Here is a 288358-nt window from a genome sequence, read left to right on the forward strand (position 1 = left end):
ATCAGATTTTCCCCATTTTCACACAATGTAAGTGAATGCTTGAAGGTGGGTGCTATTTATAATTTCATGAGAACAGTTTGATTCTAGACAGCAGCCTACATTTCTATTACAAAGAGTCTGTTTCACCCTGAGCTTCTTTGGAGAAAATGGGGTTATTTGGAGAAAACGGCTTCAAATGTTTGACTGGGTACCTAGGGCAAAGGAGAAGAGGCCATGTGTGAAAGGAGAGTTCACAGAATGAACAAAGAGGGAGCCTCTAACATACCAGCCAGCAGTAAATAAACTAGGAGAAAAAAATGTAAGGAAAATGAAACGCTTAAACGTCATTAATGTAAAGAATTTTTTCATGTGACCGCACTAGCAGAGGAAGCTTTGAGAAGACCTATACCCAAATTTCTAAGACTCGATACTTGGCCAAAAGGACACACCTCTCCCTTAACGTTGAGGGTGGGAAGGCTCTATTTGGAGGAAAAACAGTTTGGTTCACACGTGAAGTAAGGAAAAAAAGATGACATCACAGGTACCCTCTGAGACCTTTTTGGAAAAACCAGTTGGCATTTGGTGGGTGGACCTATAGCCTTAAGCTCAACGTTTGAGGCTCTGGGAAGGGCAAAATCTTAACAGCTGTCCCTGAATCAAGCTGTTTCTATTTTGATTTATAATACAAGACTCTGACCTCATGTTATTTAAAATAAATAAATAAAAGGGCTTCCCTGGTGGCGCAGTGGTTGAGAGTCCGCCTGCCAATGCAGGGGGCACGGGTTCGTGCCCCGGTCCGGGAGGATCCCACATGCTGTGGAGCGGCTGGGCCCGTGAGCCATGGCCGCTGAGCCTGCGCGTCCGGAGCCTGTGCTCCGGAACGGGAGAGGCCACAACAGTGAGAGGCCCGTGTACCGCAAAACAATAATAATAAAAAAATAAATAAATAAGAGCAAAACAGCTTTACAAATCATTTTTAAAAACTGATTTCAAGTGATTGAACCTCACAGTACTTTTCCTCCAGAAATTCTGATTATTTTCTACTTTTCAAGGAAGGCACCATTCATTTTTTAAGATGGGAAGAAGAGATTTTGCATAATGTAAATGGCCTCCTTTCCACAAACCTGGTTCCCTCAAAACTTACATAATCACCTGATACAACACAAGGACCTGGGGAGCTATGGAGTGGTGGGCTGACCCATCCCTAATTGTCCTAATTTGCAGTCATCTTGGGTGCCTTTGCTTGTGCTGTTCTATACCATGCACATCTCCCCTTCACGCACTGCCACTCCCCACCTCTCTGAACACACACATGTGAGGACTGGGGGCACGCACAGTAGCACTTGCTCAGCAGAGAATATGCCAATAAGACAGGGCACTGTGCAGACACACTTGACAATTAGCCGCTTGGAGGCCAGGCTCACGGTGACCACGGCGCACTGGGTACCATGATAAACACAGTAAGCATTTCAATGACATTTTTTTCCCATGACATTTTAACTCTTACTCTTATTTCCCAGATGGAACTCAATGAGGCATTCCTTGACAACTATGTAGGACATTTTTACTAGCTCTACCTAAGCTGTCAGTATCCAAAACATTACTGTGTGCTGCAGAAAAAAAACACAACCCAGCTAACAGTGCGCCAGCAGAGTTGAAGAAGGGAGAAAGCGCTTGTTTTGAGGGGAAATTCTATCTTGCTTGACAACAAAATCATCCAGCAGAGAGACAGGACCTGACTTTGGAAGAAGAGCTATAGATTCATCAAGGTGAATGTCTTTCAGAGAGAGACAGTACACAGGTGAGCTTCTCGAAGGACCATGGGAACTTGAATAGAACCAAGAAAGAGGGGGCTTCACGTCTAGGATTGTAGGATTGGGCGTGGCCAGGGGAGTAAGGAATAGAAGCTGTACCCTTGACTCCAGGGCAGTGGGTCTCACCCTAAAGATGAGAGAGAGCATGAGATTTCCCAAAATATCCTAAGGACATTTGAACTGGATCCTGATCCCTTCAAGCTTCTGTACAGTTTCTGTGCTGTCACCCCACTGGGATACCTAGGGAATAATGAACTTGACAATAGGCGTGATGGTGAGGGTCTAAATCTTACCTTGCTCCTTCCTGCAGCAACAGAAAATAGCAGTTCTCCTATCAAGCATGAATGCGTGTATGTGCGTGTGTCGGAATCCCAAACATGCCCATTAAAACAGAACTCCAGGGCAGGCCCCCCATCCATATTTGTAAAGCTCCCAGACACATGGCCGAGGTCAAGATCCCACACTCCAAACAACCTTGGAGATGCAGGCGCGTACCTGGGAGGGTTTGAAGACATCCAGCGGTCTCCATGGGCAGGAGCACTGTCATACTGGGAAGAATTGGAACTCCACCTGAAGGATGGGGACCCTGTGGCCTAAACTGGGAAACCGAGGGCAGGTGGCAGGTGCTCCTGATGGCCTACGAGCACTGCCTGTGCGTCTCCACTGTGCGCACATCCAGAGGAGAAACCCTGCCCTTCATCAGCGTGTTGTCGATTTTGAGTCTCGTGTTGCATGAAGGACCGTTGCACGAAAACCAGATACAACCTCCCAAGCAGCCGTTCATCAGCTTACTTTTGTCACAATGTAGAAGGCTAGGGTTTTTCTTTTGAAGAGGGGGAGCTTAAAGGGCAAATTTTAAGTAAGAAGGAGTTTTACCTGGTAATTAGGAAAGAAAAACAGTTGAGAAGCCTGAAGCTAAATTCGATTTCTGCCAAGGTTTCAGGTCTCCTGGCTCCCAGCTTTCTGAGCTGCAGTGTCGGCTGTTGAGTATGTTCTGAGCATCCTCCTGTGGATGGAGCAGGTATTGCCTTAGGAAGTTTTCAAAACGCCTTGTTTGGCCTGCACAGCTTGTCCTAAGCCTGTGCATTTGGAATGGGAAATGAGCCTAGGGCTTGCTAACGGGTTAGTCAACGAACGCCCAGAGCAAAGGACCATCTGCTTAGTTGTTCTCAATTAGGCAATTTTGCAAGATTGAACAAATTATCAATTTGACACTGCATTTACCAAAAATAACTGAATTCTGTCTTCTTTTCTTCCCACAGCAAATCATTTTAATTTACGAGGAAAAGGGAAGGAGACATTAACAACTTTTATTTATCAAGACTCTGCTGATTTGTTTTTTCCTCGAGAAACTGTGAACCATTAAAAGTCAAGATGCAGCTCGGGTCAGAATGACAGCAGCTCAAGTAGCTCCCTTAATTCAAAAGTGTCTCGGATTGACTTTATTTGTTTTTTTAAAAAAATTTTTTTGTAAATATTATATATATTTTTTAACATTTTTATTGGAGTATAATTGCTTTACGATGGTGTGTTACTTTCTGCTTTATAACGAAGTGAATCAGTTATACATATATATATATATCCCCATATCTCTTTCCTCTTGCATCTCCCTCCCTCCCACCCTCCCTATCCCACCCTTCTAGCTGGCCACAAAGCACCGAGCTGATCTCCCTGTGCTATGCGACCTCTTCCCACTAGCTATCTATTTTACATTTCGTAGTGTATATATGTCCATATATACACTACCAATCTCTCACTTTGTCCCAGCTTACCCTTCCCCCTCCCCGTGTCCTCAAGTCCATTCTCTAGTAGGTCTGCGTCTTTATTCCTATCTTGCCCCTAGGTTCTTCATGACCTTTTTTTTTTTTTTAGATTCCTTATATATGTGTTAGCATACGGTATTTGTTTTCCTCTTTCTAACTTACTTCACTCTGTGTGACAGACTCTAGGTCCATCCACCTCACTACAAATAACTCAATTCCGTTCCTTTTTATGGCTGAGTAATATTCCATTATATATATGTGCCACATCTTCTTTATCCATTCAACTGTTGATGGACACTTAGGTTGCTTCCATGTCCTGGCTATTGTAAATAGAGCTGCAATGACCATTGTGGTACATGAATCTTTGAATTATGGTTTCCTCAGGGTATATCATCACCACGCTTGAGATGTAAATGCATCATGGTGCTCACTTCCTTTCCTCCTTAGCCCTGGATGCACTAGGGATTCAGACCCAGGGACCCAGGGTCTGAGGAAGGATGTTTCTATAAGTGGATCATTTCTATTACTGTTCTGTCTGTGCAAGTTGGAAACTCCACGGCTGGAATGACATGACCTTGGACACAAAGTCTCTCTGGTTCCTTTCAACTGTTTGATGCTGTAAGGCCCTGAAAAAGCAAACCATACTAATTTACTAATCCAGGGTGTGGGGTGCTCCGTGGATCCCGAACACATACGTTGAAGTTCTCCCGCTTAGAATCTCGATGCAATTGTTGAAGACACCAGACTAGGGCCCTAGGTATCGCATTACTGTGTATTTATATGACACCACCAGTAGGCTAAGCATTTAATATGCATTATCACATGTTACCTCCATGGAAACGTAAGGTGAATTCTACCGTTACCCCGCTTCATTGATGACACACAGAGGTGAGAAAGGGGGAACATCTTTCCCAAGCTGTAAGAGGTGCTGATGAACCTGGGTCTCTGTTATCTCACACCCTGAGGTCGTCTGTGGTCGTAATCTGCTTCCTCAGAGTGTTTTCCACGTAAGAGCTCTAGGACATGGGAGAACTACATCCTGAACCTGGATTTGTCTGATTCGAAAGGCTAGGCTTTTCAGCCAGATTCCTCTACCTGCCTACCCTCTGGGTTTGCTACACATTCTGCCTACCTGCGGAATCCTGTATTCCACCCAGGGTTCCTGTAAAAGTGAAACAGAAAAGAACAACACATACTGGTGAAACCACAAGCACGCGGAAGGATGTGCCCGTGGGGAAAGGCAGCAGGCTGGTCCTATTTCCCTGGACTAGAGGAAGCACCGCTGAACAGTCTCAGAAGCTGGCACACAGGTGTACTACGTGGCTGGCCCCTGACCTGGCTTTGCTTGAAGTCGAATCCCTCCCCACCACCCTCTTCATGAAACTGTAGCGTTACGTGGCATCCTGGCTCACGGCCTCAGTGAAAAACGGGGTTTTCAGAGGAAAGTCTTCAATTTTCCCTTGTGTTATTCTGTCCCTGCAGTAACTTGCATGGTCTGTGTTTAAAGGTTTTCATAACTGAACAGGTGCAGGAAACAAAAGTGGTCGGTGGCTATATTTGTACTGTGTCACAGCACAGCCATCATTTACAAACGGTGGGTGAGTTGTACTTATCCCACCTAATGCCACGTGGTCTGTGTGCACACGTGTGTGTGTGTGTGTGTGTGTGTGTGTGTGTGTGAAGCCCATGACATCCTAAGAGAAGGCATGGTGGGGGGCGGGGCGTGGAGAGAAAGCCCAGGCAGATGCTGGGCTACTTGCCCTTAAGGTACATGGGGCTCAAGATTAACTGAAAAACCAAGAATATGTGACCATACGCGTGCTTTGAGTGTGTGGAGTGATAAAACACCATTTCCAAGGCTAGAAGTACGACTGCCATATAAAAAAAAAACGCATGTCGGGCTTCCCTGGTGGTGCAGTGGTTGAGAGTCCGCCTGCCGATGCAGGGGACACGGGTTCGTTCCCCGGTCCGTGGGGGTCCCACGTGCCGCGGAGCGACTGGGCCCGTGGGCCATGGCCGCTGGGCCTGCGCGTCCAGAGCCTGTGCTCCGCAACGCGAGAGGCCACGACAGTGAGAGGCCCGCGTACCGCAAAAAAAAATAATAATAAAATAAAATAAAATGAAATAAATAAACACATGTCTAAGAATGTACTTAACTGATTAATAAATGAGGAACCAAGAAGATATTCAGACTAGTTCAACAGAAATTGTGAACAGCGGAGATGTTAGAATGCTGAATGCATTTGTCAATAGATACAAAAAGGCTGAATGTCCTATAGGCATATAAAAGTAATACCTGGGTTATACTTTCTATAAAAAGGAAAGCAATTGTATCTCTCTACCAGGTGAAATTCATTCCCATTGCTACGGACAAAAGCTATCTGCATTAATGTCACTTTTTCTGCACTAACTTCTATTCCTACAGATCTGTAAATAGGCTGGTCAATAGAAAGTGAATGAAAACAGCCTCCTTCCCCCACAGAATGGGATCTCCAAGGGCCCGCCAGGCCATACCCAGCTTTCCCCGTGAAGGACCCCAGGCAATTCCTTCGCCTGCACCCAGGTCTTGGAGGCTATCTCCGGCAGGAGCAGTTGTGCCGTGGTTACAGACACAGATGTGAAGGACTAAATCCCAGAGTCCAGCTGTCAAGTGAGTGTATCGCTTGGAATTCACAACTGCAATCACCACCCCCACCTCGACTTTGCAAACTGGAGTTATTGATAATTCCCGTGAGACAAATCCTTGCAGGAAAGCATCCAGACTATGGAAAAAAATAGAATTAAGGATTGACTTGGGCAGTGCAGTATCCAAACATCACATCTGGTCAGAGCTGAGGGCACAGAACGTGTTCAAAAGCCCTCGTACAAGCAAAGTTCTCTGCAGAAGCAGAACAGAAATTGTATTCAATCACCAGGGATGCATTTATCTCAGATTTGAATTGGCCACCCCAGCATTCACATCTAGAAAAACATTAAATTAAGGGAAGACAATTCCTCTCTAGACCATCTTAAATTCCTATGCCCCAAATTGGACTCAGCCGCAGATTTCTGGGAATACTGCTGTGAGAGACAGACCATCTGTAGGCAGTCATCAAACATTTCAACATGAAAAGATATTCAAAGACACCACCTAACAGCTGGCTGTGTGAAAAAGACTTTTTCAGACAACTATCTGGGCACCTCTTTTGTTCAGTCATTATTTGGTTCTAATTAGAAAAATAAAGCATACTCATTGCAAAAAGGAAGAGAGAAGGGGGCAGGGAGGGGGAGAGGGAGGGCGGAGGATTTTCTTCTGTCTCCCGTGATTCCACAAGTCCAGCCAGAGGAACCATTAATAGTTAGGTGTAGGTACCTCTTTAATTCGGTTTTGCTGAAAGACATGATGATACAAATTAGCAATGTTCATCACACCTGAATTAACACTAAGATTTCCATCAAATTAGAATCATTTTTGCAAGACTGGAATTGTTTCTGCAATGCCTGAGGCCCAGAAATGGAGGCATGACAGTGAATAAAAATCAGAACATCAAATGGACCGCTGCCAGAATATTGCCGCTCTTCCAGCTGGGGGCTCGGGGGAGGCGGGGAGGAAATGATCTCATGCAAACTTGACTCAAAGATTGTCTTCAGGAGGGGTGATTTGCACAGGGAGCCGAGGCCTTTGGAAGGCCCCTGCCTTCTCAGAGCAGTGGTCAGCACTTCAGGGTCTGGATGGGTATCGACCAGCACGAATCTCCAGCTGGCCTGGCGTTTGTGGACACCGATTCTTTCTCAGACCTTGAGAGCTCTGACTGAAAAGTATCCTCATGCGTTTGGCATCCTTGAAATACAAACTGTTTTCTATAGCATCCAATTTTAAGGGAATCCATGGAACAAAATGAGACGTGAAGGTGTTGGTGGATTTCACATGTATTTTGTATACAAATAAGTCTTTTATCTGTATCTGTGTGTGTGTGTGTGTGTGTATACACATATATATGCAAAATCTCTTCGTAGAAATGCACAATTTTTAAGTAGGTTAAACGGATGCTAGATAAAGGATAGATTTCTCACAGTTGATATGCTGTTGAAAAGAGTCTTGAATAGACAGGATAAAACGCCTTCCCATTGAGCTTAAGTGGAAGCATCTCAGATTAGGCAGGGAAACCATCCCGTCCTGCCTGACTCCTCACTGGGGGCTCTGGCCCCCCTGATTGTGAGCTGCCTGATGGTACTGATGGTACAGAAATGAGGGCTTTCAGCCCAGGAAAAAGGAGCTAACGGCTTACACCTTTGTGAAACAATGGAAAACTCTATTATCTTCCAAAAAAAACCTAGAAAGAGAAAGAGCTCAAATTAAAAACAAAACCAAAAATAAAAAAACAGAAAAAGTTAATTTTAAAAATAACAGTAACTATCTGAAATAGTGGGGATAAAAATATTGGATGATCAATTGGGGGAAGCTTATTTAGTTGTCTGACTATAATTACATTCTCACCCTTTCTCAAGTCATGTTTTTCCGCTTGCGTTCACTAACTTGAAATGAACTTGTACTGACATTGACACATAAAGGAGAAGAAAACTCCGGAATTGTGTATTGGTTCATCATTTGCAAAACAGTTTACTGCGGGTGTTATATACCAATGTTTGTTTCTGAATGCACATATGAATACACAGAATGCTTTTGTAAACTTTTTTTTTCAAAAAGAAAGAAGAAAGGAAAGAAGGAAGGAAGGAAAGGAGGGAAGGAAGGAGGAAGGGAATTTCCAGATACAGAAGAATAGTGTCTGTATTTGAAGAGTATATAATATATATCTTCATCAAACAGCTATACTATTTTATTTATTTTAATCGACCCATAGGGAGCCCGAAACTGCCTACCTAAAGCACCTAATAAGGAAGAGCAGTAGAATGCACACTTATTGCCTCTACCTGCATTTCCTTCAGCTCTCAGAGTCTTTGCAAACATCCCAGATCAATGACTGGCATCCTCTCAAGGATGTTCATACACTTGTCTGCCTTGTTCACATTAGTGTCTATATTCCCTGGTGTGTGCTCCTGTGTTTTCACGTTGATTCTGAAAACCAAGTCGGAGCATCGGTACCTCCACCACAGATGCTTGGTCAACACTACCTGAAAGGCAGCTGCCCACCTCCACACTGGCCCCCGTCTCCCCGAACCCCTCAACTGAAGGTGCCCTGAGGGCACTGTCTTCCCGCACCCCCACCCCTGCCCCCAGCTTTTTTCCATCCTGGGCTTCACTTGAAAACTCCATGAGTGGGGTCAGCAGCTCCAAGACAGCCCCCATGATCCTCCCGCCTCCTGGAACTTGCCCGAGAAGCCCCTGTACCCCTGTTGGTCTGTGAGAGACAGTGTCCTTCCCATTGTTAGGTGGGACAAGAAGGCGTTCCTTTTGGACATCCTCACTTGTTCTTTCTCTCTCTCTCTACCTCTGTGTCTGTCTCTCTCTGTTCATCTGTCTCTCTGCCTCTCTCATCTGTCTCTATGTCTCTCTCTGCCTCTGTCTGTCTCTCTGTCTCACTCTCCGTCTTTGTCTATTTCTCTCTCTCTTTCTCTTTCTATCTCTGTCTCCATCTCTCTCTCTTTCTGCCTTTCTCTCCCTGTGTCTTCATCTCTCTCTGATCACTGGCTATGGGGGAAATCACGTTTAGGACAGCACCATGGAGAGGCCCCCTCAATGAGGAACCAAGGTCTCCTGCCCACAGCCTGTGGGTGAGCTTGGAAGTGGATCCTTCATCTGCAGACAAAACTTCAGGTGCCATGGCCCCAGCAACCTCGCAAGATGCCCTGAGCCAGAACCACCAACTAACTCACTGGCATCTTCCCGACCCTCTGAAACAGTGTTTGCTGCGTTAGCAGAATGGGCAGCTCACACAGTGTGACCTTCCCGTGTTCAGGCCCTAAAATGTACTCCTGGAATGTCCTCCATGTTCTCCTTTTCCTCAAGGCTGCCACCACTCTTGTTCATTCACGGCACCAGCTTTCCAAAGACTGTCAGCCCTCGTATCCATGGGTCCCACATCAACAGATTCAAACAACGTGGATCAAAAACATTGAGGGGAAATTCCCAAAAGTTCCAAAAATCCACACTTGAATTTGCTGCAGGCCAGCAACTATTTATATAGCATTTCCATTGTATCAATATTAGGCATTATAAGTCACCTTGAGATGATCTAAAGTATATGGGAGGATATGCATAGGTTACATGCAAATCCCACACCATTTTATATAAGGGAATTGAGTGTCCTCAGATGTTGATACCCGTGAGGTGTCCAGGAACCAATCCCTGGAGATACCCGGGGAGGACTGTAGCCTGCTGGGGTGAATCTCGTTCTCTTTCAACTCAACCTGTGCGCTTGGCCCATATTAATAACCTTTACCCAGATGCAGATTTTTTATTCTTTCTCCAAAAACCTTACTTGTTCCTCACCAAATTAAATCTAAATCCATCTTCCCAGATTTTTTTATCCATGACATTTCAACTCTCCCTACAAAACAAAGGTATGACTTTTCATGAATAACAGTTAATAATAAAGACCTTTTAAGTCATAACAACGATTAACATTTGTCATTTACAAACTGATTTCACATATATTCATTCTTTTTGCCCTTTAATTCAACCAGCGTCAAAGATGCTATTTAAAAATGTGGAAGATCATCAAATGGGTCTGATGTATCAAACAGAACTATGTCACTTGTCAGTGACACAAATACAAGGCAAGCTGGCTTGCAAGCAAGGGCAGGGGTGTATTTGTGCATCTGTATTTCTGTTTCTCTCGCCATCTCTTTCCCCCTTTCTCTGTATGTTTTGATCTGACAGCCATGTTCCAGAAGATGGAATAGATGGTCGCAGGAAGCCCCCAACCTGCTCTTCAAGGCTTTGGCCAAAAGGAAGTGAGCATCACCCCCAATACCTCAGCATCGATATAGCAAACCTCCATGAGAATTTGGGTCACCATGGCTCAGGGGGAGTCACTGTGCACAAGACAGACCACAGGAACTTGGACAGTGCAGTTGGGACGTGAGTTCATCGCTGTGCTAGGGATGGAGGGGGACCAGGAGGGAAAGACCGACCAGGACCATGGGAAGTGGGGTCCCCAAGAAGAGAGAACGCCTCTCCAAGGAGCTGGGCAAGCAAGACCAACAGCCGCTACCTCCGCAGGGGCATCCCCAAGTACTGGACTCTTCTCTCCACCACACTCTGTCTTACACCGCGCCCAGCCCATTCTTGTTCGTATGGACCGTTCAATCTCTTCTGTTTCTTCCTCACGTGTGGATCTCCCTCGGGTAGTCTCTTAATGTGTTCAAATTCCATTCATCTGTTCAGTTTGTCCCCTTCCATCATTCATTCTTCTCTCACCACCTCAACACATTGACCTTGTTTTCTGATCATATTCTATAGTGTCAGTAAGGGTTTTTTTTACTAAGGCAGACATGGACCCTAGAAAGAAAAAATGGAGAAAAGGTGAAAAGCAGAGCTATAGTAAAAAAAATCTCAATGTATCTTTGCACAGGACAAAGAACCCAGACAAACCTCATCTGGGCGTTAGAATAGCATTTCTGCATCTGATGAGGAAGAGGCTGAGATCGGGGATTTGGGAAGAGCAGTTTGGTGGAGCCGGGTCAGAGGTGCTGTTTTCATGGCAGAGCTAAAGCTGTGCATCCTTGTTTACCAAAGAAAACTCTGGAGAAATCTTCCTGGAGGCATATGGATTTTATCCACTTGTTATCCTGAGCACGGCAGTGCGGTAGCGGCTACCCAAAGCTTTTCCTATTATGAACATCTCCTCTGCTTCTTTGGGACCAGGATGAATGTCACTCAAAAGTTTCATGAGCATCTACTGTGAGCAGGCACTGGTCCACGTGCTGGGAATGCTTCTAGCTGGATCATAAAAAAAAACTACAATGAACACTATAGGAATTTTACCCCCCAAAAGTTTTTAAATAATATCTCACACTTAGAAGAAAATACTACCCACCTCGATTTATTCTCCCAAGAGTTGTTTTTGAGGAAGCATCAAAGTAGAACATCAATGGACTGCCGAGGCCAAGCCCAAGTTCCCCAAACCGTTTCCTGCTTTGGTGTCACCCACCTGGAAGGACACCGTGGCAGATGGATTTTTAGGTGCTCCTGTCTTTTCTTGACCTTTCCAGTTGTAAATATTCCTGGGAGAAACAATAGATTAACGTGCACTTTCTGATGTACGTCTTGTCTGTGAAGTCCAGGCACGTGCCTGTGAGGAGCCCTGGTGACCTGAATGGGAGGGAGGGAGCCCTGAAGGGGAGCACAGCTTAAAGCAGAAGAACTCTTGTCCTTCAAGGCCACCTTGGGCCTCACACCTGCACAAACCGACCTAGTTAGGGGCACTGGACAGCGTGCAGAAGAGGTCAGTGTAGCTTCAAGAGGTGACCGTGCACAGCATTGACCCTCACACCCACCCCCCACAAAAACCAAGATCCTGCTGGCCTTCCCCACACCACCCTCATACTCTGTCACCAGGATTGTGGTCTATTTCCACACCTAAAGGCCCCTGGGGACACTGGTCAGCAAAGCTGTGTCCCTCCCCCCATCATGAACCTCACTACACTGTTTTCTAAGGGAGCAAAGATGCACCTGCTGCAAAGATGAGGCCACATCTATTAATCTCCAATACTGGCATTCCAGAATCACATTCCTTAGGATCAGAAGTTTGAACCCGGGCCAGCCACTGCTGTCCTAGTTGAGTAAATCTTAGGGATTTATTGTTAATGGAAAATAACTTTACAAAAATAGAAACAGTCTGAAAGATTTCGAGAGAGGTGGACTCAGCTGCCGTCTTTCCTCCCAGGGCCATTGGTCAACAACGTGTGCAGTCGTGGGGAAAGAAAGACTCCATAAAGAAAATGTCAAACAAATATTCAAGATATTTGTACATTTCTCCCAGAAATCCTAAATGCTTTGCATGATTCAGTTAATAATTCATTAGCATGAATTATGTTGAGCACTTCATAACCTATTTTACCACCCTCCTGTCTGCCTAAATCCATCCCTTTCTCACGAATATTTTATACTCGGGTCACTTTTTTCGGTTGTGTTTGGTGTCTTACACCCTCTGTAAAAATAAAATTGCATATTCACATGGATTGATGGGCACAGCTGACACGGAATCTGTTTACTTTCAGTAATGGAATTTAAGTCTTTTACTTCTTTTTCACTTCAACAAAATATTCAGCATTACTTTGAGCTGCTGCTATGGGGAAAACAAAAGTGGATAAAATGCGGTTTCTGGGCTTCCCTGGTGGCGCAGTGGTTGAGAGTCTGCCTGCCGATGCAGGGGACACGGGTTCGAGCCCTGGTCTGGGAAGATCCCACATGCCGCGGAGCAACTGTGCCCGTGAGCCACAACTGCTGAGCCTGCGTGTCTGGAGCCTGTGCTCCGCAACAGGAGAGGCCACGATAGTGAGAGGCCCGCGCACCACGATGAAGTGTGGCCCCCACTTGCCGCAACTGGAGAAAGCCCTCGCACAGAAACGAAGACCCAACACAGCCAAAAATAAATAAATAATAATTAAAAATGAAAAAAAATGCGGTTCCTGCCTTCAGACAGATGACAATCTGTAGATATTAGGACAACCTGTAAAGGGTCAGCCCAACATGCAGCTTCTAAGACAATTGGAATCCTTGCTCTGTCGCTTACTGCCTCGGAGACCTAGGGCAAATTAATTCCAGAAACATCAGGTTCTCCGTCGAGGAAATGGAAGTAAAAATATTAACCTTGGCAGATGGTGATGAGTAGACACAATAGGTGCAAATGACCTTTTAATTACCAGACCCCCAAGGAACACATTATAATTTATCCCACTGAGAGCTGGGGTCACCCCGTCCTGTGCAATTCAAATAATGTTAGCTGGAATCCCCCATCCCTCGTGAGGAATGAACACAATATATTGCCCCATTTATTTAATTCTTGTTTAATTTCTCTCAGCAATGTTTCATAGTTTTCAGTGTACAGCTCTTGCACATCTTTGGTCAGATTTATCCTCAAGTATTTCATTTTTTGATACTGTTGTAAATGCTTTTCATTTTTAAATTTTGATTTCCAGTTACCGGTTACAAATATATAGAAATATAATTAACTTTTGTCTATTGATCTTATATCCTGCAACCTTGCTAAACTCCCTTATTAGTGAGTTGTTATTATTATTATTAGTTGTAGTAGCTTTTAGTAGATTCCAGATAACTTTCTATATAGATCATGTCATCTGCAAACGTGCTTAGAAAATATTTGTTGAATGAATGAACAGTTCTGTAGTTCCAACCAAAGCTAGAAACCTGAATTTGAAAGTGAAAATAGGTAACATTTCGAAATGAAAAAAGAAGGGAAAGAGAATGGCGAGGGAGCCAAAAGCTGAATGTTATTACAGTAGAAACATGAGAGGGGGTTCCAGAAACACAGGACTTTCCAAAGTTTTCATTTACTTCCCAGGATTTATTTCTTTCCCTGAGTAAGCGAGACTCCCATGAGCCCTCTGTGCAGCTGCACTTCTATATACACAGAAAACCAGGCAGTGCACTTTCACATGCTATTAACCAGCAGTATTTGTATGGACTTGCAAGGAAGTGCAGAAGAAGCTAGAAATGAGTATCTCAGTAGAAAAAATTCCCCAAAATGAAAATGTACGTGGGGAAAAAAATGATGTTTGAAGACCATTTTCCAACATGTTTATGATTCTATGTGTACAAAAAGTACAGCTATGATCTAAAAATTTATCAAGACTCTCCATATGTCCTTGTTATATCACTGTGTGTGTGCGTGCACGTATGTGTGTGTGTGTGTGTGTGTGTGTGTGTGTGTCAGTTCATCAGGCGCCCACAAAATGATGGAACTCTTGTCAGAACCATGCTCTTCTCATGGCAGGTAGTTTTAAAGGCATCAGAAGCAGCAACAGTGTTTTGCAGGGAAACATTGAGCAGTAGAATCAAGGGCGTGATGCAGCCCTGTGGAGCCTCTGGGCCACAAGACAGAACGAACTGCCTGTGAGTCAACGCACACGGCCAAGCAGCCGACACTCTGGGAGGCTCCCTTCAGTAGATCTGCCTAGAAACTCAAGCTCTTTCCACCGATTCGTGTGTGTTTCTCTTGTGAAGGAAAATGACCCTTTAGCTGAAACGCAGACTTCGCAGTGCAGGCAAGACAACATCTGGAGCCTTAGCCGCAAGCGAAGCCGGCCAGGCGATCGGGCGTGCTCCAGTGGGAACCAACCGTGGTATCCGTGAGTTGCCCCGCGTGCCACACCGACAGCATATGCTTCCATGCTAATGAACGCTGGGCTTATTTAGAATAAATTTGCATCCATCAAAGTCAAACAGCGAGCAAATGTTCTGTGATGTGTAAATAGCCCTTGGACGCCAAGGGAGTTTGAATCACATTCCCATCCAACTTCCGGGACATCGTAGAGGGGAGATGTGGACCACAGGAAAAGCTGGGAGCCTCGGGTTCATGGGCCCTCGGAGTGACCTTGTAATTGACGCAGAGACGCACCCCTGGGAGTGGTTTTGAAGGGAGGGGGAGACAAGGGCCGGGGAGGAGCTTGAGAAATGAGGGTGGAACCCTCCTCCCAAGGAGGACCAAGGTGCCTTTGCAAACACCCGGGTCAGGTCTTGTTCTGCCACAGCTTCCATGGAGCGTGTAGCAGGTCACTTCCCACCTCCAGCTTGTCTCATCGTCCGTAAATGGAAGATTCGATTAGATGAGCTTTCAAGCCACCTGCGGGTACAAAGCCCTCTGGTTCGTGGACACAGTGTCATGAGGGTTAACCATCTCTTTTTAATAAGTTACAGGTAACCAGGCCGACGCACTGTGTCAGCCGGGGTCCCCCCAGAGTGTGTTGTCACATTCAAAGGGATCCTTTAGAGACGAGTGGGCAGGAAGCGCAGATGGCCATCGGGTATCCCATCCCCAGCGCAGGCAGGAGAAGGTGTGATTTTATCTTTTCCCAAGACTCAGCACATTCTCTGGGCTCTGTCCCGTGTTGTCCGCGTGGGCCTGCTCTCGGGGGTTGCTGTAGCGTATGGACCTCCCTGCCCGGCCCCAGGCCTTCAGACCATGCAGCCTTTGGAGACCTCTGTGTCCTCTCCCTGGCGGCTGGCGATTTTCTGCTGCCAAAGCATCATCACCTCCTCTTGCCTTCCCTCCTCTCACCTTAAAATAACAGAGCAGCATCTCAAGCAGGGAAAGGACAGACCATGAGGGCTGTGTGTGTACTCACAGACTGTCCGCAGGCTTTAAGGAAGGGCTGGGGTGACCCCAGAAGAAACGGCATGAGCTGACATGGCCTGGACTTTGTGATGCCGTCTGCTATGGGCTGAATCATGTCCCCAGATATCACATGTTGAGGCCCCAACGCCCAGTACCTCGGAATGTGACTGTATTTGGAGATGGGGCCTTTAAAGAGATGATTAAGGTGAAATAAGGTCATGTGAGTGAGACCCTAGTGCAACAGGACTGGTGTCCTTATGAGAAGAGGAGATGAGGACACAGACACACACACAGGGACAACCTTGTGAGGACACAGGGAGAAGACGCCATCTACATGCCCAGGGGAGAGGCCTCAGGAGGACCAGCCCTGCCCACACCGTGACAGGGCTTCCAAGTCTTGAACTTCCAGCCTCCAGGACTGAGAGACAACAAATGTCTGTTGTTTATAAGCTCCCCCATCTGCGGTGCTCTGTTACAGCAGCCTGAATGGACTGAGATAACAATCCGTACATTTTAACATTTGTGTTGTTTAATTTGTTTGTTTAGTACATGTCTCTGCACTGGAATCTGACCCCATGGAAGCAGAAGCAGAACACCCAGCACCTCAATCCGTGCCCACCATGCAGTAGACATGCAATAATTATTTATCACATGAACACATGGATAAATGAAAGCCACATTAAAAGACGAGTGGCCTGATATTCCAAATTTCTAAGTTGCACCCGTCTCTTGCTACTGCTTCTCCCCCGTAGAGAAAGAAGCCCTAAGGTTTACACATCTCCTGAGCCCACCTGCCTGCAGCAAGTCCGTCCTCCTGGCGCAGCACCCCCATCCTGAAGACGGGCTTGCTTCTGGCCTCGGTTTCTGAGCACGTCTGCTTTCTCCTTCTTGCACCCAATGGCTCAGAGCTCAGGCTTAATTTCACACCCACAATTAGTAAGATTCATATTCCAGAAGAAAGCTAAATTGTTCATTTGTGTTAACTCTGCACTTGGGACCCATAAGCTCACTGAGAGGAAGCAAAGCCACATTTTGTCTTTTCAAAACGGGCCCTCGGCTCTGCTACAGGAGGATCTTCCACCCTCAGAACCAAGCCCTCCCCATCTTGCTTAGAAACAGCGTTTTTGCAAAAGTCATCTTTCCCGACTAGACATACAGAAATATGATGCCATTTTAACACTGAAACCTTGGGAGAAAAAAGAGAGGAAAAGTGTACGTATATTTATATAACGGAATTTTCATTTGATTTAAAGACTCAAACCTATTTTAACTGAAAATATCTCACTGAATCGAACTTCAGGACACACAAGACAGGGCCTTTCTGTTTCCACGCAACTGCCTTCACGTATCCAATCATTTGGGTCCGCATAGACCCCTGTGTATTGTTTACTTTTGACAACATCCATCTTGAAGCCTTTGAAGTGCTACATACAACAAAGGTCAATAAAGAAAAATTCACATCACTATCTGTCTTCTCTTCCCAAATTGCATACAATTCCTTTTACTAAAAGTCTTCATTTTCCACCCATGGTGCTTTCTCTTGACGCATTTTCCACTTTTACTGTTCCTTTCCATCTGTAAAACTTAACACAACCCCTTCTGGGTTACCTTTTGTCTATCCAGTAGGTGGGGATATTTTCTCTGATGAAAATAATTTTCTTTTCCAGACTGTTAAGCAAAACTGCTCTTTCTGAAGCAGTCAAAACTGAACTCTTCTCGGAGATGAAGTCTCTCAAAGTATAATTCAAATGAATAAAAGAAAGAAAAGAAGAAAGGGACGGAGGAAGGAAGGAAAGAGAAAGAGAAAGAGAGATGGAAATAGAGTAAGAAAACATCCCCAAAGTTCTGAAGCGCAGCAGCTGGGTTTATAGCAAAAGCAGTGACACATTCCAGTAGCTGAAATGAGAGTCTAGCTCTGCTCTTGGGAATCTATGCATGACCATTTGTCCTGTGTACTTTTAACAGCAAGTTATAAAGCCATTTGTGCAGCTACCAGACCAGGACTTTCTGCCTCCTCAGCAGAGACTCAGCCCAGTGGGAGGGGACATGCAGGCCGAGGGTCTGAGGATGCAGAGGAAGACAGGGAGGGGGACAGAGCAGAGGAGTGAGTGCCTGTGATCCTTCTGGGATGAGCTGCTCCTTAAGACCACGGACCAATTTCACATGTCCCAGAGCCATGGATTAAAACTGGCTAAAACTCTCAAATCAAATCAAGGGAGCAGGCAGATGGGTAATTCTACACAGGCATCAGTGCAGGACGAAATTTAAACTCCCTCACAAACTCACATGTGCACACGCACACATCTTGTCAGATCGCCCATAATGACACCATGGAAGGGCCTTTGCCTAAAAGTGATTGCAACCAAACCACCGATGCAGCAGGACTCGGCAATCACGGCCACGAGACATGGCTTGTTATTTTCTATCAATCGGCATATGATGAGTCTTTTACATAATGTGAATCACTGTCTAATTGTGAGTCTGATTGCACCTATCACCAGCCATCGGAGAAGCAAGGGAGTGAAAAGGAAATAACAAAGGACCGACCTTTGGTACGTCACAAAAGGAAAAGAAAACCACCTGCAGGAAACCACACCGGCTCCGAGGATTGAAGGAGCGGAAAGTCCCCACAGCTCAGGACATGGAGTAAGTCGCAACACGACAGAGCAGAGGAGCATCTCATCCACCCAGGGACACAGACTTTAGAAACTGCCAACTGCTGTGTGGCAGGGCGTGATGGAAAGCCCAGATGTCCACACCCAGCAGACCTGGGTTCCAACCCCACTCTGTCACCTCCTATCTTGTACACCTGGGCGGGTTTCACTTATCTCAGCTTGATGTAAAGAGAGTCAGGATTAAATGAGGTCCTGCTAAGGATCTAAAACAAAGCATGGATGGTTGATTCTCGGCAAATGTTAATTACAATCGTTTTCCTTGGTGAAAATTTAGTCCACTTATGAACATACTAATCAGAAGATCAAAAATAAGTTCTCAACCCATCTGTAATTGAGCAAACTCCAGTCTCTCCACCTCCTCTGCTGTTTAGGACACTGAAATCAAGTCTTCCTTTTGGTCTGTTGCAGAGGCAGTAACTCTGGGGCACCACGGCGTTTGTGCCCATCAGTCATTACCTTCAAGAACCACCATCAGGCAAACAGGATGCCAGAAGGAGGAGCAATGTCATGAGCTACCCACCAGCACCTCTCATCACAAGCGTACGGCCAATGGGAGGTGAGTCCTGGGCTGGGAGGAAGGTCAGTGGCCATCCCTGTCAGTCCCGATTGTGTCCTGAACCCAAGGACCCACCCAGGTGGGGAGTTGTAGTGGGTGGAGGAGACACCGGGTGCTAGGCAACGGCACCATGTTTCCCACGTGGTTGCCATGGAGACTTGTCCCCCCAGATCACCTTCAGCGAGGGCTCCACACCCCGCTGGGAAGAGTGGGATGGGCAGGCAGCCTTAATGATAACCTTTCCCTTAGGTCACGGTATCCTGGAGGAGGACAGGTGGCGGAGCACCCCAGCCACACCCAGGAAGCCCCTGGGTCAGGCCTGGTAAGTGACATGCACTTGCTGGCCAGGCACTGTTCAAGCACCGGCCGCCCACAAAGAGGTGTGCATCACCTACTACTGATGATAACAATCACACAGGTGAGGTGTAAGGACACCTCTTAACCAAGTCCACATATTCAGCATGTGGTGAGAGCATCACTCAACTGGAACCCAAAGTAAGTCAAGACCATCGTACCTCACAATGTCTCCTTGAGTCATTGAAAGAGAAGCTAGATTACATACAAATATCTACCTGATTACCTGGATGACTCGGGTAGGATTTTGTAGATCTTGTGAGATCAAGTATATATCATCCTATGCTTATGTTTTTACAGAAACAGATTAAAAATCAGGATGGTGTAGAGTGGTGTGTATGGGATTAGGAGTTAGCATAGTAGCTGCATTAGTAGGTGTCTTAGTCAGCTGGGGCTGCTGTAACAAGATGCCATAGCCTGGGGGTTCAAACAAGAGAAATTTGTTTTCCCTCAGTCTGAGGGCTGTCAGTAGGGCTGGCTTCTGGTGAGACCTCTCTTCCTAGATGTGCCTGGGCTCCTTCTTGCTTAGTCTCCACAAGGTGGAGAGAGAAAACGAGCTCTCTGGTGTCTCCTCTTATAAGGACGCTGATCCTATTGGACCAGGGCCCCACACTGACAACTTCATTTAACTGTAATTACTTCTTAGAGGTCCCAACTCCAAATACAGCCACACTGGGGATTACGGCTGCAATGTATGAACTGGGGGGACACGAACCTTCAAGTCAATACAGTCTGTGACCTGTGGGATCTCCTGCAGGTGATTTAACACCTCTGGGCATTCCTCGAAGCTGCCACGAAGTCATTTGTCTGCCTCGCAAGGTTTCTGTGAGGATCAAATAAATATACATGAAGATGCATTGCAAACTATTAGAAACCACAAACAGCCACTAAATAAGAATGAAAGGAAACAGTCAGCTAGATACACAATGTAAGGCGAGTAAGTCATGCTGGACCAGATCATTTATTAGTCTGGATCTTTCTGCCCTTCTAAGAAAAAAAGCAAATGGCTATAGAGGAGAAATCATCTTTTTGAAAAATCCAGGGTAACAGCATGGATCCTCCCCCAGCAATTTCCCACATTTCCTTCCAGACAATAAGAAATGAGGCCAGACTCTTATTAAAATTCTAACAATGAAAACAAAGTTCACTAGGGTAAGAACAGCTGGAGTCATGTCAGAAGGAGCTTCACAACCTACGCTGAGAAAAGCAGAGCTTCTGTCTAATGAGGACACACAGCTAATCCCGTGGGTCCAACCTCAGATGCGCTGCTGAGATTTGGTTATATTTAACACATTTGTGATGGGCAAGGTGGCCCCCTAAGTGAAAGGCAGGATCAGCAGATGGTTCTTCTGAAACCGGCTCTGTGAGCATAACCTTTTGTGGACAGTGGCTGTTTCTCAAATGCATCCCTATCCGTCCCAAGGATTCCTCCCATTGTCTCCTTATTTATGCATTTAGATGAGGTCAGTCCTGCTTCTCACCCACGGGGCTTCATGTTCCCTTCTGCAGAAAATGACTGATAGATTCCAGGAGCAAAAGGAAACCACCGTCCTAATCCAGATTCCAGGAACTTCGGGTCAGAGTATCTTTCAATAAGCCCAGTAAAGCAGAAAGCAGGGCAGAAAGTCGGGCAGGAATGCCATGCTCTGTGTACATCTGTCCCTTAAATCTGAGCTTCCCCTGCCTGTGCCGTGTTTGTCCCCCTCAAGAAAAACTCCGAGAAACTGTGACCTTGGTGTTTTTTCACTAACACTGAACGCCAGTTTACTTTAAGAGAATGTTATTGAACTAAGATCCTGAAAGTAGCTGGGTTTCCCACTCAAATTTATATTTTTCAAACTTAGTACTTTTCTTGAGAAAGAATTTATAAGTTATTTTTACTTTTTCTTCCTATTCATGGTACTTTAATTGTATTAAGAAGAAACCAGCTGGGTCCCCTATGGAAGCTCAACACCCCACACAGTATAGACTGCATCTGGGTTTTTAAAGCAGAGAGTAAATTCAAATCATCCTGAATGCTCGGAAAGGGCATCGCCTTGGGATTCAATTTTATTCCAGGTTTCAGCTCAGGGCAAGCGAGGAAAAGCAGGGGAGCCCCCAACAGGAGCAGGTGTTTCCTACCTGGATGGGCCAAAACCACATCGTGATAGGATCTCCTCCCCCAGGTCTTGGGGGAGAAGATGGCATTTGAGGAACTAGGAAATGCCTTCTGTACTGGTTTCATTCCTACCTCTCAGCCACCTGCCCAGCTTGGCACAGTTTATGATAAATCTGTTAACCTTAAAAACCAAGAAAGGGGGGACCTTCAAGATGGCGGAGGAGTAAGATGGGGAGATCACCTTCCTCCCCACAAATACATCAAAAAATACATCTACATGTGGAAAAACTCCTACAGAACACCTACTGAACATTGGCAGAAGACCTCAGACTTCCCAAAAGGCAAGAAGCTCCCCACGTCCCTGGGCAAGGCAAAAGAAAAAACAGAGACAAAAGAATAGGGACAGGACCTGCACCTCTGGGAGGGAGCTGTGAAGGAGGAAAGGTTTCCATACACTAGGAAGCCCCTTCACTGGCAGAGACAAGGGGTGGGCGGTGGGGGGGAAGCTTCAGAGCCACGGAGGACAGCACAGCAACAGGGGTGCAGAGGGCAAAGTGGAGAGAGTCCCACACAGAAGATCAGTGCTAACCAGCACTCACCAGCCTGAGAGGCTTGTCTGCTCACTGGCCAGGGCAGGTGGGGGCTGGGAGCTGAAGCTCAGGCTTTGGAGGTCAGATCCCAGGGAGAGGACTGGGGTTGGCTGAGTGAACACAGACTGAAGGGGCCCAGTGCACCACAGCTATCCAGGAGGGAGTCCAGGAAAATGTCTGAACCTGCCCAAGAGGCAAGAGGCCATTGTATCGGGGTGCACGAGGAGAGGGGACTCCTTCCCTGTCTGCCCACAGAAGGCAGAGCACTGGCTAAACGAGCTCCGGAGACTGGCACAAGCCACAGCTAACAGTTCAGACACCAGAGATGGGCATGAAACTCTAATGCTGCTGCTGCAGCCACCAAGAATCCTGCGTGCAAGCACAGATCACTATCCACATGCTGCCCCCCTCGGGGGAACCTGTGCAGCCCGCCACTGATAGGGTCCTATGATTGAGGGACAATTTCTTGGGGAGAACACATGGCACACCTCAGGCTGTTGCAATGTCACCCTGGCCTCTGCCGCTGCAGGCTCGCCCTGCATTCCAGTTATAACTACTGTACCCCTCCCTCCCCCTGGCCTGAATGAGCCAGAGCCACTTAATCAGCCACTGCTTTAACCCCATCCTGTCTGGGTGGGAACAGATGTCTGAGGGTGACCTACACATGGAAGAGGGGCCAAAACCAAAGCTGAACCCCAGGAGCTGTGCAAACAAAGAAGAGAAATGGAAATTTCTCCGTTCAGCCTCAGGAGCAGCGGATTAAATCCCCACACTCAACTTGAGGCACCCTGAATCTGTGGAATACCTGAATAGACAACGAGTCAACCCAAAATTGAGGAGGTGAACTTTGGCAGCAAATGTATACTTGGGGTTTGCTGTCTATGACTTTTTCTGATTTTTATGTTTCTCTTAGTATAGTTTTTAGTGCTTGTTATCATTAGTGGATTTGTTTATTGGTTTGGTTGTTCTATTTTTTCCTTATTACTTTTTTCCTTTTTCTTTTAATGATTTTTTATTATAATTATTTTATTTTTATTTTATTTTATTAATTATTTTTTTCTTGCATTTTTTTCTCCCTTTTCTTCTGAGCTGTATGGCTGACAAGGTGTTGGTGATCCGGTCTGGTGTCAGGCCTGAGCCTCTGAGGTGGGAGAGACAAGTTCAGGACATTGCACCACCAGAGACCTCCCAGCCCCATGTAATATTAATCAGCAAGAGCTCTCCTAGAGATCTCCGCCTCAATGCTAAGACCCAGCTCCACCCAATGCCCAGCAACCTCCAGTGCTGGATGCCCCATGCCAAACAACTAGCAAGACAGGAACACAGCCCCACCCATTAGCAGAGAGGCTACCTAAAAACATACTAAGTTCACAAACACCCCAAAACACACCAACGGATGGAGCCCTGCCCACAAGAAAGACAAGATTCAGCCCCACCCACCACAACACAGGCACCAGTCCCCTCCTCCAGGAAGCCTACACAAGCCACTGAACCAACCTTACCCACTGGGGGCAGACACCAAAAACAATGGGAACTACGAACCTGCAGCCTGCAAAAAGGAGACCCCAAACACAGTAAGTTAAGCAAAATGAGAGGACAGAGAAATATGCAGCTTATGAAGTAACAAGGTAAAAACCCAGCAGACTAAACAAATGAAGGGGAAATAGGCAGTCTACATGAAAAAGAATTCAGAGTAATGATAGTATAGATGATCTGAAATCTTGGAAATAGAATGGAGAAAAAACAAGAAACGTTTAACAAGGAACTAGAAGAACTAATGAGCAAACAAACAACGATAAACAACACAATAAATGAAATTAAAAATTCTCTAGAAGGAATCACTAGCAGAATAACTGAGGCAGAAGAAAGGATAAATGACCTGGAAGATAAAATAGTGGAAATAACTACCACAGAGAAGAATAAAGAAAAAAGAGTGAAAAGAATTGAGGACAGTCTCAGAGACCTCTGGGACAACATTAAAAACACCAACATTCGAATTATAGGGATCCCAGAAAAAGAAAGGGACTGAGAAAATATTTGAAGGGATTACAGTTGAAAACTTCCCTAATATGAAAAAGGAAATAGTCAGTCAAGTCCAGGAAGCACAGAGAGTCCCATACAGGATAAATCCAAGGAGAAACATTCCAAGACACATATTAATCAAACTATCAAAATTTAAATACAAAGAAAAAATATTAAAAGCAGCAAGGGAAAAGCAACAAATAACATACAAGGGAATCCCCATCAGGTTAGCAGCTGATCTTTCAGCAGAAACTCTGCAAGCCAGAAGGGAGTGGGAGGACATATTTAAAGTGATGAAAGGGAAAAACCAACAACCACGATTACTCTACCCAGCAAGGATCTCATTCAGATTTGATGGAGAAATTAAAAGCTTTACAGATGAGGCAAAGTTAAGAGAATTCAACACCACCACACCAGCTTTACAACAAATGCTAAAGGAACTTCTCTAGGAGGGAAACACAACAGAAGGAAAAGACCTACAATAACAAACCCAAAACAATTAAGAAAATGGTAATAGGAACATACATATCAATAACTACCTTAAATGTAAATTGATTAAATGCTCCAACCAAAAAAATATAGACTGGCTGAATGGATACAAAAATAAGACGCACTTCAGACCTAGGGACACATACAGACTAAAAGTGAGGGGATGGAAAAAGATATTCCATGTAAATGGAAATCAAAAGAAAGCTGGATAGCAATTCTCCTATCAGAAAAAATAGACTTTAAAATAAAGACTATTACAAGTGACAAAGAAGGACACCACATAATGATCAAAGGATCAATGCAAGAAGAAGATGTAACAATTGTAAATATTTATGCACCCAACATAGGAGCACCTCAATACATAAGGTAAATGCTAAAAACCATAAAAGGGGAAATCGACCATAAAAGGGGAAATCATAGTAGGGGACTTTCACCAATGGACAGATCATCCAAAATGAAAATAAATAAGGAAATACAAGCTTTAAATGACATTTTAGACAACATGGACTTAATTGATATTTATAGGACATTCCATCCAAAAACAACAGAATACACTTTCTTCTCAAGTGCTCATGAAACTTTCCCTAAGATAAATCATGTCTTGGGTCACAAATCAAGCCTTGGTAAATTTAAGAAAATTGAAATCCTATCAAGTATCTTTTCCAACCACAATGCTATGAGACTAGATATCAAATACAGGGAAAAAAAACTGTAAAAAATACAAACACATAGAGGCTAAACAATACGCTATTAAATAACCAAGAGATCACTGAAGATATCAAAGAGGAAATGAAAAAATACCTAGAAACAAATGACAATGAAAACAGGACAACCCTAAATCTATGGGATGTAGCAAAAGCAGTTCTAAGAGGGAAGTTTACAGCAATACAATCCTACCTCAAGAAAAAAAAAAAAATCTCAAATAAACAACCTAACCTTACAACTAAAGCAATTAGAGAAAGAAGAAGAACAACAAAAAAAACCCCCAAAGTTAGCAGAAGGAAAGAAATCATAAAAATCAGATCAGAAATAAATGAAGAAGAAAAGAAGGAAACAATAGCAAAGGTCAATAAAACTAAAAGCTGGTTCTTTGAGAAGATAAACAAAATTGATAAACCACTAGCCAGACTCAACAAGAAAATAAGGGAGAAGACTCAGACAAACAGAATTAGAAATGAAGAAGGAGAAGTAACAACTGACACTGCAGAAATACAAAGAATCATGAGAGATTACTACAAGCAACTATATGCCAATAAAATGGACAACCTGGAAGAAATGGACAAACTCTTAGAAAAGCACAGCCTTCCGAGACTGAACCAGGAAGAAATAGAAAATATAAACAAATCCTTCTCAAACTCTTCCAAAATATAGCAGAGGGAGGAACACTCCAAAACTCATTCTATGAAGCCACCATCACCCTCGTACCAAAACCAAAAAAGATGTCACAAAAAAAGAAAACTACAGAACAATATCACTGATGAACATAGTTGCAAAAATCCTCAACAAAATACTAGCAAACAGAATCCAACAGCACATTAAAAGGATTATTCACCACGATCAAGTGGGGTTTATCCCAGTAATGCAAGGATTCTTCAATATACACAAATCAGTGTGATACACCATACTAACAAACTGAAGGATAAAAACCACATGATAATCTCAATAAATGCAGAAAAAGCTTTCCACAAAATTCAACACCCATTTATGATAAAACCCTCCAGAAAGTGGGCATAGAGAGAACTTACCTCAACATAATAAAGGTCATATATGACAGACCCACAGTCAACATTGTTCTCAATTGTGAAAAACTGAAAGCATTTCCTCGAAGATCAGGGACAAGACAGGGATGTCCACTCTCACCACTATTATTCAACATAGTTTTGGAAGTTTTAGCCAAGCAATCAGAGAAGAAAAAGAAATAAAAGGAATCCAAATTGGAAAAGAAGAAGTAAAACTATCACTGTTTGCAGGTGACATGATACTATACATAGAGAATCCTAAAGATGCTACCAAAAAACTACTAGAGCTAATGAATGAATTTGGTAAAGTAGCAGTATACAGAATTAATGCACAGAAATCTCTTGCATTCCTATACATTAATGATGAAAAATCTGAAAGAGAAATTAAGGAAACACTCACAATTACCATTGTAACTAAAAGAATAAAATACCTAGGAATAAACATACCTAAGGAGACAGAAGACCTGTATGCAAAAAACTATAAGACACTGATGAAAGAAATTAAAGATGATACAAACAGATGGAGAGCTATACCATGTTCTTGGTTTAGAATAATCAACGTTGTGAAAATGACTCTACTACCCAAAGCAATCTACAGATTCAATGCAATCTCTATCAAACTACCAATGGCATTTTTCACAGAACTAGAACAAAAAATTTCACAATTGGTATGGAAGCACAAAAGATTGCGAATAGCCAAAGCAATGTTGAGAAAGAAAAATGGAGCTGGAGGAATCAGGCTCCCTGACTTCAGACTATACTACAAGGCTACAGTAATAAAGACAGTATGGTACTGGCACAAAAACAGAAATATAGATCACTGGAACAGGATAGAAAGCACAGAAGTAAACCCATGCGCATATGGTCACCTTATCTTTGATAAAGGAGGCAAGAATATACAATGGAGAAAAGACAGCCTCTTCAATAAGTGGTGCTGGGAAAACTGGACAGCTACATGTAAAAGAATGAAATTAGAACAGTCTCTAACACCATACACAAAAATAAACTCAAAATGGATTAAAGACCTAAATGTAAGGCCAGACACCATAAAACTCTTAGAGGAAAACATAGGAAGAACACTCTTTGACATAAATCACAGCAAGATCGTTTTTGACCCACCTCCTAGAGAAATGGAAATAAAAACAGAAATAAACAAATGGGACCTAATAAAGCTTAAAAGCTTTTGCACAGCAAAGGAAACCATAAATAAGACAAAAAGACAACCCTCAGAATGGGAGAAAATATTTGCCAGAGAAGCAACTGACAAAAGATTCATCTCCAAAATATACAAGCAGCTCACGAAGCTCAATATCAAAAAGACAAACAACCCATCCAAAAATGGGCAGAAAACCTTAATAGACATTTCTCCAAGGAAGATATACAGATTGCCAACAAACACATGAAAGGATGCTCAACATCACTAATCGTTAGAGAAATGCAAATCAAAACTACCATGAGGTATCGCCTCACACTGGTCAGAATGGGCATCATCAAAAAAATCTACAAACAATAAATGCTGGAGAGGGTGTGGAGAAAAGGGAACCCTCTTGCACTCTTGGTGGGAATGTAAATTGATACAGCCACTATGGAGAATAGTATGGAGGTTCCTTAAAAATCTAAAAATAGAACTACCATATGACCCAGCAATCCCACTACTGGGCATATACCCTGAGAAAACCATAATTCAAAAAGAGTCGTGTACCACAGTGTTCACTGCAACACTACTTACAATAGCCAGGACATGGAAGCAACCTAAGTGTCCATCGACAGATGAATGGAAAAAGAAGATGTGGCACATATATACAATAGAATATTACTCAGCCATAAAAAGAAACGAAATTGAGTTATTTGTATTGAGGTGAATGGACCTAGAGTCTGTCATACAGAGTGAAGTCCGAAAGAGAAAAATAAATACTATATGCTAAAGCATATATATGGAATCTAATATATATATATATATATATATATATATATATATATATATGGTTTTGATGAACCTATGGGCAGGACAAGAATAAAGATGCAGACATAGAGAATGGACTTGAGGACACAGGGAGGGGGAAGGGTAAGCTGGAATGAAGTGAGAGAGTAACATCGACATAGATACACTACCAAATGTAAAATAGATAGCTAGTGGGAAGCAGCTGCATCACATGGGGGGATCACCTCGGTGCTTTGTTACCACATAGTGGGGTGGGATAGGGAGGGTGGGAGGGAGGTGCAAGAGGGAGGGGATACGGGAATATATGTATATGTATAGCTGATTCACTTTGTTATAAAGCAGAAACTAACACACCATTGTAAAGCAATTATACTCCAATAAAGATGTTAAAAAAAAAAAAAAGAAAAGCCCATGACCTCGTCCTGCTCTCTCCCAGGAAGGCTGCGTGTCCTTGGAACAAGGTGGGCCTGCACTCCCCTCGCCACTTGGCCTTCCCGCTGCTGGGGGCGTCAGCTGCCCACGAGCCTGTCTTCCTGTCACCACCTAACACACAGGCATTGAAGGTAGCACCCCTGAAAGTCTTGGGAGAGGAAGGATTCATGAAGGGGAGTCATTGGGCTCCCAACAATGTGACCCCAGACGTCCAGCCCATCATCACATGTGGCCAAAGGTATTAAAAAAGGGGGTTGGAAAGGGAGGAGAGAGAGGTTTAACCCATTCACATCGTTCCTGATGGACAGCATCCTAATTCCTCAAATCCTAATCTTCAAATGTTCAAAGTGTTCAAAATGGGTTTATCAGTTGATGAAGACAGAAATGTCCCCGTCTCAGGTGTGTTTCCGTCTCAGATAAACTAGACGTCTGACAATCTTGCCACACAAGGGCGCCTCCCAGCGAACATGCTGGAGACACAGCTGCTGCCCCCAGCGCTGGTTCTGCAGGGACCCTGATGGCAGAGGATGGCAAAGTGACCTCTCCACGGCCTCCCCTGCAGCCCCAGTCCAATGGGGTGAGGCTCTCACCTGGGGCCCTAAAACCTCTGTCATCAAGGTAAGTCACATTTTCATGCAATATTTTTAAAAATCAAAATTTATGCAAAAATGTCCATGATGAACAAAAAGTCAAAACTGTACTTCAAGACAGGATCTGACAGTGTTGTTTTGAGCCAAACCGAAGCCAGAGGCAAAAAGAAAGACGTGTGTGTGTACGTGTGTGCATGTGTGTGTGTGTCTGTGTGTGTGTGTGTGTGTGTGTTGTCAGGAGTTTTTTCAACGGCTAATTTTTTTCCAGAACCTTAAGGTAGTTGAAAACTGTTGAAAAATTGAAGAGTGGGTATGTTAAATCTCACAGCATTATGTTAAGTTTACATGTTTTATTTACATTGGAAAAATAATTTATTAGGATTTTACTTTCCTGGCATGAATGGAAGCAAACGCTTCAATCATATTTTCAAAATCTGCTTCTTTGCTTATCTCGTTTTCAATGGGGAGAATTGCCATGTTGCCAAGTTCTCTGGACCAAGTAACAGTCTTAACATTTCCTTAAATTTACCACTTCTTGAGTTACCACCGTGACTCATTTTGTTAAAAAAAATTCTCAACACTGCTTCCAAATTTAGATCAGATTTCACTGGGCAGAATTCACAAATGACTTTTAGAAGATCCAGACATGATGCTCGTTTTATATTACAAATTATTGACAAGGCAGGCTGCCAAAAACCAATGATTTCTGATGAAATTGGTCCAGGATTTAACTTGTCAGGATTTTCAGAGGCGAGACAGTGGCTGCTTTTTGAAAATCAGATGTATTCATGCAGAACAACTTATTTTTAGCTGAAAATTCAAAATCTGAAGATAGTGTGTTTAATTTTGCATTTCTCCATTTCAAATATTAAATGAGGACATTTATAATCTACCAAATTTCGATTTGATAACCAAGTTTCCTATAATAATTGATACCCTCATCTGATGAATCATACATTTCTAATTTTTTCCTTTTCATTTATTTTCAAATGCAGGAAGAATATTCATGTCTTTTAGTAAAGTTTTTCAATTCATCAAACATACTTTCAAAGTCACTCTCTTTCATTTGGTTTTATTCACAAGGCTTATTGAAAATGAGGTCCTCAAAGAAGTCAATTTTGGAAGTATTATTGATGACTTTGCTTCCATTAAAGCCAACAAGAGAAAGCTACTATAAATTCTGGTTTGTGTATAAATAAAATATTTAAATTAAAATAATGTAAGTTTTAATACTCTTAATTTTCAATGTTTTTTTTGCATACTTTATTATTTTGGGGAAAAAATCAATGATTAAAAAATGCATACCTCTCACATAATGTAAGGTTCTCTCATCGATGAATACAGCCTATTCTAGTCTAACTCTCCCTGCAATGTTTCAGACTTAATGTATTATCCTTCCTCGATATTCATTCCTAAGGAATGTCTCTCTAATGGTGTAATTTCATGCCCCATGCCCCCCTAGTGGAGGAGAGTGTTTCCTGGGAAGTTCCTCGAATCCCATTCTTTATTCTAAACAATGAAGGGAAAAGGTGCTCAGGGATCTGGAGAGGCCTTGCTGTGGTGAGCACTGGAGAGAGCATTAGTTTACACCACTGTATTAGTTTCCTAGGCGTGCTGTAACAAACTACTCCAGACTTGTAGTGTATAACACCAGACCCTGATCCTTTCACAGTTCTGGACACCAGAAGCCCTAAATCCAGATGTCCACAATGTTGGCTCTTTCTGGAGGCTCTTAGGAATGATCCTTCCTGCCACTTCCAGCTTCTGGTGGCTCCAGGCATCCCTAGGCTTGTAGACACATCACTCCATTTCTGCCTCTGTCTTCACATGGCTTTTCCTCGGTGTGTGTGTCTCCTTTTCTGTCTCTTTTAAGAGCACCTGTCACTAGATTTAGGGCCCACACTAACCCAGCATGATATCTCAAGATCCTTACATTAGTTACATCTGCAAAGGACCTTATTCCAAATAAGGCTGTACCGTCTGCTGCCAGACAGACACGTCTTTGGGGGAATGTCCTTCATCCCACTGCAGCTGACAACCACGTTTGGGAGCCTGTGGGAGGGGCACTGACCCTGCCCCGACCGTTGAGTCAACCTCACTCCCCCATCCCTGCCAGCGGGCTGTGGGGAGACTCCACAAACAGGAAACAAGAGGCTCAGCTGTGGATGGGATGCCCCTGCTGGCCAGCGGTCTAGGAGACCTGACCCAGCAGGGGAAACCCTCTGATACTAAACCACCAACCGATAGACCATGCCGGCTCCCTTCTCTCAAATTTCTCCTGGGAACTGCCAGTTTCCAGGTCTCTGGGCAGATGGGCCATCACTCCTGGGGTTGCCCTCAGTGGCATCATGGGGACAGGGTGTGTGGTCAGGCCTACCCCCATTCCAGACATAGCACAGGGTCAGTATGCGAGATTTTGTAAGGCGATGACCCAGAATTATGCTCAGTTCATTTTCAGGGCCGAAGTCGTTTATTTTCTTGCTGTTACTTTCCAAGTGGTCCCAGGGCAGCTGCTCTCCCCACCTGGTCCACCCTGCTGCCCACTTCTCAGGGGACCCTGGGGAGACCCAGAGAAGGCAGTTAGCGATGTCCCCATTCATGGGTGGGGGCGGGGGGGTTTCTCCTGCTAAGCACAGACAGTCTGCTGCAGCAAACCAGACAACTGAGCACATCCCAAAGGCTATGGCTTTCTCGTCCTAAATCAGCCAGCAGCAAGGCGCCCTGAGGTCCCAGTGTCCAGGGAGCAGCTAAGGACGGCCCCCCACCACACAACCCCGTGGCTCCTTCAGCTCCTTTGCATCTGCAAGATGCTTCAATGCAAACATGTTCTCTCTCAATAGAAACACCTGGTTCTGAATCTCATGATCACTTACCCCACTGAGGGACCGTGCCTGTGGTCCAAGGAGAAGAATTGCTAAACCGCTCATTAATCAGTCGCTAACCAGTCCCTCACAAGACAGCGAACCCTTAGGAAAGATGGGGCTGGAAAGAGTTTTAAGTTATAGTTAAATGCCTGACTATGCAATGTTAGCATCTATGGTCTCCTGTCTGAAATGGGAAGTAAGTAAAAATGTCCACTCTGGGCAAAATCAGTGTGTTACTTTGGAAAATGATGAGAAGGAGAGAGAGAAAATAAGAAGCATTAAAGGCCAATTCATGCACCGCCTATGAAATACTCTTGCTAAAATGTTGGGTGTGAATGTGCGCAAGCTACTACGAAGCACTGTCCAATTGAGCTTTCTACAATGATGGAAACTGTCCGCATCTGTTCCCTCCAGTGGAGCAGCCTCTAGAATCATGTGGCTACAAAGCTCTTGAAATGTGGCTGGTGTGACTGAAGAATGGAATTCTTAACCGTATCTACCTTTAGGTTGTTTAAATTCAAATAGCTACACGTGGCAAGTACCTACTGCATTGGACCGTGCAACGCTCGAGCTCCTACTGATGGGAAATGTGGGGGACAGAGGAGTCATTAAAGGGCATGGCCAGGAAGCAAAAAGACACATCCAGATTGTGGATTCATGAAGGATCTCCAGAAAAACAGAACCAAAAGGATGTGTGTTAATAGGAGAAAGGTGTGTGTTAAAGAGGTTGGCCCATGCAATTATGGACGCTGGGAATTCCAAAATCTGCAGGGTGAGCCGGCAGGCTGGAGACCCAGGGAAGAGCCCATGCTGCAGCTCGAATCTGAAGGCCGCCTGCTGGCAGAGTTCCCTTTCCCTGGGGAAGGCCTGTCTTTTTGTTCTCTTCAGGCCTTCAACTGATTAGATGAGGCCCACCCAGTTTAGGGATGGCAACTATTTTACTTAAGTCCATGGATTTAAATGTCAGTCTGATCCAAAAAACACCCTCACAGACACACCCAGAATAATGTTTGACCAACTATCTGGGTACTCCATGGCCAGCCAAGTGTACACATGGAATTAATCACCACTTGGGCCTTTTTCAAGCTGGTGGCAGGGAGGAAAAGGCAGAGATTCAGAGAACCCCCATAGATATGTGGACCAGGTCAGATCCTGATCAATGATGTCCACTGCAAAAGGATACTGCTGGGACAACTGAGGAAACGGATTGGGCATTAAATAACACCAAGAAGCATCCTTAATTGTGTTAAGTGTGTAATGGCATCGTCAGAGAATATTCATATGGTTTGGAGATGCAGAGTAAAGGAGGTAGTATTGTAATGATCTTTCACGAGAATTGCATTAAAATAATTCCATAAGGAAAAAAACAAATAAATGAAGCAAATGTAGCAAAACCTGGAAATGTGTTGAGATTCGGTAATGGTCTGTAAGGCTGCATGATACTCTTCTCTCTGCTTTGGATATACTTGCAAATTTACATAACACGGTTTCAGAAGGTGATTTGAAGTGTTATTTGGACCCTGTGGTTAGAGGATCCACACTGAGCATAAATATATTTGCTAAGCTAGCATTTTTTTTATCAATATCTTCATGGATCCTCTCACTGTTCTTTTTTTCCATCTGAAATTCATGACTGAAAATAGCAAGCCTGTTTTCTATCTCTCGCCACATAAAAGCAATCAGATTTGGAATTATGTTAATACCGTTTGCCCAAGTTGGAGGGAGAGCATCTGCAAATTCCCACTGTGAGAAGATCTCTAAATATTAGTAAAACATTAGGTGGCCACAGTATGCACATGGAGGATAAGAGTGTTAATAGTGGGCTTATGCACAACTGGCTAGTTTGGCTTAAAGATATTCCAGGGATATTTTTATCTTAATTTATGTTCTATTCAGAACTCCAAGAAAAACAGCGATACCATGTAAATCACGGAACAACTTCATCCTTTCCCTGAATGCACCATTGTTTTGGCAATCTTAAAGGGTAGCAGGAGTCCTAAAATGTCACGTGGAGCCGTGAGCATGAAATATATTTCAATGTTTCTAAATAGCATGTGCACAAATGAGGTTTGCAGTTGGGGACCCTCGTATTTTCCCCAAACCCCTCATTTTTGTATATGGGTTTTTAAATATTTTCTAATGCTCTAAAAGAAAAAAAAAAGAGACAGATTTTCTTTCTTTAAAACTAAAGGCTCTTCTCAGTAATACATTTTCACTTAGAACTCAGTAGGGTTTCTTGTGAAAAGAAATGAAACAGTTTTGTTTTTCTGTCTTACTGAAAGGAAGATTTCCCAAGCTGTCTGCAAGTCATAATTAAAGCAGTAAAAACTCCCATGGTGAAAAAAAATATATATATATATATATCCCTGCGCTCCACTGAAAGCCAAATTTCACAAGTTAGGTGGTTACCTAGATGTTATTTCTATGGCCTCGCTGCATTTGAAAGAAAAATGAAAACCCTAACTAGAGCCTGTCCAAGCAAAGGCAACAGCAATGTTGTTATACTGAGGAGGTAACACCAAGAGACCCTGGGAGACAGAGCCTTTGTCCCCCTCATTTGGCTGAGGGCTATTCTTTTATCTGTTTCCACATCTGGACCTGAACCTGCCATGCCTTTCTTTGTTTGCATGCGGAGTAGTAAATACAAATATAAACACATTGCTTGTAATATCGCTGCAACTGGTAAAGATCTGAGAGCTGAGTTTTCTCATTCCCATGCAAATCCAGGCAAACGTTTCATTCAAAATGGGCTTTCCCACCCCCCCAACCCCCCCACCCCCCCACCCCCCCACCCCACCCCCCGCCATCCGGCTACCCCGAGCTGCAGGACACGGCCTGTCCTGAGGATGGGACTCTCTCTATGCTTTGGGGGTTTTCTTTGTTAATGGGAATGAATGCCAACCCATTGAAAGGAGGGCCCTGCAGTATAACTTCTAGCAAATTCCTAACTGTTTAAAACAATCAGAAATCCCCTCTTTCAGCAGGTTATGCAGATGCCTCAACCAAGTAGATGCTAGTTCCACGGAGTCACTGAAGAAAGTTTAATCACTAGAGTTAGAAAATGAAATTGGGAAGAATCAGGTCTTTCTCTCTAGAACGTATTCCTCCTGCATGATGGATTTTCAAAAATTCGATCATTTTTCATCAGGTCAATTTCCACAACAGGCAAAATATATTCAATGCCCAATGCGAATGCTGTTGAATTATCATAGAATATTTGTACACAGTTTGTAACTTCACCTGCTTTCCTGATGCCTGACGACGGACAGAGTGAAGCAGGCAGGCCATGCCTTGATCGTCGTCCTTAAGACATACATGGTGGAAACCAGAACTCTCTTCCCCGAGTAAGAATCGGTTATCTGATGAGAGGAAGCCCGTCCACCCAGCAGACGCAGAGGTGCCAGCACCATTAAACTAACAGCGAGATGGAAAGTAACGTGGTTTTTGAAGCAAACCCGTGATGGTACTGAACCCTTTCCAAAAACAAGACTGTCAGGCCATGAGCTGTCCTTTTGAAAACACCGCCATGCCCGACACAGGTCACTCAAACCTGCCTGGGACATGAAATGAAGCATAAATCACCCGGCGTGCTCAGCAGACTGCCTCTCATCACCATACAACTAGCAGGGCGGCATTCCTGTAAGTGACCGGGTGGGTCACACAGAGCTAGTTATTAAAGGTAATGACAGGACACGTTAGAAAGAAGAGCATCAGAACACATGCAGGTTTGTGGTCATCAGAGACGTGAGGAAGAATCTCCCGCTCCCTCCGCTTCCCCTGCTGGCTCTGGTTCTTCCCAAGCGAGGGCTGGTCCACCTGGGATGCAAGTGGCCCAGAGCCCAGGGCAGGATGGGAGGCAGAAACGGGATGTGGGCTGCAAATCACAGGTGTGCCTCAGCTCCCAGCCATACATTTCCAGTAAATAAAAATAAAATGTAAAGTCCTCCTCCCACTTTTATGTACTCTTAAAGGCTTTCTTTTTATGGTTTTGCTTCCATCAGTGCGTGTGTGTGTGTGTGTATGTGTACGCGTGTGAGACTGGAGAGTGTGAAAGACAGAGATTAATGGCTCTCCCGAAGATCAAGGCCTCGCTATTAGCTCGCCAGCGCCCGCGTTCACCACATCACTCATCTAAAATACCTTATAATAGTCTGATTGAATGGGAAGGTGATTTTTATGATGTGAGTGAAATGGAAATGAGGGTGATTTTTGAAACTCTAACATATGGCCCTTACTGATTACTTTTCCCAACAAATTCTTCATGTAGTCATAATCTAAATTTAAATAAGAATCTACAGGGGGAAAAGCAGGGGTATGAACACCCTGTGCCCTCAGGCTTCCTAGGAGGACAATAAAAACCAAATTTCCTGAAGTCAAAGGAAAATGTGAGGCAAGTGGAAAATTAATGGTCAGGAAAAACACCTCCAGAAAAAAACTCCCTGCAAATACCTTTCCTAACAATAGTTTTCAGCCGGAAATGACAAGAGAGAGTGGAGATTTTCTGATACGCCTGCAGCCAGATCTCCTGCAGATTTCCTGAAAGGAGATTTGCAAGGCAATCAGCCCAAATACCAACATAAAATGGCTTCAGCCGAGGCCACGGTCCCTTCTATATCATCCCTCCCGATATAACGTATGCGGTGAAAACTTCCCTAAACGATCTGTGGTCTTTCTCAGTCTAAAAACACCTCTTTTTAAATAATAAAAGAAACACATGTCCACTCTGGAAATTTTTGAAAATGGACAAAAGTATAAAAGAAAAGATAATAATCATTCAACATCCCAAGATCCAGAGGTACAAGTTATTATCAGCTATTACCATTTCGGTACTCTCTAGTTCTTTTGCATTAGGAATGCAAAAAAATGCATTCCTAATCTAATATATTTGAGATTGTGCTGCTCATAAATGTAGGGTGCTCCTCTTTACTTAATTTCATAGGCTCTACATTTTCCACTGCCTTTAAGACTCTTCATAAAATCCTTTTTAAAACAGTAAAACGTGTGACTATCCACCGTGTATGCCATCTGCATAGGTACCACGCTTTAATGACCATTTTTAATTTCCCTTCTCCTCCACCAAATCCCTAGGCCTAATGTTACACATTTGATAAATTAACAAAATATGGGAACACATATCGATGAAAGAATTTGTATTCTTTTTTTTTTTGCGGTACGCGGGCCTCTCACTGCTGCGGCCTCTTCCGTTGTGGAGCACAGGCTCCGGACGCGCAGGCTCCGCGGCACGTGGGATCCTCGCGGACCAGGGAACGAACCCATATTCCCTGCAACGGCAGGCGGACTCCCATCCACTGCGCCACCAGGGAAGCCCAGAATTTGTATTCTTTTTCTTAAGATCAGAGACAGTTTAGGAGCTGTTGCTTAGATGCCAGAATACTGGAACGTATGGAAATTTTCAGTGGCTTTGGAGGTATTTGGGGCCGAACACCAAAAATTCTTAGTTTCAGGTGTACAGCAAAGTGATTCAGTTATACATATATACATATATTCTTCAGATTCTTTTCCATTATAGGTTATCACAAGATATTGAATATAGTTCCCTGTGCTATACAGTAGGTCCTTGTTGGTAAATCAGCTGTACTTCAATTTTAAAGAAAAAAAAAAGAAATTAGGTCTTTTCAAACTATTTGGGAAGGTTTGATCACTTTAACACAGGCCATTCCCGGGGATTTTAATGTCACTTATGACACGTGGCGTCGTATCTGCAAAAAGAAAGATGCCTTCTGTGACAAAGGCAGGAAAAATCTCCATGTGTGTTAGGATCATGGAGGTTGCTCTGGAATGGGGGAGGGGGGTGGGTAGGGGATGGGGGGAGGGTCCAGGCAAGGTGGCCCAGAGACAGAGGGTGCAGGGCTGGTCCCCCACATCCTCATCTGTGACTGGGGGTTTCAAAGGGCTGCTGGGAGCCATGCAAAAGCTCAGTTATCTTGCCCACCACATAAGGTGTTCAGGACGCTACTGCTGCTGTGGTTAGAGCTGCCAATAACAAGCCCTAGTACCTAACACGCCACTGTAGTTATTATAATAACATTGTTATTGATGATACGGATGCTGCTAAAAATATAGTTATTATAATAGTATAGTAATTAGTGATACAATGTTAATAATAATATTGTTAATATAATATAGTTACTAATAATATGTGGTATACTATATTATTAGCAATATTTCTTGCGGGTGGTGTTGTGCAGGAAACAAAATGGCATTAACCTTCTAAAGATTTGATTATACCTGTTCATTTTCAGATACGTGTAATATATATTTGTGTATGTATATGTGTTAGATACGCGTGTGCATATGAAATAGATTCCTTAAGAAAAAAACTAGTTTTTAAAGAACACTGGAGAATTCTTTAGCTCAAGAGAAGTAGATGATTTGGGAAAAGTAATAATGCGTTTTGTCTAAATGTTGATGCCAAAATTGGCTATAAGTCCATGCTGGGACAGCAAATGCAGGAAACATCTCAGAGTAGACGGAACGGTTTTGATCCTCAGTGGTCTGGGAATAAAAGATGGTAAAGATGGCTTGGGAGGAGGTATAAACTAGCCTGGAAGGGAATCCGAGGAAATGTATTTTGTTGGCAGGAAACAAAGAAGCGGTGTTACTCTGGAAGGAACAGGGTCTTGGCCACAGGCCACCCGGCCTGGAGTCCAGGCCTCTCCCTGAAGCTCTTCCCTCACCCCTTCAGCCTCTCTCCCTCCAGGAGGGAGAGAATTCTACCGTGTCCAAGTGTTCTCATGAATCCTTACTCAATGAGGCTCAAACCACTGCAACGCCAGACCCAGCACTGGGATTCAACATGTTAACTGTTATTTGAATTCAGCTTTATACCTGGAGGAAATTACAGGAGGAATAAATGAAGTCCAAGAGAGAAGTTTCAAAAAGTGATTTGACTAAGAAAAAGAAAGCTGACGTAGGAAGGCGGGTAAGTCACATTGACACATTACAGGGGTGGGAACGTCACACGTTGGACACAAAACCGGTCTGTGGGAAAGAGCCAGTCTCATCCCATTACCTGCAAGTGAGTGTTTAAGATGCCTGAAAAAGAAAAATAAAACACCGTTTTCACTAGGGTTTCTAATAAATCTAAATGCTTTACTAATTGCCTGTCACCACTACAAATAGCTTTTTCTTTAAGGCCCTAGAAATAAATCAGAACTTTTAACTCATTTGAAGACAGATGGAAAAAAAGAGGGGGGGCGCCTCTAGGATAACAGGGTGATCCGGAGCTTTACCTGAAAGGTGTTACTGTGTGATGTGAAAACGAGAATATAATCGAAAGTCACCTAGAAACCGTTTCCCAGACAGTGTCATACATTTGTCCAAACTCGGAGAACGTACGACACCAAGAATGAGACCTAATGCCAACTATAGACTCTGGGTGATAATGACATGTCTGGTGATAATGACATGTCCAGCTGTAACAGATGCACCATCTGGTGGGGATTTTGATAGTGGAGGAGGCTATGGGGAGGGTGGGCAGCGTATACAGGAAATCTCTCTTCCTTCTGCTTAATTTTGCTGTGAACCTAAAATGGCTCTTAAAAATGAAGTCTATTTAAAAATCTATAACAAGTTATTGACCAAGGCTATTAAACTTCATTCAGAATTAAACCGGGACATTCTTTTTTTCCAATGTGACTATGAGTTGCCTTAAATTGGAAGATCTTGTGTGTTTTTACCTGAGAAGGAAAAAGAATGTGCAAATCCCTGCCATCGGGAGAGAGTTTGAGGGGGGTGGGCTGAGGAAGCCTGAGCATATTCCCCAGGCATCTAACCCTTGCCAGAGCGATAGGCAAACTTCCCGCCTCCTGGCACCCCCAAGGCCACAGGGACCCCCGTCCCAGTCCTCCCCTGACCTCTCCCACCCTCTCCTCCGTCAGGTCACCCATGACCAAATCTTGACGGTTGGAGGACTTCTGGGGTCGTGGCACGCGGCCACGGGGCCATCTGGACACCCACCAGCGCAGGTATCAGATAGGGACTTCTTTGCTGGTCCTGGGGTTTTCAGATTGTATTTTTGAAATTTGTCAAAGCGATACCTTCCTGGGAGCAGGGGAGGGAAATATTCAGGTCTATTTACCGGTCCAGGCACTTGGGCCCATCCCCTCTCATTCATTCCTGGACTAACAATCATGTTCCTCAGCAAGGCAGATGCCTAACCAGGCTTTGGGACCTTATTTGTCGGTGAAAACAATTAAAGACGTGACGTTGCATCCTGCTGTTTCATTTACAACGTGGTTTTTCCAGGATCACTGCATAAACCCTCACAGCCATCCTGCCCCATAAGCGGTGTCATTACCCCCTTTATATACGAGGAGACGGAGGCTCAGAAAAGCTGAGTAACACCTCAGGTCACGGGACGGGGTGGCAGGGACCTTGGGTTCAACCCCTAGGTCTTCTTTTGGTACCCCTGGGCCACTCTTCAACTCTAGGAGCTCCAACTCTTTGAAAACAAGAATCATCTTGTTTTTAGATCCAACCACATCCCACAACTGAAGAACCCACGAGGTAGCACAATCATTCTGTTTTTTTGGTCCTCATTGGAGCAAATGTGGGTGCAGTTAATAATATAAGAGCCAGCACTTAACAGGCCCCCAGGGCTAACTGACCACCCTAGAGCGAGTGTAACACAGGTCCAGTCTGAAAATGTATTTGTAGGTTTTGCCTACACCAACGGCCAAAAAAAAAACATCAATTCTATCTTATTGTTTATTATGGAAACATGGCAGCCATGTAAAAAAACAATAGGAAGACAGGCAGAGGCAGTGAATTTGTTTAAATAGAATTGAAGATCCACTGCCTGCTTGGAAACAAAAGACTTCCGAGCAAAATGATCTATAAATAAAAGAGGAATAACTACCATGTGTTATAAATGATGCCTTTCCTGCCCTGTGTATCATAAAATGCTTCCTGGAATCTTACAAAATCCAGCCTGGCAGGAATGTAATGAAGAGGAGAATGGCCAGAATCAGAGGGACGTGTGGAGGCCTGTGTGGCCACTGGAAAGCAGCCAGGCTCCTGGCCTTGTGATGGTTCGTGATCCTTAATAAACAGCGTGGCAATAAACCCAGTTAGAATGTAATCCGTGTGGCAGGACCAAAATTAGTAGCATACCATCTATCACCGCTGCTTTCACCTCACTGAGAATGAGGGGGGAAAAGACTTTCTGACATGAGAATGAATTTTTATGAACCACGCACATTTCCTGACATTTTAAGGGGAGAAAAAGATGTACCATGCAATGCAACATATTTATTTAAGGAGTAAATGCCTGAATTTTTCAGCAAGATGGATCTGAATGAGCGAAGGCTGGCACACGTGGGCCATAAATATGACGAGCAGCTGGGTGTCCATAATCAGAACCCCCATCACCCAGTAATCAGAGCACGCACCACCGCCAGTGGTGAGATCAGAAAGAGGAACCTTGCACATAGAACCCGGGACTCGCCTTTGTCCACGTTTGATGGATTTCCTGATAATTCACATGAAGACTCAGCCTGTCCAAGAAAGCAGAGAAGAAAAGGAAAAAGGCTTTACTTGTCACATTTCAATAAAGACAAATGATTCAGAGGTCACAAAACTGGCAGAAATGGGAAATGAGAAAGGTGCTCCGTGAATTACTGGGGGGACCTCTTTTGAGTACCTCTTAACTGACTGTATTCTCAATATATTCCCCCATTCATTTGGTTTACTTTTTAAAATGATATAACAAATGCAGAATTACTCAGGAGAGTGCTGTCTACTTGAAATACAAGCAAGTACATTGGGAATTTTTAATTTTCTAAAGCACTTTGAAAAATAAAAGAAACCAATGAAAGTAATTTTAATAATACATTCTATGTGACCTGATGTATTTGAAGTCGTATTTCAATAAGTCATTGACACAAAAAAATATTGATGAGGTCATTATACTCTTTTCATCATACCAAGCCATCAAATCCGGTGTGTTTTCCACCACACGCTCACCTCAAGTCGGATGGGCCACATTCCGAGTGTTCCGTGGTCACACGTGGCCGGGGGCTGCCATCCTGTACAGCAGAGAATTCAAATCTCTGTCTAACCGGGTTCCAGAAATCAGATGTTCTGAATAGAATTTTATTATAAAATGTATTCTATGCTACAAAATTATTTTCTTGGCGATTAAGATGAAAGAGCAATTTTGTGGGATGGGGGCATTATTTTAAGTCAAACACAAGTATATTTGACATGTATATTTAAAAAGACATTTCTTAATGCTAAATGTTTTGATTGGATGATCTCCTATAGATCAAATAAGAGTCGTAGTTCTCAACATTTAGGAGTTTGGGAAGAGTTAGAGGATTATTAGTGGAATAATTCCAATCTGCTTTTAACAAAACATAGTTTTTTAAAAAGCTGAAATTCATAATATTAATAATAACAACAACAATCTAATGAATATAACAAAACAGAAGCATACTCACAGATACAGAGAACAGACTAGTGGGTACCAGCGGAGAGGGGTAAGATAGGGGTAGGGGATTAAGAGGTACAAACTACTATGTATAAAGTAAATAAGCTACAAAGATCTATTGTACAGTACAGGGAAATATTTCATAATAACTTGAAATGGAGTATACTCTTTAAAAATTGTGAATCACTCTGTTGTACACCTGACACATATAATACTGTACATCAGCTATACTTCAATAAAAAAAATAAAGTCTAAAAAATAGAAATAACCACAGCACCACCAAGCGGACCCTAGACGCCAGATCCCACGGTCATATAGTCCTCAGAACCCTATGAAATAAATACTATTATTAACTTCATTTTAAAATTAAAAAAAAAAATCCTTGGGGGCTTCCCTGGTGGCGCAGTGGTTGAGAGTCCGCCTGCCGATGCAGGGGACACTGGTTCGTGCCCCGGTCTGGGAAGATCCCACATGCCGCGGAGCGGCTGGGCCCGTGAGCCATGGCTGCTGAGCCTGCGCGTCTGGAGCCTGTGCTCTGCAACGGGAGAGGCCACAACAGTGAGAGGCCCGCGTACCGCAAAAAACAAAACAAAACAAAACAAAAAACCTTGGGGCTTAGAGAAATAAGTACCTTGCTTAAGGTCGCAGAGCAGGAAGAGTGCTGAGCTCGCCCACCGCCCCTCCCACTCCCACAGGGGCCCTGGACATGGGGGACCAGGTCCACCTCTCAGGAGGTGCCCGACCCCTCTGGTGGCCACGTGGAAGTCTCCTCCCTCCGACATCCTAGAGGCTGTGCACTTGGGAGGGTGTGATTCCAGGTCACCCGTGTGTCCCAAGAACCTCAGAGGGAAGCATTTTCCTGGCAGAACAAAGAATACAAGAAAAGTGGAAAGGAAACGAAACCCCTAAGAATCACTTTTGACCAACTTACTAAATGTTTAGAATGGTGTTCAGGAACCAAAACCAAATGCTGCGATTTGAACCTGTTATTTGGGACCATCGTGGTGAGAGTGGGTTTGTTCCCTGAATCTCTTTGTTCCCTGGATGCACAAAGCAGGAATCGGGAATGTTTAAGAAGGTTGCTAAGAAGAGGGAAGACGATGTAGGGGAGAGAGGACAGGGAGGAAGGGAGAGGGGAAAAAGGAGAGAAAAATGGAAGGAAACACAAAAAAAGGGCAGAATCACAGAGAAGCTTTGGGGTTTGTGTTTGCTTTTTTCCTTCTCGCTGGAGATTTAAGGAAGCTTAGCCTAGTCAGGTGCTTCCCTCTCGTGTCTGAAATGCAGAATGCAGATGTCATGCTCTGAAAAAAACAGTCATAAATTCAGAGACTTTAGCCTGATCTGCACAGAAGTGGGTTCTTTCTCCATCCTGTGCTCTGAGCTCAGCCCCTGGAGAGCCAGGCCAGGTTCTGCTCCTTCCCTGAACCAAGGAATCCCCACTGCTTCTAAAACTGATCAAAACAAATTAGCTTTAAAGATACTTGAAGGCAGAATCGCTCGACTTTTCAAAATTTCTCAGTTGTTTGTAGTCATTTCCACACCTGTGATTCAACCATGTGTGTTAGTTACTCGTTTTTAAAATATATTCAAGTAAACCTTCCTGGAAATATATACAAGTAAACCTTCCTGGAAACACATCTCACACATTCTTTCTGATCTCATGGTTCATGGGTTTACCTACTATATAGTGAGATGAGGACATTTTCTACTATTCAGTGAAATTAGGACTTATCTAATATTTAGTAAAATTGTGAAATTATGAATTACCTAATCTTTAGCTAAATTTTGAAATGATATCAATACAGAAGGCACCAACTTGGCAACAAGTAATAATATTCATTGGCCAAGGCACCACCCGTGGGTGCTGGGCGAGCCAAGGGCATCAGCCAGCGGAGGGTGGGCTCTGACTGGGGCAGCCCCTGGGACAGGCAGAGTCTGGGAAGAGAAGGTCCCCTGGGATGTGTCTGCACTGCTTACTCCCCTCCCCAGTCGTAAGGTCTAAAGGGAACCTGGCTATTACCAACGTGTTAACCTACCATTTCCCATGACCTTACTCGATGTGACTGTTCAGGAAATAGTCATTTGAATAATAATGTTAATAACCCTGAACCCTCTTACTGAGTAATGGGCTACACATCAGCTGGAGACTCTCTTTTCCAAGATAGAAATAGAGGCTGGAGACAAGATTGTTAATCACTGTGTCTCGTGTCCACTGAACTCGTCAGAGTGTCAAGAGGATCCACAAAATATTACAGTTGAACCTCCTCTTTAAAAAAAAAAAAAAAGTGATAGATTTTCTGAATTCCAGTGAGCGGGAGCTAACAAAATAACTGGCTTTTGCCAGTTCTCCGTACCAATCATTCACAGGCTCATGATTCTACGAGCTCTTAGTTGCCGTGAGGTCGTAGTTGAGGAACTGTTTTCACAAGGCCCTTAGCTTGTGTACACCCTATGTCTACATGTTTGTATGATGAAGATGGTTTTCAAATATTTGAGAATCCAGTTGAAGAAAGACTCCGAGAGACATTTAATGAACTTTAAGTTTTGCCCCGTCATACATAAATAATAACTCCTATTATTATTATTATTATTTTTGCAGTACGCAGGCCTCTCACTGCTGTGGCCTCTCCCGTTGCAGAGAACAGGCTCCGGACGCACAGGCTCAGTGGCCATGGCTCACGGGCCCAGCTGCTACGCGGCACGTGGGATCTTCCCGGACCGGGGCACGAACCAGTGTCCCCTGCATCGGCAGGCGGACTCTCAACCACTGCGCCACCAAGGAAGCGCTCCCATTATTTTTTAAAGCAACTTGGGAATAAGGATGGGAAATTTTAATCCTAGGACTTTACTATTTATTGCTGTGTCATTTCACCGCATCTCCTGATGTTGGCCAGCCCGAAGCGATGCTTGTATTGTGGGCCATAGGCGTGGAATGAAGGAATTTCTTTTCACTTTTTCATCAGGAGGGAGGACCTGGGCATCTGTACAGTCCTTGCCCCCAGGGAGCAGGTCACAGGCTCTCTTTCATTGGGGATGGCCTGGGAGGCCCCTGCAGGGCAAGGAGATTGGTCTCCTGGTGACCCCTCCTCGTGCTCTGGCTGCAGGCCTTGTAGCCACACCACCCACTGCCCTTCCTGGACCCCCAGCAGGCCAGATCCGATCTGGTCAGATCAGGGGGCCTTCTCAGCCTCCAAAACTCCTGTGGACTCCTCACAATAACTCTATATCCACCTCCTACTGGTCTGTTTCTCCTGCTCCCACCCTACCCCCTCCCTCGCCCTCCTCCCGGACCCCTGCCTGCCCTGCCCCAGCCCCTTCTTGGAGTAAGAGGCTCACAGGAAGCCCTAATGTTGGAAAACTGAGCCACTCTCTGAATGCCCACATTCCCTTTTCTCTCCTCCGACTGGTTTCACATCTAATATTTAATTTGCCCTGTGTTCACCCCCCTGTAAAAACGAGTCATGTCACAATAATAAAAAATAAAACCAGTAGTAACAGTTAAAAATGAAATGACCATAATAATGAAATCTCTACATTATCAGTCATTATTGCTAGGCCTTAATGGTACCTGAAGTCGGAAAACAGAAAACACATTATTACAGGTTTTTACATCTTTGCCAAGATGAAACTTTTTAAAAATATTGTCGAAGTACTGGTTTCCTGTGTTTAAATACTGCGAATGTTCCTTGAAAGGGAACTGAAATAGGAAAAGGGTAGCAGAAGAGGAGGAAGCTCATGTAACCTTGTAAGGTAATAAATCAGCCCCCAGACGCCCTCATATTTGTTTTCAGCCTTCAGTCTTGAAATGGATTTTTCCTCTCTGGCTCCCTTTTGGGGAATGTAAGCCACTCCTGGAAACCTCATGTTCCTGTGACTTCCTGGTCGCAATATTGCTTTTCCTCCTACTTTCTCCACAGGTTCTCACTCTCCTATGATTTTATTTTCTCCTTAGTTGTCCGGTGTCCTCGACCCCCTCTTGTGAAGTTCATCTGGACTTTCGAGGGTAAATCCCTTTGTATCAGAAAGACATACAGTTAGTTAAATGGAGTTCAGGTTTTCTACTTGCAGGGAGACCCTGAGCGCGACTAACCAGTTTCTTCCATGACTAACTGGGATGCAAAACAGGGAAAGGCTATCCCAGCCCCATCATTTTGTGATGTGCACATGCCAAGGACAATTGTTTCCCTTCTGGATCACAACCTTTGCTATCCCCTGTCTTTGCCACCAAGTGAAGGCCACCTACGTAAGGATGAAGCAGAACTGTGAGACTGAGGGGGCCCAGAGCTCTGACACGTGTCAGCCCCAGATCAGTCGAGCTGCATCAGGACCGCCCTGGACTTCCTGGTCATGAGAGCCAAAAAAAATAAACACACAGCCACTACTACACTTTTATCGACCCAGTTCATGTTGTGTTTCTGCGATGCTCAATAAAGAGCCTTTACTAATACAGTGGCAAAGCCTCCTCAACCTTTCTAGTTTCCTTCCCAGCGTGTTTTGGATGGGGACAGGATACCTGTGTTTTACACACCCAAGAAATCAATCAATTGCACACATAACTAAGTTAGTACACGGCAACACTCCTCATCGCGATGCTTTACAATAAACCACTTATGAAGATTTCAACCTACATTACAGAGGACAGCAAATGCTGTCTTAAGATATTTTAAATATCTTTACATATAGAATTAGCTTGCTTACTCTAAATGCTGCGTACACTACCTAAGGAATAGACTATGTGTAATGTTTTATTTAAAAAACTATAATAGGTTGAATAGACTGTGTAATGTTTTATTTAAAAAACTATAATAGGTTGAATAGACTATGTGTAATGTTTTATTTAAAAAACTATAATATGTTATTTCAAGTCATTAAGAAAATGCCTAAATTTATCATTAACATCTGGAGTTTTTTAGATAGAGTATCATTTCTTTTAGAATTCCATTGCCAAATTGGCTAACCTTAATATGCCTTGATATATATCTGGGGGGGAGGGAGAGATTGCAAGGGAGACAGAGAGAGAATGTCACAGAGAAATGCATCTTTATAAAGAGGATATGTGTTTTAATAGTATTTATAACAATGAACATAGGTAGGACATATTTACCATAAGGAAAACGTAATGTATACTGAACAGTAATACCAAACATAAAAATGAGGCTCTCAATATTCTTTTAATTAGCCCATCTGTACACAGGTCACCATAACAAATCTCTGTTTGGAAGAATATCCCTGCATCACTTTCCTATGGGCTAAAAGAACGTTGTCAGATACGCCTTTCCACTGGCCTTCTGATTTCCCAGAAGAAATCAGACACATTCTAGGGAGTGTAATCTCATTCTAGAAATTACATTTAAGAAAACACTAAGGTTTGCTTGAGACCACCAGTCTTCCAGCTGGCAGGGCGAGCCACTTCCATATAATGCATACTCACCGTGCCTTCTGAAACATATGGGCCTCTGAGTCAAAAGTGTTGCCTTGCAGGATCACAGAGGATTATTTCATACATCCTGCAGGTGCATTTCAGAGAGTAGAGGGGACCATTCATGAATTTCCCACTTGCGTGTGAGGCTCTCCAGGGCTCCACTGCTGCCTGGCTTGCAGATATAGAAGGCACGTTGCAGTTTTGTGATTCCAGCACAGAACAGAGCTGTTTCTGCCCTGAAACAGGTTTCCATTCCTGAAGTACATCAAAAATCACAAGAAGCTCTTTAGAGTCTGTTCTGATAGACTTGTCGTTTTATCCTTTGCCCAAGAGAAGCTCCTTTGTATGTTGTGAATTTTATTTGTTAAATCTCTTGAGTGGTTTTGCCCTATCTTCTCTGTTAAAATAAACATAGTGGTATGGGACATTCTTCTGAAAGCTTACACTTTTATATACTTATAAGTTAAATGTTGCCTTATTTCCTGGTTCAGCTCAGAGCTAAGTAAACAGTTAGAACAATGTATATACTGTACTTGTTGCTGACTTATCCAGTAAATTCAATGACAAAAAGAGCTGAATTATAAATATTATAGAAAAAATTAAAAGGTGAACATTTAAGGAAATGTCAGAAAGACACAGTATTGAACCAGAACATATTACTACACATACCTCAGTCCCACTGAGTTTTTCTTTATACACATTTATAACACACTGGTTTTCCCTGTACAAAAGCTCTTTTATTTCTCAATAGCTGATTTTCTGAAAGTCTCTCCAATGGTCAGTGTGTCCATCCACCTAAAGGGATTGCTCTGCTCTTCTGTCATTCACGAGGAATGTGCAATGGTGAGTCTAAATGATGGCCGAGACTAAATGTTTCATTTTTGTCAATTTATCTTATCAGGCCTTTTGTCCCCCCAAAAAAGACTAGTGTCACCTGTTTTGAATCTGATGAATCCATCAACATCTTCCCCCCTCCCCCTTCCCCCCACCCCCATTCTAAGGTGCCTTCTGAACCATGAGCAGCTAAGGAAGAGGTATGAATGGTGTTTCCGTCCACTTCAGTACTCTGATTAAAATAGTTCTACAGTGTTCCTAAATTTTTTAATCAGTTGCTAACATTTGAGAGCCTAGAGATTTCACATTTTTTAAATCCTAATTTCTCATGAGAACTAGAAGTGGTCAAACTGGTACCCTGGTCATCTAGACTTGGATCTGCCCCCATTTCTCTCCCCGTATTCACAGCAAGACCCTGATAGCTCCATTTTCCCAAGCTGTAGAATTAAGGAACCAGTGGTCTCTGCAGATCCTCCAGCTCTAACTATGATTCCGTAAACCCATGTTGCTATATCTGAAAGCAGCTTTTACCATGTGTGGTTGGAAAAATAAATATTTCATTGACTTAATTTAAAATAAACCTTTTTTTAAAATAAAGAAGTGAAAGCATGAAAGTGATAAAAATTTCTTGGCTTCTGTCCCCAAATCAAGAATGTGTGTGTCAGACCACACATGACCTTTTGGGTCTGGCTTCTTTCCCTCGCTTTCATGTTTTCAAGGTTCATCCACACTGTAGCCTCTGTCAGTGCTTCATTGCTTTTTATGGCTGAATCATTCTCTGCTGTATGGATGGACCCATTGTGTTTATCCATTTGTCTGCTGATGGACGTTTGGGTGATTTCCACTTTGGGGCTGTCGTGAATAAAGCTGCTATGAGTTCTCGTGTACAAGTTGCTGCGTTGGACCTGTATCTTCACTTCTCCTGGGTATATACCTAGGGATGGAATTGCTAGGTCATGCGGTGACTTTGTTTACCATTTAAAGAATCACCAGAAACCTTCCCAAAATGACTGCACCACGTTAAGTGTCCAACAGTAACATATGAGGTTCAAGTTCATTTACCACATCCTCCCAACTCTTGATGTTATCTGTTTTTTGACTCTAGCCATTCGGGAAAGTATAAAGTTGTGTGTCACTATGGTTTTCATTTGCCTTTCTCTGAGGACTAATAATGTTAAGAATTTTTTTCTTGTGCTTATTGGCCACTTGTGTATTTTTATGGCAAAATATCTGTTCAGATCCTGTTATTTGTCTTTTTATTATTGAGTTCTAAGTGTTCTTTATAATATACTCTAGATACAAGTCCCTTATCAGATATATATTTGAAAATATTTTCTCCCGTTCTGTGGGTTGTCTTTTCACTTTCTTGGTGTTCTCTGAAGCACAAGAGTTTTTCAATTTGATCAAGTGTGATTTATTTATTTATTTTTCTTTTGTTGCTTATGCTTTTGGTGTCATATCTAAGAATTCTTGACCAAATCTAAGATCATGAAGATTTACCTCATGAGAGTCATACAGTTTTGCGCTTAGATTTAGGTCCTTGATCAATTTTGAGTTAATTTTTGTGTATAGTGTGAGGCAAGGGTGCACCTTCATTCTTTAACATGTGACAATCCAGTTGCACCAGCATCATTTGATGAAAAGACTATTCTTTCCGCATTGAGTGATCTCACTGTGTAAGTGAAAATCTACTTATAGACCCTCAATTCTATTCCACTGATGAATCCTTGTGTCAATACTACAGTATTTTGATTACCATTGCTTTTAAGTATGTTTTAAAATTTGGAAATGTGAATACCTTAAATTTGTTTTTTTTCAGGATTGCTTTGGCTATTCTGGGTCCTTTGCAATTCCATATGAATTTTAGAATCATCTTGTCAGTTTCTACAGGTCAGACGGCTGGGAGTCTGATAGGGATTGCATTTCATCTGTAGATCATTTGGGGGAGTATTGCCATCTTAACAATTTTAAATATTTCAATCCATGAACATGGGATCTTTTTTCCATTTACAGGCAGACCTCAGGGATATTTCGGGTTTGGTTCCAGGACACTGTAATAAAGCGAATATTGCAATAAAGCAAGTCATGCAAAATCTGGTTTCCTAGTGCATATAAAAGTCTAGTTTACACTAGATTATAGTCTATTAACAGTGCAATAGCATTATATCCAAAAAATGTATATACCTTAATTAAATAATATTTTATTGCTAAAAAATGCTAACCATCATCTGAGCCTTCAGCGAGTCATGGTAGTAACAATAAAGACCACTGATCACAGGTACCATAACAAATATAATTATAATGAAAACGTTTGAAACATTGTGAGAATGAGCAAAATGTGACACAGAGACATGAAGTGAGCAAAAACTGCTAGACTTGCTGTACGCAGAGTTGACACAAACCTTCAATGTGTAAAAAACACAATAAAGCAAAGCTTAATAAAATGAAATATGCCTGTATTTAGACTTTCTTTCAACAATGTTTTGTGGTTTCAAAGCATACATTTTGCACTTCTTTTGTTAAATTTATTTCTAATATTTTATTCTTTTTGTTACTATTGTGAGTGGCATTGTTTCCTTAATTTCATTTTCAGATTGTTCATTGCAAGTGCACAGAAACACAATTTATTTTAAATATTGACCTTCTATCCTGCAACCTAGTTGAACTCATTTATTACTTCTAACAATTTTTTAGTGAATTCTTTGGGATTTTCAATATACAGATCATTGATTTTCATTATTTTCTGTATTGAACAAACCTTTCTATTGTGTATACTGCTTGCCAGGCACTGGTTTAAGCCCTCTGCAAATATGAATTCACTTAATCCTCGGAATCAGCCTCTGACTGTTTCCATCCCCGTGGCAGATGGGGACGCGATCTCCTATCAACCTGAGATCAGGGCACGGGACCGTGAAGGTAATTTCAGCGCACCCTGTCCTTTGTCCTGTGCTCACCGGGCAGCACACCACGCTTCGTCTGCTGCAGTCACTCTATCTGGGCTTGTCCCCCTTTGCTCCCCCTCCTGTCTTCTCAGGGTTGAAATGTCTGCTCTCTGGCACTGCAGTGTTCATCCTTCTCCAGGGAAACAGGCCCCTCACAGCCAGAGCCGTTTTCTGGGAGTTACCTCTACGCTACATCATTTCCCTCGGGGGTCAGAAATGGGCAGTTCCCCCCTGCCAGTGCTACCAAGCACCTGGGTTTGAGTCCCCAACGTGCCATGAAGTTCCTGTGTGACTTCAGAAAAGGGTCATAGGCTTTCCAAGGGCTGGAGGGTTGGGGGTTGGGAACCTCAGGGTCTAATTACAGCATGGTGACTATAGTTAACAATAGTGTATTGTATACTTGAAACTTGCTAAGAAAGTAGATCTTAAGTGTTCTCACCACAAAAAGAAAAAAAAAACGTAATTATGGAAGGTGACGAACATTAATGTGTGTTAATTAGCTTGATTGTGGTGATCATTTCACAGCACACGTGTGTATCAAACCATCACATCGTACACCTTAAATAGGCACAATTTTTATCTGTCAAAAATAAATAAGTAAATTTAAAAGACAAACAGTCAAACTCAGACACAGAGAGCAGGACAGTGGTTGCAGGTGAGGGGCCGTTGGATTGATGCTGTTCAACGTAAAGTTTCTATTATAAAGACAGGTCGGGTCCAGAGCCATGTGGCTCAGTATCCTGCCTGTGGAAAGGGGGTTTCTTTTCAACAAATAACTAAACTGAGTCTCAGGCTAAGTACAGTCAGTCCCCTACATATGAACTAGTTCCGTTTCAAGAGTGCGTTCGTAAGTTTGATTTGTTCACAAGTCCACCAAAGTTAGCCTACGTACCCAATTAACACAATCGGCTATATAGTACTGTACTGTAATAGGTTTATAATACTTTCACACAAATAATACATAAACAACAAACACAAAAAACAAAGAAAACACTTTTAATCTTACAGTACCGTACCTTGAAAAGTACAATAGTACAGTACAACAGCTGGCATACAGGGGCTGGCATCGAGTGAACAGGCAAGAAGAGTTACTGACTGGAGGTGGGGGATGGTAGAGCTGAAGGATAGTCAGCAACAGGAGACGGAGGGCGAGCTGCAATTTCACTCACTCCTGACGCTGATGACACAGGTTCTGGTTCCTTGCTGGATTCAATTCTACCTACCCTCTTGAAAAAACGATCCACTGATGTCTGGGTAGTAGCTCTTTCTTCCTCATCATAGATGACACGGTAGCACTGGATTGCATTCTGCAGGGCTGCTGCAGCCTTTGTGACCCGTGCTACGCTCGGGTCCTGTGCCTCAAACTAACAGTGCCTCCTCAAATAAAGAAAATCCCCTTGCCATTTCCTGCGTCGTGAATCTCTTCGGTTCTTCGATTACTTCTTCTTCCTCTTGTCTCTCTTCATCCTTTCTCAGGGCACGTTCTCATCTTTTTTTTTTTTTTTCGGTACGCGGGCCTCTCACTGCCGTGGCCTCTCCCGTTGCAGAGCACAGGCTCCGGACGCGCAGGCTCAGCGGCCATGGCTCACGGGCCCAGCCGCTCCGCGGCATGTGGGATCTTCCCGGACTGGGGCACGAACCCGTGCCTCCTGAATCAGCAGGCGGACTCTCAACCACTGCGCCACCTGGGAAGCCCAATGTTCTCATCTTTGAAAGTTCACAACTTGAAGGTTCGTATGTAGGGGACTTACTGTAAGAAACTGGCAAAGATGACCCAGCGGGACTTTGGTCCCCATGGTCACTCTCAGCCAAGCTCAGTGCCCTGCTCCTTGTGAGGCTCAGACAGTCCACTCAGTGTCCTGGTCTGTCTGGACCTTCCCATGCGGCTTTGTGAGGTCAGATGGGTGAATGTGTGCAGTGGGTGGGAGGAGATCACCTTGTCCGGCCAGCGCCCACCATGATTCACTCCACACAGCACATGTGTCATGTGTGAACCTGGCCAGTGAGAGGGGACCCTCAGAGCCCTGAAAGACCCAATCAGCTGAGACCCAGCCGGCCCCAGCTACCTGGGCTCAGGATGCAGGGATGCTGCCAGTCACAGAAGAGCCATCATCGCCTTGGACCAGGTTGAGGGGGTGGTGACAGGTCAGAGGATGGCCTGGTGACCCAGGGGAACTGTGCAATTTCCGGCAGTGGGCACCAATGTCTGCTGTTCTCCACCCCAGGCAGTGCCAACCACTGCTCACAGGTGGGAAAGGTTTGCATTTCCATGACAATTTGTGGTGTTGGTCACGTTTGCTTCCTTGGAAAAAAGAACAATCTGTTGCTGGCGCAGGATGCTGGTGCCCCTGGTTTGTGCCGACCCGAGGGATGCTGTCAGCCCAGGAATCTGCCTGCTTTTGTCCCTCGTTCATTTGCATTGTCCTAACTAGCCCTTCGCGCTGGGCACAGCTGCCGGGGTCAGAGGCTGAGACGTGGGTGTCCTCCAGTTGAGGACGGAGACTAATCAGACCAGGGACTGTGCACACGTGGCCCAGCACCATGCTGCCTCTGGTGGTCTCTGTGCAAGTCTGCACATCCAAGAGATGGTCAGGGCGACACAAGGAAAACCACCCCAACGTGTATTATTTATCCAACAACACCAAACACCAGAAGGAATCCACCACAGCATGTGATTCCTTTTGCTCCTGGAGTGACTTGGAATAAAAGGATTGAGGGGTTCGGAGTTTTCCTCCAAAGTTGCCTGCCCTCGAGGGTTAAAGGGCAAGGTTTGCATTAGTGCAAGACTTTCAAAAGTTGGCGTGGATTGTATGAACCGGTTGTAACCACCGATGCTACATGCTGAGTTTCATCCACATCGAGTCCGTGTGCTCACGGTGCACAGAGCCGGGGACCCAGAGGTAGCTCAGGCGTGTCCAGTGCTGCACGTGGTAGGCGCTGCTGGAAATCACTTCATTTAATGCGCGGGAGGCTCCCGATGACTTGGGCACTTGTGTTCTTCCCCCTTACCCACAGGTTGAGGGACGCCAGGGCTGTGGAGCCGGCAGGGGGCAGTGCCTGGTTGCCGTTCAGGCTGCTATAGCAGAACACACAGACTGGGAGGCTTATAAAACAACAGACACGAATTTCTCACAGCTCTGGAGGCTGGATATCCAAGATCAAAGTGCTGGCAGATTCAGTGTCTTGTGAGGACCCACTTCCTGGTTCCTAGACGGCATCTTCTCGCCGTGCCTTCACCTGGAGGAAGGGATGAGGGGCTCTCTGGGGTCTCTTTATAAGGGCACTGATCCCATCATGGGGGCTCTACCCTCATGACCTCATCACCTCCCAAAGACCTCACCTCCTGACACCATCACCTTGGGGGTTAGGTTTCAGTACATGGATTTTGGGGGAACTCATTTAGTCCATTGCACCTGGGTTCTCAACATCCTTGTGTGTGCTTGCATATAAACCTGCTTTTAATCTAGAAACATTGTCGATGTGCTCACGGTGCCTCTCCTCAGATGTGATGAACTAAAATGGATCAGCACCCCTCCACTCAGCTGTGGCCTCTGGGCTGCCCCATCCTACCCAGCTCCCTGTGTGTCCTTGTCACATTGTGGGCCCGTATATTCAGGTGGCTGGGACAGAGGAAGAAAACTTTACCTTGTCATTAACTGCTGTACACTGAACGCTTGTGTCTCCCCAAAATTCATATGTTGAAACCTAACCCTGAAGGTGATGGTGTCAGGAAGTGGGGGCTTTGGGAGGTGATGAGGTCATGAGGGTGGAGCCCCCATGAATGAGGTTAGTGTCCTTATAAAAGAGACCCCAGACAGCTCCCTCACCCCTTCCAGCTTGTCTACCTTGGCTGGGGGCCCAAGATTTGAGTGTAGGATTGTAGACAAAGTAACCATATATTTTAAAAACTAACCAACGTACAAGACAAAACAAAACAAAAATACTATACTAGGGCAGTGGTTCTCAAAGTGGACCCAAGGACCATGGAACAAGTTAGAGATGCAGGTTCTGGGCTGACCCAAACCCAGGGAACAGGAGTGTTGGGTGTGAGTCAGCAGTCATGTTGGAACAAGCCCCCAGCTGATGCCAGGGCTGTGAGAGCTGAGGACCCCCACCCTGGAGACAGGAGCGTGAGAAAGCTGTCAGTCCAGATCAAACCAGCTGTGATCCCAGGGGCAAGAGGGAAAGGCCCTGGCGAGAACTGAGCAGGAATTCCAGGAGCGAGTACAGAGAAAAGGTCCATGGGGACATTTTCGCAGTAGAGGTGGGGTCACCTGCTGAGCCCCTGCTGAAGCAACCACATGGCCAGCCAGTCTCCCTGAAGCTCCATGCACTGACGTGTCCACTCCCACCTTTCTCACCAGTCATGATGGCCTCCTCTCGCTTGGTACTGGAGTATCACGCTCAGTTTACCCTTAATATCATGATTCTCTCCGGTTCTCATCACCTCCGTGAGGAAAATAATGGCCTCTGCCTCCAGCCTCACTCACTGAAGGCTCATCCAACCTTCTTCCCCTGCTGACACTTCCACTTTCACTCAATAAATATTTTAAGATTTGTGGCAGTGATGCTAGTTATTCTTAAGTATCCGTTTTTCCTATCTTCTCTATAAAAAGAAGCCACAATTTGTAGCTGGGCACCTGGCTGTCCAGAGCTGTACCTTCTCAGCCTTCCTTGCAGGCTGTGTGGTTCAGACTAGGTTCAGGTCAGTGGGATCTAAGCAGAGGTGGCAGCTCCCCAGAACCTTCCTTAAGAGGTAGCTTGTGCAAACCCTTTACCCTATTTTCTTCAGCCATTTCTCCTTCTTGTTGAGTGGAATGCAGGTGCGATAGCTAGATCTGCAGCAATCATTTTGAGGTTGTGAGGTAACCATGGGAATGGAGGCTGAATATAGTGGAGTAGGGAGAGAGAGGGAAGCTGGCTCACTCCAGCCCTGAACTAACTACTTCAACTCTCTCTCTTTTTTTTTTTTTTGTAACGTCTTTATTGGAGTATAATTGTTTTACAATGGTGTGTTAGTTTCTGCTGTATAAAAAAGTGAATCAGCTATACATATACATATATCTCCATATCTCCTCCCTCTTGTGTCTCCCTCCCATCATCCTTATCCCACCCCTCTAGGTGGACACAAAGCACTGAGCTGATCTCCCTGTGCTATGTGGCTGCTTACCACTAGCTATCTATTTTACATTGGGTAGTGTATATATGTCCATGCCACTCTCTTACTTTGTCCCAGCTTACCCTTCCCCCTCTCCCATCCTCAAGTCCATTCTCTACAGCTGAGTCTTTATTCCTGTCCTGCCCCTAGGTTCTTCAGAACCATTTATTTTTTTAGATTCCATATATATGTGTTAGCATACAGTATTTATTTTTCTCTTTCTGACTGACTTCACTCTGTATGACAGATTCTAGGTCCATCCACCTCATTACAAATAACTCAATTTCGTTTCTTTTTATGGCTGAGTAAAATTCCATTGTGTATGTATATAATATATATATTACATCTTCTTTATCCATTCATCTGTCGATGGACACTTAGGTTGCCTCCATATTTTGCCAATTATAAATAATGCTGCTATGAACACTAGGGTGCATGTACCTTTTTGAATTAGTGTTTTTGGGTTTTTTTGGATATATACGCAAGATTGGAATTGCTGGGTCATATGTTAGTTCTATTTTTAGCTTTTTGAGGAACCTCCATACTCTTTCCACAATGGCTGCATCAGTTTACATTCCCACTAACAGTGCACGAGTAAACTGTTACTTTAATGTGTGATCTAGAAGAAAAGGAAGAAACATGATCCGAGAATGCGTGACAAGGAAATCTGGGGAGAGGAGGGTGGGTGGACTTCGCTGAAGGGGCAAAAATGTAAAGATGTTTGTGTCCCACATGAAAACCTACCAAAAGGTGACCGCAGCAGAGGAGGATTTTAATTCTCAAGTGGGTACGATTCCTTGGTCTGTGGGTACCAGCCAGCCTCTTTCCCAGCCACCTTCATCTTTGCCCAGTGGGCTGCTGAGCACAGTGGCCAATGTGGCAGGGATGGACTTCCCTCCTCAAGGCTGGCCTGGCTACGGCCACTGCTGAGCACCCAATCAGCCAGCAGTGGAGACCAACACTGAGTCCCTGATGTGGCACCACTGCCCAGGGGAGGCTGGTTACATTGGACCACTTCCCTCCTGGGAGAGACAGCCCTGTGTTCTTGCTGGAACAGACACTCAGCGGGGATGTGGACCTAGCAAACCTTCCCTGCATGCAAAGCTTCTGCCGAAACTACCATCTTCAGTCTCCCAGGATGTGTGGTCCATATCATGATGCTCCAGAGCACTGCGTCTGATCAAGGAACTCACAGAACATCCAGGGCAGTGTGGTGACAGGCCCTGCCTCATGGACCTCACAGGTCAGATGTGGGTCTCCCTGCCCTGGGCGTTCCAGGCAGCATCACACTATCCACCTCACTGATGACAGCACGGCCAGCAGGACCTGTAAGCAGCTGATGGCAGGGTCTGTGAACACCCTGATAAGTCACAGGCCTGGCAGAGGATGGATGATAAGCCTCACAGACATCCCTGGACTTGCAACGTGATGAGGTTTCTGGAGCTCTAGGACCCAGGGCTCACCCAATTACAGCCTCCAGGACAAGGGACTGTAAAGGTACATCATGCAATTCCCACCAGCGGGAGAGAGACAGGCCCTCGGAGGCCTCTTTCTGTTGTGAAGAGGCACACACAGCGTTTGCCAAGTCGGGGGCGGGGATGTCGTCCAGCCCTGGGTGGCTCCACAGCAAGTGCCTCGGGCCTTTCCCCAAGGACTCAGGGGCAGGCGCTGCCAGAGCAAGCACACGGACCCCTAGGTCCTCATAAAGGTCACGTGATGTCTCATGGGACTGCTTGGTTTTTGAGAGCAGCCCCTGGCGGTGAGGGGGCCCTGGAGCCTGGAGGGCAGAGCTGCCAGAGGACCTGTCGCCAGGTCCCAATGTGCAGAACTTAGCTTCACACGGATTCAGTATGAATCTGAAAGAATGACTTTAATGTGTCTTCCAGACTCATCCACCCAGAATTGACTTCCAAACGACATTCAACAATTTATTCACCAAGAACTGATTTTACATTACCGAGGGCCACATCTGGGGCACACAGGAGTGAATAACAGAGGCTCTGCCCTCAGGTCTAGGATCACATGAGCAACGTAGCACCTGAGGCTCATGGTTTGAATTCCTAAGGCCACATAGGGCTAAATGCTCAATGACTCCTCCTTGAAACTTTGACCAAGGCAATTATTTTTCAGTGACCATAAAAATGCAACTTCAATCTAGGATTTTTAGACTTCCTGGAAAGTGTACCCAATGACAGTTGTATTATTAGCAGAGATGATTATCTAACAAATTGGGAAATCATCTTGTGTAGTTAATTTATGAAGAAATTGCTTTCAGGAACTGAAAGTATGATGTTGGCATAGTCTAAAAAAAATAGAACATAGGACAAGAAGACTAACATTGAAAGAAATAATGTTATTCTCCATTTATTATTGTGGTAAAATATACATAACATAAAAGTTACCACTTTAATCATTTTTAAGTGTACATTCAGTGGCATTAAGTACATTCACATTGTTGTACAAACATCACCACCATCCATCTCCAGAACTTTCTCATCTTCCCAAATTGAAAATCTGTCTGCATTAATTATCAACTCCCCATTCCTCCCTCCCCTAGACCCTGGCCCCCACCATCCTACTTTCTGTCTCTATTACTTGACTCCTCTAAATACCTCATGTAAGTGGAATCACACAGTATTTGTCTTTTTGTGACTGGCTTATTTCTCTTAACATAATGTCTTTAAGGTTCATCTATGTTGTAACGTGTGTCAGAATTTCCTTCTTTTTTAAGACTGAATAATATTCCATTGTGTGTTTTTACTCAATTTTGCTGGTCTATTCATCTATCAATGGACACTTGGGTTGCTTCCATGTTTTAGCTATTGTGAGTAATGTGGCTATGAACATGAGTGTGCAAATATCTGTTTGCATCTCTGCACTCCATTGTTTTGGATAAATATCCAGAAGTGGGATTCCTGGATCATATGGTAATTCTATATTTAATTTTTTGAGAAGCTGTCCTTCTGTTTTTCACAGGGGCTGTACCATTTTACATTCCCACCAGCAGAGCATGATGGTTCCAATTTCCACATCCTGACAACACTTGTTATCTTCTGTTTTTGGTTTTTGGTTTTTGTAGTATCCATTCTAATGTGTGTAAATGGTATCTTATTGTGGTTTTGATTTGCACTCATATCAGATAAAATAGACTTTAAAATAAAGAATGTTACAAGAGACAAAGAAGGACACTACATAATGATCAAGGGGTCAATCCAAGAAGAAGATACAACAATTATAAATATATATGCACCCAACATAGGGGCACCTCAATACATAAGGCAACTGCTAACAGCTATAAAAGAGGAAACTGACAGTAACACAGTAATAGTGGGGGACTTTAACACCTCACTTACACCAATGGACAGATCATCCAAAATGGAAATAAATAAGGAAACAGAAGCTTTAAATAACACAATAGACCAGATAGACTTAACAGATATTTATAGGACATTCTATCCAAAAGCAGCACATAACACTTTCTTCTCAAGTGCACATGGAACATTCTCCAGGATAGATCACATCTTAGGTCACAAAACAAGCCTCAGTAAATTTAAGAAAATTGAAATCATATCAAGCATCTTTTCTGACCACAACGCTATGAGATTAGAAATCAATTACAGGGGAAAAAACGTACAGAACACAAACACATGGAGGCTAAACCATACATTACTAAATAACCAAGAGATCACTGAGGAAATCAAAGAGGAAATCAAAAAATACCTAGAGGCAAATTACAACGAAAACACAATGATCCAAAACTTATCGGATGCAGTAAATGCAGTTCTAAGAGGGAAGTTTATAGCAGTACAAACCTACCTCAAGAAACAAGAAAAATCTCAGATAAATCATCTAACCTTACACTTAAAGGAACTAGAGAAAGAAGAACAAACAAAACCCAAAGTTAGCAGAAGGAAAGAAATCTTAAAGATCAGAGCAGAAATAAATGAAATAGAAACAAACAATAGCAAAGATCAATAAAACTAAAAGCTGGTTCTTTGAGAAAATAAACAAAATTGATAAACCATTAGGCAGACTAATCAAGAAAAAGAGGGAGAGGACTCAAATCAATAAAATTAGAAATGAAAATAGAGAAGTCACAACAGACACCGCAGAAATACAAAGCATCCTAAGAGACTACTACAAGCAACTCTATGCCAATAAAATGGACAGCCTGGAAGAAATGGACAAATTCTTAGAAAGGTATAACCTTCCAAGACTGAACCAGGAAGAAACAGAAAATATGAACAGACCAATCATAAGTAATGAAATTAGAACTGTGCTTAAAAATCTTCCAACAAACAAAAGTCCAGGATCAGATGGCTTCACAGGTGAATTCTATCAAACATTTAGAGAGGAGCTAACACCTATCCTTCTCAAACTCTTCCAAAAAATTGCAGAGGAAGGAACACTCCCAAACTCATTCTATGAGGTCACCATCACCCTGATACCAAAACCAAACAAAGATACTACAAAAAAAGAAAATTACAGACCAATATCACTGATGAGTATAGATGCAAAAATCCTCAACAAAATACTAGCAAACAGAAACCAACAGCACATTAAAAGGATCATACACCATGATCAAGTGGGATTTATCCCAGGGATGCAAGGATTCTTCAATATATGCAAATCAATCAATGTGATACACCATATTAACAAATTGAAGCAGAAAAACCATATGATCATCTGAATAGATGCAGAAAAAGCTTTTGACAAAATTCAACACCGATTTATGATAAAAACTCTCCAGAAAGTGGGCATAGTGGGAACCTACCTCAACAAATGAAAGGCCATGTATGACAAATCCACAGTAAAAATCATTCTCAGTGGTGAAAACCTGAAAGCATTTCCTCTAAGATCAGGAACAAGACAAGGATGTCCACTCTCACCACTCTTATTCAACATAGTTTTGGAAGTCCTAGCCATGGCAATCAGAGAAGAAAAAGAAATAAAAGGAGTATAAATTGGAAAAGAAGAAATAAAACTGTCACTGTTTGCAGATGACATAATACTCTACATAGAGAATCCTAAAGATGCCACCAGAAAACAACTAGAACTAATCAATGAATTTGGTAAAGTAGCAGGATACAAAATTAATGCACAGAAATCTCTTGCATTCCTATACACTAATGATGAAAAATCTGAAAGAGAAATTAAGGAAATGCTCCCATTTACCATTGCAACAAAAAGAATAAAATACCTAGGAATAAACCTACCTAAAGAGATGAAAGACCTGTATGCAGAAAACTATAAGACACTGATGAAAGAGATTAAAGATGATACAAACAGATGGAGAGATATGCCATGCTCTTGGATTGGAAGAATCAATATTGTGAAAATTACTCTACTACCCAAAGCAATCTACAGATTCAATGCAATACCTATCAAATTATCAATGGCATTTTTTACAGAACTAGAACAAAAATCTTAAAATTTGTATGGCGACACAAAAGACTCCATACAGTCAAAGCAGTCTTGAGGGAAAAACACGGAGCTGGAGGAATCAGACTCCCTGACTTCAGATTACACTACAAAGCTACAGTAATCAAGACAATATGGTACTGGCACAAAAACAGAAATAAAGATCAATGAAACAGGATAGAAAGCCCAGAGATAAGCCCATGCACCTATGGTCAACTAATCTTTGACAAAGGAGGCAAGGATATACAATGGAATTAGAACAGTCCCTAACAGCACACACAAAAGTAAACTCAAAATGGATTAGAGACCTAAATGTAAGAGTGGAAAGTATAAAACTCTTAGAGGAAGACAGAGGAAGAACACTCTTTGACATAAATCACAGCAAGATCTTTTGATCCACCTCCTAGAGTAATGGAAATAAAAACAAAAATAAACAAATGGGACCTAATGAAACTTAAAAGCTTTTGTAAAACAAGGGCAACTACAAACAAAATGAAAAGACAACCCTCAGATTGGGAGAAAATATTTGCCAACAAATCAATGGACAAAGGATTAATCTCCAAAATATATAAACAGCTCTGCAGCTCAATGTTAAAAAAACACAACCCAATTAAAAAATGTGCAGAAGACCTAAATAGACAGTTCTCCAAAGAAGACATACAGATGGCTAAGAAGCACATGAAAAGCTGTTCAACATCACTAATTATTAGAGAAATGCACATCAAAACTACAATGAGGCATCACCTCACACCAGTTAGAATGGGCATCATCAGAAAATCTGCAAACAATAAATGCTGGAGAGGGTGTGGAGAAAAGGGAACCCTCTTGCACTGTTGGTGGGAATGTAAATTGATACAGCCACTATGGAGAACAGTATGAAGTTTCCTTAAAAAACTAAAAATAGAATTACCATATGACCCAGCAATCCCAATACTGGGTATATACCCAGAGAAAACCATAATTCAAAATGACATATGCACCCCAATGTTCATTGCAGCACTATTTACAATAGCCAGGTCATGGAAGCAACCTAAATGCCCATCGAGAGATGAATGGATAAAGAAGATGTGGTACATATATACTATGGAATATTACTCAGCCATTAAAAGGAACGAAATTGCGTCATTTGTAGAGATGCGGATGGACCTAGAGACTGTCCTACAGAGTGAAGTAAGTCAGAAAGAGAAAAACAAATATTGTATATTAATGCATATATGTGGAACCTAGAGAAATGGTACAGATGCACCAGTTTGCAGGGAAGAAATAGAGACACCGATGTAGAGAACAAAAGTATGGACACCAAGGTGGGAAAGTGGCGGGGGGTGGGTTGTGGTGCTGTGATGAATTGGGAGATTGGGATTGACATATATATACTAATATGCATAAAATGGATAACTAATAAGAACCAGCTGTATAAAAAAGTAAATAAAATTCTAAAATTCAAAAAAAAAAAACAAACAAACAAAGCCTGGCAGATTTTTTTCCTAATTATCCTCATAATGGTGTTTCTGTCCAGCCGTTTGTACTGTAGCACTTCAGAAGCCGGCTCATGCCGTTTCACAGTCTGTTACTCAAGCCTCCCAAGCTCACCCAGGTGGTGAACAGGGGAGTGGACACTAAGCCTGGTCAGGTGGGATGAAGTCCTCTGCCCCTCCGATGACATCGCAGAGCTCTGATCGTGACACTCATTCTGTGCTTGTCATTCCTGCCCCTCCCAGCCCATGAAGTACCACCCCCGTCCTGTCTTCATAAACATGTTAAATGTTTGTGAAAAGGCCAGCGTGCTCCAGAGAACGAGAAGCAACAGGATATACTGATATCTTTTTTTTTCTATATATATAGAAAGAGAGTTATTTTAAGAAATTGGCTCATGTTATTGTGGAGACTTGGTAAATCCCCCTCAGGATGGGGGAGGCCAGAGGGCTGGAGACAAGAGCAGAGTTGCAGCTGGAGCTCAAAGGCCATCTGCTGGACAATTCCCTCTTGGTCCAGGGAACTCAGTCATTGTTCTATCCAGGCCTTCAACTGATTGGACAAGGCCCACCACACAAGGGGGTGCACCTGCACTACTCACGGTCCACCGATTTAAATGTTAACCTCATCCATAAACAGATTCACAGAAACATCAAGAATGTTTGACCACATTTCTGGGCACCATGGCCCAGCAAATGTGACACATGGCAATAACCATCATAGCCAGCTAAGGAAAGAGTCCCTTCAGAGAAACCACCTACAGCAAGGGGGAAAATGGAATGTAAAAGCAATGCCCACACAACGTGGCTACACTGAGTTGTCTTTATATATTCATCTATTTCTGCGGCCTCGGATTTTCTTAGCTGGACTGAATGACCACAAGGAAACAAGCAGAAGGGCATTTGAAAGGAAAGGAAAGCTCAGAGTTAGGAACCACCCAAAACCCACATCCTTCAGAGTGCGATCCAAGATGTTTTTCCATCTCGGAAATGAGTCTTGCCTCCCCTCCCCTCCCCATTTCTAATTTAATTTTCCACAGATTCAGGAAGGGGGAACTAGAAAGGGAAGCAGACAGTGCTGGTCCCTCACCCAGCTGCGTGGGACGAGACAGGAAAAAAAAACTCAGTTCTGTTCCCGGCTGCAGTGAGAAGTTGTGTAAGAACAGGAGGAACTGGGCAGTCCAGGATTGGGATGGATGCCCCCGCAGCGCCAGGCAAGGATGCTCATCTGGTTTAGTGCTCGCTCTCTGTGTAACATCGCTGCCTGAGCAGCCGGGGTGAGGGGAGACGGGGTCGGGAAGGGCAGGGAGAAAGGGACGGGCACTGCTCACCATTACACGCACCTCAGCGAAGAAATCCGCACAGTAAAGCCACATCTTGCCTTCGTAACATCTGGAAATGAGGGAAAGTCATTTTCAGCCCCTAAAAGGGGTGGGGTTACCCAGAGCTGTGTCTTGGTTGCAAAGATACACAAGCTCAGCGTTGACATCTCACTTGAATATTTATTTTTTTAACCCACTAAACCTATTTCTTTCATTTTCTGTCAGCTGCTCTAGAAGGAGAAGAAAAATGAGAAGGACATCCACAACTGAAAGCAAAAAAAAAGACATGGAAATTGGGCATGGACCAACCTTCCAGAGTCTTGTAGATTTTGTGTGGACCTAAGCTGTCTACAAACCATACCATGATAGAGTGATGCTACCCCCCAAAGATGTCCATGCCCTAATCCCTGGAGCCTGTGAGCACAGGACCCAAAGGCAGAAAGGACTTTATAGGCGTAATTGTGTTAAGGGTCATGAGATGGTGAAATTATCCCAGGGGATCAATGTGATCACAGGGGCCATCATGGGAGAGAAACCTGAGAGAAGCAGCTACACTCCCGGCTTTGGAGAGAGATGGGCCCTCAGCCACGGGAAGCAGGCGCCTTGATGCTGGGAAAGGGAAGGAACAGGCTCTCCCGGGGCCTCCAGAAGGAACCACCTGCCGACTCCTTGGTTCTAGCCCCGTGAGACCCACTCTGGACATCTCACCCCCAGAACTGCAGGATGTGAAATGTATGCTGTTTTAAACCACTGAGTTTGTGGTCATGTGTTACAGCAGCAAATAGGAAACTGATACACTCACCTGATACCGAGGAGGAGCTAAACAGCTTCCCACGATGATCTGGGCACAAACTAGACCACTGCGAACACCTTGGAGTGAGCCTGGTGGTGACCTCCAGCCGCAGCAAGTGCTGGAAGTGACTTGGGCTGCGAGTAGACCGGACACAGTACCAGCTCCACCAGCTGCAATATAGCGGTACCCGAAATACCTGTCACGGTTCTGTGGCTGCTTACCTGCCTCCTGGAGACTCGCCCCTGCCTGAGAGGCAGTATTGTACTGTGGTTGACATCGCCAATCCGGGGCCAGATCTGAGTCCCAGACGCACCTGTTCCTAGCTGTGCAACCTTGGGGCTTATTACTTAACCTCTCTGTGCCACAATTTCATCTTCTGCAAAATGAGGAAATTAATGTGACCTGTTGTAGGGTCAAGTTTCATTTTCTATTGGGTAAAATTGCTCATTCCTCCAGGACTGGGAAAGTGGCTAAAGGCATCCTGGAAGTTTCCACCTCCCAGGCACTGGTTCCAGAAACAAAATGCAGAATAAACGTGACACTCCTCAGAGGAGTAGCTTCTCTTGAGCAAGCATCACTGACCCTATTTACAAGCTCCCTGGGTCAAAATGACACTTATCCCATCATCTCCCACAAGGGCCCTGGGAGGGAGCTGGGGTCAAAAATATTAATAATTGTAATAACGGAAACAGAGATTTTGTTCTTGCTACCAGATTTTAGTTGGCTCTACATTGCCATTGTATTACATTTAAAATGTAAAAATTGTAAATTGTTATAGTCCATCCTAAAATAGCTCCATCCACATGTTTCCCATTAAGCCAGAAGTGTAAGGTTTACTGGGCTTCACTCTCATTTAGAACATCAGATAATAGCAGTGAACAACAATGACCCAGAACACCAACATTTAAATAATTTAGAACCTAAGGGATTGCTTACAGAAAGATACTGGTATTGATTCTTCACAGACATGAAAGAAGTGCTTCTTGACTTGAAACATAACCTACTGCTTTGATTCCTTTACAGTCTTAACCACCAACATTAAGTTCTAGAAGAAACAAGAACACTCACCTTACTGGTTAATTGAACACTTACCTTACTGGTCAAATTGCTGAACGCGCATCCAAATGGAATGTGTTTCCTACCTGAAAACTAATGACACAACCGATAAACCATTAGTGCCTAAAACTCCGTGCTGGGTGATGGTAGAAAGTCAAGTTCGCGACGACCCCGACCTTGGAAAGTAACTTACAAACTAGTATTGGATAAGATATGTGCATATTACAAAGTAAAATATAATCACCAAAAAGCTGCATAAATGTTAATGTGCTCCGGAAGAGGAAAACGGATCTTGGAGGATAAGGGGGAGGTAGACTTAAATCATCTTATAGAACCTAAGATGCAGTGACCTTTCCTTGGAACCTGTCAAAGAGTGAAAATATGAATTGCTGCCATCAATAAATAGTGTGTTATTCCACAAATACTTTGGAAGATATTTTGAACGTGATCAGTGGTGTGTCTGGGGAGAAAGAAGAGACCATCTATATGGTACCATTCCTGTTCATCCACACCCAAGAGTGTCTGTTGCCCAGAGATGCTGCCCCTGTCATTTACGGAGCCTGGTGGATTAGAAGAATGGAAATCTCATGGCTCAATTATTTATGTGCAAGAAGGTAGTTTCCAAAATTCCTTGCCTTTAGCCATACTTTTTTCCTACTCTTTTTGCCTTATTAATACTTAATCTGTTGTTAATTAATAGCTATTTCCAAAGGGCTACAAAAGCCCAGGTGCCATGCTGGATGGTTAGTGCACTTTCTCTAGTTATGTCAGTAGCCTGACAGGTTGGCTTATTCTTGCTTCAAAGACAAGAAGACACAGGGGAAAAGGCAGTTAAATCCATTTCTGAAGTTCACCCTGCTAGTAAGTGGCTCAGCTAGATGCCAACCAGAGTCTGACTCCAAAGCCCAAGCTCATTATCTCTAAATTATTATTATATTTAAAAATATGTTGGGCTTCCCTGGTGGTGCAGTGGTTAAGAATTCGCCTGCCAATGCAGGGGACATGGGTTCGAGCCCTGGTCCAGGAAGATCCCACATGCCGTGGAGCAACTGAGCCCGTGCACCACAACTACTGAGCCTGTGCTCTAGAGCCCGTGCTCCGCAACAAGAGAAGCCACTGCAATGAGAAGCCCACGCATTGCAACGAAGAGTAACCCCTGCTCGCCACAACTAGAGAAAGTCCGCGGGCAGCAACGGAGACCCAACACAGCCAAAAATAAATAAAATTATTTAAAAAAATTAAAAATTAAAAAAATAAAAATATGTCATTGGTTGTATGGAGAGGTCCTTGAGAGCAGCAGCAGAGCGTGTAGCTGCTGCTCGGGCCAGGCTGCCCACACCTGACCCTCCCAGCGGTAATTGTGGGCAGAGTCACAGAGGTCAGTCACTCAATGCCCTTGTCTAGTTAACGGGGACTAACAGGACCTTCCTCACAAGGTTATGAGGATGATCATAGGAGTTAGATATGCTTAAAGGGCTTGGCATAGCGCCTGGCCTGGAGCATCACAGTCGTTGGGAAACTACTCAGCACAGTGCATCCCAAGACCACACTTAAGTTGACATCATGTGACTGAGACCCAGGACTTGCTGTGCTGAGCTTCTTCAATAAAAGCTCCCCAAACGGGGCAATGTTATTCTGAATTGTATCATATTAGTATCTGCACAGTATCTGTTGGGTGTGACTTATAAACATAACCAACACAAGGGGAAAAAAAGATCGCAAAAGAGCAAACTCATGAGTTTGCTTTTTACCCTCGATAATGGATACAGCCCATGTCTCCCAGCACAATGTGGAGCCCTTTGGAAAAGACCCTTAAAGGACATAAATTCTTTCCTGGGTCAATAAGTATGACAGATATTTAGGAAAGACTCTCAATTATCTCAAGGTCAAATATATAAGGCGTCTTCATTTAACAAAGTAGAAAAAAATGAAGATACAGTAAAGGGTTTTAGTCGGAAGTTCCTCTTTGTGTGTAATTTTAAAATAGCTTTGTTTTAATAAGAGAATTTGAGGAACGTGGAGGCATCGAGTGAGTCAAAGTGACCCTTTTCCTCTAAGGATTAGGAAAAGTAGTGAAGCTATCATTCTCCTGTCCTTTCTGTGTAACTCTGAATTCCATTTTGTCACTGTGACTAAAGTAGTAAAGCTGAGAGTGTGAACTTTCAATGTTGACATTCTCAGCTTCCCCTTCTAAAAAAATTTAAAAAACTTGAAATTAATAAAGAGCAAAATTCCCAATGTTCTCAATGATCACATCAGAACCCAACCACTCCTTTAAACATTAGACCGACTGTTCCTAAGATTTGGGGCATTTTGTGTGTGTGTAGTTTTAAATCAAATCATTCTTTTAGGACTCTTTCCCCTCCCCCCATTTTAATATTTAATAAATCAATTTTTCTATAAACATGGGAACTTCATGTCCAGAAGGAAAGCTCAGCTCCAAAAGGCATTCATCATGATTCAGCATCATCTTAAAAAGATTCCTCAGAGGACTCAGAGTAATAATTCATGTCTCTCTAAGGCAAATATTGCCATCATTAGACCCAGAGAAACACTTAGGGCTGAGTAATGATGGTTTGAAAAATAATGCAGTGTATTTATATAACACAACTTCCTCAGCCAGAAATTGTCTTGCTAAAGTCCAGATTCTTTAAGGGGGATGTTAACATGATGCTTTGCATTCCTTGGCACCAAATTCTTCACTGCCAACAGCCAATGTCAACCCAGGACATCTAGAGCAATTCATTTAAGTGGAACTTCATGAAAACAAAAAACAGCAAATTATTCACCATACTCAATAGAATACGAGCCATAGAGACGTTAAAGGGACTTTGGTTCTATTTACTCAGAACTTCTCGATAATCAGGGATCACCTTTATCTACTGTTACTCAGGAACATTCTCTCCTGGTCAAGGCTACATTTGCTCTGGGTCCCACTTAATTCTCAGACCCCATCAAACTGAGAAGTCTACTTCTTTCAAGGTTTATATTCCAAAATGTAGTCTGTGCCAATAAACTTGTTCCAAGTATAGTCTGTATATCCAATTGATTTATGCTAAACTGTACTCCTCTCTGATATGTTCTGGAAGATTTGGGACATGGCTTATAGGAATAATGCATCTCTCATCTGAGTGTGTGCCCTCTGTTCCCCTTGGAGGATTTGTTTTCCTCTTTCTTCTGTGGCAACGAGTGTGGGGTTTCAAGCTCATTTTTATTAGGAAACCACTTTTACCTAGAAGAGGAATTGAGAATGAGTCCTTTGTTTGAGTAGCACTGTGATGTGTCCTACGTGATAACACCAGACTCTCTCTCTCTCTGTCTCTCTCTCTCTCTCCACGCACACACACACACACACACACCAGTACTATTCAAGAACACCGCTGTTTATTTCAAGCTCAATGTCATGTGGGTTAAACACAATTATAAAGCATCTGAGACTTGATGATTATATTTACACTTTGGCTGACCAGATGTATAATGAGAACCATTCACTAGAGGACTCTCCATAACATTATCGCTTTAGCATTATAAAAGAGAGTTTCAACATAACCATGATGAATAACGACTTTTTTTAACAGAACAACACCATCTGTGCTGAGAAGCAGTCGACTTCTGAGTAAGGGAGATTTTTCAGCAAATTTGAAATTTAAGATTCTGAAATAAAATACCGTTTGTCTACATTTACAAGTGACTGATGCTATACATTTATTATAATAAATTCATGGTTGTGCAAGTTATTTCCTGCTAAGGGAAAATATTTTGTACAGATATATTATCTTATAAACACTTAAGCAATAATGAGCCATTTCATTCTCAAAGCAACTCTGTTGGAGCATAAGATACAGAGTTCCATAGCCTCAGCCTTAAGCATTTCTCTTTGAATTTAACAGAATATCCGTATTTTCACACCTTACAGAATGCATTGCTTACATCTTTCTAGTCTCATTTGTACATATTTCCCTCGTGAAGAAAGAAATACTTTCTAGAGAAGTTTTAAAATGCAGGTTTTATTATTATTCAGGGATGGCGGGGCCAACAGGTCAGGAGACCCTGTCCTTGACAAGATGGTTTTCTCCTCACAGCTCCAAGAGGAGGGGGCAGGCCACACCAGCAGGGCCATGAGGGGGCACCAGGGTAGGTGGGGAGGCAGAGGGAGGGGGGATATGTGCATGAGAGCCAGGAGTGGGAGGGCAAGTAAGCTTAGGATTGGCTACTTTGAATAATTTCGATGGGTTCTGACCAGAAGGGGCCAATTGTTGGATACCTGGCCCTGGGTGACTAGGGCAGCGGGGGAGAGGCTGGACATCTAAGAGCTCAGGAAAGGGGAGGTTTGGGGTTTGGGCTCTGAGTTTGTTGGTTTGCAGACAAAAGGCACACTCCCAAGCAAATCCTTTCATACATCTAGGAATCAGCTATGCTGGGGGGTGCCTGGGGTGGGCATTTCTTCCAGGTACCTAAAGCCCCATATGTCCAAGTATCAGGAAGAAAAGCATGCTGAACACAATAAGGAAGAATGAGTATATGAACCAATGCCGGTAAGGATTGCATCATTTTACAGCCTTGAGGAATAAGACTTCCAGAAGAAAGGAGGAAATGGAATTTTAGTGAATGGTGAATGGCAATGATACACAAGCCCACAGCCATGGAGGTATTGGAGGGGGAAACAGAACAAATTAGCAATTCAGGATAGTGAAAGTATTTGTATAATGCAGTTTAGAATCTCAGACTCTAGAACATTCATGTAGATTCATAATGAAGGTCAGTACATCAGAAGCCACAAATATCAAATAGTGAGGAATAAAAAATTTCATTTTCTATCACTGTCTAATAAAAATAAAAGAAGTAAAGGTAGGTCATGAATACAAGATGGTAACCAAATACCATCTGGTCAAATATAGATAACTCTGAAATTATGGTTTATTTTTAAGGTTTTGTTTATCAGAAATTAAATGCTGGGGAAGGACTTTTCTAGAATTGCCAGCTAGATTCATCTGACCCAGTGTCCAGGGTCCAGGATGAAGCGCCTGGCTGGGATGGAGGGTGGACAGGGTGCCTGGTAGGTGAGGGCCCGGCTCTGCTGTCAGGCTGTGTGGGTTCTAGTCTTGGCTCCTTCATTACTGCTGTGTGGCCACCTGAAAGTTTGTAGCCTCTCTGAGACTCAGTTTCCAAAGTGATAAAATGTGGGTCCTGACATCCCTGCTTTATAAGAGGGTGATGAGGGTTAAATAAATTGTTCAAATTGTTCAAACCAGTGTCTTGCACACAGCATGTGCTAAATAAACTTCAGCTCTACTTATATGGCAATAACACAATTCTAAAACCCCTGGGAGATTGCCTGTGTGTTTTTAACTGTCCATCAGGTGATTCTATCCTGTGATGAGCAGATTAACTAATGAAGAAAGGGCCACGGTGAAGGTTCCAAGGTCAGAGTGAAGGATGCTGCAAGATCTGAAACCAGAAAGAGGAGAGAAACCAGCAAATTTGTGCCCATGAGCCCAGCATTGTACGCGTGATCTCATCCAATGGTTTGGTTACTGCTGATAAAATCTAAAAATCTCCAAGGACCAAAAAAAAAAAAACCAGTGAAAGGTGGTCCCAGGGGTCTTCTATGGATGTTTTTGCCTAGATGTAAAGGCGCATTTTCTAGTTTTTGTTTCAATTATATTTTGACTGCATTGGATCTTCATTGCTGCATGCGGGCTTTCTCCAGTTGCAGCGAGCGGGGGCTACTCTTCGTTGCGGTGCACGGGCTTCTCATTGCGGAGACTTCTCTTGTCGTGGAGCACGGGCTCTAGGCGTGCGGGCTTCAGTAGTTGTAGCACGTAGGCTCTAGAGTGCACGGGCTTCAGTAGTTGCGGGGTGTGGGCTCAGTAGTTGTGACTCATGGGCTTAGTTGCTCCGCGGCATGTGGGATCTTCCCGGACCAGGGATCGAAACTGTTTGCCCTGCATTGGCAGGTGGAATCTTAACCACTGTGCCACCAGGGATGTCTCCATTTTCTAGTTTTTATGGAGAAGCAGAAGTGGTCACTTTCCAGGGAAGGAAATTCTGCTCGTTTGTGAAGTCAAGACAACTTTCCGCTTTCCTGGGGACTGTGCAACCATGATGAATTGTCCCTCTTTGTTATCAATTTCTAACAATTCCCTTTTCCCCTTTGTACCGTGAAACACATTTTTTAACATTTTAATATCTCCAACTCAGGATCCATAGTACAACCAGAGGGCTTTTTATTTGTTTGTTTGCGGTCAGTACACAAAATAGTGCTTCATTGTAGAGCAGATGGAAGTTAAGATTCAGTGAAATGCAATTTGACTGTTGTGACCCCTAAATGAACAAAGTCAGTTTACAAAAATAAGAAACTGAAACTTCAGCCAAATTTCCTCAGAAAACTTGTATCGTGATGGTTTCAAAACATGCTATCATCCAGGGAAAAAGAGCAAAATAAGACTCACGCTGCTTCCTTTCAAGTATCTCTATCAATCCTAAGACACCCCAGGAATGTGGCACTGGGGAAAGGACAGACACATGGATCAATGGTAGAGCACAGAAATAGAGTCACACTTATATGGCCAATGGATTTTCAACAGAGGTGAAAAGGTGATTCAATGTAAATGGTGAGTCTTTTCAACAAACGGCTCTGAAACAGTGCAGCATATTCACTGCACAGGAAATGAAAAAAGGATAAAACTCAACCCTTACCTCACACCACATACAAAAATTAATTGTGAAATGGGGTTAGATAAAAAAATATCTTAGAGATGGCACCAAAAGCACAATCATAAAGCTTCTTAAAAATTTATGAACTGAACCTCATCAAAAGTCAACAGCTTTGATCTTCAAGGTAAAGGCTGGAAGAAATTATGTGTGAAAGATATACCTGACAGAGGACTTGTATCTACAGTTTATAAAGAGTTCTCACAATTCAATAATAAGAAAACAAACAACCCAATTGAAAAGTGGGCAAAAGATTTGAATAAACCCTTTGCTAAAGTGTGGCAGATAAGATGGCAGATGGCAGATAAGCATATGAAAAGATGCTGAACACCATTGGTGGTTAGGGAGATGCAGTTTAAAACCAGTAGGAGGTACTTCTACACACCCCCAGGAGGGCTAAAATGTCAAAGGCTGACTCTGCCAAGTGTTGGCGAGGATGTGGAGCAACTGGAACTTCACACGCTACTGGCAGGGCTGTAAAATGGTAACGTGGTGCGACCATTTCGACAAACAATTTGGCAGCGTGTTTAAAAATTAAACATACACGTCCATATAACCCAATCATTCCCCTCCCAGGTAATGACCCAAAAGAAATGATAGCAGATTCCCACACAAAGCCTTGTACACCAGTGCTTACGGCGGCTTTATTTGTAACAACCAAAGCCTGGAAATAACGCCAACGGCCATCAACAAGTGATGTCCATACGATGGAAAACTGTTCAGTAAATAAAAAGGAAAGAGCTATGGATCCATGCTACAGCATGGTCGGATCTCAAAATCACAATGCTCCAAAAGAACAGCCCACAAAAGTAAAGGACATAACACATTATTTCATTTGTATACAATTCTAAAAAATGGAAATAAGTCTACAGTGACAGAAGGCGCCTCTTTCTGTGAGGTTGGTGGGGGTGAAGGAGAGAGGGCTCAGGGAAACTCCTGGGGTGATGGCCACCCCATCATGTTCTTGATGCACACAGGTCCGAACTCATGAATTCATGTTATCAATAAGTGCAGTTTACTGTGCTTCAATGATGCCTCAACGAAGCAGCAAGAAAGGAGAAAAGGACAAATGCCATCAGAACAGCAAAGAATCAAACACACTTTGTCCTTTGGAAGCCTCCAAAATATATGATAAGGCTTTACCTTCGAATTTGAAGGTATGCAGATTCACTTAAAATACTGAGCTCAGAGGTACTTCTGTAAATCTTAGTGTCCTAAAAAAAAAAAAAGAATAAATTCTGAGTTGGTTACTATTTATTTCAAACCCACACTACGTCTGAGGAAGTGCTTTGTACTGAAGGGAGAAACACCACGTTATCTAACGGGGACCCATTAATCCCTAACGACGTGGGAAATAAATTCCTTGGAAATAAATGGATTTCAAGTCTATTCGTTAGGGAAATTATTCATTCTCTTCTCATGTTTTATTGAGGTATAATTGATGCACAGCTATAAGAGGAATACATTCTGGGGATCTAATGTATAGAATGGTGACTGTAGTTAAAACTGTATTGTGCACTTGAAATTTGTTATGAGGTACGCGGGCCTCTCACTGTCGTGGCCTCTCCCGTTGCGGAGCACAGGCTCCGGACGCGCAGGCTCCGCGGCATGTGGGATCCTCCCGGACCAGGGCACGAACCCGTGTTCCCTGTATCGGCAGGCGGACTCTCAACCACTGCGCCACCAGGGAAGCCCTCCTCTAATTTTTTAATCAGGGGATCTATATGACTGTCAAAAGGGCTGACTAAGTCTCCACATCCACGGTTCTGGGGCCGTCATGTGGAGAGAAAGAAGAGCACAAACGTCAGAGGTTTGCATGTATCTCTGTTAGAGGAGGAACAGAGTAAAGATGGAAGAGGCTGTAGGGGATGGCGGGTGTCTAAAGCTTAGGGGTCTTCTATAAAAGCTTAGTGAGGAAATTGCTTCTCACAGTTTAATACTCATAAAATCACCTGGAGAATGAAGTCTTAGAATCCGCATCTCTAACAGGCCCCAGGGATATAGATTCCCAGGGCACAGACGACGCTTTGAGAAGCAAGGCAGTGAGGAGAGATGGAAACAAATTCCAAAGGTTTTTTAAATATCTTGAGATAAATCCAAAGAAGAATGTAGTATTACATCACACACACACACACACACACACACACACGCACACACGCACAGTTTCTCTGACTGCAGTGAAAAGCTTTGGCTAAGCTTAGATCTCAGTGTTCCCAGCCAGACCGAGCTGGGTCAGGAGACAGAATCTTGCCAACTGTCCAGAAACCAATGAAATCCCGTCTGCTTGGTCAGGATTTTACTTTCTCAATATTCAGTCATGGTACCACTTATATAAAGCTTATTTATTTGAAACTGATTTTCAGGTATGTATATATTCTCTAAATTCCAACTTGAACTAGGGAACAGAGTAAAGATGACGTGTCTAGATTCCTGTTATTCCCAACAATAGAGATGGAAATGTACACGCAGCTCAGCTCCCATTCCAGAATGAAGGTTCAGGTCCAGCAGCGCCTGGGGTACTGGGTCCCTGTGGGACGCTGAGCAAGTACAGCCCCGTCCTCAAAGAGCCTGGCCCTGTGCTGGACAAAGGCCCTTAGGATGAAGGGGCATTTTCCCCTGTGGACACGGATGCCATGTCGTCCTGCTCTTTATCCTACTAAGTGGCCCTTTGGAGCCTGGTCCCAGACTTCAAGGAGTAACAAGAAGACACCCAGTGGGAAAGAAGTCGGGGATGGGGGGAGGAGAGAGAAGGAGAACAGATGCACCATCTCCCACATCCGTGCGGGATTTCCAAGTGATATTTTTAACAGATTTACTGAAATATCATGCACTGAAACCATGTTTTACAAACCATGAATCCCACAAAGAAAGGAGTCTTATTTGACTGTCACACCTCTGGAGTGTTTCACAAAACAGCAGTTACTCTCGCTAAATGTGATGCCTTCATATATTTTCTATCTTCCTTCTTTGCATTAAAGGAAACACCCTGGTCGCCACCCCCCAAGCTGATTCCATCGCCCAGTTGCAGGGGTCCTACCACTTGCAGCAGACTTGCCAGCCCTTCCCTGCTGCCTGAAAAGAGGCCCCGAGTGTCCTGGCCTTGTGACCACAGGGACTGCAGCTCCAGCCTGTCTAAATGTTCTTCTTCTGCCCGTCCCAGCCTCTGGAATCTGCCCAACACTGCCCCAGACAGACTCCTCCAAAGGGGTCCAGGCCAGGCTCACAGCTCCAGGGTTTGGCCGTACAAGGAAGTCCTGGACAGGGAGGGCGGGGCGGACGGGGCAGACAAGGCCTCCTTGGCAGTACACACCATCTTGCTCCGGTATGTCTTTTGGTGGAAAGTCACAGGCCCTCACTGAGTGACACCTCCATCCCGCTTCTCCCCCACCCCTGAAAAGAGTAAAGGGAACCACAGGTCTGGAGAAAGGAGAGGGTGGTGTATTAATTTCAGCACCTCACAGCCCAGTACTGCAGAGGTGACAGCCTGGGTCTGTCCTGGCCCCCAGGGTGAACAGCAGGGGTGTGGGGACAGCTCTGACTCCACACCCCCAGCGCGAGGACCCCAGGGGCAGCCCCCTGCAGTCTAGACGCTCAGGGCCCCTCCCCAGTCAGCACCTGCCCAGCTCTCCTCACCTGCTCTCCCCCCGCACCTGAGTTCTGCCCCCACCTGCCAGCTGCTTCTCCTCCAGCTCTCCCGATACCCTTCCTGGCCACCGCGCAGCACAGTACCCACATCCTTCTTTCCTGTGGCCTCGGTCTAGAACATTCCCAGCCCTTACCTGTCCCTCTAGTCGCAGGTCATATCACCACTCGTGGAAGCTGGTTTGAAGGCCCTAGAGACTCTGCTGAACGCTCAAACACGCTGCCACACGTTATGGCCATCCTCCCTGAGCTGCGGACCCGGTGCTGGCTCGGCGACAGTGGCAGAGATGGGGCATCAAAGACACAGCAGGTGAATAGGAGGCGGAGGACGCCAAGTCCCAGGAAAGGGGTGCAGGCCTGAGGCCGAGTCCTGGGGGAACACCCCTGATCCCGCAAAAGAGGCGAGCGCATGGCTGGGAACAGAAGCAGGGTGGCAGCTGCCCCTGCTTCGCCTCCTGAAAGCTGCGGACACAAAGGAAGCTTGTTTAATCACCTGGTGTGTGTGTGTGTGTGTGTGTGTGTGCACGTGTACCTTTGTCCACACATGCATTATAGCAATGCAGAGAACAAACAGGCGTCAGGGAACAACTGACTTGAAGGAGAGCTCAGGAGTCCATAAACACAGTCTAGAGTCAGCCGCCTCCAGGGAAGGCTTCCAGGAGCACGTTTCATGGAAAGAAATCTGAGGACCCATTTGCTAATAAAATTAGAGTCATTTCTGGACCGTCACCAGGACATAGCTAACGAGATGTGAAAACAAGCTCCAAACACAGGGCCTCATTTTCAAAATGGAGAGTGAAGGGCAGAACAAGAACAGCCAGAGGATGGCATGTTCTAGAAAGAGAGCAGCCCCAGCTGTACCAGCCTCTCTCCAGAATGCTTGTGGTGCAGGGGAGGTGGTCTGGATAATCGGCCCAGGGTCTTTGGGCAAGAGTGATGAATTGTTCTTCTCTCTCTCCCTCTCCCTCCCCACATTCTCCATTTCACATTTTGGTAGAAAATTCCCATCAGATAATCCATCATCCTTTGTACTCATTCCATTGATACAAACTGCCCTCTGGTCTGTATACCAGCTCTTAATTCTTCTGCCCACCTGGGAAGGCCCACACTGCTCGTAAGAGATCCTGTTGTATTATTTCTATGACTGCAAAACACTAGAATTTAAGAAAAAGACTGTAAAACCCATAAAATCTGACAGAGAATCTCAGCATTTCCTTATTTTTTATCTATTTTATTTGGTTCCAGGTGCCAGGAAGCTCACAGCCCAACAAGCCCCCAGTATGGTAGCCACACTGAGTGTTAATACACATGCATATTCCATTTCATCACCTAAACTTTCCACTTGCATCTGACTCACCTTACTTTGGTTGTGTCCTTTATTTTTTTTGGTTGCTTGACTTAAATAAAAGAAAAAAAGTCTGAGAATAAGTTGAAAAAGACAGTTCCTGAACCCTCCACTGAGGTCAAAATCTTGGAGACAGAGTGGAAGACCAGTAGTCAAGCAGCCTGAGACCAGCACCTCTTGGGCCAGAAGCGTGCAGCCAGTGGGGGACAAAGGTTTCTGTGTGCGGCTCCAGTGGAGAGTCTTGGGAAGTATTAATAAACGTGTTCTAGCCAAAGAGGCCGAGGTCAAGTGAGGCAATGACAGAATGGGCTCATTCCTTGCCCATCTGGGGGCTGGGTGTGAGGCCCACAGGGTGGGGAGTGAGAGTGGGGATCCATTCGATTCCCTTCGTAGGAGAATCTGAGCCTCTGACCCACTGAGCAGGGCAGACCTTCATCCCCACATCCGCCCTGTGAGTGCTGGCATATTGAAGATGCTATTTTGAATATTGGTACTTAACCAAATCGTCAGTAACCCCCATAGCTAGAGAACTATCTTCGTGTGTCTAGTGACCAGTTACATTGTTTCCAGAAGAATTTTGTCTTCCTTGCTAATAGCAGTCCTCCTTCAGGCTGTTTCCTGCCCTACTTACTGGGTCTAAACTCCAAGCCCACAGGTATTCTGAGTGAATCAGAACATGGCAGGGCAAGGTGCATCCCAGAAGGGGCTTCAAGTCCCGTGAATCAGTAATTCGGAGTTAGAATATGTTAAACACCATGGAACAGATTGCATGGGACTAACCAGCGTTTCCCAAATGTTCTTTCTTCCAGAATCTCTGGGACACAGGACACAGGAGGCACCAACCCAACGTAATGAAAATTAAAAGAAAAAAATTTGGATGCAGGAGAAACCTTGAGATTCATGCTTATTATCTGGTATTTTATTCTCCACAGAGCAAGTCTACATGCTAAGGTTCTCATTGTAACTGTGAGGGAAGGAGACCCAACGCTTTCTAAAGAGCACGAGCCCACGAACAGAAATCATTCCTGAAATGCTTGATCTTCTCTTCACTTACATTGACCATCATTATTTATGTTCTATTTTAAGGTTAATTCATGTAAAATCACAAACAAAAAAAATCCAACCTACAGAGGGTTTTAAGAGGAGGTATTAGGAAATAGCACCATAGAGTTTAGAAAAATATCAACAAGAAGCAACCGAGTAATTGGTTTCAAAAGCTGTTTTATTGGCTGGTTGTTTGGACAGACAGTTGGTGACATTCAGAAGTTTCAGAGAAGCTGCAGTAGAGGAAAGAGGACTTCAGGGAGTCTGAGGGAGTGGGAAAGATGTGGAAGGGGGGAGTGGCAATTTTAAACATTTTTGGTGGTTATCGTGGCACAGAAGCAGGACAGCGGCTTGAGTGAGGGGCAAACTTAAGGAATGTTGTGATTTTGCTTTCTCTCTCTGGCTCTGTCTGTCTCTCTCTGTGTATCTCTGTCTCTGTCTGTCTGCCTCTGTCTCTCTCCCCCCGTCTCTCATGTCTCTGTCTTCGCTGTGCAAACTCTTTCCACCTGATGATCCAATGACCCCAGAAAGGGTCCTTCCCATGGGCTCTGGCACTAAAGGCTGGGGTGGCAGTGCCTGGAGGGCCTTCATCCTATGCCTCTCGGTGACCTGGACAGAGGAAAGGAGAGAGCCCCCTAAGTGACCTGGAGAGCAGCTCCAGTGACCGGCTGCCCCCAGGGCCCTGGGGGATGAGGGTGGAGCAGGGCCATGGACTCCAAGGCAGAAGGGACTCAGATCACCTCACATGACAACAAGATCAGCCCCGACTGCTGCAGAAAAGCCTCATGATTGTGGAAATACGGCTCTAAGTGAATGGCCTATGCTGGTGAAAGGTCTTATAGACAAAAGAATGGTCTGCTCTTAAAGAGGATCAAAGGACCACGTAATCAGTGGAGACAGCGGGAGCTCTTAAAGTGATGCTCTCCAAACAGCATCACATGGGAGGGGAGGGGTGTTCCCCCCAGACTCAGGACTAAGACCCCAGCGCTTCCCCGGGAATGGGCCCCCGGTCCCCATCTGGCCTGGGGTCAGCTTGGGCTCTAAGATAAGACAAGGTCCCAATGGTGAACGGTGAGCAGCCAGAGGGAGGCTGCACGGGAGGACTCAGCTTTCCGCCGCTTGGACCTGTGACCAGGCTCCATCCTCTGTCCTCGGCTGTGGCCTGGTCAGTCACCAGACTCATGAGTTCCTTAAACTGTACGCTACATTCAGGGGATTGTGTGTGTGTATATGTGCACATTCGGGTAGAGGAAGACATCTGTGGCTTATATGGGAATCTTAGAAGTTTTACACCCAAAAACGTTCAAAACTCGGGCTACGTGCTGGCATTGCCAATCACACACGCGTGGTCCATGTGTGCCCGTCTGCGAATTGCAAAAGCACTGTTGTTTGTAGCTTTGGTTTCGGATATTTCAGCATGTTTGCCCTTGAATGCTGGCCATGAAGCACTTTGATTCTGATACAGAAGTAAGGGAGCTTTGAGAACTTGTCATCAAATTCAAATTCAAACATGTAAATACCATCAGGGACACAGGACTCTGTATAGACCATATGCAAATTGGTATCCAGATTTAGCATCTCACAACTAAAACATAGAATGAACATATTTAACCTGAATGTATGTACTAGTCAGGCTCCTGCAAAGAAGCAGAATCAGTGATATATAGATAGATAGATAGATAGATAGATCTATATCTATCTATCTATCTATCTATATATATACACATGGGGAGAGAGAAAGAGGACAAATTCACCCTTCCTCAGGCCCTCAGCAGGCTGGCTGAGCCTCACACCTCCATGTCAGAGAGGGGATCTGTTTCACTCAATTCACTGATTCAAATGTTAATCTCATTGGAAACATCCTCACCATCCCATCCAGAGACAGGGTTTTGCCAGCTATCTGGGCACCCGTGATCCAGCCTAGTTGACACATAAAATTAACCATCACATGGCACACTGCTAAAATCATCATAATTTCCTTTCCTAACTGGGAAATTCCTGTATAACTCATTTTTCAACAGACAGTCCTCTCTCCTATCCTCTGTTTTCTGAAATAACCACAATTACGGAAGTTCCTCTGAAAGAACAGGTCAGTTTCTTCTGCCTTATCAGCACCTGTGCTCTCCTGTTACGAGAGAAGTGTTGGAATTTTGAGGAAGTCTCCATTAATCAACTTTCACCAACACAGGAGAAGGAAATAGTTGTGCTGTGAGAGGGTCCAGTGCACATCACCGATGACATTTCCTGGAGGGGTTAAAACTTTTAATGGCCACCTACTTTGCAGAAATAATGAGACGGGCTTTCATTCCATTTTTTTTGGAAAGTGTTTAAATATTGACTTTAATTGGTTCAGGACAACATGATTCTGCGTCAAGGTCTTGGAGGGCATCCAACTTTTTAATATATAATTTAAAGTGTAGCTGCTAGATATAAAGCAGAATTATTTCTCAGTTTGGACAAAGACACTGAAAGACAACTGGCGGGTGGGGGGAGTTGAAGGCGGCGTTTCCTTGTTTAGCAAGTGGTTGCATTTGTTCTTGGGCTTTGTAAAGTCTAGGGAAGAAGGACAGCAAAGATGAGGCACCAGGAAAAGGGAAGATCGTTATGGAGCTGTGGTTGTAGATTAGCTCAAAGTCAGCTCAGGGCTTGGGACGGAAGGAAACTGCCAAGATGAGGGATCAGATGAGACTTTGGACCCCGGCGGATACCTTGTTGCAGCTTCTGAGACAAGGAGCAGAGCGTCCAGCAAAGCCCTGGGACGATATTCCTGTGATGTAAATGGGTGCTCATATAAGCCACAAAAGCTCCGGGTAATTTTTTAGGCAGCAATGGAGAACTAAGGCACGTGGCATGTCCTGCTGGAGGTAAGCTGTACCCTCCACATGCCTTGCAATTCTCCCTCTTGTATCAGAGAAGCCTCTTCTAAGGCCAAAGTTAAAACAAACAAACAAACAACCCCACCACCAGTTGAAGAACTACTAAAATACATGTACTGCAAAAGAAAAACAAGGGAGAGATGGCCACGTCTTTCCATAGCTGCTGCAGCCATCTGTATTTTACACCCTGATAGACTGAGCGATGGGTCAGAGCTCATGGGCCTAACTGGAAAGAATAAGGAATTACCTGTCTGAACCACAATGCCACCTCAGCTTTCGCAAAACAGACATAACCTTGGTGGTCTGACAACTCTAAATTTTATTGTTTTTAATGAAGTATAATATTTTATTCCAAAAACAATACTTGTTCATTGGAGAAAAAGACAATACCTATAATAATAAGAAGAAAGGAAATTAAAATATCTAAATTTATTTACATCTAAATTTACGCACACACGCGCACACACACGCGCGCGCACACACACACACACACAGGTTCAAGGTATTTCTGACCCTGCTTCTTCATTTATTAATATATCCTGAATATACTTCCATGTAAATGGATATTTATCTTCATAACCATACCAGCAATAGAAAACTACTCATATATTTGTATCAAAATTTACTTAACCCATTATTTGGACTCTTAGTTTGTATCTATTGTTTTCCATATGACAGACAACTCGAGGACAAATGGCCAATCCTCTAAATTACAAAAATATCAATTTTATAAGAAGATAAAGGCCTTTTGGCTAAAATAAAATTCAATGTGCACCAATTTTGGAAAGTGTAGAATGCCCTAGAAAGGGACGGATGATTCTACAGCACAAATCCTGGGCCTGGGACACCTCTGGGCGGAGCTGCACAGCCTGGCGCCACTCTCCTGCACCGGGAGAGTGAAGGGCACCCTGGGGACACCTTCAAGATGCCCAGTATCTTCTCAGCATCACTCGCTCAGGCTCAACCCGTTAGAACAGGTGCTCTCAGGTTCTGCAGTCATCAGAATGCGTTGGAACTTGTTAAAAATACACCTTTTCTGGCAGCACTCCCAGAAACTGGACTTCCGTGGTTCTGGTGGAGAGGGAAAAACCAGGCCAGGCGATTCAGATGACCACGGGTGTTTAGAAGTTGCTCCATTACCTCCGGCCCAGGGCAGAGATCAGATCTCTGGCCTTGTCCACAACAGGTATTTGTTCATCTATTGCAATACATTTTTGATGCTCAGAGGGATGAACAGGAGGATAAGGCAAGAAAGAGCCCGGCTTAAGTGCGCGCACCCCCTCCCCCTCCTCTGTCCAGGGTGGCCCGCAGTAAACAGCTGTCAGCCGACCACAGGCTGCTCCGGGTGGACGGGACAGCCTTGACTTAACCTATTTCCCCTCTGTATCCACCTGACGCACATCCGTCGCGCAGGTCGTAGGGGATACTGTGCCGTCCCCACCAGGAACTGCTGATGCGGCTGCTTATGAAACTCCTTCCTGGGGATGACCCTACCCCAAGCTCAGCGCTGTGTGCGCCGCAAGACTGCGCCCGAGGAAGCATCCGTCCGCACATCCGCGGCTGGAAACCAGCCTAGATTAAGCTCCCGGAAGAGTTGGCTTCTTGTTCATCCATCACCCAACGGACTGGACGTGAGCGCCTCAGTCCCGGAGCTCCCAGCGGAGCTGCGAGCATCTGGCTGGCGACACAGGACATCGCGGTTTCCTTCGCAAGCACTCGGGTCTTATCGCCCCGCCAGGACTTTCCTGCCCTTCTCCCGCCCCTTCCATTCTCAGCACCCGGCCTGGCGCCAGGTGTCGCCAGGGTCCCCGCGCGTCCTCTACGACCACGTTCCTTCTCCTCCTCATGCGGCCAGAGCCTCTCTGGGGACGGAACCGGCGCTTCGTCGTCGCCAGCCAGCGACGCCCACGTTCGCCCACCGACTGGAGGATCCGCTGGTGTGTCCTTCCTCCCTCACCTCAGGCCTGAGGAAAAGCTGGGGTGCCCGCGGCTCCGAATGCCGCCCCCAGAAGGAATCTTGCGGGAACGTGCGTGCGCCTGCGACGGTTCGGTCCCCCCAACTGCCGCGGGCCCGGCGCTCCCACCTGCGGCGCTCCGCACAACCTCCCCCCGCCCCGTTTACTGCGCTCCCCGCGCTTGATGCTGCCACGCTCCCACAACTACGGTGATCCAGCCCACCTGTAGCGCCCCGCCTTCCCCCTACTCCCCCCACCTGCTGCGCTCCCCAAAGATGCTACCACCTAGCTGCTGTGCTTTCCCCCGCCTGCCGCGCTTCCCCCTCTCGATGCTCCTCCCACCTTCGCTGCACACCCTCCTAGGGTGCTTCCCCTCCCCCACCAGGGATGCTCCGCCCACCTGCGGTGATTTCCCCACCCACCTGCGGTGCTTCTCCTTCCCTCTGAGGTGCTTCCGGCTCGTAACGCTCCTCCCACCTGCGATGCAACCCCCCCCAAGTGGTGCTCCCTCCAGGCCAAGCTCCCTGGCCCGCGCGGCTCCCTGAAAGCTGGCGCCCCCGGTCCCGCCTGCCCCGCCTACCCGCGCCCCTGAGCCCGCCCTTGGCCGCCCATTGGCGCGCGCCGCGCGGGCGGGGCCGGCGGTTCCAGTGGCGGCGGCGCGGGAGGGGCGCAGTGCCTGCTGAGCACCCTACCGAGCGCGATCTCCGGCCTGCTCGCCATGGGCGACCACGACGTCTCCCCGAACCCCAAGGGCTCCTTCCGAAAGTTCCTGGAGCAACTCTCCGGGGCCGGCAAAGCCATAGGCGTGCTGACCAGCGGCGGGGATGCCCAAGGTGCGCCACCGCCTCCCCGGATCCCGGGCCGGAGGCGAAGGGAGGGGACTAGGGAGAAGGGATGTGGGGGTAACCGGGAGAAAGGATGGGGGTACCTGGGAGAAAGGATGGGGGTACCTGGGAGAAAGGATGGGGAGCAGGGACCAGAGAGAAAGGATGAGGCTCCAGGGAGAAGAGATGGGGGAAGCAAAGAAGAGAGGAGAGCGGGTACCGGGGATAAGAGAAGGGTGGGGGAGAAGCCCCGCGCCCAGGAACCTCGGGGGTACCTTCCTGTGGCGGGAGCGGGTGCGGGCCGTGCAGCCTCAGAAGGAGTCACTGCGGAGTCGGTGGGGGGGCGGAGGGAGGGCTATGGCAGTAGGATCCCTTACCAGGAAGGTCAGTTTTCCACCTTCATGTTTATTTTTTAAATTGCGACTGGCTACGGGGCCGCCTGGACCGCGCTCGGTGGTCATTTCTCTTCCGAGTCGTAGGATGAAGCCGGACGCCCCTCCAAAGCTTGGCTACAGCGCGGCCACTTCCGATGCCGCGGCTCCCTCCCCAGCTCCGTCACCCACTCCCTACCCCCAATGTCTTGGAAAAATCCGCTGGGTCCCTGCGACGCGTCGGCAGCCTCGCGATCCCCGCGCCGCGCGGGCGGCGTCCCCGCTGCTCCGGCGGGACGGGGCTGCCCGGGGTTGCCCGGCGGCCCGGTACCACCTCGCGTTTCCGCCGGGAAATTTTAAAAACGGTTCTCCTCCGCTCTAATCTCTTGTCCCCTTCCGGCTCGTCACCAAACTGAAAGCTGAAACGGGTCACTGGGCCCTCCCCGCCAGCCTCCCCTGGATGGGAAGGAACAGGAAGCGGGGACTCCGGGGCGTCACCAGCCCCGCAAGTGCGGACTCCAGCAACCGCCCCCCACCCCCAAGCGTGGAAGCTGATTTCGGGGAGAAGGGGACCCAGGCTCGGTGCCCACGGACACACGGAGAGAATATTTCAATGTAAAGCGAGGGTGACACGGAACGTGCCCCGGGTCCCTAGCGCTGGGCGCACATGGGGACGCAGGGGTTCCCAGACGCTGGGGTTTCCTGATCCCGGTGAATACCTGGGTGGGGCGACTCAACCGCTAGAAAGTAGCAGGGCTGTGCTCAGGCGGCTGCGTCCTCGGAGCCCGAGGATCGCAGGCCGGAGACGCCTCTCGAGCTAGGTTTTGGTTTTTATTTTACCTTCTTCCTCCCGTCCCGGATGAGTTGAAAGGCCCTGATGTCTCATTTTCACCACACACGGTGCAGGGATGCTTAAGTGTTGGGCCCGGCGCCCTCGCCTGCCGCCCACCCTGCCCGTGACCTTCCCTTCGCCCTTGAGCCGGGCGGGGCCGGGGGGGGGGTTGCGGCAGGTGGGGCGCTAAGGCTGCAGCCCCGCCCGCCGCGGGCGCGTACGTGATGCCTGGCCAGTCACCGCCCGTGCGCCCCGCGCCCTCGACCCTGGGCACCCAGCCTGCGGTGGGCAGGAGACATGGGGGTCCCCGGCACGTGGGTCCCTTGGAAGCCCCTCCCTGTCCTACTGAAGGTGGCGCTCGCGACATCAGTCACTGTCGAAGCCCCACAAGCCTGCCTTTGCGTCAGCGCGAGGCAGGGCTGGTCTAATTTGGTATTCTAGTAAAGTGTGGCCCCTGGTATAAACATTGAAGAGAGAAAATGTTGTGATATAAACAAGGCTGGGGTTGGGGAAGTGGCAGAGTGAAATAGATGACATCGCCCAAGTTACTTAAATGATGTGCTGGATGGGGTCTGGCGGGGTCGGGGTGGGGCTGAGAGAGGCTTCCCCGTCAAAGGGCTTCAAAAGCACGTGCCTCTGGAGAAGTGGGCTAGCCCAAATTAGGAAGCATCTTGAGTGACTCTTACCCCGGTCTTGGAAAGAGAATAAATTGTTGGCACAGGAAGAGGAACTGGTCTCTTAACCCTCCAGGCTTCAAGGTCAGAGTTTCAAGGTCATTTTAGAATTAAGGTGCTCTGTCTGTTGAAAAAAATATAGGTCACTCTTTTGAGTTCCTGTCCAAAAGTCTTCTCAACTACCTGGTAGCTGGTGCAAAGGCAACTGAGGTAATGATGCAATAGACAGAACCAGCATTTTTTCTGCTACTGATACTTACCTGCTACTTATCTCTGCAGCTTGTGAGCAGTTATGAATAATAGAGGTCAGTAAGTCCACACCTCTTCTTGTCAGTGGAAAAGATACCTTGAGAATCAAAATTATATGAGAACGTGGCTTGGTCAGTGTATTGTCAGGTTAATGGGAGATCGCCTGATGCTTGGAACTGACACATCTGGGCCGTCCCTGGAGAGCCGACCATGGCCGGGCATCTGGGCATTTTTCCTCAGGCGGAGCTGAGGCTGTAGTCTCCATTTCTTCTTGGACTTCATGCCAAGAGCCACCTCCTCTTTTGATCCTACCTGAGACCTGACTGAACAGTTGAATGCATTTCTTTCCAAGAAAGTTCACCTTAAGATGTGCACCCAGGGGCCGGTCTCGGCAGGCAGCAGCAGACTTACAGCCCCTTGGAGGAGGTTATTCCTAGAGATGCTGTCATTTATACCCATATCCTTTTACCATCTTATCTTGACTCTAAATGGTATCAGTGCTTGATTTTCCCTGGGATAAGAGAGTTTTGCTCACAGCTAATAAAGACCAAGGAGAATAATCACAAGTCTTAATTTCAGGATAGTTTTCTAATCAGATGTGAAATTACGGTAAAATTTCATGTTGAGATGACTATAGCTTCTAGTTATTGAGCTCACTTGATGTTCTAGGAGCTTTATTGTTCTTATCTCCAGGCCTGATTACCTGGCTCCAAGACACACACATCTTCATTTCAGAGGTGACAAGAGAGGCTCAAGGGGAGAGAAGTAATCTCATTAAGGTGGCAGGCTCATAGGTGGCCCATGGTAGGATTTAAATGAAATTCTGTGAGGTCTCAACCCCAAACACTTTTCAGTAAGCCCTGCTTTTACAGTTGTAACAACTAATTAATACTCAGAGGAGCAAAGCCTGGTTTGCTCAAAATTATGCAGATGATTTTTTTCCGCAACACCAGAACTTTATTTGGTAAGGCGGGTGGCATTTTCTTTCCATTTTTCAGATTAAAAAATCAAGAAGTATTTAAATAATTTGCCCCAAATCAAATATTTTTTTTTATCAAATTAGAGACAAAAACCTTAAAATTTTTTAAAAACTCAAGTGGAATTTAAGATTGTGCTTTACAAATTACATTGGAAAACAGGACCACTGTGTGAAATTCCTCATACTAAAAATACATAAACTATTTAATTGGTATAAAATGCCTTAATGATTTCTTCACTAAGTTAATGAAGAGGTAAATTATAATCATCTAAACAAATAATGAACCTAAAATTTCAGATAGATATTTAAACATGAGACAATAGCTACCCTACTTACTAGTCAAAAGAAATGGAAGATGTTACATAGATTATACAGATGATTTTTACACAGTTTTGATAACAGAAAACGCGTTTGTACAGTAAGAGCATTGGGGTGGCTAAATTGATGTAACACCTGATACCAAAGTGATGAAATGCTTGTTTTCCAGTGGAATTTGTATAATATGATTATTGAACAAAATGAAAATCCCCCAGCTATATTCCTGAATCCCCCAGCCCTGGCCATTAGGGAAGACTATTTCTAAGACTAATTATTGTTTTTTTCATTCTTTGGGTTGCTTCCTTTGTCACAAGGAATGTCTGCAAGTTTAAATTGATTTTCACTTTAACTAAAAATAAGTTCCAGGTCACTGGACAGACTTACCATTACTAGGTATCCACCCCCAAGCAACACTACGTCATACGCCAAAAATGACTCATTGCCTTAGACACAAATTGAGGGCTTCTGGAGGGCCTGGTGCAGCTGAGAATGCACAGAAATGGACCCAGAGGGTAGACTGAACAGGAAAGCTGAGTCCTGTTTGGCCTGTGGCAAAGTAAGCATGAAGACATTGTTTGCAGAAAGCTCATATAGATGGAGTCTGTATAAGCCTTTCCACTAATAGGAAGAATTAGCCATAGAAAAGAATGAAATAATGCCATTTGCAGCAACATGGATGGACCTAGAGAGTATCATACTAAGTACAGTAAGTCAGACAGAAAAAGATAAATATCATATGGTATCACTCATAAGTGGAATTAATTTTTTTTAAAAAATGACATAAATGAACTTATTTGCAAAACGGAAACAGACTCAGATTTAGAAAACAAACTTATGGTGACCAAAGGGGAAACGTGGAGGCTGGGGGAGGGATAAATTAGGAGTTTGGGATTAACACACCACTATATATAAAATAGAGAACCAACAGGAACCTGCTGTATAGCACAGGGAACTCTACTCAATACTCTGTAATAACCAGATGGGAAAAAGAATCTGAAAAAGAATGGATATATGTATATGTATAACTGATACACTTTTCTGTACACCTGAAACTAACACAACATTGTAAATCAACTATACTCCAATAAAATTAAAAAAAAAAAAGAGTGACTAACATCGAGTGAACATTTGCTTAGCAGTAGGCACTAATGCTTCCACACAGTGGCTCATCTGCTTCACGCACAAGCAAGTGAGCTTTGAGATGAACTGGCCAGGCTACGGGCTGCAGTGAGAAGGGGTGGCCCAGGACATATGTCCATTCACCAGGGTGTGCCTCAGCACAGTACGGGGCACTCGGCAGGTACCCAGATGTTTGCTGAATGCCTCCCTCCTGGGATCTCACCGAGTGTGGACCACTTCCTTCTGTGAAATGGTGGGCGACTAGATGTTCTGGCTGTCTTTTCTCATGAAGTCTTTTTTTTTTAATATGCTTTATAAAAATTAATTAACTTATTATTTACTTTTGGTTGAATTGGGTCTTTGTTGCTGTGCGTGGGCTTTCTCTAGTTGCAGCGAGCGGGGGCTACTCTTCGTTACGGTGTGCGGGCTTCTCACTGCAGTGGCTTCTCTTGTTGTGGAGCACAGGTTCTAAGCGCGTGGGCTTCAATGGTTGTGGCGCTCGGGCTTTGTTGTTCCGCGGCATGTGGGATCTTCCTGGACCAGGGCTCGAACCCGTGTCCCCTGCATTGGCAGGTGGGTTTTTAACCACTGTGCCACCAGGGAAGCTCTCTCATGAAGTCATTTTAACGAATTAAACCTTCACTAATCAAAAGCACTCTTTTTTTTTTTTTTTTTGGCTCTGCCAAGTGGCTTGCAGGATCTCAGTTCCCCGAGCAGAGATTGAACCCGGGCCAGGGCAGTGAAAGCCTGGAATCCTAACCTCTAGGCCACCAGGGAACTCCCACACAAAAGCACTCTTTTATCTGCAGAGCTGTATCTGGGAACAGCTAATGTCTCAAGATAAGAACTTAAAAACCATCCTCAGAAATGTGAAGTACTAGTCAACCAGAGCTGGGTGCTGGTTGGTTCTCCCCTGAACACGTGTTTCTTGAACACAGCATCTGGGCCCTGCTTGGGTGGGTTCCTTCCATGCCCACCCAAAACTTTGAGGGCCTGAGAGCCCAGTAAGATGAGAACAGTGGGCATCTCACCTCACACAGCTCTGGGGCCCTTCCTGCCCTGGCTCTGAGCGCTTACATTCTGTAATGGGAACTTTCCCACTGACAATGTAATCATTAATTTAGCAAAAATTATTGGGTCCAGGAGGCCGTGCACTAGAACGTTAGTGTTCACCCCATGGGTACCGCGGAAAATCCATGCAATTGCACCCTTTTCTAGGAGTGCAAATAGCGTTGTGTGACACACTTAGATGACCTTTAGAAACTAGACATTTTGTCATCTTTCCAAAAAAGCATGTTTTCCCCCTCGGTTCCAGAAAACTGAAAGCTTTGATACAGGACTCAAACCTTTTATCCGGGAGAATTGGGGCTGTGTGAACACGGATCTGATGGGGTGCCAGGAGCAGTTACAGTAGAAATATGGGGATAGGGTAGTGACATGTTACAGGCAGACATAAGGGCACAGATGTATACCCGCCACGACTGCAATCATGTTGGAAGGTGTCTTTGCGTAAAGAACAGATGGCTTTATGTTAAGAAAAGAGCTGAGTCACCTTTTCGAGTTATTCTTTGCAGCGAGCTCTGTATGGTGGTGTATTTTATTTGTGAGAAAGCATCTTCCGGGGCCCCAGTTTCCTCCCACCCTCTCTTCCACATGTCTTCACCACCACACGCTTAGGGTGTTGGGAATCACAGACGTTGTGCTGTCAGGACAAGAGGCAGCACAGTGTGTGGCCGAGCGGCATCCTGAGCGTGAAGGGACTTCCTTACAGGGTCTGGCTCTGCTCTCCAGTCCTGGTGGGACAGGGCCTGCGATTGTTGGTTTGCAACACGAAGTGGAATCACACAATCCCTGTCTTCTCCCCCCTCTTGTTTTCTCCCCTTCCCCTTCCCTGCCTTCCCCTGCCCCTAAGACAACCTTGAGTCTCAAGCAGGACCTGCTGGAGAGAAAAGGCAGCACTACTCAGGCCCAGGGAGGCCCCGCTGCCCCCGAGGGCCCTCAGCTTCCTTCTTTATCCTGGATGCAGACAGCTGCCTGAGGATCTGGCTGAGATGTAGATTCTAATTCTGTGGGTCCAGGGAAGGCCTGACACCCGTAGCAACGGGTCCCTGTGGTCGGCCGAGGACCTCGCTGGAGTCCTGGGTCCAGGTGGCGGTTCAGACCATCTGATGTTTCCTGGGATGGTTTTATGGTGAGGATTCTGACGGGGAGATCAGTGAATGGAGGCCTCTTGTGTAAGGGTGTGAGCAAGTGGTCGGGCCAGGGTTCTTTTGATTACAAGTGTTGAAGGCTGGCCAGGGGGACCTCGAGCTGCCATCCCTCCTTATTTTTTCAGCTCTGGTCGAATATTCTCAGGCTTTGTTTTCTCTCTCGTTAAATCGTCCCCCAGATGAGTGACGGCCTCCTCGGCCTGCCTTAGGCTGACGGTGGAGCCCCTTCTCCCACGGACGGCCCCCCCACCTGCCATGGGAGGGGGAAGGAATGACCAGCAGGAAATAGCCAGGAGCAGGCAGGGCTGGGAGAGAGCGGCTGGGCCAGTGTGGGGGGCGGGGCCGGGGCCAGGGGGGACCACAGGGAGGACTTTGGATTTACCTTGTGTGACCTGGAAGCCACCTGGGTGCCAGCTGCTTCTGATGAGGGCGGCTTTGTGGAGAGAGGAGGGGAGGGCTGTGGAGGGGGCCCCAGTGTCCTGAGGAGCCGGACTGGGCCGTGGAGGGTGAGCTGGGGGTGGGCTGTGTCAGTGGAGCCTCAGGCTGGAGCTGGTCCATGCAGCGGGAAGAAAGGCCGAGCGAGGAGCCCAGGTGGGGACAGGCAGGCTGGCAGAAGGACATTCTTGACACAATGTTCATACCAGTGAATAGTGGGAAAACCAGTGGAAAATCATCACAGGGAATGAGCTGCATTAGGATTCCGGATGGAATATGCATCGCTTCGCGCTGGTAGGTGTGGCAAGGTAGACATGCGTTGTTGGGGGTTAAAAGCAGGTTCAAGATGGAGGGAAATGGCAGAGATGAGGCTTACGTGTGATTGTGTAATTTTAAACTAGTCACCACGTTTGGAAATGTAACAGCAACAGGTGAAATTAATTTAAGCCTCTGTTTTATTCAGTCCAATGTTTCAACCCATTGTCAATACAAAGGTGATTAATAAGCTGTTTCACATTCTTTTTTCCATCTTGAGCCTTTGAAATCCAGCGTGCGTCTGCCCCAGTGCGTGTTGGTGTGGTCGGTGGGGATCCCAGTGGATGGGGGTCTAGAGGGAGGGGTGTGTGAGGCGCTCAGGTTCAGACGGTCCCTCCTGCGTGTTCATGTCACAGTCAGGGGCCATGCAGGGGACCTCTGGCAGTGGTCTGGTGCCTGCAGTGGCCCTGGGCCTGCTGTGGTCCTCCTTCCCAGACGTCCAGATGGCCACTTGGCCAGCCTCCATCACCGTCTTCCATTCTCTCCCAAATGGCACGTCTCAAGGCGGCTGTTGCCCCTCTGCACACCTCCATGGCAACCCCCAGCCCTGCTCTGCTTTCCTTCTTTCTCCTCCACCTCTGGGTGAAATGTGTGTGTGTGTTGTGTGTTGTTTACCGGCTGCAACAAGCCCCACCAGGGCCACGACCTTCCCCTCTTTTGTCACTGCATCGCCCGGCAGTGCCAGCAGAGAAAAGACACCCCATCCGTGTGTCCTGGATGGACGGACGGATGAATAAATGAATGATTGAACCCGCTCAGAGATTTATGTCACTGACATCTAAGACAAGACTCAGTGATTTGGACACTGCAGGATGATGAGAAACCCCCGGTTGGTAGCTTACTCACAGGGGATCCAGCATCCCGACACTTTCTCCTGAGGACGTTTTTTCCCCTCCCACACCTGAATTATTAAACAAGGAAGCTTTATGGAGAACGTCAGTAGCAAGAGCAAGATAAGGTGAGCTTTAAGTTTGTTTTCTGACCTATGCTAACATCCTCGCTTTGGTACAAAGGTGAAAACTCCATATAGCCAGGGAGAAACCAGTAAGAGGATTAAGCACCAGATCTTATTTTTCAAAAGGGAATTTAAATATTGAAATTAGTCAGGGAGTGGTTATGGGCACTGAGAAATATGCAGGGGAAACAGCTCCACACGGTCATAAAGGGCTAAGTAAGGACGTTTATTAGACTCTTCAGACCACATAGGAAGTAAAACAAAGCCCCAGTTATTTTATTGGAATCAACACAGTCCTTGTTTTTAACAAATTACTTGGAGTTTAAATTTTATCAGAGGGACTTCCCTGGTGGCGCAGTGATTAAGAATCCGCCTGCGAGGACAAGAATAAAGACACAGACATAGAGCATGGACTTGAGGACACAGGGAGGGGTAAGGGTAAGCTGAGACGAAGTGAGAGAGTAGCATGGACATATATATACTACCAAATGTAGAATAGATAGCTAGTGCGAAGCAGCTGCATAGCACAGGGAGATCAGCTCAGTGCTTTGCGACCACCTAGAGGGGTGGGATAAGGAGGGTGGGAGGGAGACGCAAGAGTGAGGGGATATGGGGATATACATATGCATATAGCTGATTCACTTTGTTATACAGCAGAAACTAACACAACAATGTAAAGCAATTATACTCCAATAAAGATGTTAAAAAAAAAAGAATCCGCCTGCCAGTGCAGGGGACACAGGTTTGAGCCCTGGTCCAGGAAGATCCCACATGCCGCGGAACAACTAAGCCCGTGTGCCACAACTACTAAGCCTGCACTCTACAGCCTGTGAGCCACAACTACTGAGCCCGCCTGCCACAACTACTGAAGCCCATGCTCCACAACAAGAGAAGCCACTGCAATGAGAAGCCCGTGCACTGCAATGAAGAGTAGGCCCCGCTCACTGCAACTAGGGAAAGCCCGCGTGCAGCAATGAAGACCCAACACAGCCAAAAATAAATAAATAAATAAATTTAAATAAATAAACGTTACCAGAACAGAATCTCAGGAAACCTTTGGGTCCACAGCCTCCCTGACCTCAAGGAAGAAGTTATCTTAATGACTATCTTACGTGCATGATGCTTTAGTAAGAACCTATTTGAGAATATGTCACATCAAGAAAACAATAAGTCTCTTCTTTCTAGCGCACCTAAAGTAATTTTCTCACATTTTCCACTTAGCTGCTCCTTGGTTCTTTCAAGATTTGTTTATTTTTGGTTCCCATAGCAAGGCTGCACATTCCCTGAGGACGAGGGTTTTAATTTTTGCAAGTGATGAAGAGGATACTTTCCAAATACTAAGATTCTTTCTTGGTGGCAGGATGATGGTTTCCCATGGAAACAATTATGGAAGTTGTTTGAACTCCAGAGCCTGGCTGCCAAAACAAAACCAAAAACAAAAGGAAGGAAGTCAACTATGTCTGAACGTTTATTGAAAACAGCAGCTGGAGTGCCCTGTGCTCTCTGTGGACAGTCCAGGACAGGACAGCATCCAACAGAACCAGAAAATCGGCACTGCTCACCCACAAGGCCCTCAGACCCCAAATCGTATGTCTGAATCCCAGTTGCGTGTGTCAAAGAGGCTGTCGGTGAAAATTGGCCTTTCCTGTGTCCTTGGCTTCTGTCCCCTGGGCCCTTCCCTGAAGGCACCCACCTGTGGGCCCAGCACCAGATAGCAGCTCTGTCCTGTCCTTCCCAAATTCAAGTGGAGAGCCGGCCCCTCCCCAAACAATTACGCAAGAACTGGGGCCCCATGGGCATTGTTTTCTCCAAGTTTCCTTCCTACTAGAGGGAATTATAACGGCTTTTAAGTTAAAATAAAAGGAAGAGTAGGGTTTACACTCCAGCTTTGCCTTTTACAAGTTTTGTTCCCTCGGCTGTTAATTTATCCACTTAGAGCCCGACTTCCTCATCTCTCAGGAGGACCCAGGCCCCGCAGGCTTTCTGGGAGCATCAGCTCAGGTGCTCAGAGCACTCAGCCCTGGTTACCCTGGTTACCACTGAGCTGTTACCACAGCTCCTCTCAGGCCCCAATCAGAAGGCGGCCAGCTCCGGGCTGCACGGGAAAGGCAGCAGGTGTAGCCAAGTTACCTTAACGACCCTGGTATAAAAGCCTTGGGGGGTTGGCGGTGAGGCTCAGACGCGCTGAGCCTCCTCTCCGGGGAACTTGGGAGAAGTACGGTGGTCAGGACCCTCCCTGACCTGGGACCCACCCCCACCCCCACCCCCACCCCAGGCCTGCTGCGGGCTGAGGGGGGACCAGCCCCGAGGGCACGGGCCGCTTTCCCAGGTGAGTCCAGCTCAACCCCATGGGGCAGGGGAGGAGTTCAGGCCCCAGGCCTGCTGTGAAGGTGGTCAGAACTTTCAGGCAGGGGTCACCCTGGGCATGTTTTTCTTCCACACGGGGACCCCTGGGGTCACCTCTGGATAGTGTCCCACTTGTCGTTCCTTCTGCCATTTTTTCTCCACTTGCACTTTCTAAAATCCCCCAACTCCTCTTTATTCATGCTTTTATGAAAGCGTCCCCATCCCCCACCCGCCAGAAATGAGGTCTTCAGAAGCACGTGGGGGAGGGCGGGGGCCAGGGAGCCGGCGTTAACCCGTGCGCTTGCGTCCTGGTGATGGAGGGTTGGTAGGGCTCCAGCGTTTGGTGGTCAGTCTCTCGATTCCGGGTCCACAGAATAAAGTCCTAGAATCGCGGGGTCTGTGGGAAGGGGCCGAGAGGAGCTCGTTTATCCGTTCGGTTCAGGCCTGAGAGCTGAGGCTGCCTGCATGAGATGCAGGTGTGTCGCCCAGGTGGGTGTAGTGAAGGCCGGTGAGGAAAGGCCGGTGGGGAAGCCTTCCTGGAGGTGCAGGAGCCCCGTCCCTCCTGGAGGTTGAGCGAGGGCCCCTCCGGGACGTGGTGGCAGTTCTGGGGGAGCTGCAGTCCTGACGTGTAGATGGGGCATCCAGGTGGGACTGAGCAGGTAGGAAGAGCCCGGGGGGCTGGAGATCTCACCTGAAGAGCTTGGTTTTAGGAGCACAGGCCCTGGGGAATCCAGGGAGGAACCTGGGCGTTTTTGAGTTTGAGAAAGAGAATGCTGATGCTACCATAGAAAACATCTCAAAAAAGTGTGTGAGATTACAGCTAGCACAAGGGGAGTGTGTCTACAGGGTGTATGCACTGCGCTCCAAAGGGGCGGGCATGGGAAAGCAAGACACGGCCTCATCTGTGTTTTTTTTTTTTTTTTTTTTTTTTTTGCGGTACGTGGGCCTCTCACTGTTGCGGCCTCTCCTGTTGCGGAGCACAGGCTCCGGACGCCCAGGCTCAGCGGCCATGGCTCACGGGCCCAGCCGCTCCGCGGCATGTGGGATCTTCCCGGACCGGGGCACGAACCCGTGTCCCCTGCATCGGCAGGCGGACTCTCAACCACTGCGCCACCAGGGAAGCCCTGTGTTTGTTTTTTTAACCGTGTTTTTCAGTTTTAGATTTTAGAGCAAAACTGAGGCGAAGTTCCAGAGATTCCCCTCTATCTTCTGCCCCCACCCATGCAGACCCACCCCCACCCCATCAACATCCCCACCAGATGGTGCATTTGTTATAACTGATGACCCTACATGGACACATCATCCTCACCCAGAGTCCATAGTTGATATTTTAGGGTTCACTCTTGGTGTTGCCCGTTCTATGGGTTTGGACAAATGTATAACGAGGTGTATCCATTATTATAACGTCATACAGAGCAGTTTCACTGCACTAAAAATCCTCTGTGCCCCACCTGTTCATCCCCCCAACCCCCAACGACCACTGACTTTTATTTTTACTGTCTCCACAGCTTTGCCTTTTCCGACGTATGTAATTTTTTTAATAAGAAGAATTTATAAATTTATTTATAAATTACTTGTATCATAACAAAAGAGGAAAAGCTGCTTTACTCATTCTGGCCATAACGTGAATAATGTTAGAGGGAGATGGTGGATTCAGGGGAAGTTTGGGGAGGGAAATGTCAGTTTTATGGGCAAGGAGCTGTGGAGGGTATCAGGAGTACCCAGCTTGTGCGAGAGTGAAAAGATTTGCTAATCTGAGAGAATACAGGAAACGGAGGAGAAGATGACACAGGTGAAATGATTTATTGCATCTTGAAATGCTGAGTTTGAGGTTATGAGAGACAGCCAGCAATGAATCAGTAGGTCATTAAAATCCTTCGTGTAATAAACTAGGTTTGAACGTGAAGTGGTGAGACTACCAAATACATAATGTCTACCTGTGCGTAGATGTTAGATATACATTTAACATGGATTTATTTCCAGCTTTTCCGGCTCTGTGAACACGGTAGCCTTGCAAAATTGTCACCTTTCAGAGGCAACGATCTCATTCCAGATTTCTAAACTGGCTCAATGTAATTTGTAAATTTGTAACCATCCTCTGAGCAGGTTTACCATCCAAATACATACAAATTTAATCTCCTTGTCTGTGGAGTATATTCCCTGGGACCCAAGGTGCCTTCGTTTGTTTATTTACTTACCAGAAGTACCACTTACTGTATGGTCCATGTTCTCCAACACCTTTAGTCCTGAAGTTTGTTCCCAAAATTTAAATTTACGAAGGAGGCAGATTGGAACTATTGGCCCAGGAGCAGTTAGGCTGGATGCCCAGGTGCTGCATATTCTGAGGCTCAGGGCTGCATCCTTAACGAGAGGAATGATCCTCCCTTCTCACTGCTCTCCTGATGATATGATGATATCATATCAGCTGATATGATGATACAGGGTTTTACAGATGTGAAATCCTGACCTGTTCACGTAGGTCTAGACTTACGGTCCATCGCACAGTTGGCTGCCCCAAAATGGGGCTTCAGTGGAAAGCAAAATGGGGTGTGGCTGTTTTATACAAGGATACATTGCACTTTTAACTTCCTTCAAGGCCCTCTGGGGAAGTGTGGAAAATGGCCTAGATTTATCTTGATTAGGTATTATTTATAGTATACTGGTTTAATTGGATCTTTCTTTTAATAAAATTACATGATTTATATTTAAGGCCACTGACTAAATTACTTTCTTTTACACTAGTAGCTGGTAATAATTTTTCATCTCCTCCCCAGACCAATGGCCTTTTCAGGCCTATTTTCTTTGAAATTGGCTACCTATAAACAAACATCTCTCCTGTGTGTTGTTTTGCAATTGGATGGAATCAACCTATGAATTCACACCAAATTGAGGTCGCTCATATTCCGAATGTGTTTACAGCGATGTTCTAAACCAACAGTGCTCCAGGCTCTGTTCATCTGTGGACTAGGCCACAACATGCTGGCCCCTGCCTTGTACTTTTTTCTCTTCTCCCTGCACTAATCCTGGAGGTTTGTGTTGTGACCACTTTTCATAGGGGCCGTCCGAGAGGTTACACGGTTTTCCCACCATCACAGCTAATTAAATGGCATCACTAGATTCTCCCCAGCCTCCTCAGTAACTACTGTCCCTATCCCTTTGCAGGTATGAATGCTGCTGTGCGAGCTGTCGTGCGCATGGGAATATACGTGGGGGCCAAAGTGTACTTTATCTACGAGGTCAGTGTCACGTCCCCTTCCCGCTTTCTCTGACTCTCAGGAATCGCTGCCTCGTACTCACTTGGGGGCCTCACGCTTGCCTGGGGCTGCTGACTGCAGGCAAGAGGCAGCAGGTGACGGGCAAACTTGGATACCAATAGGGGAGCCCAGGTACCAGGAGAGGTTACACCCCCGGTCTAGATGCACGTCTGTGAGATTTGTATTAGGGAACAAGGGGAGAAAGGTGATGAAACGGGGCTCAAAATGCCATTTTGATATCCACCTAGTGTTCTTGTAGGATTAATGATATCAAACTGGTTGTATTTATTTGCAGTTCTCATTCCTTACAGAAGTGATATAGTCACTAAAAATGGGGCCTGAATTTGAATAAACATTAAGCTGAATGGGGGGGAGAGTGGCCACTTTGGGCTTTTCATCATTCATGTAAAACCCAGACCACCTCCCTAGTATCTCTTTATGCCTTAACTTCAAAATGAAGCATCTGAAAGCAAACAGATGGCCCATTATCTCCTGCTTTTGAGGTCCTGGCAGCTTAGAAGTAAGTTGTGTTTGGAGGGAAGGCACCCATACAGCTTGGACCACATGATTTATTTCAAAAACTGTTAGAAAAAATAACATATTTAGTTTTTAAATTTATAAAACAGAATAAAGCTTAAAAATGGAAATAAGAGAATGGATTTTTTAATTGCTTAATTCTTCCAAAATCACTGTTAGTGTTTTATTGATTCTTCCCAGTGTAATACATGTGAAATACTGGAAGGAAATATATACATTATTAGCACCATAGCAAATGTATTTTGTATACTATGTTTTTTACCTGCCAGTATGTTATGACAATTTTGTATGTGTTAACGTACATTCCACAACTATCGTGTAAATGTCTGTGTAAAATTCCATCAACCTGATGTCTCATCATTTACCTGACCCCTCAGCTACTTGATCCTTGCATTCCTATGCCACCGGCAACATTTAGGTCACTGCCCATTTTTCAACTATCCTAACACAGCAAGCTCTAGGTTAATATTTGAAGCTCTTCTATGCTTTGTATCGTTGCTGTGATCCCAGGATACGGCATCTGCCGAGCTAAAAGGGGTGGTCGTCCTAACGGGTCTCAGTGTGTCTTGCCAAAGTGATTTCTTTGTTCCATCCCAGGCCCACGCCGGGCACACAGGTGGCACCAACCCTGCCAGTTCTGTGTGTGCGGCCCACCTTGCTGAGAGCTGGCCGGGGCTCCAGAGTCTGTTTACTGAGTCATTTTCTCTACTTGAGAAGTAACTGCTCACAGGTTTTGCTCGTTGGTCCAAATGACCATGTGTTTATCGTTTGCGGGAAAGATGTTTTTTCCTGGGCTTAGGTTTGCTTTTTATCTTTTTATTGATTTATTTTTATTCAAACAGAAAGTCACAAAAATTATAATCATCCTCTTCAGTTCACTCAGTCCCATGTAATTAATAATTATTTTTTCATGTTGATCTTTTGTTAGCACTTTTATGAAATCATCTAATGGAAAACCATTAGAGTTCTGAAAAAACATATAAGATTTTTAGAAATTTCAGGTAATGTCTGAAACATTTATATTAACATATATTAACATATTTCCATAGAAATAACCCAAAGAAAGTTTAGTATTAGTTGTTCTTTTGTTTGTTTTTTTATACTGCAGTTTCTTATTAGTCATCAATTTTATACACATCAGTGTATACATGTCAATCCCAATCGCCAATTCAGCACACCACCATCCCCACCCCACTGCGGTTTTCCCCCCTTGGTGTCCATACATTCACTACATCTGTGTCTCAACTTCTGCCCAGCAAACCAGTTCATCTATACCATTTTTCTAGCTTCCACATACATGAGTTAATATACGATATTTGTTTTTCTCTTTCTGACTTCACTCTGTATGACAGTCTCTAGATCCACCACGTCTCAACAAATGACTCAATTTCGTTCCTTTTTATGGCTGAGTAATATTCCATTGTATATATGTACCACATCTTCTTTATTCATTTGTCTGTTGATGGGCATTTAGGTTGCTTCCATGACCTGGCTATTGTAAATAGTTCTGCAATGGAACGTTAGGGTGCATGTGTCTTTTTGAATTCTGGTTTTCTGTGGGTATATGCTCAGTAGTGGGATTGCTGGATCATATGGTAATTCTATTTTTAGTTTTTTAAGGAAACTCCGTACTGTTCTCCATATTGACTGTATCAGTGCAAGAGGGTTCCCTTTTCTCCACACCCTCTCCAGCATTTGTTGTTTGTAGGTTTTCTGATGATGCCCATTCTAACTGGTGTGAGGAGAGACCTCATTGTACTTTTGATTTGCATTTCTCTAACAATTAGTGATGTTGAGCAGCTTTTCATGTGCTTCTTGGCCACCTGTATGTCTTTTTTGGAGAAATATCTATTTAGGTCTCCTGCCCATTTTTGGATTGGGTTGTTTGTTTCTTTAATATTGAGCTGCATGAGCTGTTTATATATTTTGGAGATTAATCCTTTGTCCATTGACTCGTTTGCAAATATTTTCTCCCATTCTGAGGGTTGTCTTTTCGTCTTGTTTGTGGTTTCCTTTGCTGTGCAAAAGCTTTGAAGTGTCATTAGGTCCCATTAGTTTATTTTTGTTTTTATTTCCATTACTCCAGGAGGTGGATCAAAAAAGATCTTGCTGTGATTTATGTCAGAGTGTTCTGCCTGTGTTTTCCTCTAAGAGTTTTATAGTGTCCATTCTTACATTTAGGTCTCTAATCCATTTTGAGTTTATTTTTGTGTATGGTGTTAGGGAGTGTTGTAATTTCATTCTTTTACATGTAGCTGTCCAGTTTTCCCAGCACCACTTATTGAAGAGACTCTCTTTTCTCCATTTTATATCTTTGCCTCCTTTGTCATAGATTAGTTGACCATAGGTGCGTGGGTTTATTTCTGTGCATTAATTTTGTATCCTGCAACTTTACCAAATTCATTGATTAGCTCTAGTAGTTTTCTGGTGGCATTTTTAGGATTCTCTATGTATAGTATCATGTCATCTGCAAAGAGTGACGGCTTTACTTCTTCTTTTCTGATTTGGATTCCTTTTAGATCTTTTTCTAGAACTTCCAAAACTATGTTGAATAATAGTGGTGAGAGTGGACATCCTTGTCTCGTTTCTGATCTTAGAGGAAATGCTTTCAGGTTTTCACCACTGAGAATGATGTTTCCTGTGGGTTTGTCATATATGGCCTTAATTATGTTGAGGTAGGTTCCCTCTATGCCCACTCTCTGTAGAGTTTTTATCATAAATCGGTGTTGGATTTTGTCAAAAGCCTTTTCTGCATCTATTCAGATGATCATATGGTTTTTCTGCTTCAATTTGTTAATATGGTGTATCACATTGATTGATTTGCATATATTGAAGAATCCTTGCATCCCTGGGATAAATCCCACTTGATCATGGTGTATGATCCTTTTAATGTGCTGTTGGTTTCTGTTTGCTAGTATTTTGTTGAGGATTTTTGCATCTATACTCATCAGTGATATTGGTCTGTAATTTTCTTTTTTTGTAGTATCTTTGTTTGGTTTTGGTATCAGGGTGATGGTGGCCTCATAGAATGAGTTTGGGAGTGTTCCTTCCTCTGCAATTTTTTGGAAGAGTTTGAGAAGGATAGGTGTTAGCTCCTCTCTAGATGTTTGATAGAAGTCACCTGTGAAGCCATCTGATCCTGGACTTTTGTTTGTTGGAAGATTTTTAAGCACAGTTCTAATTTCATTACTTATGATTGGTCTGTTCATATTTTCTGTTTCTTCCTGGTTCAGTCTTGGAAGGTTATACCTTTCTAAGAATGTGTCCATTTCGTCCAGGTTGTCCATTTTATTGGCATAGAGTTGCTTGTAGTAGTCTCTTAGGATGCTTTGTATTTCTGCGGTGTCTGTTGTAACTTCTCATTTTTCATCTCTTAATTTTATTGATTTGAGTCCTCTCCCTCTTTTTCCTGATGAGTCTGGCTAATGGTTTATCAATTTTGTTTATCTTCTCAAAGAAGCAGCTTTTAGTTTTATTGATCTTTGCTGTTGTTTTCTTTGTTTCTATTTCATTTATTTCTGTTCTGATCTTTATGATTTCTTTCCTTCTACTAACTTTTGGTTTTGTTTGCTCTTCTTTCTCTAGTTCCTTTAGGTGTAAGGTTAGATTGTTTATTTGAGATTTTTCTTGTTTCTTGAGGTAGGCTTGTATAGCTATAAACGTCCCTCTTAGAGCTGCTTTTGCTGCATCCCATAGGTTTTGGATTGTCATGTTTTCATTGTCATTTGTCTCTAGGTAATTTTTGATTTCCTCTTTGATTTCTTCAGTGATCTCTTGGTTATTTAGTAACGTATTGTTTAGCCTCCATGTGTTTGTGTTTTTTACGTTCTTTTCCCTGTAATTGATTTCTAATCTCATAGTGTTGTGGTCAGAAAAGATGCTTGATATGATTTCAATTTTCTTAAATTTACTCAGGCTTGATTTGTGACTCAGGATGTGATCTATCCTGGAGAATGTTCTATGCACACTTAAGAAGAAAGTGTAATCTGCTGTTTTTGGATGGAAATATAAATAATTATATTATAAATAAAAATATTTATATTATAAATATAAATATTTAAATATTTATAAATATCAGTTAAGTCTGTCTGGTCTATTGTGTCATTTAAAGCTTCTATTTCCTTTTTTATTTTCATTTTGGATGATCTGTCCATTGGTGTAAGTGAGGTGTTAAAGTCCCCCACTATTACTGTGTTACTGTCAGTTTCCTCTTTTATAGCTGTTAGCAGTTGCCTTATGTATTGGTGTGCTCCTATGTTGGGTGCATATATATTTATAATTGTTGTATCTTCTTCTTGGATTGATCCCTTGATCATTATGTAGTGTCCTTCCTTGTCTCTTGTAATATTCTTTATTTTAAAGTCTATTTTATCTGATATGAGTATTGCTACTCCAGCTTTCTTTTGATTTCCATTTGCATGGAATATCTTTTTCTATTCCCTCACTTCCAGTCTCTATGTGTCCCTAGGTCTGAAGTGCGTCTCCTGTAGACAGCATATATATGGATCTTGTTTTTGTATCCATTCAGCAAGGCTGTGTCTTTTGGTTGGAGCAATTAATCCATTCACGTTTAAGGTAATTATTGATATGTATGTCCCTATGACTATTTTCTTAATTGTTTTGGGTTTGTTTTGTAGATCCTTTTCTTCTCTTGTGTTTCCCACTTAGAGAAGATCCTTTAGCATTTGTTGAAGAGCTGGTTTGGTGGTGCTGAATTCTCTTCTGGCTTGTAGAGTTTCTGCTGCAAAATCAGCTGTTAACCTTATGGGAGTTCCCTTGTATGTTATTTGTCATTTTTCCCTTGCTGCTTACAATAAGCTTTCTTTCTTTAATTTTTGTCTTTGTCTTTAATTTTTGTCTTTAATTTTGTCTTTAATTTTTGTCAATTTGTCTTTAATTTCTTTGTCTTTAATTTTTGTCAATTTGATTACTAGGTGTCTCGGCATGTTTCTCCTTGGGTTTATCCTGTATGGGACTTGCCCTGCTTCTTGGACTTGGGTGGCTGTTTCCTTTCCCATGTTAGGGACGTTTTCAACTATAATCTCTTCAAGTATTTTCTCATGTCCTTTCTCTCTCTCTTCTCCTTCTGGGACCCATATAATGCAAATGTTGTTGCATTTAATGTTGTCCCAGAGGTCTCTTAGGTTTTCTTCATTTCTATTCAGTCTTTTTCTTTATTCTTTTCCTTGGCAGTGAATTCCACCATTCTGTCTTGCAGGTCACTTATCCGTTCTTCTGCCTCAGTTATTCTGCTATTGATTCCTTCTAGTGTAGTTTTCAGTTATTGTATTGTTCACCTGTTTGTTTGTTCTTTAATTCTTCTAGGTCTTTGGTAAACATTTCTTGCATCTTCTCGATCTTTGCTTCCATTGTTCCCCCCCACCCCCCGAGGTCCTGGATCATCTTCACTATCATTATTCTGAATTCTTTTTCTGGAAGGTTGCCTATCTCCACTTCATTTAGTTGTTTTTCTGGGGTTTTATCTTGTTCCTTCTTCTGGTACATAGCCCTCTATCTTTTCATCTTGTCTGTATTTCTGTGAATGTGGTTTTTGTTCCACAGGCTGCAGGATTGTAGTTCTTCTTGTTTCTGCTCTCTGTCCTCTGGTGGATGAGGCTATCTAAGAGGTTTGATGGGAGGGACTGGGGGTGGGTAGAGCTGACTGTTGCTCTGGTGGGCAGAGCTCAGTAAAACTTTAATCCACTTGACTATTGATGGGTGGGGCTGGGTTCCCTCCCTGTTGGTTGTTTGGCCTGAGACAGTCCAACATTGGAGCCTACCTGGGCTCTTTGTTGGGGCTAATGCTGGACTCTGGGAGGGCTCACGCCAAGGATTACTTCCCAGAACTTCTGCTGCCAGTGTCCTTGTCCCCATGGTGAGCCACAAACTTCCCCCCTCTCCACCGCTGCCTCTGCAGGAGACCCTCCAACACTAGCAGGTAGGTCTGGTTCAGTCTCCCCTGGGGTCATTGCTCCTGCCCCTGGGTCCCAATGCACACACTACTTTGTGTGTGCCCTCCGAGAGTGGAGTCTCTGTTTCCCCCAATCCTGTCGAAGTCCTGCAATCAATTCCCACCAGGCCTCAAAGTCTGATTCTCTAGGAATTCCTCCTCCCGTTGCCGGACCCCCAGGTTGGGAAGCCTGACGTGGGGCTCAGAACCTTCACTCCAGTGGGTGGACTTCTGTGGTATAAGTGTTCTCCAGTCTGTGAGTCACCCACCCAGCAGTTATGGGATTTGATTTTACTGTGATTGCGCCGCTCCTACTGTCTCATTGTGGCTTCTCCTTTGTCTTTGGATGTGGGGTATCTTTTTTGGTGAGTTCCAGTGTCTTTCTGTCGATGATTGTCCAGCAGCTAGTTGTGATTCTGGTGTTCTCGCAAGAGGGAGTCAGAGGACGTCCTTCTACTCCGCCATCTTGGTTCCTCCTCCCGGTTTGCTTTTTAAAACTGTGTTTCTGTGGGCTTGGGGTTTGTATTCACCTGATTTGGACAATGTTGAAACAGTGGGTCTTATCAAAGCCTTTATAGAGCTATAGTTTTGTTGTTTTCTATTGGGATATGTTTAGGGTCAAACTGCCCTCATGCCCGTCTGTCCTGGGCCTTGCCTGGCAGCCATGGCCCCACCATTAACATGGAGGGAGCACGTTAGCCACCGTGATGAACTCGCGTACCTTGCTTCTTCCCCTTCCTCTGACCTTGAAGCTGATTCTTTTCCTGCTGCTACTGGAGAGTGTGCCTGGCATACAGTTTCCTCTGCCTTTTTGTTTTATTTTACTTTGGGGAGGGGTTGCTCTGCCCTAGAAATTGAGAGAAGGCACCCCAGGCTGGCCTGATGAGTGAACGTGCTTTAAACATCTGAGGGTGGAGCACCCTTAGATCAGGCTTTTCTGTTCTGAGTAACAAAATGCTTTCAGACTTGCAGTAGACGAATGTCCTTAGGCTTCCGGTTTGCAGCCTGTTCCCCAGGAAACCTTTGATCACCTAGCCCACTGCCCTTCTTGTTGCCTCCCTGGCGGGGATGCAGTTTCATCCCTACAGTGACTCATTTGATCTTCAAGACCAACTTGCAGGTCCAGGAAGGAAGGGAAGGAAGTCGGTTTAGTTACTTCATTGAGGAAGCGGACTGGTTGTGGGTGGTTCAGTTTCTCTGTGTCAGTCCTCGGTGCTGGCAGGGCTGAGATGGGAGCTCACACCCCCATCAAACCAGTGATGGGGGCATGTCTCACCCCCAGACATTGGTGCCTTGGAGACAGTCTTTGATCGTCCCGTTATTAGGGGGCTGGTGGTGCCACTGGCATCTCGTGGGCCAGGGATGCTGCTCAACATGCCACATCGCGTGGGATGCGTCAGGGATGCCGAGAGTCAGTGATGCCCTGCCTTAAACCAAGGGCCACATCTGTGTTTGGCATGAAAGTCGGTGGGAGGAGTCGGGGGGTGGGGCATCTGTGGGTACTGCAACCAATGTAGTGCCTGGTCAACTTTACATCATCTTTCTCAGATCAAAGGGTTTTGTTGTTTTTGATTTGTTTTGGTTTTAGTTTTTTATTGGCACTGTGTCCTGCGGCTGTGTCTGTATTCTGGGGACATTGTGGTGTATTTTGACTTATACCTACCAGACTTTGTACATTTCAAAATGAAGGAATTGAAGGGGGATGTATCAGGTGGGACTGAGCCTACCAACACTTGGACTCCCTTTTAAGAACATTTGGGCTCACTTTGGAGAAATCTCGACACAGAGAAGCCAGACTTATTCCCACGTTGCCAACCAGAAAGGGCTCCTGGGCCCACTTTACTCATGGGTAACGGGGATCTTATTCCTGATGTCCTGGGGCTGCACTCTTCACGTCCTCTCAGGATGAGGGTGAGTGGGGGTGAGGGGACGGTCGGCCGGTGGGAGCCCCGCTTCCTGCCCACCCTCAGGTGGGCCGTAAGGCATCCTGAGTCTGAACAGAAACACCCCCTTTAAGGGAGCAGGGAATTCTGTGGTTCCTCCATCAGGAAGATGCCAAAGAGAACCCTTGTGTGGAGCAGCATCGGAGTGAGTCTGATTCTCACGATAACCGCTTTACGGGCATCTCAGAGCATCCAACTGAGCACAGCCTTTGTGGGTCGGCCCTAGGAATGGTCAGAACTTTGAGGTCCGTATGTTCTGGAGGGAAATAGAAACAGCCTAGAGGTGGACACAATTGATCCGAAATCGCCTGTTAGGAGGTGATGCCGTGCTTCTCATGACACCCCCTCCCCACCCCAAAAAGAGTGATTCTAGTGAACAGGGCCTGTTGTTTACGTCCCCATGGAAGGGGGTCCTCAGTGTCAGCCTTGCCTCAGGGATCACTCAACCCAGGGCCTGGGCACTGACAGTATCAACATTATCTCCCTAAATCCAATCATCCCTTCACTACAGGTGTAACGACTCTGCATCTGTAATTCTGGAATCCAAAAATCTCTAAAACCTGCCAGTTTTTCCCGAACTCATTTGGGCAGCAATCCTTGGTGGAGCTGCATGTAACCCGGACTCGCCCTCTAGTGTGACTGTCCCCGGGGCGGTGGAGGGGGCAGGAGGGGAATGGGGAGGCTTGTTCACGCTGCTGACAGTGCCAGGTGACACGTAATGTCCATACTGCTTCTTAAAATCCCAGCCTTCAAAATTCTGGCACACTTCCCGCCCCTAGGGTTTGGGGAAGCGATTGTGGACCCACATATGTAGCCAATGGCTGGGAATCAACACGTTAACCTGGCCCTGCTTCCTCATCTGTCTGGTGAAAATCATATTTACCCTTCCTGCACTTGGAAAAAATCTGTGCACAAACCGGGCAAGGGGGCCATGATGCTACAGGTGCCTTCGACTCCTCTGGTTGTTGCCAGGCACAGAACTAGGGGCTCAGGTGAATCACTTCCCTGTGGACCGTCTCAGGACTGTGGACGTCCACATGTCTGCAGTCTGGGTCACATCCCGTCGGGCATGGCTTCCTTCCTGGCCGCAGCAGTGTTGGCACCTGCAGCTGGAGGATCTGGGGGGGTGCAGGTGCTGGGCTGTGCACCCTGGTTAGAGCCTCTGCCCACCGGAAGCCAGGACCACCCCCAAGCCCACAGCAGTGACAGCCAGAAGTGTCTCCAGATGTCAGCAGATGTCCTCTAGCTGGGGACCACCATCCTATACCCACTGGGGCTCAAATTTAGAAGACGTTTGGTTTTGTGTGTTTTTTTTTAAAGAATCATTTGGTAATTTATCCAACACATTTGTCCATGCCTAGTCTAGTTTCTAAGTTCAGCTAGAGCTTTCCAGGTTACCAACATCAAACCAGTTAAACAGGTCAGCATCAATTATTTAAATGGAGGTTTTTTGGCTTTTTCTTGAGTAGAAAGCATGTGGGAAGCATATTGATCGGAAAACACTGGTATTTCTGCTAAAGGTCTGGCACGGGATTTGTTCTGTCTGGCTGCCACTGGGCCTGCTGTAAATCTGGAACAAGTCTACGTGTGATACATGCCAGCCCTTGGGCGCCATTCTGGGGAGGGTTGGTGTGGGGTGTGGATTAACCCGTTCTTTCCACCTACCAAGCCACTTGTAGATTTATTTGTTTTTTCCTTTTAAGATAGGGGTTTTCCTTAGATACAGGTGCCTTAAGCTTCTTGGAGACAGTGAGGGCGAGTACATTACATACCTTTTGCAGAAGACTGTGCTCAGGGTGGACTGTCCCAGGTTTAGGTGGATGAGAATCAGGGTGGGGAGAGTCCTTAAGTTACCTGCTCTGATCTCGGCTACAGAAATAGTCTAGATGTGTTTCATTTAATATGCAGGGTCAACATCCTATTAGGTGCAGATTTTCCTGCAGATTAAAAGAAGTCATTATTCTTATTATAGCTCTTTATCTATGACTAACTTAAAAGTCTTTCCTCTTTAAAAGAACTCGTAACGGCTTGGCCCTCCTCAAGCCCAGCATTTGTGAATATCAGGCCCACCCATCGTCACCCATTGAAGAAAGGTTAGGAGTAGAGCATCACATTCAGCAGCTAATCTTCTTATTACAAACAACACATTCTAAATGGGTGAGGTGAGTCAGGACTTCCTACTGTAAAAGAACAGGGACATCAGAACAAGATTAGGAGCTAACGTTCTGGTCTCCTCGGCCATCACAGGAGGTCCAGTGAGCGGCTTTCTCACGGGAGCCCTGGGTCCCTCTCGGACCAGCCTGGAATCTGAGCTGCACTTGGTCAGGGCCCTGAGCATCCTGGCCTGGCATCCTATGATGATGAGCAAGCTTTAGTTGTCAGTTAATAGACTGGTACCCTGTCTCCCTTCCTTGCCTCTGTTTGCCACAAAGGCACATTATTTTTCTTCTTGTGTATGGTGAACTGCCCGCTTTCACAGTTTTTCAAGTGAGAAATGTCACATTGTGACCAAAGGACAACAAAAACTCACTTTCCCAGCAAGGGCAGCGTGGGCAGTCGTGCCCAGAAGCTGACGTTCCGCTTTTTTTTTTTTTAATTTAATTTAATTTAATTTATTTTTTATACAGCAGGTTCTTATTAGTTATCTATTTTATACATATTAGTGTATATATCTCAATCCCAATCTCCCAGTTCATCCCACCACCACCTCCGCTCTTCTGTCGGAACCCCGGGCTCGTCCCTGCAGGGGATTCGAGCAGGAGGGAGGGAGGGAGGGAGACGCAGGTGGCTTTGCTGGGTGTCCTGTGATCCTGGGATGTGTGGGCAGGACAGATGGTAAAGCCACCCACCCGCACAGAGAGCAGGTTAGAAGGTCAACTTTGGGGACGTGTCTGGCTTTGTCACCCCTTTGCTCTCGCCTGTGGTCACCACCGTCACCTGTGCCCCAATAGTTCCGTGAAGGCCAAGAGAGGTGACCAGAATCAAGTTGTCTCATTTCCTTGAGGTTTTACACATACCATTTCTGCATTTTAACTTGTTTAAAGACAGAACTCCGGGCTTCCCTGGTGGCGCAGTGGTTGAGAGTCCGCCTGCCGATGCAGGGGACACGGGTTCGTGCCCCGGTCCGGGAAGATCCCACATGCCGCGGAGCGGCTGGGCCCGTGAGCCATGGCCGCTGAGCCTGCGCGTCCGGAGCCTGTGCTCCGCAACGGGAGAGGCCACAACAGTGAGAGGTCCTCCTACCGCAAGAAAAAAAAAAAAAAAAAGACAAAACTCCTTAACCACTAACCGCCTGTCTAAAAATTGTAACGGCGATGCCGGAAGGTATAGGTAGAAGCTTCTCTGTGCAGCTGGGAGAGAGGCGGTGCCGCCTGGCCCTTTGGCTGACGTGCCCCTTGCTGGATTGGTTGAGTTCTTTAAATTAATTCACGAAAGGTGGATGACCTGGGGAATGCAGGGCGAGACCTACCTTCTTGGTGACAGGCTGGCTTATGCACGCCTGGAAGAGTGAACTCTTACGGCCCTGAGCACCTTTTTTTTTTTTAATAGATACTCTCTACTTGACACCTTCCTTTCTTTTTTTTCTTTTTTTAAAAAATTAATTAATTTATTTATTTTTGGCTGTGTTGGGTCTTCCTTTCTGTGTGAGGGCTTTCTCTAGTTGTGGCAAGTGGGGGCCACTCTTCATCGTGGTGCGTGGGCCTCTCACTGTCGTGGCCTCTCCTGCTGCAGAGCACAGGCTCCAGACGCGCAGGCTCAGTAGTTGTGGCTCACGGGCCCAGTTGCTCCGCGGCATGTGGGATCCTCCCAGACCAGGGCCCGAACTCGTGTCCCCTGCATTAGCAGGCAGACTCTCAACCACTGCGCCACCGGGGAAGCCCCCTGAGCACCCTTTTTAACTGCATGCCTGCCCTCTGCCAGGTCCAGCTGAATCCTTCCCATGTGATCTGGCTTGATCCTCACACCGTCAACATCTGCCTTGGGCTTAGACCACCTAGTTCTAGGAACCATTTTAGTGCCCAAGTTGCAAAAAAGATCACCTCCCTCCCTGCCTCTGCCCTGCCAGCTGATACCACTAATTAAGTACATAATTCACTGTGAGAGAAGAGGGCTGGCTTATGCGACTGGCTTTGTCCTGCTGTGACTTTTGGTTTATAACATACCAGGAACTGTGTATTATGAGCTTTGGCTTAAAGAAATCTAATAGCACCAGAGGGCTCAATAAATCATTGGGTTTCCAAAAGCACAAAGTTCAGGGCTGTACCATGACTCGTAGTGTTGTAACCCGTTCAGAAGTTTGGAGTTGACCACATCTCACCAAGGACAAACCCAAAGGCATTTTCCCCAGAGCTGTGAAATCAGCACGCAGGAGTGACCTGGTTCCCTGGACCAGGGCGTCTGTGCATTTAGAACCTAGTGGGGGCCGAGCAGGCTCTGGGTGAGGGAGGAAGTGTGTGATCTGAGGTTCTGTGCATGAGTCTCCTATGCGCTGAATAAACTCATGATTCCCAAACCTTGAAAACCATCAGCATGGAGAGCCGTCACCGCCTGTCTCTCCTGCACCCACACCTGGCTCGGCACAGTGCACTTACTAACCCTTGAGCAGGTCAGAGCCAACCCCTCTATGTGCTGGCTCTTAAATCCTATAAGCGAAAAGTTTATTTATTAAGGAATTAACTTGGAAAACCTTCATTCTGTAGGAAACAAACACAGGTATTTAGTTGGAACCCCTGGAGAAGTCTCTGAATGTCAGTGATAACACACTTCCAAAGTGTTTTCTAGATACTGTTATCTTTTTAGCGATTGTTTCCTCTGGTCCTTGGAATGCTTGACATTCAAACAGAGTTGCTGACTGAAGAATCCAGGATTCGGGAAAAGCATCACTAAGTTGAGAAGACATGGGGACCCATCCGACAGTTTTCTGAAACAAAAAGCCAAGACTGAACGGAGCAGAAGCATCTTACCTGGCTTCAGTGCAAGGACTGGCCTTAAAGCTTCTGTATTTAATTCAACTAATTCAGTGGGCTATAAGTAGAAAGGACTAGAGGCGGGCTATTAGACTTCGTCTCTTTGAAAGTAATCAGAAAAATGAAGGCAAAGTTGCCATCAGGCAGAGTTAAAATACCAGTAATTTTCTTTCACCTTCACCTTTGTCTTCAATTGGTATATATTGCAAATATCTTTTTTAAGTTTTATTAAAGTATAATCAATATACAAGGGACTGTACATAGTAAATATGTACGGTTTGAGTCTGGACAAATGCAAACACTAGTGATACCATAATTATATATAGATGTATACCTCCCAGAAAAAATGAAAATAAGATAAATTAAAATTTTTTTAAAGCCAACTTTGTTATAGCATAAAACTGTAATTTTTCTCTCAGAATGAGATAAATTAAAAATAAATTTTTTTAAAAAGCCAACTTTGCCATAGCGCAAGATCGTAATTTCCCTCTGGGTCTTTAATTTTAAACAGTTCACCTGCGATTTCTTATAAGCGAAAGCCACCCTCAGGTGGACTAACTCTTACCCTATTTAGAACAGATTTAACAAATGCCTATAAATACCCCTACATGTGGCAGCGTCTCCTACATAATCCTTTGAGAGACTGTGCCTGTTTTGCTCAAAACAATCCCAGACAAGAAGTCAAGATGTTTTCAGAGCCTCTGGCATGTTCTTAGACAGATCAGCGCTGGATTTGATACAACCAGCCGAGGGTCTCCTGGGGTCACCTTATGAACCAGGACCAACGAGACAATGTTACTTTTGGTCCAAAGCTAAGCGTGGCTGCCAGTGTCTTACGGTTTGCCTTTCTTGTGTGAATCATAGAACTGGCTCGGAAGGCGGATCCTGAAACAGAATTTGAGAAAGTATTTTGGGCTCTGGCTGTGTCACAGTGAGTGTTCAGCCTTCTAAGGAGACTTGCAAAACCTCCTCTGAATTTGTAAATCATGGTACATTTGTGTAAAACTAGTCTCCCTCACTTAGTAACATCTTCTGTGTTAGCAAAAGACAACTTAAAACTGTAGTGGGTAGTTGTTATTCAGATGTTCCATGGGCCTAACAACTTCACAAACTACAGTGAGTGAGTCATTTCCTATGACCCAGCCCATGGGCACAATAGAGAGCTGCTTTGAGTGCAACACTCGCAAAATCATCCACTTTCTTAGTCACTTTCTTTATTGTATGTATTTAGGCTACACAAAATAAGCAGATTCTTTCTGGAGAACATTTTACTTCTCAGAATAAGCGTTCCGGTCTGGAGAACGGTTTGCCATGTTCTCACTGTAGGAGCAAAGGGATTTGCAGATGTTTTTTATTAGATCCGTATTTAAATTCTCAGAAATAATCAAGGGAAAGGAAATGTTTCCATTCCCCATTGGGCAGGTATTAAGCAGCTAACCGTCCCGGTGCTTGGCTAAGAAGCAGGTGCTGCAGGAATCATCTAAAAGTTGCTGCTGTCACCTGCACGGCTGACACGGCCCCATGGCAGTCCCTGACGCTGTAGCTATGTCGACGTCATCCTTGTAAGCATCCTTGTAAGAGACTAGGGGACTGGTTCCCTAGTCTCTTTATTTACCTAGGGCTGAGTGTGCAGAAATCTCCCCGGTGGCTATCAGTGTGAAGGCATTAGAAGATTTTCACTATCTGTTTTGTCAAGGCCTTCGGGTCAGCCCAGTTCCCCATCCTGCTCTGCCAGAGTTGGTCTGGTTTTGTGCCAGCTGTTCGGACTGAATTACCGTCAAGTTTCCTCTCATTCTCAGAAGCACTTGGGTTTGGATGATTAAACATCACCCCTCCCTGCAGGGTGCATGTCAGCACAGCAGCCGAAGGTCTGAAACTTGGCCCCAGACCCCGGGGCTGCTCGCCTTCTCCTTCCCTGCCTCCCAGGCATCTTGGAAAGGACCGTCCACTGACTGTGGTTTGTTCAGTTGCCCTGTGCACGCAGGGTGAGCGTCATTCCCACCAGAGGCCTGGGAGTCTGGAGGAGGGAGAGGTTGTTGAAAGGGCAGCCCTAAGGCCACATTCTCCCTCTCTCTCCCGTCTATCCTCTGCCAGTATCTCTGATCCAAGTCACCTGTCACCTACTGTCGGTTATCTGTCCGCCACTGTCTAGCTGCCTATCATCTGTCTGTCTACCTATTTTTAATATTCTGTGGAAAGAACCTCCCTGGGGGCCACTTAGAAGAGGAGAGGACCTTGTTTTGCTCCCACTCCTGGAGCGGCAGGGTGGTCTGCGGGCCAGCCTGTCCCAGGTAGCTTACATGCCGGGATGCAACTTAAACAACACCTCTGATAAGTGCTCCCTCTCGGGGGGATGGGGGTGCTGGATCACATCACACTCACGCTTGTCACCCTTGCCCTCCATGGTAACAGCCATACCAGGCTCAGTACTTTAAATGGAACAGGCTAAAAATGTACACTGTCTACGGTTTCCAGAAAGAAGGGAGATGGGGACAGAAAGATAAAAGCGATCTTAGAGTTGGACCGAGGTGTGTCTGGAGGAAGTTCCACTGCTTCTCTGTGAAGGCCAGGCTGTGGGAGTCCCTGTCCCAGCCCATCCTGAGGCCGAGGGAGCATCTGTCACGTGTGTAGCACTAGACTGTACACACACACATGGGTATAGATGTATTTCTATACAATATTGATATTATATGTATTGTATTGTAATTAATATAATGTGTGTAATATAATTATACTGTATATAATGAATGATGTTTATTATATATAACGTATCAATATATAAATACATATGTGCATGTGTGTATAGTCTTGTGTTAATATGTGACAGCTAGGAAAGGGAACGAGCATGGAATCAAATAGAAAAGGGAGAAGCTGAGGCAGGTTCATTTACAAAAGTTTATGATATATAATATGTGTATATTATATATGAAATATATAAATAAATGTCTATAATCTAGTGTTAGATTTTATAACATAGTGTTATACATAAGAATTATAATGTCATATATCATATATAATATGTATTATATTTTGTTGGAAATTTTACACCTATAAATATGCAAATTGATCACCCATAAAGGTGGCTGCACTGTTGATTAATTTTTGCTCCATACTCCATGGGCTGTTTCATTTTTAAAAATCTATATTCCTTTTTTTCCTTCCCTCTTGACTTTCACTAGGCAGGAGATAGGAATCCACAACAATAATCTATTATGATAAACTTTTCTAAATGGCTAATGCCTATTCCTTTTCAGGGATAAATGCCCTGGAAGGTGAGTCACATAGATAGAGATGCAAATGAACATTACTGTCATTCCTTTTTAAAAAAAAAAAAAAAAAAAAGTATTTATTTGGCCGTGCCAAGTCTTAGCTGTGGCGCAGGATCCTTCTTGATCTTGGACAATCTGTGAGGAGAATGAGATGCATTTAGAGTTGAAATGTAATTGTCTTTGGTCAAATGTGCATCGTCGTCCAGATTCACTCAGGGTCTCCTCTCAGTGTAGTAAACTGGCACTAGTTGGAAGGTAAGGCAGATGAGGATGGGGTGACATCCAGCTGTGCTTTTAGACCCTATTTCACATGTGTGGAGAGTCGTGGATTACCCGGCAGATGCTTTCCTGTACGCGGTGCGATTGACACCACTGCTCTCCGTGAGTTTGTGTTGAGTCACCAACAGTGTTAGGGTAAACACGTCCCTTTTCAATCTCTCAGGAGCCGGTAGACACCAGGCAAACTATCTGACTCCCTGTGCTACTCTGGAGGAGTCTGGGTGGAAATTCCCAGTGTTGGAGTTGAAACTTAAGAGTCTTTCCCACAGTGTAGGGCTTGGAAGGAGCACTAGTGTTACGCTGTGTTCTCTCACCATAGGGCTCTTAGGAATTTGGATTCATTGTCATCGGAGTTTCCATTTGACGTAACTCGTGGATCAGTTAATGTCTCAACACAGTTGAACCCAGTCTTAAAAAGATGTTCCTTCCCTCCCCCAGGGTTACCAGGGCATGGTGGATGGTGGCAGCAACATTGTGGAAGCCGACTGGGAAAGTGTCTCCAGCATCCTGCAAGTGGTACGTGCTGAGCTTCCATCCTGCTTCTCTCTCTGAGTAACTCTTCGGTTTGAAACCTCTTGTGCTTATGCTCCAGTAATACCTACAACAGATTAAAGTGCTGCCTGGCATCATTCTTAGCTACTCACATGGAAAGATAACATTCTTAATTTGCCATTTAATTAAATTTTTTAAGAAGCTCTACGTCATGCACACTAAGGAATTATCCTTGCAAGAAAAAGTTACATGGGATGGCTAGTGGCACTTGAAGGGGGAGATCTGGTATCTTTTTAGAGCAGATTAACGTTGAGGCGGTTCTGGTGTGTTGGCGCTGTGTGTTTAGTGGCAAATCTCCTTGCCTGTTGGGTTTTGGGAGTCATTTGGCATCAGTGTGACAAAGCATGGGAGAGATCCCGACTGGCAGCCTCCAGGGGCTGTGGATTTAATGGGAACACAGCATCCCTGTTCTGCCCTGACACAGACAGGGCTGATTTCCTTGGTGTGCACAAGGATGAAGTAATCACCACTTCAGGCGAAACAGTTGCTCACGTGGAACTTAAAGGAACCTCTTGCCTGAATATTTCATGCGTAATAAATTCCTGGAACAATGTAGCTTAGTGAAGACTCCAAGTCAGTTGAGAAATAAAGAGATTACATGGAAGGAATGCATTTCATGAAAAGCTCTTGCGATTTGATCTTTTGAAATGTATGTATTCATGTGTGACTCATGTTGAGTATTTTTTTAATTGAAAGAAAAGAGATCGGTCCCATTCCCTCTGAAGGTGCTAGTACAACAGAAGAAGGGATGAAAAAATATGGTATATAGATATAAACGGAATATTATTAGGCCGTAAAAGAGGAAGTCCAGCAATGTAGGACAACATTGAGGACATTATGTTACATGAAACAAGCCAGACACAGAGAGACAAACCCTGCATGATCTCACTGATACATAGATCTAAAAAAGGCAATCTCAAGAGAAACAGAGTAGAATGGTGATTGCCAGGGACTGAGGGGGTTGCAGAAGTGCTGGTCAAAGGACACAAGCTTCCAGTTATAAGATGAATAAGTTCTGGATCTAATGTACAGTGTGGTGACTGTAGTTAACACTACCGTATTATATACTTGCAAGTTGCTAAGAGACTAATGTTCTCAACACACACATACACACACACACAGGTAACCAGATGAGGTGATGGAGGTGTTAATTAGTTTGATCATGGTGATCATGTCACAATGTGCACCAATATTGAGTTATCATGTTCTATACCTTTAAAAATATAACCATGCTGTATTATATATTCGAAGGTTCTCGCCACAGAAAGGTAGCTATGTGGATTGATAGAGGTATTAACTAATCTTATGGTGGTCATCATTTCACAATATATACATGTATCCATGTATCAAATCATCACAGTGTGCACCTTAAACTTACAAATGTTGTATGTCAATTGCATCTCAGTAAAGCTGGGGGGGTGGGGGCGGATGCTAGTGGGGTGTGAGTTGAAATGCCGTCACAGACTCTTAAGTCTGCACTTAAGGCTTTTTGCTCTACTACTCCTGGGAAGAGGCTGAAGGAAAGTTGGACAACCATGGATACTTAGATAGAGTAATATTTGCAAAAAGTCAGGACATTGTCATCTGAATTCCAGACAGGAAACCCACGTGTGAGGAGAGCATTTCCACTCTACTGTGGTGATTGTGAAGAAAGATACGAAATACAAGTATGGTTGGGGTGTGTGTGTGTGTGTGTGAGTGAGTGAGTGAGTGAGAGTGTGTGAGAGTGAGAGAGTGAGAGTGAGAGAGAGAGGGAGGGAGGGAGGGAGAGAGAAAGCGAGACTGGTGTCCACTTCTTTGCAACCCACTCGGTCTTGGGTTTCATTCCTGGGGCCCTGTCCATGTTATCTCCTCAATGTTTATGGGTTGCTGACTTCCCGTTGATAGAAATTATGTGACCCTCTAATCGCTCTTGGTCAAATCAAAGTCCAGAGGACTGGCTTATCTTTGCTCTGCACCCTGCACCTTCTACCCAGGCTTCCCGGTGCTGTGCCAGGTCCTGACGTCACCCCTGTCACACTGACCGTCATCATTAACCCAGGATCACTTCTGCTGATGGGCACCTTGCTTTATGAAGCAGGCGTGCACTTGGAAGTTCATGCAGAAACTGAAGTTTTATCAGTGTGTGCAGGGTTTGTGTAAAGGCATCCTGAATTTTTCTATATACAACTAGGGATCCTTTGCTTTTGAAAAACAAAGTATGAAAAATCATGATTTCTCTCTCCCAGAAGTTTGGATAATCCAGCTAAGATTTAAGCTTGAAAAAGGGGTGTGGGCAGGGAGGGGTGGGGCAGATCTCATGCAAAAATAAATCCCTTTGGCTCACAGATTTCTACTTTGCTGGCACTTGTGGGGAGCCCTGACTAACAGAAGGGGAGTCTTATTACCTGGGGCCGCTGGACACAGTGCTTCTCTGACTGTGGCTGTTGACCGGCCTTGGGCCCGTCTTAGGCTCAGAGAGTGTGCGGGGTCCAGCCCTCCCTGTGCTGGAGCAGCTTCCCCACGGGACAGCTGTTGTTACCTTGCAGACTCTTCAGCTCCACGCATTTAGCTGATGGCTGCCGTTCATCCTTGTTTCCGTCCCCTACTCTGTTTCCCTTGGGAATGATGCAGCGTCTTTAGCCATTGAATTCTGGGGTAGAGCTAAAAATGGGAAAACTCTAAACTTTCACAGTTGATCGATTCAAAAGATGAAAAGGAAGGAAACCTACGCCTTGAAAGTCCTGTGGTTTTACATCAGCACTCACATGCACCAATCTGTCCATCTTTCTGTCCAAATGGGAGGAAATAGATAAACACGGTTTTCTTTCTTTTCCAGGGAGGGACCATTATTGGCAGCGCCCGTTGCAAGGACTTCCGTTCTCGGGAAGGCCGCTTGAAGGCTGCTCATAACTTGCTTCAGCTGGGCATCACCAACCTGTGTGTGATCGGCGGGGACGGGAGCCTCACCGGGGCCAATATCTTCCGGAAGGAGTGGAGTGGGCTGCTGGAGGAGCTGGCCCGGGAGGGTGTGTCTCTGTCTGCACGCACATTACTCTCGTAGGGCTCTGTCTCCCCATCCCCTCAGAGAGCTTTGAGTTCATACATTCTGCCTGCTTAACTGTCCCAGAGGTATTTGCTGCTGGTGGCGATGCAGATCTTACAGTCGCCACCTCAGCACTTATATTCGTGTCTCAAATGATGACAGTAACGGTAATAAGAATAACATTCATTCCGCCACCCTACGTGCCAGGCATGGCTCCACTTTTGACATAGGCGGTTTTGTGCACTGCTCGTGACAACCATCTGAGAGGGTTTGTATCGATCCCCACTTTACAGAGGAGGGTCAGAGGCTCGAGGCGAAGCCAAACAGCCATGTGTGTGGCTCTGGCTCACACCTGTCCTCAGACGCCCATGGCTGCCCCCCCCCAGCTCCCCTGGGGTCTTTCTATCAGTTGTTACAAGACTTAAATTTAGATGGTAACGACCTGCTGCTGGATGGTCCTTTATCATAGGAAGGGATTTTCAAGAAACCTATATATTCTGTGGTTTTTGTCTTTTAAACATGTTGTTACAAAATTCCACTTTAATATAAAATATGGCCAGTGGAAGCAAATTGAACTAATAGCAACCTTATGAAAAGCATAAACTTGAGCTAAAGCAATGACCCCAAGTTCTGTGACATCTGTTTGGGGAATGGAGAGGGGCTGTCAGACGCCAGCAGCAAAGGACCTAACGATGTCTCTGCACCGTGCTCTGATGTAAGACAGGCGCCTGGGGTGGTAACTCAGGAGAGGGATAGCTGCCTCCCCCTTGACCTTGACCTTTCTGGTCCCATTTAAGCAGCTCTACCATCCCCGGTGGTCTTTCCTGAGAGCGCTAAGTAGATCTCTACCAACTAATTAGCCCCCATGGGCCTGTAAGGAGTCAATATACCAGTCGTACAATGTTCTTTCAGACTTAGGTCTGGGGTGGTGACATGTCTTATTCGGAGCCAGGCCGTTTTCCAAGGCCGTTGCCAGACAGAAGTCATTGTATCCACCGATCGCAGCGTGCCATCCTTCCTTCCTTTAATTTTTACGCCTGGGTCGGTGTTCTTGTCTGGGTGTCAAATGACTGCTCCTATCTTGTCCCCAGCTCCACCTTTGTGTGGCTTTTCTCTCCGTCAGTATGCAGGATCAGGTCGTGTACAGATCTGATGCAGTGGGTAGGAAACCCATGTCGAAGCGTGCATTCCCCCCTCCCCGTGTCATCCTGGGCATGCGGCTTGTCCCTCCACAGGCAAGATCAACACGGAGGAGGTGCAGAAGCACGGGTACCTCAACGTGGTGGGGATGGTGGGCTCCATCGACAACGACTTCTGCGGCACCGACATGACTATCGGCACGGACTCTGCCCTGCACCGCATCATCGAGGTGGTGGACGCCATCATGACGACTGCCCAGAGGTGGTGGCCATGGGGACCCGGTGGGCGGGCGGGCAGGCAGGCGGCCCTGGGCTTGAGACATGGGCTGCGGAGACCTCAGTGCCCACTCTGGAAGGTTCCACAAGCCTTGTCATTTGATATTAGAAACAATTTTGTATTGGTTTACTTTTTATTTTCAATTTTCAAAAGTCACTGCTTCCCAATTGTAAAAGAAAAAAGTGTTCATTGGAGAGAATTTAGAAAAAAGAAAAAGACAAAGCAGTACATAAAGTCCCACCCAAAGCTCTCCTGCAGGAATCACAGAAAGTAAAGCCCCGAGTTTGCACAGCTGTCATCAGAGCTGGGCGAGCATCCCACCTGTTCCGCTTCTCACCTGTGGGTTTCCCAGCATGTAGATGAGGCAGAGACCTTCTGTCCCCGTGCTGTGGACTCATGGCAGAACCTTTACCATAATGCCTTCTGTGGAGCCCTTGGGTTTCCGAAGCACTTTCACGAAAGCCACGTGAGAGAGGAAATGGAACACGTGCCTCCATTTCGTGGATGAGGCACTTGCCACTGTCTCAGGGCCACGCGCAGTGGAACTGCGACCGGTGGAAAACCATGTCCCCTTCGGGTTCCCAGGGTCACTGGTGGCGATTAGTTTCCCATTTGTGGAAAGGCTGTGGTCCCCGGGTGTGGACCTGACTCTGTGACTGTCGTGTCCTGCCTTGCTGCGGGCGGTCTCCAGCCCACGGTTGTGGCCCGAGAAGCAGCTGACGCTGCCCAGCAGAGCCGTTGTCTTGGGAAGACCACACACGTGTCCTGGTAGCATGAGCGTGTCTGGCACAAGCACACCTGCTATAAAACACAACCGGGAGGTGCTTCTCGCTGCTGCAGCCCCTTTGCTGGAAAGAGCTTGAAACACACTCACAATAGCATTTGCTTGTGTAGAAAGTGGGTCATTTGCGGGGCAGCTCAGGTACCTGCTGGAAACACAAAGCAGGCGTTTCTGTTTGCTTTCCCGGTGGTGCTAAGTGGATGTTTCCTTTATCTCTTTTCCAGCCACCAGAGGACCTTCGTCCTGGAAGTCATGGGGAGGCACTGCGGGTACGTACATGCGGATGTGACGGGGATGGAGAGGACCGATAGCACAGTCCCTGCGGGGCCCCGCACCCTTGCATGAAGGTGCCAGGAAGGGTTCCCGAGGAGCCAGCGGCGTCCTGTCTGCCGGGGCTGGCCCTGAGCTCAGGGTGCCCTGAGCAGCCCCACGAGGTCATTGCTGTCTCCGTGCAGGTACCTGGCCCTGGTGAGTGCGTTGGCCTGTGGGGCCGACTGGGTGTTCCTTCCAGAATCTCCACCAGAAGAAGGTTGGCAGGAAAACATGTGCATCAAACTCTCAGAGGTAAACCCACGTTTCGCCTCTCTTAACTGCCAGCGATTCTGGTTGCGCTGCCCCGGCCGTGATTTGCGGTGGCTGTTAGCATGTTCGGTTTGGATGGAGTTTTAGACAGGTGACAGCTTTCTGCTCAAAGTGGCTTCAGGCTGGTTGCTGGGGGCTTCGACCCCTCACGCATCCATCCACCTCCCACTGTTGCAAAGAGTGATTCGAGGGAAAACAGCTGAAGCTTTTGTGTTTCTCGTGCAAAGCAGCAGCTACAACTGTAAACAGAAGAGGTGATGTGAGAGTCCAGGGTCTGGGGAACATGCTGCCTCCCTGACCCCACGTGACAGGGACAGGAGACCTGTGTGTTGACTCCATCCGAATCCCCCATCTTGCAGTGTGGCACACGTGGTGACAGCTCCTTCCGCTGTGGGGTCCCCACCATGCTGGCCTTGCTGTGGGTTGGCCTGCTGTCTCCTCTGAGCCAGGCTTTTCCTTCCTTCTGTCTGCGGGTTGGGCTTGTGTTTCACCCCGTGGAATATCAGTGTCGGGCAGATTTCCTCTAGTTAAGGCTTCTAACTAAGGCATGCGAGGCCTCGTAGAAAACAACGGTTAGCATTCGGGACAGAAATCCCAAAGCGTATTGAATTTCCCTTCTCTTATTTTCATAACCATCTTATCGCTGTTCCATAGGCAATAAAGTAAACATATGGCAGAGGTTAATTATTGTTGCATTCAGCAAACACGTAAACATTGCATATAGCCAGGACCCACGTTTCTTCAGATATGGCCATTGCCTTCAAAGTGATGGGTTCCAAGAAAGGAATTCCAGCAACAAATCAAATAAGCTTTGCTGACCCAGAACCTCCGTAAGAAACTGTTGGTAAAGCTGTCCTTTTACTAGGAAGAATCATGCACCCTTTTGAGGCTGGAGCTCTAGGCTGCAGCAGGCCAGGGGCACGTCCCAGGGATGACTATGACCATTGAAGTAACAAACGAGTTCATTATCTCTTGGTTCTGACCTGGGGACCTGGGCGGCATGCTGTGCCGGCCAGCTGGTGTGGGAAGGTACGTGGCTGGTTGCAGGAGCCGAGCACTGGCCCTCCTGTTAGGCAGGTCCTTCATCGTGGCGCTGAGGACATCCACTTAATTGCCATTCCACGGGGCATTACTTGAGGGACGTGCCTGTCCCTGCATCTGTCCCTTCTCCTCCCGAGTCCCTGCCCTCGTTGACAGTGACACTACACAGGCCAAGGTCTAATGCCCTTAGAGAGCCGGAAGCACCCTGGCTGTGAGGAAGCGCCTGGCTGGTCAGAAGATCAGCAGTGAGGCCGTGGGGCTGATTTTTAGGTTTCTCCATTATTTCTGTAACTGTGTGGTCTGATCTGCAAACCTCCTTGAGTTTCGGACATTGTAAAGTGCCCTGTCAGCTAGGACGTGTTGGGATTCCCCCTTAAGCATTGGCAGAGTTAGGACTAATGGCTTAAGCTCACTTGGGTGGAAACACTCGATGTTGTAGTGCCTGTCATTAATTTTTATTGGTTATCAGTGTAGCACTGTGAGAGTTTCTCTAAACACCTTACCAGATAATTGGCCCAGGAAGCAAGCCCCAGAGCATCCCCCAATCATGGGCATTTCGGTATAAAGTTGGAAAGGACTCAGGGGTATCAGAAGTCCCAGGGCTGGATCCTGGCTCTGCCAACCATGGAGCAAATGATGTTTGGTCAGACGACCTCCTCTTCATGTCCTAAGTTCCTCAGCTGTAACTCGGGGTCATGCTGCTGCTCCTTAGAGATTTTGTGAGGATTCAGTGAATGAGTGACTCCATCCGGGTGGGGGACCAGGAGGCAGTCAATGAACTACACAGACAAGCTGGCTGTCTTCCCACCTGAGTGGATAGGTGACCCCATTATTTTTTTATTTTTTTGTAAGTTTATTTATTTATCTTTGGCTGTGTTGGGTCTTCGTTGCTGTGCCGGGGCTTTCTCTAGTTGCAGCGAGCAGGGGCTACTCTTCGTTGCGGTGCGCGGGCTTCTCATTGTGGTGGCTTCTCTTGTTGCGGAGCATGGGCTCTAGGCGTGCGGGCTTCAGTAGTTGTAGCTCATGGGCTTCAGTAGTTGTGGCTCATGGGCTTCAGTAGTTGTGGCTCGCGGGCTCTAGAGTGCAGGCTCAGTAGTTGTGGCGCACGGGCTTAGTTGCTCCGTGGCATGTGGGAACTTCCTGGACCAGGGCTTGAACCCACGTCCCCTGCGTTGGCAGGCGGATTCTTAACCACTGCGCCACCAGGGATGACCCCGACCCCATTATTTTTTTTTTAGCCACTTTGGAATATTGTATTGTATGGATGAAGTATGGCTATTTGGCCAATTCCATATTTGTGGACCAGTCATTACTTCCATTTTTGCTCTTTCAAGTGATGCTAAAATAATCATTCTTGTTGGCATATCCTTATAACTTTTAGAAAGTACTCTGATTAATAAGTTCTTCAAAGTGTAGCACATTTTGGGACTTCCCTGGTGGTCTAGTGGTTAAGACTCTGACCTTTCACTGCAGGGGGCACTGGTTCGATCCCTGGTTGGGGAACTAAGATCCTGCATGCCACGCGGTATGGCCAATAAAAAAAAAAAGTGTAGCAAATTTAACATCTATCATAAACCAACAAGACAGCATGTGTGTTTGTGATGCAGGACGGGCCGAGCCCTCTTGGCTGACATTCTCAGGTGCTGCCCACTCTGGGCTCACTGCCCCACACAGCTTACACCCCCCAGAGGAGGGTCCTTGACTGGGGACTTGAGGGAGAACAGACTCACTGAGAGTGATTTGAGGCATCACAGGATGCTGTCCGTGAGCCTGGGAGCACTGCGGACCGCAGTGTTGGATGCTGCCAGCCTGGCTGTTCCTGCAGGGTGGCTCCGACCCCGCCTGAGCCCACATTCCCCTCTGTGCCCCTCCTGCCCAGGCCTGGGGCTGGCGCTGCCCATCACAAAGGCGAAAATCAGTTTTTAAGCACTGATTTTTTTTTAAAATAAATGTATTTATTTATTTTTGGCTGTGTTGGGTCTTTGTTTCTGTGGGAGGGCTTTCTCCAGTTGCGGTGAGTGGAGGCCACTCTTCATCACGGTGCGTGGGCCTCTCACTGTCACGGCCTCTCCCGTTATGGAGCACAGGCTCCAGACGCGCAGGCTCAGTAGTTGTGGCTCACAGGCTTAGTTGCTCCGCGGCGTGTGGGATCTTCCCAGACCAGGGCTCGAACCCGTGTCCCCTGCATTGGCAGGCAGATTCTTAACCACTGCGCCACCAGGGAAGCCCTAAGCACTGATTTTTATTCCCCATTATTTCTGTAACTGTATGGTCTTATGTGCAAACCTCCTTGAGGTGAGGTGGCAGGAAGCTCTGCCTTCCGGGGGAGTTCTCGGGCCTGGTTTGCAGTAGAGAGCCCCCTCCCCGGAGAGCCCAGCCTTGGAGCTCATCACCGTCCGTGGGTTGGGGTCAAAGGCAGCGGGGGCTGGCCTCTGCCTGTGGTGATGTCACAGCAGCTTCTGTGTCTGCAGTCCTGTCCCACCTGCTTACCTAGGGTACCTTGACCTGCCTGTGTCCTTAAGAACCACCTATGAAATCAGGTGACCATTTCTTCCTGGAGAGAGGCCAGTTCAGGTGGGGCAGAGGCCCCTGTTGTGTCGTTAAGAATGGTTTAGGCATTTGAGGATTTCATCTTTTGTTTCCTTAGAACCGTGCCCGGAAAAAAAGACTGAACATCATCATTGTGGCCGAAGGAGCCATTGACACCCAAAACAGAGCCATCACCTCTGAGCAAATCAAGGAGGTGAGTGTCTCAGGCTTCTCACCCCTCGAGCCTGTCTAGAAACGGGAGATTTAGACACCCCGGGCAGGGCGGGAGTCTGGAACCATGCGCTATTATTTAAAGTTTTTTTGTTCTTCTTGTTCATTAAAAATATTTTCGTAATGACTCATAACTTTATTGGCATCAGAATCATACAGCTCCTGGCTTCTGGTGAGCCCCTGCCTCTGGAATACTGTTGGGAATATTCCCAGAGGCCCCGGGCTCCCCCGACAGAGACAGAGGAAATGCAATCGGGTGGGGTTAGAAGGTTCCAGCTCTGGGTGGCGGCTGCCCAGGAGCTAGGAGGTCAGCAGAGTTCCGTCTCCCACTGGAGCATCAGCTGAGCATGGCCTTATTCACAGAGAAAGCCGCTCGGCTGGCCTTAGTCACTGCTCCTCCACCCTGCATGGAGGCCGACCCCGCAATCCTGTTGCCCGAGTCCTGTTGGGCTTGGTCGGTGGGTGCTGGCTTGTCTGGCCCAGGAGGGATCTGCTGTGCTCCCCGGTTGCCCAGGTAACTGGGCAGATTCTGGACACAGTGCTGGGGAGACAGACTCAGGCTCTGGTGGAAGCCGCCCATCAGGGCAAAGGACATCATCACCTTGACTTTGCAAGTTGGTTTCTCTGATGCCTTTTACGTATTCCCTGACCAGCTTTTCACCTGATTATCAAAATATCTGTGAAAGTCATCTGCCAGTATTTACAGAAGTAATCAATACAGTCAGGGCAAAGATATTCCTTCCCACTTAACTGAAGTTGAGATTGGATTGTGGAATGTTAGAGCCAAAAGGGACCATGGAATTCCTGTGACCCAGCCCCATCATTTTTATAAAGTAAATGAGGGCCAGTCAAGGCAGGTAGCCTGTCCCGGCCACTGGCTGGGTTCACCTGGGCCCTGGACTGAGGGGACGCTTTGATTTTACTGTGTCATGCTTTTCAAATACAACCTTACAAATTCAAGGTGATTTCAGGGAAATGTTTAGATTTTTACAAAGTATATGCTTGAAATACAAGCTATAGAAACAGTGTTTTTTTTAAAATTGTGTTACTTATGTTCACTTGCGAGTTAGGAGCACAGAGGTTTTATTTGATGATAAAAGTATTCTTTAAAAAATATTAATTTCAGCAAGCCGTTAAACATTCTTTCAGGAAGTGAAATTTAGAAACTAGAACATTCTTCAACATAGATGTGTAGGAAGGGGAGAGAGACCTTCCCCTGCTCCCAGCCCCCAGCCCTAGAACAAGCTGATGTGCCCAGCCATGTCCTGTGTTTCCCCTCAGCTCGTGGTCACACAGCTGGGTTATGACACTCGGGTGACCATCCTTGGACACGTGCAGAGAGGTGGGACGCCTTCAGCCTTTGACAGGATTTTGGTAAGTGAGGCTGGAAATGGTCAGGCATCGTCACAAGGAAAGGAACACCTCTGGGATTGCAAAGGGACCAGTCTGCTACGAAGACTGGGTGATCTTGAGTAGAGCCATCGGTAAAGGGCATCTCTGCCCACAGCGCCGGCCGGCTTGTCCCTAGGGTGCTACGGCCCGTAGTCTCATAGGGAGACCTGCTAACCGAGGGGGGTTCCTAGGCCCCTGGTGACCCAGACACTGAGAGACCCTGCCAAATGTGGGGGACAAACCCAGAAGGTGGAAAGGGGGTGTCCACGGGCAGGTTTCTAGAAATGGACCCAGGGACCACAGAGACCCAGAGTCCAATTCTCGGTTTCCTGCTCCGCACGCCTCTGACCACCCCGCCCCCCAGCGCGCCAGTTCCTAGCGGAGTTGATCTCGTTGTTGGAGGTGGTTAGAAGTAAGCGGGAAGGGCTCTGAGTAACTAACGGGGACTCGGTGCAGGAGAAGCGAGGGGGCCTTGAGGACGGAGGAGCTGAGAACAGGGCTGGTCCTGTCTGAACGAGGGGAGCCTCTGTGGGCGCCGGGCTGGTCTCCGGGTCGGCCCGGGGCCAGCTCCAACCATCGTGATGTCATTACCAGGCCAGCCGCATGGGGGTGGAGGCCGTGGTCGCCCTCCTCCAGGCCACCCCCGAGACCCCGGCCTGCGTGGTGTCGCTGAGCGGGAACCAGGCGGTGCGGCTGCCACTGATGGAATGCGTGCAGATGGTGAGTGCGGGGCTGGGCCCTGCCCAGCACAGGGCGGACCGGGGGCGGGTACCTCCCCCAGCACAGGCGGACGGCCTTCCCCGGGACCCAGGGCCCCCTCCCCGGGCCCATGACACCGAGCACGCGGGCCCCCTCCGCGAGTCTAGTCTGTCCGGAGGGGGTGTCCTCGGGGTGCCCGAGCGCTTCCTGTGGGCAGGTCAGAGAGGCCGGAGACGGCTCTGCAGGGACCGCGGGGAGATTCTCGGGGTGGGGAGGGCACCATTCAGCCTCTCCAGGGTCAGCTGCTCCTGCCCTCCCATCCCCGAGGCCCTCACACCTGTGATGTGACAGGGATGGCCGACTCGGGGGACCCCAACGTGCGCCACCTCCTCTGGGTGTGGAGCGCAGGCCAGTGGCTGCACGGAAGCAGGGGATGGTTTTCCAGTTGACCGTCCAGTAGCTGCAGCGGCCGTGGAGTTGCGTTAGGAATTGTTACTGTTTTTTATTTTGCAAAGTCTATTCACGACTCTCATTTTATTTGGTCTTCCCAGTGGCTCTGAGGTGTATGTATTTTATGACATGTACAGAGAGGTAATTAAGTCACAGGACTTGTTGAAAGTAACCCCTCAGAAACATACTTTCCGAAAGCCGATGGCAGTAGAGGAAGTCTGTGCGTGTGTGTGCATGTGTGTGCATGTGTGTATGAGGGTGTGTGCACGTGTGTGGACTCTGAGGCTGTGGCTCAAAAGAACAGAATGTGGAATGATGAGCAGCAGCTTATTGTGAGCACATTTCTTCTGTCCAGTGTCTCTGTCCGTTTTGAGACAGGCAGCCAGTAGGTACCACTAGCTTGTCCTTGAACGACTATACGTCTCAGCCAGACTGTTCACAAGGCCACAGCCAACCCCTCACTGACCACTGCTTGCCAGGTGTCTTCCTAAGGGCCTGGCAGCGTTGACCACCACAATGACAGTGGAAGTAGGGGCATTTTTCTCACCACACAGAGGAGGAAACTGAAGCTCAGAGTGATGGATGACTTGCCTGGGATCCTGAGGTTGAAGGTGGTGGAGGTGGGGGGGCGGTGCTGGTCCCAAAGCGCTCTGTTCCCCGGGACAGTCGGCCCCCCGCCCCTGCCACAGCGTCACCTGCGTCCTCCGCTCCCTGGGGACAGGGGTGGTTCTGTTCGTTCTTCCCTCACCAGCGTCAAACGGGGATTTTTCAGAGCCTGGCCTGGGAGATCCGCTTCCTTCTGGCCTCGTTCTCATGGGCCGGAATCCCTAAGATTTCAGGCCTCGCTTACTCTGGCAAGGCCGGTGGTCCCACCTCGTCCTTTTCTACGAAGCAGCCTGGGTGGGCGGCCTAGGCTTCCCTCCCGTAGCCAGGCAGTGCAGGCTCGCTGACCCCAGGCTGCTGGCTACAAGGTTGGACGTGAAGGGACCCGGATGCAAGGACCAAGCTGGTTCCAGGTCCCTAGCCTGGATCTGAGGATGCACCGTCTTGACATGTTCTTTCTTCCTTTCGTTAATTCCTTAAAGACCCAGGAAGTACAAAAGGCGATGGATGAGAGGAGATTTAAGGACGCTGTGCAACTCCGAGGAAGGTGGGTCTTCCGGGAAAAAACCTGTTTTACTGGGAGCCTTTGTTCGTCAGGCCTGTTGTTAGAATGTACCTCCAGGCGGTGCTTGTTCTGTATCAACATAAGAAGTCAGAAATTAAGACAGTATGAAGTCAAGGCACTGTTCCTAAAGGTCAATGGCCCGGGTGACTAATTACAGAGAAATTTATTTTTGTGGGGGTGGGGGGATGGGGGTGGGGTTGTTTAGAAGCTGATGAAATTAGGATAGAGAGTGGCGTGTGGCTGCTAGCATTTGGGGAAAGAAACTTGCTGCATCCTAAACGCCCCATGCCCCTCAGCCCCTTATAGGACATCCATTCCAGTCACTGGGAACACCTGAGGCTGCCTTCCCTGCGAGCCCGAACACAAAGCTGGCACCTGCGGGCCATCTGCCTCCGGCACAAGCGTCCTCTGAGGCCCCTTCTCCCCAGATGAGCCCATACTGCTCTGTCTACATTCTAACCTTTGGTCTGACACCGTCCTTTTCTTCTAGGAGCTTTGAGAACAACCTGAACACCTACAAGCGGCTCGCCATCAAGCTGCCAGACTCCCAGATCCGTAAGGTAGGAAACGCTGCGCTGCGCCACGTCCCCGCCTCCGGCAATGCCTGGGTCCTACTCTGGCCTGGGTGTCCTTCTGCCCTGGTCAGTTCGGGTCTTGGCTCCCAGGAGACCATACCGCGCCCCGTCGACCCTTTCCTCCTGCCCCCTCCCCACCTGGGTGATTAGGCTTTTCAGTTCCGGCGCCTGGGCCCCGCGCTCAGCCCATACGCTCCGGCTCCAGGGTGCAGCGGTGCGAGCCGTATCTGCTGCGACCCGCACACACCCACACGCCCCCCCTCCGACTTACAGAGCAACTGCAATGTGGGCATCGTGAACGTGGGTGCGCCCGCCGCCGGCATGAACGCGGCCGTGCGCGCGGCCGTGCGCGTGGGCATCTCCGACGGACACAAGGTGTTCGCTGTGTACGACGGCTTTGAGGGCTTCGCCAAAGGCCAGGTGAGTCCCGGGGGCGCCTGGCGAGGGAGGTCCTTGCTGAGAAGGCAGATTCCGGATTTCTCAAAGGTGGTAGGGAGGGCCTCTCTGGGGTCCGAGGACCGGGGCATTAGGTGGAAAGGGGAGCACGTGCGCACGAGGCAGCAGTGAGGTGTGCGTGGGATGCCGTGGGTGATGCACAAGGCCAGCGCGCTGAGCACCCACTCCGATAAAAACCTAGGGAAGAGATTAGCTGCTTGAGTGCTTACTGAATACACTTACTGCTCCTCCGCGATTTACTTACTGTGTTAACCCATTTAAATCTCTCAAAAATCTAAGATATTACCCCATTTTCCTAATGAGAAAGCTGGGGCACCGAGACTTAATTCACAAGACCAAGGTCATAGGATGCAGGGTGCTAAACACGTGGGGAGGCTACAGACGCTACGCTCTTAGCCGGGTGTTTCCTGGTTCCCTCTCATCCGAGGTTTCAGTTCTGCGGTTTGTTACCTGTGGTCCAGGAATATTAAATGGAAAATTCCAGAATAGACAGTCTGTAAGTTTTAAATTACGTGTCGTCGTGAGTAGCGTGATGAAATCTCCAACTGTCAGCTCTGTCCTCCCGGGACATGAATCGTCCTCTCGTCCAGGGTATCTGCCCGTTAGTCACTTGGTGATCAGATCAACCCTCGTGGTATGGCAGTGCTTAAGTTCAGGTGATCCTTACTTTACTTAATAATGTCCCCAAAGTGCAAGACGGGTGATGCTGGCAATTTGGATATTCTCTTACTGCGCCTGTTTATAAATTAAATTTTATCCTAGGCGTGTATGTATAGGGAAAGGTGGATATGTAGGGTTCCAGCATCGCTGGGGGTCTTGGAACATACTCCCTGCAGATAAGGGGGCGGCTGTGTTTATTCACCCAGTGACTCAGCAGCTACTTACTGAGTTCTTAGGCTGTGGAACCAAACTGGTGAAGAACGCAGACAAGACTCCCTGCATCTCAGGGAGGGAGATGACAGAGGTAAAAATCAGTGGAGTGAACTCTCCAGCATATCAGAACGTGACTGGGGCTAAAAAAACGCAGGGGAGGAGGTTGGAGTGCCATGGGCATCTTCACTGAGGCCCTCCAGCCAGTGATGCTGGGAGGTGACCCCAGACCAACGTGTGAAGGGCTGAGCAAGTGCCCTCCGGGACACCGGATCTTGGTCCCAGGCAGGGCGGGCGGTGCAAAGGCCCTGAGCTGTTGGGGGGTGGGGCGGGAGGGGCTCACGTGACTGCGAGGGGGAAGGAGGAAGGGGGTGAGGGAAAAGGAGGAGAGGGCCAGATGGTTTGTAGGTGATCCTAAGGGGTCTGGCCTTTGCTTTGAAAAGACAGGAGGGTTTGGAGCAGGGGCGTGGTGCATTCTGACAGGTTTCCATAAGAGGCAGGAGTAGGGAAGCAGGAGAGTACTTGGGGGACTATCTGCAATAGCCCAGGCAGGTTGCGGGCGGCTTGGTCCAATCTGGTGATGGCAGAGTCCGTGGGAAGTCTTCCATGGTCTGGGTGCATTGAAGGCCTGGCCAATAAGATTTGCTCTAGTACTAAGTATGCACAGGTGTGAAGAAAGGAGGCAGGAATGAGTTGCAACTGACGGACATGGGAGATCTGAGAGGCGCTGGGACTTGGATGGAGTGGGAGGTGCCCAGTGAGCAGGTGGCACCCCGTGCAGGGTCTTCAGGAGACCTGGGCGAAGATGCGTGTTTGGAGGCCGGTGATATTCCAAACTGTGGCCGCCCCGAGTGTGTGTGTGTGGGGGAAAGGAAAGCGTTTTGCTGTTATGGCTGTGGGGTGTTGTGCAAACACCTAGTGGGCATTTATTGGTGCTCGTAGGTGGTTCTCAATTTTTAAGAAGCATTTTTTTAATCTTAGTTTAATTAAGAAAACTGTAATATTAATTTTTCTTTTACTTCGCAATGGTGGGATTTGGCTAACTAAAGCATGCCTCTGATAGGCATGGCGGGGAATAAGATGCAGGGTCCTTCCTACATGCGGGGGGCTTTGCCTGTCCGTGTTCCTAATTGTTGAGCCTTAGAATCTGGTTCAGGCTGCAGCTCATTCAGCCTTGAAATGAAAGCCGTTTCCTAACATTTCTCAAATCCTTACAGACACAAAGCCTGTCAGAGGTGCAGACATCTGAGCTGTTTTTAAAGCTCTCTAATTCCTTTTTCTTTTTCGCTACAGCTGTTTCTTTCTGTTTGCACATTAGGTAAAGGAATTTGGCTGGGCAGATGTCGGCGGTTGGACCGGCCAAGGCGGCTCCATTCTTGGGACAAAACGGTAATTCTCCTGTCTTGATTCTGACCTGAATGTTCTTGCGGGGAGCAGCTGGTGCAGATGCTGCTGCTTTAAGTTCCCATAAAGGAACCCAGGAGGAATTGGTTCACGTCCTGGCTCCGGTCCGGGAGGGACCTGGGTTGTGTTATGGGGAGTTGATGAGATGTGGCCTGAAAAAGAGACAAAGCAGGGGACCTGGGAATGGCTTCCTCTGATAATTCCTTGTTTCCATTGATTGGAAGAACCCAATGGTGGCAGAAACCCCTCATCTCGCTTGAGGTGATGCAGACAGGGATGTCTGAGCTGCGGCGACCTTGCTGTGTAGACAGGATTGATGTTGGCTCAGTGGCTTGGGGACTGCAGGCCTGAGCCGCCAGGTCCCCACAGCCGGAGGGAGGACCTGGGGGGCTCCACACAGAACCACACGTTTCTGAAGTGCAGCCGCTTCTGTTCTCGGGCACAGCCGGGGATGGGGTGTGTTCCCGAGGCGCTGATTTAATACGAAGCTGTTTCTTCTCTGGCCTCAGGTGCAGCCATCATTAAGTGGCACATTTTAATGAGGAAAGGAAGTAGTTGGTACTTAAGCCTAACGAGTGTTGCACTCCATATGAGTGTCAGCCTGTTTGTTGTCCAGGGGAGTCGTCCCAGCCTCTGTCCTGCTGTAAAGCTGGGTGCCCGCGTCACCCAGGAATCTGTGGAGCTGGCCTAGTTCTCCAAAGCTCTTTTGGTCCCGTCACCCCCCAGCGCCCTCGGGGGATGGTGTTCTGACAGCAGAGCTCCAGTTAGGAGCCAGGGCCCTACCGGCTGCCTCCTAGGCCCCTTCCAGCCAACTGTAATGCCTCAGCACAGTCGGCTTCACGAGCCCCACCCCGGGGCTGCTCTGGGGTGGCTGGGGGGGCCAGCTGGCAGTGTATTCTCACGGTGCTCGGACGCTGGGAGGGACCCTGTAGTCGACATCATGACCACTCATGTGCCCTGGCCACCCAGGCCCTATGACTTCTCTACATCCACCCCAACTATAAATCCCTGATACTCCAGACAGCACAAGGGAGAGATCGGGGTGGGTGCTGGTCTCAGGATGGGGCACGGCTGACTATTGTTTGTCTCTTCCACTTGCCGACCGTGTTTGAACAGGTGGTAAAACGGGACGACATGAGCAGGTGTGCGTGGAGGTGACTTTAAATGAGCTTAGATGGGGTAGGGTACATGTACTCTGTACGTGACTCAAAAACTGGAAGTTTCCATCCAATTATCGTTGTGAACACTTGAAAGCTTTTGTGGTTCATTTTTTTTCCTAACCAGGCAGCAGGGTTCTTTGAGATCCAGGTGTTGGACAGCTGCAAAGTTTCTTCCCCTTTTCTTTTGAAAAGACCCTCTTTTGAGACCTGACTGCTGGCCGCTCTGCCGCGTGTGATTCCCCAGCCCCTCTGTCCACCAGCAGCGTGGACGAGGGAGCGGACATCCCCCTGCCGCTCAGTGCCGTGCAGCTCAGCCTCGGAGGGTGGGGCACCAAGGGGGTCCTGCCTGACCACTCCTCCCTTGAACCGTCCCCAGCACCCTCCCCGGGAAGTACCTGGAGGACATTGCTGCTCAGATGCACACCCATGGCATCAACGCGCTCTTGATCATCGGTGGATTCGAGGTACATTCTGCTCCCCTGCTGGCTGGCTAGCGCTGTTGGTTTGAATGGGGACTCCGTGCCGGCTCCTGTAAACATTGTGCCGTCTGTCCCTCGGTGTGACCGGGGGTCATGCAGCCTCGGGCTCAGCGGCCACTCAGTAATGGTGATGCAGAGAATGAGGGGTGGCAGCACTCGGGGACAGACACTGGCCCAGCTATGTAAAGAGACTCGATCGAGAAGCGAAAGCTTGACTCCATGTCTGGGGTCTGTCCGCTCAGGGAGTTCTCACCTCTGTCGAGTCTGTAGAGATGACCTTCTCTCTTGAACTGGAAGCCCATTGGCTATTCAGAGAGGAGGGCAGTGATGGGGCCAGATCATTATCTTTTAACTACATGTTGGACTGTCCACCTTCATTTTTGATATTCAGCCCCCCCCCCAAGATCAGTCCCATGATGACCTTTCTGTTTCCTTTAAAGAAAATGTGAGAGCCTCAAACAGTCAGACTCTCACCCGTGAGCGGCTTAGTCTCACCCCAACGGGACGATGCCCGCAGCCTCACCTTGGGTGCAGCGCTGCCCGTGATGGCGATGCATTTCCCTCCCCACCCCTGTCCCATCCCCACAACCGCACACACCCACCTGCAGGCCTACCTGGGACTGTTGGAGCTGTCGGCCGCCCGGGAGAAGCACAAGGAGTTCTGCGTCCCCATGGTCATGGTTCCCGCCACCGTCTCCAACAACGTGCCCGGCTCCGATTTCAGCATCGGGGCAGACACCGCCCTCAACACCATCACCGACGTGAGTGCTGACAGCAGAGCAGGTGCCGCGGACACTAACCCAGGGCGCCTGGCCCGCTTTTATCTACCTGTGCACTCGAGGCAGAACCAGGGCACTAGGGTGGTTTGCTGAAAAGTTAAAAAAAAAGAAAAAAAAAAGGTCCAGTGGTTAAGACTCTGCGCTTCCAATGCAGGGAACGTGGGTTCGATCCCTGGTGGGGAGCTAAGATCCCACATGCTGATGCAGCCAAAAAAAAAAAAAAAAAAAGTCTGACAATCACCGATTCGGCTTCCAAAGATCTTTTGCCACCGTTTTCCTGTGCCACGGCCAGGGTGACATCATCTGTAGTGCAGGTAGTTTTGGGTCACAGTGACGTGGATATTCATTTAAATGCCTGTTTTTTTTTTTGGCTGAGCTAAATTTACCAAAAGCCTAAAACACATTATTGTGATAAATCCTGGGTCCACTGGCCCGTGCTTTGATATTCGAGGGTAGAAGCTGGACTAAAGATTTTATAATTTTATTCATTGACCTGAATCCTCTTTTAAACAATCGTATTATTTTTGGTTTCGGCCGATAGCCTCATCCTCATCTTCCCCTTTGTGGACTGGGACGATAAAGCACATCTAAAATAATATTGATGTTATTTGAATGTGGGGTTTTTTTTTTGTTTTTTTTTTTTAGCCAAATGGCCATAACAAAACACAGAAATACCTCTTAATCATTGTATTTGTAAATCACGCTTGGGAAATCACATTGGAGTTTGAAGGTCAGTATCTAACACAGAATGCATCACTCCCTTTTTTCAAAAAATTCGGCATCTAAAATTTTTCAGTAAATTCTAACATTTTATTTTCCTTGCAAGACGTAGATCTTGTGACTGTTTTTCTAAGCATTTTTCCTTAAACCCATGGCATCAAATCTGTCTCTATAGTGCTGGTAGATAAAAGAAAAGCTTTTTGGATAGAATTCTCTATTGGATAGAATTTACCTTGTAAACAATGCTTGTTTCTTGCTTTCCTGAGCCTCTTAAACTTTCCGCAGTTTCTTTACTGAAAAGCCCTCCAGTGTCGCCTGTGTCCCCACGCTGGACCTCCTGACCCACGTCCCTGCCCGCTTGCCTGCCGCTGCTTGTGCCTCCCCAGTGACACCATCTGTGCTTTCGCTGCTGTGGGACTAATTCAGCTCCTGATCGATGCTCAAGCTCTGAGTTGAAAGGTCATGTCTGTCGCAAAATGAATGTCATCACTGTGTCGCTGCTTCTCCTGCATAGCTGGATCTGAATCTGCTCACTCCACGCTTGCAGTAGAGCAACGGAAGTTCATTTCCTAGTTGTCACCTAACTAGACCCCCTTGGGGTGGCAGGGACCCTGGGAGTGGTCGTTGGTGGGTCCTGACCGAGGTCGGTGCTACCACCCTGTGATGTTTCACGCGCCCTCAGGCAGGACGGGATTCTCCCACTTTATAATTCCAGGCCACTTTGCTACAAAGCATGATTTTTCCAGGTGATAAAGATTTCTTACGTGTGTTGTTGAAAATTTGAAAACCAGAATAAGTCCAGGGAAAATTCCAAATGATCCATCCTGCTTCCCTTCGAGGGGTTTTGAGATTATTACGCGACCCTTTACGTTCAGGATTTTATTCATTCAAGTTTCTCGGAGCCAGGCTCACAGTTGTAAAGTGGGCAATGCCTGTCCGTGACTGGGCCAGGGCTGTCCTTACAAGGTAGGTGGAAGTGATGCTCTGAGGGCCTAAGTAGGGTGTCTTGTTCTGGTTCATGAAGGATGGTCAGGGGGCCTGCCCCTCCCCAGGCCTGCTCAGTGGATCCTGGAGCTGGGGTGACAGAAGGCCGGGCTGGCGTGTTGAAGTCGCTGGGTTTCTCCCAGGGTTGTGTGTGTTAAGCCACAGTGAGGCTGAGTCTCTTAGGAGGCCTGGGTTCGGGCCTCGGCTGGGCCGGACACTTGCAAGAAGTGGGGCAGCAGGCAGGACCGTGCTGGGGGAGGGGCCTGAGGTGGCCAGAATGTCCCCAGGGCCTAGGGTGAGGACCCCGAGGTGGCCTCATGTGGTCAGCTGTCACATCCTCTGGACCCTTAACCACTGTCCTCATGTCACCTCCTTGTCAGCCTGTGTGCTGAGCTTACAGACATGTCACCCGAAACATCCCCAGGTGATTTAATGTCTCTAAGGTCACGGCATCTCTGGGGCAGAGTTAATGCCTCAGGGCAGGTTTTTAGGGACTCCACAGGGTGAGGCTGTGCATCGCATCTACTCCTAGAACCAGCTCACTCGTCCCCTTCAGAACCGCAGCTGAAGCGACCTCGGGGCTGCCCGGGCCCCGGGAGGTGGCTGTGGCTACAGCTCTGCTGGTGGCCCTGAATTACGTCGGTGTGGGTGGCTCAGCGTCGGCCCCAGGACCTCGGGCTCGCGTCCTGGACAGGGTTTTCCCCGGGCCCCCAGTGTCCCTCCCGTTTTCTTGGAGATCAGAGGAAAAGCAGGGGAGCGATGGTGACCAGAGGGTGGAGAGTACCTGCAGGTGTAGAACCGCCGTCAGATTTCAAGGTGCCGGCGCCCCTGTCCACCCCCTACGTCGTGCGCCCCCTGACCCAGAGTATCCCGGGGGGGGTTCACACAGCCCAGGAGTCCGTCTAACTGTGGGGCTCACGTCCGGATCCGGCGGCCCTGCAGTGGTCCTGAGCTGCGCTGGGCGGAGGAGGGTCCGTGTGGGGTGTGGGAGCCAGGCCCGGTGGAGGGAGCAAGAGGCAGGTGAGCAACCCCCTGGAGCCCCTCACCTTCCTCCCGGCCACTCCCTGGACTAACCCACCGCGGGTGCCCCATCCTCGCGTCCTTGGGCTGCAGCCCCCTGAAACTCGGCCTGTTTGGGACTCTAGGGAATGGATGGGGGGAGGAGTAGGGGGTGGGCAGAGAGCACAGCCCTCCGGGAGGCCTGGATCCATCCTGCCTGTGAATTTTCCTGCAGAAGGCACCCCAAGGTGGTTTTAGGCGGGAGGAATGAAGACGGACGGGGCAGACGCCCATCGGGCGCACGTTCTGCTGCGCATCGGGCTGTGTTTGGAGCTGTGGCTTCAGGGACCCGGCTCACTAATGAGCCACTTTGACTAACACTGAGGCAGGGGATCTGGACCCCAGACCTGTGCTTGAGAAGGCCCGCTTCTCTGACACCTGAGCCCAACAGTTTCACTGGGATCCCAACCAACTCGGGGCTCAGGGCACCCAGCGCTGCTCGGTGTGAGATTCACAGGGCCCCGAGGGGAGGGGGCTTCCCACGCTCTGCCTTCAGAGCTGTGGCAGCTGGCACTGCGTCTCTGATGTGGGACCCAGCGCACTGGCCCAGCCCCTAAGCTCTCCCCAGGCGCCCACCCCCAGTGGTGGCCCTCACCTCCTCCCAGATGCCAAGAAGGGACAGGTTGTTTCTCCAGCCCTGTCCCAGCGCCGCCAGGCCCCGCTCTGCTGCCCGCCTGCTTGGCACAGTGGTGTGCCTGGTCCTGAGGCCTTGCCTGAGCCTGCACCCCGAGGCCCCCAATTCTGAGTCTCCCCCATGCACCCCATGTCCCCCCACTGCTGGATCCCCGAACTGCTGAGTCCCCCCTCCTGCACCCCATGTCGCCAAACTTCTAGGTCCCCCCTCCTGCACCCCATAGCCCCCCACTGCTGAGTCCCCCCGCCTGCACCCCAGGCCCCCACTTCTGAGTCACCCCTCCTGCACTCCATGTCCCCCCACTGCTGGGTCACCCCTCCTGCAAAGCAGGTCCCCCGCTTCTCAGTCTCCCCTCCTGCACCCATGTTCTCTCACTACTGGGACCCCCTCCTGCACTCCATAGCCCACCACCGCTGCGTTCCACCTCCTGTACCTCAGGCCCCCCACGTCTAAGTCTCCCCTCCTGCACCTCATGTCCCCTCACTTCTAAGTCTCCCTTCCTGCACTCCATGTCCCCCCACTGCTGGGTCCCACATCCAGCACCCCAGGAGCCACACTCTGAGTCTCCCGTACTGCACCCCATGTGCCTCAACTTCTGAGTCTCCCCTCCTGCACCCCATGTCCCCCCACTAAGTCTCCCCTCCTGCACCCCAAGAACCCCCACTTCTAGGTCCGCCCTCATGCACACGAGGTGCCCCAATTCTGAGTCTCCCATCCTGCACTCCATACCCCCCACTGCTGGGTCCCCCTCCCTCAAACCAGGTCCCCCAATTCTGAGTCTCCCCGCCCGCACCCCATGTTCTCCCAATGCTGGGTCCCTCCTGAAACCCAGGCCCCCCACCTCTGAGTCTCCCCTCCTGCACCCCATGTCCCCCCACTTCTGAGTCTCCCCTCCTGCACCCCATTTCCGCCTAATGCTGGGTCCAACTCCTGCACCCCATTTCCCCCCACTTCTGAGTCTCCCCTCGTGTACCCCTGGCCCCACACTTCTGAGTCCGCCTGCACCCCATGTCCTCCCACTTCTGAGTCTCTCCTGCACCCCATGTCCCCCCACTTCTGAGGCTCCCCTCCTGTACTCCATGTTCCCCCACTGCTGTGTCCACCCTCCACCGCAGGCACCCCACTTCCGAATCTCCCCTTCTATCCCGTCCTCCTAATTCTGAGGCTCACCTCCTGCCCCCGTTGTCCCCCCACTTCTGTCTCCCCTCCTGCACCCCATATCCCCCCAGTTATGAGTCACCCCACCTTCACCCCTTGTCCGCCCAGTACTGAGTACCCCTCCTGCACCCCATGTCTTCCAGCTTCTGAGTCACCCGTCCTGTACCCCATGTCTCACCACTACTGAGTCTTCACTCCTGCACCCAATGTCACGCCCACTTCTGAGACTCCCCTGCTGCACCCCATGTCCTCCCACTACTGAGACTCCCCTCCTGCACCCGTTGTCCCCCATTTCTGTCTCCCCTCCTGTATGCCATGTACCCCTTCTGAGTCTCCCCACCTGCACCCCATGTCCCCCCACTTCTGAGTATCCCTCCTGCACTCTAGGCCGCAAACTTCTGTATCTCCCCTCCTGTACCCCATGTTCCCCTACTGCTGTGTCCCCCCTCCTGCACCCCAGGCACCCCAATTCTTACTATGTCTTCACCTAGCTGATTCAGTCCCCTGCCTCAATCTACTGATGATTCCTCTTAGTGTATTTTTCATTTTGGTTGTATTCTTCACCTGTGTTTGGTTTTTCTTTATATTTTCGAACTCCTTGTTAAAAACGTGAAATTCCTTGCTCTGTTCATCAGTTCTTACCCGAGTTCTTTGATCATCTTTATGATCATTACCTTAAACTCTCTATCGGATAGATTGCCGATCTCTACTTCACTTAGTTTTTCTCCTGGGGTTTTCATCTTATTCCTTCCACATGGTCCTCTATCACCTAATTTTGCCTAATTTTCAGTTTTCATTTCTGTGCATTTGGTAGGTTGGTTACATTTCCTGATCTTGGAGAAGTTGCCTTTTGCAGGAGATGTCCTATACTTCCCAGCTGCACACTTGCCTCTGGTCACCAGAGCTGTATGCTTTAGGGGTGTCCCCTATGTGAGCTATGTGGCTCCTTCTGTTTTGGTGAGCTGACTGCTGAGGGCAGTCTTGTAGGTATGGTCGGCCCCTGGTCTGGTTGGTTGTGAGCCCCTGCTTTATGCCCAGGCTGCCAGCTACGGTTGGAGGGGTCAGGTCACAAGGCAGCTGGTTGTGGAACCCTGGGTGGTCTCGGGGCTAGTGCTGGCTCACTGGTGGGCAGAGCCAGGTTCTGGGGTGTGTGTTTGCAGGGTTCCCAGATCCAGTGTCAGCCTGCTGGTGGATTGGGCCAGTTCCTGACACAGCTGGCTGCAGCTTCTGGGGTGTCCCAAAGCTAGTACTGGTCTGAAGGTGGGTGGGGCTGACTGAGGAGTCCAGAACTCTCAGAGCTGGTGTCAGCCTGCTGGTGGTGGGTTTAGGACCCAGGGGTCCTGGAGTTTGTGCCAGCCTGCCTGTATGTTGGCTGGGTCCCGACGAGTCAGGGTGTGGTGCTGAAGTGGTTCTGCAGTGGGTGTCCACCTGCTGGTGGGTGAAGCCAGGTCCTGGTGCTAGTTCTGTACCCTGTTGTGTGGACCAGGTCCCGAGTCTCTGGCTGCAGGGCTCGGTGTCCCAGAGTCTGTGTCAGAACACTAGTTGGTGGGGTCAAAGCTCAGGGGGACCTAGGGCTGGTGCTGCCCCACTTCTGAGTCTCCCCTCCTGCACCCCATGTCACCCCGCTTCTGAGTCTCCCCTCCTGCACTCCATGTCCCCCCACTGCTGGGTCCCCCGTGCAACCCGGTACCCCACCTTCTGAGTCTCCCCTCCTGCACCCTATGTCCCCCCAGGTCTGAGTCACCCCACCTTCACCCCTTGTCCCCCCAGTTCTGAGTGTGCACCCTATGTGCCCCACTTCTGAATCTCCCCTCCTGCACCCCAGGTCCCCCCACTTCTGAGTCTCCCCTCCTGCACCCTCTGTCCCCCCACTACTGAGTCTCCCCTCCTGTACCCCATGTCCCCCCACTTCTGAGTCTGCACCCCATGTACCCCACTTCTGAGTCTCCCCTCCTGCACCCCATGTCCCCCTACTTCTGGGTCTCCCCTCCTGCACCCCATGTCCCCCCACTTCTGAGTCACCCCAACTTCACCCCTTGTCCCCCCAGTTCTGAGTCTCCCCTCCTGCACCCCATGTCCCCCTACTGCTGCTGTGTCCCCCCTCCTGCACCCCAGGCACCCCAGTTCTTACTCTGTCTTCAGCTAGCTGATTCATTCCCCTGCCTCAGTTAATCTACTGTTGATTCCTCGTAGTGTATTTTTCATTTCAGTTGTATACATTCTTCACCTGTGTTTGGTTTCTCCTTTATATTTTCTAACTCCGTGTTAAAACCTTGAAATTTCTTGCTCCGTTCATCAGTTCTTACCCGAGTTCTTTGATCATCTTTATGATCATTACCTTAAACTCTCTATCGGATAGATTGCCGATCTCTACTTCACTTAGTTTTTCTCCTGGGGTTTTCATCTTATTCCTTCCACATGGTCCTCTATCACCTAATTTTGCCTAATTTTCAGTTTTCATTTCTGTGCATTTGGTAGGTTGGGTACATTTCCTGATCTTGGAGAAGTTGCCTTTTGCAGGAGATGTCCTATACATCCCAGCTGCACACTTGCCTCTGGTCACCAGAGCTGTATGCTTTAGGGGTGTCCCCTATGTGAGCTATGTGGCTCCTTCTGTTTTTGTGAGCTGACTGCTGAGGGCAGTCTTGTAGGTATGGTCGGCCCCTGGTCTGGTTGGTTGTGAGCCCCTGCTTTATGCCCAGGCTGCCAGCTACGGTTGGAGGGGTCAGGTCACAAGGCAGCTGGCTGTGGAACCCTGGGTGGTCTCGGGGCTAGTGCTGGCTCACTGGTGGGCAGAGCCAGGTTCTGGGGTGTGTGTTTGCAGGGTTCCCAGATCCAGTGTCAGCCTGCTGGTGGATTGGGCCAGTTCCTGACACAGCTGGCTGCAGCTTCTGGCGTGTCCCAAAGCTAGTACTGGTCTGAAGGTGGGTGGGGCTGACTGAGGAGTCCAGAACTCTCAGAGCTGGTGTCAGCCTGCTGGTGGTGGGTTTAGGACCCAGGGGTCCTGGAGTTTGTGCCAGCCTGCCTGTATGTTGGCTGGGTCCCGACGAGTCAGGGTGTGGTGCTGAAGTGGTTCTGCAGTGGGTGTCCACCTGCTGGTGGGTGAAGCCAGGTCCTGGTGCTAGTTCTGTACCCTGTTGTGTGGACCAGGTCCCGAGTCTCTGGCTGCAGGGCTCGGTGTCCCAGAGTCTGTGTCAGAACACTAGTTGGTGGGGTCAAAGCTCAGGGGGACCTAGGGCTGGTGCTGCCCCACTTCTGAGTCTCCCCTCCTGCACCCCATGTCACCCTGCTTCTGAGTCTCCCCTCCTGCACCCCATGTCCCCCCACTGCTGGGTCCCCCCTGCAACCCGGTACCCCACCTTCTGAGTCTCCCCTCCTGCACCCCATGTCCCCCCAGGTCTGAGTCACCCCACCTTTACACCTTGTCCCCCCAGTTCTGAGTGTGCACCCTATGTGCCCCACTTCTGAATCTCCCCTCCTGCACCCCAGGTCCCCCCACTTCTGAGTCTCCCCTCCTGCACCCTCTGTCCCCCCACTACTGAGTCTCCCCTCCTGCACCCCATGTCCCCCCACTTCTGAGTCACCCCAACTTCACCCCTTGTCTCCCAGTTCTGAGTCTCCCCTCCTGCACCCCATGTCCCCCTACTGCTGCTGTGTCCCCCCTCCTGCACCCCAGGCACCCCAGTTCTTACTCTGTCTTCAGCTAGCTGATTCATTCCCCTGCGTCAGTTAATCTACTGTTGATTCCTCGTAGTGTATTTTTCATTTCAGTTGTATACATTCTTCACCTGTGTTTGGTTTCTCCTTTATATTTTCTAACTCCGTGTGAAAACCTTGAAATTTCTTGCTCCGTTCATCAGTTCTTACCCGAGTTCTTTGATCATCTTTATGATCATTACCTTAAACTCTCTATCGGATAGATTGCCGATCTCTACTTCACTTAGTTTTTCTCCTGGGGTTTTCATCTTATTCCTTCCACATGGTCCTCTATCACCTAATTTTGCCTAATTTTCAGTTTTCATTTCTGTGCATTTGGTAGGTTGGGTACGTTTCCTGATCTTGGAGAAGTTGCCTTTTGCAGGAGATGTCCTATACATCCCAGCTGCACACTTGCCTCTGGTCACCAGAGCTGTATGCTTTAGGGGTGTCCCCTATGTGAGCTATGTGGCTCCTTCTGTTTTGGTGAGCTGACTGCTGAGGGCAGTCTTGTAGGTATGGTCGGCCCCTGGTCTGGTTGGTTGTGAGCCCCTGCTTTATGCCCAGGCTGCCAGCTACGGTTGGAGGGGTCAGGTCACAAGGCAGCTGGTTGTGGAACCCTGGGTGGTCTCGGGGCTAGTGCTGGCTCACTGGTGGGCAGAGCCAGGTTCTGGGGTGTGTGTTTGCAGGGTTCCCAGATCCAGTGTCAGCCTGCTGGTGGATTGGGCCAGTTCCTGACACAGCTGGCTGCAGCTTCTGGGGTGTCCCAAAGCTAGTACTGGTCTGAAGGTGGGTGGGGCTGACTGAGGAGTCCAGAACTCTCAGAGCTGGTGTCAGCCTGCTGGTGGTGGGTTTAGGACCCAGGGGTCCTGGAGTTTGTGCCAGCCTGCCTGTATGTTGGCTGGGTCCCGACGAGTCAGGGTGTGGTGCTGAAGTGGTTCTGCAGTGGGTGTCCACCTGCTGGTGGGTGAAGCCAGGTCCTGGTGCTAGTTCTGTACCCTGTTGTGTGGACCAGGTCCCGAGTCTCTGGCTGCAGGGCTCGGTGTCCCAGAGTCTGTGTCAGAACACTAGTTGGTGGGGTCAAAGCTCAGGGGGACCTAGGGCTGGTGCAGCCCCACTTCTGAGTCTCCCCTCCTGCACCCCATGTCACCCCGCTTCTGAGTCTCCCCTCCTGCACTCCATGTCCCCCCACTGCTGGGTCCCCCGTGCAACCCGGTACCCCACCTTCTGAGTCTCCCCTCCTGCACCCTATGTCCCCCCAGGTCTGAGTCACCCCACCTTCACCCCTTGTCCCCCCAGTTCTGAGTGTGCACCCTATGTGCCCCACTTCTGAATCTCCCCTCCTGCACCCCAGGTCCCCCCACTTCTGAGTCTCCCCTCCTGCACCCTCTGTCCCCCCACTACTGAGTCTCCCCTCCTGTACCCCATGTCCCCCCACTTCTGCGTCTGCACCCCATGTACCCCACTTCTGAGTCTCCCCTCCTGCACCCCATGTCCCCCTACTTCTGGGTCTCCCCTCCTGCACCCCATGTCCCCCCACTTCTGAGTCACCCCAACTTCACCCCTTGTCCCCCCAGTTCTGAGTCTCCCCTCCTGCACCCCATGTCCCCCTACTGCTGCTGTGTCCCCCCTCCTGCACCCCAGGCACCCCAGTTCTTACTCTGTCTTCAGCTAGCTGATTCATTCCCCTGCCTCAGTTAATCTACTGTTGATTCCTCGTAGTGTATTTTTCATTTCAGTTGTATACATTCTTCACCTGTGTTTGGTTTCTCCTTTATATTTTCTAACTCCGTGTGAAAACCTTGAAATTTCTTGCTCCGTTCATCAGTTCTTACCCGAGTTCTTTGATCATCTTTATGATCATTACCTTAAACTCTCTATCGGATAGATTGCCGATCTCTACTTCACTTAGTTTTTCTCCTGGGGTTTTCATCTTATTCCTTCCACATGGTCCTCTATCACCTAATTTTGCCTAATTTTCAGTTTTCATTTCTGTGCATTTGGTAGGTTGGTTACATTTCCTGATCTTGGAGAAGTTGCCTTTTGCAGGAGATGTCCTATACATCCCAGCTGCACACTTGCCTCTGGTCACCAGAGCTGTATGCTTTAGGGGTGTCCCCTATGTGAGCTATGTGGCTCCTTCTGTTTTGGTGAGCTGACTGCTGAGGGCAGTCTTGTAGGTATGGTCGGCCCCTGGTCTGGTTGGTTGTGAGCCCCTGCTTTATGCCCAGGCTGCCAGCTACGGTTGGAGGGGTCAGGTCTCAAGGCAGCTGGCTGTGGAACCCTGGGTGGTCTCGGGGCTAGTGCTGGCTCACTGGTGGGCAGAGCCAGGTTCTGGGGTGTGTGTTTGCAGGGTTCCCAGATCCAGTGTCAGCCTGCTGGTGGATTGGGCCAGTTCCTGACACAGCTGGCTGCAGCTTCTGGGGTGTCCCAAAGCTAGTACTGGTCTGAAGGTGGGTGGGGCTGACTGAGGAGTCCAGAACTCTCAGAGCTGGTGTCAGCCTGCTGGTGGTGGGTTTAGGACCCAGGGGTCCTGGAGTTTGTGCCAGCCTGCCTGTATGTTGGCTGGGTCCCGACGAGTCAGGGTGTGGTGCTGAAGTGGTTCTGCAGTGGGTGTCCACCTGCTGGTGGGTGAAGCCAGGTCCTGGTGCTAGTTCTGTACCCTGTTGTGTGGACCAGGTCCCGAGTCTCTGGCTGCAGGGCTCGGTGTCCCAGAGTCTGTGTCAGAACACTAGTTGGTGGGGTCAAAGCGCAGGGGGACCTAGGGCTGGTGCAGCCCCACTTCTGAGTCTCCCCTCCTGCACCCCATGTCACCCCGCTTCTGAGTCTCCCCTCCTGCACTCCATGTCCCCCCACTGCTGGGTCCCCCGTGCAACCCGGTACCCCACCTTCTGAGTCTCCCCTCCTGCACCCCATGTCCCCCCAGGTCTGAGTCACCCCACCTTCACCCCTTGTCCCCCCAGTTCTGAGTGTGCACCCTATGTGCCCCACTTCTGAATCTCCCCTCCTGCACCCCAGGTCCCCCACTTCTGAGTCTCCCCTCCTGCACCCTCTGTCCCCCCACTACTGAGTCTCCCCTCCTGTACCCCATGTCCCCCCACTTCTGCGTCTGCACCCCATGTACCCCACTTCTGGGTCTCCCCTCCTGCACCCCATGTCCCCCCACTTCTGAGTCACCCCAACTTCACCCCTTGTCCCCCCAGTTCTGAGTCTCCCCTCCTGCACCCCATGTCCCCCTACTGCTGCTGTGTCCCCGCTCCTGCACCCCAGGCACCCCAGTTCTTACTCTGTCTTCAGCTAGCTGATTCATTCCCCTGCCTCAGTTAATCTACTGTTGATTCCTCGTAGTGTATTTTTCATTTCAGTTGTATACATTCTTCACCTGTGTTTGGTTTCTCCTTTATATTTTCTAACTCCGTGTGAAAACCTTGAAATTTCTTGCTCCGTTCATCAGTTCTTACCCGAGTTCTTTGATCATCTTTATGATCATTACCTTAAACTCTCTATCGGATAGATTGCCGATCTCTACTTCACTTAGTTTTTCTCCTGGGGTTTTCATCTTATTCCTTCCACATGGTCCTCTATCACCTAATTTTGCCTAATTTTCAGTTTTCATTTCTGTGCATTTGGTAGGTTGGTTACATTTCCTGATCTTGGAGAAGTTGCCTTTTGCAGGAGATGTCCTATACATCCCAGCTGCACACTTGCCTCTGGTCACCAGAGCTGTATGCTTTAGGGGTGTCCCCTATGTGAGCTATGTGGCTCCTTCTGTTTTTGTGAGCTGACTGCTGAGGGCAGTCTTGTAGGTATGGTCGGCCCCTGGTCTGGTTGGTTGTGAGCCCCTGCTTTATGCCCAGGCTGCCAGCTACGGTTGGAGGGGTCAGGTCTCAAGGCAGCTGGCTGTGGAACCCTGGGTGGTCTCGGGGCTAGTGCTGGCTCACTGGTGGGCAGAGCCAGGTTCTGGGGTGTGTGTTTGCAGGGTTCCCAGATCCAGTGTCAGCCTGCTGGTGGATTGGGCCAGTTCCTGACACAGCTGGTTGCAGCTTCTGGCGTGTCCCAAAGCTAGTACTGGTCTGAAGGTGGGTGGGGCTGACTGAGGAGTCCAGAACTCTCAGAGCTGGTGTCAGCCTGCTGGTGGTGGGTTTAGGACCCAGGGGTCCTGGAGTTTGTGCCAGCCTGCCTGTATGTTGGCTGGGTCCCGACGAGTCAGGGTGTGGTGCTGAAGTGGTTCTGCAGTGGGTGTCCACCTGCTGGTGGGTGAAGCCAGGTCCTGGTGCTAGTTCTGTACCCTGTTGTGTGGACCAGGTCCCGAGTCTCTGGCTGCAGGGCTCGGTGTCCCAGAGTCTGTGTCAGAACACTAGTTGGTGGGGTCAAAGCTCAGGGGGACCTAGGGCTGGTGCTGCCCCACTTCTGAGTCTCCCCTCCTGCACCCCATGTCACCCTGCTTCTGAGTCTCCCCTCCTGCACTCCATGTCCCCCCACTGCTGGGTCCCCCCTGCAACCCGGTACCCCACCTTCTGAGTCTCCCCTCCTGCACCCCATGTCCCCCCAGGTCTGAGTCACCCCACCTTTACACCTTGTCCCCCCAGTTCTGAGTGTGCACCCTATGTGCCCCACTTCTGAATCTCCCCTCCTGCACCCCAGGTCCCCCCACTTCTGAGTCTCCCCTCCTGCACCCTCTGTCCCCCCACTACTGAGTCTCCCCTCCTGCACCCCATGTCCCCCCACTTCTGAGTCTGCACCCCATGTGCCCCACTTCTGAGTCTCCCCTCCTGCACCCCATGTCCCCCCACTTCTGAGTCACCCCAACTTCACCCCTTGTCCCCCCAGTTCTGAGTGTGCACCCTATGTGCCCCACTTCTGAATCTCCCCTCCTGCACCCCAGGTCCCCCCACTTCTGAGTCTCCCCTCCTGCACCCCATGTCCCCCCTTCTGTGTCACCCCAACTATACCACTTGTCCCCCCACTTCTGAGTCTCCCCTCCTGCACCCCATGTCCCCCCACTTCTGAGTCACCCCAACTTCACCCCTTGTCCCCCCAGTTCTGAGTCTCCCCTCCTGCACCCCATGTGCCCCTACTGCTGCTGTGTCCCCCCTCCTGCACCCCAGGCACCCCAGTTCTTACTCTGTCTTCAGCTAGCTGATTCATTCCCCTGCCTCAGTTAATCTACTGTTGATTCCTCGTAGTGTATTTTTCATTTCAGTTGTATACATTCTTCACCTGTGTTTGGTTTCTCCTTTATATTTTCTAACTCCGTGTTAAAACCTTGAAATTTCTTGCTCCGTTCATCAGTTCTTACCCGAGTTCTTTGATCATCTTTATGATCATTACCTTAAACTCTCTATCGGATAGATTGCCGATCTCTACTTCACTTAGTTTTTCTCCTGGGGTTTTCATCTTATTCCTTCCACATGGTCCTCTATCACCTAATTTTGCCTAATTTTCAGTTTTCATTTCTGTGCATTTGGTAGGTTGGGTACGTTTCCTGATCTTGAAGAAGTTGCCTTTTGCAGGAGATGTCCTATACATCCCAGCTGCACACTTGCCTCTGGTCACCAGAGCTGTATGCTTTAGGGGTGTCCCCTATGTGAGCTATGTGGCTCCTTCTGTTTTGGTGAGCTGACTGCTGAGGGCAGTCTTGTAGGTATGGTCGGCCCCTGGTCTGGTTGGTTGTGAGCCCCTGCTTTATGCCCAGGCTGCCAGCTACGGTTGGAGGGGTCAGGTCACAAGGCAGCTGGTTGTGGAACCCTGGGTGGTCTCGGGGCTACTGCTGGCTCACTGGTGGGCAGAGCCAGGTTCTGGGGTGTGTGTTTGCAGGGTTCCCAGATCCAGTGTCAGCCTGCTGGTGGATTGGGCCAGTTCCTGACACAGCTGGCTGCAGCTTCTGGGGTGTCCCAAAGCTAGTACTGGTCTGAAGGTGGGTGGGGCTGACTGAGGAGTCCAGAACTCTCAGAGCTGGTGTCAGCCTGCTGGTGGTGGGTTTAGGACCCAGGGGTCCTGGAGTTTGTGCCAGCCTGCCTGTATGTTGGCTGGGTCCCGACAAGTCAGGGTGTGGTGCTGAAGTGGTTCTGCAGTGGGTGTCCACCTGCTGGTGGGTGAAGCCAGGTCCTGGTGCTAGTTCTGTACCCTGTTGTGTGGACCAGGTCCCGAGTCTCTGGCTGCAGGGCTCGGTGTCCCAGAGTCTGTGTCAGAACACTAGTTGGTGGGGTCAAAGCGCAGGGGGACCTAGGGCTGGTGCTGCCCCACTTCTGAGTCTCCCCTCCTGCACCCCATGTCACCCCGCTTCTGAATCTCCCCTCCTGCACTCCATGTCCCCCCACTGCTGGGTCCCCCCTGCAACCCGGTACCCCACCTTCTGAGTCTCCCCTCCTGCACCCCATGTCCCCCCAGGTCTGAGTCACCCCACCTTCACCCCTTGTCCCCCCAGTTCTGAGTGTGCACCCTATGTGCCCCACTTCTGAATCTCCCCTCCTGCACCCCAGGTCCCCCCACTTCTGAGTCTCCCCTCCTGCACCCTCTGTCCCCCACTACTGAGTCTCCCCTCCTGTACCCCATGTCCCCCCACTTCTGAGTCTGCACCCCATGTGCCCCACTTCTGAGTCTCCCCTCCTGCACCCCATGTCCCCCCGCTTCTGAGTCACCCCAACTTCACCCCTTGTCTCCCAGTTCTGAGTCTCCCCTCCTGCACCCCATGTCCCCCTACTGCTGCTGTGTCCCCCCTCCTGCACCCCAGGCACCCCAGTTCTTACTCTGTCTTCAGCTAGCTGATTCATTCCCCTGCGTCAGTTAATCTACTGTTGATTCCTCGTAGTGTATTTTTCATTTCAGTTGTATACATTCTTCACCTGTGTTTGGTTTCTCCTTTATATTTTCTAACTCCGTGTGAAAACCTTGAAATTTCTTGCTCCGTTCATCAGTTCTTACCCGAGTTCTTTGATCATCTTTATGATCATTACCTTAAACTCTCTATCGGATAGATTGCCGATCTCTACTTCACTTAGTTTTTCTCCTGGGGTTTTCATCTTATTCCTTCCACATGGTCCTCTATCACCTAATTTTGCCTAATTTTCAGTTTTCATTTCTGTGCATTTGGTAGGTTGGGTACGTTTCCTGATCTTGGAGAAGTTGCCTTTTGCAGGAGATGTCCTATACATCCCAGCTGCACACTTGCCTCTGGTCACCAGAGCTGTATGCTTTAGGGGTGTCCCCTATGTGAGCTATGTGGCTCCTTCTGTTTTGGTGAGCTGACTGCTGAGGGCAGTCTTGTAGGTATGGTCGGCCCCTGGTCTGGTTGGTTGTGAGCCCCTGCTTTATGCCCAGGCTGCCAGCTACGGTTGGAGGGGTCAGGTCACAAGGCAGCTGGTTGTGGAACCCTGGGTGGTCTCGGGGCTACTGCTGGCTCACTGGTGGGCAGAGCCAGGTTCTGGGGTGTGTGTTTGCAGGGTTCCCAGATCCAGTGTCAGCCTGCTGGTGGATTGGGCCAGTTCCTGACACAGCTGGCTGCAGCTTCTGGGGTGTCCCAAAGCTAGTACTGGTCTGAAGGTGGGTGGGGCTGACTGAGGAGTCCAGAACTCTCAGAGCTGGTGTCAGCCTGCTGGTGGTGGGTTTAGGACCCAGGGGTCCTGGAGTTTGTGCCAGCCTGCCTGTATGTTGGCTGGGTCCCGACAAGTCAGGGTGTGGTGCTGAAGTGGTTCTGCAGTGGGTGTCCACCTGCTGGTGGGTGAAGCCAGGTCCTGGTGCTAGTTCTGTACCCTGTTGTGTGGACCAGGTCCCGAGTCTCTGGCTGCAGGGCTCGGTGTCCCAGAGTCTGTATCAGAACACTAGTTGGTGGGGTCAAAGCGCAGGGGGACCTAGGGCTGGTGCTGCCCCACTTCTGAGTCTCCCCTCCTGCACCCCATGTCACCCCGCTTCTGAATCTCCCCTCCTGCACTCCATGTCCCCCCACTGCTGGGTCCCCCCTGCAACCCGGTACCCCACCTTCTGAGTCTCCCCTCCTGCACCCCATGTCCCCCCAGGTCTGAGTCACCCCACCTTCACCCCTTGTCCCCCCAGTTCTGAGTGTGCACCCTATGTGCCCCACTTCTGAATCTCCCCTCCTGCACCCCAGGTCCCCCCACTTCTGAGTCTCCCCTCCTGCACCCTCTGTCCCCCCACTACTGCATCTCCCCTCCTGTACCCCATGTCCCCCCACTTCTGAGTCTGCACCCCATGTGCCCCACTTCTGAGTCTCCCCTCCTGCACCCCATGTCCCCCTACTTCTGGGTCTCCCCTCCTGCACCCCATGTCCCCCACTTCTGAGTCACCCCAACTTCACCCCTTGTCCCCCCTGTTCTGAGTCTCCCCTCCTGCACCCCATGTCCCCCTACTGCTGCTGTGTCCCCCCTCCTGCACCCCAGGCACCCCAGTTCTTACTGTGTCTTCACCTAGCTGATTCATTCCCCTGCCTCAGTTAATCTACTGTTGCTTCCTCGTAGTGTATTTTTCATTTCAGTTGTATACATTCTTCACCTGTGTTTGGTTTCTCCTTTATATTTTCTAACTCCGTGTGAAAACCTTGAAATTTCTTGCTCCGTTCATCAGTTCTTACCCGAGTTCTTTGATCATCTTTATGATCATTACCTTAAACTCTCTATCGGATAGATTGCCGATCTCTACTTCACTTAGTTTTTCTCCTGGGGTTTTCATCTTATTCCTTCCACATGGTCCTCTATCACCTAATTTTGCCTAATTTTCAGTTTTCATTTCTGTGCATTTGGTAGGTTGGGTACGTTTCCTGATCTTGGAGAAGTTGCCTTTTGCAGGAGATGTCCTATACATCCCAGCTGCACACTTGCCTCTGGTCACCAGAGCTGTATGCTTTAGGGGTGTCCCCTATGTGAGCTATGTGGCTCCTTCTGTTTTGGTGAGCTGACTGCTGAGGGCAGTCTTGTAGGTATGGTCGGCCCCTGGTCTGGTTGGTTGTGAGCCCCTGCTTTATGCCCAGGCTGCCAGCTACGGTTGGAGGGGTCAGGTCACAAGGCAGCTGGTTGTGGAACCCTGGGTGGTCTCGGGGCTACTGCTGGCTCACTGGTGGGCAGAGCCAGGTTCTGGGGTGTGTGTTTGCAGGGTTCCCAGATCCAGTGTCAGCCTGCTGGTGGATTGGGCCAGTTCCTGACACAGCTGGCTGCAGCTTCTGGGGTGTCCCAAAGCTAGTACTGGTCTGAAGGTGGGTGGGGCTGACTGAGGAGTCCAGAACTCTCAGAGCTGGTGTCAGCCTGCTGGTGGTGGGTTTAGGACCCAGGGGTCCTGGAGTTTGTGCCAGCCTGCCTGTATGTTGGCTGGGTCCCGACAAGTCAGGGTGTGGTGCTGAAGTGGTTCTGCAGTGGGTGTCCACCTGCTGGTGGGTGAAGCCAGGTCCTGGTGCTAGTTCTGTACCCTGTTGTGTGGACCAGGTCCCGAGTCTCTGGCTGCAGGGCTCGGTGTCCCAGAGTCTGTGTCAGAACACTAGTTGGTGGGGTCAAAGCGCAGGGGGACCTAGGGCTGGTGCTGCCCCACTTCTGAGTCTCCCCTCCTGCACCCCATGTCACCCCGCTTCTGAATCTCCCCTCCTGCACTCCATGTCCCCCCACTGCTGGGTCCCCCCTGCAACCCGGTACCCCACCTTCTGAGTCTCACCTCCTGCACCCCATGTCCCCCCAGGTCTGAGTCACCCCACCTTCACCCCTTGTCCCCCCAGTTCTGAGTGTGCACCCTATGTGCCCCACTTCTGAATCTCCCCTCCTGCACCCCAGGTCCCCCCACTTCTGAGTCTCCCCTCCTGCACCCTCTGTCCCCCCACTACTGCATCTCCCCTCCTGTACCCCATGTCCCCCCACTTCTGAGTCTGCACCCCATGTGCCCCACTTCTGAGTCTCCCCTCCTGCACCCCATGTCCCCCTACTTCTGGGTCTCCCCTCCTGCACCCCATGTCCCCCACTTCTGAGTCACCCCAACTTCACCCCTTGTCCCCCCTGTTCTGAGTCTCCCCTCCTGCACCCCATGTCCCCCTACTGCTGCTGTGTCCCCCCTCCTGCACCCCAGGCACCCCAGTTCTTACTCTGTCTTCACCTAGCTGATTCATTCCCCTGCCTCAGTTAATCTACTGTTGCTTCCTCGTAGTGTATTTTTCATTTCAGTTGTATACATTCTTCACCTGTGTTTGGTTTCTCCTTTATATTTTCTAACTCCGTGTGAAAACCTTGAAATTTCTTGCTCCGTTCATCAGTTCTTACCCGAGTTCTTTGATCATCTTTATGATCATTACCTTAAACTCTCTATCGGATAGATTGCCGATCTCTACTTCACTTAGTTTTTCTCCTGGGGTTTTCATCTTATTCCTTCCACATGGTCCTCTATCACCTAATTTTGCCTAATTTTCAGTTTTCATTTCTGTGCATTTGGTAGGTTGGGTACGTTTCCTGATCTTGGAGAAGTTGCCTTTTGCAGGAGATGTCCTATACATCCCAGCTGCACACTTGCCTCTGGTCACCAGAGCTGTATGCTTTAGGGGTGTCCCCTATGTGAGCTATGTGGCTCCTTCTGTTTTGGTGAGCTGACTGCTGAGGGCAGTCTTGTAGGTATGGTCGGCCCCTGGTCTGGTTGGTTGTGAGCCCCTGCTTTATGCCCAGGCTGCCAGCTACGGTTGGAGGGGTCAGGTCACAAGGCAGCTGGTTGTGGAACCCTGGGTGGTCTCGGGGCTACTGCTGGCTCACTGGTGGGCAGAGCCAGGTTCTGGGGTGTGTGTTTGCAGGGTTCCCAGATCCAGTGTCAGCCTGCTGGTGGATTGGGCCAGTTCCTGACACAGCTGGCTGCAGCTTCTGGGGTGTCCCAAAGCTAGTACTGGTCTGAAGGTGGGTGGGGCTGACTGAGGAGTCCAGAACTCTCAGAGCTGGTGTCAGCCTGCTGGTGGTGGGTTTAGGACCCAGGGGTCCTGGAGTTTGTGCCAGCCTGCCTGTATGTTGGCTGGGTCCCGACAAGTCAGGGTGTGGTGCTGAAGTGGTTCTGCAGTGGGTGTCCACCTGCTGGTGGGTGAAGCCAGGTCCTGGTGCTAGTTCTGTACCCTGTTGTGTGGACCAGGTCCCGAGTCTCTGGCTGCAGGGCTCGGTGTCCCAGAGTCTGTGTCAGAACACTAGTTGGTGGGGTCAAAGCGCAGGGGGACCTAGGGCTGGTGCTGCCCCACTTCTGAGTCTCCCCTCCTGCACCCCATGTCACCCCGCTTCTGAATCTCCCCTCCTGCACTCCATGTCCCCCCACTGCTGGGTCCCCCCTGCAACCCGGTACCCCACCTTCTGAGTCTCACCTCCTGCACCCCATGTCCCCCCAGGTCTGAGTCACCCCACCTTCACCCCTTGTCCCCCCAGTTCTGAGTGTGCACCCTATGTGCCCCACTTCTGAATCTCCCCTCCTGCACCCCAGGTCCCCCCACTTCTGAGTCTCCCCTCCTGCACCCTCTGTCCCCCCACTACTGCATCTCCCCTCCTGTACCCCATGTCCCCCCACTTCTGAGTCTGCACCCCATGTGCCCCACTTCTGAGTCTCCCCTCCTGCACCCCATGTCCCCCTACTTCTGGGTCTCCCCTCCTGCACCCCATGTCCCCCACTTCTGAGTCACCCCAACTTCACCCCTTGTCCCCCCTGTTCTGAGTCTCCCCTCCTGCACCCCATGTCCCCCTACTGCTGCTGTGTCCCCCCTCCTGCACCCCAGGCACCCCAGTTCTTACTCTGTCTTCACCTAGCTGATTCATTCCCCTGCCTCAGTTAATCTACTGTTGCTTCCTCGTAGTGTATTTTTCATTTCAGTTGTATACATTCTTCACCTGTGTTTGGTTTCTCCTTTATATTTTCTAACTCCGTGTGAAAACCTTGAAATTTCTTGCTCCGTTCATCAGTTCTTACCCGAGTTCTTTGATCGTCTTTATGATCATTACCTTAAACTCTCTATCGGATAGATTGCCGATCTCTACTTCACTTAGTTTTTCTCCTGGGGTTTTCATCTTATTCCTTCCACATGGTCCTCTATCACCTAATTTTGCCTAATTTTCAGTTTTCATTTCTGTGCATTTGGTAGGTTGGTTACATTTCCTGATCTTGGAGAAGTTGCCTTTTGCAGGAGATGTTCTATACATCCCAGCTGCACACTTGCCTCTGGTCACCAGAGCTGTATGCTTTAGGGGTGTCCCCTATGTGAGCTATGTGGCTCCTTCTGTTTTGGTGAGCTGACTGCTGAGGGCAGTCTTGTAGGTATGGTCGGCCCCTGGTCTGGTTGGTTGTGAGCCCCTGCTTTATGCCCAGGCTGCCAGCTACGGTTGGAGGGGTCAGGTCACAAGGCAGCTGGCTGTGGAACCCTGGGTGGTCTCGGGGCTAGTGCTGGCTCACTGGTGGGCAGAGCCAGGTTCTGGGGTGTGTGTTTGCAGGGTTCCCAGATCCAGTGTCAGCCTGCTGGTGGATTGGGCCAGTTCCTGACACAGCTGGCTGCAGCTTCTGGGGTGTCCCAAAGCTAGTACTGGTCTGAAGGTGGGTGGGGCTGACTGAGGAGTCCAGAACTCTCAGAGCTGGTGTCAGCCTGCTGGTGGTGGGTTTAGGACCCAGGGGTCCTGGAGTTTGTGCCAGCCTGCCTGTATGTTGGCTGGGTCCCGACGAGTCAGGGTGTGGTGCTGAAGTGGTTCTGCAGTGGGTGTCCACCTGCTGGTGGGTGAAGCCAGGTCCTGGTGCTAGTTCTGTACCCTGTTGTGTGGACCAGGTCCCGAGTCTCTGGCTGCAGGGCTCGGTGTCCCAGAGTCTGTGTCAGAACACTAGGTTGTGTGGTCAAAGCTCAGGGGGACCTAGGGCTGGTGCTGCCCCACTTCTGAGTCTCCCTTCCTGCACTCCATGTCCCCACACTCCTGGGTCCCCTCTCCTGCATCCCATATCCCCCCACTGCTGGGTCCCTCCTCCTATACCCCATGTCCCCTCACTTCTGTCTCCCCTCCTGTACCCCAGGCCCCCCACTACTGCGTCCACCCTCCCACACCCCCTGTCCCCCCTCTGCTGGATCCCTTTCACTGCTTGTTCCCCTCTCCTGCACCCCATGTCCCCCCTCTGCTGGGTCCTGCCTTCTGTATCCCAGGCCCCCACTTCTGAGTCCCCCCTCCTGCCACCCAGGCCCCCACTTCTGTGTCCCTCTTTCTGCATCCCAGGATCCCACTTATGAGTCTCGCTTCCTGTACCCCATGTCCCCTCACTGCTGTGTCCCCCCCTTCACTCCTTGTCCCCCCATTGCTGGGTCCCCCTTCCTGCACCCCTGGTGGTCCACTTCTGCTTCTCCCTTCCTGCACCCCACGGCCCCCACTGCTGTGTCGCGCCTCCTGCACCCTATGTCCCCCCACTGCTGTGTCCCCTCCCCTGTACCCCATGTCCCCCACTCCTGGGTCCCCCTTCCTACACCCCAGGGCCCCTACTTCTGAGTCTCCCCTCTTGTACTCCATGTGTCCCCACTGCTGGGTTACCCCTCTCACACCCCAGATCCCCTGCTTCTGAGTCTCCCCTCCCACACCCCATGTCCCACCACTGCTGGATCCCCCCTCCTGCACGCCATGTCCCCCAACTTCTGAGAATCCTCTCCTGCCCCCCTTGTACCCCCACTGATGTTTCCTCCATTCTGCATGCCATGTCCCCCTACTTCTTAGTCTCCCCTCCTGCACCCCATGTCCCCACTGCTGGGTCCCCCATCCTACACCCCAGGCCCCTTAATTCTCAGTCTCTCATCCTGCACCCCATGTCCCTTGCTGTTGGGTCCCCCCTCTTGCACCCAATGCCCCCCACTTTTCAGTCTCCCCTCCTGCACTCTGTGTTCCCCCACTGGTGGGTCCCCCCTCCTGCACTCCAGGCCCCCCATTTCTGAGTGTCCCCTCCTGCACCCCATGTCTCCCCACTGCTGGGTCCCCCCTCCTGCACCCCAGGTGCCCCTTCTGATTGTCCCCTCCTGCACCCCATGTCGCCCCACTGCTGGGTCACCCCTCCTCCATCCCATATACCCCCACTACTGGGTTCCCCCTCCTGCACCTCATGTCCCCCCACTTGTTAATCTCCCCTCTTGCACCCCATGTTCCCCACTTCTTAGTCTGCATTGACCACATCCATGCAGGTTCCCTCTGACCGTGTGCCCACCTTGGTTCAGGCTCTGCATAGCTCGCTGGTGCTGTTGAAGGAGAGCAATAGCTACCCTGAGTTTTGTGTCCCCATTTATGTGGTGCCCGCCACCATTAGCAACAACATCCCAGGCACAGACCTGAGCGTGGGCTGTGACACCTTCCTGAATGTGGTCATGGAGGTAAGAGCTTCTCTGTTTCCCTTCGTGGTTTGTTTCTTTGCTGCAAGAAGACAGCCCATCAGGTGGAACCCGTAGGGTCTGTTTTTCCCCCTCCAGGAGAAACGGAAGGGGGACCCCATCCGATCTTCCAGGACAAATGAACCCAGTTTACCATCAGCTCAAGTTTGCGTCACTTCACACCCAGCTTCTCTGTCTCTGGGTCGGAGAGGTCAGCCTCCCCGTGCTGACTAAAAATAGGCTGTTCCATGGGTGCTCTGGGTGATCCCTGTTCCTGCACCCCCTGGACCAGAGGCCTGAGGTGCCTCCCACTGTGGTGAGGCTGCTGCCTGGTCCCCAGGTGACGAGCTGGCTGCGTGGTCCACTGGAGGAGACGGAACATGGAGCAGGTTGGGGCGGGGGAGTCCAGCGGACTACGGGCCATGGGGAGGAGACGCCCTTCCTTGTGGTGTGAGGGCACTGCCCTCAGGGGCTTCACCTGCAGCCCCTCCCCTCCGCATCCAAGTGGGGGTCCAGCAGCTCAGGTGTCACCCGCGCTCTGTCTGCGGGGCCAGCGCCTCCGAGCCCCGCCCACCCGGCTTCTGCTCTGGGGCGTGTCCTGCCCCATCGAGACCCCACCCCCGCAGAGGTTCAGAGCCCCCTGTGCTGAAGGGTTCTCGCGCTCAGCTGGGCACAGACCCCTGGAAATGAGCAGTTCAGTGCAGGCTCTGACTGCAAGGTGGGGAGGCCGTCACCAGGATCTCCGCCGTCCAGGCCGACGGGCACGTCTGGGGCATTCTGCTCCCCAAGATGGGGGCTCTGTGGGCCCAACACGTAGCCTCTCCACTTCCATCAGGTAGCACATTGGGCTTTATGTTTACAACACCCATGTGGCAAAATGTGAGCAGTTCTGGGACTTGGAATAACTTGAGGATTTTCCTACAGTGGAGAATTCCCGGGGATTTTTCTTGGGGAATCCTCTGTCCCCCCACCAGAGGGCGCCAGCGCTGGACGAGAGGGGATGTTCCCGCAGTGGCCATGGAGTCAGGGCTGGTCCGCGCCGGGCAGGGGCGTCGGCCCTCCTGGATGCCCTCCTCTCACCCCAGAAATCAGAGCCAGCCGGCCCTGTACCACCCACCAGGGACTGGGGGGCACGGTCCTGCAGCCTCTTCCGTGCCAGCCCTGCTCTCAGCAATTGGATGAGACGCTGCCGGGACGACTCGCTATTTTTAGATCAAGTGAACTCAAGTCTCAGACACAACCTGGGTGAATGAGAGAGTTGACAGGGGTTTAAGCGCCTGCCTCCCCGGGGCTCCCAGCTGCCCAGGCCGGGTCAGCTGCCAGGCGCCCGCGGTGGCTCCCTCTTCACCGTCCCCGAGTCGGGGCCAAGACGCAGGTACTTGCCTCAGAGGAGAGGGGCTTTGCCGTCAGGTGGTTACAGTGCTGCTCTCTGCGATAGTGACAGTGACTCTCCGCCTTCAGTGTCAGGATGGGTCAGGAAAGGAACCCACATGACCTGCAGCTTGGGAGGGGCCTGTGCACCCCCCAGCCCTGAATTCCTCTGAGACAAAGACCAGGCAGGAAGGTTTAAGTGCTCGAAGGCCACGTAAAGGAGCCCGTGGAAACCCTCCCGCCCCCTGTGACCCCTGCACTGCCGGGAACCTACATCCCCGCCTAAGTACCGGGAAGACAAGATGGGTCGTGTTGATGCGATTTCTTCTTCCTATCTTGGCTCCTGGAGAACACAGAGCTGCCCACCGGCTGAAGCGCGCACTGAATTTTGATTAAATCAATCTAACTATTTGGGGAGGGTGACGATCCATCAAACACATTGAAAGTATAGTAAGGAATAGATGGAAGGGAGCCTGTGTTTGTTCATCAAAACGCTCCTTCTCGTTTAACCCGAAGCACTGGAGTGAGAACCTCCACATGGGTGGTGTTATACTTTGGTGCACAAACCTCTTTTCCCCGAAACGTGACCCCTGGTCTCCCAAGCCCCCACCCCCCATTTAAGATTTCATTCTGGACTCAGAGCTGTTCGGACTGATTTAGGGAACCCTGTACAGTTACCCGTGACTGGTTGATGGATGGGGCAGGATGCTGCCTGCTTTTCTTTCTTTCATTGTCAGACACTTACTGAGCACTGACTGTGTGATTCCCGTCTTCATGGGATTTGCAGTCTAGCGAGGAAGGCACCCCACCCCCGAATCAGAGAATTACTGAGTTGCAGAAACCTGTGCTGTGGTGACTCCTGTGGAGAGAGGCCTCGAGGTGTCACCAGAGCCCCTGGCAGAGGGGACCTGCAGTCCTGGCGACCATGCATCCTGAATTTCATTCCCACATAAGGGCTCAGTCTCAGGTTCTAGGCACGAGGCCCTGGGTGTCTTTGGGGGCCGCAGTCCAGCCCCAACGAGCAGGCTGTGAGAGGCCCCTGGGGCAGGCGGCGGGGGAGACTGGTGTGATGCTCCTGAAGGGCTGAGCGAGGCCAGATCTAGACACGAGCGTGTGTGGTGGACAGACCAGGGCAGGGGTCTTGCAGGCTCCCCCGAGAGAGGACGGTGGCTGGACGGGTTTCTGTGTCCCCGAGGGCCCGGTGCAGGCGTTTCCTTGGGGTGGGGGCGTGGGGGGGATGACCATCTGCGTATCGGCGAGTCTTCCGGGGGCAGGTCTAGAACCATCGTCTGGCTCTGGGGAGAGATGCCCCACGGGAAGTAGTCCAGGGATAGACTGAGGACAGCCAGGTCCAAGCGTCCACGGGGCTTTCCAGGAGAAAATAAAGCAAGGGATTTGCCCGCTGCCCGAGCCCGACAAGCCCGGCAGCGCAGCCCCGCGAGGCCGCGGGCAGAGGGCGCAGGGGCCCCAGCGCACCGACCGAGGTCAGGGCCGGGCTGTAGGATGATGTCCCACGTGGGCCTGACCGTGTTCTTCTGTGCAGACGTGTGACCGCATCAAGCAGTCGGCCAGCGGGACCAAGCGCCGCGTCTTCATCATCGAGACCATGGGGGGCTACTGCGGCTACCTGGCCAACATGGGGGCGCTGGCTGCCGGCGCCGATGCCGCCTACATCTTCGAGGAGCCTTTCGACATCCGGGACCTGCAGGTACGCGGACACAGGGCTGGGGGCGCTGCCGCCTGATGGGTCGACAGAGGCGTTGGTGATGTGCCAGGTTCGGGCACCCGCCCGCCCCCCGTCCTCTGACGGCGCTCACGCCAGTGACGCGTTAGGGCTCTGTCCGCGGTGACAGGGTAACAGCAGGAACAGACACATTTCAGGGCACCTGCTGCTCTTTAACCCCAGCTTGTAAGTTTCTGTCTCTTACACTCTTGTCTACTAAGCAGTTATCGCCCTTCCTGGGAAGGCCCCACACCCACAGGGATGCGGACGTGTTCAGGGGGCCCGGTGCTTTGCCGGCTGATGGCTACGGATGTCCAGGCTGTGGGGTACACACAAGGCCAGAGCTCGGGTGTCCCTGTGGGGCTGAGTGGGGCGAAATGTGCAGCAGCTGGAGGACAGCACCTCTGCCCAGAGGAGCCCCTCGTCCCCTGGGACCGCAGGACATAATGAGGGCTGCCCGGCGCCCACCGGGGAGGCTTGACCAGGCAGGGACGCAGCAAAGTAGGTGTTTTCAGCTAAAACCAGGACAGGAAATACACTCACTACCTGCAGCGTGCTTCTTTCTAAAAATGTTTGCTTTTGTGTCACTCTCTCCCTTTCTTGCACATTTCCTTTCTCAAGACACAACAGTCCTTCCTTAGAAAATTTGTGCACCGATTTGAGTCTCTAGCTTTCTCCTGGCCTGAAAATGCTTGGTAGGCAGTTTCACGAGTTTCTGTATAAAGTCAGGTAACAGGTATTTTCCTCTGAGATAGAAAACACTGTCATGGAAATGGATCAGGAGCCGTGGAGGAAAGTAGCAGCTCTAGGCGAGTACATGGAATACACACACTGATGTGTTCAAGGGAAACCGTTCATCTGGGCAAGCGTCTCCCATGGACGCCATGCGTGGCACTGACTCAGTGACACCCCCCTCCCCCTGCCGTGGCCGTGGGCTGCTGGGTTACAGGTTCCCTGGCGTTTGTCACTAGCTGATACGTCACGCGTCTGCTGTCCTCTCCGCCACGAGGTGAACTCGGAGCAGCTGCCCCGACTTCCCCGCTGCCACTGTCACAGGGCCGGACAGTACCCGGCACACAGTAGGCGCTTAATGAAAGTGTCCTAAGGGAACAACACTCTTTCCTAGTCCAACGTGGAGCACCTGACGGAGAAGATGAAGACCACCATCCAGAGGGGACTCGTGCTCAGGTAAGGGGCCTCTGGCTGCCCCCAGTTGCGCCCCGGCTGCTCAGAAAGAACCCGCTTCGCCTAACCCACCGCGAGCGGCCACTTCTCTGCACAATATCGCTCTGAATCCTGGAGAAATGAGCGGAGTCACTGTGCTGCTTTGTGTTCAGAATTGCAGGCATTTAAATAATTGGACGGTGATTTTTAAAAATTCATTTTTGCTGTGTAGTCAGTTTTCTTGTTTAAGATTCTGCAAGTCATTTCTTTAAGCCACTGACCTTGATAGAGAAGGCCATGTGCAGCGGCGGGCAGGATGGGAGCGAGCTGCCATGTGTTTCAGGAACGAGAGCTGCAGTGAGAACTACACCACCGACTTCATCTACCAGCTCTACTCAGAGGAGGGCAAGGGGGTGTTCGACTGCAGGAAGAATGTGCTGGGTCACATGCAGCAGGTGGGCCGTGGGCTAGGGAGGCGGCCAGATGCTTGTGACTTTTCTCAGATGGGTGTCCTACTTTAGCCATTTTGGAAAAGAATGTGTATTCATGGGTAAATTCCAAGATGATTAAAATCAACATCTGAACTGTGTTATTGTTACACCAGATATCACCAGCCTCAGGAATCCTTTCCACTGTTTGTGATATCTGGGCAGATGGGCTTTTTAAGGAAAACCATCCACTTTCATATAAATAGTGACACCAGTTGAGTGGATAGACATTCAAATTAAGTACTTGATCCAGTTTCAGGCCTTATTACCCATTTAAATTGGAATCTCAGACAGATGATACTTCTTTGAGATTTCCATCAAATTGGAGCGATTTGGGAAGAATCTTGGGGTACACATATAAATGCACCCAGACGACAAGGCAGGCGGTGGGTGTGGAGGGACCCGGTCCCCTGACAGCAGGCCTGTCCATCACCACCACTCAGTCCTGTGTCTTAGGAACTTGTAGCTCAGGGCCCATTAATGCACTGAATCCCCTGAAACTACATAATGGACTGGTGGGCGTGTGTGCGCCTTTGTGAAAGCGAGCCCACAGAGTTGATCAGATTCTTAAAGGAACCGTGACCACCCCTCCCCACCCCCGTAACCTACCCCAAAATAAGGTTAAGGAATCCTGCTAAAGATTCTAAAATAACAGAGATGTTCCTTGACCGGTTGGTTGATTAAAAGCCTCCTCCTTCGGGGAAGCACTGAGATGCCTGATGGGCTGGGCTTTGGCTGCAGGAGTTATGGGGTTTGTTTTGGTTTGTTTGGTCCCAGCCATATACAAGGAGATAGAAATATGCAACAAAACCCCCCCAAAACCCATATTTACAAATTTGAGTCTCTCAGAAATGTGATGTGAATTTTGTTAAATAGTCATTTTAATTTCTATTCCATTTTAAAAAACTAACAGCCAGAAAGGTGTCGCTGTGTAACTAACATTCAGGTAATTCTAACCACCAACAGGGTGGGGCGCCTTCTCCATTTGATAGAAACTTTGGAACCAAAATCTCCGCCAGAGCCATGCAGTGGATCAGCGCGAAGCTGAAGGAGCCGGCGGGGAGAGGTACCAAGTGGGCAGCGGGGCGGCCGCAGCGCTGGGGGGGCCGTGCTCTGGGTCCCCGTTTCTCCCTGGCTTCCACCCAGCCTTGGACTGCATGGGACAGAATCAGCTCTCACTCAACTCTGTGGCTGCTGCTTAAGACTCAGGTTATAATTAGGAATAAAAGTAATTAATGAAACAAAATGCTCATTACTGAGGGAGGTGTTCCAGTCACGTGGCAACATCTGTCTTCCTTTAATGGAAAACTGCCAGCTCGTGAGCGTAAGGTCAGATCTTAACAAAGGGCACCGTGAAACAGAGGAAAGCTTCAAGGGAGCTTCATTAGGGAGCGCTCCCGGGCGAGGTTCACTGGTCCGAGAGAAAGGGGCCAGAGAAGTCGCACCTGGGCGAGGGTTGGGCAAGACTTTATAGGGGAAGGGAAAGGGGTGTGGTGAATCTGGGAGGGCGCAGGGTATTCCTTATTTGGTGGTCTTTTGGGGTATCCTGGGGGACCGTTAGTCCCGCCCCTCGAAAGGCGGGAAGGCTGGGCCAGGTGCAAAGTCCCCAGGTCAGTTCCTGGAACTGGGTGGTCCGGAATGTCTCCAGGGCAGTTTCTGGAACTGGGTGGTCCGGAGAGTTTCGGTCTGATGCAACCTGTGAATCTGCTTGTGTTCCCCTGCCTCGGGCCAGTTGGCCTTACGGTGAGGGCTCCGCTAGCAAGACCCCAGATGGGAGCTTTCCTGGCTGTGTTTCTTTGCCTCGTGGACGCTCTGAACTGGCTTTTACTTAAGATACTTGGCTTCTTCATTGATTCCTTATGGCCTCTCTTTTTGGAGAAAATGACGGAGGATGGCGAGGTGCCTGGACTATGTCCTCCTTGGTGGGTCCTCTCTCCACGTTTGACTCGTCCTGTCCCACTGGCAGCAAGCTCGGGATTTGGTGATGTCATTCCCCGGCTCTCCTTCAGGGTTTGACCTCGTAGGATTAAACCTTCCAAGGCTCTGGTTTTGTGGTTTAGGTGAGAGAAGCACAGAGTGCGTTTCCCTGTAGGGCCGGCTTCTGAGACCATTGCTGTGGCCCACCCTGGCCCCTCCGGCCACCCGGCCCAACCAGGGCCTCTGGATCCTGCCCTGACCCTGGGCCGGGTTCTCCAGACCAGTCTCACCCACCCCAGGCTCGCCTGCAGGACGAGATCCCCTCTCTCCCTGGGCCACACCCGATGGATCCGTCACCTTTGCAGTATTGCTGTGATGCTGGGTGGGACTTGGGTGGGACTGAGACAGGCCCCACCCCCACCCCCACCGTGGCTGTAAGTGGCTAAACCTCTAGGTTATGAGGGAAATGCCAGGACCTTCCTGCCTATGGATCATTCTTGTTTATTCTGTTACTGCTTCATGTTATCCGACGATTTCTTGTTTGTCTATATCATCTTAGGATTTAAAAATATTTTGATTTTAGAGGAATTTTTAATATTTTATAAGGAAGTCCGTATTTTATATTGTTAAAGTCACATGTTGCAGACGTGTGTCTCCCATTTGTGGCAAACCCTGTCATTTTCTGCAAGGTTATCTTTTAATGAGGCGCTCTTAATTTTTTTAACATTCATTTTATTTTTAATTTTGGCCACACTGGGTCTTAGCTGCGGCACATGGGATCTCTCGTTGTGGCATGCGGGCTTCTCTCTAGTTGTGGCATGTGGGTTCCAGGGTGCGTGGGCTGTAGTTTGCGGCACGCGGCACAAGCTCGGAAGTTGTGGCGCCTGGGCTTAGCTGCCCTGTGGCGTGTGGGAACCTAGTTCCCCAACCAGGGATCGAACCCATGTCCCGTGCATTGGAAGGCGGATTCTCTACCACTGGACCACCAGGGAAATCCCAAGTGCTCTTCATCTTAATGTACCCAATTTTTTTAACTTTGTCCTTGAAAATTTGAGCTTTTTGTGTTACTAAAATATTCACCTTTTACATTTAGCTATCTAATCCACTTGAACTGATATGCAGTTTAAGGTGTAATATTTTCCATGTGTAGTTATTTGCGTGCCAGTCATTGAAAAATCCGTTTTTTCCCCCTACCCTGCAATATAAACTCCATCATAGACCAGGTATCCAAAAACTTAAGGCACTATTTTTGGATTGTTAGGTTGATGTTTTGGCATTCAGTTACCGATCTGTGCCAATGTTCCAGTTTTGTGAACAATTACTAATATCTAGTAGGGCAAGTCCTACCTGGGCCTTCTTCCAGTTTTGGCTATTCCTGGCCCTTTGTGTCAAGGTCCATCAATTCTGTTGGATTTTTTGTTTTGGGGGTGGTGGTGGTTACATTTAAATAACAAATCATTTGGAGGAAGAACTGACATTTTTAAAGTATTGAACTTCTAACTCATGAACATTTAATCTCCATATATTTAGGCCTTTTGTTATCTTATTAAAGCATCGTTTTACATAAAGATCTTGCATATCTTTTGATAAGTTTATTCCTGACTTAGTGATTTTAAAAATAAATTATTGTATGGGACTTCCCTGGTGGTGCAGTGGTTAAGAATCCCCCTACCAATGCAGGGGACACGGGTTCAATCCCTGGTCTGGGAAGTTCCCACATGCTGCGGAGCAACTAAGCCTGTGCACCACGACTACTGAGCCCGTGCGCCTACAGCATTGTGCTTTGCAACAACAGAAGCCACCGCAATGAGAAGCCCACGTGCCACAACAAAGAGTAGCCCCCACTCACCACAACTAGGGAAAGCCTGCGAGCAGCAATGAAGACCCAATGCAGCCAAAAATAAATAAATTTATTAAAAAAATATATTATTGCAAATGGTATTAGTTTCTTATAGCTGGTGTACAGAAACAACTCATTTTTGTACACTGATTTTTGCAATCTGTAACTTTCTACACACTCAATTTAGTAATTTGTAGATAGTTTTTTGGTTCTTATTATCCACACATATGGCATCTGTATACAACCTTTTAGTTTTTTCCTTGATACTTTTTGTGGGTGTTTGTGTTCCCTCCAGAGAAATCCTGACATAGTGACAGCAGAACTCCTGTCTTGTTCTCGACCCTAATGGCACAAGGAACGCCTTCAATGTTTCATGACTGAGAATTCTTACTAATATTTAACTGAAGTCTTTCTTTCTGCAACTTACTATTTGCTGATGGTCTTTAATAGTTACTGGATACCTCTGATGTTAAGTAGTTTTTCAGTTGTGAAGGCTATGATAATAACACTTGCGTCGAATGAGACGGTCACTTGAACTTCCTTCAGCCGACTTGCTAGTGCTAAGGCCACCTCGCCTTCCTGGGGTGCGCCCCTGACACCCCCGGCTGTGCATGCTCTTCTCATTGCAGGCTGGCCCCATCCGCTCTGTCCATTGTGGTGGGGGTGGGCAGCCTTGTTCTAGCATCTAAGAGGCTGGGGTGGGGGGATTCCCCGGGCAGAGCATTTCTAAGGCAAGTTTTGTTTTGATTTTTGGATGTTTGCTAAACCTCTACCTGCATCCCAGCTCTGCTTTCTGTGCAGGGAAAGCTGACAGCTGAATTTCTTCAGTGTTTATAGACCTGCTGGTGTTTGTTCCTTGAATCTGTCTTTTATCTTCCACGAAGTTCTAAATTTATCTAAATTTTCAGAAAATTTAGCATGAAAATCTTTGTAATACCCTCTTCTTTTCAGTGCCCGCAGCACTTCGTCCTCCCTTCACTCCAGACGTTGGTTATTTGTGCCGATACCTTGACTTCACCCCCTCATTTTCTTACATCATTTTTCTGTCTTATAGGAAAAAGATTTGTAAGTGACGATTCCGTCTGTGTGCTGGGAATAAGCAAAAGAAACCTGCTCTTCCAGCCTGTGGCCGAGCTGAAGGAGGAGACGGACTTCGTGTAAGTGCACGGGGCCCTGTGGGAAGGAGTGGGAGGGAGGCCTGCTGGGTGGGGGGCCCAGGCCCTGCTCAGCTGCCCCTCCCCCTCCCACAGGCACAGGATCCCCAAGGAGCAGTGGTGGCTGAAGCTGCGGCCCCTCATGAAGATCCTGGCCAAGTACAAGGCCAGCTTCGAGGTGTCGGACGCGGGCCAGCTGGAGCCCATGCAGCCTCGTGGGCCCGAGGAGCCTGCCACCATCTAGACGCCCCACCTGCCCATTTTGTAACGTTTAAGTTATTTATGAGCACTTTACGTGAGCATCGTCCAAGTGAACCCTGAGCGCGGCCCACCTTCCCCGTCCCCTGGCCCCCGGCACGGGGTGTCAGCTGTGCCGTCTTGTGTGTCCTGCTTCACAAACTGTGGCTCCCGCAGAATTAAATGTTTGCAGAATTAAATGTTTGCTAAAAGCCAACCACAGTGCCCGGTTTCTTTCTTTTCTAAGTGGGAGTTGAAAACCTCAGGGTGTGAGTGGCTCTCAGGGTTTTGTCGGCAGATACAGGCACATGTTTTCTAGAGAACTGGGGAGCCAGGAGACAGGCAAGGACAGAGGCACCCGGAGGAAAGAGGTGGCACTCTGACTGGCAGGCGCGTGGGTGACTCACCAAGTGCACCGGGAGGGCCCTGGACCAGGGCGCCAGGTAAGGTGATACCCCCCGGGGGGAGGGGGGCAGGGGTGGATGCGCACCTGAGTCTTTAGACATGAGCTGAGTCTGCCCCTGCTGTGCACCTGCAGGAGGCGGAGGAGGGGATTCAGTTCCTTTCAAGGCAGGGCCGGCAGTTTCCTTTCTGTCCGACAGCCTGACGGGGTGGAGGAGTCAGAGTTGATGCTGTTCCCCAGCCCCACGTCCTCCAGGCCTGTCCACCGCAGCCGCGGCCTTGGTGCAGCCCCGCCGCCAGGGTGAGTGGAGAGCAGACATCGGGACACCTCTGTCCCTTTGCTCGTGCATTTCCATAAAGGCCCTAAAAACTGCTTTAACAAAAAGTGATTTAAAATAATAATGACTATAAAGCATAGGTAGGTCAGTCACCTTTTATTTTTAAAATACATGTTCTAGGATTAACAGGTAAAATAAGCATTCATAGCATTAGAAAGTCTTAAAAACTATAATCTGTGCATCTCTGGCACTTATTTCCTTCTTCAAGACAAGAGTTTTCGTCTGACTTGCCAGGCAAAATCATAAGAATGATAAATACATATATATGATCACATATACATATGATCAAGAGTTTTGCAAAAAAATAATAAAGGTCAGAAAAGCACAGAGCTCAGTGTCAGGAGGCCTAAGGCTGGGCCAAGTCCCATGGAGTCAGGGTCATCTGCTATCTAACTATCCACGACGGGTCCTTGGCGATGCTCTCATTGTCTGGTCCGAGCAGAGCCATGCCATGTGTGCTCCTCCCGGCGCCCAGGTACCTGCAGGTGGATGGGTGGGGGTCACCCAGGCAGCAGCAGGGGGCGCAGGGTCTGGGCACTAAACCACCTGGCCCCTACTCACCTGTTGCTCACGTCAACCAGATCTTCGTGGCTGACAGCGAAGAGCTGCTCGCGGTGCGCCTGCTTCGCCTCATCTGAGAGGCCATACAGGAAGCAGTCCAGGCCTGAGTGAGCACAAGCGATATGATGGAGGGGCATGTGGCCACCTTGGCCCTTTACAGCCTGTTTCCACCAAAGGTCACACCGCTGCCCGTCACGCGCCCGCAGCACGCTCTCCTCCCGACTTGGCTGAGACGCACGGTCTCGTGGAGGCTGGGAGGGCGCGAGCCCGGGGAGCAGCGTGGGGTCCCGGCTGTTGACACCACGGCTCGAGGCACGTTACCTACGCCAGATACCTTTGTCTGAAGGAGCCACCGGAGCGTCCACGGCGGCGAAGACAGAGAGCTTTGCCTCATTGATGTCCTGCTGCGTGAACCTCCCAGACTTGGCCCAGTCGACGGCCTTCAGGAAGGACTGCAGCGTCTCCGTGGAATGCGGGTCCCTGGAGACCCAAGGAGTCAGACTCACATGTTTGGCAGAAAAAGTATAGGGGACACCCAGGCATGACTTCAGTTCTTCCATGCTTCGGGGTTGTTAATGCTGTTTTAACAGTCCAGACGACCCAGCACTCTGGAAATTAACATGTGGCCACACAAGCCACCGACACTCTCCGTGCAGACCTCACCTGTCACCCACACTTCGCCACCTGATCACTGACTACACCACTGTGACCCAGGACAGGAGAGCCGGGGGACCGGCCAGAAGGAACAGAAGACGCTCATAACATGCACCCAGACGGCGCAATGATCACCTCAGAGGCCAGTTTCCGGGGTCCTCCCCTGAACAGAAAGAGCTCCAAGGCCCCTCATTCTCACGTGCATGTCCTGAGGGCATCTTGTGGGAAACGCCTCATTTTTCATGTCCCTCAAGACCCGCAGCCCCCGCATGACCACATCAGTCCATGTCACGGGACATGAAGCAGTCGGGGCCAGAGAGAAACCCTCCATCTCGGACGTGCCAGAGAGGCAGCAGGGCCACAGAACAGAGACGTAAAAGGGCGGAACAGTCTGGGCCTGAAGACCTAGCCCAGCCCCGGAGAGCTTCCAGGTCATCTCCTTACACACCCTGGTTACCAAACCCCAGAGCTATTTTCTGTCCCCTCCCGCTGTCCCTAAGGCCTGCAGCCTAAACGACCTTGCTGGGTGGGGTTACACGCCGGCCCAGCGACGACAGGCGAAGCGTTTTTCTGAAGTTCACTCCGCGTGTGAGAACACTGGGGCCAGACGGCCCGACTCACCTGTACGAGTAGAGCGTGAAGATCCCGCCGTAGCTGAGTCTGGCGCCTCCACCATAAGCACCGCCTTTTTCTCGAATTTCCGTGTGCAAGAATTTAGCTGTCATCAAGCGTGCCAGGATCTTGAGACTGAAAAGATGAAAAAAACCTGAGTTAAAAACAACGCAGCTGGCAGGGCAGTACTAAATATATAACACACAGTAACCCAAGACAATGGCAAGTGTGTCTGAGAACAAAATTAGAACCAAGTAAAGTGATACATACATCATGACCCTTTTTAAATTTTAAAATAGGAGAAAAACGTGAGGAAGATGAACTTTCAGACGCTTGGGTGACAGGGGTGGGACAGGAACGTCCCTCCTGCTCGACCTGCCGCGGCACACGGAACGTTTAGCAGTGAGTGGTTTCCATGATGCAGGCGAACGTGTAGCCCATCACTTACTTAAACCCCTGCGTCAGCTGTGCACTCACGCGTGTACACACGAGGCGTCCCTCCCTCAGAAAACACTCCAACAGCGTGAGCTTCTATCAGGGGTCCCACGTCCCCATGACTTCCATCGTAAGCAGTGACAGCTGCTGCCCCAGCACAGCCGAGGTGGTTCCGGAAGGACAGCAGCCAAGCCGACCCGACGGGGGCCTTGCCCACTCATGCCCCCCAGCCCCCCGACTGGTCTTTTCTACAACAGAGCAGTCGACGCAGGCAGAGGGGACGCGGGTGGAGGAGTGAACCCGAGGCTCCAGGAGAGGGTGGAGACCCCATGCAGATAGGCCCTGATCCCCAACAGGGATGGGGGGGGTCCACCCTCCACGCATTTTTTCAGAAACTTATTTCTGTTACGTAAGGGAAATTATAAAATACAGAAGAATGGAAAAAACACCTATAATCCCAGCACCCAGGAGTAGGTACCTCTTGTTTTTGTTTCTGAACCTACATCTTTCTATTCAACTACATCTTTCTATTCAACATTGAAACACACGTTCCTACTCCTGATGGCCTGGCAGAGTGTCTGATTCCTGTAAACACGGAAACAAGCTGATGGAAAAGCGGAGCTGTGATGACACTTCCCACAGACACACTTTCCCGTGAGCCCGGCGGCAGCGCCGCGCTCCACACCTGCTCTGCACCCACCATTAAGCGTCCCGGCGGTGCCCCACACCCTCGCACCTGGCGTGGGCCGGGGCCGCGTACGGGGCAGTCCGGATACACTCGGCTACGTAGTTGACCGGGAACGGGAGCTGGAAGTGCGTCTTCAGCGGGCAGGGCTTGAAGGTGGGGTCCTAGGGGCAGAGGCCATCACCACGTGTGGCCCAGGGGCCAGCTGGGCAGGTGCCCCGAGTACCCAGCCACGTCCCCACATGTAACAGCCAGGCACTGATGACCTCGTCCTGCACCACCTCACCTCACAGCTGAATGAGGTATCCTACCCCCAACCCAGACTCCCCTGGGACCATCTCATGCCACGCCATTCCCAGGGCAGTGCGTGTGATCTTGCTCGGTCGCTCCCCAAGGACAAGCCAGGCCAGCCACCAGAGCTCAGGGGCAGCAGGGCGCACAGGAGGGGAGGTGACCCCTATGTGGCAGTGACGTTTAAACACAGGTGGACTGAACACAAGGCGTCCACAGACAGCACCTAGCGGTCCTACCCGACACCGCCCAGCTGGTGACGGAAGGGCCCACGGATGCGCAGCGGGCAGGGCATTAAGCAGAAGGGACTCACCGTCACCAGCTTCCTCGTGAATGGGGAGTGCCTGCCAGGTCCCTTAGGTGCAGGTTTCTGAAAGTAAAGTTTCCCAGAGAAATGAGTAAATACCTAAGCTCACGTGGGCAGGTAAGGTACGTTCCAGGAAGTGCACAGAGCTCACGACAAGCGTCAGGGCACATCTGCTCAAGGCTTCAAGCTCTGAGGCTGCTGCATCCCCAGCCCAAGTGGTCCTCCAATCAGGAGACTTCACTGCAAGGCTCAAGTGGCTACAGGGGAGCACAGCATCGAAGGCCAGACTACAGGGTTTGGATTCACTGGGGTTCCTGGCCCCACGGGCAGGCGGGCGGGCAGGGGGCACAGCCTCACCTCCACCACGTGTGGGTGCGCAGGCTTCCGCTCCTTCTTACTCCGGCTGAGGGTCCTGAGGAAGTTGTCCACCGAATTCTCCACCTGAGACATTTGCTGGGGAGTAGCATTCACGGAACATCTGTTTAAAAAAGTCTATGTGCAGAAAACCATTACTATGAAAAATAAAAATGTTACATTTTGCATAATTAAAACAAAAATGAATCACATACAAAATAATGCTCAAAAACAAAAACCGAATAAAAGAGCAGCCAAACAAGGCAACACTACAGCCGTCTTCCTTCACCACATGTTTTCCAGGTACAAAAAAGCCTGTCCCTTATCTCAGTGTGTTACAGACAATAAGCAGCCAGCTCCGCTAAACTCTGTGCTCTCCTGAGAACAAGGAGGACGCAGAGACTAGACCTCCAACAGTGCCTTCAGGGCTGCAGTATCAGAGGACTGAAAACGTAATTACTGTCTGGAACAGAATGAACCGGTCATTAGGCAAAGAACTGCCACGCTCCCCAAAAACATTTCTCTGTGGCTCTTCTGAACTCTACAGAATCACAGACACCATCATACATACTGACAAATTGTATCCTTTCTGGTTTTGGCCATAAATACTAAGTCTATTTTCGTTGAAATAACAGGTACTATGACAACGTGTTCTAGGCTCTAGACCAACTGCTTTGCAAACATGCTCTCTTTCCTTGCCCTAAACCTGCAAAGGACTATTTCATGGAGGAAACAGAGAAGGTCCCCGTGGTTAAGTTCCCTGAGACTCCAGCCGTGAGTGCACGGGCGGCCCAGGAACTAACTGGGCACCAGCTCTGCTGGCCAGAGGCCCCAACCTCCTGCTGCCCAGATGGTCCGGGAGAGCCTGCTAGTGACTCCCAAGAACTGCCGGGCCAACGTCCTGGGGCGTGTTCCAGGGAGGGAGCTGCAAGCTCATCTAAGGCAGCGGCGCTGGTGGTGAGGCGGGTGCTGCCACCTCAACAGCTGTCGTCCCCTTTAAGTCTCGTTCGTGTCACAACCTGAGCTGAAGGCCGACCACGTGCAGAGGCTGGTGGTCACCCCAAACTGGTGCACAATTACTCTCACAAGAACCTCTGCGCTTTCACCGTGGCCTCGGGCAAGAGGACCTCGGCGGGGTCTCGCTGAGGCTCATTTACGGAACATCGGCTGTTGACTCGTGCAGCAGGGAGTCCACCTGTGGCTCCAGGTTAAAGCAGCCTGCCCTACTCCCCACCTCCCAAGACACTTGTTCAAATTCTGTATAAAACAGCTCTTTCATGGTTAGAACATCTGGAGTCTAGAACGGTTCTGTAGTCTCCCAAGCGTTTTCTAAAAAGCATCTAAAACTACACGTGGTGACACAGGATGAGGATGGAGTCTCTGCTTAGAAACAAACTGCAACCCCACCTGAAGTTATCACAGTTCAAAAGATGCTTCCTGATGTGCGGGAGCTTCCTCAGGATGGGCTTGATGTCCGTCATCTCTGCGATTCTCTTCATGAGCCTCACCTAAGCCAGAGAACTGACAGGTAGAGATAGACGCGCCCTTGGCCTGGACCAGACTTCCCTGATACGGGGTCCCGCGGGGATACGGGGTGGGGCAGCGGCAGGGCCAGGTTCTGTGCTTGTGGGGGACGTGTACTTGCTCGGCTGGGGGGTGCGGGAGGGGCTGCAGGCTGGAAGGAGGAGGGTGAGCGAAAAAACTTTTTCCCCATGAAACTTGGCCAGTTTGAGTGAGACTTCCTGAGACACGAACAATCTATTACGAGCCCCGGAGACCCAGCCGCCCCTGAGCGCGTCACCTGGTCCATCCCCCCGAAGGTCTCCTGCAGGTCCCCCGCGGGTGCCAGCATCCTGCCTGCCCTGATGGACGCGTAGAGGTGGCCTGCGTCGGGGACCCCGTTGGACAGCTCCTGAGCTGTCATCTTCACCAGCACTCGGAAGTGCTCCTCGGCCTCAAAGCAGGGGCTGCAGAGAAAGAAAAGGTAGTAAATGAGACCCAGCCATGCCCCCTTCAACAGCAGGGAAATTTGCTAAGTGTAGGCTCTTAGATGATGTAAACCGCCCCTGGAGATGTCACGAGTCCATAGGAGTCACAGGGGGAAAGAAACCAACAACCAACAAAGGCATGCAGCTTCCGCTCTCAGGACCCGGCAGACTTGGGTCTCTGGCATGTCTGGGGATTTACGTCTTTGCAAATACTTACTTGTTAAAGATTTCACTCCACAGATGCATCATGTCTGGTAGGTTTCTATCAAGGCAGAAAGATGAAAAGAGCACACCCTAAATCATGACAGAAGAAAAAGAATAAGAAATTAATTATGATGTAATTTAAAAGAAAAAAAGACGCAGGAGAAGCCAACCCTCACCACCCTGTGCTGAGGAAACGGCTACCTGCTCGTAAGTATCGAGGTGTGAGTCGTCAGGGAGCACGTGGGGGGTGGCAGCCAGGCCCCCCGTCTTCAGGTCCACCTGCTGGGCCAGCTCCCTGTAGTCGAGGGCACCGCAGCCCAGCCTGTGCAGGGAGAGCGTGGAGTCACCGGGGAGGGCCGGGTTCCCATGCAGCATGTCCCCCCAACCACCGCCTGCCAGCCCAGCAGCTGCTCCCGCCCCCACCCCCAAACTCTGCAGGCTGCAGCCGCTCTGGTCAGGTAGTCTTGGGGGTGAAATGTGAAGAACGAGCCTTAAGAAAAGAAAGTCACTTCGACTTCTTTTGTAAGAAACTTTCTAATCGCTGTTCCTAATGTAAGAACTAATTCAAGCCGAGGCGATGACTGAGTTTTCCTGAATCCACGCCGCCGTGGAAGGGCAGGCGGTGGGAGCCATACTGATAAAAGGGCAGAGAACTCGGGAAAGGTTCACCTCCTCCGGGGGTGACCCCAGGCCTACACGTCATAGTTAAAGGCTTTCATTTTCTGATGAAAATAATCATCTCTTCATAATCTTAAAAAGAACTCAGTTGTTGAGATATAGCTATATCTGTAATACCTTGTGCTCTACATTTATAAATATTTTAATGTACTGTATTTTAGTAAGAAAGTATGATTACCATAAGGAAAATTCTCAACAAATACACCATCCATCTTTCTGTAACACTACGGGATTTGAAAATTAAAATGACTCACTGAAAATTGATTACTGATACACTGAAACAACACACACAGAAAACATCCACTAATAAATATGAGATGACGTGCAGAGTTCTATAAATGCGTGTCTCCGCCCCAGAAGGAGCCCCTTACTTGGTGAGGACGTTGCAGAAGAGGGGCACATAGGGCCGGAGCTCCTCGGGCAGGGTGTTCAGACTCGAGAAGGCTCTGAAGTAGACCACGCCATTGGTGGGCTGCGTGCAGTACTGGACGGGTATGTCCCCAGCTGCAGGAGCAAAGGCACTTCTTTACAATTTTTACCAGTAAAGTTTTAACCATGTAACCATCATTTAATATTTTTTAAATGCTAAAGCTTTTCAAGGATGATGGTTTACATTTTATATTAGCAAAAAAACACTATTCATTTGCCATAATTGAGACAAATTTCCCTCTTGGACTTTCATTACAACAAAAGCTGAAAGTCTTCAACGCTAAGTAATCCTTGCGCTTTGAACGTTCTTGGGGTTTTCTAAACACCCCACAGTCCAGCTGCAGTCCAGCCGCCCTCCCCGCCTGCACCCAGACCCTCCTGGGTATCGGCAGGGACTCTGGCAGGCCACTCCCACAACAGGTGACCTCACTTTCACCCACCCCAAACGCAACTCACCCCCTAACAAGTCCTGTCCCCAAACCCGAGGACCCTCATGACCCACAGCACACTGGAACCCACCACGCTTGACACCCCAGGCCTCTGTGGCCCCAGGTCCCTCACAACTGTGTGTTCTACTTTTTACATCCCGAGCGCAGTGCCCTGAACCAGCGGAGGATCTAAGGCATCTACTGACGACAAATTACTTCACTGAGTCCTTCCTTGAACACAATGAACTTCACTGATAAACCTAACCTGAGGGGGTTAAACGATCAGTGGCACATGAACCCCACTACCCAGAAGCCTGGGCCGGAGAGGAGGCCTCATGTACATGCGCAAATGAATGCATCAGGTGTGGTAAACGGGACGGGCCCCAGGACGACGACAACAGGCATGTCACACAAGTCAAAGGGATGCTCGCGCACAGCCTGAATCCTAAACTAGACGCGGGAACCAGTGAAGGTGTAAGGCTGTTGTCAGACCTGCTCGGGAAGGAGCAGCAAAGTCACATCACAGCCATGTGGAGAAGTGTCAGCACCACAGGGCATGTCTGTGTCCAGCAGAAGCAAGTGATGCGCGCAGACGTGGGGGGATGCCAGGAAGGAGCGGCTGCCACCCCCTCCGTGCCCCACAATGCGACACCTAGTGCTGTGGGCCCCTGGACCCCGGCTGGGCTAAGGAGTGGGCGTGGGCAAGGGGCCCAGAGCATGCCTGTGCCCTTGAGAACTGCATGAACACACACACAGCGGAACCTGAGGCCTCCCCGCCCCCAGAGGCAGCTCGGCCCTGTCGGACCCACCCAGGGAAAAACACACGCAGGCCCTCGAGTCCACATCTGCCATCGCTGAGCTGGACTAGGAACAGGGCTTGAACGTCCTATGAAGACACCCACTGGTGACTCTCCCCCTGTGGACGCTGAGACGCAGCCTAAACCCCAGCCGGGGCACCAAGACCCCCCACTGACCTGCCAGAGCCACCTCCACCTCAGTGAACGGGATGCGGGGCTCGATGTCCGACACCTTCAACGCGGGCAGACACGACGCGTCCTGAGGTTGGCTTTGCTGCGCCTGTAATTCCAAACCTAAGAGGGGAATAAACATCCAGGATGATACTCAGAAGCTCTTACTCAGTTCAGCTATTTATTAACTTCCATTAAGACTCAGCCTCTCCCATGCCAAGTGTGGGGAGCCTGTCAGCACTGGGGTTCAGGTTTCCCAGGAAACCAGATTTAGAAGCATAATAACCAGCTCGGCAGGCAGCTCTCTTCCTAATTCTCATTCTCAGCAATTTAAGAGAACGATTTTGCTGGGGGAAGGGGGGAGCAGTTTGCTCAAGCAGTTTCCCCTCTGCCCCCCAACCAAAATTTTCTACTAGAGACTGAACTAGTGGATTGAAACTTACTAACTTTTGTGCTTGTTTATTCTTATGTCATTTTCACAAACCTCAGCAATATGCTTCTGTAATTACATAAAGTTCACAAATTACAAAAATGGGTAAAATACATTTTCTGGGCCTGATCAGAGGGTAGATGCCCCTTTTGTACAGACTGGGCAGCCCATGGGGAGGGGCCCCAGGCTGTAGCTGGGGGACGTCACGGGGTAAAGTCAGTGCTCCCGCTGTCACCTCACCCCCCACGCCTACCTCCCCGAGTTCCCAGCACTGGGTCCCCGGGCCCGCGGAGGGGTTTCGGCGCAGCTGCTCCCAGGCACCCATCTGTGCCCCGTGGAAGCCCGAGGACCTGGCTCCCCATGCTCTGAGGAACCCCCTGCACTTTCAAGGCCCCCCGACCTGGCCGTCTCCCCACAGTCAAGCAGAGCACCCCAACACCACCCCTCAGACGCTTCCTCATTCTCTGCGTTTGGCCTCCTGTCCTTGTCCTGGAGAACACACCTACCGGCCCCAGTTCAGCTGCTCCCGTCTGGATGCTGCTCCTCTGGGGGGGGGGGGGGAATGCATCAGGGCAGCAGAGGCTGCGAGCACTCTCCTCCACCAGACACAGGCTCCCAACGGTCCAGCCACGGCCCTTCACACGATACACACAGACCCCCAAACTGGAAGATTGTTTGATGTTTCCAATAAATTAATCTCCCGTTCCCACTTCTCATTGGTGTTCATCTCCAGATTGGACCCTGACTCACTGATTCTTTGCACTGAAGTCCACACTCAAGACTTACTATCCTAACAGTAAATGCTCTAGCACTGTGTCCTCCCTAAGGGACTGTGCAGTGATCTGGAAGACAGAAACACGCTCTTTAACCAGGCCCTGCATCCCTTCACACGTACCTCCACGGCCAGGCCAGACGCCTGACAACTCAGGGAACGCACGGTCTGTGCTGAGGCATGGAATTACCTTCTGTGCCACAAATGGCTATAAGCACAGACAGAAGATGGGTGGGACCACATCAAACTAAAAAGCTTCTGACAGCAAAGGAATCTGTCAACATGAAAAGGCATGTACACAGCAGGAGGGAAAACTTGCAAATCAAATATTATCTGGTAAGGGGCTAATATCCAAAATATTTAATGAACTCAATAGCAAAATACAAACGATCCAATTAAAAAATGGGCTGAGGACCTAAATAGGCATTTCTCCAAAGAAGCACACAGATGGCCAACAGCTATAAGAAAAGGTACTCAACATCACTCTTCAGGGAAATGCAAATCAAAACACATGAGACATCACCTCACACCTGTCAGAATAGCTATAATAAAAAAGACGAGATAACAAGTGTTGGTGAGGATGTGGAGAAAAGGGAACCATTGTGCACTGCTCGTGGGGATGTAAATTGGTACAGCCACTATGGAAAACAGTATGGCAGTTCCTCAAAATATTAAAACTAGAACTACCATATGACCCAGCACTCCTACTCCTGGTTATTTATCTGAAGAAAATAAAAACACTAATTTGAAAAGATATATGCACACCAATGTTCACAGCAGTACTATTTACAACAGCCAAGATATGGAAGCAAACTAAATGTCCATTGACGGATGAATGGGTAAAAAAAGATGTGATACACACACACAGTGGAACACTACTCAGTCACAAAGGAGGAAATGCTGCAATTTGCAACAATGTGGATGAACCTTGAGAGTATTATGCTTAGTGAAATAAGTCAGATAGAGAAAAATAAATACCTATGAACTCACTTATAGGTGCAATCTACAAAATAAAAACACAAAAAAGCAAGCTCATATATACAGAGAACAGACTGGTGGTTGTGGGGCGGGGGGGGGGGGGGGGGGGGGGGGGAGCATGGATGAAGGGGTCAAAGCTACAAGTTTGCAGTTCTAAGTAAGCCCTGAGGGTGTAATGTACAACACTGTTACTAAAGTCAGTAATACTGTATTGAGATTTGAAAACTGCTAAGATGATAAAATTTAAAAGTTCTCATCACAAGACAAAAAACTACATGTGGTGACAGATGTTAACTAGACTAATTGTGATGACCATCTCACAATATACAAATGTATCATATCAGTATGTCGTACATCTGAAACTAATACATTATGTCAGTTATTCCTCAATTAAAAAAAAAGGAAGATGGAACTTGTCAATTGGCACTCACAAGGCAGAAGTTTATCATATTAATCACAATTAGCATGTTAAATTTATGGAAGACATTTGTAGCAACATGGATGGACTTCGAGATTATCATATTAAGTGAAGTCAGACAAAGAAAGACAAGTATCATGATATTACTTATATGTGCAATCTAAAATATGATACAAATGAACTTATTTACAAAACAGACACACATAGAAAACAAACGTCTGGTTACCAGAGGGAAAGGGAAGAGGGATAAATTAGGAGTTTGTGATTAGCATACACACTACTATATATAAAATAGATAAACAACAAGGTCCTACTGTATAGCACAGGGAACTATATTCAATATTTCACAATAGACTGGTTCAAGATGGCAGAGTACAAGGACATGCGCTTACTCCCTCTTGTGAGAGCACGGGAATCACAACTAACTGCTGAACAATCATTGACAGGGAGACACTGGAACTCAACAAAAAAGATACCCCACATCCAAAGACAAAGGAGAAGTCACAATGAAATGGTAGGAGGGGTGCAATCACAGTAAAATCAAATCCCATAACTGCTAAGTGGGTGACTCACAGACTGGAGAACACTTATACCACAGAAGTCCACCCACTGGAGTGAAGGTTCTGAGCCCCACGTCAGGCTTCCCAACCTGGGGGTCTGGCAACGGGAGGAGGAATTCCTAGACAATCAGACTTTGAAAGCTAGCAGGATTTGACTGCAGGACTTCGACAGGACTGGGAGAAACGAGACTCCACTCTTGGAGGGCACACACAAAGTAGTGTGTGCATCAGGACCCAGGGGAAGGAGCAGTGACCCTACAGGAGACTGAACCAGACCTACCTGCTAGTGTTGGAGGGTCTCCTGCAGAGGCGGGGGGGTGGCTGTGTCTCACCATGGGGACAAGGACACTGGCAGCAGAATTTCTGGTAAGTACTCCTTGGCGTGAGCCCTCCCAGAGTCTGCCATTAGCCCCACCAAAGAGCCAGTAGGCTCCAGTGTTGGGTCAGGCTCCAGTGTTGGGTCGCCTCAGGCCAAACAACCAACAGGGAGGGAACCCAGTCCCACCCATCAGCAGACAAGCAGATTAAAGTTTTACAGAGCTGTGCACACCAGAGCAACAGCCAGCTGTACTCACCACCAGTCCCTCCCATCAGGAAACTTGCACAAGCCTCTAGATAGCCTCATTCACCAGAGGGCAGAAAGCAGAAGCAAGAAGAACTACAATCCTGCAGCCTGTGGAACAAAAACCACATCCACAGAAAGACAGACAAGATGAAAAGGTAGAGGACTTTGTACCAGATGAAGGAACAAGATAAAACCACAGAAAAACAACTAAATGAAGTGGAGATAGGCAACCTTCCAGAAAAAGAATTCAGAATAATGATAGTGAAGATGATCCAGGACCTTGGGAAAAAGAATGGAGACAAAGATCGAGAAGATGCAAGAAATGTTTAAAAAACACCTAGAAGAATTAAAGATCAAACAGATGAACAATACAATAACTGAAATGAAAACTACACTAGAAGGAATCAATAGCAGAATAACTGAGGCAGAAGAACGGATAAGTGACCTGGAAGACAGAATAGTGGAATTCACTGCCGAGGAACAGAATAAAGAAAAAAGAATGAAAAGAAATAAAGACAGCCTAAGAGGCCTCTGGGACAACATTAAATGCAACAACATTTGCATTATAGGGGTCCCAGAAGGAGGAGAGAGAGAAAGGACATGAGAAAATATCTGAAGAGATTATAGTCGAAACTTCCCTAACACGGGAAAGGAAACGGCCACCCAAGTCCAGGAAGTGCGGAGAGTCCCAGGCAGGATAAACCCAAGGAGAAACACACCGAGACACATAGTAATGAAATTGACAAAAATTAAAGACAAAGAAAAATTATTGAAACCAACAGGGAAAAACCGACAAATAACATACAAGGGAACTCCCATAAGGTTAACAGCTGATTTCTCAGCAGAAACTCTACAACCCAGAAGGTAGTGGCATGATATATTTAAAGTCATGAAAGGGAAGAACCTACAACCAAGGTTACTCTACCCGGCAAGGATCTCATTCAGATTCAATGGAGAAATCAAAAGCTTTAGAGACAAGCAAAAGCTAAGAGAATTCAGCACCACCAAACCAGCTCTACAACAAATGCTAAAGGAACTTCTCTAAGTGGGAAACACAAGAGAAGAAAAGGATCTACAAAAAAAAACCCAAAACAATTAAGAAAATGGTCATAGGAACATACATATCGATAATTACCTTAAAAGTGAATGGACTAAATGCTCCAAGCAAAAGACACACGCTCGCTGAATGGATACAAAAACAAGACACATATATATGCTGTCTACAAGAGACCCACTTCAGACCCAGGGACACATAAAGACTGAAAGTGAGGGGATGGAAAAAGATATTCCATGCAAATGGAAATCAAAAGAAAGTTGGAGTAGCAATACTCATATCAGATAAAACAGACTTTGAAATAAAGAATATTACAAGAGACAAAGAAGGACTCTACATAATGATCAAGGGATCAATCCAAGAAGACATAATAATTAGAAATATATATGCACCCAACATAGGAGGACCTCAACACATAAGGCAACTGCTAATTAAAAGAGGAAATCGACAGTAACACAATAATAGTGGGGGACTTTAACACCTCACTTACCCCAACGGACAGATCATCCAAACAGAAAATTAATAAGGAACATGAGCTTAAAATGACACAATAGACCAGATAGATTTAATTGATATTTATAGTACAGTCCATCCAACAGCAGATTACACTTTCTTCTCAAGTGCGCATGCAACATTCTCCAGGATAGATCACATCTTGGGTCACAAATCAAGCCTCAGTAAATTTAAGAAAATTGAAATCATATCAAGCATCTTTTCTGACCACAACGCTATGAGGTTAGAGATCAATTTCAGGGAACAAAACCATAAAAAACACAAACACATGGAGGTTAAACAATATGTTACTAAATAACCAAGAGATCACTGAAGAAATCAAAGAGGAAATCAAAAAATGCCTAGAGAGAAATTACGACGAAAACACAATGATCCAAAACCTATGAGATGCAGCAAAAGCAGTTCTAAGAAGGAAGTTTATAGCAATACAAGCTTACCTCAGGAAACAAGAAAAATTTCAAAAACACCATCTAACGTTACACCTAAAGGAAACAGCAAAAACAATAGCAAAGATCAATAAAACTAAAAGCTGTTCTTTGAGAACATAAACAAAATTGACAAACCATTAGCTAGACTCATCAAGAAAAAGAGGGAGAGGACTCAAATCAATAAAATTAGAAATGAAAAGGAGAAGTCACAACAGACACCGCAAAAATACAAAGCATCCTAAGAGACTACTACAAGCAACTCTATGCCAATAAAATGGACAGCCTAGAAGAAACAAATTCTTAGAAAGGTATAACCTTCCAAGACTGAAGCAGGAAGAAAAAGAAAATATCAACAGACCAATCACAAGTAATGAAATTGAAACTGTGATTAAAAATCTTCCAACAAACAGAAGTCCAGGACCAGATGCCTTCACAGGTGAATTCTACCAAACATTTAGAGAAGAGCTAACACCCATCCTTCTCAAACTCTTCCAATACACTGCAGAGGAAGGAACACTCCCAAACTCATTCTATGAGGCCACCACCACCCTGATAGCAAAACCGGGCAAAGATACTACAAAAAAATAGAATTACAGGCTAGTATCACTGATGAATATAGATGCAAAATTCCTCACAAAATACTAGGAAACAGAATCCAACAACACATTAAAAGGATCATACACCATGATCAAGTGGGATTTATCCCAGGGACGCAAGGATTCCTCAATACATGCAAATCAATCAATGTGATACACCATATTAACAAATTGAAGAATAAAAACCATATGATCATCTCAATAGATGCAGAAAAAGCTTCTGACAAAATTCAACACCCATTTATGATAAAAAAACTCTCCAGAAAGTGGGCATAGAGGGAACCTACTGCAACATAATTAAGGCCATATGTGACAAACCTACAGCAAACATCATTCTCAATGGTGAAAACCTGAAAGCATCTCCTCTAAGATCAGGAACAAGACAAGGAAGGATGTCCACTCTCGCCACTATTATTCAACATAGTTTTGGAAGTCCTAGCCATGGCAGTCAGAGAAGAAAAAGAAATAAAAGGAATACAAATTGGAAAAGAAGAAGTAAAACTGTCACTGTTTGTAGATGACATGATACTCTACATAGAGAATCCTAAAGATGCCACCAGAAAACTACTAGAGCTAATCAATGAATCTGGTAAAGTTGCAGGATACAAAATTAATGCACAGAAATCTCTTGCATTTGTATACACTAAAGATGAAAAATGGCAAAGAGAAATTAAGGAAACACTCCCATTTACCATTGCAAGAAAAAGAATAAAATACCCAGGAATAAACCTACCTAGGGAGACAAAAGACCTGTATGCAGGAAACTGTAAGACACTGATGAAAGAAATTAAAAATGACACAAAACTTTAGTTTAGTGGAGGGATATACCATGGAGGGATGGAGGGATATACCATGTTCTTGGAATGGAAGAATCAATATTGTGAAAATGACTATACTACCCAAAGCAATCTACAGATTCAATGCAATCCCTATCAAACTACCAATGGCTTTTTTTTTTTTTTACAGAACTAGAATAAAAAATCTTAAAATTTGTACGGAGATACAAAAGACCGTGAATAGCCAAAGCAGTCTTGAGGGAAAAAAACGGAGCTGGAGGAATCAGACTCCCTGACTTCAGACTATACTAAGAGGCTACAGTAATCAAGACAATATGGTACTGGCACAAAAACAGAAATACAGATCAATGAAACAGAATAGAAAGCCCAGAGGCAAACCCACGCACCTATGGTCAACTATTCTATGACAAAGGAGGCAAGGATATACAATGGAGAAAAGACAGTCTCTTCAATAAGTGGTGCTGGGAAAACTGGAGAGCTACATGTAAAAGAACGAAATTAGAACACTCTCTAACACCATACACAAAAATAAACTCAAAATGGATTAGAGACCTAAATGTAAGACTGGACACTTAAAACTCTTAGAGGAAAACATAGGAAGAACACTCTTTGACATAAATCACAGCAAGATCTTTTTTGATCCACCTCCTAGAGTAAAGGAAATAAAAACAAAAAGAAAGGAGACCTAATGAAACTTAAAAGCTTTTGGAAAGCAAAGGAAACTGCAAACAAGATGAAAAGAAAACCCTCAGAATGGGAGAAAATATTTGCAAACGAATCAACGGACAAAGGATTAATCTCCAAAATATATAAATAGCTCATGCAACTCAATATTAAAGAAACAAACAACCCAATCCAAAAATGGGCAGAAGACCTACATAGACATTTCTCCAAAGAAGATATACAGATGGCCAAGAAGCACATGAAAAGCTGCTCAACATCACTAATTATTAGAGAAATGCAAATCAAAACTACAGTGACATTATCACCTCACACCAGTTAGAATGGGCATCATCAGAAAATCTACGAACAACAAATGCTGGAGAGGGTGTGGAGAAAAGCAAACCCTCTTGCACTGTTGGTGGAAATGTAAATTGATACAGCCACAATGGAGAACAGTATGGAGGTTCCTTAAAAAACTAAAAATAGAATTACCATATGACCCAGCAATCCCACTACTAGGCATATACCTAGAGAAAACCATAATTCAAAAAGACACATGCACCCCAATGTGCATTGCAGCACTATTTACAATAGCCAGGTCATGGAAGCAACCTAAATGCCCGTCGACAGACAAATGGATAAAGAAGATGTGGTGCACATATACAATGGAGTATTACTCAGCCATAAAAAGGAACGAAATCTGTAGAGACGTGGAGGGATCTAGAGACTGTCATACAGAGTGAAGTCAGTCAGAAAGAGAAAAACAAATATTGTATATTAATGCATATATGTGGAGTCTAGAAAAATGGTACAGATGAACCAGTTTGCAGGGAAGAAATAGAGACACAGATGTGGAGAACAAACGTATGGACACCAAGGTGCGAATGTGGCAGAGGGGTATGGAGTGACGTGACGAACTGGGAGATTGGGATTGACATATGTACACCAATATGTATAAAATGGATAACTAATAAGAACCTGCTGTATAAAAACATAATATTTTATAATAAACTATAATGGAAAAAAGTCTGAAAAAGAATCTATAGCTATATCTGAATCACTTTGCTGTACACCAGAAACTAACACAACATTGTAAATCAACTATACTTCAATTAAAAAAAAATTTATGCAAGAGCTTAAAGTAACTAACTCTTTGTATGTCTAAAGAATTCAGAGATTATAAATAGGTTATAAGTTGACATTGTCTTTACAAAATTATATCACCTCCAACTTAGCATGATCAAATGGAATTACTTTTCACTTAAAGTCAAATCCACCTCCTGACAAGCCTGATAAATTCATGTAATCCCAGCCAACTTTTTTTTTTTCAGCAGGGGGGGTTGGGGGGTGTATATGTATTTGTGTGCACTGTGTGTATGCATATATATATATTAATAGACTTCATTAATATAAAGTCTCATATGATAAAATTCACAACTTTAAAGATACAACCCAATGGATTCTGACAAAGGTATCACGATACAGAAGGTGCCGCCACCCCCAGAAGGTTCCCCGCAGGTGATCCCTGCTGTGCTCCTGGACTCACCAGCCTCTGGCACTAGAGCATCGCCATTTCTAGGGCTTCAAGTAAATGAACCTGTTCCACAGGTGTTCCTTTGTGCCCCTAACTTCACTTAGCACAATGCTTTGCGACTCACGGATATTGAGTGCATCAGTATTTTGGTCCCCTTTATGGCTGAGCAGCATTTCACTGTGTGGATATTTCACAGTATTTCCCTGTGTGGACACCACGTGGGTGGAAATGAGGCTGGCTCAAGTTCTGTGTGGACCGATGCTTTCACTTCTCTTGGGTAAACGCTCAGGAGTAGGACCACCGGGCTTTACAGGCAGTGCAGGTTAGCACTGGAAGATACCACAGACCCGTTTCTGTGCTCATAGCGCCTGCACCACAGGGACCGGGGTGGGGGGTTCCATGAGAGGCTCAAGGCCTGTGTCGCCCCCGAGACCTGCCTCTCCTGAACCCACAGCTCACACTGTCCACAGGGCCCGTTTGCAGTTAACTATGTACTGCAGCACAACACACATTTAGTGGCCTATTACAGCCCCTGGTATAGAAAAGGCATTTGTAAAATCTGTGAATGAATAAACCTTATAAAGCCACCTCTTTTCCAGTATGCCTGCCTTTCCTGCTGAATCACAGGGTGGATTTTCTAAAAACAGGGTCAATCCTACTGGGGTTGAACCCACTGCACCAAACAGAGAACTCCATAGGCACCCAACAGAGGACTGTTGGCTGAAACGACACTTATCCCTAAACAGCACAGTGGGGTTGGGCGAAGGCGAGGGAATTACCAGGCCTGACCTTTTTCATAGATCTGCTGCTTGTCTTCCGGGGAAAGAGAGTTGACCTTTTGCTTCAGTTTTTCTGCTTCCAGCTGCATTTGTTTCTCGGAATACTTGTCGTCTGGTTTCATTGATAAAGTCAACTTATGCTGATTATTCTGCAACAAAAAAGCCAAATTAAAACAAGATTTTATCATGTCCAGCACCAAGCCAGCCTCGAGCAGTTCCATTTTCCCGTTTCACACAGTCACGACGACAGAACTCGCCCCGAAGGGCTGTGTGCGGAAAGCCTGTGCGCCACACGCAATCCTCGAGGTCCATGTGCTCTGCGGGGACCACGTACTCCACACAGGCCGGTGCTGTGACATGACCACTGTGGTTACTACGTCTTAACCACAAACGCGTTGACATTCAACATTCCCTTTACACGTTGGTTGTACAAAGAAACCGCTTGCACTTTTTAATATTATAAACCTTTGGCTTTAGTCTAAATCGAAAATAACGTACAATGAAGTAATTTAATTTTTACCTAGTCTTCATTATACTGTTAACTTCTCAAAGGCTGGGACTAAATTCTGCACTCAGTATTTTTATAAATTATGAGGACAAAACAGATGTTGCCCTAACGTGAAAATAAATGTTAGGTGACTTAATGTGCCCGATTTACGCAGCCACTAGAAACACACGCACGCAAAAGGTTCACCTGTGACACTACACAGAGTGGGAGAAGTACAGCACGACAAGCACCTCATGCAAAATAACTCGTAACTCAAGAGAGACTGCTGGCTGAATGGTCCCAAATGCTGGTGCACAGGAACGTGGCTCCCACTCATGGCAGGACGGTGTCGTTCCCCCACCCCCCGACCCCCGGGGAAAGGGAGGTAGATGACATTCTGTCCTATTAATGACCATCCACCAAGGAACACACACCAAGCACAAAAGCCCACAAATCTGTGGAGACAAACAAGCGAGCACCAGAAGACGCCTTGGTAAAAACAACCAGAACATTTACACTTTTAGGCGACTCTTCTCGTATTCTATATATCCTATTACCAAAACACGACAAAAACACAGGCAGATGTTTTGTTATACACATACCTACACAATTCACATGTAAAAAAACACATGCACATATTCATATAAAAACCAACCTGCCTAAGAATCTGGAAAATTGAATTTTTAAAGCTAATATGACCATTTACAATTTTAATTAATAAGAAAGTAATTATGTCACCTATTAGCAGAAATGGACTTACACAATGTAAATTATATTCCTAATGTTCCCTTCATTGTTATAAAATTCCACTTCAAAACTACAGATATAAATCCTCCAAGTTTCTTACCTTAAAATACTGTTTTACTTTTTCTTGCAAAAATTTTGGATTTTCCTCCAGGCACTTCCGGAACTGGGCCACCTGACTCCCGAGCTTGAGGAGCTCCACGGGGTCCCCGTCGTGATTCCAGCAGGAAGCTACGTACTGCAACGGGGGTCACAATATGTGGCACGTTACCTGTGAACTCTGCGTCGGTTCAGCCAACATCCAAGCCTGCCTTTTCATTAAGACTCAGTTTCTATATTTAAAAATATCACAGATGACTGTTCATGACAAAAATTAAGTCATTCTTTGGCTAGAAGAAGGAAAACTAAACTCATTTTATGTGAGTTTTTTTCCTAACAAATTAAAAAGCACAGGTTCAAAAATTACTTTTTGGAAAATATAATTACTAATAGTTATCATAAATCCCTATCCGTTTAAAGCACTCTGCATAAATCTATTAAAAAATAAGACATCGGAAAGCTAATGAATTAAGCTAGTAAAAAGACAAGCAACGTATTATTAAAATTAACAGTAATTTTATATCCGATCTGAAACACCGTTAACTTTCAAGGTTCAAATGAAAGGTGCTGTGAATAACCATCTGTATTTTCGAGAACCACTAATTATAAAGGTAACAAAAAAAGAGAAATGAGGCGTTTGAGCAATACACACAGACGTCAGGGCGAGTCCAAAGCTGACAGACTGGTGCTTCATCTGTATCTCAATTTTATGAAGTAAGGCTTCGATTCGATCACCTTCAAATCCTTTCCTATAGAAACATCAAGAACTCAGATGTTAAGAAATCCATGTTTCTGAACAAGGCAGCTCCCATGAAGGAGTATGTGTTCTGTGACGTAAAGTGCCCCCTACACTCAGGAGGGGGCACTTCAGCCCAGCCCCAGACACCTCACGTACTCGATGATGTCATCCAGTGTCCTATCCACGAGGTCCTGGACTGTCTGAATGTCCTTCTCTGCGATACCCTGCAGGCCCACGCTGAAGTAGGCCTCCCGTGTGCAGCCATTGTACCTGGGATACAAAAGCAGGTAATGCGTTAGAATCTGTACAGCCTCCATCACTCGTTTATAAGATGCTTTACTGAGATCAAATCCTCTACAGGACACAGTGAAGGACTCCCCCATGAGAAAGCCAGTAAAGCAGCGTCCTCGGGTATTTGCTGCTCAGATACAACTAGTCACATTTACATTCATGTCCTTTTAACATTTCTAAAAATCACAATTTAAATTTTAGATTTAAAGCAGAATAAATCTAGAGAGTTTTAACAAAATCTTAAGATTTCAAAGAATATTTAATGGCCTGATTTTTAAAACAGGCAGCAGTATGCCATTCTGAGATCTTGGAAGAGCTACCTTGTTGGGTTTTGTTTGGGTTTTTTTGCCAAATGTCCCCTGCAGGGGACACAAACAGCTTGTCCTGGAACCATAGCTGGGGCGGGAAGAGGGCCGTCCTGTGACTATGGAATATGGAGCATCTACACCCCTGACCCCCGCCCATGAGCTGCCAGTTGTGACAACCTAAAATGTGTCCAGACATTGTGAGATGTCAAAATTGCCCCTATCGTGGACTAATGATCTGATCTGATAATAAAACGTACCCAACGTCAGGGGAAAAGTCTGTGCCGAGTCCAGATTCAATGAGGGCTTTGTAGAAGGGCGAGTTGGGGCCACTGATCAAGAGTGAAGACAGAAGGCTCAACGTGAAGGCTTCAAATGTGTCAGTGATGCTTCATTTATAAACACGGGAGGGGGGAGAAAAAAAGGGAAACGGTTGGCCCTTATAAATGTTTTCAAAATTATTAAAATCACTAATAAATTGACACTTATTTCCCCCAAAAACTGAAATTCTACTAGAAATTCTTGCATTTCAACTTCTATTTTAACAGTTACACGGGTAAAGAGAGTATTTTTTGATATTCAAAGCTCTCATATGCTGGGATTCTGGGGCTCCCAAACCCTGAGGCTAACAGAGCTGCACATCGCATGCTATCATACAACAGGGTGCCCAGCACTCTGACGTGCACTGTTTCAGTATAACCGCACCGCCCACACGCAGATGAGAGACACACAGGAAACGGGGCCATTCGGTCAGGCTGTGCAGCTGCAGAGGGCAGACACAGACAGGACCCCTTCCTGCCCACACACCCTGCGGGCCCAAGCCTCTGGGATTAGTCTCGTGTGAACAAATGTTCTTTCAAGGCCACAGTTCACAGTGCTCTTCTCACACACAGAGGCATCCCCGAACCCCAACACTAAACCCAAACCATCCCAGACGTTGTTAAAAACACCCCACAGCTAACACTGCTGGACTCCTGAATTCTTACTGTCCACTCACTTACGCCCAAGTGGAGCGTCCCCCGCCCCCGACCTCCCAGCTACCCCGTCCCCACTGGGTCAGCAGCGTGAGCACACTCACTCTGGCAGGAGGAAGCTGACACTGATGGTCGTCTGCTCTGAGGAGCCCGCGGCCAGCGAGTCCGGGGCACACGTGATCTGGAACTCCCTCTGGAAGAGGACAGAGCGTGTGTGAAGGGGTTCAACCAAGCACAGGTTACCTGATGTATAAAACGGTCCACAGGATACTTTTCACTAGATTAACTTTCCTCCCAAACAAATAACTGCTCTTCAGGTTTGAGAAGCTGTTACGTACACAGCACAGTCCACGGCATCTGAAAACCCTATTAACATATGCCCGTGCCTCCGTAGCATGTATCTCACAGGCCTGGTGACACTTATGACTCTGGACCCGGCACTTACAGGCTTATCCCAAGGCTTCTGGGCTGGCACTGTGGTATGTGGCTTGATTCTCTGAAATTTACTCAGTGCTTCTTCATGAATTTGTTTCAGATGCTGTTCTAGCGGAAAATTACCATAAGTGAAGAACCTGAAATTTTGAGAGAATACCTTAGTTTATTTTAGGTTAAAAGATTAGAAATCAACACAGACGGCTTTGTATGAACTGGAGGGTGTGCAGGACATGACAGCCGATAACAAGCCAGTTTCCAGGCTGAAGTGAACTTCACACAGGAACACCTTTTTTCACTTAATTTAACCACAAACACTGAAGAGGCTTTTGCTCTTTTTACAAGATATGGTTCAAACAAAACACAAACTGTACAAAAGGTATTAATTAAATGTACTCTGGCAAAAATTGCTCTTCATTTTGAATCTACTATTAAAGGTGTTTCAAAAACCAAATAAGTTGCACATTAACATACTTAAGACCTTAGCTACAGTAACACAATAATCCACCTAAGACTACCAAACAAAATTTAATTCACAAACTTCAAATTTAGGCTACAAGTTTCAGGTCACACATGTTTTTAAGACAACATATTATTCATCGGGGATAAAGAAGACAATGACAGACTTCATCTTTGTAACAGAATGCTGTGTGAGCTACGCTTAAGGGCTAGGGAAGTAGCATCCTAAAGATCCCGTCACATCTCCCACTCGGAATATAGAATGTGATAATCCAGGGCAACAAGCACCCCCGGTGCCATCTAAACACAGTCTCTATATGCCCGTCTGCATTTAGCTCCAGAACTCCCCGAAAAAAGGCCAGCTATGGACTGGGGGCAGGATGAGCCTGGATTTGGGGCTGGGGCAGAAATCAGTGAAGTTACTGAAGACTAAAGACCTTCAGAAAGACAGGATGACTGTCAAGGAACTTCCTTAGGCCACAGTGGGGCAAATTTGAGCATTAAAAAAATTTATTTTAATTTCACTTGATCACACCTTAAATATACACATATATGAAAACGTTTCCATGAGGTTGTAATAATATTTTAAAAAATGAAATAATTCAAACAAGACTAAAAAAAAGTCCTTTCTGTCGTCACTGGAGGAGTGCCAGCCCCCAAAACTGGACAGCCAAGGGAAACCTCACTCCCACTGCCCACCCACCGCCTTTCCCGAGAGAACAGTACTTCAGGGTAAATTCTTCTTTACAGAAACCCAGCCAATAAATATAGAAGAAATTACAGAATTCTTTAGAAAATTTGCAAATCCTATCACAGGAACTGCTCCAGGCAACAATTATCACTGAACATGAGAGCCACTCCCAGGCCGTGAGGAGTGTGAATATTCTTGGGGCCAGCACGCCACCCCAGCAGACGGCCTGGGTCCGCAGGGGGAGCGGGCTTTCAGTGGAGCGAGGTCGCCATCACCATCCCACCAGCCCTGGCATCCCCGCTGGGTGCCGCAGGCATGCAGGCATCACCTACGAGGGTGCAGGCAGTCTATGGACCCACGTCCAGCTCTCAGGAAACGCAGAAGCACGTCCGCCAATACCAGAGAAGCGGCGAGACACCCCAGAAGGCGAGAAAGTCAAGAGGGGGCCTGGCCTAACGTCTTCAACTGGTCCATGAGAATGAGGAGGGGGCATTGTCCCACTAGAAAGGGTGCTTAGGAGACACGGCAGGGAAAGGCAGTTTGTGGGCCTCATCTGATCAAACATTTCAGGGACAACTGGAAAATCAATTTGGGCTGAGGTATAGGTGGTTTTAATCAGTTTTAATCAATTATTTTTTATTTTGTTAAACGTGAAAATGCTATTATCTTATGTAAAAGAACATCCTCGAACATATCTGCATGTATCTACGTATACCTATGTACACGTCCAAAGGATGAAGCTACGTGCTAAGTGTACAGAGTTCGTTGTTCTACTCTTTACACTCTCCTGGATGCTTTAGACTTTTCATAATTTAAATTTTAAAATTTTGCACTTAAAATAATCTTGCAAGTATGACTTTACATGAACGCTTAATGTATTTGCAAACACGGCTATTAGCGTTTTATTATTAACAGTATCTTACACAAGCAATCTAATAGGAAGTAAATCTCTGAGGTTTACTGATGCAGCTGCCACTTTGGGGGCACCTCTCCAGGGCCCATGTCAGCCTGCAAGGAGGACCTGCCAGCCTCCCCTGTCACCCCCTCAGCACAACGCTGACCTGCAGAGGAGGCAGGCGGGCAGGCCAGGCCCTCACCTTGCTGGGCGTGTGAGAGTTACCGCTGCAGACCCGAAGGAGTGTCTAAACGCACACATTATTAAGCAAACCTTTCCAAGCCGAACTGGAGAAAAGCATGACAGTGCAAGGAAAGCAAACACCTGGCACCGAGCTTCACAAGGCAGTCACCTGGCGTTGCTGGGGTGGTAGTGTGTGGCGTGGAACTGTCTGAGCTGCTCCCACGTGAGGTCCGGGATGCACAAGGGGTCCCCTCCAGAGACCACTGAGTATGTGTGGTCGGGAAGCAGGTGGCTCTGAACGTGCTGCGAGAACATCCTCTCGTTATCTGTCTTCAAGTAAAAGTACACGTGTACGTGAAAACCAACGCAGGCACTGTTCGTGTAATTCAACAAATGAGCCACGTCCTGGGAGCACACCCACCAACATCCCGCAAGGACAACTGTTCTCGTGGTACATGAGGACGCCCACCGATGCATCTTTCAGCCATGAAGTGATGTTAATTAAGCTATGTATGGTTTTTTCAGGCGTGGTGCTACCGCACACTTTTAAGCCCTACAGTAAAGTGTACACATAACTTTTACACGCACCGGGAGCCAAAAAACCCCGCGACTCGCCTTACTGAGACATTCCCTTTATGCAGTGGTCTTTACCAATAACTTGATATGTAATTAGATCTGTAAACTCCACCATACACTCGGGCAAGAGAGAGTGGAAAAGACACGGTCTCGGGATCGTCAGAAACGCGGTCTTCACCTGGCTGACGCCCTGCAGGTCACAGGTCACAGTGGCTCCCACACCACAGCTGGGAACTGCTGTCCAGCTCACCGTCCTGCGGTCCCTGCTCACAGCACTGTGCCCGCTAATTCCAGTTCTCATAGTGAGAAAACTGGGACATGGCATGACGCCAACTAGCTACCGAGCCTATTTGTACTTCAACACTTTATACAGTAAGATAATTTAGCCCAACATGAAAAAGGAAAACACTCACAAACGCTCCCTTCATTTCGTTAAAGACGACTCCTTTAAAGACCAACGGCGTCTGGGGGTCATTGGGATCCTCATGTTCTAGTCGCCATCCTTCCTGCCTAAAGAGTAGCAAACAATTACATGGGGACGGTGACTCTATCACTAAGGTAAAGATCAATTAACCAATCACAACATACCAGAAATCCAGTTCCCGTAAGCAGGGAAAGAAGGCTGCGTCCAAATACACGGATAGGAGGTTCCGGAAGTCCTTGGGGTTTTGTGTGGAAAATGGGTACAGGGTGTAATCACTAGCTGGACACAATGAAGAGGGCGATTTTAAATACAGCAGTAGTTCCCGCAGGACTCCTCCACCTCAGCCCCGTCTCAGCCTCACGGCAGGCCTGACCTGGCAGGGGCACAGAGGCAGCAGCGCCCACTCTGGGGGGCAGGTCTGGCGCCGGGGTCACCGCGGGCCCAGAGGACGGCCTGGCCCACGGAGCGCCCACTGTGTGTGCCCAGCCGCCCCCGTCGCCAGTCCGTCACTGCCCGGCTTCCTGCAGTCACCACCCAGACACCAGCACCATCACCGCTAACCTAAGCTCCAGAGGCCGAGCTTTATAACATTACTTCCCAAAGAAAATGGCTGTCACCTTTTCCAGACAAAACTCAGACACATTTTTCCTAAAACTCCAGGTTTTATAATCAACCACAATTTGGCTTTCCCAAATGGTTAAGCTTCTAACGTCCTCCAGACAGGGAATGGGAAATCTACCCCAGTCTCCTGAGTGCCAACACCCCACCCCCTCCCGCCATCTCAGAAACTGCGGGAAGGCAGGGCTGTGTCCCGAGACCGCGTCTCACCCGTGAAGGCGTTCATGAACGTAGACAGCGACCTGTTCAGCATCTTGAAGAAGGGGTCCCGGCAGGGGTACCTCTGAGAGCCGCACAGGACCGTGTGCTCTAGGACGTGCGGGGCACCGCTGCTGTCCATGGGGGTGGTGCGGAACTGCACACTGCGGGGACAGGGTCCACACCTGGTCAGCCACCGCCTGGCCGTGGGGAGCGGAGGAGAGAAACTCCTCTACTCTCCCTGTTAAACTGCTGAAGGTGCAGGAGATGCTCCAAGCAGAGCATCCAGATCGTGACCTCAGGACGCAGCACACACCTGAACAGGTTATTTCTGTCCTCTCTGGCCAGGTGCAAGTGCTGTGCTCCCGTGCTGTCATGGCTGAGTTTCACGGCGGTCAGGGACAGCTCAGGAACAGATGTTACCTGAACCAACAAGGAAAACAGGAAGAACTCAACTCGGCTGGGAAGGCATCCAGGACGGTGACAGTGCATCCAGGGCTGCAGGACCAGCTCACCTGAGGCTAAGGCAGTACTGGCAGGAACCACCACGTCCAGAGCCCACAGACCAGGAAGACAGGACCCGGGGCTGAGTACAAGGCACACCTTCTCTCCTCAATGCTCACTGTTGGCTAGGGATTTCCTGACTGCGCCACAGGTAACGCTGGGAAGCAAGCATTCCCACCCCATCAGGGTGATGAGACAGTTTGCTAAGACCACAGAGCCTGGATTGAGACCCCTTCCGTCACACCAGGCTGCCCCGAAGGAGATCAGGCTTTCGCCTGGAATGTCTGTGGTGTCTCTTGCACACTTCATCTCCGGGGGTGCTCAGAACAGCCCTGCCAGGAGGTAAACACGGGGATGGACCTGAGCCTGGGGCAGCTGAAGGATGCTCTTGGGACTAAACTTTGCTTCTACTGGTTTGAGTTCCTGGGTGAGCTGGGGCTATCACCAGTTACTTGTTCCTAGTGGGAGGGTCCATGAGGGTACAGATCACTCCCCACAGAGGCAAACCCGTTCTCACCCCTGGTGGAGGTTGTGTGTGCGGGCGTGCTTCCGTAACTTCCACTGTCCTTGGTACTAAAGCAAATGTGTCAAGGCCCCTCTCCTTCAACCGCAGCACCGCATCATCGTAACCACCACACAGCCGTGAGAGTGACTTGTCTTCGCTGACAACTTACTGGCAGGGCAGAGATTAGAACTCGGGTGTCCTGAGCCTGCTCTGGGGGGCCCTGCCACAAAAGCTATGTGCTTCAAGTGCTCTACTGATGCCCACGTAAGCTATACCTATGAAATCACTTGTCTCAAAATCATTTACACCTCAGAGTTCACAACTATACTTTGTAAGATGCGATCAATGAATTTAAAACCAGTCTGCCTCATAAACAGCTTTCACAGTAACTGTTTCTAAAAAGCATGACAGCTTATCATAAACTAAGTTTCTGATAGCTTATCATAAGTAAGTTTCTACAAAACTTGAAACATAAAGGAAAAGAATCAGCCTCTGAACAAGGCATTATTAACCACAACTGTATTAGAAATCCCAAGTCCCCTGAGAAGTCTTTAGGGGCCTCACAAAAGGCCCCTAAACGGGAGTCTTTAGGGGCTCTCTCCCACAGCCATGAACCCCTCTAAGTGGCTCAAAACTCCTGGACCCTGCCTTGAACACTCCCTGCCCCTGCGCTGGGCCCGCTCCCACTTCCTGGAGACAGATGGCGGCTCTCCTCTCATGCTCTACAAACCCGTCCCCACCCAGCGCCCAGCAGCCCCCTCTCCTGCGTCTTCCTCTTGCTCTCTGCACCTCAGCAAGCTGTTCCTTGTCCTGAAGCTGCACACGTGTCCTTCTGACTGTGAGCTGCTTGCTTTTGTTTTCATTAGAGTGTCAAGCACAGTGTGACACCAGCAACCAGTCAATTATATGATGTGCACTGTTTTCAATTATAGCATTAAAGAAAAAAACAATGTGAAAGTTTAAGCCAAACAAAGCAATAACAAAATAAAATCCATTTTTACATAAACTTAAGTACCTATAGGCCCACAATCTCTTTTCTATAATCCTGAAACCCAAGTGGCTCAAAACCAGAAAGATTTTGCCCAAGTTTGGAGCAAACTCAGCCGATGGTGAAACTTGACCTGAATAGATGTGGGGCCTTCAGTCTTCATTACCGGTCACGACTGATGCAGAAACAAAAATGAGTTCATTTACTTTCTGAGCTCTGAAAAGATGTTAGACGTCTAGGGATTCAGGGAAGGCGTTAGGGATTTGTACTCATTTAAGAGTCAGAAAATCCCTTCATTTGCAAAACTACGCTCCTTTGAGCACCTGCTGTGAAACAGGAGGAAGCCAGGGCCTGGGGACAAAGATGAAAACCCCTGCGGTCTCTGCTCTGGGACCTGACACAGGAAGAGCACACAGGACCTACCTGGCTGACAGTGAAGCCATGGATCTTCTCTCCGACCCGGTACCGCAGCAGCGCCCTCTCACAGGCCATGGTGCTCGCCCACCTCCATGCTCCGAGGCTGGCGGTGCTATGTTTAAGGAAAATAATCAAAGTTACATGATTTGCAGGGAGATTGGCTAACATAATTCAGCAACATAATGAAAACGTTGTCATGGGATAAAGAATTCAAAGAAAAATGAAAACCTGCATCTTCTAAACAAACACATTCCAGGAAATTTCCATTAAAGTTCTTTCAGTTTTATCTCAACTCATGCAACGTCAACTAATAATTAAATGCTGAAAACCTTTTATTTGTACATGTCCATAAATAACTATAATACAATTACGACACCCACTTCCCTTGTGTAAAAAACAACTCATGTCAAAATCACAGTATGCCAATAAACTGAGTCTACAATAAAGTCCCATTACGTACCTACCAAATGGGTGAAAACCAGGAAGTCTAGTTATTACCAGGGAGTCACACACAGCCACTGGGTGTGCACACTGAATGGAGACTGCGGAAGAGCACTGGCCTTATTCAGATTAGCAGTTCATTCCCCTGGATGTATGTGCCCTGGAGACCTGCGCTCATGCCCTGGCGCGCGCGCGCGCGCACACACACACACACACACACACACACACTCCCAAGAGCCCCAAACCCCAGCGGCCCAGATGTCCAGCAACAGAGAACACATAAACTGTGGACTATTTAGTTGATAAACTTAGTCCTAAGAATTAATGGACTACAACTACATGTATCAAAGATGTGGGCACATGATGCTAAACCAAAAAAAATTACAAAGGACAGACACAATATTAGTCTAAACAGGTACTGTTCAATCAGGTAACGCTATAGCGTGGGAGTATTGATGGATGGTAAAAACACAAAGAAAAATAAGGAGGTTATTTCTGTAAACCAGAAGGGCAATTTCATTTAAGAGGGAGGAGAATTATGATGTATGACGGGTAAGGAGCAATCTTAAACTGGGTAATGGTGACACAGCTTATTTTTAAATAATTTTTGTCTCACCTGCATTATACGTTTTATGGTGTTTTCTACATTAACGGTGTATCCCAAAAATATTTCTTTTATATAAGATAAGCACACAATACACTGACTCATTCAATATCAGGCAATAGTACGGGGATGTTGTATAAACAACCAACATTTCCCTCCCCGATTTAGCCACTCTTAGAATTATGAGACAGAGGATTTTAACCCAAAACACCAATAAGGGCAGCCCAACAACAGACACCCCCCTGCTCCCTCCCCTGGGCTAACAGCAACTAAACTCCACCACAAACTCAACAAGATTCTGTGAATTAGCGTGACACTAAACAACTCATCTTTCTTTAAAACGTAAAATGTTGCAATATTTTACAAACTCAACAAGATTCTGTGAATTAGCATGAAACTAAACAATTCATCTTTGTTTAAAAAGTAAAATATTGTCCTATTTTACAAACTCAAAAGACATACTTATTCATGGTTTGCAGCTAAACACACTCTTTTTCCATAAACCTTCTCATTAAACACAATGCTCCTCCACTCCCGGAGGCGCCACTCTCATCAAGGCCGCAGGTAAGTAAGCGCAGGTGCGGAGCCTGAGGCCTCCCTGCCCACAACTACACACAGGGGAATGGAGCTAACGCCTAATGAGACCCGTAACTGCCGCCTACTTTCATTCTCGCGTTAAAATCCACACCAACGACAGTCTTCACCTCAAAAGCCCCGACAGCCTGCACGCAGGGCCACCGCTCTGGGAGGCCCTGAGTGAGAGGGGTCAGGCCGGGTCCTCCACGGCTGTACCCCAGTCTTTCCTGGCTGCAGCACCCCAACCCTGGTAACTGGACAGGAACTCCCTTCCTCTGGGGGAGGCGACTGGAGGGGATGCTCTGCCATCCCGACGGGCTCTCGGAGCGAGAGGTCCCGGGCGAGGGGCCCCGGGGTGCACGAGCCACCAGACGAGGGGGCCGGGGGTGCAGGAGGCCGCAGCAGAGGAGTCCCGAGGCGGAGGGACCCCGGGAGCCCCAGAACAAGGAGGTGAGGTGCGGCACCCCGGACCAGAGAGAGACCCCGAGGCCTCCAGCACCCGCCCGCCCGCCGGGCTCCCGGCGCCCTCGCCGCCCACCTTCCCTCCCCGCTTCACTTTCCCTTCCGTTTCCTCGCTCCCCATAAACTTCCCCCTCTCCTCCCCCCCGCCGCCTCTCACCGGCCGTTCAGCCTCCGCAGCAAAACCCTGGCTGTGCACCCGCTGCGCCACATGGCTTGTGACCGGCGCACCGCCGGCCGTGACCCCACTTAACCCGACGCACGGCGCGGGGCGGGACGAGCCGGCCGCCACCGTATTGGTCAGTGCGCAAGGCGACGGCTCCTTCAATAGGCTGGCGAGGAAGGGGGCGGGCCCCGCTAGGCTGGGCGGGACTCGAGGGCGGGGAGGGCGAGGCGACGGAGAGGCGGGGCTGAGAGCCACGGGCAGGCGTAGGGAGGGGCGGGCGTGTGCAGGGGAGGGGCGGACTTACGCTGAGCCAGGTGAATTGCGTGGTCCTCTGGCCACAGGTGGGCGCTGGTCTCCGGAATGGAGGTTGTGCGTACTCAGGCGTCCGTTAGCAGGTCTCGGGCAGTGAAGTCAGAAGGGCGTCCAGCTTCAGGCTCCTTTCGGGTGTCCTAGCCCCGGGCTGTGTAGCTTCGTGGATAAGGTTCGAGGACTGCATCACCTGCTTTCCACGGCCACAATTCCACGATGTCATGCTCTTACTTACGAACGGTCCCAACCAGAATACCCACAGCAAACCGCAGGGCAGCTCCCCACCGGCATTTCGTGCCTGGGGGGACTACACACGTGGCCTACTCGAACCTAAGGGAGTGGCTCCAGGAGGGCAGAGCATGAGTGGGTGAGCCGGCAGGCGGCTGTGGGCTGTCAAGGGCATTTGGGATTAAACACACCTGGGCACGGTATGGGAGGGACTTGGAAGAAGGCAGGACCCGAGTCCGACCTCAGAGCTTTTGTTTCCTCCATTCTCTGGACTTCCGCATCCCACCCACCCCCTCCCCCATCCCGGGACTTCAAAGGGACTCATATCTCCCTGACCTTTCCTCCAGGTTCTAAAGAAAGAACGCTAAGTAGCCAGGTGCAATTGATTTGAACACGAAACGCGTTGACAGCAACGTAAAGGGTAATAAGGCAAGGAAAAGTCACCAAAGCCTACAAAAACCTCTCCACGATGCAGAGGAGTCTGCAGTTAACCACTTATTCAGAGGAGAATCCAGCTGAACCAGGACAAACAAGGGTAATGATGAGAAGGTACGGACACAAACATACTCCGTGCAAATACCTTTCCTCTGATGAGAATTTGGGTGATAAATGTTAGACCCACAACATCTCTGTGATCTTGGGGGAGACAGTTGGGTGTTATTAACCCTGATGTGATTGTGCAGGAAACTGAGGCACTGGAAGGTTCTAGAATTTTGATCTCTGAAGAATAAATGCTACATAAATCCAGTAATTGCCACTTAGTAGAATGTTTCCACAGGATAAAACTCACTGATGGCTGACCCACACATACACACTAAGAATTTATACATAATTATGTTTAGCAGCACCAACATAATATTAACATTCATATGTAATCTCAATTTACATTAACACAAATCTTTGCAAGGTAGAAAAGAAACATCAAAAATTGTCTATGCAATATCTTGTTACAAAAACAAATCCTATGTTATAATGAAACGTTGTGTTAGTAAGATTAGCAAGTGAGCATTCTCAGAATAGACTGTGCCTGGGACATAGAAAGGCAATCAAGCGAATATCGGAGTGTCATGTGTAGAATTGTGTCTCCCCAAAAAGATATGTTGAAGTCTGAACCCCCAGAACCTCAGAATGTGGCCTCATTCAGAAATAGGGTTTGTACTGAGGTAAACGAGTTAAAATGATAATCCAATATGACTGGTGTCCTTTCAAAAGGGGATAGTTAAGCACCTTGACACACACAGGAAAAGACCACGTGAAGATGAAGGCAAAGATTGAGGTGATGCTTCTACAAGCCAAGGTACCTAAGGATTACCAGCAACACCAGAAGCTGGGAGAGAGCTATGAACAGATTCTCCCTCACAGCCTCAAAATGAACCAATCTGCCAATACCTTGATCTCCAAATTCTGGACTCCGGAATGATGAGACAGTAAATTTCTGCTGTGCTAAGCCACCCAGTTTGTGGTACTTTGTTACAAATCCCTAGCAAACTAATACCAAGATGTCATGGTTCTTTTACCTCCAGAAGAAAAATATGAAGTAGTTTAACTGAATATGTTGTTTTCAGGATTTCATGTCATCGATAAAATGCATGCTTTTGCAAATTCCTTATTTCTGAATCCTTCATAAACAGCAATCAAGTGATGACTGCTGGAAATGCAAAGTAAGTGTCTCCAAAGTTGGCATGAAGGAAAGGTATAAAATGTTAACAGACTCAGTGCTGATAACATGAAATAAGGGGAAACAGCCTCAGACTAAAACCCAAACTGCAATCCTAGCACTCTTTTATTTTTTTTCACTCAATAAATGTTTATTCTGTGTCACCTGTTTGCAACCACTGAATATTTCTACCGATAAGTTTGCATAAAGCATTTCATCTTTCTGTTGAGCTTGTAAAACCGGGATTGTCTGTAGAGAGAGGTCCCAATTTTCTCTCAGTTGACTTTCAACCCTAAGGTCCTATAGTTTTGTCATCTTAGGTCTTAATTTTGACGTTGGTCACACACTGACTTCAGTCTTCTGTTTTGTCTGTTTAAAATGACCCATTCAGAAATTCACATAATTTCACAGATTTTGATTTCATTTCTACTTCTAGGTACATTCCCTGATGTCCACCTCTGATGCACATCACCTCTTCCCCTGAAATTAGTTTAACTTTGGGTGTTTTAAGTAATTGTTTTAGAAAACCTAAGATGTTGTTGAGATTCCTCTTGGCTAAAATCCTTAATAATAATACTTAAAAAAAAACTTTACAAATTTACATATAACTATGAGACAAAAAGGCCAGGATTAATGGTTAAGAAAAGGTACATTAAAATAACAATGAGATATTATCTATCAAATGTAACAGTTTGATAAAACTCAAGGCTAGTAAGGTCTGTGAAATTACAGGGATCAGGTATTTTTATGCTCTGGGAGCTATACTATATATATTTACCTTTTGGAAAGCACTTTGGCATCATTTATGCATATTTTAAATGCATGTACTCATTCACCAGAAATTTCACTTCATGAAAATTACCCTACAGCTATATTCTCACATGGGCACAATGATGTATAAATAATGTTCCCTACAGCACTTTCTGACTACAACAAATATTGAACTACATACAAGTCTACCAAGAGGGGTTTTCTTAAATAAAATGTAACACATTTATATAATTAAATACTACACAGATAGTAGAAATAGTGATATGTATTATCTTTCATATATCTATATCTACATCTATATCTATCTATCCAGCACAAATTAGTAAAAAAAAAAAAAAAATCCGGATGCACGCTGAAGCTCTCACTTGAGTGGGGAAAATACACTTGCATTTGAGTGGAATGAGTCAAAAAGGAGATCTTAATTTTGAACCTAATATAACACTTTAGCAAAAGGCATTTAACAAAGACCTAAATAAAGGGCAAGGGGTTCTGTTTCCATGGACAGGAAGCTCAGTATGATAAGGATGTCATTCCCCTCCAAAAATGCAATGCAATTCTGATAAAAATCCCAACAGATTAGGAGCACAAGGTGATCCTAAGACAGAGATGAAGGAGAAAAGACTAAAGAACAGGCAAAGCAATTTTGAAGCACAGTGTGGGAAACTTATTTTAGCAGGAATTTTAAAAAGTCTTATTAAGGACTTTTAGACTTATTAAGTCTACAAAGCTATAGCAAATAAGATAGTGTGTATTAACACAGAGGGAGAGAGAGGCAAAGAGGCTGAAAGAATCTAGAAAAAGCCAGGAATAGACACCTAGGGCACTGGAGAACAGATTCAATAAATCTTGTAAATTACATGGGAAAAAAGTGGAATTGCTACTTCAAATCACTTTGTACATACCTCAAGGCCACAATGATATTATACTTCTTCTAAGGGCTTAAAAGTTTTACTTTTCTCACTTATGCTTTTAATACATGTAGTTTGAATTTTGTTTCTGCTCCCTGTAATAGAAAAATCCTGAAGATTAAAATGCCTGCAGAATGAGTCATTAGGTTGGCCCCCTGACTCATGGTACAATTTTAAGTTGGAGTCGAGGCAGAGGAAGGACCTTCCCTCCCACCTCATCGTCCTCAGCATGCAAGCACTGATGCCTGAAATACCGCAGTGGGAGAAAATTATGTTCCAAATTCAGCAAAATGCTTGAAATGCAATACCCATTTTCTTAAAATCACACTGAGAGTGAATGACTTTTCTTGACCATGTGTAAGGAACATGACTGACAGGGGATACAGAAAGAGTGTCAAAGGATATGGGCAAAGGGTTCATCGCCAGGTGGAAATGAGAAAATGAAGAGGGAAAAAAATATAACCTAGAAACTTCCAAAGACAACATTTATTCTCTTCAAATGTTTCTTTTCTAAGGGTAGCCATTACTCAAATTTTAATCTTTTTATATGTTTCAGATGTTTTAACAGCAACTCAAAAGCTACTGTTTCCTTGTGAATGATTTGGTAACTTGTAAAACTAAACCACGGTTTACTCAGTTGGTTACAACACAGAACCATCCAGTTCAAGGCTCCATGTCTGACCTTTTATCTGCTCCATGGTCATGAATTACTTGCTTTATGTGATAAATCATTTTACAATACTTGTAACACTTTATAATAATTTTGTAATCGCTTTCCAAGGTAGGAGTGCAATGTGTTCATAATCACTCTCTTGTTGGATAAAATTTTTTTGAGCTCCTAGGACAGGCTGCATACTTTTCTGCTGCTGAATTTTGGGTAAATTTTTACAAATTACCTCTTCAGGCAGAGATTAAAGACACGACCCCTACTTTTATGGGATCTTTGGTCTAGCTGGGCTAAAATCAAGGTGTCAGCAGGGGCGTGTTTCTTCTGGAGGCTTTGGGGAGAATCCTTTTTCTTGCCTGTTCCAGCTTCTAGAGGATGCCCACATTCCTTGACTCATGGCACCTTCTTTTCAACTTCAAAGGCAGAAATGGCTGGTCCAAGTCTTTCTTCCGATGCCATTTCTCTGGATCTGATGCTTCTGCCTCCCTTTTCCCTATCTAAAGACCCTTGTAATTACACTGGGCCCACCCAGACAATCCAAAATAATCTCCTTATTTTAAGGGCATATGATTGACAACCTTAATTCCCCTTTGCCACAAATCACAACAGACTCACAGGTTCCAGGGATTGGGAAGTGGCATGTTTTGGGGCCATTATGCTACCTATTACAATGTTAAAATAAATCACCTCCTATATTATGAAATGCCAGAAGTCTTTAAAAAAAAATTTAGTTGTAAAAATTAATGTCTTACTAATCTGTTGTTGATATGTGAGAACAAAATTGTCGGGTTTCTATTCCTAAAAAGAGGCAGTCTGTTGATATCCATTCACTCTTTTTTGTTTTTCCCCGGAGCTTCTTTCCTGACTTTATTTACTGGTCAAAATCATTATTTCATGAAACAAATGTGAAGTTTATTCCAAAATTGTTGTTTTTCTCAGCAAAACATTCTACAATATTCTACCTTACTTGTATGAAGGGGGAACTTTAACACACCAGAAATAGAAAAAAATATATTGTAATTGAATTTTCACACATCACTTTTTGGAGCTTTGACACAAATATCTGTCAGAGAAAGAATAGATGAGTACTATTGCAGGTAGGAGGATGGAAAAGAATACACATGATAGCATTTATACAACATTTTAATGTATTATTGTTTGTGGCAGTGAAATAAATATTCATTAGTGAGATGGCTTTTTACTGGAAACAAGCCAGAGGCAACAGCATACTTATACAATAAAAAGCTCAATGGGGGAAAAGCTGTTTTTAATTAATTCTCAATTGGTCCTGTTTTAAACTCAGAGACCATATCATCATTCAAATAGATTGATTTCAACAGATCTCTTAACGTACTAATCATTAAAATTACTTTTGTATCAATAATATTGAGAATGTTATCTATATTATCAATTGGGGAACTGATAATTATCAAATATTAAATAATATCAAATTTGGGGAATACTGATAATATTCCCAGAGTGGGAAGAGCAGAACTGGTCTTATTTCTAATGTGAGGGTCTTGAGGGCACCTGAGTTTGAAAATACAAAGTTGGGAAGGACTACATTCCAATGTGAAATCCACGTCCAAGGAGAGAGAGAACTAAGGTTCAGTGACTGGAGCAGAAAGAAGTTGGTCAGAGGCAAAGCACAGGCTGCTGAGGGATTTTGGCACGTCCTTCTCCACTGTGCTGCTTCCCCGCAAGTGTATGGTGTGCAGGGGGGGAATCTGGTCCTAAGAGATAAGCTGGAAGCCGATTCTGTCTGCTGTGACTCATGGGCCCATTGCTACCCTTGTGTTCTTGTCCAATGTATTTCTAGGGAAACTAAAAGTTGGACTATCTATTTGTGATCATTTAGTAGTGCTTTGAAAGTGGAAAATGACCCAAGTCACCACGGATTAAACAGACAGGAATTTATATTCTAACTGATTTTAGCTTCTGCTGGACCCATCTTTTGTCTATGGTTATGAGATGCTGTTAGAAGCTGAATTGTGTCCCCCCCACCCATGCATATTGTAAAGCCCTGACGCCCCGGGACCTCAGTATGTAACTGTGCTTAGAGATGGGGTCTTTAATGAGGTGATTAACATAAAATTGTTTAGGGTGAGTGGGACCTAATCCAAGTTGACTGGTACCCTTAAAAGATGAAAACACAGACACACACAGAGGGACGACCATGTGAGGACACAGGGAGAAAGCGTCTACAGGCCAAGAAGAGAGGCCTCCAGAGAATCCAGCCCTGCCGACACCTTGATCTCAAACTTCCAGCCTCCAGGACTGAGACACAATGAATGACTGTTGTTTAAGACCCCAGGGTGTTGTATTTGTCCCCCTGCGACCCTAGAAAACCAGCATAGATGGCTACTGCTCAAGAGGGGAAAGACAGATTGATCTCAGGGACCCAGAATACTGTGTCCAGAAACAGACCCAGAACATATGAAATTTCATATACGATAAAGGAAGCATTTTAAATCATTGAGGAAAAGATTGTTTAAGAAACGAAGTTGAGATAAATCAGTTCAATACTGACCCATTCTTTACACCAAAAGAGATTCCAGATAGATCAATGCGTTTCATATAAAATGGGCTCATAAAAACATAAAAGATGAGTAAATGTAAAACATAATTTATGAATTATTTATAAGTATGGTATAAAAATCTAGAATCCGTAAAGAAAAAAACTGGTATATTTGTCAGTAAAAATTCTCAAATATGTGTGCAACAAAAGTATCATTACAAACAAAAGACCAACAAACCATAAAAAAAATTTACAAATCTCATGACAGAAAAAGGCCTTAGTATACAAATAATTCTTACAAATCTCTTAGAAAAATGCCAATCAAAAAATTAGGAGAGTTGGTTCAAAAACAGAATTACAAATGACCAACAAAAAAGAAAGACCCTCAGCCTCAGAACTAAGAAAATTAAAATGTGAAACCATTTTTAACCAATCCAGTTGGCAAAGATTTAAGGTTTGAAAACGGTTGCTGTCTCGAGTAACTACTCCCACATAATTTGGTGGGAATATCAATTGCTAGGAATATTTTAGAGCAGTACTTGGCATGTTACTCAAATGGTAAAATAATACACATTCCTGAGAGTGGCAGTTTTACCTCTCACAGCTTACCACATGCATATATTCACAAAAGATTGCAGAAAAATATACGTGCAGGGAAGCTGTAAATGCAGATACGCCTAAATGTCCTCCAACAGGTTATTTTATGTTCCTCTAATGGAACCTCCATCAAGCTCCTGCTGGGGGGGAGGGGGGGCGTGTCGTCTCCCTGACATGGGATAGACACTCTCCTACAGATTCTCAGGAGACAAAACCCGTTCAATATCCTCCTACAATAACAATGGGACAGGGCTCCCTGTGCCCACACGACAAGATGGCCAATCCACTGTGTTATGTAAACATTGCAACTTGTGAAAAGTATCTTTACTTTTTTAAATTAACTTTTTTTTTTTTTTTTTGCGGTACGCGGGCCTCTCACTGTTGTGGCCTCTCCCATTGCGGAGCACAGGCTCCAGACGCGCAGGATCAGCGGCCGTGGCTCATGGGCCCAGCCACTCCGCGGCATGTGGGATCTTCCCGGACTGGGGCACAAACCCGTGTCCCCTGCATCGACAGGCGGACTCTCAACCTCTGTGCCACCAGGGAAGCCCTAAATTAACTTTTACTTGTGACACAATATACATAACCTAAAATTGACCATTTTAACCACTTTTAAGTGTACATTATGTGGCATTAAGTACACGCACACTGTGTGTAACCATCACCACCATCCATCTCCAGGACTTTTTCATCTTCCCCCAACTGAAACTCTGTCCCCATTAAATAGCGACTCCTGATTCTCCCTCCCCCAGCCTCTGGTACCCACCATCTACTTCTGTCTCTATGATCTTGATGACTCTGAGTACCTGATATGAATGAAATCATACAATACTCATCCCTCTGCATCTGGCTTATTGTAATTAGCATTATGTCCTCAGGGTTCATTCATGTTGTAGAATGTCATGATTTCCTTCCTTTTTAAGGCTAATAATTGTCTGTATTTACTTTATTTTGTTTATCCACTACCCTGTCCATGGATACTTGGGTTGCTTCCACCTTTGGTTATTGTGAATAACACTGCTGTGAACATGGGTATGCAAATATCTGTTTGAGTCTCTGCTCTCAATTCTTTGGGGTACGTGCCCAGAAGTAGAATTGCTGGATTGTATGGTAATTCTATTTTTACTTTTCTGAGAAACCATCAGTATGATCCTTTATAAAAATAAAAATGGTTAAAATAAAAATATAGGAACAGACACAGACCTCACAGCAATCAAAAACGTCTGGAAGGGCTTACCTGGTGGCGTGGTGGTTGAGAGTCTGCCTGCCGATGCAGGGGACGCGGGTTCGTGCCCCAGTCCGGGAAGATCCCACTTGCCGCGGAGTGGCTGGGCCCGTGAGCCATGGCCGCTGAGCCTGCGCGTCCGGAGCCTGTGCTCCGCAATGGGAGAGGCCACAACAGTGAGAGGCACGCGTACCGCTAAAAAAAAAAAAAAAAAAAGTAAAAAAAACATCTGGAAACATACAAATCCATGAATAATGGTTATCTAAAAGGAGTAGACGTGAAATGTGGGGATCAGAGAACATTTTCCTTTCACTTTACACCTTTCTGAACTGGTTATTTTTTTCAGAACTGTATATTACTTCAGTAATAACAATGAATAAGAATGTGTACAATTGCCATCGATATGCTTTCCAACAGATTAATAGAAAACATCAAACAGAAAAGCCTCAGGCTTCTACCCAGTTCCTTTCCTGGATGAATTTAAGGTGTGCTGCTCACAGTTTCTGATTTTCTGCATTAATTTTCCCGGGAAAGAACGATATTCATTCATTTGTCTGGGGGCTCCTTGAAGGCAGGGGTGGTGCATAATTTATATTCATGTCACCCGTGCCTAATGCCATTTCTAGAATGTGGACAGTGCTTAGTGTTTTCTGTTGTTAGTGGCTGTTTTGGCCAATCCCTGAGAACACCACCTGGGTTGTGAGTAATTCCTACCTCTACAGCCTCTGCTTTGCAGAGGAGATCACTTCTTCTCTGTCGCTCACTTTCTCTCTCCTGTTTCCCTTCAGACAGAAAAGAGGCATCTTTGTTCCTCAATTCTATCACGCGGCCTTTACTCCCATAAGAGTTCTTCATCTGACTTCAACCTACATAAAATATAATTTCCATCAAATTGCTGAGGATTATCCTTTAAGTTGAGAGGAAGCTGTTGTATTGAATACAGTTTTGTAGTTAGAAACGTCTGGATTTAGATCTCTGTCCCACCACTTAGAGCCATTTGACCTTCAGCACATGACCTAAATTCTTTAAATATCAATTTTCTGTAATAGACAATATCACCTACCTCATAGAAAATATAAAATACTTAGCATAGCGTCTTTTTCATGGTAGGAACTGAATAAATGGTACTGTAAAAGCTTTAAAATTGACATTACCAATTACTACCATTATAATGATAATTGTCATTCTAATCATCTAACTTACTCTAAACAGATTTCTTAAAGGGTCTACTCCTTAGTAAAGAAATGTCACTTTAAAATACATAAAAACAGAACACAAGAGTTTATAATCTGTTGTTTCTTTACAAATGATAAACAGATTTCTTAGCTTGGAAATATTTAACTTGGAAATTGATATTTTAGAGATTGTTTCAATTAACTCAGAGGAATAGATTACCCTGGACTTGTCAGGATGTATGATTAGCCCTTTAACTCACATCACATAAAACTACTCTCCTTTGTGAAATGAAACGGGGGCTGATCATAATGGAACTCATCTCATGGGATTTAGCTAAAATTTAAGGAGATAACGTATCTGAAGCGCTCATCAAAGTGTCCCACAAATAGTTCTCATAATAATTTTATTTATCACTCTGATAAAAAGAGTAAAGCTGTTCACCGTTCATTGTTTTCACCCTTTCTTCCAGCACTTCCGTTTCTCAGGACATTGTCCACTTAATAAGTACCTTTACCAAAGCTTCTGAATTATTCTCTCACACTACAGTTATGCTGTTAATTGTGTGATACTACAGAAGGGCATATTTAGAAAACTATCCAGAATCAGTACATTTTTTCCCACTAGGAGTAAATATGTAATTTTCCCTACTAATTCCATCACATGGACCATCAAGCTCATTGTTGTGTGTTTATTATTCATTTGTATCAGATAATCTAACCATTGAATTAAAGTATCTCATTTAGATTTTTCTTTTTCAACATAAATTATATATAAATGATTTAAACAGATTCTGGCATTTAGAAGACATTTTGAATATTCAAATTCTTAGAATATTATAAGGGGAACATTAAACCTAATATTCAGAGAACACAATATATGTTAAGGGTGAACCAGGTGAGCCTGCTGTCTTAGTTGTCATTATAAATGATTCGGATCAACTACTTGGTGAGCTGATTAATTGCCTTACAATCTTCTAAGTGAATTCCAACAGAGTTCATGCATTGCTTTGCAAAGACTTAGCCTCCAAATCAATATGCAGTGGTTATAGATAAATTTACTCAATTGGAAAACCAGGTTAGGATTCAATGGCTTGTTCATGATCAATCATTATGTGAAATAAAACTGGAATTCAAAATTTTAATCTATTCTTATTCAGTAGGCCTGGTCTCTAACGATATGAAATATAATTATGTAACTTTCATGAAATTGACATGACAGAGTTAAAGCGTGAACCTCCCCCATGCTCTGCCAAGTTCAAATCACTGCAAAGAGGTGTCCCGTTCTGGGCTACTCACGGTGCTCCGTGAGCAGCTGCTTCTGGTCTGAAATAAGGTAAATTCAAAACCTGAGAGTTTAGAAGTTAACATTCTGAAATTAAGAGATTAGAAACTGAAGAAATTAAGTGTAGAAATTGAGTTTCGTAAGTTTAGAAGCTTTTATAACATTCTAACTCAGAAACGTTTCTTTAAATCTAATATTAAAAATTCAAGATTCCTCTTCCGTATTTATTTTGCCCTTTTAAAATAATTCCTTTTTTAATTTTAGAAAAGTATCAGCCCATCAGGATTGGACACTTGAAAAAAACAAAACTTGTCCTTCATCACAGGTAGTTGGGGAAGTAGTGATTTGGAGGACTGATTTCAGTGCAGTCAGAGACACATCTTCCAGGGTCCCTCAGCCACCTGGAAATGACTCTCATCCACGGAAAAGATAAAATAGTTTCCTCGCCAACAGAGCTGTCTTCCCAAAGCCTTCAATTTGGTTTTCAGCGACGGTGTGAACAGAGGCAGCCACTAGGTGGTGACTTTTCCTTAAATTTCACCGTTTCTGTGGCAAGGATCTTGCTTTTGCATAAATACTCTTTTACCCGGTTTATTTATTTTCACTGAAATTGCTTTCATGGCAGTTATTCACACTTAGAACCACTTCAGCCTGCTTGGCTGGCACTGTTAAAAGGACAAGCCATGGTCGCTGTAAATAAATGAAAAGTAACAGGGAGTTTAGAACCACAAGGAATTCCTATTGTGCTTTATGTGCTTTTACAATAAACAAATGATAAGCAGTGCCTCACGATGGAGGAGTGAGTCTTGCGCTACTGGCTTCCAGGGCATCCGTGAACTCCCCCAACGGCCTCCAGCCCTGCTCTGCACGGACTCATCCAGCTCCTCACTGAGGCCTGCCAGAGCGTTCTGTGCCGCCAGCTACAGAAACTGGTTAAGGAATAGGCCAAAGATTCAAGCAATTAACTCATTTCTTAGAACTTTTTTGGACTCTACGGAAGGATATTTTCACTCTTCACTTGGGGGAAGAGAACAGAGCCTGAGTCCCTACTTGAAGAAGCAGTGGCAAAGCGGGACCAGGCAGCCTTTGTGCTCTGAAGCGCTCTCTGTTCTTGGGTTTGGGCAGTTTCCCGATTTTAAGCCATCTCCGTTTACTGGCAGCCCAAACTCCTGGAGAAACAAAGTCAAAATTCATTCGTTGATTTTCTGACCTGACTGCTTTCTAGCTGTGGTGTTGGAAATACACCTCACCCCATCTTCACTCACTTTGTGTTTTTGAGGTTCCCTGGTGTGTGCTGGCGGACAGAGCCTGGCGCCTTCTTGCTGGGACGACAGTTTCTCATTGGACTTCCGTAGCCGCGGCTCCGTCTGCCAGCTCTCAAGAAACAGCACGCCCATCTCTCCGACCCAAGGGTGTGAGGACTCAGGATGGTTCAGGCAGGGCTTCTTCTCGTCACCCTGGTGGCTTAACATTCCATGAAAAAAGGGGGATGTCGAGAGGGGAGGGTACAGAGGCTGAAATACATCCTCTACACGGGGGCGCTTGTCTTCTGGGTCTCGCGTCTTTATCTCATAAGCCCTTGACTGTCAGCTGAGCAACAATCGAAAGCCGCCCTCTGCGCTCACACTTCCTGGTACCAGCCCAGGTCTTCAAAATAACATGATAGGTCCATCAGTATCCTACTCTAAGCGCACCCTGCATCTGGGCCTATGCTTGCTGTTCCCTCCCGCAGCACAGTCTTTTCCCAAACACCCATGGCTCCCCCTTCACCCGTACAGGGCTCTCCCAGCCGTAGGGACTTCCTTTAATTATAACAACCCCTAAGCCTGACCCCTCTCTTCCTGCTACCCATATGCTTCAGTACTTCTCTATGTACATGCTTGTAAAGATACAGTCATACTTAGTATTTCTATGCTCTTGTATATTCTGCTATGTCATAATCTTTAATGGCTGTGCCGCATTCCATTCTACAATCAGACTACTTATCCCTTCACACTCTGCTGCCTCTCCTGAATCACCATGGTCAGAGCTTCTGAATATCAGTTTGTCTCTTAGAATACCCTCATCCAGAGATTCACAATATAACTTTGAATATTAAAAAATAGCCTTAAATGGCCCTAGGAAGCTCCCACTGGCTTTTCTAACATAAGACATTTTTCCTACTAGTAAAGAACTCTTCAAATTGCAATTATTTTGAGGAGAAAATATGCTAACAGGGAGTCACGAAGGGATTGAACTTTGGCAACAAGTTGAACCACACCTGCAGACGGAACGATGCCCATGCACTCTCACCTGCAGATAGAATGGTGCCCGTGCACCCTCACCTGCAGATCAAAGTGATGCCCGCACACCCTCACTTGCAGACAGAAGCGGTGCCCACACATCCTCCACCATAGGCAGCTCCTCCGTCCGGGGCAGGAGGCTGACAACAGCACCCGTGCTCTCTTTGGTCAGAGAACATCATTCATTTCTCGGTTCATTTCTCCATTTGTCATGGGTAATTCATTTCAGGCACTTACATTAATTTGAGATTGGATTTTGTGTTGAATATCTTGGTGAATTGTGAACTGTTTTACAAAATCATACTTGGGAAACCTCTCCCGGGAGACTGGAGATTATAATGAGAATTGAATATTAGGTGAGTAAAATTAAATAGAGTTAACATTTTGATATTTAAGGTAACATTTGGTAAAATTAAATAGAGTTAACATCATGAAAATACTGTGGCGATTTCCATCTCCAGGTTTTCATCCTTATTACGGTAGAAAATGGAGTCTGACACTTCAATTTATGTTAGCCCATGACTATTGTTTCGTTTTTCCTCAATTATGTTTCTTTATTTTTAAAAATACAAATCAATCCCCTTAGCCCAAGACAGCCCCTTCTACTTCAATCCACATGGATGCACACTTACTTGTACCCCCATTTCTAAACTGAATTTTATTCCACATGCAGTTTAGAATGTGGATGCTCACAGATTTTAATTTTCCAAAGCAAGAATCAACCAGGCTTTTTTTTTTTTAAATAACGGCTGTATTTCCCTGTGCCACACAAGAGATCCTTACTGCTTACCAATATTTAAAAAAAATTAATTAATTAATTTATTTTTGACTGTGTTGGGTCTTCGTTACTGTGCGCGGGCTTTCTCTAGTTGCGGTGAGCGGGGGCTACTCTTTGTTGCGGTGCGCCAGCTTCTCACTGCGGTGGCTTCTCTTGTTGCGGAGTACGGCCTCTAGGCATGCAGGCTTCAGAAGTTGTGGCAGGCAGGCTCAGTAGTTGTGGCTCGCGGGCTCTAGAGCGCAGGCTCAGTAGTTGTGGCGCACGGGCTTAGCTGCTCCGCAGCATGTGGGATCTTCCCAGACCAGGGCTCGAACCCATGTCCCTTGCATTGGCAGCGGATTCTTAACCACTGCGCCACCAGGGAAGCCCCAAGAATCAACTAGGCTTCTAACTCTAATAAATTAGAGTTTATTAATTTGTTTGTCTAAAGTAACCACATAGGGACTTCCCTGGTGGCACAGTGGTTAAGAGTCCACCTGTCAGTGCAGGGGACATGGGTTTGAGCCCTGGCCCGGGAAGATCCCACATGCCACAGAGCAACTAAGCCCACGCGCCACAGCTACTGAGCCCGCGCACCTAGAGCCCGTGCTCCGCAACAAGAAAAGCCACCACAAAATAGAAGCCCATGGACCACAACGAAGAGTAGCTCCCACTCGCCACAACTAGAGAAAGCCCGCATGCAGCAACAAAGACCCAATGCAGCCAAAAATAATAAATAAATTTATAAAGTAATCACATATTTCCTGTACAAAATGTAGGGACATGTGTTTGGCACTCGGTCAAATGAACTTGACCATCATTTTGTGAACTTATGCTACATGAAGATCTTATCAAACATGCCGTGTACGTCCATGCATATCGTCAGGTTTCCGTAAATATTTATTGATTGCTTTATGTTTGCCTATCAAAGCAATCACAAAGAGGAGGATCAATATCGCATCCTTCCTATATATTTCATGCCTTCCTGAAAGAAATATTGGTTGACTCAGGAAAAGCTAGTGACTGGAGGGAAAACGGCTTGAGAGAACAGGTGGAGGAAATAGGAAGTTCTCATGAATTCGCTTGAAGAGAGATTTTATTGCAATTTTGCGGAGACGTTCGTTAAAATAGTCCAAGACTGAGCTAGGACATTCAGACAGGGGTGGCGGGGGGTGGTCTGACAGAGGGCTCAAGAGGGTGGTCTCCCGTGATGCCTGCCCCCTGCTTGGGCTGGAACCCAGTTCTGCCACCGAGAGAGTTTGGCCCCGGGGAGTCACGTACCCCATGACTCAGTTTCGTCTTCTGCAAAACGGGGTGGGAATCGCAGTCCCTAACTCAAGGGTTGTTGTAAAAATCAGCCAGTAAATTTATGCAAAGTGCCCGGCACAGAATAAGTGAGATGTAAATGTTTGCTCCTATTACTATTATCCCTATCCCCACAGTTGGCACAGAAACTGCCGTGTCCCCGTGTCCTGGGTGAATCCCCGATGGTGAGTGAGGATCCGTGAGTGGCTCCCAAGTAAGTTTCCTGTCTGTCACTTCCTGTGACTCGCCCTGCATGCACCCTGCCTGGACGCCCTGTTGCAAGGGTCCCTCTGCTGCTTTGGAGGTCCTCCCTTGGATATAATAATTCTAGTGGAACTGAGAACAGCTTCTGCTCACCTGACCCGACACTGGTCATAAATCCAGAAACAGGCCAACCCACCAAAAATCAGCTCATGGTTGACCCATTTCTAGAATGTCCAGTTTGCCAAAACTCAATTTGCTCCATTTACTGACGCACTGTTTCTCTGAAGCCAGTTTATCTCAACCAGGCCCAAAGTGGAATACTCTATTCGGGGGTACAGAGGCCGCCTGGCATTGACATTTCATCTTTTAAGGCCACATTCGCAAGACACACAGACAAGGCCCCAGGCTGGGCCTGGGAGGTGGCCCACAGGCTGTACCCATCTTGGTGATCTGCTCGCCCCAGCGCTGTGCCCTGAGGGCTCCCCCAGTTTGGGGAAGAAGGTAGCATGGTCTCGTGGGTCTAACACCTGCCTGAGGTGCAGCCACGTCCTGGCCTGCCCGCCACGGCCCTCTCTCCCCGGGAGATGCGCCTTGAGTTTCTTCAGAATCTGGGCGCTTTTCAGTCGGTCATCTTTCCAAAGAGGGTGTGGTTCCCATTCTTGTTTCAGTCACGTTTCCTCCGGTCAGTGAACGGTGAGCATGTCATTCCAACCTCAGCGTGGTCTCTGTAACCTTCTTTGACTTTCTGGCGGTTTCCCAAGACCCACCCCAGCAAGCACTGAGGACACTTTCATCCAGGGACAACAGCAGGCACCGTATCTGTGGTGATGGGAGACGTCCTGCCCGCTGGGGCCCATGGGACTCGTTTTCATCCACGGAGGAGAGGGTACTGCAGGTCGGTCCCAACCCAGACACCCGGGGGCAGGTGTCCTTGGTGTTTTATACTAGAAGGTCCCACCCCCTGAGGGGCACGTGGAAGGAAGGAAGAAAGCCGAGAATAAAGGGTTAATCCTCACACTGTCTTCCAAGGCTTCTGTTTGGAGTCTCCCACCTTGAAGGCTACCTTTGTGGGTTCATTTCACCTGTTTTTACCAATAAAGAAAAGTGCTGGGAGAAGGGAGAACCAGAGTTTGAAGGCTCAGCGGTTCCTGTGAATCTTCCGCATCCTGGGGGCGCCCGGCCCTCACCCGGGAGACAGCTCAGTAGCCCTGAACAGGTTCTGCAGCCCCACCTCCATCAACCTGGCAACTGAGGGACACTGGGTGGCAGCAGAGGCCCAGCTGACGTGCCGACCAGGGTGACTGCAGGGAAATGCCTGGAAGCTCTCCGGTGGGACCTCTGCTGCTCTTTGGTCAGCTTGTGCGGGTTCCTCCTACAGGCCCAGCGGTCAGCGCAGGCCCTTCAGGAAGCGGCTGGAGCAAATGAGGCTCAACACGTCCCCTGGGATCTTCTCGAAAGCACAGTAACGCAGGGACATGCCTCTGTTTGGGTATTTCTGGGACTAACAAGGCTTATCAGAGACAAAGGTCTGTGCTTGGTGTCACTGGAGAGAAGAAGCAAGGAGAAGGGCCTCGGGAAAGAGCTCACTGTCCTGTCCCTGTGACGGGGCCAGTCGCTCTTGGGGGGCTGGGGAGCTCCGTGTTCAACCGAGCAAACAGACTCTAAAGCGGGTGCAGGTCACGAGACCCCACAAAACTGTCTCCTCAAGTGACACTTAGGAATACAGTTTGCCTTGTGCATCTGTGCAAATACATACTTAAGAAGGTGAAAACCCAGTCAATTGGATACATGTGGGTCACTGATATAACTCAAACCTTATTTTCTTTTTAAACACTGCATTTCCTTGTTTATTCTCTGGCATTTGAGCACAGTCTAAAGTAGAGTCAACTCTATTATCTGGGAATGGAATAACCAGGTTTTCAGAACCAGGCTCAGGGCTAAACTCTGCTCCAGGAAGCACTTTTTCTATCACGGAAACCAGTTTACAAGGTGGTCTTGGTGTCTCACTCAGCTCGGGCTGCTACAACAAAACACCCCTGACTGGGAGCTGCAAAAACAGGCACTTATTTCTCTCAGTTCTGGAGGCAGGAAGTCAGAGATCAGGGGGCCAGTGTTTCCAGTTCTTGGTAAGGACCCACTTCCTGGCCTGCAGACAGCCACCTTCTCACTGTGTCCTCACTGTGTCCTCACATGATGGAGACAGAGCTCTGGTGTCTCTTATAAAGTCTAAGCACACCATGGGGGCTCCATCCTCATGACCTCATCACCTCCCAAAGGCCCCACCTCCCGACACTGTCACACTGGGGGCTGGGGCATCAATATATGGATTTTCGGGGAGGTACATTCAGTCCATGACACTGGTGAACCCTGTGCCTGTGTTATGGGCTGATTTACACCCCCTCAAATTCATATGCTGAAGCCCTAAACCCATGTAACTGTATTCAGACATGGGGCTTTTAAAGGAGGTGATTAAGGTAAAATGAGGTCAAGTGGGTGAGCCCTGATCCAGTCTGACTGGTGTCCTTACAAGAAGAGGAGATTAGGGCACAGACACACACAAAGGGATGCCACATGAGGATACAGGGAGAAGACCACATTTACATGCCAAGGAGAGAGGCCTCAGAGGAACCAGCCCTGCTGACACCTTGATCTTGGACATCCGGCCTCCAGGAGTGAGAGAGATAAATGTCAGCCTTCTACAAGCTTCCATACGTGGTACCTGTTAACGACCACCCGAGCTCATGACACAGGTCACTCCCCACTGCCCCCAACCCGGCAGGAGGAGATCACTCAGCCTGTGCAGAAGCAGCAGAAAGGCTGTGAGGGGCAGGGGGCTGGGGGGACAGAGCCAAAGCCCCCAGCCCTTCTGCTTCCCCTCCACTCCTGCAGAGCCCCAGATATGCTCCCGCCTGCTGGAAAGTTGGCTGCATTTAGTTTTAGCAGAAACCAGAGCGACATTCCCAGAGACAGGCAGGTAACACACCAAAAAAACAGGTGGTCACCTGTGTGACCTTGAGGGCAAAGTGAGACAGGAACCACACCTGGTGATCCCAGAACGGCTGTGGCTCCTCCCAGAAGTGGGAGCACCTGGCCGTGGCTCGGGCTGTACAGCCTAGCATGGACCCAGCACTGGGGAGGCTGGGGCAGGGGATGGGGGCAGTCCCTGATGTCCCTGAGCATGGAAGCTAACTGGAATGAAAAGAACCGGACTCTTGCGGAGCCATCCCACGCGGAATCCTCACTTTCCCATCGTCCACAGGAACCTTCTGAAGGGCTGGGGGAGAGCGAGTTGGGAAAGGCTGACTTCAGAGGGAGGGCAGCGGGGTCCACAGACAGATCTGGTCCCCCCTGGCAGCGGTCTGCTGGGCAGGTAACACGCGGAGGCTCACAACCACGTGAAGCATGGTTGAATTGCTCTGCTGTGAAAATCAGGTCAGCAGTGAGAGCTCAGAGTGAGTTGAATGGTTGGCGACTTCAGGTCAGAGCTGTTGCCAGGGGTAGTGGTACAGGGGGGATGGAGAGGTGGGAAATGGGAGGGCATGGTCTGAGGGAGATGTAGCATCACAACCTGTTCAACTAAACAAGGAAGGATACCAGACACAGTGGGGAGAAGGGTACTGAGTGGATAGAGGGTAGTTGTCAGACTGCAGCCTGACCTAGTGCACAGTTTACAGTAAAGAGTGGGAAAGTAACTGCCTCAGAGGTGCCCCTACCTCTAAATAATGCACATGTGGTAGAGGTACTTTTGAAACACAATGAATCACTTAGTTTTCACTCATACATTCATTTAATTCATTCATTCAATAAACACGTGTTTGGGGCATAGAAATTAGTGTGTCAGGCCACGCACGAAGCTCTGAAAATACAGACATAAATAGGTTAGTTCCGGGGTGCAGTTGTTTGTATTCCAGCAGGAGAGGGAAGGTGGGAGGTATGTGTTCCGTGCTTTGGGAGCTGAGAAGGTTGGGATTAACCTGGAGCAAGTGTCCGTGCTGAGACTTGTGCAAACAGCACCAATGAGGAACTTCCCTGGCAGTCCACTGGTTAGGACTCCACACTTCCACTGCAGGGGGCACGGGTTCAATCCCTGGGGGAACTAAGATGCCGCATGCTGCTCGGTGCAGCCAAAAAAAAAAAAGCACCACTGATAATGACCTTCCTATTTGTGCTGGTCACTATAACTCGGTGACAGCAACAGCCATCTGCTGCTTCACACACAGCCTGGTCCATTCCATCCCACAAAAAGGATCCTAGGTGGCCTATTCAGAGAGGTTCAGAGCAATCACTATCCAGTGCTCACCTGTCACGTATCCTAGATGTACTCCTTCCTGTCGTTCTTATCCAGCTATTACACAACAAGCTTTCAAGCCAACATGTGAATAAGATATCTGACATATAAGCCCAGGGAGAACCTGCACAATAATTTTGGAAATATTTGCCATGACATCTGAAATGCACTCATGCTTTGGTCTTCAAAGGATCCCAGGCAAACAGCCTGAGTGACTCTTGACACTTGCAGGTAATTTCTCATCACCTGATGGAGGATGGAGGATGCAGGGCCCTGGTGACACATCTTCATGGTTTCGCTTCAGCCAAGCTCTCCTGTATCCCAAACGCTCTCTTTACCTGCTTCTCAGAAAAGTTTTTTTTTCCTCTTGAATTCCTGTCACCTGGGTAGACTCCATTTCCTGAAAAGGCCACTAAGAAGTTTGTGAAATGAAAAGAAATCTCCCAGATTTCTTCCTCTTTGAAAAATGTTCATTGTTCTGTGTTCCAGGTTCGGCACAATAGTGAGACTGTTTCTCTGGGGCAATAACAATGGAATATCCGAAACCTCTGACGGCAGTAAAGACCCGGAGACGGTGCACCCACAGGAGCAAACAAAAATCAGGCATTATTAATGAGGCAGAAATTGAAGAAGATAAGCTCAAAATGAAGAATGCCCTCCTCAAAGTTCAGGCCAGTCAGATGACTCAACCTCCAGGAATGCAGTTGATTATCTGTCCAATTTTCTCTCTGCTAATGAATGCTTTCCCCCATCCTTCCACACCACAAAAGAAAATTAAGAAACCAAACATAGCAAAATATAAAATAATGTCCTAGAGAGATGCTGAGATAGATACATTTTGTTGAGTTTTATTAAAAACAAATATATTACTAACTGAAGCTGCAGTCTTAAACACCTTTCTTAAAAACAAAGTCCTAACCTCTTATCAGGAACCAGGCAAGTAAGAACTGTGCTAGAATATTACTAAAGGCTTCTTTCTTAGGTTAGAAGAACTCTTCAAATCCCCCGAGAGTCAGGGATGCAATTTTCCCCCCGTGATCTTTTTGTCTCCCAATCTGAGAATATCTTAAGGTCATAAATAGAAGACCTAAAACTCTGTGGCAATGAAGAAGATCTGGCAGCAGAAAACACAGAACAGGCTGCTTCCAGAATCTCTGTGTGATCAGACAGGTACTGGACAGTAGCTGGTAACCCGGTGGGCACTGCCCCAGGATGCCAACCTGATCTGACATACAGTAGATGCTGTATCATAATATAATAAAGAACACACACTCCAGCACCCACAGACAACATTTCAATAACTCTGCATTGAAACATTGCTCAGGGCTGTAATTCTGGACAGGGGGGTGGTTCTAAGACCTCCCAGGTACATTGGGAATGGGGGTAAATTAGCGGGTGGAACAAGTGAACAGTTTACTGTCATCTACTAGTCCACAAAAAACTCCTTAGTCAAAATTTTCCTAATGGTTCTGTGGGGTTTGGAATTTATTTGCTCACCTTGTTTCAACCTGGAAATCTCAAGAATTATTCAAGCTTCTATGGACTTTGACCTTCTAAAGTCAGCTGCAACTTTTTTTGCATGTTATCTATATCCACATTTTTTTCTAAGAAGAGGGTCAAATAGCTTTAATCACATTCTCTGTTATAAAAAGCTCAGAGCTCTAAGGACTCACTAGGGTGTAGACAATAGACAGGAAATTAGAGTGTGAATTCCAGACAATAAAAGGAAAACTAAGTTTCTGACAAAGCAGGCTGCAGTGCATCCCAGCCAAATTCCAGCAAGGGCTAGACTAACAGCAGCTAAGAGGTGTACTAGCCACCGGCTGCTGACCTCCCAGGAAGGCATCGCAGGGGTTGTGTCAGAACCCTGGAGGTTCCACTGTCCTGGGAACCTTGCTGTCTGGTTGGACAGGGCAATGAAGAGCTGTTCCAAGGACCCAGGGCACGTCCACGGTTGAAGAGGGTGAGCATTTTCTCCTAGTGGACCCCTTCACTGGAAATGCCAGCACAGAGAGGGCCCCAATCATCCCTCCCTAAGACAGATGGTGATTACCTCTTTCTTTCAAATCTGGGGTCACGTCTACTGAAAGTATTACAAAAACGGAAGAGGGGATATAGAACCCCTTTGAAAGAAAACACGCCAAAGATAAATGAGGACATTGAGAGAACTTGCTGAAGAAGAAAAAAGTATATATGGAAAAAGAAATATTTAATGTATTCCAAATCAATCATGAACCCACATCTACCTGACTGCCGTGTGAATCAGACGGGTTAGAAGCTCAGATGTCACGTGGGATCACATAGTTCACGCACCATGTCTCACTGTGACAGCAGAGACACAGCTGCAGCTGAACCAGTTTGCTTTCAGCCGTGACTCTAAAGCAGCAGAGGATCATTGTGGCAACGGCTCAGCAGATGGTCCAGCCCAGCATCCTCGGAATACCTATCCTTACCTACCTACAGCAATTGGTCATGGAGCAATCTTTCATTGTCTTACACAAAGACGCCTTCAGGACATTTTATGTTTACCTTGTGTTACACCTGGGATAATAAATTTCACCCATTTTCTGTGGCACAGAAATGTTTTCCTCCAACCACCTTTGAAATCTAAAATCCCTCCTTCCTCACATTTACACTCTGCTCTGTTCAAAGCTTTCACTCAAATGCTTTCACATCGGCTGTCCTTCCAGATGGGCGTGTGTAACAGCGGTCTCTAGTGGTCGGCAGCCCCTCTCCTCCCGATGGCCTGGCTCAGCAGGTCGGCGCTGCCTGTCCTTGGACAGGTGTGTAGGAAAACCTGGGGCCCTTCAGCGATGACACCTGGTCTCACACGAGAGGAAGAACATGCTTTGCTTTGTCATGGTCATTCACAGTGGTGACCCTGTTTATTACGGACGCACTGTCCGACCTCGGGGTTTTCCACGAGTTGTAGCCCCGAGGTTACTCCATAACAGAAAACACTGCCCAGGCTTATAGTCAAGGGCGGGTATAGCTTCCAAAGCCAAGGCTTCCCCCTCTATTATGACTTTGCCAAAACCTTGCTCTTTTCGTGAGTTCTTTCAACGTGCACTGAAAAGCCCCAGTATCGTGAGGTCCCGAGGACTCTGTGTGCACGAGCTGACACGAGTGGGGTCCTGTGATGGCATTCACGTGTGCCCAGGATTTTCAGTGCAGAACAGACCCTGGCTGGGCCAGCAGTCACCTCCTCAGTGTTCACTGCCCCACTTAGCAGGACCCAGGTCTCAAGTTGAGGTCGGGTCTCTGTGTCCCACAAACCCTCTCACACTGTCCCGTCAGGACAGGTACGTCAGCAAAACACAGACGAGGACACTGCAACGGAGTCCCTGGGACCCCTGTTAGGGACTGAACTGTGTCCCCCCGAATTCACACGCTGAGCCCTGACCCCCGATGTGAAGGCATTTACAGACAGGGTCTCTAGGGCATTATTAAGGTTAAATGAGGTCATGAGGGTGGGGCCCTGATCTGAAAGGACCCTTATAACAAGAGGAAGGGACCCACGAGCTGGCTCCCCACTGGTGACAGCTCAGCGAGGAGGCGCCGTCTGCAGGCCCAGAAGAGGGCGCTCACCAGGACCACCCCGAAGGCACTCCCGGGCCCGCCTGCACTTCCTGTGTGTTATCTCATTTATCTTAGCAATGGCCTTCTCTGCACCTGCTGCACCTGAAAAACTGAGATTCAGGAAGACCAGCAGCTCAGGGTCTCTGAAAGGCAACAGTCTATGCAGGGGTCTCACGCAATGGATCTTCCATGGGACATGCAAAGTCCTAACCGCACTGGGGCTTGCAGTTCTTCAAAGCACACACACACACGTGCCCACACAGACACACACAGAAACACACATGTACACACACACACAGACACACAGACACAGACACACATGAGCATTGTAGGTGTGGGAGCTACGGCTTTTTCTTTTTATTCTCCCACAGATGGAAAGAAGGGAGGCACTGGGAACACAGGGGCAGCTGGGGGCAAGCTCTCTTCTCTATAAAGTTGTTCATAAGAAAGTAATTTCAGGTCTAGGTGTAATTCTATTCATAAACATTAAGAAAATGTACAGCTTATATAGTTTCCCCTCTGAATTACCAACCACATAAACATTATAAAAGGAAACCCCCTGTTGTCCTATGATTTAAAAATCGGAATAAGTATTATAGAAAGTAAATAAAGCCAAGAATCAAATTACCACAATCTAGAAATTCTTATGATGCATGTTTTTAAAAGATAATCAAACACAATCACCAGGAAGAATCTTTGATCTAAGATATGCCACTTTTTTGACCTCCAAAGTATATTATTTTCCTCTGATTATGTTAATTAAAGAAGATTACCTTTAATAACATAAAATAGAGATATTAACCTGTGGTTCTAGTTTGCTTCAAGCACTAAAGAGAAAAGATATCCTCCTCTTTGCTTGTGAGGAGGGATACACACCCCAACCCCACAGACCTGTGCAGTGTTTACATCATTATCAAAACATACTTTGGACTGCCTGGGCTATGGGCAAGCGGATATACTGATTTAAGGAAATAGGAGTCTGGCGTATGAGAAGAAAATTGAAAACACTGCTTTTTCAATCAGGTGAAAAAAATTAATGAGCATTGAAATGCTAATATTTGTGGCACGACACCATCAATGACTATTGTCTCTTAGCTGCATGAATTTGCAGAACTGTTTAAGCAGCCCCCAAAATTGTCTTCTGTCCTGTACTCATTCTCATTTGTGGCCTTTTTATACCTGTGTAACCTTGTGGTCCCAGTCTCCTTGGGCAGCTTATACACAACAGACATGCATTTCTCCCAGTTCTGGAGCCTGTAAGTCCAAGATCAAGGCACCAGCAAACATAGTGTCTGGTGAGGACCTATGCTTCCTGGTGCATAGATGGCGTGTTCTTGCTGTGTCCTCACCTGGAGGAAGGGGCGAGGGGGCTCCCTGGGGTCTCTATAAGGGCACTGATGCCATCATGGGGGCCCCACCCTCATGACCTCATCACCTCCCAAAGCCCCACCTCCTGACACCATCACACTGGGGGTTACATTTCACCATTTGGGTCTGGGGGATGCAGACATACATCTGTAGCTTCTTCAGCTCAAACCAGTGATCTCGTTTGGGACAGGAGGTGTCAAAGTGAGAGAGGGAATAGGAAAGACCTGGGCTCAGAGCAGCTGATTGTTAGTTGTGGTCTTTGCGTTACCTTTTTTAAGTCTGTTGCCTCAAACAGGGATTGTGACATTAAATGAGAAAATATATTGAACATGTAGCTCAGTACAAGGCCGAGAGTCAGTGCTTCATAAATGATAGCTAAAAAGAACAAAATAATGCCATTTGCAGCAACATGGATGCAACCAGAGATTATCATACTAAGTGAAGTAAGTCAGAAAGAGAAAGATAAATATCACTTGATATCACTAATATGTAGAATCTAAAATATGACACAAATGAACGTATCTACAAAACAGACTCACAGACGTAGAGATCAGACTGGTGCTTGCTGGGGGGGTGGCTGGGGGAGGAATGGATTGGGAGTTTGGGATTAGTAGATGCAAACTATTATATATAGGATGGATAACCAAGATCCTACTGTATAGCACAGGGAATTGTATTCAATATCCTGTAATAAACCATAATGGAAAAGAATATTTAAAAAGAATGTACATATGTGTATAATTGAGTCACTTTGCTGTACAGCAGAAAGTAACACAGCATTGTAAATCAGCTATACATCAATAAAAATAAACAAATTTTAAAAATAAATGATAGCCACTGTGATAATTGTAGATTTCTCCAAAGTCACCCAGAAACATTTGGTCCACATGGAGGTAAACGCCCCATGCAGGGCATCAGCCCTGAGCAGGAAGCGTGGACCATGGAATCCCTCCCATCAGTCAGGACACAGCACACCTGGCCAGGTGTCCAGCTCACCTTCAGACACATTTCCCTTGGTGAAGTAAAGTCTCCGAAGAGTCCACACAGGTTCATTTTGGTAGTTGCACTGGATCTAGGGATTCAAGAACAGTTTTTTAGTCCTCTAATCTGTTTTCCTGGGTCTGGGCTCATCTTAACTTTCTATTTTGCGCATCTAAAAACAGAAGCAGATGTATTTATGGGCATCTCGTCCCCAGGGGAGGCTATCATCTCCAGGCTTTTCTTCCCGTCTGTCGCTAGTATCCACTGTCATTAGGGTTTTCTGTACTTGGTACTTGGGTTCTCACCACTCTTTTCACTGAAGGTACCTAATTATAACTGAGATACCTAATCAGCACCTTGAACTTCCCTATAAACTTTACAAGTCCAGATAATTTATTGAGCATCTACTGTATGCCAGGCACTGTACAAGATCTAGTTATTCCAAAATAAAAATGAAAACTAAGAAAACCTCAGAGACCTGTCTGCAAGAAATATAAAATATTCAATGAATGTTGACTAAAATAGAACATTTGCACTATCTGTGTTTTCACACATTGCAGTACCGTATCAGGCAGGGTTTTCCATGGAAACAGAGCCAATAAGATATACCTGTATCTCAGGAAATTCATCACTGAAACGGACTCAGATGATTATGGAGGCTGCCATCCAGGAACCAGTGCTGTAGTCCTGGTCTGAGTCTGAGGCCCGAGAACCTCACACTGATTCGTGAAAGCTATTCTGACCCCATGCAGGGTTCAGAATCAAGGAGCGTGACCTGGCTGTGGTCCTAGGGCCACACCTTGAAGGTCCCCTCTTGGCCTGAGCTGTTGGCGTGGTTCCAGACACCCCTTAATGTTCCACCAACCCGGTTCCTTCTGTGACCACAGCCAAGAGCCTCATCTCACTCCTGAGGCTAAGAGATGGCCACAGGGAGCCCCGGCCTTCCTCTGGGCCCTCGGTCTGTCCCCCAAGCAGCTTGCTGACCCTGCCTCCTCTTCCATGCAGCAGTGAAGTTAGACCATGAGGAGAGGCCACTCTAGCCACACCGAACACTTGAGGAGCAGGGCCCCAAGGTCCCTGCTGGGCTGGGAGTTAACCTGTCCATTTTGGATTTGGGGGTGCTGGGGAGTCAGTGGGAGGAGTCGGGGTCATTTGGGCAGTAGGTCACTGCAGGGACTTTGGGGGCAGCTGCTGTTCCCCAACCAGTAAAGAAGCACTTCTGAATCCTAGGAAGCCCAGCCACTGTGGAGGGGTGAAGGCTAGTGGGGCCCTGCTTGTTGGGCTCCCATCCCCCCCGGACCTAGCCTTCTGCTCTCCACTCAGTGACTTTAAGCAGCTTGTAGTCCCCACACATCAAAGGGCCCACGTGTGTGTCTGTGGGTCTCCCCTCTTCTTCCCTTGCTCCATGGGGTCTCCACTTGCCCGCCTGCGTGCACCAGACCCAGATGGCAGCAATTTGTCTGGAACATCGGCTTTGCTCCAAACACGGGGGGCAAGGGCTTCATAGATCTCTAAATATTCTTTATGCCCCAGACTGCTCTGAAGTTATAATATCTATCAGACCCACTGCTGGGTTGTTTTACTTCATACTCAAAGCAGCACATATTTTAATCTCAAATAGGTTTTTAAATTTTTTACATATTTTTAAAATATCTGACAAGTGGTTTTCAATAACAGTAACAATAGTTCCTTTATTTTCTTAGTTATTTTATTCTTTCTCGTTTTCTTAGGTGTTTTATTTTCTTGTGTATTTTATTTGGAGAAGGGGTCCTTACCAGACTGTCAAAGGGACCCATGGCATGAGAAGATAAAGAGTGTCTTTAGAAGGCGGGGGAGAGACAGAAGCTGTTGTTAAAGATACACACAAGATGGAGAGTCCAGTGCGAGCACGGCCAGGGCAAAGGGGTGTGGGGCCTGCCTTCACAGCGTGGCAGGGAAGGAGGGGCTGCCGGCTGGGCCCCCTGACCTCTGGCTGTTCCCAGCGAGGCCACGGTCACCAGACCCAGGCCTTTGCCTCTGAGCACAGATACTGCCCAGACGGCGCTCCCGCATCTGGGTGCTTCTGCAGAGCTGGGGGCGGCGCCCTGGCTGCTTCCACTCCAGGCTCCTCCCTGGGCTGTCTGTGCGGCGATCGGCCATCCCGTGCAGGGCTGGCGTTCCTCTCTGGAGCAGATAGCAGCTGTGCTTCCTGGGCCTGGGCTCCTCCTCAGGCCCAGGCTCCCCAAGTACAGGGTTCTCTCTACATGTGCAGACATCACCCGGCATCTCTGTGCATCACCGTGTGGGAACTGGGGCTCAAGGGCTGACACCCCAAATGCGGACAGTCTGGCTCCAGCAGCTCCTGCGAGTGATGGGCTCGATAGTCTCTGACCCAGGAGTTGTCCCCAGGCTGTGGCCAGTGCCCCACTTAGCCTGTGGGTGGAGGACACCTCGGACCCGTTGCAGTTCGTGACAGCTTGTGACAGCAAGCAGAGGGTCCACCCAGGGAGGTGCGGAGGGTGTCAGGCCCCTGAGCCCAGTGCCGCAGTGCATCTGCTTGGGCGAGGCCCACCAAGCTGGAGGGCAATCTGCTTCACTCAGTGTCTCACCCAAAACACCCTCAGAGAAATACTCAGTGATATTTGACCAGATACCAGGACAGAGTGGCCCAGCCAAGTTCACATATAGAATTAACGATCACGGCCCACAACCAATGTGCTCAAAGGGGGATTGTCCCAAAGCCTCCAGACAGAAGCCTGGCCGGGCCGACACTTATATTTTGGCCTTGTGAGACCCTAAGCAGAGAGGTGGCTGGGCCCACCGGGACTCTGACCTGGAGAACTAAGAGCTGATCTGGGGCCTTGTTTTAAGCCACTAGATCTGTGTGATTTGCTTTGCAGGGACAAGTGACGAACACACAGGTCCTGAAATGTAAGAAGGAAAACAGAGGAGGGGGGTTCCAGGCAGGGGGCAGCATGGCAAAGTCTCAGGTCTCCCAGGGGGCAGTCAGAGAATACTCTGGGATGGCCAGAGTGCAGAAGAGGTCAAGAAGGTGAGGTGAGGCCAGATTCTACGTCTTGGAGGTGAGTTGGGGACTCCCACCCAGGAGCTCTGCTACGTTGTGCCTCCCGGGTGACAGCGGTGTTTTAAGGTAATGGAAAGGCTCTAACACCCTTCCTGTCTTTGGTCAAGCATGGCATTTACGTTCCTTCTAGGTTCTTTCACGTGCTACTGCACTTAAATGCACAAAACCCCAATGCATTCTAGAGAAGTTGTGAAAGGTTCCCACTTTACAGCCAGGAAAACTGAGGCTGCGAGCGATCTTGGGAAACCTCACGTCCCTCAACCAGCCCAGGGCGGAGGCAAGCAGTGGATATTCTGACGCCGGAGGGCCTCGGGCCTGGGCAGCGGGAGGGGCCGGGCTGGGTCTTTACTGCCTTAACCTTGTAGTCCTGTAAACTGAAGCTCTTGAGTTTATGGAAAGGGCACCCATTGCGGCCCCAGCCGACAGCCAAGAGGTGCCGAGCCAGTGCTGTCTTTTATTTTCTTCACTTTCCAGATGGTTAACTATTTAAATTTCAGTGAGGAATGGCCACCTAAAGCAGAACCAAGCCGATGAGGGCCACCTAACCTCTCTCCTGTGCTCCTTTTTCTTCTCAAAAAATGCTAGTAAACATCTATTTGTGATCAGAGAAAGGAGCCTTCCAGGGAGGGGCGAGTGGAAGAGAAATAAACCCTAATCGAAGAGCCAAGTGTGTAGGCCAAGAAGTGATGTAAATTAGTCCGAGTTTGGTCATTTTGAAGCCGACTCCCAGACTCACCCTTCATTCCAGCTCCACGCCAAGAGTTCCAGCATAATAAAGCAGGGTTTTACGTCATCTCTCTGACATGTTTATGGGCTCCTGGTGTACTGTCCTTCTCGCTATTTTAAAGCCCTGGTCAGCTGTCTTCATAGTGAAGCCAAGGGCCAGATTCCTTTGAAAATTAAGTAACTCTAACTTGACCTTCTCCACTTTGGGTTAAGGCCTATTCAAAACTGGCTGCGTGATCGGGAACCCTGTGCATCGTGAAAGCGTGGGGCCCCCATTCAAGGTGGTGCCGGCGGGGCATGAGGTAGGCGGGGCCGGACGCCTGCTGAGGTCAAGGCCAGGAAGCCGGCTCTGGTCACCAGGCAGCGATGGCTGTGAAGCACAGCAGGTGCCTCTGGCCTGAGCCCTGCACAGATCTCCAAAACCCTAGCACTTTCCACCTCGGTTTGCCCCTGTGTGTACAGACCTGTCCATGCTTGCAGGGGACCTGTGTGTGCAAAAGCCTGGGTTGTGTGATAACAACTCATATTTACGATCTGTTTGGGGCAATATTAAGCAAGGTCATAATATCATAGAATATCAGAGAACCTGGAGACTCTGCCCCATCCTCTGTGCTAGTAATGCAGAGACCAGGGCCAGACAGGGTACTGACATCTCCGAGCTTCATGAATCTGCAGGGGAGCAGGATCTCTTCCCAACCAAAGTCGACCCCCGCCGTTTTGTGGGTTTCCTGAAGGCAGGGACGGTGTCTTATTTACTTATTTTTGTTTGTTTGTTTTGCAGTACGCGGGCCTCTCACTGTTGTGGCCTCTCCCGTTGTGGAGCACAGGCTCTGGATGTGCAGGCTCAGCGGCCATGGCTCACGGGCCCAGCCGCTCCGCAGCATGTGGGATCTTCCCAGACCGGGGCACGAGCCCGTGTCCCCTGCATCGGCAGGCGGACTGTCAACCACTGTGCCATCAGGGAAGCCCTGTTTACTTATTTTTAATTGTGATAAAATATACACAACATAAAACTTTCCATCTTAATCTTTAAGTGCACAGTTCAGTGGCATTACGTACATTCACACTGTTGTGCGACCATCACCACCATCCATCTTGAGAATTTTTTCATCATCTCATACTTAAACTCTGTATCCAGTAAATCATCATTCCTCACTCTCTCAACCCACTGGCAACCCCAATTCTACTTTATGAACGTGACTGCTCTGGGGACTTCATATAATTGGAATCATACGTTTGTCCTTGTGCATCTGGCTTACTTCACTGAGCATAATGTCCTCAAGGTTCATCCATGTTGTAGCCTGTGTCAGAATTTCCTTCCTTTTTAAGGCTGAATATTATTCCACTGTATGTTTACACGGCATTTTGTTTACCAAGTTATCTGTCAATGGACACTTGGGTTACATCCACACTTGGCTGCTGTGAGTCATGCTGTGAACATGGCTGTACAAATAGAGGTTCAAGTCTCTGCTTTCAATTCTTTGGGGTCTTGTTTATTTTTTAGTTATTTGGTTTTTTAAATTAATTAATTAATTTATTTACGTTTGGCTGTGTTGGGTCTTCGTTGCTGCACATGGGCTTTCTCTAGTTGCGGCGAGCGGGGGCTACTCTTCTTTGTGGTGCACGGGCTTCACATTGTGGTGGCTTCTCTTGCAGAGCACGGGCTCTAGGTGTGCGGGCTTCAGCAGCTGTGGCACAAGGGCTCAGCAGTTGTGGCTCATGGGCTTAGCTGCTCCACGGCATATGGGATCTTCCCGGACCAGGGCTCGAACCCGTGTCCCCTGCATTGGCAGGCGGATTCTTAACCACTGCACCACCAGGGAAGTCCTGGGTCTTGTTTATTTTTGTATGCCTCACACCCACCAAAGTTAACAACATAAACACAAACTCAACTTCTGCTGGATGATAACGAGTGAAGAAATACCCTAGAGTAGATGGCCTTTTAAAAACAAAACAAAACAATATGTTGCCTCCACTTTAAGGCAGCAAAGACATCTCAACCATCTTCTCCTCTCCAAAGCGATCCCCGGAGAATAAGAACAAATCCAGAAAACAAACTCTCTTCCATGAAGCTTATAGCATAACCACGAACCACATGCATGTGGAAGGGTGTCAAATGCAGGAAGATCACATGGGGAACGGAAGACCGTGGACAGGGGCCACCACCTGGGCTCCAGACACAGCCGGCAGTGCCTCAGGTTTCCCGAGTGACGTGGAGCCTGGTTAGGAGATGGGAGCTGCAGACACTTCCCCAGTACCGCAGAGGAGCAGAGATGGTGCACAAAGAAACAAAGAACAAGTGTACTTTTTGAGCATCTGGTGGCTTGTGTCAGGTGTTATGCTAAACACTTAGACATTAACCTCTGCAGCAGGCCATGTAACAGTGTTGTGAAGGGGACAGACTCCAGACTGAGCAGGCCACAGTTCTCACTCTCTACTAGCTGGGGAGAAATAATGGAATTAATGCGCACACACACACACACACACACACACACACACACACACACATGCATGCACATGTGCAAACACTCACACAGCCCTGAGTCACAAAGAGCCCCATTTGTATGGTGTGTAAGTAGCTGGTGCAGAAAAGACTCCCTTTGTTAAAAGATGAATTTAACAAGAAAGAAAAAAGCAGGGGTCTATTAAAGATACTATTTTTTAAAATAGAGGGAAGGGAGAAATCAAACAAATGGGAACCGATGGGCCATGGAACAAGTAGGGATGGGCCCGGTGTGTCCAGGGAGCTCGTAGAAACGCTCTCCCTCAGGAGGTGTTCAGACAGATGGGGAGAGGCCCACGTGCTCCGCTGGGCCCTCAGCCAGAGCAGGAGGGAACAGCAGGTCAGGGCAGAAGGGAAGCCACCGTTGGAAGAGCCGGCAGTGGGCAGGAAGATGGAGGCAGAGAGTGGGACAAAACAGTATCAAGACCAACCAAGGAGAAGAAGTCAAAAAGGCACAGATTTAAATCAAGCTGATACAGAAAGAAGCATAAATGGCTCTCTGCGGACTGCAAGAGCATGCCAGACACTAAGAAAACACTGACAATGGATGAGTAACAGGGATCTATTAAAAGATGAAGAAAAGTTTCTTTAGGCATCCAGGCCAAGGAAACGAAACAAAGAACAAGATATTATAAGGGGAAAATCTGCTGTCCTCATGCTTGCCAACGATACTTAATTCCAGAAGGGAGTAGAGCAGCCTGGAGCATGTAAGACCCAGTGGCTCTGTCCCCTGGACCCTCCTGGGGGTTACTATGCAGTGTGTGGAGAAACTGAAGTGAAACATGGGTAGCGAGCCCTGAAGCCATTTAAATGCAGGAATGAGACGAGAACTACGGTGAGGATTATGGTATCACAGCAGAATATTATAACAGCAGAATGTTATAAATAAGATGCCACAGCCCTGACACCATCACGGGAATGGGCAGTGGTATAAATAGGCAGCGTTCCTCTTCTTGTGTAGTCTGGAGTTTAAACATATGGCATAAAAATGACAAATGATGCATATTTGTAAGTATAAAGCATTAGAAGAACTAGGGACAATAAAATTAAATAAACTAAAATTGTTGAGCTAAGAAAAGAGGGAACAGAGAAGTTAGAAATACACTAATTTCATACTGAATAGGAAGTCTAGAAATACTGTCTAAAGAGGGTTAGAGGATTAAGCATACTATACAGTTAGTTTTAAACTGTAAAACTAACTATATAAAACTACAAAAACTGTAAATAAAATGTAGTAAAAGCTACAAGCAAAATGAAAAACTTAAATTAGCATGAAAGAAAGGACACAAAAGCACATATAAAGTAAACATTACACTCATAGACCACATAGTGAAAAATTTAAGGAAAAAAAAAAGGAAAAGAAGAAGCATTGAAAACAGAAAGCAAAATGAGAGATAGAACCTGCAATTCCACTTCTGGGTATGAACCCAAAGGAAGTGAGAGCAGGCTCTCAAACAGGTCCCTGTACACCCGTGCTCTTAGCAGCATGATTCACAATAGTCAAGTGGTGGAAGCAACGCAGTGTCCATGGACGGCTGCACAGATGAAGAACTGTGGTCTGCACACCCAACAGAATATTGTTCAGCCTTAAAAAGGAAGGACATTCTGACACAGGCCACAACACGGATGAACCTTGAGGACACCATGCTAAATGAAATAAGCCAGATACAAAAGTACAGACGTGATTCCTGAGGTCCCTAAAGCAGTCAAAATCAGAGACAAACGTAGAATGGTGGGTGCTGGGGGAGGGGGAATAGGGAGTGAGTGTTTAGTGGGGACAGAGTTACAGTTTGGGAAGATAAGAAAGTTCTGGAGATGGATGGTGGTGATGGTTGCACAACAATGTGAATGTACTTAACGCCACTGAGACGTACCCTTAAAAAGGGTGAAGATGGTAAATTATATGTTATGTATATTTTAGCACGATTAAACTTTAAAAAAGTTAAACACACACACACACACAGAAAGCATATCATATAATGGAGGCAAGACCCAGGACAGTGTAACAGGTCTGAGTAAAAAATAAAAATTCCTAAATACAGATAATCTAGGCCAGCTGGAAGGATATAACAGAAACTGCTAACAGTGAGTGAGCAGAAGATGCAATCTCCCCAGTCTATCCTTATATTCAAATCATTTACCATGTATATTTTCAGAACTATCCAAATACACCCAAAAGCAACTGATAGCTGGGAAAGAATGCTCCTTACATAATTATCACAAGCTGATAAATGAATTCCTTGTATTAAACATCTAGTATATGCTCACTCTACCAATTTTTCTCAGTATCCGCAGAATCAGAAATAACATTCTATCAAAAATGCATGTTCTGAACTTCCCTGGTGGTGCCAGTGGTTAAGAATCCGCCTGCCAATACAGGGGACACGGGTTCGAGCCCTAGTCCAGGAAGATTCCACATGCTGTGGAGCAACTAAGCCCATGTTCCATGACTACTGAGCCTGCGCTCTAGAGCCCACGAGCCACAGCTACTGAACCCACAAGCCACAACCACGAGCCCACATGCCTAGAGCCCATGCTCTGCAACAAGAAAAGCCACTGCAATGAGAAGCCCACGCATTGCAACGAAGAGTAACCCCTGCTCGCCGCAACTAGAGAAAGTCCACAGGCAGCAACGGAGACCCAACACAGCCAAAGATAAATAAATAAACTTATTTAAAAAAACCCCCCAAAATGGGAAATTTTAAAAAAATGCACATCCTGATTGGATTGTAAAGACACTGTCCGTGTATTCCATGGGCTCCTGGGATTACATCGGTTTAAGGGCTTTTACAGCAGGATCCCTGTGCCTGGGCCTTGTTACAGACAGCCCACCACGTGGAGCCATCCATCCATATGTATGAGCAGGTGTGACCTCTGCCACACACAGTGGGAGGTGGCCAGCAATGCCTACTGAAAGAGTCTTGTAAAAGCACGAATCATCTGGAGGGATAAAAGGCTTTGTGTTGGAAGGTGGATATTGATAAGGGGTTCTGATTAGCTTTAAAGATAAGTGGTTGAAGTAATTCTTTCCAACTAGAATGTTCTACCCTATTTCCTTTTTTTTCCCATAGTAAAAAAACACTTTATAAATTTATAGATATGTAAGATCGTTTAGAGCTATAGAATATTCTCACTTTCCCCTTTGCATCTTCCAACCACACCATCTCCAAAAGTAAGATACTCTGAGATTTAGTTAACATATCACAGTAATTTTGATTAAAAAAAAGATTTTATATTTTTAGAGCAGTTTTAGGTTCATAGTGAAACTGAGAGGAAGGTAAGGTGATTTCCCACATATGCCCCGTTCCTACCTCCACACATGCATACCCTCCCCCTCCATCAACATCCCCACCAGGTGGTGCATCAGTTACAGCTGATGAACCTACGTGGACACGTCATCATCACCCAGAGTCCACAGTTGACATTAGGGGGTCACTCTTGGTGTACATTCTGTGGGTTTGTGAAAACATATAATGACATGTATCCATCACTGGAGTGTCATACGGGATAGTTTCACTGCCCTAAAAACGCTCTGTGCTCTGCCTATTCATCCTTCCCCCAATCATTCAATATTATTTTAAATTGTAGATAAAAAAAATCATGAGCAGGTGAATTTTTATCAAGAATTTTGACCACAGCTGTGATAAATAGCTGTAGCTTATTGACAGAATCTTACTGGTCAGTCAGAAAGTGTCTGCTGTCCAGCTCCTTTCAGACTTTGCTATGTTTACTTTGAAGGGCAGTCACTATGTTTTTGACTCTCCATTGCACACCTCCAAGTTCTCTGTGTGGCTTCCCAGGTCAGACGTGTGGGACTGTACCTCATAGGTATTAACCTGGCACAGTAACCAATCTATTTAAATCACTCAATAAAAGGCAGTAACAGCCTAATTTGTGATGTGACATCACACCACCAAACTCCTACACCGTGAAATAGAATGGCGGCTCAGTTTGTAAGCAGTATCGTTAAAGTATTTTAACACAGACCTTAATGGACATTAAGATCATGGTCTCAAGCACACATTTCTGAGACACTACACCTGCCTTCATATTACAAAGGCGTTCGTGGTTTTATTTTCCATTTTTCACCAGGGTAACACCTCACACGTGGCTTTACACACACTTAATGCATTGTTCAGCTGAAATAATTAGCTGCGGACATGTAAAAATGCTCAAATCAGATAACTTATAACTTGCATTGGACCAAATAAAATTTTAAAAGTGGTCCGTGTGGGGCTTCCCTGGTGGCACAGTGGTTGAGTCTGCCTGCCGATGCAGGGGACACGGGTTTATGGCCCAGACCGGGAAGATCCCACATGCCGTGGAGTGGCTGGGCCCGTGAGCCATGGCCGCTGAGCCTGTGCGTCTGGAGCCTGTGCTCCGCAACGGGAGAGGCCACAACAGTGAGAGGCCCACGTACCGCAAAAAACAAAAAAAGTGGTCCATGTATAAACTTCACTTTGTGAGACTCAACACAGTTATGTAGATTTTTCAATGCTCAGTGTCTTAGAAATGATAACTGAACTTGATTCAACTCACCCAGGATTATTATTCGAATTCCATCTTGTGTGGCTTCCATCTGTTTACAATGAAAAAGAAAACAGATGTTTTATTGACCAGCAACAGCCAACAGCAGTGATCCATACATCGTGCTCTCGTCGCTATTTACATGGGAGAAATATATGGGGTGGCTGCAGGGATGGGACCGAAGGCATAACTCAGACAAGAATTTTCCAGCGTGTGAGCCAGATGAAAGGTTACACCTTTTGAATTCAGTCTCAAGACTGAATTACAGCCCCACCAGCTACTGAACCGTGTGCATTGTCGTTCTTAACACTGAAGGACGGGCCTCCAGATTCACAAAAATGGGGTTTTCTTGGTGAGAGCCAGAAAATTTACCTACTTGTCACCACCAAGGAAAATGATTGTGCTAGGACAAGCCAGTTTTCACTGAGAGATTTAAGTGTATTTGAAGGTAAAATGGGCTTTTCATTTTGAATTCCACTGGTTTAAGAACATGAGGTCCATCCATCTGATCCTATTGTCTTGGACTGATGAAAACAATAAATTATCAAAATACATGAATTCAGATTCCAATCACATTAATGCTCAATCAGCCCTTCATTAATACCATCAAATGAAATGCAAATGAAAAGTAAAATTAATCATGAATTAACAAACTTTCTCTGTAAAGTAGTTTCCAGAAATTTAATCAATTCCAATTCATACATTCATATGTTGACAAAAGGTCTCTTCGGGTTTCTCTCGTGTATCAGTCACAGGGGTGGATGTTGTGTGAGGTTATCACGGGTGTGAGATGCTACCTTAGAAGGTGGAATCACCAGGCTGCCCTTCACCACAAGTAACAATCACTATGGTTTGAATTATGGAGAGAAATGCAGTGCAATATGGACACAGACGGTGTGCGTGCGGAGAGAGAAGGGGGGCAGGGGGAGAGGAGGCCTGCGGTCAGGGGAGAAGACCTCTCTTTGTGCCCCGGCCCCTTAGGCTGTGATTTCAGTGACAGCCGGTGCTGCACAAGGGGGGGGCCCAAGGCTGGATGTCTGGACCTCAGGCCCTGCGGTGCTGTGCTCTGTGAAGTGGGCCACAGCCGTCCTGTCCAGAGAGGGGCAGCTTAATCTCTTGGCATTGGCAATAACTAAGGTAACATGACCTATACTCACACAGGACTCACTCTAGCCCCACTGGTCCCATGCTTGCCCTTGGCCAGCGGCCTCCTGTACAAGGCTGGGATGAAGAACTGGTTAGAAAGAGGCTGAGCGCCTGTAAGATGGAGTGGCTTTGAGACAGGACAGGGTCCAGGGGTAGTGGAGACCTCCCGGCCCTAGGCCTCCCACTGGGGAGTGACCGTTGGGGCCAGCCATGCCTGAAGCTGAGTGCCCCACGTGTGAGCTCCTGACGCAGAGACGATGTGAACTAGAGGACAGGCTGGGGTGAAGAGCAGAGGCCTCCTGGGCTCCGTGGGCCCTACACGACTCTCTGCAAAGAAAAAGGGCAAAAGGAGGGGAAGTCATGTTCTAACGTACAATCTGCATAAGATGGACACATAGATACACACGGGCTTTATGGGGAGTGACGTCCAGGGCCTGACGTGCTCTCAGTATGGAGCACGTGCCAAGGGGCCATGGGCTGAGCTCTGCTGTGGGAGCAGCAGGCAAGGGCTTTCTCCTGCAAGGGTCAGCCCAGTGGGATGGCCGGGAGTGCTGTCTTCGTGGTCACCCATTTATCGACCTCCCTCAACCCACGTGCCCACAAATGCAGGGACAGGGAAAGAAAGGGGGGACCCCAGGTGGCTCCTGAAACTTCTGCCCTGGTGACCGCCATCTCTGCCACCCCCATTCAGCTGGCTGAGCGCACAGGTGTGGCGCCTGGAGTGACTGACAAGACGCTGGTGAGACTGACTTCCCTGGGTCTCTCTGGGAGCCTCCCTTTCCATGAGGTGAACTGCGGGCATGGAAGACGGTCACAGTCTCACAGGCACACTGGACCTCAGAGTCCCCACCCAGGAACTGAGCGGTCCTCCCAGTTGGGGTGGGGTGATGTCCCAGCTTCCGCGTGCCTTTGTGGGATCCTACAAGGGGTGGTGGCTGAAGGGACTCAGTTGGGTGGGAATTTTATCAGCAGTTGTATTACAGAAAATAGCGCTTAATCACTTATTTGTTGAAGCATATACTAAGACACATAAACTCGAGAGACCGAAGCCTCATGTGCATCTGCCATGGGCTGAGTGTCGCCAAATTCAGGTGCAGAAGGAAACTTGACCCCCCAGGGGATGGTGTCAGGAGGTGGGGCCTCTGGTGGTGATGAGGTTATGAGGGTGGAGCCCCCATGGTCGAATCAGTGTCCTTATAAAAGAGACCCCAGAGAGCTCCCTCGCCCCTTCCTCCAGGTGAGGACACAGGGAGAAGACACCATCTGTGAACCAGGAAAGGTGTTCTCACCAGACAACAAATCTGTGGTCTCCTAGATCTTGGACGTCCAGCCTCCAAAACTGTGAGAAATTCATGTCTCTTATTTAGAAGCCCCCAGTCTGTAGAATCTGTTACAGCAGCCTGAGCTAAGACAGCATCTCTTCAGAGGCAAGAAAGGGAAGAATAGGGAGTATCTGGCAATGTGGACCCCAGACCCCTGGGAGAATGGTAGAAATGCCTGAGAAGACTTCCCCAGGGGGCTGCGACCTTAGGAGAACACAGCTCGTGGGTACATTCATGGAGGTACAGCCTCTGGAGACTCTGTGGCAGGGCTGGCCTGTGCCCCCTGTGGAGGCTGGAGGGGGAAGGGAGATAAATGGGACACATGTCAGGCCAGCCAGCCTCGCACAAGGGCCCCCAGGACTCACGGGGCCTTTTTTTGGTGTGTTTTCTTAGGTGTTGGACACCCTCGTCAGCCGTGTGAGTGGATAAAGACAGGAAGGGGGTGAATTTAAGGGTGATAACTCTGCAGCTTTAGCACCTAGGCCAGTCCTTGGCCCTTGGATATTCAGGAAGTTTCTTGAGTGCTTGGGAGAGAGCAGAGCGTTCTCCATCCAATGGGACCAGAGGCAGAGGGAAGGAAAGCTTGATCCTCGGGGTCCCCTGACTACAGCTCCATTTGGAGAGTATGCTGCTAGGGGTGTCACTGACCCTCACCTGGATCTAAGGGACCGGGGTGAAGACCCCCCACTGGGAGAAGCAGGAGCCAGGCTCCTCCCTCAGCGCTGCCCCCACCCCTGGCCCCGTGCATCCTCGGAGCTGAGCTGCACATCCTCCCCCAGCACACACCTGGTAAGATACCCTGCCCTTAAGTCAGGCTCCGCTTAGTCAACAAGAGAAGCTGCTCTTGACCTTGTAGTCACTGAGTGGGCCATCACTAAATGACCTGAAACTCTGAGGCCATCATGCATCTTACTGGAGAGCAAACTTCCCCCTTTACCATTTTCTGTGTGCTTTGGCAATTCATGCTACTCCTTAGGTTTATTTTTGCCCTTGTTCTCAGCCCACAGATGTTGTCATCACTGAGGTAAACCCACTGGCTAGAAATCTGGGCAAAAATTATGGTGTATTTTTCGGCTTTTTAATGTAGCTTCAGAACTGTTTATTATTTTTAAATTTCTTGCTAAGATACCAATAGTTTGGGGAAAAAATAGATCACTCTTAAATTAAATCAGCTTTCAAATAGGTCAGTCCTGGTGCTACTGTAATTGCATTTGACATTTTTCCTTTAAACAAAGTCACACATTACTAACAACTTAAACCTTACTCTTTAGAGACGAGACTGAAAAATGCACTGTATGGGTGAGGCTTGCTATTCAAGCTGAACTTTGTAATAGCAAAAGGATGGAAAGGAGCTTATCAGAACAGAGTAAGACTGATCTCCATGGCTGGTTGAGTGGCTGTCTCTTCACTCACCCGAGCGACAGTGGCTGGATCCTTGTAGACAGACTCCGTCCTTCCCTCCATCAGTCAGTGTGTGTCCCCAGCACCCTCTTTCAAAAAGTGTCTGGCTGGAGTATTTTCAGATGTCTCAAATTTGTGGGATTCTCACTTTACCATCTTCACAGATTGGTATAAAATCCTTGTATCAAAAACATTGCCTCACTTCTCCTTCACTGTGGAATTCGGTGTTTTGCATGTTTCTTTGTGTGGACTGGGCTAGTATTCTGCCCTAGACTTCTACCCACTCTACTCTATGCCAACCACCAGAGGGTTTGCAGAGTTTTTTTCCTTTAAGTATTATTGCTTGTTCGTTTTTATGTGCCCAGATGATATTGCTTGGGATATTGTATGCACTGTAAATTGAATACCCTGAAATGTTTTCTTTTAGTTTTTTCTTTGCTTTTTCTTTTCATCCTGGAGCCTCCTTTTGAAAGGCATTTATTTGTATACTGTTTCCCTGTCACTCACAGCCTGTCTCATTTTACCTATACTTGGTCTCTTCATCCTTTTTCTCTGCATTCTCTTATTCCTCTTATTCTCTTAAGCTCATTGACTACCTGACTGGCTCGATTATTCAGCAATTATATTATTTACGGCTACAGAATTTAACTCTTCTATTTTTATTTTCTCTGTTTTGGCTCTAAATATAATTCTTGGTCCAGTTGTGTAGTGGTTATTTTCAAATTCACATCTGCTGCTGTAAGAGGTGCTTTCAGTCCATTCTTGTCTATTACTTTACTCGTATTTTCCATTGCTTTTTCATTGTCCCCTTCTCCCCATCGTCCTGTGCTCCTCTTTCATGGGAGCCGCATCTGGGTGCCATCAACTGAGAGTGAATGCTGAAGGGCATCCAAGGGTCTGTGTCCCCAGGAAATAACTCTAGAGGCGGGACCTTCCTCTGCCTCCCACGTGTGTGCACACATGTGGACACACAAATACACACACTGTTTTTTAAGGTCTTGTGCCATTTGTTCTTTCTCTCTCTTTTTTTTAAAGGGATCACTTGGAGCCCTTTTTTTAAAAAATATTAATTTATTTATTTTTGGCTGCGTTGGGTCTTCGCTGCTGCACACAGGCTTTTTCTAGTTGCGGCAAACAGGGACTACTCTTCGTGGCAGTGCATGGGCTTCTCATTGCGGTGGCTTCTCTTGTTGTGGAGCATGGGCTCTAGGCACACAGATTTCAGTAGCTGTGGCAAGCGAGTTCCATAGTTGTGGCTTGTGGGCTCCAGAGCACAGGATCAGCACTTGTGGCGCACAGGCTTAGTTGCTCTGCTGCATGTGGGATCTTCCAGGACCAGGGATCAAACCCATGTCCCCTGCACTGGCAGGCAGATTCCCAACCACTGTGCCTCCAGGGAAACCCCATTTGTTCTTTCCTTATCCACCTTCAAAGAAGCAAGATCTGGGCAGACCTGGCATTTGTCAACCCCAAGGTGCTTAGCTACCACCCCAGCAGCAGAAGGCAGCATCCTGTCTGCCCGTTAGTCCCACTCCTATTGGCCTTTACTGGGCTTTCTCTCTTCCCCCCAGGCAACATCTTCATCTTTATTCTCATTCCACTGCTTGGTTCAACAGATCTTTGAGAAAAGTTAAAACTTTACATCAAAACCCATAATTTTCAGTAAAATACTGTTACTTATGTTCTCCTAGTCTCCATGTATACTACTGTGCAATTTTATGTCACAGCATCACAAGCTCATGCCTGACTCCCTCGCATACTTAATTATTGAGATTTTTAATCCCTGTCCAAGTGTCAGTGACATTGGTGATGCTGATGGTATTAGTGATGGTGATGTTGTTGATGATGGTGATGGTGTTGTTGGTGGTGGTGATGGTATTGTTGTTGGTTGTGATGGTTTTGGTGATATTAGTGATGGTGATGGTGCTGGGGATGGGGATGATGTTGATGATGGTGATGGTGGTGTTGTTGTTGGTGGTGATGCTTTTGGTTTTGGTGATATTAGTGATGGTGTTGATAATGGTGATGGTGAGGGTTGGTACTAGGCCCTTTGGCCTCAGCCCATTTTATAAAACAACACCCAGGAGCAGAGAAGGCCAGTTGCCCATGTGTATATCAAAAGAAGGAGTCTAATCTTAGTCTTTCCCAAGGAAGGTAGATTCAATGTTTAGCTAGGTGTGCTACTGTCTGCGAGCACCACTCTCCAAAAAAATAGCTATGACCACCTCAAGTTGCTTTGCGTTTGTGTCACTGCCTCTGCCTTCTCATGTCCTATCTTCCCACTGCAAAGCACTTATCCCTTGGAAGATAAGATGGACTAACTCTAACAACAGACTCTCGAGGAATTTCTCCCTGATCTTGTTCCAGCACTAGGGATGTATCTCCCAGGAAGTAAGTTTAGATGTACCTATGTGCACCCCGTGGCCTGTTGTGGTATGTTTTCCTCTTTGGAGCATCTGTAGACAGTGCAGAGCCCAATCCTTGGCTCATCTCCAAGGATATAATAGAGTCTTTGTGTGCATTTTGTGTGCTAAACCCACTGCTGCTGCTGCTTTCTTTTTCCCTTGCTCTGATTTCATCTTTCACATCATTCTTTTAAAGTCCATGTATTTTTATAAGCCTCTACTTGCAAAGGACGAAGACTATGTGAATAATAACTGGATGAAACCTAAATTCAGCGCCAGAATAAATACAAAGGGACAAGTTAGGAGCAGCATGGCCCCTGCTCACAGCATGGTGGCCCCCCACCCCATTCTGTCTGGAGATGCTGTTACACAGCACATCAACTCTCATCGCCCCTGCCCCCCGCCCCCCCAGAGCCTCTCCATGCCAAGGTATTGGCATTGACTCTGTGTCTGAATTTCTGTGTAAGTTCAGGGATCTGCTTAATGGATCTACATGATCTATTCGGCAGGAGGGCTCTGGAAGGAGCTGAGTCGGGCAGCCCTGGCAGGCCTTCCCGGGAGACCGTGGTGGGCTCTACTCTGTCACTACTGGCACCTTCACAGTGGCTGCCTGCATCAGGCTGATGGGGGCTCAGAAACCATCCCACCCACCGCTTCCCAGCCATCCTGACCCCCCTTCTCTTCATTGGGCTAAGAGAAGACAGTCTTCTGCTGGATATAAATATCATGAGTTTCAGAAGGTTCATCCATAAAATAACACGGACTTGGGATAAACTACCAACAGTTAACTAATAAAAGGAAAGATTTTTTCCCCTCACCTTGGCTTGCTTCCTAAACTCTTTAATGATCCTGGACACATGAACACAGACTTCTTTTTTTCCTAATTATCTCAGGTACAATGCTTGAAAGTTGCAGTGATCTGACTATTTCTGGAATTTAGATGGAGTATGGTGGTCTGAAAATCTGTTTTGATAATCCTGAGGGGAACAGATGGGATTAGACTGGATGTGGTACCACAGGGGTGGGAGATGCTGGCACTGCTCCAGAGACAGATGTGAATTTAAAAAACTTTTTATATGGAAAATTTCAGACATATGTAAAAGTAGAATTATAAGCCCCTGTGTACTTATCAGCCAGCTCTCTGAACGACCTGCTCACAGCTGATTTTGTGTCTTCTGTGCCCAACCTGTCCTGAGCAAATACCAGAGGTGTACCTTTTTGCCAGGAAGGCAAAGCAAATCGCCCACTGAACCAACCTGTGTTGCTCATTTCGAGCTCCCAGAGAGCAAAGGTCCAGCTTCCCTAAAACCGCAGTGACCATCTAGTGATGTTGACTCATTCCCTTCCATGGAGATGTTCAAGAATCTGAGATTTTTAGTGAGTTTTGTTTTGTTTGTTTTGGGGTTTTTTTTTTGTTTGTTTTGTTTTTTTCCAAAATAGCACATTGTTCCCAGAAGGTAAAGACAAGTCATTCTTTCTCCAAGTTTAAAAACATCAGTTGTGAGACATCTGGGATTTGGCTTAGAGGTTTAGGGAGAGAGGATGCCTGTTTCCTAAAGAGGGGGATTGACCTGCAGGATGTTTGCTACAAAAAGCTTCATGCCTGGGTACACGTTTGTATGAGCTTCTAATTATGAAGCCTGCGGACCAGGGAGGGAAGCCTGTGGTGGGCAGATGGAGGTGGCAGCTCTGAGTGTGCATGTCACTGACACTGCAATTTAAGATAGGACAGCGGGTGTTCCATGTACAGAGATGCTGTGCCTGACCCTTCGATCTGGAGCTGGAGCTGCACAGGTAAGCCTGACCCACAAGAACCCTGCCCCCTACCCGCTGACAAGAACACTGTAAGGCAGCCCCGCCCATGGCCTTCTGGGGAGAGCATGTGCTCTAGAGTGCAAGCTTGCACATCTCCATTCTTTGATCAAAGAATAAAACTTTCCTTTGCTTCTGAACTGAACTTGGTCTCATTCTATTGGCTTGAACGACACCAGGCAGGAGGACCCTTGTTAGGGCCTGGCTCCAGAGGGTTGGTAACAAAATTTTGGTGACCACGAAGGGACAGACTGTGGCCTCTTCACCAGCACCCACCCCCTAGGCTCCAGGCTTGCCCTGGCTCCAGTGGGAGGACGATGGAGGCTTTCAGAGGTTGGCGTGAGGATGACTCTGGTCTTTGAGAACGTGGACAGGGCAGAACGTATCAGGCTTTGGCCAAATTAACAGCAACTCTGCCCAACAACCCCATACCCGGGTGTGGTGCACACACAGCATAGTCCCCAGAGTAATCTGGACTGTGCCCCCTTCAGGAGATCAGAGACGGAAACTCACACACGTCTGCCTGTAGTGCCAGATGTCCAGGGACGATGGGGACTGGTGGATGAGAGGGAGCCATGGCAGTCTTGCCCACTGTTTTGTCCCTGAATCTACACTACACAGACCCTGAGTCACTGGAAGAGAACGCCATCCTGAGGTCGTATTTCATTCTCCAAAGTGCCCCAACATTAGGCACACACTTCAGAAACTGGAAATAGAACCAGGTACCCCTTACTTCTCGCTTGGTCAAGGTCACCTACCGGGTACTTAATAACTGAGATATAGAGGAGAAAAAGGCCCTGAGGCAGCCCCAGCTACTGGCTGTTGGCCTCCAATGTCAACTGGTTGGCACAGGAATCTGGACTAAATGCCCACGAGACTCTTGACTCTGGTGAGTGACCCCTGGCCCCCACTGAGGGACAACAAGCCAAGGAAATAGGACCCAACCAGTGTGCCATATGTAAACAAGGGAGACAGTGGAAGAGAGAACATCCTTGCTACCCCCAAAGGGGGATGGAAATGGCAGATCCTGGCCACTACCCTCAAAGGCAGATGGTCCACACAGGTGAAGAATGATGGGGTCAGGGTCTCCTAAGATGGCACTCCACCTGACCCCCTGAGGAACCCCGGCCAACACTGGATGTAGGGGGAAAGCCTGTCAAATTCTTAGTCGACACTGGTGCCACTTAATTAGTTCTGAACACCAGATCAGGCACACTTGGTCACAAGAGTTGTAAAATTATGGGGCTAGCAGGGAAGGCCCAAGAACGGGCATTCGTAGAGCCACTAGAATGTAAATTGGATGAACACACGCTCACCCATTCCCTCCTATGTTCCCGAATGCCCTGTACCCCTGCTAGGAAGAGATATATCACATAAATTGGGGGCTACTATCCACCTAACAGGAGACAAACTGGAGATTGGTGTCCCCGTAGACAAAGGGACACAAGATGATGATGTTAATGGCTGAGGACAAACCTCCCTGGAGTAAATCCTGAGGTCTGGGCCCAGGGACAGGTGGGATGAGCTGTAGGAGCCAGTCCCGTGATCGTCCATCTAAAACCTGGACACACATGGCCCAGTAGAAAACAATACCCTCTCCGTCAGGAGGCCTTGTGGGGCACTGCCCCAGGGCCTTGTTAGACCATCCAATCAGCCTGTAATAGCCCCACTCTCCCTGTAAGGAAACCCAGTGGGGAATACCGGATGATACAGGATGTCGGGGCAGTAATGAAGCCCCTGAGGATACACATCCAGCAGCCCTTAATCCCTACACCCTGCTGGCCACTTTACAATCCACCAGGACCTGGTATTCTGTATTAGGTTTAAAAGATGTCTTCTTCTGTATTCCATTAGACCCAGAGGCACAAGAAATTTTTGCTTTTGAGTGGCAGGACTCAAACACGCAACGAAAACAATAATACTGCTGGACAGCCCTGCCCTGAGGGTTCAAAAATTCCCCTGCCTTCTTTGGGGAAAATTTAGCTAAAGACCTAAAAGATCTACATCTGGAGAAGGGAACCCTCCTCCAGTATGTACATAACATTCTGATCACCAGCCCTACTAAGGAGGCCTCTGACAAAATACTGTAACCACCCTGAACCACCTGGCTGATAAAGGATATAAGGTGTCCAAGGAAAAGCCTCAAATGTCACAAACGATGGTGACTTCCCTGGGCTTCATTCTCACAGAAGGTCAGAGAAGCCCACCCCAGGAAAGCAAAGAAGGCATTTGTAGCCTTGCCCCCCCCGCCAGAACTAGAAGACAGCTTAGTGTTTCCCGTGGAAGGCCGGGTTTTGCCACATCTGGATCCCTAACTGTGGTCTAATAGCTGGGCCTCTATATGAAATGTTGAAAGGAAAGGATGATGACCCTTTTGAATGGAATTCAGAATAGGAAGGGGCCTTTCAAGAACTGAAAAAGCAATTACGTCAGGCCCCTGGCCTGGCCCTCCTAGATTCAGCTAAACCCTCTGACCTCTACATTCATGAGAGAAGGGGAATCACCCTTTGGCTATCAGCTCAAACACAGGGTCTCTTACTCGGGTGGCTGCTTACTTCTCCAAACAATCAGGTCAAAACGCTAAGGGGTGGCCTCCTTGCCTACAGGCAGTGGCAGCTGTGATAACCCTGCTAAGGAGGCTGGAAAGTGAACATCGGTCAGCCAATCACTATATGGGCTCCACACCAGGTAAGGCTTCGGTAAGTTCTAAGGGAACAGAACAGCTATCCCCCGAAGGTTGATTCAAGTTCAGGTTGTGCCTTTAGACAACTCAGTGTCTACCATAAGAAACTGTCACATGGTAAATCCTGCCACCCTGCTACCCACGGAAACAGGGCCCCTGGAGCATGATTGTATAGAAACCACAGACACGATCTATTCCATTAGCCCGACCTAGGAAGTGAGCCTCTCCCAGGTGCTGAAGAGGAATGGCCCACAGATGGGGTCAGTTTCAGGAGGAAGGGAAAAAGGCTGGTGGGATACGCAGTGACCTCCCAGACCCAAGTCAGAGGGGCACGAAGCCTCCCCAGAGACTTCAGCCCAAAGGTGGAGCTGTGGCCCTCACCCAAGCCTTAGGCCTCGGGACAGGGAAGATCTTAAATGTTTACACAGACTCCTACATGCACACGGGGCAATCCGGAAGGAAAGAGGTAGGCTTACTGAGGAGAATAAACAGGGGAAACATGGCTGAAAGCACAGTGAAGCTCTCAGAAGCACTACGGCTTCCCAAAAAGGTGGTAGTGACTCACTGTAGGGGTCACCAAAAGGGGGATGCAACAGGTGGAAACAACTGCCAAACGGCAGCCCTAGAACCAGTAACTTGGCAACTACCCCTCACACCTCAAAGACCAGGTCCATCCAATCATCCCCAATCTACACAGAGGAAGAATTAGACAAAGCCTGAAAATGGGGTTTCAGTAGACATCTAGGAGGCCATGGATGGCTAGTTAATGAACTTGGGCCGTACTTTTTTCCCCACCTGCAGCTTGTCAGCCATCAGGGAGGCTCATCAAGGAGCTCACCCTGGGAGGGAAGCCCTATATAATTAGTGAGTTGAGGTCATGGTAACTCCTGGCATGAAAGGTATTGATATAATCAGTCGGAGAGCTGAGACCTGCCCCATCTGCACAATAAACAATCTCAACACCAGACCTGCCAGAGGCCCCAGATAAGGCCCATTTAAGCCAGAGGATCATATCCTGGGGAAGACTGACAGATTGTGTTCACCACCACGCCCAGAGTACCAGGCAACTTCAGGTACCTCTTGGTGCTTGGCCATGCGTCTTCTGGGTGGGTAGAAGCATTCCCAGCTAGAACCGAACCAGTAGGTGAAGCGGCTAAGGTGTTACTAGAAGAGATAATCCCCAGGTTTGGGCTCCCAGGATCCCTGCAAAGCGATAATGGTCCAGCATTCGTGTCTCAAGAGACAAAGGGGATGATGAGTGCCCTGGACATAAAATGGACCTCACTCTCAGCCTGGAGACCACAGTCTTCAGGGAAAGTAGAGAGACACCGTCAGACCTTGAAGCAGATCTTAGCCAAACTGTGTCAGAAGACTCAGGAGAACTGGGTTCAGCTGCTTCCCATGGCCCTGCTCTGCGTGCGGTAGCCCCGAGGGATGTTCCATGTGTCTGAACTCCTGATGGTAGGACCCACCCCCAGCCCGAGAGAAGGGACACCTAAGCCCCCTAGAAGTGCAACAACTCAAGGGCGCCGGTCAGGTGGGAGGAACCAGGAAACGTCTCATGGAATAAGGTGACCAGGTGCTGCCTGCACCCCCCACCCGACCCCCCACCCCTTCCGGCTGGGACCCCAGGGGAAACCGGAGGCTGCGAGCCCAGCTCCCTGCTAAGTGGACAGATCCCCCTTGGTGACCCATCTGCCCAGAATTCACACTCGAGGGAAAAGGCCTTGAGCCCCCACCTTGGCAGAGACGACCTGCGGCCATGGCCTCCTGCTGGCTCAGGGGATCCCCTCGGACCTGAGGCCTCTCCACCGTGTGGGCAGGGAGATCCAGGCCGTTGGGAGCCTCGGCCTCAGGGCACACTTGCCCGCAAGCCAAGTCCTGGACCTGCGTTGTCAGGACCATGACTCTAGCTGATATTTGGGCCACGGAGCTAAGTTGTCCGGGTTCCTTTGTCCCCAAAAGGTTAGACAAATCGGGAGGGTCCCTCAGAGCAACGAACAGTCGGGCCGAGGCCTGGGGGCCACCAAGCTCTGCTCCTCCAACGGGTCAGGACTCCATGCCCAGCAGGAGGCAAAGCCCACTGACAATTAAAAACAGGATCTGGTAATAAAACAAAGTCTAACCTTTTATTCTGTGCTTCCTCTAGCTTCACTTGCTCACAGAGGCGGTGTAGAGGCCTTGCACCTGGCGTCGCAGACCAGAGGTCCTGGGGCGGAGGGACATGCCAACACCTCAGTGCAGGACGGGGTCTGAGGGCTGTGCGCACGGATATGGCTAGGGAGACGCTGTGAGCACGTGAAATAGGAGCGAGCACAGGAGCAGCACAGCCCCACCCCCACACCCCCAGAGCCCATCCTGCCCCCTGAGGATCCCTGTAGAGCAGTCCCGCCCCACCTACCCCGCCGTCAGGAGAGCATGTGCCCTAGAGCCCTTGGCCCTGCTCCCTTCTTGGACTAAGGGGTCACATTTTCCTTCGCTTCTGAACTGAACTCCAGCGACACCGGGCAGGAGGACCCTTGTTGGGGCCAGAATGGGACAGTCAGTAACAAGAGGAAATGGAGCCGGAGACACAGACAAGCCATTCAAGGAGTTTTGCTGCAACAAGGAGCAGAGGGATCTGCAGTGGCTGGAGGCTGTGGGCCGTGTCCACCCTGATTAAGAAGAAATGATAAAGGGGCCGTTAGGATGGTGATGCCTGCAATTTACTCCAAGTCCATGCAGTGAACCAGAGACATGGATACCTAGATCTGTATCTGTTAGCCCCGTTCATCTGAGTGCTAAGGTCCAAAGTGCAGTATTTTACCCACCAGAAGGCAGCCCCACAGTTTGTAGAGTTTCTACCAGGAGCAGCCTTCTCCAAAGTCACGCAGAAACTCCAACCCCACACCACGGTCTGCATTCCTGGGGGTCCGCCTGCCAGACATGAGACACCAACCAGAGAGAGGTTTCACCCACTTTGAAAACCATATTTCTCTAGGATTCAGGCAGGAAAACAGCCACATAGTTTATATCCACATGCAGTATGTTCTGAGCTCCATCCATTTAGTGGGGGACGTACTTCCTGCCAATTATCAGGTAACCCTGGGCCCCTGAACTTTCTGGGGACTGTGCTCTTTTCCTGGGGCTCTCGGCTTCAGGAAGGGCTGTCCCTGGGGCTCCCTTGTCACTTGCCACCTGGCCTCTGCTGGAAGCATCTTGTCTCTGGGGTCCTCCCTGGCTAGGCCATGGGCTGACGCTGTTGTGCCCCCTTGTTCGTGTCCACAAGGTGTTCCCATGTCCATCTGTCTCAGCTTTGCCCCACTCTGACCTCTGCTTTTGGGGTGGAGGAGATGAATCCACTGCTCGCCCTCCACCCCAGGCACACAGGACTTCTGGGGCTAAGCTGGCCTGAGTAGCCAGACTCTCGGCTGGGCGTTTCTGCAACACCCCAGTGGCTGTCAGCAGGGGGCTGTGTGTCTCCCCAGGACTGACTCTCAGACTGGGAGCCTTGGTCTGTGTTCACCAGGATCCCCTGCCCATCTGAGAATCCTCTCCTCCCCTCCTCAGGGAACAGGCAGAGGTCCCTTCTCAGGAGTCCACTAGCGTTTAAATGTTTTTATTTTTCTTTTCTCCCAACTGATCCTTTTTCTCCATTTCTTCCCATTTAGGAAAACACTTTTAGCCTGGAAGTAGGGGGAGAGAAAAGCTGGCTCTCAGATAAAAATATCCTTCCACATCTATTGTTTTGTGCCTCTACCTCCACTTTTCAAAAGTCCAGAGCTAGGAATTTGCCTCTATTGTTTCTCTCTGGGCTGCTCCCCTGTCCTCGTTTCCTGAGGCAGTTAAGACAAACCCTGGGCTGTGTGAACAGAGGGAACGGTGTGAACAGAAAATGGTGGGAGAAATTGTTAATCTACCAAAATGTTATCCCACCACAACGCTCTTGTGAACCTCAGGGTTTCAGACGTACAACTTAGGAAAGATTGTGGAATAGATAAGAGTATCATTAGTGCTTTCTAACAGGTCAAGGTGGTGGGCGAGGTTTTGTGGGAACTCCAAAGATGAATCAGAGACGTTTCCTGTGCTCAAGAATATGGCCTGGGAGAGGGATTTATGTAGAACAGCATCAAGGCGATTCTCAGCTGGGGCCCTCTAAGGAAAGGCAGATTAACAGGAGAAAATCATACATACTTATTCCATATAAGTTTTATGTGACATGGGAGCCTTCACAAGGAAATGATGACCTGGTTACACCTGGAAGTTTTTATACTGGGTATGATAAGAGTGGAGAGTCATGGAAAGATGTGAAAGGCAAAGAGTTTGCGCTCAGGGTGGTGAAGTGGGGGGACCTGCCAAGGCCTCTTCATGGGGTTCCTTCTCTGGATCCCTCCTCTTGGAGGCAAGGATGCTCCCTTCCTTGGGGTAGAGGGAGGGCACCTCTCACATGAGGGTCTCACGACATGCACCTGCTGTTCCTCAGATTCCTTCCCCTTGAAATACTCAATGTGCCAAGGTGCCATATTTGGGAGGCGTGTCCTGAACCCCATCATGGCCATGGACAAGTTTGCCTCACTGCTCTAAACTTCAGCTCCCTCCTTTGCACCTGCAGACAGGGGACCTGCCTGGATGCTGGTAGGAACAATTGCATTAGCCACTCACAGCAGCATGGATGCAGGAGCTTGAGGAAAGACCCGAGGTGTTGCAGCTCAAACCTTCAGGTGACAGGAGAGGATCTGGGCCCTGTAACCCCACTCCTAGCTCCCGTTTTGGGGATGTCCTGACCCCCGTCAGCTCCTGCAGATGGAAGCCAAGGGAGGCCTTCATGGTTTCCCTGCTGTCAACTTCTCCTTTTTCTCCCATGAATCTGCTCCCAGGTTCCAAGAGTCTCTGGGTTTTCTAAGGGTTGTATTGACAAGTGTCTCTTTTCCACCATTTTAGTTTGTAAGTACGTGTGAATCGTCACCATGCCTAGGCGTGAAGGCAGCCACTTCCTGTCAACAACATTTAAATAAAGTCGAGTAACTTCGATTCTTCTTCCACATGACAGAAATGCATTGCAAACCTTTGTTACGCTATTTTGCAATTCACATACTCTTCAGCCTAACAATTCTTTGCAAAGGCAGAAAGGTTTCTATTTCTCTATCACAATTTTAGCACTTTGCTAGGAAGGACCTTAATAGCCATGATGATAAAACAACCTGTGGAAAAATCCTCCTGGAGGGAGTTTGTAAGCCTTTGTAATCAATAACGGGGGAGGAGGGGCTCTTTTATTGTCTGGTAATAATAAGAATAATTTTTGTGAAATAGAATATCAGCTTTATTTCACAGAGTTCAGATGTCCTGGGATGCAGGCATTGCTATCTCTGTGGGGAAGACACATGGCGTCCTCACGGACAGCTCACTGGAGTTGACTCTCGGATGCCCTACAACGTCTGTCCCTCTGGGTCCAGGCTGCCCACCCTCCTCCCAGGTCCTCTGCTTAAGCTGGTGGCACGTTATCCGGCTGAGAACTTTGCCAGTGCACTTAGTCTCGGCATCCGTCCCGGGACCTCTGGGATGCTAATGGGGGAAGATGGAACAGGGCGGGGTGAGGAGCCCAGCACAGTGCCCAGCAAACAACTCAGATGAATCTGAACTGGAGACTCCTGGTGATCGGGTTTGGGGTGAACACGACCGCAGGCAAGTTCAGATCCTTCTATATTTAATATTTTTTCCAAGAATGTGTCACTTAAAACTTGCCTTATCATTCCAAGACTTCCATAGACGGGGTACAACTTGACGACCTTATGTGACCCATTAAGAGCCCAGGAAGCGGGTTCTCATCGGACGCTGAGTGTCTGGTGCCTGATCCAGGAACCCCAGCCCCCAGGACTCTGAGGAAGAGCAAAGCACCCCTCTCTACAGATGGGGTGCAGCCAGCGAGGGGCCGAGCGATGCACTTGGGTGTGACATTTAAGGAGGAACCAAACAAGGAAGAAAATAAAAGCACTCTCAGGAATACAGAAAAATACCATCTTAATACATGTCAAAACATCAAAATTAATGCAACAAATCATGAACAAAGTATCAAAATCTGACATAAAGACAGTTTTGTGATGAGACATATTGAAGCCTGAGGCAAGAAAAACATCAGGAATAGTAATGCTGTCTTTATTTAAAATGTTGATTTTTTTTTTGCCATAGAGTTTTGTCATCCATTTTGCAATGGTTTAGGGTTACCGCATGTGTTAGGGTATGGGTTAATGTTAGTGTACGGGTTAGGATTAGGATACGGGATAGGGTAAGGCTTCGGGTAAGGGTTAGGGTTACGGTTAGGGTTAGGGGACGGGGACGGTTTAGGGTACAGGTTAGGGTACGACAACGGTTTAGGGTGAGCATAGTGTTAGGGTACGGGTTAGTGTTAGCGTACGGGTTAGGATTAGGGGACGGGATAGGGTAAGGCTTCGGGTAAGGGTTAGGGTTAGGGTTAAGGTTAGGCTTAGTGAACGGGTATGCTTTAGGGTACAGGTTAGGGAATGACAACGGTTTAGGTTTAACGTACGTGTTAGGGTACGGGTTAGTGTTAGTGTAGAGTTTAGGATTAGGGTACGGGATAGGGTAAGGCTTCTGGTAAGGGTTAGGGTTAGAGTTAGGGTTAGGGGACGGGGACGGGGATGGTTTAGGGTACAGGTTAGGGTACGACAACTGTTTAGCATTAGCGTACATATTAGCGTATGGGTCAGTGTTAGTGTACGGGTTAAGATTAGGGTAAGGGTTAGGGTAAGGCTTCGGGTAAGGTTTAGGTTTAGTGTTAGGTTTAGGGTTTGGGTTAGCGTTAGGGAACGGGTACAGTTTAGGTTACAGGTTAGGGAACGACAACTGTTTAGGATTAGCGTACGTGTTAGCGTACGGGTTAGTGTGAGTGTACGGGTTAGGATTAGGGTATGGTTTAGGGTAAGGCTTCAGGGAAGTGTTAGGGTTAGGGAACGGGTACGTTTTATGATACAGGTTAGTGTACGAAAATGATTTAGGGTAAGCGTACGTGTTAGGGTATGGGTTAGTGTTGTGTAAGGGTTAAGATTAGGGTACGTGTTAGGGTAAGGCTTTGGGTAAGCATGAGGGTTAGGTTTAGGCTTTGGGTTAGGTTTAGGGAACGGGTATGGTTTAGGGTACACATTAGGGTATGACAACGGTTTAGGGTTAGCGTACGTTTTAGCGCACAGGTTAGTGCTAGTGTATGGGTTAGGATTAGGGTACGTGTTAGGGTAAGGCTTCGCGTAAGGGTGAGGGTTAGGGTTAAGGTTAGGGTTATGGAACGGGTATGGTTTAGGGAACAGGTTAGGGTACGACAACGGTATAGGGTTAGCGTAGCTGTTAAAGTACGGGTTAGTGTTAGTGTACAGGTTAGGATTAGGGTACGAGTTAGGGTAAGGCTTCGGGTAAGGGTGAGGGTTAGGGTCAGGGTTAGGGAACGGGTACGGTGTAGGGTACAGGTTAGGGTACGACAACGGTTTACAGTTAGCGTACGTGTTAGGGTACAGGTTATTGTTAGTGTACAGGTTAGGATTAGGGTACGGATTAGGGTAATAATTTGCATAAGTGTTAGGGTTGGGGTTAGTGAAAGGGTATGGTTTAGGGTACAGGTTAGGGTATGACAAAGTTTTAGGGTTAGCATACATGTTAGGGTACGGGTGTTAGTGTAACGGTTACGATTAGGGTACGGGTTACGGTAAGGCTTCGGGTAAGGTTTAGGGTTAGGGTTAGGGTTTGAGTTAAGGAACGGGTACGGTTTAGGGTACAAGTTAGGGTACGACAGCAGTTTAGGGTTAGCGTACGTGTTAGGGTACAGGTTAGTGTTAGTGTACGGCTTAGGATTAGGGTATGGGTTATGTTAAGGCTTCGGGTAAGGGTTAGGGTTAGGGTTAGGGAACGGGCACGGTTCAGGGTACAGGTTAGGGTACGACAACAGTTTAGGGTTAGTGTACATGTTAGGGTACGGATTAGTGTTAGTGTATAGGTTAGGATTATGGTACAGGATAGGGTAAGGCTTCAGGTAAGGGATAGGGTTAGGGAACAGGTACGGTTTAAGGTACAGGTTAGGGTACGACAAAGGTTTAGGGTTAGCATACGTGTTAGGGTATGGGATACTGTTAGTGTGCGGTTTAGGATTAGGGTAGGGGTTAGGGTAAGGCTTCGGGTAAGGGTTACACATAGGGTTAGGGAACGGGAATGTTTTATGTTACAGTTTAGGGTACAACAACAGTTGAGGGTTAGCATACGTGTTAGCATATGGGTTAGTGTTAGTGTACGGGTTAGGATTAGGGGATGTGTTAGGGTAAGGCTTCCGGTAAGGGTTAGGTTTAGGGATAGGGATAGGGATAGGGTTAGGGTTAGGGTTAGGGTTAGGGTTCGGGGACGGTTTAGGTTACAGGTTAGAGTATGATAATGGTTTAGGGTGAGCATACGTGTTATGGTAAGTGTAATTGTTAGTGTACGGGTTAGGATTAGGGACGGGTTAGGGTAAGGCTTCAGGTAAGGATTAGGGTTAGGGTTAGGGTTAGGGGACAGGGACGGTTTAGGGTACAGGATACGGTACCACAGCGGTTTAGGGTGAGCGTACGTGTTAGGGTACGTGTTAGTGTTAGCGTACGGGTTAGGATTAGGGGACGGGTTAGGGTAAGGCTTCGGGTAAGGGTTAGGGTTAGGTTTAGGGTTAGGGTTAGGGGATGGGGATGGTTTAAGGTACAGGTTAGGGTACGACAACGGTTTCGCGTGAGCCTACGTGTTAGGGTATGGGTTAGTGTTAGCGTATGGGTTAGGATTAGGGGACGGGTTAGGGTAAGGCTTCGGGTAAGGTTTAGGGCTAGGGTTAGGGTTAGGGTTAGGGAACGGGGACGGTTTAGTGTACAGGTTAGCGTACAACAACGGTTTAGTGTTAATGTACGTTTCAGGGTATGGATTAATGTTAGTGCAAGTGTTAGGATTAGGGGACGGGTTAGGTTAAGGCTTCGGGTAAGGCTTAGCGTTAGGGTTAGTGTTAGGGTTATGGAACAGGGAGAGTTAGGGTTAGGGTTAAGGTTAGGTTTAGGGTTAGGGAACGGGGACATTTTAAGGTACAGGTTAGTGTACGACAACACTTCAGGGTTAGGGTATGGGTTAGTGTTAGTTTACTGTTTAGGATTACGGGAATGGTTAGGCTAAGGCTTAGGGTAAGGTTTAGGTTTATGCTTATGGTTAGGATTAGGGTTAAGGTTAGGGAATGGTAACGGATTAGGGTACAGGTTAGTGTATGAAAACTGTGTAGGTTTCGCGTATGTGTTAGGGTACAGGTTAGTGTTAGTGTACAGGTTAGGATTAGGGAACGGGTTAGGGTAAGGCTTCAGGTAAGGGTTAGGGTTAGGTTTATGGAACGTGGATGTTTTACGGTACAGTTTAAGGTACGACAATGGTTGACGGTCAGCGCACGTGTTAGATTACGTGTTAGTGTTAGTGTACGTGTTAGGATCAGGGGACGGGTAAGGGTAAGTCTTCGTGTAGACTTTAGGGTTAGGGTTAGGGAACGGGGATGGTTTAGGGTACAGGTTTGGGTATGACAATGGTTTAAGGATAGCATAAGTGTTAGGGTAGGGGTAAGATTTAGGGTGTGGGTTAGGATTAGGGGACGGGTAAGGGTAAGGCTTCATGTAAACTTTAGGGTTAGGGTTAGGTTGAGGGTAAGGGAATGGGGACAGTTTAGGGTACAGGTTAGGGTACGACAACAATTTAGGGTTAGCGTATGTGTTAGGGTACATGTTAGTGTTAGTTTACGGGTTAGGATTAGGGGACGTGTTAGGGTAAGGCTTTGGGTAAGGTTTAGGGTTAGGGAATCTGGACGGTGTAGGTTATAGCTTAGGGTACGATAATGGTTTAGGGTTAGCATACGTTTTAGGGTACGGGTTAGTGTTAGTGTACGGGTTAGGATTAGTGGACGGGTTAGGGTAAGGCTTTGGATAAGGTTAAGGCTTAGGGTTAAGGTTAGGGTTAGAGTTAGGGAACGGGTAAGGTTTAGGGTACAGGTTAGGGTACGACAATGGTTTAGGGTTAGCGTATGTGTTAGGGTATGGGTTAGTGTTAGCGTACGGGTTAGGATTAGGGGACGGGTTAGGGAAAGGCTTCGGGTAAGGGTTAGGGTTAGGGTTAGGGGACGGGGACGGTTTAGGGTACAGGTTAGGGTACGACAACGGATTAGGGTTAGCATACGTGTTAGGATACGTTTTACTGTTAGTGTACGGGTTAGTATTATGGGACGAGTTAGGGTAACGCTTCGGATAAGGTTTAGTGTTAGGGTTAGGTTTAGGGTTAGGGAACGGGGACAGTTTAGGGTACAGGTTAGGGTACGACAACAGTTTATGGTTAGCGTACGTGTTAGGGTACGGGTTAGTGTTAGTGTACGGGTTAGGATTAGGGAACGTGTTAGGATAAATCTTCAGGTAAGTGTTAGGGTTAGGGTTATGGAATGGGGATGGTTTACGGTACAGTTTAAGGTACGACAACAGTTTAGTGTTAGTGTACATGTTAGGGTACGAGTTAGTGTTAGTGTACCGGTTCGGATTAGGGGACAGGTTAGGGTAAGTCTTGGAGTAATGTTTAGTGTTAAGGTTAGGGTTAGTGTTAGGGAACAGGGAAGGTTTAAAGTACAGGTTAGGGTATGACAACTGTTTAGGATTAGTGTACATGTTAGGGTACGGGTTAGTGTTAGTGTACGGGTTAGGATTAGGGGACGGGTTAGGGTAAGGCTTCGGGTAAGTTTTCGGTTTAGGGTTAGGGTTAGGTACGGTTTAGTGTTCAGGTTAGTGTACCATAGCAGTTTACGTTTAGCGTATGTGTTAGGGTATGGGTTAATGTTAATGTACAGGTTAGGATTACGAGATGGGTTAGTGGAAGGCTTCGGGTAACGGTTAGGGTTAAGTTTAGGGTTAGGGTTAGGGAATGGGGACGGTTTAGGTTACAGATTAAGGTACGACAATGGTTTAGGGTTAGCGTACGTGTTAGGGTACCTTGTACTGTTAGTGTATGGGTTAGGATTAGGGGATGGGTCAGGGTAAGGCTTTGGGTATTGTTTAGGGTTAGGGTTAGGGTTATGGTTAGGGAACGGGAACAGCTTAGGGTACAGGTTAGGGTACAACAACAGTTTACAGTTTGTGTACGTGTTAGGGTATGGTTTAGTGTTAGGGTATGGGTTAGGATTAGGGAACAGTTTAAGGTAAGACTTCGGTTAAGGGTTAGGCTTAGGGTTAGGTTTAGGGTTAGTGAACGGGGACAGTTTAGAGTACTGGTTAGGGTACGATAATGTTTTAGTGTTAGCGTACGTTTTAGGGTATGCGTTAGTGTTAGTTTACGTTTTATGTTTAGGGGACGGGTTAGGGTAAAGCTTCGGGTAAGTGTTAGGGTCAGGGTTATGGTTAGGGAACGGGGATGGTTTAGGGTACAGTTTAGGATACGACAAAAATTTAGGGTTTGTGTACGTGTTAGGGTATGTGTTAGTGTTAGTGTTCGGGTTAGGATTAGGGGAAGGGTTAGGGTAAGGCTTCGGTTAAGTGTTAGTTTTAGGGTTAGGGTTAGGGTTAAGGAACGGGGACGGTTTAGGGTTCAGGTTAGTGTATGACAGCGGTTTAGGTTTAGCATACGTGTTAGGGTACGTGTTAGTGTTAGTGTATGGTTTAGGATTACGGGACGTGTTACTGTAAGGCTTCGGGTATGGTTTAGGGTTAGGGTTAAGTTTAGGGTTAGGGAACATATACAATTTAGGGTACAAATTAGGGTACGACAACGGTTTAGGGTTAGCGTACATGTTAGGGTACCTGTTAGTGTTAGTGTATGTGTTATGGTTAGGGGACGGGTTAGGGTAAGGCTTCGGGTAAGTGTTAGGGAATGGGGACAGTTTAGGTTACAAGTTAGCGTACTACCACGGTTTAAGTTTATCGTACGTGTTAGTGTACAGGTTAGTGTTAGTGTATGGGTTAGGTTTAGGGTACGGGTTAGGGTAAGACTTCGGGTAAGGTTTAGTGTTTGGGTTAAGGTTAGGGTTAGGATTAGGGAACGGGGACGGTTTAGGGTACAGGTTAGTGTACGACAAATGTTTAGGGTTAGCGTACGTGTTAGGGTACGGGTTAGTGTTATTGTACGGGTTAGGATTAGGTGACGGGTTAGGGTAAGGCTTCGTGTAAGTGTTAGTGTTAGGTTAAGGGTTAGGGTTAGGGTTAGGGTTACGGTTAGGGAACGGGGATGGTGTACGGTTCATATTGTGGTACAACAACGTTTTAGGTTTAATGTACATGTTAGGGTACAGTTTAGTATTACTGTAAGGTTTAGGATTAGGGGACGTGTTAGGGTAAGGCTTTGGGTAAAGGTTAGGGTTAGGGTTAGGGAACGGGGACGATTTAGTGTACAGGTTAGGGTAGGACAACGTTTTAGGGTTAGCTTATGTAGTAGGGTAATGTTTGGTGTTAGTGTACGGGTTAGGATTAAGGTAGGGGTTAGGGTAAAGCTTCGTGTAAGTGTTAGGTTTAGGGTTAGTGTTAGGTAACATGTATTGTTTAGTGTACAGGTTAGGGTATGACAACTCTTTAGGTTTAGCGTACGTGTTACATACGGTTTAGTGTTATTGTATGGGTTAGGATTAGGGTACGGGTTTGGGTAATGATTCAGGTAAGACTTAGCTTTAGGTTTAGAGTTAGGGTTAGTGAATTGGTACGGTTTAGTGTACTGTTTATGGTAGGACAATGGTTCAGATTCAGCATATGTGTTAGGGTACGTGTTAGTGTTAGTGTACGGGTTAGGATTATGTTACTGGTTAGGGTATGCTTCGGGTAAGGTTTACGGATAGGGTTAGTGTTAGGGTTAGGGAACGTGTACGGTTTAGGGTACACTTTATGGTACAACAACGGTTTATGTTTAGCGTACGTTTTAGGGTACCAGTTAGTGCTAGTGTTTGGGTTAGGATTAGGGTACGGTTTAGCGTAAGACTTTGGGTAAGGGTTAAGTTTAGGGTTAGGGTTAGGGATTGGGTACAGTTTAGGGTAAAGGGAAGGGTACGACAAGTGTTTAGGTTTAGCGTACCTGTTAGAGTACGGGTTAGTGTTAGTGTACCATTTAGGATTATGGTATGGCTTAGGGTAAGGTTTCAGGTAAGGGTTAGGGTGAGGGTTAGGTTAGGGTTAGTGTTAGGGATCGGATACGGTTTAGAGTACTGGTTAGTGTATGACAGTGGATCACGGTTATGGTACTTGTTAGGGTCCTGGTTAGTGTTAGTGTACAACATAGGATTACGGTACGGTTTAGTGTCAGGCTTAGGTTTAGTTTTAAGGTTAGGGTTTGAGTTAGGCTTAGTGTTAGGTAAGGTATACGGTTTATGGAACAGGTTTGTGTATGACAACATTTAGGTTTGGGTATGTATTAGGGTATGGGTTAGTGTCAGTGATAGCGTTAGGATTAGGGTACAGGGTAGGTTAACGCTTATTTTAAGGTGTAGTTTTAGGGTTAGGGTTCAGTTTAGGGAACGCACACGTTATAGTGTACAGGTTAGGGAATGAAAAATATTTAGTGTTAGCATACGTGTTAGGGTATGAGTTAGTTTCAGTGTACGGGTTAGGATTAGGGTATGAGTTAGGGTCAGGTTTCGGGTAAGGGTGAGGCTTTGGGTTAGGTTTAGGGTTAGGGAACTTGTACGGTATGCAATAACTTGTAACATAGCCAAGACCTGGAAGAAACCAAAATGTCCATCAACAGAAATAGGCATCAAGAAGAAGTCATCCATGCACACAATGGAATATTAGCCATGGAGAAGCATGGAACAGTACCGTTGGCACCACCATAGAAGGATCTAGAGACAATCACCCAATTTGAAGTAAGAAAGAAACCGAAAGACAGATATCCTATTACATCACTTATAGGTGTAACATAAAAATTGATACCCATGAAATAATTTCCAAGAGAAGAACACTCTCAGATTCAGAAAATCACATTTTGCTTAACCAAATGGAAAGGTGTAAGCAATGTATGAATTAGGATATGGGGTTTAACAGACATGTACTAATATATATGAAATATATAATCACAAAATAGCTATGGAATACCAAGAGAGGTCTACTCAACACTCTGTAATAACCTACACGGGAAGGGATCCAAATATGAAAAGATCGATACATAGATATAATGAACCAGATTCTCTACACATAAAACACACACAACATTTTTCTCAAATTTGCTCTGATAAAAAATAAAAATTAAATTTAAAAAACAAACAAGAAGTAAGGAGATATAAGCTCTTGGGGGTTTGCCCTGGCACATTCCACTCTAATTTGCAGCCTACAAACAGGATTTCCAGGAAACCTCTGTTGCCCAAAACCCCAGAGTTGGAAATGTAGCGGTGCTGCCGCCTTGTGGCCGTTTCCCACAAGAGCGGCTTTAAAACTACAGCTAACGGTCACTTAACATTCACAACGATTCAGGACAGTAAAGGACAACTGCCCTCAAAAATTGTGCAGAGGTATGGAATGGCCAAAAAAATTCACAACTGGCAAAATTTTCAAGGAGATAGTATGAAGAGGTAAATTTTACTCATTATTTTTTAAAAACAAGGAAAATGGATAAAAGCTCAACAACAGAAATTTTTAGACTCATGCAAATCTAGCCTACAAAAAGATTTCAACTCACGCACGTCAACTACCATCAGCCAAAAGTCTACAAACAATAAATGCTGAAGGGGCTTTAGAGAACTCTTTACCCTCTAGCTACTGGTGAGATGTAAATTGGTAAGAGCCAATAGTGAGAACAGAAAGGAGCTGTGTTTAAAAGTAAAAATTAAGCTGGCATTCCATTCAGCAGACCCGCCGCTGAGCCTCTCACCTGAAAATACCAGAGTCGAGAAGGCACAGGCTGCAACAGCTTCACTGCAGGAGTTTTCACAATAGCCAAGACATGGAAGCAACCAAAATGTCCATCAATGGATGAATGGATAAAGAAGAAGTGGTCCATGTACATAATGGAATATTAGCCATGGAAAACAGTGAAACACTGCTCGTTGAGGCACCATTTATGAGCCTAGATATAATCTCAGAACATGAGGTAAGTCAGAAAGAAAAAGACGTATAGTATGATATCACTTATATGCGTTATCTAATAACTGACAAAAATGATAGCATTTTCACAGAGAAAGAAACTCATAGACTTAGAAAACAAACTATTCTTATGTAAATGGAAAGGTGGGTGGTATGGAAAATTAAGATTAGGGTTACAATATGTGTACAAATACCTACTAAATACATTTATGAAAGAGACTGACCATATAGCTAGGGAGGTCAGTGGAGCACTCTGCAATAATTTACATGGGAAGAGCATCTGTACATGAATATATTACATATATATGTTTGTGTGTGTGTGTGTGTGTGTATATATATATATATATATATATATATATATATAATACAAATGAACCAGATTGTATACATCTAGGACAAACAATATTCTAAACATTACCCCGATTTAAAAAGACTAAAAAATCGAACAAGAAATAATGGAATATTAACTTACGGGTTTTTTTCCTAGCACACTCAATTCTAATTCAATTCTAATTTACCTGGGAACACGACTTCCAGAAAGGCTGTGCTGCCCTAGAAACCAGTTTTGGGAATGGAGAAATGCTGCCGCTTTGTAGCCATTTCCCCCAACAGCACCTTTAAAGCCAGTAACAGTGGTCACGAAATATTCACACTCATTGCAAGCCTGTAAATGTCACCGGCTCTCAAAAAAAATCCTGGGGTCGAAAATCGAAGAAAAAATTCAAAAGAGGGAAGCCTTCCCAGAAGACAACTTCAAGTGGTTTATTGTACTCACAGTATTTTTCTGTTTTTGTTTAACAGAAAGAAAACAAGGCATGGAAAAATGCTGAACATTAGGAATTATTAAAGACATGAAAATCCAAATTAAAAAAACTATCAGCTCATACCTGTCAGAATGGCCATTAGCAAAAATTCTGCACACAATAAATGCTGAAGGGGTTGTGGAGAAAAGTGTACCCTCGCTTCAAAGTGGGACCTGGTAAGAGCCAGTAATGAAAACACAAAGGAGGTGCCTTGAAAAGGTAAATATTAGCTACCATTCAGTCAAGCATACCCACTGCTGGGCCTATCACCTGAGAGGATGAGAATCAAAGAGACACAGGCTGGCAATCCGGCACTCCAGCAATAATTACCACAGCTACCATTTGAAAGCAACGAAAATATCCGTCAAGAGAGGAATGCACAAAGAAGCAGTGGTCCATGTACACAATATTACTCCAATAAAAAAATATTACTCCATGTACACAATATTACTCCAATAAAAAAATTATAATTTCAATTTAGAAACCAACCATAAATAATGAGACATCAGCTTTTGGAGGGTTATCCAGGCACATTCCACTCTAATGTTTAATCCAGGAACATGACTGGCAGAAAGGTCTGTTTCCGTAGTTACCAGAATGGGGAAAGCAGAAATACTGCCGCCAAATGGCCGTTACCTGCAACAGCAGCTATAAAACCTGTGGTAATGGTCACTTCATATGCACATGTACTGGAGGGCTGTAAATGAAACCTGCCCTCAAAATTACTTCAAGGAGGTAATGGCCATTATACTTCAAAATGTGGCACTTACTTCAAGAAAATCATTTGAAGAGGTAAGCTGTACTCACAGTTTGAAGAAAAACAGGACATACCTCAAAGCTCAATTTCAAGGGATTATGAGATGCATGCAAATCCAACTACAAAGAGGTATCAGCTCACACCAGTCAGAATAAACATAAGCGGGAAAACTACAAACAATAAATGCTGAATGGGTTGTGGAAAAGTGCATACCCTCATCTTTAAGTGGGACGTAACCTGGTAAGAGCCACTAATGAGAACAGAATGGAGACACCTTTACAAGGTAAATATTTGTCTACCATATGATCCAGCAGTCCCATTTCTGCGCCTATAACTGAAGAAGACAGAATTGGAAAGACACAGGCAGGCAAATGTGCACTGCAGCAGTAGTACAATAGCCCAGACATGGAAGCAACCAAAAAGTCCATCAACAGGTAAGTGGACAAAGAAGAACTGGTACATGTACAGATGGAATATTAGCTAAGGAAAAATATGACACAATGCTATTTGCAGCACAGTAGATGAGTCTAGAAGTAATCACGTAACTTGTAAGTCAGAACACGAAATACACATATCCTATGATATCATTTATAGGTGTTACCTAAATATTCATACCAGTGAAGATATTTCCACAGAGAAAGGCAATCACAGATTCATTGAACAAACATGTTTCATCAATGGAAAGGTGTGAGGATTGGATACATTAAGATGTCGGGTTTAACAGAGATATACAAACACAGGTGAAGTAAATAATCACCAAAGACCTACGGAATACCAAGAGAAGACTACTCAACATTGTGTCATAACCTACAATGGGAAAAGGATCCAAAGAACAATAGATATATGTATATATGTAAAACAACAACATCTTGCACACCTAGAACAAGCAAAAAATTGTAATCACACTTTCTGCGATAAAAAATGAAAATTAGATTTAAAAAACGAACAAGAAGTAGTCAGATATAAACTTAAGGGGTTTTTTCCTGGCACATTCCATTCTAATTGAGAACCTAGAACATGACTTCCATTGAGGCACTGTTGCTCTAGTAACCAGAATAGGTAAAGGAGAACTGCTGCCACCTTGTGGCCATTTCACACAACAGCAGCTCTAAACCCAGCGCTAATGGTTACTTGATAGTCAAAATAATTGCAGGCCTGTAAATGACACCTGCCCTCAAAACAAATCCTTGGGTCGTAAATCGAGCAAAAATCTCAAAGATGTGCATATTTCAAAATGCAATTTCAAGAGGCATATTTTACGCACATTTTGTATTCTCTTTTTATTTATTTATTTTGGTTATACAAAAAGGGGCATGGAGAAATGCTTAACATCAGGAATTAATAAAGCTATGCCAATCCAGTCTACAAAAACGTTCACCTCACAGCCATCAGAATGATCATCAGCAAAATAAGTCTACAAAGTATAAATGCTGAAGGGGTTTCAGAGAACTGTGTACCCTCTAGCAGCTGGTGGGATGTAACATGGTAACAGCCAGTACTGAGAACAGAATGGAGCTGTGTTTAAAGGTAAAAATTGAGCTACCATGTGACCTGGTAGGCCTACTGATGGGCCTGTCAGCTGAGTAGACCTGAATCAAAAAGACACAGGCTGGCAATCCTGCACTGCAGCAACATGTACCATAGCCAAGACCTGGAAGAAACCGAAACGTCCGTCAACAGAAATAGGCACCAAGAAGAATTTGTCCATGTACACAATGGAATATTAGCCATGGCAAAGCATGAAACATTGCCGTTGGCACCACCATAGAAGGATCTAGAGATAATCACCCAACTTGAAGTAAGAAAGATACAGAAAGACAGATATCCTGTTACATCACTTATAGGTGTTACATAAAAATTGATACCCATGAAATAATTTCCAAGAGAAGGACACTCACAGATTCAGAAAACCAAATTATGTTTCACCAAATGGAAAAGTGTAAGGAATGTATAAACTAGGATATGATGGTTTACAGACATGTACTAATATATATGAAATATATAATCAAAAAATACCTATGGAATACCAAGAGAGGTCTACTCAACACTCTGTAATAACCTACACGGGAAAGGATCCAAAGATGGATAGATCGATACATAGGTATAATGAACGAGATTCTGTACACCTAGAACACACAACAATTTTCTCAAATATTCTCTGATAAATAATAAAAATTAACTTTAAAAAACAAACAAGAAGTAAGGAGATATTAGCTCTTGGGGGTTTGCCCTGGCACATTCCGCTCTAATTTGCAGCCTACAAACACGATTTCCAGGAAAGCTCTGTTGCCCAAAAACCCAGGTGGAAATGTAGAAAGGCTGCCGCCTTGTGGCCGTTTCCCGCAAGAGCGGCTTTAAAACCACAGCTAATGGTCACTTAACATTCACAAGGACGCAGGACTGTAAAGGACAACTGTCCTCAAAATTGTGCAGAGGTATGGAATGGCCAAATAATTCAAAACTGGCAAATTTTTCAAGCAGATAGTATGAAGAGGTTAGTTTTACTCACTGTTTTTTTTTTAAAAAAGGAAAATGGATAAAAGCTCAACATCAGGAATTATTAGATTCATGCAAATCTAGCCTACAAAAAGGTTTCAACTCACGCAAGTCAACTACCATCAATCAAAAGTCTACAAACAATAAATGTTGAAGGGGTTTTAGGGAACCGTGTACCCTCCAGCTGCTGGTGAGATGTAAAGTGGTAAGAGCCAATAATGAGAACAGAAAGGAGCTGCGTTTAAAAGTAAAAATTGAGCCGACATTCCATTCAGCAGGCCCACTGCTGAGCCTCTTACCTGAAAAGGCCAGAGTCAAGAAGGCACAGGCTGCAACAGCTTCACCGCAGGAGTTTTCACAATACCCAAGACATGAAAGCAACTAAAATGTCCATCAATGGATGAATGGATTAAGAATTGGTCCATGTTCACAATAGAATACTGGCAATGGAAAACAGTGAAACACTGCTCTTTGAGGTACCATAGATGAACCTAGAGATAATCACAGAACATGAGGTAAGTCGGAAAGCAACAGTCATATAGTACGATATCACTTATAGGCGTTATCTAACAACTGACATAAATGATAGTATTTTCACAGAGAAAGAAACTCACAGACTTAGAAAACAAACTATTCTTATCTAAATGGAAAGGTGGGTGGTATGGAAAATTAAGATTAGGGTTAACATATGTGTACAAATACCTATTAAATACATATACCAAAAACACCCACCATATAGCAAGGGAGGTCAACGGAACACTCTGCAATAATTTACATAGGATTTACATAGGAAGAGTATCTGTGTGTATATATATATATATATATATATATATATATACACACACACACATATATGTATATACACACATATATATATATGTAATGTACAAATGGACCAGATTGTATACACCTAGGACAAACAATATTCTAATCATTACCCCGATTTAAAAAATTTTAAAAAACGAACAGGAAATAATGGGATATAAACTTATGGGGTTTTTCCCTGGCACATTCCATTCTAATTTATCACCTGGGAACACGACTTCCAGAAAGGATGTGCTGCCCTAATAACCAGATTTGGGAAAGGAGAAATGCTGCCGCCTTGTGGCCATTTTCCCCAACAGCACCTTTAAAGCCAGTAGTAATGGTCACTAAATATTCACACAAATTGCAAGCCTGTAAATGACACCTGCTCTCAAAAAAAATCCTGGGGTCAAAAATCGACCAAAATATTCAAAAGAGAACAGAAGAAGACAATTTCAAGAGATTTATTGTACTCACAGTTTTTTTTCTGTTTTTGCTCAACAGAAATAAAACAAGGCATGGAAAAATGCTGAACATTAGGAATTATTAAAGACATGCAAATCCAAATTAAAAAAACCTATCAGCTCACACCAGTCATAATGGCCATCAGCAAAAATTCTGCACACAATAAATGCTGAAGGGGTTGTGGAGAAATGCGCACCCTCGTTTCTAAGTGGGACATGGTAAGAGCCAGTAATGAAAACACAAAGGAGGTGCCTTGATAAGGTAAATATTGAGCTACCATTCAATCAAACATACCCACTGCTGGGCCTATGGCCTGAGAGGATGAGAATCAAAAAGACACAAGGTGGCAATCCTGCACTCCAGCAATATTTACCACAACCAACACTTGGAAGCAACAAAAATGTCCATCAACAGAGGAAGGCACAAAGAAGAAGTGGTCCATGTACACAATGGAATATTACTCCAATAAAAAATATATATAATTTCAATTTAGAAACCAAACATAAGTAAGGAGACATCGGCTTTTGGGGGTTTATCTGGGCACATTCCTCTCCAATATATAACCGAGGAACACCACAGGCAGGAAGGACTCTTTCCCTAATTCCCAGAATGGGGAAAGGAGAAATGCTGCCACCCAATGGCCGATACCTGCAACAGCAGCTTTAAAACCTGTGGTAATGGTCACTTCATATGCACAAGTACTGGAGGGCTGTAAATGAAACCTGCCCTCAAAATGTCTTCAGGGATCTAATGGCCAAAATATTTCAAAATGTGGCACATACTTCAAGAAAACAATTTGAAGAGGTAAGCGCTACTCACAGCTTGAAAAAAAAAGGACATGCCTGAAAGTTCAATTTCAAGGGTTTATGAGATGGATGCATATCCAACCTCAAAGAGGTGTCAGCTCACACCTGTCAGAATAAACATCAGCAGGAAAACTACAAACAATAAATGCTGAAGGGGTTGTGGACAAGGGCATACCCTCAAATTTAAGTGGAACGTAACCTGGTAAGAGCCACTAATGAGAACAGAATGGAGACACCTTTACAAGGTAAACATTTTGCTACCATATGATCCAACAGGCCCTCTCCTGGGCCTATAACCGAAGAAAACAGAATTGAAAGACACAGGCAAGCAAATGTGCATTTCAGCAGTGTTACAATAGCCAAGACATGGAAGCAAACTAAAAGTCCATCAACAGGTGAGTGGACAAAGAAAAACTGGTCCATGTACAGATGGAATATTAGCCAAGGAAAAAAATGACAGAATGTCATTTGCATCACCATAGATGAGTCTAGAAGTAATCACGCAACTTGTAGTAAGTCAGAAAGTGAAAGACACATATCCTATGATATCACTTATAGGTGTTACCTAAAAATTGATACCAGTGAAGATATTTCCACAGAGAAAGACAATCACAGTTTCATTAAACAAATTTATGGTTCACCAATGGAAAGGTGTGAGGATTGGTTACATTAGGATGTCAGAGTTAACAGAGATATACTAACACAGGTGAAGTATATAATCACCAAAAACCTACGGAATACCAAGAGAAGACTACTCAACATTGTGTCATAACCTAAAATGGGAAAATGATCCAAAGAAGAAAAGAGACATGTATATGTGGAAAACAACCACATCTTGCACACCTAGAACAAGCAAAACATTGTAATCACACTTGCTGTGATAAACAATGAAAATTAAATTTAAAAAACGAACAATATTTAGTGAGATATAAACTTAAGGGGCTTTTTCCTGGCCCATTCCATTCTAATTTACAACCTAGAACAGGACTTCCATTGAGGCTCTGTTGCCCTAGTAACCAGATTTGGTTAATGAGAACTGCTGCCGCCTTGTGGCCGTTTCACACAACAGCAGTTCTAAACGCAGTGTTAATGGTTACTTGATAGTCAAAATAATTGCAGGCCTGTAAATGACACCTGCCCTCAAAACAATCCTTGGGTCGTAAATCGAGTAAAAATCTCAAAAGACGTCCATATTTCAAAACGACAATTTCAAGAGGCATATTTTATGCACATTTTATATTCTGTTTCTTTTTTTGTTATAGAAAAAGACATGGAAAAACGCTCAACGTCAGGAATTAATAAAGCCATGCAAATCCAGTCTAGAAACACATTCACCTCACAGCCATCAGAAGGATCATTAGCAAAAAAGTCTACATAGTATAAATGCTGAAGGGGTTTTAGAGAACTGTGTACCCTCTAGCTGCTGGTGGGATGTAACCTGGTAACAGCCAGTATTGAGAACAGAATGGAGGTGTGTTTAAAGGTAAAAATTGAGCTACCATGTGATCTGGTAGGGCAATTGATGGGCCTATCACCTCAGTAGACCTGAATCAAAAAGACACAGGCTGGCAATCCTGAACTTCAGCAACATGTACCAGAGCCAAGAGCTGGAAGAAACCAAAATGTCCATCAACAGAAAAATTCACCAAGAAGAAGTCGTCCATGTACACAATGGAATATTAGCCATGGAAAAGCATGGAACAGTGCCGTTGGCACCACCATAGAAGGATCTAGAGATAATCACCCAACTTGAAGTAAGAAAGAAACCAAAAGACAGATATCCTATTACATCACTTATAGGTGTTACATAAAAAGTGATACCCATGAAATAATTTCCAAGAAAAGGACACTCATAGGTTCAGAAAACCAAATTATGTTTAACCAAATGGAAAGGTGTAAGGAATGTATGAATTAGGATATGGGGGTTAACAGACATGTACTAATATATATGAAATATATAATCACAAAATAGCTATGGAATACCAAGAGAGGTCTACTCAACACACTGTAATAACCTACACGGGAAAGGATCCAAAGATGAATAGATCTATACATAGACATAATGAAGCAGATTCTGTACACCTAGAACACACACAACAATTTTCTCAAACTTGCTCTTATAATTAATAAAAATTAAATTTAAAAAAACAAACAAGAATTATGGAGATATAAACTCTTGGGCGTTTGCCCTGACACATTCCACTCTAATTTGCAGCCTACAAACATGATTTCCAGGAAAGATCTGTTGCCCAAAAACCCAGAATTGGAAACGTAGGAATGCTGTCACCTTGTGCCATTTCCCACAAGAGCGGCTTTAAAACCACAGGTAACCGTCACTTAACATTCACAAGGACTCTGGGTTGTAAAGCACACCTGCCGTCAAAACTTGTGCTGAGGTATGGAATGGCCAAAAAAATTCAAATCTGGCAAATTTTTCAAGGAGATAGTATGAAGAGCTAATTTTTACTCACTATTTTTCAAAAAAAAAAAGAAAATGGATAAAAGCTCAACATCAGGAATTATTAGACTCATGCAAATCTAGCCTACAAAAAGGTTTCAACTCACACAAGTCAACTACCATCAGCCGAAAGTCTACAAACAATAAACGCTGAAGGTGTTTTAGAGAACTGTGTATCCTCTAGCTGCTTGTGAGATGTAAAGTGGTAAGATCCGGTAATGAGAACAGAAAGGAGCTGCGTTTAAAAGTAAAAATTGAGATGTTATTTGATGCAACACGCACACCACTGGGCCTATCACCTAAGCGCCGAATCGAGAAGACACACTCTGACAAACCTGTACTGAAGTAATACTGAAAATAGCCAGGACATGGAAGCAGCAAAAATGTCAGTTAACAGATGAATGGACAAAGAAGAAGTGGTACATGTACCTAATGGAAGATTAGCTTTCAAAAAAATGAACAATGTCCTTTTCATGACTACAGGTGAGTCTAGAAATAATCATATTATGTGAAGTCAAAAGTGTATGATATATACCCTATGATATAATTTATAGATGTTATCTTAAGATTCCTACCAATGAACATATTTCCAAAGGAAAAGACACTCAGAGACGTGTAAAACAAACTGTTAACCAAAATGAAAGGTGGGAGAATGAGTAAATTAGGATTATGGGGTTAACATACATACACTAACATATGTTATAAGTATATAAACTTATAATATATAAAATATACAAATTATATAATCATTAATATATATAAATTATATAATCACCAAACACCTACGAAATACCAAGGGAGCTCTACTCAACACTCTGTAATAAGCTACATGGTAAGAGGATCCAATGATGAACAGATATATGTATGAAAAATTGATCCTAATTGGTACATCCAGAGAATCACAACACTCTAATAAAATTTACTCCAATAGGGGCTTCCCTAGTGGCGCAGTGGTTGAGAATCTGCCTGCCAATGCGGGGGACACGGGTTCAAGCCCTGGTCTGGGAGGATCCCACATGCCGCGGAGCAACTAGGCCCATGAGCTGCAACTACTGAGCCTGCGCATCTGCAGCCTGTGCTCCACAACAAGAGAGGCCGCAACAGTGAGAGGTCCACGCACCTCGATGAAGAGTGGTCCCCACTTGCCGCAACTAGAGAAAGCCCTCACACAGAAACGAAGATGCAACACAGCCAAAAATAAATAAATAAATATTAAAGGCAAAGAAGAAAGGGGAAATTGTAGATCGAGGAAGCATTTAGTTTTAAAAAAATTACTCCAATAAGAAACATAAAATAAATTTAGAAAACAAACATAAGTAGGAGACATAAGCTTTTGGGAGTTTGTCCTGGGACATTCCACTACAATTTGCAACCTAGGAACACAACTTCCAGGAAGGCTCTCCTGTCCTTGTAACCAAATTTGGCAATGTAGAAATCTGTCGCCTTGTGGTCAATTCCCGCAACAGCAGCTTTAATCCCAGTGCTATTGGTCACTTAATATTCACAAGGACTGCAGGGCTTTAAATGACACCTGCCCTCAAAAAATATCTTGCGGTCAGGAATGGACATTAATATGCAAAACAGTAGAAAATCCAGAGAAGACAATTTCAAGAGGTAAATTTCCTCACAGTGTTTTTTTTTAAGGACATGAAAAAATGTTCAACATCAAGAATTATTGGGGGGGGGGACCTTGAAGATGGCGGAAGAGTAAGACGCGGAGATCACCTTCCTCCCCACAGATACACCAGAAATACATCTACACGTGGAACAACTCCTACAGAACACCTACTGAACGCTGGCAGAAGACCTCAGACCTCCCAAAAGGCAAGAAACTCCCCACGTACCTGGGTAGGGCAAAAGAAAAAAAAAGAAAAAACAGAGACAAAAGAATAGGGACGGCACCTGCACCAGTGGGAGGGAGCTGTGAAGGAGGAAAAGTTTCCACACACTAGGAAGCCCCTTCGCGGGCGGAGACTGCAGGGGGCGGAGGGGGGAGTTTCGGAGCCGCGGAGGAGTGCACAGCAACTGGTGTGGAGGGCAAAGCGGGGAGATTCCCGCACAGAGGATCGGTGCCGACAGGCACTCACCAGCCCGAGAGGCTTGTCTGCTCACCCGCCAGGGCGGGCGGGGCTGCGAGCTGAGGCAGGAGCGCAGGGAGAGGACTGGGGTTGGCGGCTTGAACATAGCCTGAAGGGGTTAGTGCACCACGGCTAGCTGGGAGGGAGTCCGGGGAAAAGTCTGCACCTGCCGAAGAGGCAAGAGACTTTTTCTTCCCTGTTTGTTTCCTGGTGCGTGAGGAGAGGGGTTTAAGAACGCTGCTTAAAGGAGCTCCAGAGACGGGTGCGAGCCGCGGCTAAAAGCGCGAACCCCAGAGACGGGCGCGAGCCGCGGCTAAAAGCGCGGACCCCAGAGACGGGCGCGAGCCGCGGCTGAAAGCGCGGACCCCAGAGACGGGCGGGAGAAGATAAGGCTGCTGCTGCCGCCACCGAGGGGCCTGTGTGCGAGCACAGGTCACTCTCCACACCCCTCTTCCGCGGAGCCTGTGCAGCCCGCCACTGCCAGGTTCCTGGGATCCAGGGACAACTTTCCCGGGAGAACGCACAGCGGGCCTCAGGCTGGTGCAAAGTCACGCCGGCCTTTGCCGCCGCAGGCCCGCCCCGCACGCCGTGCCCCTCCCGCCCCGCCGGCCTGAGTGCCCCAGAGCCCCCGAATCAGCAGCTCTTTTAACCCCGCCCTGTCTGAGCAAAAAACAGACGCCCTCCAGCGACCTACACGCTGTGGCAGGGCCAAATCCAAAGCTGAGCCCCTGGAAGCTGTGAGAACAAAGAAGAGAAAGGGAAATCTCTCCCAGCAGTCTCAGAAGCAGCGGATTAAAGCTCCACAATCAACTTGATATACCCTGCATCTGTGGAATACCTGAATAGACAACCAATCATCCCAAATTAAGGAAGTGGACTTTAGGAGCAAGATCTATGATTTTTTTTCCCTTTTCCTCTTTTTGTGAATGTATATGTGTATACTTCTGTGTGAGATCTTGTCTGTATAGTCTTGCTTCCACCATTTGTCCTAGGGTTCTATCCGTCCATGGTTTTTTTTAAAAAATTTTTTTTCTTAATAATCAATTTTAATTTTAATAACGTTATTATACTTTACCTTCATTCTTTCTTTCTTTCCTTCCTTCCTTCCCTCCTTTAGACAACGAATCATCCCAAATTGAGGAGGTGGTCTCTGACAGCAAGATTTATGATTTTTCCCCCTTTACCTCTTTTAGTGAGGGTGTATGTGTATGCTTCTGTGTAAGATTTTGTCTGTATAGCTTTGCTTCCAACATTTGTCCTAAGGTTCTATCCGTCCCTTTTTTTTTTCTAAATAAGAATTTTTTAATTCAATAATTTTATTATACTTTATTTTATTTTTACTGTATCTTCTTTCTTTCTGTCTTTTTTCCTTCTTTCCCTCCTTCCTTCCTTCCTCCCTCCCTCCCTCCTTTCTTTCCTTCTTTCCTTCTTTACTTCTTTCTTTCTTTCTTCCTTCCTTCCTCCCCTCCTTTCCTTCTTTCTTTCCTCATACTTCTACTAATTCCCTCTACTTTTTCTCCCTTTTATTCTGAGCTGTGTGGATGAAAAGCTCTTGGTGCTCCAGCCAGGAGTCAGGGCTCTGCCTCTGAGGTAGGAGAGCCAACTTCAGGACACTGGTCAACAAGAGACCTCCCAGCTCCACATAATATCAAATGGCGAAAATCTCCCAGAGACCTCCATCTTAACACCAGCACCCAGCTTCACTCAACGACCAGCAAGCCACAGTGCTGGACAACCTATGCCAAACAACTAGCAAGACAGGAACACAACCCCACCCATTAGCAGAGAGGCTGCCTAAAATAATAATAAGGCCACAGACACCCCAAACACACCACCAGACGTGAACCTGCCCACTAGAGAGACAAGATCCAGCCTCATCCACCACAACACAGGCACTAGTCCCCTCCACCAGGAAACCTACACAACCCACTGAACCAACCTTAGCCACTGGGGACAGACATCAAAAACAGCAGGAACTACGAACCTGCAGCCTGCAAAAAGGAGACCCCAAACACAGTAAGATAAGCAAAATGAGAAGACAGAAAAACACACAGCAGATAAAGGAGCAAGATAAAAATGCACCAGACCTAACAAATGAAGAGGAAATAGGCAGCTTACCTGAAAAAGAATTCAGAATAATGATAGTAAGGATGATCCGAAATCTTGGAGATAGAATGGACAATAGAATGGACAAAATGCAAGCATCAATTAACAAGGACCTAGAAGAACTAAAGATGAAACAAGCAACGATGAACAACACAATAAATGAAATTAAAAGTACTCTAGATGGGATCAATAGCAGAATAACTGAGGCAGAAGAACGGATAAGTGACCTGGAAGATAAAATGGTGGAAATAACTACTGCAGAGCAGAATAAAGAAAAAAGAATGAAAAGAACTGAGGACAGTCTCAGAGACCTCTGGGACAACATTAAACGCACCAACATTCGAATTATAGGGGTTCCAGAAGAAGAAGAGAAAAAGAAAGGGACTGAGAAGATATTTGAAGAGATTATAGTTGAAAACATCCCTAATATGGGAAAGGAAATAGTTAATCAAGTCCAAGAAGCACAGAGAGTCCCATACAGGATAAATACAAGGAGAAATATGCCAAGACACATATTAATCAAACTGTCAAAAATTAAATACAAAGAAAGCATATTAAAAGCAGCAGGGGAAAAACAACAAATAACACATAAGGGAATCCCCATAAGGTTAACAGCTGATCTCTCAGCAGAAACCCTACAAGCCAGAAGGGAGTGGCAGGACATACTGAAAGAGATGAAGGAGAAAAACCTGCAGACAAGACTACTCTACCCAGCAAGGATCTCATTCAGATTTGATGGAGAAATTAAAACCTTTACAGAGAAGCAAAAGCTGAGAGAGTTCAGCACCACCAAACCAGCTTTACAACAAATGCTAAAGGATCTTCTCTAGGCAAGAAACACAAGAGAAGGAAAAGACCTATAATAACAAACCCCAAACAATTTAGAAAATGGGAATAGGAACATACATATCGATAATTACCTTAAATGTAAATGGACTAAATGCTCCCACCAAAAGACACAGATTAGCTGAACGGATACAAAAACAAGACCCATATATATGCTGTCTACAAGAGACCCACTTCAGACCTAGAGACACATATAGACTGAAAGTAAGGGGATGGAAAAAGATATTCCATGCAAATGGAAACCAAAAGAAAGCTGGAGTAGTAATTCTCATATCAGACAAAATAGACTTTAAAATAAGGACTATTAAAAGAGACAAAGAAGGACACTACATAATGATCAAGGGATCGATCCAAGAAGAAGATATAACAATTGTAAATATTTATGCACCCAACATAGGAGCACCTCAATACATAAGGCAAATACTAACAGCCATAAAAGGGGAAATCGACAGTAACACATTCATAGTAGGGGACTTAAACACTCCACTTTCACCTATGGACAGATCATCCAAAATGAAAATAAATAAGGAAACACAAGCTTTAAATGGTACATTAAACAAGATGGACTTAATTGATATTTATAGGACACTCCATCCAAAAACAACAGAATACACATTTTTCTCAAGTGCTCATGGAACATTCTCCAGGATAGATCATATCTTGGGTCACAAATCAAGCCTTGGTAAATTTAAGAAAATTGAAATTGTATCAAGTATCTTTTCTGACCACAATGCCATGAGACTAGATATCAATTACAGGAAAAGATCTGTAAAAAATACAAACACATGGAGGCTAAACAATACACTACTTAATAATGAAGTGATCACTGAAGAAATAAAAAAATACCTAGAAACAAATGACAATGGAAACACAACGACCCAAAACTTGTGGGATGCAGCAAAAGCAGTTCTAAGGGGGAAGTATATAGCAATACAAGCCCACCTTAAGAAGCAGGAAACATCTAGAATAAACAACCTAACCTTGCACCTCAAGCAATTAGAGAAAGAAGAACAAAAAAAAACCCCAAAGCTAGCAGAAGGAAAGAAATCATAAAAATCAGATCAGAAATAAATAAAAAAGAAATGAAGGAAACAATAGCAAAGATCAATAAAACTAAAAGCTGGTTCTTTGAGAAGATAAACAAAATAGATAAACCACTAGCCAGACTCATCAAGAAAAAAATGGAGAAGACTCAAATCAATAGAATTAGAAATGAAAAAGGAGAGGTAACAACTGACACTGCAGAAATAAAAGAGATCATGAGAGATTACTACAAGCAACTCTATGCCAATAAAATGGACAATCTGGAAGAAATGGACAAATTCTTAGAAATGCACAACCTGCCAAGACTGAATCAAGAAGAAATAGAAAATATGAACAGACCAATCACAAGCACTGAAATTGAAACTGTGATTAAAAATCTTCCAACAAAGAAAAGCCCAGGACCAGATGGCTTCACAGTTGAATTCTATCAAACATTTAGAGAAGAGCAAACACCTATCCTTCTCAAACTCTTCCAAAATATAGCAGAGGGAGGAACACTCCCAAACTCCTTCTACGAGGCCACCATCACCTTGATACCAAAACCAGACAAGGATGTCACAAAGAAAGAAAACTACAGGCCAATATCACTGATGAACATAGATGCAAAAATCCTCAACAAAATACTAGCAAACAGAATCCAACAGCACATTAAAAGGATCATACACCATGATCAAGTGGGGTTTATTCCAGGAATGCAAGGATTCTTCAATATACGCAAATCTATCAATGTGATAAACCATATTAACAAATTGAAGAAGAAAAACCACATGATCATCTCAATAGATGCAGAGAAAGCTTTTGACAAAATTCAACACCCATTTATGATAAAAACCCTGCAGAAAGTAGGCATAGAGGGAACTTTCCTCAACATAATAAAGGCCATATATGACAAGCCCATAGCAAACATCATCCTCAATGGTGAAAAACTGAAAGCATTTCCACTAAGATCAGGAACAAGACAAGGTTGCCCACTCTCACCACTCTTATTCAACATAGTTTTGGAAGTTTTAGCCACAGCAATCAGAGAAGAAAAGGAAATAAAAGGAATACAAATCGGAAAAGAATAAGTAAAGCTGTCACTGTTTGCAGATGACATGATCCTATACATAGAGAATCCTAAAGATGCTACCAGAAAACTACTAGAGCTAATCAATGAATTTGGTAAAGTGGCAGGATACAAAATTAATGCACAGAAATCTCTGGCATTCCTATATACTAATGATGAAAAATCTGAAAGTGAAATCAAGAAAACACTCCCATTTACCACTGCAACAAAAAGAATAAAATATCTAGGAATAAACCTACCTAAGGAGACAAAAGACCTGTATGCAGAAAATTATAAGACACTGATGAAAGAAATTAAAGATGATACAAATAGATGGAGAGATATACCATGTTCTTGGATTGGAAGAATCAACATTGTGAAAATGACTCTACTACCCAAAGCAATCTATAGATTCAATGCAATCCCTATCAAACTACCACTGGCATTTTTCACAGAACTAGAACAAAAGATTTTGCAATTTGTATGGAAACACAAAAGACCCCGAATAGCCAAAGCAGTCTTGAGAACAAAAAAAGGAACTGGAGGAATCAGGCTCCCTGACTTCAGACTATACTACAAAGCTACAGTTATCAAGACGGTATGGTACTGGCACAAAAACAGAAAGATAGATCAATGGAACAGGATAGAAAGCCCAGAGATAAACCCATGCACATATGGACACCTTATCTTTGATATAGGTGGCAGGAATGTACAGTGGAGAAAGGACAGCCTCTTCAATAAGTGGTGCTGGGAAAACTGGACAGATACATGTAAAAGTATGAGATTAGATCACTCCCTAACACCATACACAAAAATAAGCTCAAAATGGATTAAAGACCTAAATATAAGGCCAGAAACTATCAAACTCTTAGAGGAAAACATAGGCAGAACACTCTATGACATAAATCACAGCAAGATCCTTTCTGACCCACCTCCTAGAGTAATGGAAATAAAAACAAAAATAAACAAATGGGACCTAATGAAACTTCAAAGCTTTTGCACAGCAAAGGAAACCATAAACAAGACCAAAAGACAACCCTCAGAATGGGAGAAAATATTTGCAAATGAAGTAACCGACAAAGGATTAATCTCCAAAATTTACAAGCAGCTCATGCAGCTCACTAACAAAAAAACAAACAACCCAATCCAAAAATGGGCAGAAGACCTAAATAGACATTTCTCCAAAGAAGATATACAGACTGCCAACAAACACATGAAAGAATGCTCAACATCATTAATCATTAGAGAAATGCAAATCAAAACTACAATGAGATATCATCTCACACCAGTCAGAATGACCATCATCAAAAAATCTAGAAACAATAAATGCTGGAGAGGGTGTGGAGAAAAGGGAACACTCTTGCACTGCTGGTGGGAATGTGAATTGGTTCAGCCACTATGGAGAACAGTATGGAGGTTCCTTAAAAAGCTACAAATAGAACTACCATATGACCCAGCAATCCCACTAGTGGGCAATATACCCTGAGAAAACCAAAATTCAAAAAGAGTCATGTACCAAAATGTTTATTGCAGCTTTATTTACAATAGCCCGGACATGGAAACAACCTAAGTGCCCATCATCTGATGAATGGATAAAGAAGATGTGGCACATATATACAATGGAATATTACTCAGCCATAAAAAGAAACGAAATTGAGCTATTTGTAATGAGGTGGATAGACCTAGAGTCTGTCATACACAGTGAAGTAAGTCAGAAAGAGAGAGACAAATACCGTATGCTAACACATATATATGGAATTTAAGAAAAAAAATGTCATGAAGAACCTAGGGGTAAGGCAGGAATAAAGACGCAGACCTCCTAGAGAACAGACTTGAGGTTATGGGGAGGGGGAAGGGTGAGCTGTGACAGGGCGAGAGAGAGTCATGGACATATACACACTAACAAACGTAGTAAGGTAGATAGCTAGTTGGAAGCAGCCGCATGGCACAGGGATATTGGCTTGGTGCTTTGTGACAGCCTGGAGGGGTGGGATAGGGAGGGTGGGAGGGAGGGAGATGCAAGAGGGAAGAGATATGGGAATATATGTATATGTATAACTGATTCAGTTTGTTATAAAGTAGAAACTAACACACCATTGTAAAGCAATTATAACCCAATAAAGATGTTAAAAAAAAAAAGAATTATTAGGGACATGCAAATTTAAACTACAAAAAGGTATCAGCTCACAATAGTCTGAATGGCCATCAGAGAAAAATGTCTGCAAACAATAAATGCTGAATGGGTTTCTGAGAATGGATACACTCATATGCTGTTGCTGGGATGTAAACTGGTAACAGCCACTAATCAGAACAGAATGAAGGTGCCTTTAAAAGGTAACAATTGAGCTACTATGTGATCCTGCCAAAACACTAATGGGCCTGTAACCCGAGAACACCAGAATTCAGAAATACCCAGGTACCCAAAAATGCTCTTCAGCGATACTTACAATAGCCAGACATGGATGCAAGCAAAATGTTCAAAAACAGATGAATGGGCAAAGAAGTGGTACATGTACACAATCGAATATTAGCCATGGAAATGATGAAACAATGCCTTTTGCACCACCACTGATGAACCTAGGGGTAATCATACTACGTAAAGTAAGTCACAAAAAGAAAGACAAATATCCGATGACGTCATTTACTAGTGTTATCTAAAAATTGATACCCATGAACATATTTCTACTGCAAAAGACCCATACAGACTTTGAAAAAGGTGAAAGGAATGGGAAAATTAGGATGTTGGGGTTAACATGCATTTAATAATTCATATAAAATATATAATCAAGAAGGACCTACTGGATTCCAAGGGAGGTCTACTCAACTCTCTCTAATGACCAACATGGGAAAGAATCTAAACCTGATTAGATATATGTATACATATGAATGAACCAGCTTCTTTACACCTAGAACAAACACAACATTGTAATCAAATTTACTCTGATAAGAAATAAAAATTAAATTAAACAAGAAGTAATGTGACACAAGATTTTGGGTATTTGTCCTGGCACTTTACACTCCAATTTACAATCTAGGAAGAGGAATTCCACTAAGCCAATGTTTTACCGAGCAATCAAGTTGAGTATGAATAAATTCCACTGTCTTGTGGCCCTTTCCTGCAACTGCAACTTTAAAAACAATGCTTATGGGTACTTAATATTCAGAAGAACTGTTGGGCTGTAAATGACACCCACAATCAGGAAATGTCCACGGGTAGGTAAGCAAAATAAATTCCAAAGGAACAGACTTTCAAGATCCTATTTCAATAGGCAAATTTTACACTGTTTAAAAGAAAAGCACTTGAAAAGATATTCTAATTCCTATATTATTAACATCATGGAAATCAAAACTACAATGAGGGATCACTTCACATGAGTAAGAATAGCCACGATTGAAACGTCTACAAACAGTAAATGCTTGAGAGGTTGTAGAAAAAAGGGAACCCTCCTATGCTGCTGTTGGGATCTAACATGGTAACAGCCACTATAAATAAGAGTATGGAGGTGCCTTTACAAGGTAAATTTAGAGGTACCATATGATCCAGCTGTCCCACTCCCAGGCGTATAACAGGAGAAAACCAGAATTGGAAAACACACATGCACCCATATGTGTACCGCAGCACAATTTACAATGTCTAAGACATGGAAGCAACCAAAATATCCATCAGCAGATGGACGGATAAAGAAGCGGTACATGTTCACAGTGAAATATTACTCAGAAATGAAAAGAATGAAGGAATGCCATTTGCAGCATCATAGATAGAATTAGAGATAATCATACTAAGTGAAGTAAGTCAGAAAGAGAAAGTCAAATATCATATGATACTACTTAGAGTTGAAATTTAAAAATTGATACCAATGAACTAATTTACAAGAGAGAAACAGGGACTTTCCAGGTGGTCCAATGGTTAAGAATCCGAGCTTCCAATTCAGGGGGCATGGGTTCGATCCCTCGTGTTGGGAGAACTAATATCACACATGCCTTGTAGTACAGCCAAAAAATAAAATAAAAGAGAGAGAAACAGACTCACAGACTTAGAAAACAAACTTATGGTTACCCAATGAGAAAGGTGGGTAGAAGGAATAAATCAGGAGGCTGGGGAAAATATTTACACACTAATACATATAAAACAGATTATCAACAAGGACCTACTGCATAACAAAGGGAAGTCTACTCAACACTCTCTAATAACCTATATGGGAAAAGAATCTGAAGATGAATAGACATATGAATATGCATAACTGAACAAGATTCTGTACGCCTACCACAAACAGAATATTTTAAATCAACTTTACTCCAATAAAAAAGAAAAATTAAATTAAAACAAAAACAAGAAGTAACAAAACAGAAGATTTGGGGTGTTTGTTCTGCCACAGCCCACACTAATTTACAATCCAGGAGCCCATCCTCCACAGTGGGTCTGGTTACCCAAGTAACCAGAGAGGGGCATGAAGGAAATCCTACCATCTGTGCCCATTTCCACAACAGCAACTTTAAAACATGTGCTTATGGGCACTTCATATTCACAAGGACTGCCAGGGTGTTAATGACACCTGCCCTTAACAAATGTCCTGTGGTAGTTATCGAGCAAAAGTTCAAAATAGTCGGACTTTCAAAAAGCCAATGTCAACCGTAACTTTTTCTCACAGTGTTTAAAAAAAACACATGCAAAGATGCTCAAAATCTCGAATTATTAGACACATGCAAATCAAAACTACAACAAGGTATCACCTCACGCAGTCAGAATGGCCATCATCAAAAAGTTTACAAACCATAAATGCTGGAGAGGACATGGAGAAAAGGGAACCCTCCTATGCTGTTGGTGAGATGTAAGCTGGTAAGAGCCTCTATAAAGTACAGTATGGAGATGCCTTTTAAAAGTAAAAATAGAGCTACCATATAATCCAGCAGTCTTACTTCTGGGTGTACATCTGCAGAAAGCCAGAAATGAAAATGACAAATGCACCCAAACCCAAACATGCACTGCAGCACTGTTTACAATAGCCAAGACATGGAGGCAACCAAAATGTCCATCAACAGATGAATGGATAATGAAGAAGTGGTACATGTACACAATCAAATATTACTCAGAAATAAAAAAGCATGATCATCTCTAGGTCCACTCCTGTTGCTGCAAATGGCATTATTTCATTCTAAGTGAAGTAAGTCAGATAGAAAAATACAAATATCATATGATATCACTTATAGTGGAGTCTAAAAAATGATAGAAATGAACAAATTTATAAAACAGAAACAAACCAACAGACTTCAGATATCCTTCAGGGAGAAAAAATTTTAAATGTTTCCAATCACTAAATGTCAACCTGAAAAATGTAAGCAATAAATAACATTGTAAAGGTATTAATTCTCCCCAAATTAACCTATACCAGGCATTAGCAAACTAAACCTGGAGATCACATCCAGCCTATCACCTTCTTTTGTAAATTAAGTTTAATGAATGACCCACAAGAAAACCCATAATGAGACGTCAGGTCACACCTCTCAACGTGGCTATTATTCCAAAGTCTACAAATATGAAATGTTGTTCATGACATGGAGAAGGGAATCCTAGTACACTGTTGGTGGGATTGTAAGTTGGTACACCCACTATGAAACGAATATAGAGGTCCTGATAAAAGCTAAAAGTAGAACTATCATATTAGCCAGCAATTCCACTGCTTGGTATATGTCCAAAGAAAATGAAGACACCAATTTGACAAGATACATGCATCTCAATGATCATAGCAGCATTATTTACAATTGCCAACATATGGAAGCAAACTAAATGTCCATCAACAGATGAGTGGATAAAGAAGATGTGGTATGTATACACAATAGACTATTACTCAGCATTAAAAAGGATCAAATTCTGCCATTTGCAACAACGTGGATAGGCCTAGAATATTTATACCTACTTAAGTTAGAGAAGGACAAATACACTATGTTCTCACTTCTTTGTAGAATCTAAAAATGCAAGAAAGGTATGTATATAACAAAACAGAAATAGACTCACAGAGAACAAATTAGTGGTTACTGGTGGGGCGAGTAAAAGGGGGAGGGAAAAACAGTAGTTTGTTTCTGTAGATCCAGTACCCCTATGTATGAAATAAACAAACAAGGATATATAGTACAACACAGGGAAATATAGCCATTATTGTGTAATCACTTTAGTGGAGCCTGATCTATAAAAATATTCAATCCATAAGTTGTACCCCTGAGACTAATGTAATATTGTAAATCAACTATACTTCAATTTAAATAATCCATAGGGTGGATGAATGGATTAAAGAAAGTTCAATTATACTGTGTACAAGATATTCATGTTAACTTCTCATCCATATATAGCATAAAATTGAAAGATTGGGGAAAAATACTCCATGAAAATGATACTTGACTGATTAGTCTATTATGAGGTAAAAAAGACTTGAAGTCCAACCTCTCAAAGGAAAGAAAGTTATCATATAATGATAAATGGATTAATTCATCAAGAAATCATGACAATTATAAATATGTATGTACCCAGCTTTGGAGCCTCTCACCATATAAAGAATATATTAACCCACATGAAGGGGAAAATGTGCAGAAATAAAATAATGGTAAGAAACATCGATACCCAACTTTCGACACTGTATAGATCGTCCGGACATAATATCAATCAGGAAACGCTGAACCTGAACACACACTTGATATCAAATGAACGTAACATACATCTACAGTATATTCTACTCAACAGCAGCAAACTTTCCATTGTTCTTAAGTACACATAGAACATTGCCTAGGGTAGATCCTATGTTAAGCCACAAAACAAGTCTTCAAAAATCCAAGAATATTGAAATCATATCAAGGATCATTTCCAACCACAATGGTATGAAACTGAAATTCAATATTAAAAAGAATAATTGAAAATTAAAGAACACTTAGAAATTGAACAATAAGCTCCTGATAGCCAATGCATACAGGAATAAATCAAAACGGAAATTTAAAAGAAATCTTAAAGCAAACAAAATTGGAAACACAAAGTACCTAAATTTATGGAATACAGGAACAAGACTGCAATTCAAAGAGTTATGTTTACAGTAATAAACGCATATATTTTCAAAGAATTCTTGAGAGGGGATCAAGATGATAGAGTAGGAAGATACTGAGCTCTCCTCCTGCCAAAGACACACCCAAATTACAACAACTTTCACGGAAATTATCTCTGAAGACTAGCAGGGAACGTTTTCCACAACTAAAGATATAAGGAAGGAGAAACCACAGGCAGGTAGGAGGACTGGAAACACAGTCTAATTGGAACCCACACATGGAGCACAGTGACCAACAGCTGGAAGATATCACAATTGCATAGGTCCTCCACATGGAGGGAAGGGTATGAGCCTGGCATTAGGCTGCTCAGCCCAGGGTTCCTGCACTGGAAGAAAAGAACACAGCAGGTCTGGCTTTGAAAACTTGCCGGGCTTATTTTCAGGAAATCTGGAGGAAACTGAGACTGCTCTCATAGGGCACACACAAATCTCACATGTTCTCAGTCCCTGTGCAGAGCCAATAGAGTGAAAGACACGTGTGTCAGACCCACTTGCTAATCTCGGAGAGCTTCTTGGAAAGGCAAGAGGCAACTGGGACTCCCACTAGGAACTGAGACATTGGCAAGCAACATTTTAGAGTCTTCCCTGGAACTGATTAGAATCAGGGGCCTGCCCAATTTACCACCATGCCCATAGCACTCCTGCACCAGAAGGCCTCACAACCAGACACACTGGGGGCCTATGCTGTCTGCCTGTGCACCTGGAGCACCACACAGCCACCCATAATGGAGGGCTGCCTTGGATATCAGCACACCCATGGCAATCACATACTGCAGGGGCTCACAGCCATTTAGGTCAGGGTCCAACACCACCTACCAGCTTGTCTACAGCTGTTGGCCCTGCTGTAAGAGAAAGGTGTGTGCAGCCCACACAGGGGACACCCCTGGAGCATGTGGCTCTGCTGGCCAGAGGAAAATGTGCTGCTGGGCCCTATCAGTCATCTCCTATATAAGGCCACTTCTCTGAGACCCGGGAATGTAACAACCTGAACCTAATGAATAAAGATGCACAGAGAATTAGGAAACATAAAGAAACAGAGGAATATGTTACAAATGAAGTAACAAGACATGACATCAGAAAAAGAACTGAATAAAACAGGGATAAGCATTCTACCTGATAAAAAATGTGTTCACATTAATGATGATAAAGACGCTCACCCAAGTCAGGAAAAGACTAGATAGACATAGTGAGAATTTCAACAAAGAGTAATAACATGTCAAAAAGAACAAAACAGTGAACAATACAATAAAAGAGATTAAAACACACACACACCACATACACACAAACACACACACACGTACATGAGAGAAGCCACATTATACTGTATGATACAGAAGAACTGATCAGTGAAATGGAAAACAGAGTAGTGAAAATCATCCAAACTGAATAGCACAAAGTAAAATCAATTAAGACTATACGTAAAGGGACTTCTGAGGCAACATCAAGAATATTAACATGAGCATTACAGAGGCCCCAGAATGAGGAGAAGAGAGAAATGGGCAGATAACTTATTGGAGGATAGAGTAACTGATAACTTTCCTAACCTGGGGAAGGAAACACACATCCAGGTCCAGGAAAAACAGAGTCCCAAACAAGATGAAGACAAACAGGTCCACACCAAGACATATTATAAAGCTCCAAAAATTTAAAAATTTAAAGAGTGATCACAGAGGCAGTGAAATAAAAGGGTCTAGTTATGTTCAAGTTATTCCCATAAGACTGTCAGATGACTTCTCAGCACAATTTCCAGACTAGGAAGGAATGATAGGATATAATCAATGGGCTAAAAAGAAAAAGTCTACAACAGGAATACTCTACTAGCAAGATTATGATTCAGAATTGCAGGAGAGGGCTTCCATGATGTCACAGTGGTTGAGAATCTGCCTGCCAATGCAGGGGACATGGGTTCGAGACCTGATCCAGGAAGATCCCACATGCCACAGAGCAACTAAGCCTGTGTGCCACAACTACTGAGCCTGTGCTCTAGAGCCCATGAGACACAACTACTGAACCTGCTAGCCACAACTACTGAAGCCTGAGCACCTAGAGTCCATGTTGCACAACAAGAAGAGCCACTGCAATGAGAAGCCCATGCACCACAATGGCCCATGCACCACAACGAAGAGTAGCCTCCACTTGCCA

The 288358-nt window shown here is 46.7% G+C and overlaps 2 protein-coding genes across 3 annotated transcripts; one reads left to right on the forward strand and one right to left on the reverse strand.

Annotated features, from left to right (window-relative positions):
* Window positions 1–85299: 85299 nt before the first annotated feature.
* Window positions 85300–168687, forward strand: PFKP (phosphofructokinase, platelet). Its single transcript, XM_082648821.1, has 22 exons — window positions 85300–85428; window positions 99385–99458; window positions 116860–116937; window positions 119792–119981; window positions 121234–121399; window positions 122420–122464; window positions 122651–122759; window positions 126466–126561; window positions 127860–127952; window positions 128565–128690; window positions 130205–130269; window positions 130778–130847; window positions 131136–131282; window positions 133507–133577; window positions 135129–135216; window positions 135840–135992; window positions 161499–161663; window positions 162805–162866; window positions 163186–163297; window positions 164297–164396; window positions 168142–168244; window positions 168338–168687. Exons 1-22 carry the CDS (start codon window positions 85314–85316, stop codon window positions 168483–168485), a joined length of 2376 nt encoding a protein of 791 aa, XP_082504947.1. The 5' UTR covers window positions 85300–85313; the 3' UTR covers window positions 168486–168687.
* Window positions 168688–169307: 620 nt separating this feature from the next.
* PITRM1 (pitrilysin metallopeptidase 1) lies at window positions 169308–200747 on the reverse strand. 2 transcript variants are annotated; one of them, XM_082649451.1, is made up of 27 exons: window positions 200669–200747; window positions 198435–198540; window positions 196331–196437; window positions 196027–196178; window positions 195363–195477; window positions 195188–195284; window positions 194368–194528; window positions 191984–192110; window positions 191643–191731; window positions 190825–190953; window positions 190125–190238; window positions 189882–189978; window positions 189234–189368; window positions 187910–188048; window positions 177819–177935; window positions 176359–176491; window positions 175511–175631; window positions 175323–175399; window positions 174919–175084; window positions 174525–174625; window positions 173121–173241; window positions 172770–172826; window positions 172217–172329; window positions 171055–171180; window positions 170114–170259; window positions 169780–169882; window positions 169308–169697 (listed from the first exon to the last, which is right to left on the reverse strand). In XM_082649451.1, exons 1-27 carry the CDS (start codon window positions 200719–200721, stop codon window positions 169604–169606), a joined length of 3096 nt encoding a protein of 1031 aa, XP_082505577.1. In that variant the 5' UTR covers window positions 200722–200747; the 3' UTR covers window positions 169308–169603. The 2 variants fall into 2 exon arrangements, with proteins under 2 accessions (XP_082505577.1, XP_082505578.1); XM_082649452.1 differs by lacking the exon at window positions 200669–200747 and adding an exon at window positions 196530–196675 and having other exon boundaries at window positions 198435–198541.
* Window positions 200748–288358: the final 87611 nt, after the last annotated feature.

The sequence above is a fragment of the Grampus griseus genome (genome assembly GCF_964374135.1).
Source record: "Grampus griseus genome assembly, chromosome: 2".
Classification (NCBI taxonomy): domain Eukaryota; kingdom Metazoa; phylum Chordata; class Mammalia; order Artiodactyla; family Delphinidae; genus Grampus; species Grampus griseus.

Excerpts from the sequence above, each read along its gene's own strand:
- PFKP (XM_082648821.1), top strand. The coding sequence starts at position 85,314 with ATGGGCGACCACGACGTCTCCCCGAACCCCAAGGGCTCCTTCCGAAAG. Across the intron at positions 131,283-133,506 it reads AGGGCTTCGCCAAAGGCCAG|GTAAAGGAATTTGGCTGGGC; the intron begins GTGAGTCCCGGG and ends TTTGCACATTAG. Across the intron at positions 135,993-161,498 it reads CCCTCAACACCATCACCGAC|ACGTGTGACCGCATCAAGCA; the intron begins GTGAGTGCTGAC and ends TCTTCTGTGCAG.
- PITRM1 (XM_082649451.1), bottom strand. The coding sequence starts at position 200,721 with ATGTGGCGCAGCGGGTGCACAGCCAGGGTTTTGCTGCGGAGGCTGAAC. Across the intron at positions 196,438-198,434 it reads ATGGCTTCACTGTCAGCCAG|GTAACATCTGTTCCTGAGCT; the intron begins GTAGGTCCTGTG and ends TTGTTGGTTCAG. Across the intron at positions 176,492-177,818 it reads GGTGGAGGTGGCTCTGGCAG|CTGGGGACATACCCGTCCAG; the intron begins GTCAGTGGGGGG and ends TTGCTCCTGCAG.